The sequence below is a fragment of the Phalacrocorax carbo genome, chromosome 2 (assembly GCF_963921805.1).
Source record: "Phalacrocorax carbo chromosome 2, bPhaCar2.1, whole genome shotgun sequence".
In the NCBI taxonomy this organism is placed as follows: domain Eukaryota; kingdom Metazoa; phylum Chordata; class Aves; order Suliformes; family Phalacrocoracidae; genus Phalacrocorax; species Phalacrocorax carbo.
Genome location: NC_087514.1, coordinates 154,776,384 through 155,064,741, shown reverse-complemented (window position 1 = coordinate 155,064,741; position 288,358 = coordinate 154,776,384). Strand labels below are relative to the sequence as shown.

The following is a 288,358-nucleotide window of genomic DNA, read 5'->3' as shown; positions in this document are numbered from 1 at the left end:
AGGGAGCAGGAAAAGTTAGGCTGCAGTTTAGCTTCCCTAATCCACCCCTAGAAAGTGAACCTGGGAGCCGTGAGAGACAGATCACTATTACATGTAAATCTTCCCATCTGGGAATTGCTATGTTATGGAGAAGAAACTAAGGAGAAATAAAGGCAATCCAGGGTGGAGTGCATCTCTCAGTCAGAGAACTGCTGTTGCAAACTCACACCCCTAGTTACGACACCCAGGAGGCATTTTGGGAACTCCTCTGTAAGGAAAGGTAAATAGAAACTGTCAAGCATACATTCAAATTATGGGGTTTTGTGCTTGAAATACTTTGTTTCTCCTGTTGTAGTTCAAAGCCTGGCCTTAAGGCTCACTTAATACTTTTTTTTTTTTTAATCATTAAGTGTTAATCAGAATTATATTGGGAAGTTAAGGATGTTCTGCTTTTACATATACTGCAAATCCAAAGAAAGCAGTGAGTGGGCTCACCCTGACCTGCCTGTACTGTGGGGCACCCAGAGGGACTCAGTGCTTGCCAAGTCCTCAAAGACATCGTGAGCAGTGCAGAGGAGACGTGGAGGACACACAGACCGTGACACTCCCAATAGGCCATGGACAGCCAAAAGCAGCCAAGGGCTTTCTCCAATTCTGACACACGGAAAGGTTAGAAATATGGCTCAGACCATTTCTTGGAGATGGAACAGAGTCATCCCTTTCATGTGGCTGTGAAAAAGGCAACATGACAGCTTTGAAATGAGATCCCCTATGTACATGTGTATACCTTCACTGTAATGCCAAGGCCTGTGGTTTTCACTGCTTTACTGTTGTCTCTAGCTCTGGTGCCATCACTTCTTATCTTCTGTATCTTCTTCCTTTCTTCCGGCCATCTCCCCAAAATTTGCAACTAGCAGAGCACTACACACCCATAAGCTATAATTATAATTTTCCTGTAAATTACAGTCTCTCAAGGTCTTACTAGATTGTCTTCAGTATATCAAGAAAATGTCTAGAAAAATAGATCCTAGAGACTTACATGTATATTAATAGTGTTTTCCTTCTTTAAACAGTATTATTATTGTGTTACCAAAAAGATGCTAAAGAGAAATCAGTAAAGCAAAGTGTGGTTAAATTCTAAATAATTATTTATTTGTGTATCACTACAAGTAGTCTCACACTGGTAATCAGAAACAAGAATCAGACAGTCCTGTCTGTGAGATCCAATACTAATTCCAAGAAGAATCATGTTGCTCATTAAAGCAAAAATCCCTGTGACATTTAAATAAATAAACACTTCTGTATATCCACCTCATGGCAATGGCACCCTGTGCTGATGTCTCCCTCCCCAGCACTAATTTGTTCAATTCTTCACAAGACCAGCACATACTGAAAAATATTTTCTCCTTCTGCTCTGACAGTACTTAGAAGTACATGATACTAATTCCCCCCCCCCCCCATTAAGCTGTGATATAATAATTAAGAAGACTTTTGTATCTGATCTAATAACTAGGCTATGCTTTATGAAGTTATGGGAAGAGAAAAATAGTAGAAAAATAATTTGTTCCCATCAAGGAGCAGGATAAAGACTGGCAATGTTATTCAGAAAGGAATTATGATTTATGAAGGATCTCTCACTCCTATACCACCAAGAAAGCAACAAGACATTAAATTTACAGGGTCCAAGACACAAAGGAAAAGCGGCCATTCTTAAAATTGTATATTGCATTATCATTAAATAACAACATGCAGAATTATACCTCATATCACTTAGTATTTGAGATCATCACAATCAGCTGTCAGCAGCAATTTACTGACATGGGTGAATTAAGAATGGAGGCAGACATTTGCCCCATTTTACAGTTTGAGAAACTGAGGCACAGAGAGTTGTTGGTTTTTTTTTAAATAATTACCTGAAATAATAACCAGGGAAGTGACAGAATTTAGAAATGAGAATAGATTTTATGACTACAATTCTTTTTCATGCTTCCATTTCAGATCCTCCCTTACCTGAAAAAGAACCCAAACAGTAACCCAAGCCTCTCCTTCACCTTCACCTGCAGTTCCTCTTCACACCATTCCAGCACCCTGACCTGCCTCTGTAGCAAAGCTCCCCCACCTGCCATTTCACATTACTCAATGTGCTTTAAACCACATGCCTGCATTCGTAGCTTTGAATAATCTTGCCACAGGTACAGAGTGGAAGAAAACGAAAAAAGTGCAGGAACTCATTCATTTTTAGATTATTGGAAAGTCTTTATACTAATCTTCTCATCTTCTCCTCCCACATCCTCACACATATTCACCCTGGGGAGACACACTCCCAGCAAGAAGCTATAAATATTCCATTTACTTATGACACAGTTTAAAATTAATTTCTGGAAGCAATCAGAAAATAAAAAAAAATCACATTATTTAACTTCTTTTAGCACCGATAAGAAGATGTTATCCATTAAGACACACTTTTCCACAGTGGGCACATGAATCTGTAAAATATAGTATTTTAATAGCATATTATTTAATGCCTAATTACAATAGGACTCTGATAGAATATGAACAATAATAAATGAGTTCATTATTTTTCAAAGTTATTACACAAAGAATAACAAATTTTTTCAGAATGTTGCTAAAAATATACAGTTTTATAAGAAAATTAATCTCTATTGAAGATTTGGGGGACTCAACTCACTGTGTGACGGAAGCTCAAAAATCTGTGTGGAATAGGAAGATGGAAACTGTCTTCATATTTGTTAGAAATTCTGGTTTAAGGACAATGAAAAATACAAGGTTCACTTTATCCAAAAGAGACAAATGATGGAAGAAACAGCATATTGTTCTGTTCCAACTATTTCTTTCTGTCTTGACATGGAGGAATCATCTCATGGAAATGTGGTGGACTAGAACACAATTTATGCTCTATTATCAGCTGAGCATGTCAGTAAAAGCAATAATTAGTTCCAACTGCACTTATGTGGGTTATTTTTTTTTATGGTTTCTCCATATATGCAGTACAAAAGGTCAATATATCTTTATCTGAAGCATTGAGTAGCCATTATGTAACAACTACATATCAAGTCACCTGAACGCATAAAAAACAGAGAGCTGTATGTGTAGCTGTTAAACCCTATTTCAGTCATTTATTTATTGAAGATTGTGCTCTCTGTGTGTTTGTGACTTTGAGGAACATGATTATAGTCTATTAATAATTTCTGACTCCTCCTTATTAGTGATCTCAGTATTTTATTGGTTGGGGTGTCACTAAAAGCGTGGGAAGAGGTATATGAAATCCCCTACTCCTAACAGACAGCTCAGTGATAATTATATCATTAAGTTTTTATCTGTGCAAATAAAAATGCAGATTATGGGCCTTAGCATATTTTCCTACCACTGCAAAGCTAAAATGGTGCACGATTTTATGCCTAGTATTGAGATAAATGCAAGGCAGAAAATTAATGAAAATGTTTACCTTCCTAAACTAATATTCAAATTTCCAGTTTAAGGTAGCATAAGGGGAATGCAGAGAAGATATTTCCAAATGGCCATTTTCCCATTCCTTTTGTCTTTATGAATAAAAAGATATGCATTTTGTGCTGAAAATATAAAGTTTCAGAAATTTTAATGATGAAATTATTTTTGCTAAAATATTAGTTGAGATGAAAACGCTTCCCACAAGCAGTTCAATTTTAACAGCTTTTCCAAGATCAGAAAGCATTTTACTATTTTTGTATTCTAAAAGTGTTTACAGATTTTCTTTGTTTGAAACAATTAACAAGTTGCAACGTAACTGAATTTCTATTTCAAACATTAAAATTAAAATTGTTTGATCTTCTCACAATATCATTTTCCTTTTGATTGTATGTCCATTGTACTCTGAACAAAGAAATTACAGTCTTGTTGAAAAGGCAGTTTTTCCACATGTATAACAAGTTCATCTCTACTATCAGATATAATGGATAAGATTTCAGGAATGACTAGTGATTATGAACAAATGTGCTTCAGATAAATCAGTCTGAGGTAGCCCAAGGAGAAACACATGTCAGAATCAACTTCTTCTGGAAATCAGATTTCTTTGGATTGTCTCAAGCTGAAGCTGAAGGTACTCACCACTTCCAAACCTTCCTAGTGGACCTTGCCCTCCTATTTCTGCATATAGACCCAGGAATGCTGACAAAAAGATGCGTAGTGCCATAGTAGGCCTCTGAACCATGTTAATTTAAAAACAAAAGCTAAGATGTAATGGTCTGTTGAAGCACTTTAAGAAAATAAAAATAACATCAAAAAGCACTTAAGTTCTTTATTTGAATGGATTATTTCACCCTTTTTAAAAAATCAAATAAAAACTAAATTTTAGGTATACTTTTATGTTAATCCACATGGAAACATTTAAACAGCTGGTAGCCATGAATGACAGATACTGTTCTTATGTGCCACTTGCTTTTAAGGAAATTTGATTCTTTAAAATAATGGAAGTTAAAACTGATATCAGTGACGACATTAAAAAACCCCCAACAGGCCCTTCATTGGACTTATACTACTTTTAATCACTGAAGGAAAGTTACACCAAAAAGAACAGAAAGACAGTGAAAACATTCTTATGCACCTTGACCTGCTAGCTATTGCCATGTGTAATGAATAAAGACTCCTCTTACTGTGTGTGATGAATAAGGACTCATCTTCATCAGCAGAAGCTTCTGAGAGACATCTGAGCCTGTCTTTGAGAAAAATGTTTCCAGACTTCAAAGGATTCACTAAGAGATGGTAAAAATCTCCTGTCCTTCATTTTTCTCTGTCATAGATTGTAACTTAAATTTGAGAGTTCAGCCTTAGTTTCACGTTAGCAGTATGATATCAACAGTCAGATCTTTTAAAATATCATAAAAGCAGCATGAGCATTGGGAACTGAAAGTTTTCAGAACAGATTACTGCAATTTATGAGAAAAAAGGTCTTTTGTTTCTAACTGGGGCCTCTTCTGTTTGAACACAACAAGGAGGATCATACATATTCCATATTCCTATCATGCATATTTGGGGTTCCTTTTCGCCTCCATTTATGGCTTGGCTGCCTTCAGATAGTGCTTTCCCAGGACCTCGACAACCCTCGCAACCATACAAAGAACATGCTGCGATTATGACAAAAGGCAGAGCTGGGCCCGTGCATTGAGGACAGCTAACATCTGAACTGATGACACATGAGATGCAGCTTTGAAAGTATTAGCAGGGGGTGCACAGAAACATAGAATGATTATGCAAACCTTGTGTCTGTAGGAAGCCAGTTTAATAGTAAAAAGCCTACAAAAAAAAAAAAAAGTATGTCTTCAGAGCAGTACCTAGAGATTGGAGAAAAAATGTGAATAAACCATCTAGTGACTGAAGATGAACTTGGCCATGTTTTAAAGAGGAGAAACAGACTAAATAAGGTCCTTGAAAATTATAAGTAAAAAGGAAAAGTGCCAACTATAAACATGATTACAGTTTTCTACAATAGATAAAGATGCTATTGCTTGTATAATAAGCTGTAATTAATCCTTTCAGGTTCCCCTCTCGTGATGGTACAGCATAACTATAGGCTGTCTATCACCTAATGACTTCTGCAGGTGAGTAATTATTACAATAATTAATACCTGGAAAAACTACCAGGACAACCCTGTAATGTTATATATAAAGAACACTTGCTATTTATTGTGTGAACTTCGCATTGTCACTCAAAACTCATATTTTTATTAGTTCTTTTCCGTATCAAAATCATTGGCTTAGTACCACGTCCTGCTAAAGAAGAGCACCACTTATTCCAAGCTTCTTCAAATAAACAAATATTTAAGTGTAAATGATATCTGAAAGATCATTTGAGGTTTGCCAAAATAGAAAATGTAATACTTTACACAAATCTGCAATAACCAGATTAGCTTGGAGCAACAACTGATGATGGGAGAACATATATAAATTGCAACTCTGAGAAGAGAAAAATATTTATTATTATATTTGTTTATAAATGTTGCAAACAGCTCTAATACATACAGAAGAATAAATGGTTATATCCTTTACATTTTGCTTCCCACCAACTCATTCAATTACACTGGGAATTTTACAACCTCTCTTTTGATGCTGTCACAGGTTTTGTATTTCATAAGAGACAGCAGACAAAACAATTGTTTTGTTTTAATTAAAACATTTGTTCATTTGTTACTGTTTTAATTGAAAATGAGCTAATAGTTTGAGGCACCATCCTTTCCTCATCCTCCAGAACTATGGCTTGGGTTGGTGTACCAACCCCACCATACATATTCACACTTCTCTGAATAACTCATGTTTTGCCTTCCCTAAAAGAAAGTCATGCTACCAACAAGGACTTGAGTCCTTGAAACTTACATCCCCAGCTAGCATTTGACTTCCAGCCCCAAGACAGGAAGTGAGGACCATACATTCCTTCCTTCCTTAGCTCCAACCCAAGGAGTTTTTATGAAACAGAAGACAACCGTTTCTTACACCTAACTTCATGGTGATTGAATTGCTCTCCCCCTTGCCTTTTTAGTGAGTTTCAGCCCACATCTCTGAAAATGCAACCAGAGTCTAAGGCAGCCTTTGACAATAGCTGTTGTCTGACTGTCCTAGATCATATCTCATGCCCCGTGACACAGTCAAGGGGTTGGTGTTACCCAAGCTGAACACATGAAGAGCCAAATACTTGAATACACAGTATGCAGAAGGATGAGATCTCATCCATACCTTTATGGAAAACATCTCAGGAATAGTGATGGCAATAGAAATGTCATAGATGTGTCACTGATCTTAGCTGGGACTCAACAACAGAACTCAGAGGGTCATGATCAATGGAGCAGAGTCTGGATGGAGGCCCGTCACTAGTGGTGTTCCCCAGGGGTCTGGGCTGGGTCCGGTCCTGTTCAATGTATTCATCAATGACCTGGATGAAGGGACAGAGTGTAACCTCAGCAAGTTCACTGATGGTACCAACCTGGGAGGAGTGGCTGATACACCAGAAGGCCGTGCTGCCACTCAACGAGACCTGGACAGGCTGGAGAGCTGGGCCGGAACTTCATGAAATTCAACAAGAGCAAGTGCAAGGTCCTGCAACTGGGGAGGAACAACCCCATGCACCAGTACAGGCTGGGGGCTGAACTACTGGAAAGCGGCTCTGCTGAGAAGGGCCTGGGAGTGCTGGTGGGCAACAAGTTGACTCTGAGCCAGCACTGTGCCCTTGTGGCCAAGAAGGCCAACAGTGTCTTGGGCTACATTAAAAGGAGTGTGGCCAGCAGGTCGAGGGAGGTTATCCTCCCCCTCTACTCTGCCCTAGTGAGACTACATCTGGAGGACTGTCTCCAGTTTTGGGCCCCCCAGTTTAAGAAGGATGTGGAACTGCTTGAGCAAGCCCAGCAGAGAGCTACCAAGATGATCAGGGGACTGGAGCATCTCCCTTATGAGGAAAGGCTGAGAGACTTGGGTTTGTTCAGCCTGGAGAAGAGAAGATGGAAGGGGGATTTCATCAATACCTCTAAATATCTAAAGGGAGGGTGTCAGGATGATGGGACCAGGCTCATTTCAATAGTGCCCAACGACAGGCTAAGGGGCAGTGGGCACAAGTTGGAACACAGGAAGTTCCACCTAAACAGGAGAAAAAATGTCTTTCCTGTGCGGGTGCCAGAGCAGGGGCACAGGCTGCCCAGGGAGGCTGTGGGGTCCCTTCTCTGGAGACATTCAAACCCCTCCTGGACACGTTCCTGTGCCCCCTGCTCTGGGTGTGCCTGCTCAGGCAGGGAGATTAGACAAGATGATCTCCAGGGGTCCCTTCCAACCCCTACCATTCTGTCATTCTGTGATATACCAATTGAACCCTTGTGCTTCAGCAGCAGCAGGGTAGTGCTACCACACAGAGAGCGTGGTTTATGTAACATTTTGTTTTTAAGATTAATGCTGGCAGCATTTATCGTGCTCTTCATGAGACATGTCAATATACTCCTGTATTTTTGGAGGATACTATTGTATGAATTTCCAAGCACTCAGAAGCAATTTAGACACTTTCCTGCTTGTGTATAGATCATTTTTTTTCTCTACCCAGAGATTTTCATAATTGTATCTCTCAGCTGACCCTCAAGTGATAGTACAAAGGAAGCACATGCAGCAGCAGATATGTGTACACCCCCATATAAACCAAAATGAGATCCTGCTTGAAGCTATTTAAGAAATCACTTGTAAGGCACATGAAGTGTGAATGTGAAAGTCTAACAGTCAGTTCTCTCTATCATGCCCCGCAGAGTCAGGCTGTGCTTTGGATGGTTCTTCTACAAGGACAAGTCTTCTTTATGGCTGGAAGAAAAAAACTGCTTTCTGCCCATATGAAATTGTTCCTGTTGCCCAATGATTTTAATGGGATTTAATTAAAAGACCCAGCAAGCTTCACTGCTCTTACTCTACTTCTTGTGGTTTGTTTTTTTTTTTTGTGTGTGTGTGTGTTTGTTCGTTTTAGGTTTGCGTTTGGGGATTTTTTTTTTTGCTGTTTTGGTTTGGTTTTGGTTTTTTTGTTCAGGGACATGGCAGGCTTTTTGCAAGTTAGGATGTCTGGGAGGAATCCTGTGTGAAAGGAGACCTCCTTCTCCCACTTTCCCAAAGTACAGTTCTTTAAGGGCTATTCACTGCAACACAGATGAGAAGAAAACAAGCACCTGCCTGAAAAGCTGGTGTTTGCAAAACAAAGTGTTTTTCTGAGCTTAATCATACCAAGCATATCTTTAAACAGCAGAACTGTGTTTGAGAGGAGACCTCTATATTTCTCCCTTACCAATAGGACGTATTTATATAGCAGTTTATTAATAATGAGCACCAACATTTTATGCTTATTCTTCTTATCCAGCATAGCTCTGCTGAAGTACTGTTATTTTACACTATAGTAGAATTCCTTTCTCTCTATTTTAATCATAAACCAAATTAGATTGAATTTGCATTTACACAGCAAATTTTATGATGTAGGTTTCCTAATACACTTCAGCTTGATACTGCAGTGAATTGCATTATCCCTAATGGGTCATCAGTTCTGAGATTTAGTATTTGATCTTGTTTTATTATCTTCCCTAGCTGTATTCCATACCTAATTTTTTCTTGAAATGAACATTATTGATTTACTCATTAAATACTGTCTGTTCGGTGTGAATTTTTCATTCAAGCAGTATGATGAATCCTTTTTAAAATAATGATTATATGCTGCACAATACTTGAAATACTGGCTTCCTGAGATGGTTTTCAATGGATTGCAACTAAATACATTGTATACAAAAAAAATCTTGTACCCTTTTGCAAAATGACATCCATTGATTATATCTCCTCAAAAATGGAACAATCAATAAATTATTATATTTTGTAAAATTAAGCTCATTTCAGGGTGAAGAATTATTTTCTTGGCTTTGTTTGACGGTGGTGTTTTGTTTCTGTACTACTTCAGCTTAAAAAGCAAACTAATATAACAGAAAAGGGGTTAAAGACTTAGAAATATTTCAGATGAAGTTTGTAACATAAAAAAAAATCAGATCGAAGACAGCAGTCTCTGTCAAATTTTTTAGTAAAATGTGGCTCCAGTAGTCCAACTTACTGCCACGTTATATTCCTATTTTCCAGCTATTTAAAGTTTCAAACCCAGTGACTGAGTCTTAAGAGATGAAGTGTTTTGTCACTAAGAGTCTTTCTGTTACTTCTCCTAAATGCCCAGTCCAAAGGAGTTGGGTCAAAAGCAGTTTATTTTGCTACAGGAATATACACATTTCTGTCAAAACTGTCAAAAACTGAAGAAACTATTGCATTCAAATTCAGTCACAAATCACATTTCCATAAAACATAGAATATTTTTGTATTGGGTTGTTTGATTCAGGTCAATGTATTAGAATTTTTTGAACCACACAAAAATATTTCAACCTTAAATGTGGGGGTTTATGCACTGCCATTCATCTGAAGGGATGCTGGTGGATGGTTTTAATCCCCCATTCTCTTACAGTGGTTTTGGCCCTGAGAAAATTTAACATTTGGTTTTATAAAAGAAACTATGTGGAAATGAAACTGTATGAAAGGAAAAAAAATCCCATGTGAAGATGTTTAGGCTGTGGAACAGGCTTCCCAGTGAGGCTGTGTTATTACCATTCTTGAGGGTTTTCAAGACCAAACTGGATAAAGCCCTAAGCAACCTGCTTTGAGTCGTGTGCTGGACTGGAGACCACCTGAGATCCCTTCCAGTCTGAATTATTCTAGAGATGTGATGATTTCATGAAACTAACAGAAATAGATAAAAAGGGGGGGGGGGGGGGGGGGGGGGCAGCACTAAGTGCTTCCATATAATTGTCACTGGTGCTAAAAGATGTTATAAAAGGCCTTAGGGAAATCCTGACTTTTAGCCCAGCAGCCAGTTCACAAATTATGAGAATATAGACCTGGGTTCCATCCTCTGCAATGCTTATTTTCTGGGCAGTGACCTTATGATGTAAAATAAATTATCTTAATAAATCTGCTATCTATTTACTTGCACACTAAGGGCATTTGATGATTTTTGTTCTCTCTGTTCTCTTGGATACACCAGTTTTCAGAAGTTCGACTTGTTTTTCTTCATCACTAGCAGTAAGGGGACTTTGAGTTAACTTTTATTTGAACAACAGAATCGACTTAGGTGGCCAAAGAGATGGAACTACAGATGGATAAAATAAGGAAGAAATCACAGTGTCATGGAATTAGGAGCTCATAGATGAACACATATGTCACAAACAAAGTTCATTGTAAAGTTTTTCAAGAATAAAATTAGTAGAAAATTACCTATTGTGAGACTCACAACCTGGAATATTTGGCTCTTTCTAGCATCGAGTGGGATAATAGAATAGGTAGAAGACTTGCATGACAATCCCACCATGCAATGTTCAATATATAACTAACAAGTTAACAGGGCTGCTTTAGTCTATACAGGTTTCACGGCATTTCCTATTACAAAGCATCGAAGTAGAAGTTACGTTCATTTTCACCCAGTGTATAACCCTTTTTGACATATTTGTTAGTAAGGAGGTAGCAATTATTCTTCTCAAAGTCAGTTACAGATGGAAAAAGTAAAACTGATAAATTCAGCACAGTCTGAGCTTCCAGAATTTCATTACATTAAGAATTCCAAACACTAGAGTGTCAGTAGGAAATGTTACCTTTTCAGCAATATTTAATGACATTTCATGTGGCCAAACCAAAAGAGTAATCAGCTTGTTATTATCTTCCCACCATGGTACAGAGGTGTACGTTTCTCTCTTCTGGACACTGCTGTCATGAAATAAAGGAAGGGAGTGAAATCAGTAGTTACTGCTTGCAATCTAATCCTGTGATATTAATTGTCAAATATATGTGCATGACATGGTATTCGTTTGTTTCTCAGCGAGAGTTACCTTATCAGCTGCTACCGAATAGCTGATTACTCGAGACAGCCTCCAGACCTTCTTCAATCTTACCTTGTTTGTGTCACTAATGGTAAACAGAAGATACACTCTTCCCTTACACAAGCTGCATTTTAAAACATGCTTGTACATTTCTATCCTCATTTGTTTCCTTTGTGTTACTTCATGGACCAGTGGAGCAAGTGGAACAGATGCTTGCATAGCACAGCAGAAAGCAAGTCACATAAAGTATTCAAGTTAAAAATCGTGAGTTTGACTTTAAAAATTGTGACATTTTTAAAAAGAATAACTAGAATATACATGTGTGCCAACTAATATTTTGGTCTTTAGAGTACTATAACATCACCCTTAATGTTTTTTGGTTTTTCCAGAATGATGGAATTCAGAAACAAACTTTCTTTAAAATTCACTTCACCAAATGCACCAAGGTTGGTCTTTTATGGAAAAAAAAAAATCATCAAATGTTTTTAAATCTATCAAAAAACAACATGTACAAGCTGGGAACACCAGCGTGCATTTCACCATTTTATGTCTAGTAGTCTTATTAGCAAAAATGAGCCATCCCACTCTTCACCCTCATTTTCTTTTTCCCAAAAAAAATATTAATGGACAAGCAAGACACAGTTAGAAGGCTGAAGGGGGATGACTGGTGGCTCCTTTAATTTTCTGGGGAAAAAAACATGGAAGTACTGTGTTGTTGCACAGTACTGAACATAGTCTCATTGGAGAGAGGACTCCCCTCTGCCCAGAGTTTGTTAGACACTGCAGACAGAGAGGACCAGGGTCTTTCTTCATTCCTGACCTCTGGCTAGCAATTAGGGAATATATATTTATTGTCACTGCAATAAAATAATAAACCAAAGCAAAGCCAGATTTAAGGACCAGGAATCAGGATTAAGCAGGTGGCAGGATTAAGAGGGTGGAGAGTGGGATTGTTCATTTTTGCGAATAAGAATACTAGACATAAAATGGTGAAATACACACTGGTGTTCCCAGCCTGTACATGTTGTTTTCTGGCAGATTTCAAAACCCTGCTTTGATATAGGGCAATGGGCTTGAGTCTGGAAAGAGAAAAAAAATGTTACTGTGACTAGACAGGACATTACAGTGGAAACTTAGTCTTCATTAAAGACAAAGTACTACTAGCTTCTTGAGGAAATCTTGAAAGGATCTGACACATCTCTCTGGAATCAAGGAATGTATTAATAACTGATTTGTGATACTCAGAAGTTCATAGTTTATGGTTGTAATTGTTCTTTTGCATAAGAACAATTCCAATAGTTTTGGCATAGCAAATCCTGGATCAAAGTTCATTTTCTTGCTGAACAGGCAACAAAATGACATAGTCCTCCTTACACTGAGCTCCATTTTAAAATGTCACAGAGACACTATTCCAGGCCTTTAGTTCCCTCATGGTGAGAAAAATTTCAGAAGTCCAGCTTAAATTTACTCATAGACAGTTCAGGTATGTCTTTTAACTCAAAGAGCTCTTTTTGCTATGTAGTGCTCACTTCTTTGATAAACCAAATAATACCCATCTCTAACCCTAGCTTATTTTTCATGGTGCCTAATTAAAAAAGGCTATTTCAGTGTTGTCTCCATTCTGATCATCCTCGTAGTTCTTCCTCAACCTGTTTAGGTGAGAACTCATCCTTCCTGAGTACCAGCAGTGAAGGGTGTAGCCAACAGCCAGGTGACGTCTCACTGGTACCTTCAACAATTACTTTAATACACCTGTATCTCTACACAATGATCCACTGATCAACTCACTTTCTCTTTCCATATTGTTTCCAAAAGATAAGCTACAAGTTTCCAGCAGTAATTCCTACTAGTCCCTAGTTCGTGACTTTGTACTGTGTCTTACTGAATTTAATTTTCTCCCTGCCCTGCTTCCTACCTAGTTTTTCTCCTCCAGGTGCCTTACCAAGGAGCTTTTGACTTCATTCAGTTGATGTCTGAGTGTAGTAAGTCCTTCTCTAAAATGAAGTCCTAATGAATAAAGATGTTTCATGGAACAGAAATTATTTAAAATCATTTAAACTATTATGAAACAGAAAACAGACACTAATAAAAAGGAGTTATGTTCACATGCCACTGGAGCAAAAGCTAAAAAAAGAATCACGCAGAGAAGTTGGAGGTTTCTAAAACCATCTGTAGTCCCAAACCAGGCTGAAAGAATCAAAAATAAAAAATCATTGTGAAAAAAATCCAAAGAAATCCAAATCAAATAAAATAAATCACAAAATCATTTAAATAATTTCAAATTTTTATTTTAACCTTGATATTATTTGTAAGAAAGTTATCCTACATTTATCTTACATTCCCAAATGTAAAAAAATTTCAACCAAAAAACCGAAGTATTTTCCCCAACCCTAGTAATTCTATAACTCTCCTTTAAAATTTCAGTACTTTTGCATAATTATTTTCAAACTTTCACTGGAAAGATTCACCCAAAAGCAATTTCAGTTGTCAACAAAGACAAAACCAGTTTCCTCCAAAAAATAGAATCCAGCAGCTCTAGAGGAAGATCTTGTTTCCATTGCCCAACACTTCAGGCTGTAACACATCAGGCTCTGTCAGCCCTTCCCATCTCTGTCAGGACAGTGATAGTATTTTATTACTTCCCATGGATGAGACCTAAGAAACACAGAAAAGGCTGCTCCCATATATTTTCTCAGTGACAGTATGGAATTTAGTCCTTCTTTTTAACCCAAAGAGTTTAAATTGCTTAGTGACCAACTGAGACTTTAAATTAAATCTATATTTAAGAGTGTTTCCAGTGTATCATTAGCAGTGACAGCCCCAGCAATTTATTCTGGATCATACCTGTGAGGTTCCAGCAGTTTCTGAAAATTGTTAGAGTAAATTAAAAGAAAGATTTTTGTAATACATTTTTTCCTTATTGTGGAAGATCTCAAGCTGAGCAAATACATTATTTGCCTGGTGTAAGTTTAAGTGGGTACTTAATAAAGCAGCCCAAGCTCCATGAAGATCATGGCAGGCTTATAATTGTAATTTAGTTTGAATTGGAAGCCTCCTGCTATTTCCTGAGGAATTTCTGCATTATCACTGTGATGTAGCACAGCTAACACTGGACCAAATTGTTAAGGGATGCAGACACACATGCACACATGCCATAAAATGTGTGTGTCAAAACACTCGTATATGCATTTTCTATATTTGCATGCCAAAAGCCAGACTGTTCCATATTCAAATGACTGCTAACATGCCCATTTAGGTAATTGCGTACTTATTTCAGGGTTAGACTCTCAAGGGAAGGATCAAAGGTTGTGGGTTGCTGCGCTCAGTGCTGATGGGTGTAATTTTCAAGTGTGTTGCTGCCTCCTGGGATCCCAAGGCAGGCTGGGCAGCCGGGCTCTGCCTACAAAGTGCTTGTGCCTGCCCAGCCCCCAGGTGTGACTCTCAGAGGTCAGGGGGCCAAGCAATAGTTGGCCTGAACTCAACAGTAGGAAATGCCAAGAAGAAGGTCACACCCTGCAGGTAATAACACGGTCAGCTTTGAAGGAGGGTGCTGCCTTCAGCCAGGTTTCACAACGGTGGATCTTCTCCCAGAATTAGGCTTCAAAAACCGAAGAAGAAGGAGTTATTTCTATACATGTTGCTTCAATAGATATATCTCACAGAGAGACAGAGGACATGATTTTGAGTCCCACAAAACAAACAAAATATTTGAGCCTACGTCCTGGCATTCAGCACGAATGGGCTGAAGGACAGTGTCCACTAACCATGAGCCCAGGGGCTGCGCTACCCGTGCTCCACAGTCCAAGGAAGTACAGCATACAGGATAAAACTGAGAAAACTGTTGGCAAAATGTGAGAAAGCATGCGAGCTACAGCCCCACAAAAAAGGGGAAGTAAAGACACAGACAAAAAAATATCTTTATTGAGAGAGAAGCAATTAGCAGCTAAAGGTTTCAAAAGGAAAAATGGAGATGAAAAAGTAAAAAAAATGCTGATTAAGAAGAGTACTGGAGAACAGCAGTTCAGTGACACTGGAGATCAGCCTCTCAGGTAGAAGAAAGCTGCAGAATAGTTCAGAGCACAAAAAGGTAAACATATGTTTTAACAGCATCTGTTGGGATTTGCCATCTAATACTTCATAGGCATTGACTTGGTGTAGGGAAACTACCATGTTTGGTGAGATGTTTGTAGTTGCTAGAATCATAAAAGATTTAAGCAAATGTTAGCTTAAAGCAAGTGAAGAAATAATGTAAGACTATAGTTTTATTCTATTTAAAATGTGGGCAAAAATTAATTGTATGGTAAGCATTCAATTTTTATGACTTGATTGGTCTCTCTCCCTTACAAACACAGAACCATTGCACTAATTCTGTAATTTTCCTTACTGGCCAAATTAAGGTTAATCTTAACTGCTTGCAGGAAAATAAATAAAATTAAAAGAAAAACCTACTTGCTGTATTGTGTTATCAATTTCTTGCACCTAAATTAGAGGATAGGTTGCCTGAGTCCCCAAGAAGTTATTGCACTCAAAATCTTGCTATGGGCAAAAGGAACAAAACTTGCATGCCAAGAATTTATTGCTAGTATAATCCTGCTAGTCTTAGTCCAACTAAAGAATTTCTTTCAGTCCACTAACAATGATATGAACATTTACAATTCAAAATTCACGCTGTTAAAGTGAAGTATACACAAACTTTCCAATATCTCCTCCTTTCTCTAGTGTTACACCCATTCCTGCTATAAGCAATGGCACCGCTGTATTTACTGGGCTACAATCTGTACTAATCCTTGCAAGGCCTCTGAAAAAGAGGAGGCTTATTCTGTTGTCATTTTTCTCCAGACCATCCTGTTAATGAGTTCCTAATCCTGGGTGCCATGATGGCACAGACAGCTGTGCTGGGCTAGGGCGAATAAGTACAGGATTTGTCCCAAAACTTGAGAAAAACCTGTACTATCACTGAGATAACATACACCTTTGCTTTTCTGAATCTCCACACGGTTTCAATGACTAAAATATTTTTATTAATGTGTTTGTTATAGAGAACAGCACATATTCAGACTTAAATCTGTCTTCAGTGGCTTACTTTTTGGCAAACATTTAATCACCTTATCCAAGGAGGCTTGCAGGAACATATTATGTAAAAGATATATGACAAATTAGCAGCAGAAGCAGAACTTCTCTGGAAAAAAACCCCATGTGGTTAAGCTTCACTACAGCATTCATAAAAATAATTATTTGAAATTTTATAGATTTATGAGACAGATCTTCAGCTAGTTACCACTGTTTCAGCTCCAGTGAAGCCAATGGAATTATGTCTATATCTACTGAAGTTTTACTCCACACAACTAATTGTCTCAGCTAGAAGTATGGTGTCAATTTAAAATTCTTAAATAGCAATTACAGGTAATGCCTCTAAGATTTTATTCCTTCTGGAAGGGAATCTTTGAAAAATAACAAATGAAATCAATTTGCGATAAGCTGTAGACTGCAATTTGTAATGCTGCAATTTAGAAAATATGTGTTACTGCACAACATTGTGTTATGATGGTGTACCAAATATACAATTTAACTGGTATTTTACACTTGGTAATGGCCCTTACTATGTGTTTTAAAGAAGTGGGGAGAGAGTTAAAGAGGGAATTAACATACAAAATACCATAGAGTTAACAAAGAGAGGGTTCTTTCGTTTCCTCTACCATTTTTCCTCTTCTGTACTAAAGTGTACGGATCTGTAAGCTCTAAGTAATTCACCCCTATCCTGAATGTAAGAAATGCAGGTATGCAACCGAACTGAAGAGGAGACAGTGCTGGCTGAGAAGACAGCAAAGCTCAACAGCTCCTTTGAAAACCCAGTACCAAGCTAGGATTGCTTTTCCTTTGCCTAATGTCATAAGACCAGAATGATAGAATAAAACACCTGCCCTTCCATGAGGAGTCCTCTACACAGTCCTCACACAGCACCTGTAGACCCAGGTGCCTGAGGGATCTGCCTCTTAGGTTATTAGCTAAAGGAGCCACAGTTGCTATTTTCTTGTATGTAATACTTGGGTGGAAAGTGCTTAGGTACAAAGACGGACAACAATTCTGCAGCAAATTCTCTTTGAAAAATAGTCATAAGGAGCTCTTTGCATCTGCTTTCAACCTTTTGTCCCTTAAAAAGTTTTCTGCTGTTCTGTGCACCTCCCAAGACTTCTATATCCCATTTTCATTGAAATATTTAGGCCTTTGAAAACACAATTGTAGAATCATAGAATATCTCCAGTTGGAAGGGACCTGTAAGGATCATCAGGTCCAAGTCCCTGTTCCTCTCAGGACTACCTAAAACAAACCATAAGACTAAGAGTGTCATCCAGATGCTCCTTGTATTCTGACAGGCCTGGTACCATGACCACGCACCTGGGGAGCCTGATCCAGTGACCAACCACACTCTCAGTGACAAACCTTTTCTTAATGACTGATCTGAACTTCCCCTGATGTAACTTCTTTTCATTTCCTCGTGTCCTAACACTGGTCACCAGAGAGAGGAGATCAGCACCTCCCCTCCCCCCCACACCCCCTCCCCCTCCCCCATCCCCCCCAACCCCTCTTGGGGAAGTTACAGACTGAGATGAGGTTAATAGTCAGTATAACATCCAACATGCTGGACCATACACAAAATCACGCTCCCAATAACTGCAGCATGCCCCCATCCCCTTTCTTTGTTTTCCAAGTGTGTTTCTTCAAATCTAAGAAATTCCACAGATGCTGGTATGTATTCATTCAGTATTCATTCAATATACGTCCTACCTCTTGAACTGGATCCAGGCTGCCCTTTTTCCCTGCCATTAAACTCAGCCCCAGGTTGTTTCCTTTTCTTAAAAGTGTAAGTCTCCCTCTAACAGAAAATCAAACATAATTTTGACTGTCTTAGAGGTGAGGTTATGCATTTGGAAATGATACTGGTTATGTGAGGTTAGCTCAAGCAGTCAGCTCACCCCTCATCCGCTTGTTCCGGAATCTGCTTTTCCTGGAAAAAGGAATATGCATTTGTTAGACCAGTGCCCTGCTCTGTTTCATTGCATGGCTGCATAAACCCTTTTTTCAGGATCTCGGTGGGGTTGGGTATAAGCAGTAGGAACAGGCAATAGTGTAAATCGGCATTATCAGCAAACTCATTAATATGAAAGCCTTAGACATGCACATTTTGATTGTTCTTTATTTGTTAAAGAACTCATTAAAAAAAAGACGCTAAACCAAGCCCCAAACCTAACATTATAGCAAGCATATGTACTAGAAGGTCTGTTATAAGGTTGTCAAATTCATAGTCAATGCAGTTGCACAGGGCACTTATAAAAAGCATAATTACTCTAACTCATGCAAATATTACATGCAGGTTTTCTTGGGAAGGGAATCCCGATTCCACTGAAGTTGAAACCAAAATTACCACTGATTTCAGTAGAGCCAGATTCACCCTTCAGAGTGAGCAAGAATTCAGGCTATTTGATTGCACAGCTCTTATTATAGTGAAGTGTATATATATGTATGTAAATGTGGATCTCTATATATATGTTCTAAGTCTTTGGGATGTACCATAAAAGAAATACTGAATAATTAGCTTATCATAAAACAATAGATAACCAATATACTACAAGTGCTATAAAGACATTTTATTTATGTATTCCAAAGTGTGTTCTTGTTCAAAATACTCAAGAGACAGTCAGGTCTAAAATATCAATATTGGCCAATGCATCTTTTACTAAAAGCATGTTTTACAATGCTGTGATAATTTTCCTGCTTCTTCAAAACTTCTCAAAGTTACCAATATCTTTTTTGCATTGCTTATATTGAACACTATTATAATATTGTAATATTACTTTATATTATAATATGTATTTCTCTATTAAATTACTCAAAGAACATATTAGTTCTTGTGGCTGTTGCTGTATAATCATGCATTTCTGTAGAATCAAAGTCATCCAAAGCTGAAAGCAGCCTCAGGAGGGCACCATCTCCAATCCCCTGCAATTAGGCAGGATGAATGATTTTCAATTCCTTTCAAAGTTACTATCCCAAATACCAAATCTCCCTATACCATAAGCATCCATATGAGTTTTGCTCGTATTTGTTTACATTCTTGTAGGGGAATAGACAGGGATCGGCGACCGGAAGATTACGGGATGTGACGGAAAGATAGACTCCTCCCCATAGGAGTGGCAGGAACAGGAACTGCAAGAGCTATATAAGCGTGTGACACAGCCAAATAGACGGACATTTTGTATCCATCATATTGATGTCTGTGCATCACTGTCCCCAGGGTGGGTAGAGCCCTGTGTCCCGGAGGTATGCGGCCCAAGATAAGTTCTCCCGTAGAAGCGTACAGCTACACATTCTGTTATATACTTGTTGTATATATGTAACAATTTATGTACATTGTTTTCTTGTTTTCTCCTAAATCATTGATAAAGTTTGAATAAGGTGAAAAGCTAATCCCTGAGAATACATTGCTTATTAGCAATTCCCCATTTACAATTATAGGACCATATGAATTTTTTACAATATAACTCAAAATAATCACTTAGCAATTTTTTAGTCCATTAAGTATGTAACACTGATTTTTTTAACATTTTACTTTCTTTCTTGTGACGCTAAATGCCATATACAGCATAAAGAAAGAAAGAAATAATATGGAATTGATTCAAATTGTGCTGCTTCTAATTTAATAATAAAATATGATACTATCTGTTATACCTGTTATCAGTGCCTGTTGTGTTTTTTTTCCCAGTTAGAAGTGAAAGATTTTCTTATCTCTTCAACTGGCTGGTGTCAATCAGAGTACCCCAATCTGACAAAGGGCAAACAAGTGATCTGGTTTGGAAAAGCATTTTAAATGTCAGATTTGTCACCTGCTTTTCTGTAAAACATCTCTGCCTTGAGAGTAAGTAACAAGTGGCTGAGTCTATTGGAAATGTTGTAGAGTTGCTACTTATTATAATTCTGAGCTAGAATAAGGCTATGGAGAAATCCGGCAGTCCACATCACACTCTTTTGGAAGGTGGAGGACTAAGGTTACACTGTAATTCCATTCCCTGCACAGTCAGAAAGGGAAACTTAAAAGGAAGAATCCACATATCAAAGACACTTAATTTATTGGAAAAGCCATACGCAATCCCCCCAAATCTTTCATCTGTACTCCCACAAATGTGCAGTTCTAATCAAAGACACAGTAATTTATGTGTCTGAAAATAAAAAGTATAAAGAGGAAAGGTGTTAGTGTGGAGGGAAAGACGCAGTAAAATTCTGGTAGTCCCAGCTGTGAGCAAAAGACCTATTCATAAATAACTCACCTTCACCACGGATGGACCAGGAGTTTAATTGGCTCCATGGTTTCCAGCACTGGAGGATATACCCCAGAAGCACCCTGCATTAATGACTGTCAAACAAGATCTCCCTGTCAGGTACAGGTTTAAAATTTGTATCCAGGCATGAAGAAAACCTCAACCCTGTGTTTTGCTAGAATAAAACTAGCTTTATTTCCTACTTAAAGTGATTCAAACATACCTAAAGGAGAGGGAGACTCTCCTTTGTCACAGGTAAAAGTCTGAAGAAAACAGGGCAGTGGCAGCCTTCAGGGTACCTAAAACTGGAGACCAGATCAGGAGTCTCTGGAGTTGTGCCTGCCTCTGTAAGGCTATACAGAGTCAGTCTGGCTCCACTAACAGTGTCAGCAGTGCCAGATATTAGGGTTCAGTCCTGATGAAATTTATCTGCATGATCAACACCCCTCTTGCAAAGGGAAAATCAAGGGAAGACCTCCCATGGCTTCAGGAAACCTGTATTTCCACAGATCCTATTATCTTGGGTTAAATTTCTGCATGAACACAAAGTCATAACATTAATTTTTAATTTAGGCAGTGAATACAGAACATATCCTGCTGCACAAAAAGACTTAGACTAATAATGTTAATTCTCTATGATAGATTTAAACTGCGCTCAGAATTCAGCAAAAAAAAAGACCTGTTAAAAATATCACGTTATTATGGCATGCATTTGTATAGTCTATTTATCACAAGTGCTCATATGTGTTTGTGTGTGGCTGTGTGTGTGTCTATATCACGTCCAGTTGCACTTTCATTTATGCTTATGCACCCATTTTGTTTGGCTGTCTTGCCAGGAATATGAACTGTGCCTGGAGGAATTAACTGCAATCCTTTTCATAAAGAATCCAGTCTCTCTGGCAACCCACAAGCTTTAGCTCCATTATCTAAATCTTTTCTCTTCCTTTCTTTGATTGCAGGATAGTTTTTCATCTCTGTATTTTTCACTGAATGAAGTGCAGATGAAGTCTTCTTATGTGACAGAAATATTCCATCTTTCCTCTGAAATTGCCCTGAAGGTCTCATCAAAGACAACACCCTCTGAATTATTAGGTATATATGTTAAAAATAGTCATTTGCATTTCATTAAAATAACACAGGTCACTGTTAAGACTTTCCTCCTGGTTCTTTGAATTTGTGTGCACTGAAAACAGCTCTTTTGTAAATACAATCACTGTCCTTTTTTGAAAGAATTATAAGAAAAGATATTTCCTCTTCCTGTTTCTTTGATATTTTGTTCTTATGCATATGGAAATACTGTGCCATTTTGTAACTTGTTCTTTTAGGATAAAAAAAATCTTATGAAAGCTTTCTAAAACCTAAAGAACTTCAGTTATGGTGGGTATTTTTTTGGCCAATCCCTCCCTTTTTTTAATTAACACAAATCTTGATTCCCCAATCCTGATCTTTTTGGCACATTCATTGATTTAGTTTAGGGTCGATCAAAAGTACTAAACTTGTACCTGGCCAATTTGCCAGCAGATGGCTGGTAATCTGTCTCTCACACAATTTTTCTGTCACCACAGCCCAGTTTGCACAGCTTGGCTGTTGTGTGTGCTGCTCTCTGAACGCACTTCCTTAACTTATTTTTCTGGCCTTTCCTTTTGTCCCTTCTTGTCCCCTTTTGATCCTGCAGCTCCAGGATCACAGCCCCAGCTGTCCCTGAAATATCACTGTCTTCTTCCATATGTAGGCTCAAGCCAATGTATGTTGGTTCATTTGTCAAAATCTAAGCAGGCTGTCCTGGCTGCAGGAAATACAGCTTTGGTTGCAGGCTTTTCATGTCATAACTGTTTGTCTTTCTGGGAATAATGCCATGTCCTGGATGCCAGATCTTCCCAGTCAAAATTCTGGCTTTATGACGCATGCTTTGTGCTGTGCTTGGCTGGCTTTACTTGCCCATGCTACACATTGCTGCCTTAACAAGCTGCCAAATTCCCGCAGAGCCATTAAACCTTTATGCCCTCTCTCCTTTCCAGGTTTGTCATAGCTGAATCACGCATTATGTGGACAGACAATATTCCAAACTGAATTTCATGCAGAAAAGAGGAGCAAGGCATGAAGTATATTCTCCTATCTAAAACCCAAGAATTATTTTCTACTGCTAATGTGTAAGGTTTAGAATCTGAACTCAACCTTGGAAAGCAAAGCAACACATCCCTAACACTCCCTACCAGAATAGCCTTTTCCATTGACTTAGTGCAATTCACTGAGCCTGTCCAGAAACACCATGTGCAGTGATAGCATCACAGTATGTCTGACTGCAATTCCTTGGGTTTAGTCACCCACAACATTTTTGCTGGCCTAGAATGGCCAGATCAAGATAATATCATGGCAAGTAAGGGATGCCTCGAAAGGTTGGTCACAAGCAAGATACTCACACAGCCAGGATACCTGTGATACTCTCTTCTTTAAATTTTTTACAGGTTCATAATGCCAGGTGCCAAAGTCCCATTTGGGCTAACCAGGACTGAGTAAGCCCCTTGCACACAGCATGACACCAGCTGTCATGGTAGAGTTTACCTATGTGGACAATGATCAGAGGATCTGAGGAAAGCCATGGGTAGAACTGGTGGGTTTTCCTTCCTCTTTTCTATTTCCACGCTTCTTCACTGTTCATCTCCCTAAGGCCTAGGATCAGTTTTAGGACTTATTTTAGTCATTGCAGGAAATCACCACAGAATGACTGTTAGTCTTTCCTGTTCCCCATACCCTAAAAAAATCATCCCTTTCCTAGGTGCAAAATAAGTCCCAGCACTAAAGGCACAGCAGTGCATAACAGCTATGGAGGGTAGAGAAGAAGCATCTGGAGATATTCAAAACATGACTGGACAGAGTCCTGGGCAACTAGCTCTAGCTGATCCTGCTTGAGATGAGGGGTGGGCTAGATGATCATAAGAGGTCCCTCACCTCTTCGGTGATTCTGTAAAAAACCTTGAGATCTGAGGCAATCAGAGAAAGACATAACTCTACCAAGAAAAGGTGTTCGATCCTGCACTAGATCAGTGAAGGCATGGCATCCATTAAATGTTTCTAGAAGGCACGAGGTGTCTCAGAAATAAAGTCTATTGCTTTTAGATTAAGAGAGGGTAAGAAAAATTAGCAGATAAGATCTGCAAAGTTTGATGGCACCTTCAACATCATCAAAGACAGCAGCAGCAGGATATAAGAAGCAACTTGCTATGAAAACAGAACTCACTTATGTCATAGTTACACTGCTTTTCCCATATAATACTTTATATCTCAGACCAAAGTTTGGTCATAACTGGTCTAATACCATTCCCAGGTAAAGCCAGAATATCTAACAGTTCCAGGAAGAGTCTGATATTCTGCATTTTTTTCTGCCTTAGGAGATTCTTTAAGCAAAAATCTAATATTCTGTCACTTTTCTAACTCAAAACAGATTTTTAAGACTTCAGAAGAAGTTTGTGAAGGGTGGGAGGGCATCTTTTCCACTGATTTTCTATTCATGCCCTTATCCAGGACTGGGTTTTAGAAATCCACTAGGGTGGGGGAGCAATTTCTGAACGTTTCATAGAGACATGTGTTAATAGAGGTTCTTAGAGTACCTCAGTCTCATGACACACCTATATGTTTCAATTATCTCTGTTTTATTTTATAGAAAACAATGCCCAATTACAAAAACAAAAATGTGTTTCTACACAGATTAGGAAACCAGGGACTGCTCTCGCACTCAGCAAAGCTTTCTCACCCTTAGTAACATCTTGCTAAGCATTATTCCCTCCAGCACTAGGCATGACAGCACACTTGTTGGCACCAACCCTGGTACCAAAACACACCAGGCTAGCACATGCAAGTTGGAGCAACAGGTACGTGCTGGAACAAGAGGTGCACTGAGGCTGTGCAGTAGGTGCAGTTGGAGGGGTTTTCACTAGCTAAAATCATTAGAGCAATCCCTGTGTATGTCTATTATAGGATTGTAGAATCATAGAATCTCCTGAGTTGGGAGGGACCCACAGGATCATCGACTTCAACTCCTGCCCCTGCACAGGACAGCCCAAAATTTACACCATGTGTCTGAGGGCGTTGTCCAAGTGCTTCTTGAAGTGAAGTGCTTCAAGTGCTTGGTGCCGTGATGTCTCCCCGGGGAGCCTGTTCCAGGGCTCCACCACCCTCAGTGTGAAGAACCTTTCCCTAATATCCAACCTAAACTTCCCCTGGCGCGTCTTCCTGCCATTCTCTCAGGTCCATACATTACATTATCTGTCATGTGATAATGTTAAACAGCTAATTCATTTGTTTACTAGATGTTTACAGACTTCACCATCATACTTTACCATGCTTTCCACAGCAGGGTCTAACGTCATATGTTAGTCACATGCTCCATCCTTCTGATTTTTAGGTAAGTGTTCCTTACATGTCAGGCAGGATTTTTTACTCACTATTTTTTAACATTTAGGATATTTCATTTGTTTCATTTTTGTGGTTTCCAAACATTCAGAATTAGTCCATAAAACCATTTTGCATGAAGAAAAATTTTTTATTGAAATTGTGCTACTATAGCAATTAAATTTTTAATACCCCTGGAAGGTCTTGGAAGATTTTTGGATAAAGGGTACATTCTTGGATTGTTTTATTTGTCCCTTCTTCAAGGATGAAAAATATCTTGCACATGAATTTTCAGAAAATTTAGTGTTAGTACCAGACACCAGTCAAAGAACTAAAATGCAAATCCTGAAACAAACTTTGTAGAAGTCTGGATATGCTGGTTTATCCTGTACAATTCATCTTCTTTTTACTATCCTATAATCTGGGGCTGAGCTGTCATGCTCTATACTCCATCTTTGCCTATCTCAGGCAGCACTCATATGCACTTGCTTATCATCTTCTTTGATACACTTCATCCATCACTCTAATGTAATTATTTGTCTTATGATAAATTCTGTCAAGTTTGGTAGAGTATGATCAGATTTCCAAACTCTAAAATAGTGACAGAAAGGACTCTTTGAAGCCCACTGATAGGTAAACAGAAATTCCAGAAGTCTGATCTTGTATGTTGAAGACAAGGAGGGCCAAACTGACTGCAGTACAGTCTCAAGGAACACAGCTGGGCACAGAGCAAAAAGGTAGCCAGGGGCACTGAACATGAGCTTTCAGCTTTGTCTCTTCCTGCCTATTGATTCTCATTGTCTGTTGAATGAGACAAGCTAAATTGTCTTAATTATGCAGCTCAAGAATAAGAACATCCTGCAAACAGATCTTCCTTAGTAAGATATAGTCGGCTTTTCCAGTTAAGGTCAAATAGTTTCAGAAGCAATAAGAGGTAAACCCATCATTTGGTGTGATACACACCAAGCTATAGTTGTCAGCTGAAATGTCCTCCATGAGCACAGAAAAAAAATCCCAGTCTATTAGTCCTGGATGGCATTACACTTTGTCTCATGCATGCTGTTGTGTGGGTATATATAGTCATGTTGTCTTTCCCCTCCTTCTCACGCCTTAATCCTCAGAAGGTCTTCTGCTCTGGAAAAGGTAGGAGCCTCCCTCTTCAGGTACTACGTGATCAAAGACACCAATGTATCTGCAAATGTCCTGAACCTTTTTATACAACACATCATAACAGAAGGTGGCTCACAATTAGTAATTAGTATATCAGATTTTGGCATACCACGAATGAGATGGTCAGACTGTCCTTGCCCCTTTCTCTGTCCAGATGAGCGAATGAAAACTAGTTCATTTGCTATGGCTGTCAATCAATTACAACTCTTGCTCTGAGCAAATATCAAACACTCCGCTCAAGAGATATTGTGCCTAAATGTTCTGGCTCACAATTGCCAGCTTTAGTTATTAATTCTACGGTAGGTGAAGCTGAGAGATAAATTTGGTTATAGAAGATTTAACAGGGGTTATATTTATTAACCCTTATTTAATCATCTCAGCCAAGCAAACAGCTTTGATCAACAGCGTAGAGCTATAGTTCAATATTTACACCTTGCATGAAAATATGGCATTTAATCTAATCACATTGGCCAATGCTGAACATGCCACATTAAATGTTTGCTCTTTAAATCTGGAGTTCATTCATTCTATCATTCTAATTCCCAAACCCAATTTGAAAATAGTTTGCATTACATGCTATCTTGCAGCTTTATGTGTTTGCCTACTAAACACATGTTAAATGACCTTGTCTTGTGAATGTGACATTGTTAAAATCAAAGACTAAATGCAACAGTATTATCTGCTAAAAGAAAAACTAATGCATTGCTAACAGGAAAAAGACAAAATATCTTTCTTTTTGTAACAGGTATTTTGCTACCAAAAATAGTCTTGTTTTCTGTTCCTCAGCAGAACATGAGCAGCTTGTGCGCTGATTGTAATTTTTTCTCTTCCCACTCTAGTCAAACCTTTTAAACAGTAGATTGAAAGATGAACAAACAACTGGTGAGACAGCAAAAATAAACACTGTAAAGCTAAAATCTCTTTAAAAAATTATAATCTAAAACAAAGCAGTTCCAGTAAAGCAGGAGTAATTATAATGCTCTTGAAGGAGGTACAATGGGAGAAATGAGATCATAGTCAAAGCCTTATTTCCTCATTGCTTCTTGGGTTTCTCATACTGGAAGTGAGACAGCCAAGAGGTTAGGCCACTACTTCCAGTATGCAAGGAAAAAAAGAAAAATCCAGCTATATTTAAAAAGGAAAAAAAAGAAACAAACCAAAGAATATTTCAATTCTCCTCACTAATTTGGGAAAGGACAAAGATAGTTATATTGTAAATTGTAAAAAGAAATTGTATTAATGCAAATGGTATGAGAAGGGGAAAACTAATTAGAATTAGTGTTGAGCTAATTTTAAAATATCTTGCAGTAAATATTAATGCAGACCCGCTTCACAAGTGCACAGCATCTACAGAAGTAGAAAATATGAACTTGTATAAAGAGGCAGATTTGTGCTTGTCACCACTAGAGGAATATCTCTGTGTTTCAAATGCTTCTGCAACAGACTGATGACCAAAGCAGGTAACTGAAGTTGTGAGAAGGGATGGGCAGGTCAAGGCATGGCCACTCTATCAGGCCATAGTGGCATCATGCTGTGCTGTGAGATGTACCTGCTCCTGGACGTAGCATGCAGGTCTCTTGCACTCTGCCAAACTCTGTACCTTAGACTAATCCTTTGAAATAGCATTTACATTTCAGACCCACTTTACTCTGTCATATGCAACAAGACACAGAAAACATTTCTATAGGTCTTCTCCTGCATATAGACATACCAGTATTAATATAAATCTTGTTTTCTTCCAATACACAATGTCCTGCTGTCTCCTTCCCTATTTTTTTGCATACATACATAAAACATTTCATAAATGGTTTAGAGGAGAGAATATCAATATTGTTGATAGGATAATACAAACATAATGGTTATACACCAGACTATACATTATACAACGAAAATTAACTTGCCCATGCTCACGAAGCCAGAGCAAGCAAAAGACATCCAGACTTTGATTCACTTGCCTTAACTTAGATACCTGAAAGTTAAATTCTATAATCACAGCTACTCAGCCTAAGTTCCTCTTAAGGTCAATTGAGAAAAAAAAAAAAAAAGATAAATTTAAAGCAGCTTTCATCTCGTCCTAAAATAAGTCACTTTCTAGAGGTCTAATTCCCTGCGTCCACTATAAAGGCAGCACAGGGCTTCCAGTTCAGCCATAGATAAATTTATACACATAAAGTTAGGTGATATGAATCCATCCAATCCTCCTGATTCCTATGCTATATATGAATATGTATGAATAAATTTATATATATATATGTGTGTGTTTGTTGCATAGAAGGAGACCTAGGTAGTTGGTTTGCGTTCCTCTGTATTTTTCCATCACTTCCATTGGTACCTCATTCTTTCCTTTCCCTCCACTTACAGAATATCTGACTGTTAAACACGATGAACTATTTTATTGTTAAGCATTTAAGAAGAGATAAATGATGGTTTGAATGTTAATGCACCAAGGTAGATCAAAATCTTAGCACTGTTAAATGGTTTCTGAGCCACTAGAGCATAGCATCAGTGCTATAAAGAAGCACTCCCTGATGGATTGTTAGCAATACTCTAACTCTTTTCAGGACAATAATATTGACTTCACATTAGATAAACATGAATCTTCTAAACAAGAGGTGAATACACAGGAATCAGCCTCTTCTTCATGTCTAGCAGCTAAAAGGCAGCGGGACACACTCTATAGAGTTTAATTTTAACTGTAATTAGCTTTTGCAGTGAAGTGCAGTAAGGTAAATGAAGCACAGTGCTGCAACATGGGACTAAAGAGAGAATAGAGGAGGTCATACTCTTTACCTTGACAATTTTTGTTTTTCACAAAACCCATTATTAGTAAGGCACACATATTAAATGACCCTTATGCTTTCAAAAGGTAGTTGTGTGGGAGAAAAAAAATAAAAAACAGTGAGGCATTGAATCTGCAGTTCTAAGTTGCTCAAATGTGAATGTTGACATGACAGGCAAAAGGATAATCTTCCCTCTTTACCTGTAGACCACAAATTCTGAAAAACTAATGCGATGGTTCAGGGAAATTGCTTAGCATTTACCAATTGGAAATACACGGTTTATAACCCCAGCAGAAGTCAGAGACATCAGTGAATTTTTACCTTTACAGGTACAATTTTCTGCCTGCTAATGAGAAACAGACCAAAATCTGTCAACCAACATATTGGCATAAACCAAGCAAAATGCACCACTACAAATATTATGCTACAAATTTTTAAAACACACAACCAAACAAAAGACCTTCTAGTGTGAGATATATTTAGAACTTTCTTTCCAATAATTATGAGAGGTGAATCTTGTATTAAGTTATCATTTGAAAAATCAACAAAGTGGGATTTGCTGATTTTCAAAACAATTAATTTGCTGACTTTTAAATTCCTCTGTTGTTTACAATTAAAGCAGCAAGTGTCTGGAAAACAAATATACTTTTTAGTGGAGAAACAATACTAAATCTCTTCCCAGTTAGAAAGGTACAAGTCTTCAACAAAATAGATGTATCACAGAAGAGACCACATTTTTATGGATGTGGTTGCCTATTGCATCCTAATTCTGTATTGCTCATTTCCATACTTGTTGTTTTTTTTTCAGGTGTTTAATGCTCCAACTGAATTTATTCCAAACTTGGAAACTTTTGATAAGCATAATTTCAGTTTTATTATAATTCTACTAAACAGTAAAATCCAAAATTCTAATACTTACGGTAACCCATAAGTAATCTTTAAATTACAGGAATGTAGGAACTAGAAATCCAGAACTTGAGGCAATCGTTTACTTTCAGTTCTGCCATCACTTAGGCCAGAAATTTGAGTTTGTTAGCACAATCTGCATCATTCCAAGAAATGCATCAACAGAAAACATGGCCGGAAAGGACCTCAAGGGGCAGGCTAATCCACACCCATGCTCCAACCCTGAATCAGCTCTCCCCAAGCTCCTTTTGACAGATGTTTGCCTAATCAGTATGCAGTCTCTTATTCCAAAAATTAAATCTCAAAAAAAAAAAAGGAAAAAGAAAGAAAACTAAGAAGATAGAAATTTTTTGTATAAACTCACTAAACTAGGCTGAATTCCTAAGCACACTGAGTTCATGAATTTCCATTCACACTGACAATGTCTACAAGCTCACTGAAAAAAATTGCTTTCACAGAAAAACTGTGATGTAGTTAAAATATTCACTGGTTGCATATCTTTCCTATACTCCACTCGGGTTTCAGCCTAACTTACTGGCACTTTGAAGAATTCTTGCAGATCAATCCAGTTTTTATATCCTTCATCTACATATACCTTACCTCACATATCTCACCCTCAGATACAACACAGCAAGATAAGTATGACATTAATAACAAAGTTAGAACATGAAAATACAAGCACTACCTTCTTTTCAAATTTGAAGGTGTCTGTACTGTAAGTTTAGTTACTCTGGAGAAAGGCATATAATTGACAAGGCAAAACAAAATTGTGTTTTCAGATGTTTGTCCACAAAGCTGCAATTTTGTTTAAAACTTAAGTGTAGGAATAGGATAAGCAATAGCCAAGAAAAAGAAAATTTAGGAAAGCTTATTTCAAAATCTGTCAAAAAATTGTGACCAGTTTCATTGCGTGTTTAAAGGCTGACTGCTTCTTTGTGTGCATACCAATCCAGTCTCCCACTTTAGCATTAGAATTACAGAATCACAGAATCACCAAGTCACAGGTTGGAAGGGACCTCAGGGATCATCTAGTCCAACCTTTCTAGGAAGAGCACAGTCTAGACAAGATGGCCCAGCACCCTGTCCAGGCGACTCTTGAAGGTGTCCAACGTGGCTGAATCAACCACTTCCCTGGGGAGATCATTCCAATGGTTGACTGTCCTCACTGTGAAAAATTTCCCTCTGATGTCCAATCGGAATGTCCCCAAGAGCAATTTGTGTCCATTCCCCCTTGTCCTCTCCATGTGACTCCATGTAAAAAGGGAGTCTCCATCTTCTTTGCAGCTGCCCCTTAAGTACTGGTACATGGTGATGAGATCCCCTCTGAGCCTCCTTTTCTCAAGGCTGAACAAACCCAGTTCTCTCAGTCTATCCTCATATGGCAGCTTCCCAGTCCTTTGATCATCTTGGTGGCCCTTCTCTGGACCCCTTCCAGCCTGTCCACATCCTTTGTGTATAGTGGGGACCAGAACTGTACACAGGACTCCAGGTGTGGCCTGACAAGCACTGAGTAGAGCGGGATAATGACTTCTTTCTCTCTGCTGGTGATGCCCTTTTTGATGCAGCCCAGCATCCTATTGGCCTTCTTGGCCGCAGCAGCCACTGTTCGCTCATGTTGAGCTTTCTGCCCACCAGGACCCCCAGGTCCCTTTCCACAGAGCTGCTCTCCAGCCAGGTGGATCCCAGTCTGTGCTGCACTCCTGGATTGTGTTGTCCCAGGTGCACGATCTTACACTTGTCCTTGTTGAACTACATGAGGTTCTTGCTGGCCCACTCCTCCAGCCTATCCAGATCTCCCTGCAGAGCAGCTCTCCCTTCTGGAGTGTCTACTTCCCCACTCCACTTGGTGTCATCAGCAAACTTCATCAGGCTACACTTGATGCCATTATCCAGATCACTTATAAAGATGTTGAAAAACATTGGGCCCAATATTGATCCCTGGGGGGCTCCACTAGTGACAAGTTTCCAGTTTGAGAAAGAGCTATTTATCACCACCCTTTGGGTGCGGCCTGTCAGCCAGTTCCCCACCCACTGCACAGACCACTTGTCTAGGCCATAATGCATCAATTTCTCCAGGAGGAGGCTGTGGGGGACCGTATCAAAGGCCTTGGAGAAGTCCAGGTAGACAATGTCCACTGCCTGCCCCATGTCAACTAGGCAAGTCACTTTGTCAGGTAGCCTTGTCATCAAGAGCATGGCTGCTATGGGAGACAATTAAAGGGAATTTTCCAAACTGCTGAAAGGAAAAAAGCATTTAGAGAAACCCAACAAAAAAAATTATATATACCTATGCAGTACCAGTGATGCAAGCATCTAAAAAATGTTTCAAAGACACTAATTATCTAAAGTTTGTAATCGCTAGGGATTATAGATTATTAAAGCATATAAAAATAAAGTACATAGAATAATACACCTATTATTAAATATTGACACATGTATTGAACTGTGCTTTAAAATAAATGTCCCCTGATATTCATTTCATGATTACTTTGCTCAGAGGTATTTTCCAGAATACTATATCATATAAAGCCATACCCTCAACTAGGATAAATCAGTATCATCCCTTCAGTTACAAATGAGCCGCACCATGTTTAAACTGTAGAAAATCTGGCAAATTTTCTTCATCATTTTAGAAAAAAGCCCCTGCATGCAGCACAGAACTTGTGTTTGAACATGAAGGAAAGTAATATTTTCAGTATATGCACAGCAAGTAAAAATCACTAGCTTTTGGATATTGCAAATTTAAGGGATATATCAGAAGCTTATGAAAGTCACATCTAACTATATTACTTTGGAACCTGGACCAGGCTGGACATGATGAAGAGGTTTAGCAGGGTGTATATTAGAATTTGGAGTGAGCTGCAACCATGCTGTAAAAATTATAGCAGACAATACAATATAATGATTTTATGAAGCATTGAAAGCATCCAAAAGAGCTCATCTCAAGTTTTACTTACAAGAAAATCAATAACTTGGTCTCCAAGTACAGGCAAATTTTCTGCTTCTCTTTCTCAGCTTTTTTTTTTCCTTTCTTCCAGTCCATCAGTTTTGGCTTAAGATATGGTTCATAAAAATATATCTGGAAACTCTTTTATGATTCATTTAATGTTTGGAACAACCTGGACAATGACTTCAAAACTTCAGTAAGGTTTTATTTTAATCCACTTCAAACTCAGAAAAAAACACAATTTCTTCCCAGTGGAAGGGGACGGGACAAGAGGAATTGCTCTCCAGCATGACGGAAAAGAGAAGCAGATCTTGAGAATCAGCCAGTTACAAAACAGTAGATTTAAGGCTGATGCCAAGTAAAAAGGTCACCTTGCTCTAAATGCAATACTTCAGCCTGTGTTGCCTTTTTCACAATTCAAATAAATTTAAATAGGAAAATACACAGGCCCAGCAGGAAAAGGCAGTTATTAGAGAGTTCTGCTAATTCAAGACATCTCAGAAACAGCAAAAATTTACTTCAGTTCTCCAAGAACTAGAAGATGGGATGTCCCAGGAATGGAAAAGGCCAAAGCAAATGATGAAACTAAGCCAAAGAGCTGGGCAGGGCCTCAGGTATTGGCTTGCCTTTTCTTTGGAGCAGTGGCAATGTTAACAGCTGGCCAGTCCTCTCAGAAGGCAGACCAACAGTTGCTGATTTAACTTTTCAGGATGCAGGCTAAGAATAGGCAGTTGGACTATGGCTCTTTACTGCCCTAGAGTATCCTGAATGAGACAGCTACATGTTTTGTGGTCATAGATGTCCATGCTTCACTACAAACTTGGACCAGGTTAAACTCAATAATAACCAGAAAACCAAAACAAGGCAGGAACAAATCAAAAACTACTCTTCAAGTACCTGCTAGGTGATTAAATAACATTTGTGATAAAAGCGCTTGCTGTCAAGTATGCTTTCTGTTCAGAGAAAGTTCTTTTTCCCTGTGTATTGAATGAAGAGATTAGGATGAAATGAATAGAAAAAGCAGTGGTGCTCTGCAGAGAGCAGACAGGATCCTGCTGTCAGCTGGAGTCAGAGCATTCACAGCACTTACTGCAATAGGCAGGCCCAGCTTTTCACCTAAAGGCTGCTCTGTGTTACCTCATGATAAAGTATAAAAGCCATGAAACCTTGTCTTCCCACAGAACGTTAAAGTCCCTCTTTTTAAAAGAACCATATCTCACTAGCACGAGATAGCAAATAAAAAATATCCTTACTTTATCTGTGACTCAAACACCCTAGATAGGCTCCAGCCAACATTTAGGCATATAAATGTAGGTATCTAAACACGGGCACCTTCTTCTAGGTGTTTATGGTCCTGTTATACTCAATGGAAATATAGGTAAAATAACCAAGGGACCTCAGAACTCATGTCTGATTTAGGGTAAACTTTTCTATGCATTTCCCTGTTCCAAATATAGCATAATTATTTTTGCCTTATCATGCAGATGTATTGCAGCAGATATATCAACAATTAGTCGATGCTCAGAACTTTGTGGTAAGACTTACCTAAAATGTCCACATCTCTCAGTTGTGTTTGGTTTTTTAGAAGATCTTTCTGGATTTACAGTATGGCAGTAAGGTTAAGCCACTGAAAAGAACCATCAGGGAAAATTTCTGATGTACCCACTTCTGTCAGCGGGTAGTTATAGCTTTTTGCAATGGGAATCACTAACTGGCCGATTTTCCGATTTTCATTCTGAAAATAAACAGATAACTGGTAATGATCACACATAAAAGTAAAATTTCCCATACAAGTTTGCTGTGGAATGTTGTGATATGCTATAGTGTATCAGTGGAAAATGTCACTGTCAACTGTTATCAATTTGCTCTTTGCTCAGGGATAGTAAAAGTAGACTTGAATGAATGGCTAAACTGGCTAGGCAATGTTTGGCATGAAAATAAGTGAAAACAGATAAAGTGCAGGCACTGAATAGCTCCATGACTGTAAATTGACCCCGGAGCACTAAAAGAAATTTAGCTAATTACTTGATAAGAGGGGGGAAAACAAGTATAATAAGAATCCTGAGAGAAAAGGAAGTCAAAATGGATTATGCAGCTTCTGCATTCACCAGATGTAATATCTCATCTTTAAAAACCCACAAACAAGACATTAATCTATAAACCTTTAATTCAAGTCTGATATCTACCATATGTATGTGGAAGTTAAAAAATTCTAAAATAACAGAAAAATATGTTAATTCTTTCAGTAACAAAGGCCTGATAAAGGATACAAGGTGCCAAGTGGAACCACTTTATAACAAATGCTAAAATATAAGATAATCAATAATTTCTTTGCTTATAAAATTAACAAGAAAGAAAGATAGAAATGAAGTTAAAATGAAAAAGGTTATGTTCCACAACCACATGCCATAGTTTACACAAAAGGATAACTTTTCTGGCCAACCAAAATTATCTATAATTGAGCAGTACTCAAAACAAGGAAAATAATTACCATTGAGTGTCAAGGAAAACATATGAAAATAGCTAAGAAGTGACAGGGAACTCAGAGCTTTGTTCTTTCCTGAACGAAGGTCTGCTGGCAAATTTGAAACATCAGCTTCTGGTTTTTAACAGCACCTCTGTATCAGTACTTGCACCAACTATTACTGTGAAGCATTCAGTGAACAGGAAGTCTCATTACTAGGTATTTTAATTTCAATTTGAAAAAGAAAAAAATCACAGTATCCTGTGTTTTCTTTTCGATTCCTCACAATGGGATTCTTCCCACCAATTTCAACAAGTTGTACCAAGCCTCAAAAATACCCCAATAAATATGTTATTGAAAAAGAAGCAAAACTATTTTTAATTTTTTTAAACTGCACTTTTAAAAGTGCCACTTCCAATAACTTCTCTCTACTACTTAACAGATTCTTTTTTTCTGCCCAGAAGGTGCAGCTCAGCCTTCCCAGTCAGTACTTGCCAACCTCCTGCTCCTTCCTGCAACGTCCCGCTGCAGCGCAGCCGTGGCAGCACTGTCCCTGCGCCCAGAACACCAGCCAGACGCTCACACCGCGTCAACGTGAACTGAAGGCGTATGAAAAACGGCTGTCAGAGCCAGCTTTCTGTCTGCTTGAGCCTCTCATTGCCAAAATCCTTCTCACTAGTGTGCCGGTTGTTCCTGACACCAAAAGCATATCACCCTTTCTACGGCCCAGTAAGGTTTTAATTTTGGGGGGAGGAATTGTTTTTTCTTTCAGGGGTTTGCCAGTGCAGTTGCTCTCCTGCCTTTAAAATTAATTTCCTGTTTAAGAAAGAATTGTACTACTGAAAGGAAGGATAGGTGCAAAAATAGTGTTTTCTTTCTAGAGAATTACATTTATGTCATGTGGCACACTATTTTGAAATATCACAGGGGAGCTTCACAGCTTTAGTCCTCAATATTTTTAGCTCCCAATCATGAAAACACTTTAAGTATTTCACCCCAACTTGTCATAATGAAGTTACATTAAATGTACTTAGATATTTACAGGATAGGCTATTTACAGCCATTCTTTCTTTCTTTTATGGTCATTTTAAAGTTACTACTGTTCTATCTCAAATGCTTGATGATTAGCCAGGCCATCACAGTATCAGATCCCGGATTTTATTTACTGATGATATTTCCACTCTTTTCTTTTTTTGTGGCTACACTTTTCAACATAGAATGGAAAAGACAACCCATCTCCTGAAGGGCTGAAATAAAGAAAAGAAATTGAAAAACAGTGGAAAGAAAAATGCATTACATCTGCTTTATAGATGGGGAACTGAAGTGCAGAGAGACTGAACAATGTTGCCAACATTGCATGGAGGTTTAAGGTAGAGATAGGAACAAAATCCAGGTCTCCTACATACTCTTGCTATAGACACATAGTATGGCTTTTAAGAAAAGATGAACCTTAGCGTGCATTTTTCCTAACTAGCTACAGTCTGTTTAAAGTTCTCAGAGAAATGCAACTGAACTTAGAGTTTTAAAGAATATCCTTTCCAATGATGGTTTTGCACACTCTCCTTTGACACTAGTAAAATCAACATAAATATTTTTAACAAGTCAAGTGCAACTCTGCTTAACCTCATAAATAATTCTGGAGGGGTTCTGTTTCAGTTCCAGACTAAGGTTAGAGTTGACTGTCATTGCATTATATTGCATAAGGATATCACACAGTGTAAATTTTTTTCCTTAATAGCCTGTGTGTTCTGGAAGCTAAGTCATAGGTGATTTACCCTCTAGTGAGTGTTGTTAGTGCAGCATATTACACACTTGGCTAGCCCCAGTTCTTATTCATGGCTTTTTATTTTTATTTTCAAGGATTTGACTAAATCATGCATAGGTAGGTAAGAATTTTTATTCTCTCTCATACTGCTGTGCTTGGAGATATGCAGTGGAGAAACATGTTTAAAAAAAGGTCAAATCGCAAAAGCTTCACTTTTTTTGCATAGATACTTGATACTAAAGAGGAATATACAAGGATGTTGAACCCTTACAGCTCCTTTGAGTTTACATCTGTGTCATGCTTTACGGATTGAAGAAAATTTTGCGAGGGTGAAGATGAGGAACGGAGCTGTGAAATTCAATTACTAAGCTTTGCAAAATTTGGGAATCTGAACTGACTATCTAATAATACAAAATATAGTGACTGCCTCATTTTCCTTTCTGCAAAAGACATCTGATTTTTTTCTTCTTGAAATAATCCCTTTCTATTATTAAAAATAATAAAATCCTTCAGACTTTTTCATCCTCCAAGCAAAGAAGAAACCTTTCTTCAAAACATATAAGAGATCTAAGTAAATATTTTTTACAAAATTTGAAAATCTTACTTTTTCACTTTCACAGATAAAAACCCATCATTTTCTGATAACTTTTTGGCTGATGCGAGGTAAAACAGGATGTGATTGGAACTGAAAGCTATCCAGTTTTATTTATCCCTGCTTCTCTGATTTAAAATGAAGCCTGGCTGTGCGCAGATGATAACTGTGAGCAAAGGTTGACATCAATTGGAGCTGTAGGACGAGCTGTCTCTGTGTGGGGGAAAATATCACCTTTTTTAAAAGATGCCGAGTGACACTGACAAAATAGACAAGGCAGTCTAGATCAATGACATAAAAATGGTTGTCATATAGTGATTAGTGAACTACCGCTCCTAATAATCTCCTTCAATAGACTCCTCTGAGGATAATGTTTGATTATTTGAACACATCATAGTGTTAATTATGGCTAGGCTGAATTTTACAGTCTAATTTGTATTTTTACAGTATGTGACATTTGAAAGCTTGAGGTAATTTTCAGTATCTTATTAGGTGTTTGAAATTCAGTTTGTAGCTTTTGCTTCAAACAGCAGCCTTTTAATTTAGTACCTCTTTAGTGGAGTGGGCTTGATACGGAATAATCATTAGGGCAGTAACCACATCTATAGGAAGTCTCATGGGAAGGTGTCTATCAATTTTCCCCTTAAAAGAAAAAAGGTATTAACAGTCATAAATCTAGTTCAGTTCCTTTTTTACCTGCAAAGCGGAGGAGATTTATCTGACAGGAACATGGGCTATCCTTAAAATCCTCTAAACTATGGATGAATAAACCAGTTGAAGTAAAATACTAAAACAGTAATATATTGAAGATATATAGCCTTATACATCAAAAGAGCTCAAAGCATTTAACAAAAATTAATCTCATCTATGCATCTGTCTATCCTTCTTTCTCCACCCATTCATCTAGGATATGTCCAGTGAATCGTGATATTTGTACAGCACACATTTAGGCCTTACCATTCACTCTTGAGATGAAGAAGCATTATCCCCTATCCTATACAAAAGGCAAGAGAGGTATAGAGAGAAGTGCCGGTAGAGGTATGCAGATGCCTTCAAGATGTGTACAACAAAACTTGAAAATCAAGTATCCTGCCTTAAGTGAGGGGTGGGGGACTCATCTCACCTCATTTCAGGTGTCTGCAGTAAGTCACCTTCCTCTTCCTTTATAAACAGTAATGAGAAAGAGGCACTCATGCCTTTTGTCTGTTCTTTTTAAGATCAGCTGGCCTGTCCTTAGAGGGTTTACTGCTCTCAACTGACTGAAATGGTAGCCCAGAGGACCAGATCAAATGGAGGTGTTAGGTGAATCCCTACTGCTGGCTTATTCATACCAGATAGGCTTGAAACAGAGTGAATCTTGGTCCATTTTTAAGTTTTATGCTGAGAAACATTAGTTTATGACATTGACTTTCCAGTCTGTACTAGAACTGACAGTGCCAAGAGCAAAAAGCCTGCTCTCTGGAAATCTGCATACTCAGGCAGTTCAGTGTTTTACTTTGAATAATCTTTTTGACATTTCTTGAATCCAAAACTCTGTAGCAGAACTATTAAAAGTCTTTGCAACAGATCTGAACTGGAAGATTTGGTGGCGTAAGTTTTAGTGATCCTCCTCTTCTGCTGCAGGTACTCTGGCCTCATAGGCATAGCATTGGTTATACTCTCTTGTTGCATGAGATCACAGAATGGATTCCGTAATAATGGGATATGTTCCTAGTTACGGCTGGTAGTAGCTCATAGTCACTCTGCAGCTATGTACTTTCCTCTAAATCATCACAGTGTCTCCAGCTTTCGAAACAAAGCTAGTTTTGAACAACATTACATCAAATGATAAGAAATTAAGAAGTGGTAAATATCTACTTTTTTTTCTGAATTAAATAGCTTATATATTCCAATTATAATATTTAGGATAGCCTCTAGAATAGCTAACAAATAGTGGGAATGTGAAAGGCAGTCTGAACTACAAGACTGTGAGGTGAAAAATGTTTATTCTCTGGAGTTCTTATTTATATTAATACTGTAAATACAAGTGATGTTAATGATAAACAAGCTTCATCTCTTTTGATTGTATGTAAAAATAAACTATTAAATATACAGAAAAAATCACAGCAACTATGCAAAATGAAAACTGAATTAATCATAATTCTTCACTCTCTTTTAGTTATCATCATGTCTTCTTTGTAGGCCATGTTTTTCTCTCTGAAAACAGATTAGCTCCTTTTTAATTGGATTGGGTCCAATGGCCTCAGATTGATTTGCTTCAGTTCCGCTTTGAGGAATCACAGTCATTTCCAATACCACTGAAATAATGCCCTTTAGTTCTGTTAATTAGAGGTGGGACTGGTAACACCCCTTACTACTCACTTTGCCCAGTGCTTCCTATTTGAGTGAACAAGTATTTAACGAACGATGGATGATGTCTGGGCATGAACATGTATGATTGACTTTACCCCATTGCTACAAACCATTTTCAGTTACGCAGAGAATGTTACTGTTGTGGTTTAACCCAGCAGGCAACTAAGCACCACACAGCCAATGGCTCACTCCCCGCCAGTGGGATGGGGGAAAGAATCAAAAAAAAAGGTAGAACTCATGGGTTGAGATAAAGTTAATTTAATAAGACAGAAAAGGAAGGGAAAAAATAATAATGATAAAAGAATATACAAAATAAGTGATGCACAATGCAATTGCTCACCACCCACTGACCAATGCCCAGCCAGTTCCTGGGCAGCGGACCCTGGGACAGCTTTTCCCCCAGCTTTATATACTGAGCACAATGTCATATGGTACGGAATATCCCTTTGGTCAGTTGGGGTCAGCTGCCCTAGCCGTGTCCCCTCCCAGCTTCTTGTGCACCCCCATCCCACTCACTGGTGGGGTGGGTGAGAAGTAGAAAAAGGCCTCGACTCTGTGTAAGCACTGCTCAGCAATAACTAAAACATCAGTGTGTTACCAACATTACTCTCATTCTAAATCCAAAACACAGCACTATACCTGCTACTAGAAAGAAAATTAACTCTATCCTAGCCAAAACCAGGACAATATCCACCCCTTATTCTATACCATTTACATCATGCCCAGGTCTCACACTTTCCGGTACATCCCTATTAATCTCCACCACCTTTCCTGTATTTTGATATATACACACAGATATCATTCCCTTAGTCTATGGGCCATCCCTCTGAAATGTCCATTAAGTTCATTTAGTCCAGACTTTCGGCTGTATCTGTCATAACAGTCTTTCAGGGCAGGGGACATGGTTTGTGGTGTTGGACTTTTGCATGCTGAATCCAGTTCTGGTTCCATCACTGCTGCACTTTGCTTGGATTCATCAAAATTTCATCTTCATTAATCTGGGTGGTTCTTAGTGTAATACCATTGATATGGCATATAGTAACCACGTTAGTAATGACAGACAGTATCTCATAGCAAGTAACATCACACAATTCAAATTATTGGCTATTCTCACCCAAAATCAAATCCCCTTGAGGCACACATTGGACTTCTCCATCCTCCTGCAACATCCACCAAGCGCACCCAGGTCCTTCAGCAAAAGCAATCCCACATTTGGGTTTGCCTTTGCCAGAGGCAGGAGTAACCCAGGCTGTCTCCCCCAGCATATTTTTACATGCACTACAGGGACTTTATCCCCCTCTACAGTATGCAAAAGTTTTGACTGGGCAGGGCCGGCTCAACTGGCAGATCCCCTTGTGTTGACTAATGAGGTAGTTTTTGCTCAATGTTTATCTCAATGTGTGAATGTCCCACCCCCCATTGCTCTCAGTGTAGTCTTTAATAGTCCATTGTATCATTTGATTTTCCCAGGGGCTGGTGCATTATAGGGAATGTGATACACCCACTCAATGTCATGCTCTTTGGCCCAGATGTCTATGAGGTTATTTTGGAAATAAGCCCCAATGTCTGATTCAATTCTGTCTGGGGTGCCATGTCACCATAAGACTTGTTTTTCAAGGCCCGAGATAGTGTTCTGGGTGGTGGCATTGGGCACAGGATATGTTTCCAGCCATCTGGTGGTTGTTTCCACCGTTGTAAGCACGTGGCACTTGCCTTGGCGGGTTTGCGGGAGTGGGATATAGTCAATCTGCCAGGCCTTCCCATATTTATACTTCAGCCATTGTTTTCCATCCCACATAGGCTTTACCCACTTGGCTTGTGTGCTGGTTTTGTCTGGGATAGAATTAATTCTCTTTACTGTAGCACCTGTAGTAGTCAGGGACCTTTCCAGCTCCCCGTGCTCTGCCACGTGGGCAAGAGGCCAGGAGGGGCGGGGCTGCAGCCGAGACAGCTGACCCCGACTGACCATGTGATGCCATGACCAGTGCATTAACCGGGGTAGTTGGTGGCGGGGGGCGGTTGCAGCTCAGGGACTGGTGGTGTCAGGTTGGTGGGCGGTGAGCAGCTGCATCACATGCAGTTGGTTTTGGTGATTCATTCCCTCTTTCCCTGCCCCCCCGCCCCCACCCCGGGTTTCGCCTCTCTCATTATTTTCCTTTTCATTACATTACTATTGTTGCTGTTGTTGTTATTGTTTTATTTTAATTATTAAGCTGTTCTTTTCTCAACCCATGATCTTAACCCTTCTGATTCTCTCCCCTGTTTCGCTGGTGGGGGAGTGAGCGAGTGGCTGTGTGGTGCTTAGTTGCCAGCTAAACCACAACAGCTTGCTTGACTGCAGTGCACGTTTCACATTCATGGATAGCCTGTGCAATAGTGTCCATGGTCAAGTCCACCCCTCGACCACAATGTTCTCTTCCCTGACAGCCTGAGGTGTCATGGGCCCACCAAGCTATAAATAATTCACCATTACACTGCCAGTTCAGATCCACCTCAGCCACTTCAATCTTGGCAGCCTGATCTACCTGCTGGTTGTTTCGATGCTCTTCAGTGGCCCGACTCTTGGGGACATGAGCATCCACATGCCGTACCTTTACAAGCAGGTTCTCTACCCGGGCAGCAATATCTTGCCACAGTGCGGCAGCCCAGATGGGTTTGCCTCTGCGCTGCCAGTTGCTTTGCTTCCACTGCTGTAGCCAGCCCCACAGGGCATTTGCCACCATCCAGGAATCAGTATAGAGATAGAGCACTGGCCACTTTTCCCGTTCAGCGATGTCTAAGGCCAGCTGGATGGCCTTTACCTCTGCAAACTGGCTCGATTCACCTTCTCCTTCAGCAGTTTCTGCAACTTGTATAGGACTCCATACAGCAGCCTTCAACGTCCAATGCTTTCCCACATGATGACAAGACCCGTCAGTGAACAGGGCATATTGCCTCTCATTTTCTGGTAGTTTATTATACAGTGGAGCCTCTTCTGCACTCACCACATCCTGCTCTGACCATATTCTGAAATCTTTGCCTTCTGGCCAGTCCATGATCACTTCCAAGATTCCTGGGTGAGTGGGGTTTCCTACTCGAGCCCGCTGGGTAATCAGTGCAACCCATTTACTCCACGTAGCATCAGTTGCATGGTGTGTGGAGGGGACGTTCCCTCTGAACATCCAGCCCAGCACTGGCAGTCGGGGTGCCAGGAGCAACTGTGCTTCAGTACCAACCACTTCTGAAGCAGCTGGAACCCTTCATATGCTGCCAATATCTCTTTTTCAGTTGGAGTATAGCGGGCTTCGGACCCTCTGTATCCCCAACTCCAAAACCCTAGGGGTCAACCTCGGGTCTCCCCTGGCGTTTTCTGCCAGAGGCTCCAGCTAGGGCCATTCTCCCCAGCCGTGGTGTAGAGCATATTTTTTACATCTTGTCCTGCTCTGACTGGCCCAAGGTCTACTGCATGAACTATCTCCTGTTTAATTTGTTTAAAGGCTTGTCATTGCTCAGGGCCCCATTTGAAATCATTCTTCTTTCAGGTCACTAGATAAAGAGTGCTTACAATCAGACTGTAATTTAGAATATGCATTCTCCAAAAACCCACAATGCCTAGGAAAGCCTGTGTTTCCTTTTTGCTAGTTGGTGGGGACATAACTGTTATTTTGTTGATCACATCCATTGGGATCTGATGACACCCATATCGCTGTTTTATTTCTAAAAACAGGATCTCTTGTGTGGGTCCCTTCACCTTACTTTGGTTTATGGCAAAACTGGCCTTCTGAAGGATTTGGACTATTTTCTCTCCTTTCTCAGAAACAACTTCTGCTGTATTACCCCACACAATGATGTCATCAATGTACTGCGGGTGTTCTGGCGCTCCTCCCTGTTCCAGTGCAGTCTGAATTAGTCCATGGCAAATGGTAGGGCTGTGTGTCCATGCCTGGGGCGGTCAATTCCAGGTGTACTGGATGCCCCTCCATGTTAAAGCAAACTGTGGCCTGCGCTTTGCTGAAAAAAGGAAAAACACATTAGCAATATCAATTGTGGCATACCACTTGGCTGCTTTTGACTCCAGTTCGTACTGAAGTTCCAGCATGTCCGGCACAGCAGCACTCAGTGGCAGAGTGACTTCGTTCAGGCCACGATAGTCTGGCCATAAGGGACTGTTAAAGGGCAAGCGAGACTTGCTGATGACTCCTTGGCTCTCCAGTTGATGAATGAGCTCATGGATGGGAATCAAGGTGTCTCAGTTGGTGGGATATTGCTGCAGGTGCACTGTTGTGGTAGCAATCAACACCAGTTGTTCTTCAACCCTCAGCAGCCCCACAACAGAAGGGTCCTCTGAGAGACTGGGCAAGGCAGACAGCTGTCTAGTTTCCTCCGTCTCCAAGGCAGCTACACCAAAAGCCCACCTGTACCCTTTTGGGTCCTTAAAATACCGTGTCCTGAGGTAGTCTGTGCTAAGGATTCACGGAGCCTTGGGGCCAGTCACAACGGGGTGCCTTTGCCACTCATTCCTGGTTAGGCTCACTTCAGCTTCCAATACAGCCAGCTTTTTGGATCCCCCTGTCACTCAAGAAATACAGATGGGTTCTGCCCCTGTATAGGTTGATGTCATTAGGGTACACTGTGAATTGGTGTCTGCTTATATTCCTTTCCTTCTTTATTATAGCAGGAAATATATATATTATATAATTCCTTTCTAGCAACTAGAAATAACTCTATCCCAGCTGAAACCAGGACAGTTACCAAATTTTATTAATTTGCTCAAACATTTTCCCTTCTGGAAATTGTCCATATTTGCCTTGAACTGATTTTTTTAAAGATTACCAGACAAGAATAGCAGGCACTTTGAACAGATTTGGCAGTCATAGTTGTTTGATGAAAGATTGTCTTCCACAACTCCCCTGGCTTTGTTCAGTACAGAGAATGAACTTGCTCAAGGAGCCAACTTACATAGACCCATGTAAGGTCTTCTAATGAAGACTTCTCATGGATTGCTAATGTAACAGAAATTGGAAGGCAAGCAAGGGCTGAGTTGAGGATTATAGAAAAAGAAGGATGGCTCAGCTTTCCTGGGATAATTAAATTCATTAAATAAAGCATGACCGAAATGTTTTCATGAGTGATCACTTTCTTGGTGCCTGGCCTGAGATTTTTGGCAACTGATTTGAATAATGGTTTATCATTTACGGTTTAATTAGTACGAAATTACTATGTGCTGGACTTCAAAATGCTTAAAGCATATAGATTTGGTCAAAACTGAGCATTTACTTTTGACCTTCTCATCTAGATATTTCAGCTCTTCAGCTCTAAAAAAAATTTAATAATTCTCCCTATTTTTAAAGTGTTGTTGTGAAAATAAATTAATAGGTATTTGTGAATCTGTCAGACATTTGAAAAATTCTTACAGGAAAAATATTAATACTAACTGTGTGCAGTTTAAACAGTGCATGACAAAGGCTGGCATTATGATGGAATCACTCCAAAAATGAAAGAAGAAAAAAAAACCTGGTGGACAACATGAATAGCATGAACAGTACATCCAGTGGAATGTGCCAAGCAAGAGTGTTTGAAGAAAAACTATCAAGTGAGCGTCTAAATACAGCTAATCTCATTGTATACTCAAAGGGCTGAAGTGGGATTGGACAGCTACTTTAACACTTCCTGACATTTCAGAAATTAACTTGACCTCCTCACTAATTTTTTGTTTTCCTTTCCTCTCCTTTCCTCTCCTTTTTCCTTTTCCTTCTTTCTTTTTCCTTTTTTTCTTTTTCTTTTTCCTGTTTTCTTTTTTCTTCTTTCTTTTTTTTTCTTTTCTCTTTTTTCCCTTTTCTCTTTTGTTTTGTTTTGGTTTTCATTTTTCTATTTTCTTTTTTCTTTTTTCTTTTTTCTTTTTTCTTCTCATGGATAAATATTTATATAACACCAGAATGTAGGGAGATGACCCTGCAAAGAAGACAGTTATCTAGTTCTCAGCTTCTACAGTTACTATAAATGAAGGCTGAGGTCGCGCGGCTGAACGCCCATGCATTAAAGTCAAGTTTCAGGTGGAAATGAAAGACTTCTAGATTATTTTCACATCCTTACCTTGTAACGTTATGCCTTGCTAAATATATTGAGGAAAGACATTTGTTCCTTTCAGCAGTATCTGCCTAAAGATAATGATTGTAGCTCACCATTTATATTGAAAATTGTGCTTCTTCATACATGCATGCAAGATAGCAATACATTTCTCAGACTATGCAACGATGTATTTGCATATACCTGAGGTTACATTTCTATACTTTGGAATCCCTTTTGTTTTGCTTCCTTTAAATATTCTGTTTAACAATTTTGTTGACAAGAACATTGAAGGAGAAAAATTACGTGAATATTAAGGAGCATTTAGAGAAGCATGTCTGGGATGGAGAACTACCTAGCAATACAGCTCAGATTCTAAAATTATACACCTTACACAACCAGGGAACAAAAGCCTCCTGTGTGAAGTCTGTTGTGATTTAAATGTCTTTAATTTTGAATGCTAAGAAGTATGCCAATAAGCTGCTTAATTGGAAATATTTGTAGAAACAATTCAGCAGGCATCTCTGAAAAAGCAAGAAATTCCACACAAATGCTAGCTCTCAAGGGCAATCTTTACAGAAAAAAAGAGAGTAATATAGATCTAAAAGTATGATTTATTGATAATTACTAAGGTGTCTATATAATTCAGCTCAATAACATTTTTCTAGAGGTTTTTTTCTAGGGGGGGCAGGGAAGAAGGTACTTTAAAGCCCATCATCCAGTGCAGTTCATTAACAAATTGTCCAAGTCTCTTCACTAGCAAGCAAATAAATTAATTCCAATTTCTTTCAAAAGAAAAGGTACAGGATGTAAATCTCTCAAAATATCTAAAGCACAAGGAAGCCATCTATATGCCAAGCAGGTGGAAGACGCTCAGTGTGTCAGGGTCACAGTATTAGATACCAGGAAAGCTCCTGGTATCCACTGGATACCAGGTATCCAGGTATCCTGGTATACACTGGACCTTCCAGGAAGGTCCAGTGTAAGAAATGTCCACATTTGCTGGCTCTCCTCTGACTGCCCCAACCTGCCTTTTGTACCCAGGACCTTGTCTTCCAGCTGTAACTCAGATCTGGAGTGAAGCTGTATCCTGTATTACAAGAGTATGATGCTAGAGCAAGAGAGAAGTTAAGTGTGTCTCCAAGTCTCTGATCATGAAACTCATGAGGATCAGGATACTAATATGGGTGAATTGTCTCACCCCATCCAATATAACCTGCATCCTTGCCATGGCATACAAACATAGCAAGATTCTCCAGGAAGATTTAAAATGCCACTGGGAAAGAAGGAAGGATGAAAACTGATCTGAACTCCATCCACTGATGGACATAGACAACAGCTTGGAACTGTTTTGCTTACTAGTGAAGGGATTTGCATAACTTGTTAATAAACTGCACTGACTTTAGCTGTTGGTGTTTTTATGGTGTTAGGAAAAGGGTGAAGTTTTGAAGATTCTGAGACTAGACTCTGGACAGCTAAGAAGAGAATGATTAGGAGTTTCCTTATCTTAAAAATGTGCTTTCAAAGAGAACTACTTATTTAAAAAAAAAACCACCTCTTAATTGGATTTATCATTCCAGTGCTAAATTGAAAAGGTTAATATTGTAACATTTACTGCTGTGGATATTGATGGCAAACTGTACATTCTAATTTCGATTTATTCCCCCAGGTAACTTGATTATTATTATTATTATTAAATTGCAGAGTTTATTGGGATTTTTAAACTGTTCTCGCCATAAAATTAGCTAGAAAGCAATTTAAAAAAACACTGCTGAGTTTTCTTCATGCCTGTTCTGTTATGGTTGTTTTATAAATGTGACATCCATATTTTGGAAACCCAGAAATTTCTTTGTATTTCCTGGGTTTCCATGACAATAGACTAAATTAGGACATTCTTAATCACAGTATATAGGAAGCTACAGCCAAACCTGAAAAGCTGAATTGGATATAACCTTTCTGTACAAACACATACCTTGAAGTCATTTATGAGAATTTATTAAACTTGGTTGAATAAAAGAGCATTAAAATTGAAGTGATACTGGGGGACAGATCAACGATAAGTAAAGGAGGAACTAGTAGCATTCTTATGTACTGATTTTAAAATAAATATTTATGTCTTAATCTTCAAAAGATTTCATCCAAGTCTATCTTTTTAATAACTATCCTGAATCTGCCTAACCCTGTAGGCAACTAAATTTATTTTAGATTATGTAGACAAAGACTCTTGCGTACTGATTCCTATCCCAGCTAGCAAGCTTTTCAGAAATATCAAACCAAAGACCCGGCATACAGGAAATACGATTTCAAATGTGGTGTTCTTCCATCTTTCACCATGTTTTCAGATCTACAACAACAAAAAGACAAAGGCATGTCCGGTTATAAGGTAACTGTGGCTCAATTCTCTACATTAAAACAAGGAGGAGATTAAGGGCATTATAGTCCTCTAGCAGCAACATTAGACTTTAAAAGGAATCATAGAATCATAGAATCGTTAAGGGTGGAAAAGACCCTTAAGGACATCGAGTCGAACCGCTAACCTGTCACTGCCAAGTCCTCCACTAAACCATATCCTGAAGTCTACCATTTTTTTAAATACCCCCAGGGATAGAGACTCAGCCACCTCTCTGGGCAGCCTGTTCCAATGTTTGACAACCTTTTCAGTGAAGAAGTTTTTCCAAATATATCCAACCTAAACTTCCCCTGGCACAGCTTGAGGCCATTTCCTCTCGTCCTATCGCTTGTTACTAGGGAGAAGAATCCAACTCCCACATCTCTACAACTTCCTTTCAGGTAGTTGTAGAGAGCGATAAGGTCTCCCCTCAGCCTCTTCCAGATTAAACAAACCCAGCTCCCTCAGCCGATCCTCGTAAGACTTGTTTTCTAGACCCTTCACCATCTTTGTTGCCCTTCTTTGGACACGCTGCAGCACCTCAATGTCCTTCTTGCAGTGAGGGGCCCAAAACTGAACACAGTACTCAAGGTGCGGCCTCACCAGTGCCGAGTACAGGGGCACGATCACCTCCCTGCTCCTGCTGGCCACTCCATTCCTGATACAAGCCAGGATGCCATCGGCCTTCATGGCCACCTGAGCACACGCTGGCTCATGCTCAGCCGGCTGGCAGCCAGCACCCCCAGGTCCTTTTCCTCCGGGCAGCTCTCCAGCCACTCCTCCCCAAGCCTGTAGCGTTGAATGAGGTGGTTGTGACCCAAGTGCAGGATCTGGCACTTAGCCTTGTTGAATCTCATACCACTGGCTCCGGCCCAACAATCCAGCCTGTCCAGGTCCTTCTGTAGGGCCTTCCTGCCCTCCAGCAGATCGACACTTCCACCCATCTTGGTGTCATCTGCAGACTTACTGAGGCTGCACTCAAACCCCTCATCCAGATCATCAATGAAGATATTGAACAGGACCGGCCCCAACGCTGAGCCCTGGGGAACACCACTCGGGACCAGCTGCCAACTGGATTTGACTCCATTCACCACCACTCTCTGGGCTCGGCCGCCCAGCCAGTTTTTAACCCAGTGCAGAGTGCACTTGTCCAAGCCGTGAGCAGCCAGCTTCTCCAGGAGAATGCTGTGGGAGACAATGTCAAAGGCCTTACTAAAGTCCAAGTAGACAACGTCCACAGCCTTCCCCTCATCCACTAAGCAGGTCACCTTATCATAGAAGGAGACCAGGTTAGTGAGGCAGGACCTCCCTTTCATAAACCAATGCTGGCTGAGCCCGATCCCCTGGGTGCCCCGCATGTGCTGCATAATGGTATTCAAGATGATCATTCACTGTGTGATAGTCTTGCTAGTCCAAAAATTAAGAAGCTCTTAATCCAAGTCCTCTTCCCCTTTCCAGATACTGTGTAAGCAGATTTCACACAAGAGCTTTGTTCCTGAAATGTCTTTGTAGAAAATACAGATTCCCATCCTCATTTCTTTTCATCCAGCTATCCCGACCACTCAAAGGGAATTCTCTGCTACCTGTACCTCTTTTCCTTGAGAAGAGCTCAGCCATTGTTGCTATTATTCTGAATTGCTTCCTAGTTGGTTTTACAATCTGCTTTACACCTGCCCAGACACCCATCACTAAAGGAGCTGCATCTCATAACACAGCTTTTTTAAAACTAGACCCTAACTGGGCCTAGGCTATGCTGTGAAAAGCATGCTTAGAGTACAACTTAAATCAGGTAGCGGCAGGGAAATAAGGGGACACTTTTATGCAACTCAAAGACCAAAGCACATTAAAAGGAAATAAACAAGCAAACAAATGAAATCCCTCAACATATAAAATACTCAAATAGAGGTGGACTTTTCTAGCAATAATTTACTGAAACACATTTTGGGGGTAATGGAGTAAAACAATTCTTATTTAATACAGGACAGGGAACTTGGGGCTATGTCTGGACTACATTTGGCATTCCTATCCAGGAGCAATCACCACTTCCCTGGCGCTGGAGCGTCCTGCTATATATTGGGGTGGGATCAAGGAAAAGATCAGTCCTTTTTCCCCAAACTTTCTTAATTTCAGCATGCTGTTTTCTAAACAAAGAATTGTGCACAACCTATGACACTGTCCTTTGTGTGCAAGTATGAATAACTAGAGAAAGAGGAACTGAACGGATCCTCTTTGCATTTCATAAATGTAAGTCTGGATGCAACTCATATATTTACCCATCACTTACACCAAGAAGCAATGTCTTAGTTCAAACATATTGTAGCTATAAGAAAGTCACCCTACAAATACCTTTATACTCAGAGACTAGAGATGTACTTAAAAGGTTAAATCCATCTTATGCTAACATAGGTTAGTAAATGTGGTTGTTTCTTTATCTCCACTGATTATAAAGGCAGACCAGAGCAACCGGCTAAGATGCTGTTTGTGTGCATTGCAAATGTGCAGTTAGGTGAGCTGAGTGTCTGCGAGCCTTTCCACTGTTTTCAGTGCAATTTTTTGGGGGTCCTGCAAGGTATTTGATTTCAAAAATTCTTTCTTGTTTCAACAGAATTAGAATGGCAAAAAAGATTAAGTAGTTTGGAGAAAAATGATATTATTGCCTCATTTCTAAATATATATTTTTGTATCAGTACCAAGCAGAACTTTCCAAATGTCTTCCCTTACTTTTACTTTAAATTTTAGAATCTCCCCCTATCCCTGAGATACTGAAGATGAAGAGGTGAAATTGTCCATGTAAAGGTAATCAGAAGACTCTTTAATCTAGCCTGTTCCATTCTTCCTCCTTGCACAAAGCACTTGTAATCAGATACTGTGCTTTTCAGAGATCAAGGGAGGACACAAGACTACAGTGACAGAAAATAGGTACCGAGGCATTTCCATGTGCATCATTTGTAAATAATACATTTAGAGGAAAGGTATAGTCTTTTTTTTTATCATCATGATGTTCTCATTGTTTTAATACTGCATGCACTTACATGATTTACAGAGTAATTTTGTGATTCTTAGTAGAGATGGGATAAACCTGCTGGGCAAAAAAGGAGTGCCAAGGATCTTCCCAAAACTCAGTCCAAATGCTAAATATTATCTAACCATTTATAAGGTTCTAATTTTTTACATTTAAATTGCATGAAGTATTACCCTTTAGATCTTAGCCCACTGATTCCCCTGCCAGCTTGATCAGATTTCCTGCTGAAGAACCTGTATAAAAGTAACTCTGGCTTTTGCTTTCAGGTCTTGACCGTGCTATAGTTTTCTTAAATATGCATGGTGAACACTTGTATGAAAATGACCCATTTAATGGGAAAAAAAGGACTAGAGATGGAATGTGGGACTTGCCTTCAGGAGTGATAATCCTCTACCGTCTTCCTCTCCCTTTACTACCTTGTAGAAGAAACAGATACAGAATTGTTAAAACTATCAACCCCAATCTGACAGCTTTATCCTGTGGTTAACAGCTGGTTTGAAGTCTGTGAACCACATGATTAGCAATTGATTTGACTTAGTAATGTGGTACAATGTCAGGAAATGTTCCCGTGGAGAGGAAGTGACATAAAAATAATCCTTTCCTCCTTTTCTTCCTTCTAGGGTGTCCTCACAAGCAAATATGAAACTGAAAAGTAGCCGAGCAGACTGGATTTGCATGGGGAGTGAGCATCAAGAGCTCCACCCACATGATTTCTTTTCTCTATTTTTTTTTCTGAGAACCATCATGCATCAGGACCTCAGAAAGGAATTTCTTATTTAAAGACTTAGGGTAAAATATTTAACAATAATTGAAACATGTAAGTAAGGTGTTTGTCCAACGGTGTGTTGATACATCTGGCACAGCTGGAGAAACACTGCTGTCATCTCCCCCCTCAACTTGGTCTGGAGGTCCAGAAATATTGCACCTGCATTACTGATCATTTGCAAGATCTGGGGTTCACCAGGTTCCACTAACCTTAACAGCAATTATGTGTCCAATTCCATTAGTAAGCAGCTCTGAAAAAATCCCATTTGTGTGCATGGAATGCTTTGCCTGAAAGCTGAGCTACCTCCTAGCACACACATCTCCCTGCTTTATGTTACTTGCCACCATTTTTAGCAATCCTGTCTGCTGTAATTTGGAAGCACCTGCCTAGAATTATGGACTGGATGGAAGATGATTTTAGCATGTATTTTCCAGGGGATTTTTGTAAAGCAATCTGAAGAGGAAACTATTAATTCAGCAATAGTGACTGTACTACTCAGGGCAACATCAAGGATCTCTTCCTCCCCAACAGCCTGGCAAAGGCAGCCATGTGGAACTTGAAAGCCTCATCTACATCCTTAAACAGGCTTTCATTTTTGTTTTGTGCAGTGTGTCCTCAGTTTTTGGTATTATAAATGAGCAGTCTGTGACCACTCCTCCAGCTCGGCAGAGCTCTCGTGTAGCACCGCAGAGCTCCAGCACCACTGGTGTCCACCGAGCACCTCTTTCCCTGACCTGTAGCCCACAGAGATTACAGAAGCACATTATTTCTCTGTGCAGCTCTTTCACCTCTCACTGCAACCATTTCCTACACAGACACAGAATTTATATAAAAGGCTTTCCTCAGCTTTCATCAAATCTAGGTTGCAGGCCTATTTTGTAACATTAATTCTCTCCCTCACCAACCGCCACATCAATTCAGTACTTTATAAACTATTTCAGGGATCCGATTTATCAGGCCTGACAGAGCTTCACACTGAAATAAACAGCACTGCCTCTGCCGAGCTCGCTCAGTGGCTCCTATTTATCATTATTTAATTCAAGGGCCTAAAATTCTCTGACATTATTAATAGTAAGATGAATCACTGGAAAACTGCAGAATCTGTGACCAACGAGGCTGAAATAATCCATTTTGGTGGAAATGTCTATGTGGAATTGCATTCCCTGATGGGTAGCCACTCTGTCATTAGCGACTCCATATGCATGGGTGTTAAGGAACTGAAGCATGAAGTCCCCAAAGAGTGGGATACTTCAACTGCCATTCTCTTCCCAACACTTAACGCCAAAGCAGAAAATAAGGGAATACAGCACAGCTCTAATGCCTCTGTCAGTTGAATTTAAATGTACTAATTTAATCCTTTTTGTACTTGATTAACTTTAACTTGTCTGAGGTTGAACTTTTGTGTTAACTGGACCCTGCAAATCCATTAGTTCATTATGAGGACTGTATTACTTAGCCACCTTGATGAGAGATAATCACCTGCCTGGAATGTATATGAGCACTTGCTGCCTTAATTTGGCACCTCATTAGTGATATTTTTCTATTTTGTTTAAATGAAAGGGATTACATTAGGAGTATGTCTGGGGCCTGTGATTTTATTTATGAATAGCCAGCCTTAATCAACAGCTGTGAGACCTAGTAACAAGTTAAGGATTGCAGAATTTGTTTGGTTATCTGCCATGAGCTCTTTCCTAGAGGGGCTAAGCCCTGTCACAGCACCTCCCTGACAGATGTCACCAAAATACTTGACAAACAGGTGTTGAATAACTGAAAATGTTTTGTAAAATTCCTTTAAAATTTAAGAATATTTAAAATAAAAATATATATATATGTAAAAACATCTTTAGTTCCTTTATTCCCCCATACAGAGAGGAAATTCACTCATTGCTGTTTTGTTATTGACTATCATTCCCTTGAACTTAAGCAGTTTACTTCCTTGTTAGTGTCTGGACAGAGGCTGCAATTTTTGAAAAGAACAACCAAGGACAAAGGACGAAGCAGGCACAAAATTCCCCTTTGAAGAATTTCTGCATTGGTTCTCATACAGGGGATTTCCTCCTAAATAAGTAATCATTCATCCAAGTTAGAACTCCCAGAGCTGAAATGCACACCTTCACCTTTGGCCAGAGTCTGTCTTCAGGCAACAGTCTGTGTAAATGACATTACTAGTTTGGCTTTCTCTGTTTTACACAATTTTCCAGTGCTATCCTAACAGCACGACAACCTCCAACACCTACAGCATCATCCTGCTATATCCCAGGGTGTACACCTCCTTTCAACCTCATGTTATAAAAACACCGTTCTGGAAGGTCGCAACACAGCTTCCCATTATTTCAGACACTTTGAACTGAAAATGTACAAAAGCAATAATTATATTTTAGGACCAACATATGAGGCTGGGGGAGAGCAAAGCCAAGTGACATATAGCGTGGATAAGGCCAGTCTGCTCTAGGGAGAATTATCCTTTAGCATTATAGTCAGCCTGTGCCATTTGGGCTTGTCTCTTGGAAGCAATGATTGCTTTCTGAGCCTTTTTATTTTGCAATAATGGCGTACCCTGAGAGACCATGGTTTGAACTCTTTTTTTCCCAACAGATTAAAAGAAAAATCAAGTCCTGGACTTTCGTATCACACCCCACCACAGTGGAGACTAGGAGATAGCCACAAATTTATTTTATGTTTTCCAGATGTCTAATCTGTGAAATGTGCTCTGAGCATTTCCATCACGTCAGGATCTATCAGTAAAATACAGAGGGGGATATATAATTTGATCATGCATCTTCAGATGCAGAAAGCTGAGCAACATCAAGACCTGTGATTTTGTAATTTTCTGCCAGTAGAAGCCTAAGGAGTATGAATGAAAAAAAAAATTAGGGGCTTGGGAATTTCATCAATATACCAAGTTATGTTTTGAGGATGTTTTCTGTTCTCCTATAATGAGTATAGTTACTTGAAGTAGTGGCAGCTTTGTGAAGTAGAATTAACAGAATTACTGCAGGCCCCTGTGATCTCAAATACCTTCTGAAGGAGAATATCATAGTATCATAGAAAGATTTGGATTGGAAAGGACCTTTAAATGTCATCTAGTCCAACATCCCTGGCAATGAGCTGGGACGTCTTCAACTAGATCAGGTTTCTCCAAGCCCTGTCCAGCATGACCTTGAATGTTTCCAGGGATGGGGCATCTGCCACCTCTCTGGGCAACCTGTGCCAGTGTTTCACCACCATCTTTGTAAACAATTTCTTCCTTACACTTAGCCTAAATCTACCTTCTTTTGGTTTAAAACCTTTACCCCTTGTCCTACCAAACTTGTTTGCAAAGGTTTTATTCCTACACTGTAAGTTTATTATCACTTATTTGGTCTTTGCTTAATTTGGGGCTGAACCACACCAACTCAATCCACCATTCATTCTTCCACATCTTGCTCCAGTCTGAGTTCCCTCAGCAGCATTGTCAGATGTACAAAGGTGCACCAAGTTGTAATGGCAGAGTAAGACAAAGCAGATCTAGGCACAGCACATCTCTGTGTATAAGTCAACAGGTGCAAAGTCCCAGTTTGCTATTTTCAAAACATTTTTAATAGTATTGGAAGTAGATTGCAATATATTTATTATCTGGATTTTCATGTATTATCACTATCATCATCTCAGAGAAACACAGGTTCTTCATATTAACAAATTATACACAGTGAATACACCTTTTGTGCCCTATAGAATACTGTCAAAGAGCCCTGTTTGGTTTTTATACATAGGAGAGTTATTATGCTAATAATGTATAAAACGGGGACTTTGGGCTTCAATTATAATCCACTGAATTCCCAAAAGTACAGTTTAGCCTGTATGAAGATCCACATTCTACCTAATTTTAACCAACTGGTTCATTAACACTTCTGAGACTTGCATGCAAACTATGGAGACTGCTACGATTCCTCTTATCACCAATTAAGCTAATCCCTGTCTCGTCCTATGGAGCGTTTGAAACATGTACATTAGTGGTAACTGCATGTGCAGTTTAAGGTGAGTCTATTACTGTTAGTGTGACATCTCTGTGAATGTATCAGTGAACATAACTGCAACTATGTCTATTTTTAAAATTCTCTCACTCTTTCAATAGGAGTGGGATTTTCACCTTCTCTTGTATTTTCTCTCCTGAGGATCACAAGGTTAACTCCCTAAAACACAAGAAGTGGAGGGACATTGCAATGCTGCAGAGAGGACACCCACAGCAGGAATTTACAAACACCCATAACTACAATGCATGAAATTGTTCAGGTTTTGTCACTGCTCTCAATGCTCACAGTTATTCAGGTGCCATCATAGAATTAGGTAGGGAGGGTTTCATTACTCAGTAACAGCTTATGATGTTCTATGTCCAGGCAATGGCACTCAGTTTGACACATAGCAGTTTATTTTAATCACTGGAGAGGTGGGAGAAAAAAGGTTATTTCATGGAAAGTATCACAGGGCCTGGTTTGATCTGTCATGATCCTGTTCATACGCATGCGAATCACTCCTAACTCATGTTAGTGAAAGAGGAGACATTTATTCCTTTTGGTCTTTTGTTGCTGTATGTGCAAAACATATTTGTGTCTTTTTCCCAGTGTCTGGAAAATATCACAAAAAGCCCATCATTTACCTTGTATTAAAACAAGTAGTACAACTGTAATGTTAATAACCAAAGTTAATTCACAAACAGCTCCCATCGCCAGTGCCCAGTTCTGCCTGCTCTCCTGACCTGATCATGGGCTGAGGGAAGTAATTTGTTTTCCTCAGGATTGCTGAAGACATGGGGAGAAATGGTCCCCAGCACAAAACACTCTGCCCTCTGTAACTGATTGCCCTTCAGCTCAGACAGTCCAATGACCACCTCTGTAGCATTATAACACTAAGAAATAGGTGATCTTTTCTCTTAGCCATTCCCACGCTACATCTGCTCTGAGAAATCAGTGATTTAAAAGAAGTTTGAAGCCACTAAGTCCAGGTAAATGACTTTTAAAATCCAGGCCATTGATTTCCATAGGGCATTTCTGAGCCTGAATTTCACTGTTTTATTTCTTCTTCTTCTTTCTGCATAAGATGATTTAAAATTACTTTTCTTATCTGTTTGGATGACAGTAGAAGGAAGCCTTCTATTTGTTTCACTAGATCCAAGTCTATTGTTCTAAGGTATTATTGTGACACCTTTACTTGTACAAAATTTGATTCCACATTTTGAGTGAAACGATTACTGTCAATCAAAATAATGCTGAGCCTAAATAAAAGGGCAAAATGCAGCCTACTGGCAAGACAGTACTTGGGACAGGTTTCATTAATCTATACTGGTATGTCATAGTCATGCCACATTTTCAAGTATCAGCAGCATCCAGAAGCATCCAGAATCATCTCAGCAGCAAAATCCCTCAGTGCAGCAAAAAAGGACAGAAATTATGCACTGAGTTGTCTTTATTAAAAATACATGAATGTTCCCTGTCACTTTTGTCTGTCTAGCAGGTGCTGTCTTGTCACTCCCTGCTGCGTTGCACGTGCTGGTTGTTTGAGAGCCTGCAACATGCACATGTCAGCTTGCTCTGCTTTTGACTGGTGGCATGGTCATATACCACCATCCTCATGCCAGGGCAATCTTCCAACATGATTCCAGCCAGCCCCAGACTTTCTTACCAGACTGGTCCTAGCTCTACACACCGCAGAGTCAAACACATCTGTTCACATTAGCCCAGGGACCAGTTTTCCCTCTAGAATGCTCCACAAAGTTGAGAATTGCCCATGGCACCCCTATTTCCATAACATACTACTCTGTCTAGCATAGGAAAGTACTGTGAAAGCACAGTCACTCGAACCTTAAACTTAGAGGCACCGACCACTTCCAAAATATAAATAAAAACTCTACTCTGCAGCCTTGCACTTCTCTTCAAGAAGAGTTGCTCTTCAATTTTTATTTTCCTACAGCTCTCACCTTCTAGGTCATAAGAGCAAATAGGTCCAGCTTCATTGCCAGGTGTTTCACTCCCATAACTTCCCTTTAAATGACAAATAACTTGTTCCTAATTAGGCTGACACTCCCTTGCACACCTCTGTGTCAGTGTTTGTTCAAAATAGGGTGATGGAAGGACAGGTTTATTTGGACAGGTGATTTATCTTGGAAGGACACACACTTCTGCACACACAGAATAAAAATATACTCTGGTGTAGAATTGGGGCTGAATGGTGTGTAAGGTAACCTCCTAGCTCTATTAGGACTGTGCTCTTTTTCTGAGATGATTTCCTGATTCAGAAGAATTATTTCTCACAAAATTTCTAAATATTTGCCCTTGTTTGGTTGGTTGGTTTTTGTTATGAACTGTTTGGCTGTTGTGCTGGTTTTGGCTGAGAAGGGGTTAATTCACCTCACTGTGGCAGGGCGGCTGCCTTTCCAGCTTCCCGCGCTCTGCCTCGTGGCGGGGGGGGCTGGGAGGGGCAGGGCCATGGCGGGGGTGGCTGACCCCAACTGGCCAATGGCAGGTTCATTCCATACCACGTGACACCATGGCCAGTATATTGAGGGAGAGGGGCACATTGTGGCTCATGGGTGGTGCGGCGTCAGGCGGCGAGCGGCTACATCGCGTGCGGTTTGTTTCAGAGGTTCGTTCCCCTCCCCCTGCCCCCCACCCGGGGTTTTGCACCTCTCATTGTTCTCCTTTACATTGCATTTGTGTTGTTGATTCTTTTATTTTTAATTATTAAACTGTTCTTATCCCAACCCACGAGCGTTACCCTTCTGATTCTCTCCCCCATCTACCGGCGGGGGAGTGAGCAAGCGGCTGTGTGGGGCTGAGCTGCCGGCTAAACCACGACAGCTGTGCTGGGTTTGGCTGGGATAGAGTTAGTTTTCTTCACAGTAACTCATGTGGTGCGCTGTTTTGGATCTGCGACCAAAACAGTCTTGATAACATAGAGGTGTTTTAGCTGTTGCTGAGCAGTGCCTACACAGCATCACGGCCTTTTCTGCTTCTCAATCACCCCACCAGTGAGTAGGCTGGCATGCACAAGAAGTTGGGAGGGGATACAGGTGGGACAGCTGACCCCAACTGACCAAGGGGGTCCCCCATACCATAGGACTCTGTGCTCAGCAGTAAAACTGGGTGGGGGAAGTTTGACCAGGGCTGCTGTTGCTTTGGGACTGACTCGGCACCACTCAGCTGGTGGTGAGTGATTGCTTTCTGCCTCTCTTGTTTCTTCTTGTTTTGTTTTATTTTGTTTTGTCTTTTTTTACCAAACTCTCTTTATCTCAACCCATGAGTTTTCTCATTTTTGCCCTTCTGATTCTCTCTGCTGTCCCACTGTGGGGTGGTGAGTGAGCAGCTGTGTGGGGCTGCCTAGCAGGGTTGACCCACAAAACTATTTTTCCTGAGAAAATCTTAAAAGAATCACCCTGTAGTATGCTTAAAATAACAGTTTAAGTCAATGTGATGAATGGGCACATAAATGAGAGCAAACTATTTGTATTGGGTTTGCAGGGCAAGGGGAGCTACAGGAGTGGATTATGTGAGAAGATGCTAGAAGCTTCCCCCATGTCCGATAGAGACAATACCAGCTGGCTCCAAGACAGACCCACCACTCGCCAAGGCCAAGCCAGTCAGTGACAGTGGTAGTACCTCTGGGACAACGTATTTAAGAAGGGGAAAAAACCCCTGTGAAACAGCAATTACAGCTGGAGAGAGGAGTGAGACTATGTGAGAGCAACAACCCTGCAGACACCAAGGCCAGTGAAGAAGGAGGGGAGGAGGTGCTCCACGCACCACAGTAGAATGTCCCCTGCAGCCCGTGGTGAAGGCCATGGTGAGGCAGGCTGTCCCCCTGCAGCCCATGAAGGTTAACAGTGGAGCAGATAGCCACCCGCAGCCCATGGGGGACCCCACGCTGGAGCAGGTTTGCTGTCAGGGCTTGTGGCCCCGTGGGGACCCACACTGAAGCAGTCTGTTCCTGAAGGACTGCACCACGTGGAAGGGACCTGTGCTGGAGGAGCTTGTGAAGAACTGCAGCCTGTGGGAAGGACTCATGTTGGAGAAGTTGTGGAGGACTGCCTCCTGTGGGCGGGACCCCACAACGGAGCAGGGGAAGAGTGTGAGGAGTCCTCTCCCTGAGGAGGAAGGAGTGGCAGCGACATCGTGTGATGAACTGAGCACAACCCCATTCCCTGAACCCCCTGCGGCTCTGGAGGGGAGGAGGTAGAGAAAATTGGGAGTAAATTTGAGTCTGGGAAGGGGCGGGAGGCGGGGGGGAAGGGAAGGTGTTTTTAAGTTTTGGTTTTATTTCTCATTAGCCTACTCTGATTTGATTGGTAATAAATTACATTTCCCCACGTCTGGTCTGTTTTGCCTGTGACAATAACTGGTGAGTGATCCCTCCCTGTCCTTATCTTGACCCACAAGCCTTCCATTATATTTTCTCTCCCCTGTCCAGCTGAGGTGGGGCAGTGGTAGAGCAGCTTTGGTGGGCACCTGGTGTCCAGTCAGGGTCAACCCACCAGACTATTAGAATAAAATTTTAGAAAGTGAGCTGCATATAAAATTATTTTTAACTTTTCAACCCAGTTTACGTTTCTTTAAAGAATTCAGCCAGCAGCAGACATTTGCAAAATTCCCCCTGTAGGACTAAGGCTGGTTGTCCCTGTCAGATTTAAAGGACCTGGAAAACAAGCTGCAAGCAAAGAGTGAAAGGAATTTCAGTGAAAGTCACAAACTATTAAAAGCTACCTCAGTTTTAATTTGGAATGAAAAAGGAGAACTGTGTAGAAAATAATGTAGATTTCATGTAGCCTTTGAGATTTTAAAAAAGTTCTAGATAAGTCAAAGTGTTCATAAAAAAGTTAAATTCTGCCATAAAAAAGATATAATATTAATTGAAAATCTAATAATGACTTTGTGTTTAATGAAAATATTTTTATTTCAACCTCTACTTTTTGCCAAACTTTCTTCTTCTAGCAAAAATTAATATTAAATTTCTGTTGGAAAACCACTTTGGACAAGCAATGAAATCACAGAATGGTTTACGATTGGACTTGATGATCTTAAGGGTCTTTTCCAACCTAAATGATTCTATGCTTCTATTGTATAAAAGAGTTTGTATCACCAAGGACCTCTGGAGTTCATCTAGCCCAACCTCCTGCTCAACTCAGGGCCAGCTAGAGCAGGTTGGTCATGTCCAGTTGGGTTTTGAGTCACTTCAAGGAGGGAGACTCCTTGCATAACTAAGCATAGGCACACACACACAAAATGTTTGCTTTACATATTTTTTTCCATTAATTCTAAAAATTCACATAAAGATTAAAAAGAGTGGAACAAATTCCAGTCTGCCCGGAAGTTAAGAACTAACACATTAACAACTGTGTTATTAATTAGTATTTATTGGCTAGCTATTAATTTAAGGGCTCAGGAAGATCAGAAAATACATATATAACATAAAATATTTCATTTCACTAAAATCTAGAAAAGGCTGAGATGTTTAGAGGAATTCTACATAGGCAGGTAAATGGGTAACATAATGACAGATAAATTCACTGTTGAGAAATGCACAGCAATGTTCATTGGATAAAATCATTTGAAAACACTCTTGCTGAGTAACAGATAAACTGTAAAAAGTTAGGGAGATGAAATCAAGAGAACAGGAACAGGATACAAAATAATATGAAATCTATTATTTTCCTAGTACAGAAAAGGGTGATGAACTCTCACTTGGAATTCTCTGTTCAGCTGCACTCATCTTATCATGAAAATGGCCCATGAGCATTAAAACTACCCAGACTTGAAAAATGAAAATGCTAAGAGACATGCAGAGCTTTCTGTGTAAGGATGGACAGAAACTGCTTAAACTTTCATTTAGAAAGAGACAACAAAGACATGACAATGAAAGACAAAACAACTGTTCTTAACATGCTATTATTTACATAATTAACTTGTGAAACACATTCCAAAGTATTATGGAATTGAGAAATTTAATAGAGTTGGAAAAGGATTTAAGGCAAGTCCTCCATTACAACTGTTATTTAGATTTTGAAACTGCTAAACACTCTGATGCATCTCCTTCTGAATTATCTTGGATAGAAAAATCTGTCCTTGGGGCTTCTTGCAGGGGAAAGGGGAAGACGAATAGAAAATAAATCAGAAAAATACAAATAATTTTCCCAGGAAGCAAGCTTGTCGAGTCACCAGACCAGGTGCCAGGCTTCAAGCTACATCTAAGTACGCTGTACTAGGACGACATGAGACTTGATGCTGACATTCTCCCACACTTTGCTGGAACTTAAGGGGTTCCCCCATGGCATACAATTCACAGCATCCATTTTCTTTAGGTTCTCTCATTATGCTAAAGGTAATAGTATTAAAATCTGTTTGAATAAGTATATTTGCAAACAGCAGAATTCTTATTAATTAAAATTAATGACACAAAAATGAAAGAAGGCAGATTGGGCCACTAAGGCTTTCCCTCAGAGGAGACTTATCACATAGGACATATCACAATAGCAGTCTTGTACCAAACAGACAGGAATCTCATTTTCATAGCTCTGGCTTTTTTACCCTCTGGACAGCTAGCTTGAACCTGGAACAAATGTCATGGAAAGACTGGTGACTAAATAAACAAGGAACATCATGCTAGGATAAGGGATGCATCTCCTCTCCCCATCACAGACACAGAGACTGGCTGGATTTCCCCAAAGAAAGTTTCCATTGTGCATTATGCAGAACAGACTCCTCTGAAATGATGGCAATAGAAATCTCTGTTAATCTCTCTTCACTGGAGCCATACCATTAGGAAAAACATGCAGTGAGTGGGAAATGGCAAAACTGCTCTGGGCAAAAGAGTAACTGAAGAGGAATTGTCTCATCTCTTCCTATTAATTTTCATTAAGAAATAGATAACACTCCATGTGCCCTAGTTTAGCACTCAGCTGCGTAGATGCTTGTTATGACCAAATTTACTTCAAAAACTCTCCTAGCTGTTTCCCTTTTCTATTTTAGGTTCATATTCCTGGGTTTCTTCTTGGTTTTGCTTTTTCTTTTCAGGCCCTTACCCATTTCATATCTGCATCTTTTCAGCTACTTGGATTTCTTCCTCCCACTTAACCTGCCTTCAGTCTCCTTCACACCTGTTGCTTCATTGTCTACGCTGTCTTTCCATACACCTCCAGCTCTCCAAATTCCTTGACCTAATCTGTGGTCCATGCTTTCTTTCAATACCTTCTTGTGAAGCACTACCTCTAAACATCTACCTGCAAAACAGTGCCAGCAGATGAGAAACCAGTAAACTGAAAAAGGAAGATGAACAAAAATGATGAAAAATTTTAAAATTATCAATATCATGCAGCCATTTTGACTGTTTTCCATCCTGATTAATCCCAAGATAGCCCCCTTTACTGTTCCTGGGCACTCCTTTGTCAGCAAGAATAAATCAGAGCTAAAAGCTCTTCAAATACACTTCAGTTGCCTTGCTTTCCAATACAGCACTCACATACTGGTGATGAATTAACAAATTTGTGAATACTTGAACAGTACTAATGATTTTAAAAAAATAGTATTTTAATGAACACCACTTTTGTCTTCTCATGTTTCCCAATAAGGAGTCCTAGGATGTTTAGTAATGCAGAACATTTTTCAGGTTATGTTTCCTGATCAAGTCTGAAAACATAAACTGCTTTGCTCTGAGCTTCTGGTTCTGCATATAGTAGGATTATGGCAAAGCAATTCATACTGCTCTGCCTTTAATCTATATCAACAGGAGGGCCAATTTAGTTTGTCTAGGGCTGGTACTTAAAAAGCCCGATAGATGTAACCTGTGAGAGTCAAGCAAAATAAGAGCAAAGAGGGTATTAAAATAAAATCTTTAAAAAAAGGAAAAAAAAAAAAGAAAAAAAGGAAAGACTATGTGTGAGAATTTCCAGGATTGGGGAAAGGACACTTTTGAGTGATATGATGATGCTGTGTTTAGTCTCCAGACTCCAGAAGGCTTTATATGTTTTTACATTAATAGAGCAACAACCATGAATTGCTTCTGATCGTAAGTGAAGAAAAAGAAAAATTTTAAAATGTCTTTCTTCTTTTTAATTATTTTAAACCTGTTCCATACTTGTCAGTGTGAAAACATCACTTTTACACTACAGAAAAAAAATTCCATACAAAAACTTGGTTTTTTACAGCTTTATTTATTATAATACCTGCATCATAGTATTAAGTAATGTCAACTCCGTGCATTTTATTATGGGATTTTGCATAGCCATCTTTAAATGTTACAGTTTAATTAAACATTTGAAAATAAAATATACATCCATCTTATATCCATTTCTGTTAAACTTAGTCTGTTTACCAGTTTAGCTGATGGTTCCATGAAATATTTTTATAATACTTTTCAGGAGGTCTTGGTCTATTTTACATTGTTCTTGCACATTAGAGCAGTAGGCATTTTCTAGCAGCTCCACCTAATAGCAGAGTTTGCTACATCATCTCTTCTTACTGAGGCAGCTCTGAGTGATACGTCCTTACTAGCTTCATAATGACAACTTATTAGACATGTGAAAACTAGAGCTATTTGTCTGGAAGTAACAGAGAGACAAGCCTGTGATTAAATGCTCCACTTCCAAGACGCGTCCCATTGCATCTGAGAACTACCTCTTGGCAGATGCTGCTTTTTTTTTTTTTTTTTTTTTTTACTGGAAGAAGAACTTCCTGTGGTAAACATTGTTAAATCTGGATTTTGCCATGGTTTGAACACTGGAGCTTTGTTCAGTGATACAGAGTATGTTGGATTTACATGGCAAGGTTTTAGTAGCAGGGAAGTGCTGCAGGGGTGGCCTCTGTAAGAAACTGTCTAAAGCTGCCCCCATGTCAGTCACAGCCAGTTTCAGCCCACTCCAAAATGGCCTCACCACTGCCCAAAGTGGAGCCTGTTAGTGGTGCTGGTGGCACCTCTGTGACAACATATTTAAGAAAGAATGAAAAAGGCTGCTTGGCAGATATGAGGGAGGTAAGTGAGAAAAATGGGAGAGAAACAGACACCAAGGCCAGTGAAGAAGGAGGGAGAGGAAGTGCTCCAGGCACCAGAGCAGTGACTCCTCTGCAGCCCGTGGAGAGGATCATGGTGACACGAGTTGTCCCCCTGCAGCCCAGGGAGGACCCCACGGTGGATCAGATATCCACACTGCAGTCCATGGAGGACCCCCTGCTGCAGCAGATGGATGTGCCCTGAAAGAGGCTGTGGCCCATGAAGAGGATCCCATGCTGGAGCAGGTTTTCTGTCAGGAAAAACGGCCCATGGGGGGACCCATGCTGGAACAGTCTTCTCCTGAAGGATTGTAACCCATAGAAAGGACACATTCTGGAGAAGTTCTTGAAGAAATGAAGCCCATAGGAAGGGCCCACATTGGAGAAAGACTGTATCCCATGGGAGGGACCCCATGCTGGAGCAGGGAAAGAGTATGAGGAGGAAGGAGCAGCAAAGACAATGCATTATGAACTGACTGCCACCCCCATTCTCCTGCACTGCTTGGGCAGAGGAGGAAGAAGAGCAAGTATTGAGGTTGGGCCTCGGAAAAAGGGAGGGGTGGGGAGAAAGTGTTTTCAGTTTTGTTTTTGTTTCTCACTGTTCTACTATATTTTTAGTTGTTAACAAGATCAATTAATCTTCTGAAGTCAAGTCTGTTTTGCCCATGATGGTAACTGGTAAGTGATCTCCATCCTTATCTTGACCCACGAGCTTTTTATTTATTTCCTGTCTTGCTGTGGCAGGGGAATGAGAGAGCAGCTTGGTGGGTACCTGGTGGCCAGCCAAGGTCAACCCACAGCACAGAGTTAAAAAAGAGGGACTTTTTTCCCCATGATGACTTTTTCAATCTCATCTCTTTCTTGAGAGCTGGAGGCTGCTATATAACATTTATAAATAAAAACTGATTTTCACTGTCATCAGAAGATGCATAAGAAGGAGAAACAATCTTAGCTTTATTTTATTTCTGGAAATTACCTGCCCGTGAGTCATTAGCAGGAGACAGGAAACCAAACAGTGGCTTCAGAGGATGGAATTTCAGTGTCCCAGAGGTACTCAATCTGGTCTCCCATCCAACGTAACTTTAGAAGGTTTAAAAACTGGCCTTCCAAATAGTTGAAGAACTTTCCAAGTTTTTCATCACAGCAAGACGACACCTTTTCCCAGAGTACCTAATATCATACTAGCTGGATAAGTATCTCAAATATTAATTATATGTATGCTGGCAAAACAGGGATTCTCCTCTGACAGTGAGACTAAAAGGTACAGTACAGCTCCCCTCTACACAAATAAACTCTCATACTTTCCAAAACAGACCATGGCCAAACTGCCTACTGAGAATGACCAGTGGCCCATGTTAATTCTCAGACTATCCTGCCAAGGGTACAGGAGACTAATGGCTGGATCAAACTCAAATCAGGTCAGACACTAACAGCCACTTGTGAATTAGCAGTATAGGCAATGGCATGCCAGTGCTCAGGCCTATGACCTTCTAGTTTACCACTAGCCATAGCCTAGGCAGGTAAGCTTAAATTGCTCTTGTCCTACTCTTTCAAACTCAAAGCCCTAACTTCTAATTTATTGTGTATAGATTTTTTTTTTTTTGAGGGGGGTTACCTTCATCTATTTTGCATAACTCATTATAACTTGTGATGCCCACTTTTTTTGGTATCAAAATTGCCAGCTGTAGAGACAATCGCTTCCTGGAACATTTCTGTAGCTCCTAGTGGTGACCAGCATCACCAACAGAACCTGAGATCAGAGTGACAAAGCACCTCTTTCATTGTGTCAGTATGGTGATCCACAGGCCATACATCACAATTTTAGTTCTAATATTAACACATTTCTAGCATGCCACGGAAGAAGAGCCATAAATAATTTTGATCAGAAAGAATCTTTAGATGTCATCTAATCTAATCCCCTGCTCAAAGCAGATCTAATCCCATTCATGACTCATGTCCCGTCAAGTCTTGAACATTTCCATGGAAGGAGATTCTACAACCCCTCTGAACAACCTCCTCCAGTGTTTGGCCACCTTCATGGTAAATAAAAATGTCTTTAAACCTAATTAGAATTTCCCAAATTTCAGTTTGTGTCTTCGCCTCTTGTCTTAAGGCTCTGGGCAACTCTGACAACTGTCTGTCTCCATCTTTTCTGCATTCTCCTATCATGTAGTTGTAGGTGAGCTTTCTTTTCTCCAGGCTGAAAAGACCCATTTGTCTGAGCCTGCCCTTGTACATCATAGCCCTCCCAACTATCTTGGCTTCCACTGGACTCACTCCAGTATGTCAATATCTTCCTTGTACTGGGAAGCCCCAAACTGAACACAGTGCTCCGTTAGCTATTCAGAAACTGGAGTGATTCCATTGAAAGGTCCCTTCTGAAGAATGTAACTAAGTCTTTATTTCAGACACTTGATAGGTGGAATCTGGCTTATAAATGCCATGTCTATAAAATGCCACAGACGTTGCCTTCACTCACCCTTTTCTTTAAAAGAGTAATTGGTCATGTCTATAGATGTTGGATCCCAATGGTGGGATCAGCATTTGCTCAGAAGCAGTATTATTCACCAAATCATACCAAGCAAAGAAGATTTTATTTTTTTCTTTCCTACTGGTCTCAGATTTAACTGGGTAATTTTCTGTGGTGGGAACCACTGGAAGTCACACAAGTAAGCCTTTGTCCATAAACTGTGAAATAGATTCACACCATTACACAAAAAAAGTGGACATCCATACCATAGTCCTTCCATTTCCCTTTTCCAATTTACTCAGTCTCTTTCGTGTGTAACCTGAGCTGTTTTAAAGGTGAGCATTTTGTTCACTGTGAGTAGGTCTGGGGAAGTAACCACACCTTGCTGCTCTTGATGCTCTTCAGAGGCTGTAATTGCCTGCCCAAGTGCTTAGATATTTGGAACAGAGAGTTCTACCCAGCACTTTCCCAGTACTGAATAAGCTAAGTTGGTCTGACCCAAATTGCCACTCAGCAATCTATCTTTTTAGCACCTTCATAAGGGATCTCTAATCTCTGACAGGAGATTGAATTAATTTACTGAAGTATGTGACCATACTTAACAACCTTTCTAACTCACACGCTTTCTGGTTTGGAGCCAAGATTTACATAATTATTTCTATTTTTGAGCTGTCAGGGCTGACACATTTCCCAAATGCCTACGTTTAGCCATTTTTAGCTTACACTTGCCCTAACTGAAGTATAGTCCTTCATCTCTAGCTTTTCAAGTACTTGACGGACTCTTGTTCTTCAGGGATGGCAAAATATAATTCTATCTAGATAGGCTAGCAGTCCACTGAGACCTTTAGATAACTCTGCTCTGATTATATCAAACACATCTAGGGATCTTTAATGCTCTTTCTGATGTAAGGTAATTTCAAGAATCACAGCAAATAACAGGTAAAATAATTTAGAACTATTTTTTCTCTAACCAAATTTGTCAGAAATATTAAAAATCTTCACTGTTTGAAAACTACTAAGTGGATATTGGGAAGATTTTGCCTTCTTTTTCTTTCCTCGTTATTTTTCATCCTTCTTTTTTTTTTTCTGGTGGTACCTGAGGAGTGTAAGGAGGCTACTGCTTGTTGTTGCCTTTCAAAACCCATGCATACACACACTTACTCTAAATGCTTCAAAATGCTGTTATTCATAGATTAACTATAATTTATATGCAGAGGGTTTAATATCAAGGGATAACTTCTAAAATTTGGTAGACTATGTATAAAAAACCCTCCACATACACAGATAGTCCTTCTCAGCAGCCCATTAAGGTGTCATGTCAAAGGACACAGAGAAAACTGGTGGCTGTCATTGTCTGGCATCTCTCACAGATCATGAAGACACATTGGGCAGTATCTATAGTATTTTATATACTGGCAGATTATGGCAGATCATGTGGATCCAGTACAGTTGAAGAACATGTAGGATTACATATTTCCCTATTATAATAATGTATTTAGTATTTTCAGCAGTTGTCTGCTATTGCTATACAAAAGAAAAAATACCAGAAAACTTGACATTTTTGTTGCTTTTTCTTTGGATGAAATTTCTACCTAAAGCAGCTTCAACAGTTTCACATCAGATTTAAGATCTTTCTTTCACTGGTGAGCTTTATTTCAGGAAGTTAAAAAGACAGTAATATCCAATCTATAAGATGTCCTTCATCCTTCAATCCAAAAAGCATCACATTTTTCAAGACATTCTGTTCTTATTTCTTCAGCTTCCTACAAGACTGAGTCATAACACTGATACAGAAGGAGGCTGAATTGAGGTCCTACTGATAACTACAGATCAAGTTTCTTATATTCTGTGTTAAATTTTGGAATCAATATTTTTTTAATATACTTGACTCTATGAAATAATTTTATATCTGTCTATTAATGCATTTATATACAGCAATACATTTGGTCAGATACAATATATAACATTTATTTTCCTTTCATATTTCAGGAACAAAAATTCTAATGAGACAAATTACTCTGTAAAGTTCCTTCGCATGGGGGAGTAGAGCCAGATGCCAGAAAACACTGGGGGGGAAATTAACATTATGATGCTATGAGAGCACTTTAAATTGCTGTACTCTCCCAGGGTAGAAAACGGAATTTAACACTTTGTCTTCTTACATCATTCTTTCTCAGTCTGCAACTCTAGCTGCGTAACTCTGTGGTAAATAACACAGTATGTTAAAAAAAAAGTTAAAAATCCTCTGAACTGGGAGATAAGTATGGTATTCAGTCTTAGCGTTGGCTCTGCCTCTGCCATTGGCAGACAACATGTGGATAATGGGAAAGGCAAGTGATAGGGAAGTCCGTAATACAAACAAAACCATGTCATTATATAGGACATGGCAGTACACGGTTACACAAAAAATTGGCAGTGTTCTTTTAGTTTGAATGAAGAATGAACACTCACGGACTCTATTACTAAATTGATAAATGCCTTCTAGCAAATTACTTCTTTATGTATCCATTTTGCCATCTGCAATGTTAACCTTTAAAGGTTGGGGGTTTTTTACTGAGGTGTATGTAGCTAACATTCGTAGAATATTTGAGGTGCTCGTCTGCTTCAAAACTTGAGGTTTTACTGAATGGCAAGCTAAAAAAGAGAGAGAGACCATCCAACACTTACCCAATAAATAGTTTCTAAATAACATGGGGTATCTGTTACTGTTTCACATTTCTGAATTTTCCAGGTAAACACACAGTCACAGTCTAAAATTTTAAAATAATGGAAAGCTTGTTAATCTATTTTGTCCATCTTACTGCTGGTTCAAAGTCTGTTTATATACAATATGGAAATATGTCAGATTTATAGCGTATTTGGCTCATTTGAGAAATATATGTATCACGGCATTAGGCTAAACTTTTATTTAAAGTGCATTTACTTTCTCCAAATTTTTTGTGTCTCAGAAAGCTCCAGAAGTGCCACCATAAATGTTTTATTTGGTCTAAAATATCTTTCCAAGAAATTAATTGTTCCCTCCCCTGTGTATTGATGCTAACCTTCCCCAGCTTCTCTCAGTGTCTGCAGAAAGGCATCCATGCTGACTGCTGGCAGCTGCTGTGACCTTACCACTGGCCAGAAGGTATCCCTGCCTGAAACCAGAGTGCAGGGAATGTCAGTGGTATGTCACTTTTGCACTGGACTGGAAACAGTTACCAGGCAAGATGGGAAAAGACATTTCTGTGAAGCTCCGGGACAGATATCATAACTGTAAATGTGAATATGGATGTCTTGAAGCATAGGTTTTTAAATGAGCCTATACTTTAATTGCAACAGTGGCTCTATTACAATATCCCCATGGTGACTTTCAGCAGAGTGAATCATTACTTTTCCACATGCTGTCACCAAGCCAGGCCCTGCAGACACTCAATCACCCATTATCATGTAACAAATGCCTTCAATGCAGCTCGACAGTGGGAGCCAATGACTCCAGAGTACTGTAGAATGTGCTCCGAGCTGTGTGGGTTCCTGGTCTTGGAGAGCAATCCTCTAGCCCACCAAACCCTTGAGGTCCCAAGGAAAAGCGAAGATCTTCAGCCTCAGTAAATCACAGCTGGAATTGGATTCCCAGTGTGACAGACATTCAGGCCTAGCTGGAATTCTCATCATTGTAATATCCACCCCCCAAAAAAAAAAATAATCTTAAAATAAGTTTTAATAAGAGCTATTGAAAAAAAAATCGCCCAGTATATTCTTGCCACCTGATCAGAATCACCAACTCAGCTGAGATTATTTACTCTTCTCAGATGAGAAGAAATGGCCTCAGGTTGCACCAGGGGAGGTTTAGATTGGATATTAGGAAATATTTCTTCACTGTAAGGGTTGTTAAGCACTGGAACAGGCTGAGCAGGGAAGTGGTTGAGTCACCATCCCTGGAGGTGTTTAAAAGATATGTGTCGTGGTTTAGCCCCAGTCAGCAACTAAGCACCACACAGCCAGTTGTGTAGTGAGCATGTAGTTGTGGTGCTTAGGGAAACAGTTTAGTAGTGGACTTGGCAGTGCTAAGTTAATAGTTGGACTTGATGATTTTAAAGGTCTTTTGCAACCTAAATGATTCTAGGACTCTATACGTGCAGACCACCTACCCAAGCAACCAATCTGTGAATGTCTATGAGCAAAGCAATAGCTACAAGCCAGCAAAAATGCCCACAGTCAAAGTAGCATGCCAGGAAAAGGCAGGCTGAGAGCATGGGAATATAGTCATTGTGTCAGTCAAGCTGTATAAAAGACATGCTAAGAAAAGTGAGGAAGGACGAAGAGATACATGTACTATTGTGGGACCAGTCTGAGTCCATAAAGGAAGCTGAGGCTATTTCAGAGAAGAAGAGAGAAATACTCCAGCTATGAAGAAATGTGTTGGGAGAGTACGAAACTGAAAACTACAATAAACTACTCATTAATTTAATCTGGACATATGCTTCATATTGCCTTATACTTGTACAGAATTTTATCCATGAGCAGGGTAAATGTTAAAGGCTTACTAACTGACACACTTTCTGAATCTTCACTTGCACATTGGCCACTAGTAACAGAACTGCTTGGACCAGCCTAACCATGTATTTCTTTCGGTTATCTCACTTTATTTTGTACATCCTACCACAATGGGTTTTAAAACCCTACTGTGGCTTTGCTGAGTAATCTTCACAGAATCACAGAGTCACAGGTTGGAAGGGACCTCAGGGATCATCTAGTCCAACCTTTCTAGGAAGAGCAGAGTCTAGACAAGATGGCCCAGCACCCTGTCCAGCAGAATCATGGGGATCAGAACTGTACACAGGACTCCAGGTGTGGCCTGACAAGCACTGAGTAGAGCGGGATAATGACTTCTTTCTCCCTGCTGGTGATGCCCTTTTTGAGGCAACCCAGCATCCTATTGGCCTTCTTGGCCGCAGCAGCCACTGTTCGCTCATGTTGAGCTTCCTGCCCACCAGGACCCCCAGGTCCCTTTCCACAGAGCTGCTCTCCAGCCAGGTGGATTCCAGCCTGTGCTGCACTCCTGGGTTATGTTGTCCCAGGTGCATGATCTTACACTTGTCCTTGTTGAACTTCATAAGGTTCTTGCTGGCCCACTCCTCCAGCCTATCCAGATCTCCCTGCAGAGCAGCTCTCCCTTCTGGAGTGTCTACTTCCCCACTCCACTTGGTGTCATCTGCAAACTTCATCAGGCTACACTTGATGCCGTTATCCAGATCACTTATAAAGATGTTGAAAAACATTGGGCCCAATATTGATCCCTGGGGGGGTCCACTAGTGACAAGTTGCCACTTGGAAAAGGAGCTATTTACCACCACCCTTTGGGTGAACCTTCCCCTTGATTTTAACTTTCCCCTTTCCTGCAGACTTTCCTCAAAATCGGCAGGAGGTATGTTGCCCTGGTTTGTATGGAAGTTACACTTCAGTTCCCAGGAATTCTGTTTGCCTGCTACTAAACCCACAAGACAAGCAATGATGCCAGGGTTTTACTTCCTAATGGGAAGCCACTTTATTCCTGTGGCTCATCTTCTATGGAAATATGGAGGTGTTTCACCTTCGCATATTCCTAAGGATAGATTGTTGTACTGACAATTTCCTGAATTTCAATGCAGCCAGAAATTTAACTAGAATAAGCTTGCTTTTTTTTTTTTTTTTTTTAATTTTAACACCAAGCCTTTTTTTTTCTCTCTGAAGAGAAAATGGGAAAGGTCTCACAGACCATTAAACAAGCAGTTCAAGTCTTAAAGTGCTGCACTGAAGTACTCAGTCTAGAGGAGCAGTGGGTTTAATTTGCACTGATATGTTAACAAAACCAAGGGTCTGGCAGGCAACGCCTTTCTTTAGGATTCTTTATGAAATCTCAGATAGGCAGCTCACCACATGTGGGTTGTTGGTGTGGGGTTTTTTTTAGATACTTGTAAAATAACTTCAGGGAATACAGTGCTGACTATTGTGCTTTTCTTGATGCAATGTTGGCTTTGTTAACCTGTAGTCAATCTGGGAATTAGCTTATTGCAAACTCCACAACTCATATGTGAGCTGTTTGAGCTGTAAACTGCTCTGACTATAAACAAGATATTATCTTAGATCACCGATTTGGTCTTACCTCCTGGCTAGATCTCAGCAGCTGTAAAGAGTGGACCACTGAGCTCAATATAATAAAATTGATTTACAGTAGCTAAAGACTTACTTCCAGATTTCACAGTTATATATTTTCAATTAGTTTATATGGACTTAAAAATTTGCCGATAGCCTTCTCTGAATCAACAAATTATGGCATTTCATTTACATAGCTACATACATGCTGGTTTTTGTTGGACCTGTCCAAAAGCTTTAAAAAGGTTTTTCCCTGGCATTCCTATTCCCTAATTCTTAGAGTAACTGGGAAGACTAACCAACTGGAGAAATGACCGGAATCTTTTTAGACTAATATTTATCAGCTGTTGTACATAAAAAGATTTCAGAAAAGCCATTTTATTCCAGGGAGGTAAGACAGTGGCAAAACAGCCACCAAAAAAAAATTATATACCTTTTATATACTAGTTTTCACACATATAAAGAACTTCAAAGTGAGTCAGGATTTGAAAGCCTAAATAGTAATGGCCTCACTATGATGGGCAATTTGTACAGAAATCAGAAGGAGAGAAATCTGCTGTCAGGTGGACATCTTCTGTGCAATTATAGGTAGAATGATTACATCTCGGCTACTATCAAACACAGAATTAGGACATTCTTGCACTGAATATATAAGTCCTCATAGCTTTAGCTCAAGTGTTAAGATCAAGGGTCAAGTGGCAATGTCCAAGCTCCTTAGTTGGGACACATGAAAATGTATACCGCACTTTGGCCAGTGGGCAATGCAGACAGCTGGGGAGGGTTTGACCTCAATAAATCAAACACAGGTATTTACTGTAGGGTGGGCTGGCATATTACCTAGGCTTCATTGACAGCAGTGACTCCTTTGACTATAATGGCTTAGACATCTAGTTCAAAGTTTGACACTTATATTTGGGTATCTTTACCTGAATCTGAATTCTAATTTTGAACTCAAACAATCAATGGCAGGATCAGGACAAAACTAAAGAAAGCAGAGTTACTATACTGCAGCTGAAAAGAAACTAGAAAACCAAGGGTACGGGGAAAGAAAATGAACAATCTCAACATTCTGCTGTTTAATAAAAATAAAATGAAAAATGCAACAGCCAACTCTCCATCTCCCCAAAGCTGAGTGTTTTGGTATCCACAGGCCACAGTTCAGTCACTGTGTAGAAGAAGTTGTAATTATGCATTCAGTAAAAGATAGTAGGAGCATTCTAGATGGTAGAGAAAGAGTGGTCTTAGTCATGCCTCAAAGAAATTATAAAGCTAGAAATTCAGGGTGTTACCGTAGTTTACCATAGTGAAGATGAGCTGTTAGAGAATTCTGATAATCATTTTAGATTTCCAACACTGCTTTTATTCTCTATATTGAAGAAAATCACACGATTCACATAATCCCTATTTACTGACTATATAACTATACACATGCACAGTCTAGTGACCTACAGTGTTTCCCTATAGGTGTCTGCAGCTTTTGCAATAGAAGGCATGGAGGCTTCACATGAACACTGTTTACAAGGCAACTGCCTTCAACCTATATTAAGTTTGGCATGAAGACATTGGTTCTGATCATGTACTGAGAACTTCACAAGTGTGGCCGTCACAGTCTCATTTAAGACTGGCCCTAGAGTGTCCCACAGCAGAGCTGTGGTTCAAAGCTTCACATTCAACAGCAACTAGTTCCAATGGTCTGCTCCTCACCTGGCATAAAGAGGGACTGAGGTAAATAGTGCTGTGTCGATTTAAAATAGATGTAGACTTTTTCTTGTCAGTGAAACATTTTACATAAAAGGTAACAAAATAATAACCAAAATCTATAAGGTTGCTTTAAAATAATTTATGCAAATTTATAGATGAAAAAAGATAATGACCAAAACTATAAATTTTTACTTTTTTTTGCAGGGATTTGTTTTTTTGTTGTTTTGGGGATTTTTGCATAGCACAGCATGCTGCTGAGATGCTATCTGTATTGAGGATAATTTTAACTTGGCTATGTGACAATTTCAGTACACAATATGCTCATGCCTTGTGCAAATGACTATATAATGTTTCATTAAGGACTGTAAATACCCATCAACCTAATCACAGAAATGCTGTTTCAGTGATTTTAGGGCCATTTAATCTGGGCTATGATGACAGGGATGAATAACTTTATTTTATTAACAGTTGCCATTGCAATTACACTGAGAAAAATATTTTTGTGGAAAAATTAAGCAGCTTTTCCTTTTGCCCTATGAGTTCCTTTTGCAATATGAGTATCCTACAAAGAGTCGTTGCAACTGTCATAGGAGTGCTTTCCTTCTATACTGGTCTCCTAATCTGCTCAAGAAAACAAGATCAGCATCAACCATGTCATGCTATTTTTTCACCTCTTGTGCACATCTCTGCTTGCCTTTTTTGTTATGACAAAATTCCTTTCCCAAGACTATTCTCTGTCATGGGATTGGTTCATTCTGGCAGTATTCAGCAAAGACAAACTTGGTTAGTCCTTAATAAATCTCTGAAGGATGGACAAATTGAGGCTGCAGGTAGGTTAATTATTTTGACACCTGAGATTTCTTATATCCCTTAGAAATGTTGCTGCTTCAATCAGCTCTGTCACTCATATGAAACAATTGCTCATCATAAAAAACTTGTGGGAAGAACACTGAAGCAGGGAAAATGAAATTTTGCCTTGGAAAAAAAACCCCAACAGACTAGGAATAGCTTCAAGGCACAACATCCTCCAGATTAGAGCATGTGTATAAACAACAGAAAGGTGAGTGGAGAAAGGTGCATTGTCAGAGGTGATCAGGCCTCCTTGGACATATTTGGTTATGCTTTCTGCACACATGGTCCTGACTTTGGCTTTTAAGGAGTTTTTTTATAATTTCCAAAGCATGATATATTTAGGTCTGAATTTCAATCCTGTAACACTTCTAAAAATGGCCACAAAATATGTTTTGAGAGGTTTAGTTTGACATTTAGGAGAAAGGAACCATTACCAGGGTACATTAATGATGGAACAGGTTTTCTAGAGAGATGTGAAGTTTCTGTTCTTGGAATTTCTCACAAATTGCCAAGACAAACCTATGACTGACCAGTCTAGTGTTGGCAATAGTCCTACTTCAAATGGCAGGCTGTGTTAGATGATATCTGGAAGTTCTTTGGAACCTACATTTCTATGATTCCATGCCTGAGGTCCTTTCTTTGTAATATGTATACATATTTGGTAGGACAAATTCAAGTCTTATTCAAAAATAACACTTAGCATCTGATGTAGCTCTTTTGTTTTAACAGAACTGTGGCACTGAACCTGATAACAAAGTATAGAGTTTTAAATAATTTCAATAATAATCACGGTTATTAAAAAGTAGAGTTGGAAGAAACTCTACTTTGGATGGAATGTATCCATCCAAATATCAATTGCCCATCCACTAAGGTTGTGATATACCTATAGTACTTATGACTCTTTTTTTCCCCTAACCTTAACTTCTTTAAATCCCCTTTAATCTCAAATTCTCCTTCAGAAGGAAAAGAACTTGTGTTTGATGTGCTCTCTTTTCAGAAGAGGGAATAAGTTGCCTGATTTAGGGAGTTTAGTTTGGGTCCAATGACATAGCATCATGTAGAATAAACTCCTTCAGCATAATTTTAAAAATATCACCTTGATCTGATATTCACTGAATTCACAGGGAGATTTTTATGCTGATTTCAATAGGTAATGGATGCCGTAAAAATGTCTTGAACACAGGCACAGGTCCAGTCACCCTAAAGTTTGATGTCAGATATACTTTGCTTTTAAAGTGTTTTTTAATTAATTAGTCTATAAAGCTACAATAATTCTTATATTGTACAGGTAGGAAAATTTTAATGTCCATACAGAGTAAACTATATAGTGGATAAGAATATGGGAATAAGAAGATTTTTGAAAATACAATGTGACCTAAGAATATTATATTGGGACTTTATCCTTTAAAGAAGGCAAGTTTAAAGATTTGTGACCACAAGTGGTACTACTGATAACTTTGGCTGCATTTTTAATAAAGACAAATCTGTATACAGCAGCGTAATCAAAGCGAAGGGATACAGCATATTGATCTTACTTTGGAAGAGCTAATGGAGACAAGTAATGCCAAGACTGAAAATGTCCCAAGAAGTAGTGGGGCAACTCTGTATCATATTAACAAGAAAATCCATCCACAGTCGCACATCTTGGGTACTTCAGGGAAACGTTCGTACACACTGAATGAAATCTCTTGGGAGGGTAATAAATCCTACACAACAAATTATATACTAACAGGTTCTTAGGAGAATTGAAATAAATCCTCACAACTGCTTAGTGGGTAATCTGCAGATCAGATTCCCATTCTTCTTTAGAGGAAAATAATATATTGCTTCTTATACTCTCTGCCAGCCAAATGCTATATATCAAAGATATGAATGTAGTTGAAATATTGATCCTGAGCCAAAGTGAAACTAAAGGAAAGTTTAATACATTCCCTAAAAAAAGAAAAACAAAAGTGAGTCAGAAAATAACTAAAAGTATAAATTCTGCTCAAAGAAAAACTAGATAAAAATGGAAATTAAAATAGGAAACAGGATACAACCATTGCCATTTATATTCCTGCAAGGTGGAGGATAAAAGCTAAGAGCTTGATTATTCTACTTAAACAGCAATAACAAGAACTAAAAGATGCAGAAAAGACTGTTGCAGGAATGAAAAATGTAATGTCGCACACAAATGTGTTTAACAAACAATTCTTTGAAAAGCAAGCTAGGAGACCTCCATCAGCTGGCTGTAATATAAGCTGGAAAACACAGTAACCGTAGAGAAGGGCAGCACTGACTCTTGAAAGCAAGCTCAGAAAGTGAAAAGGTATATGCAAGAATGATTTTTTGCCTGCATAAAGTTTGTTGGCTCTTTCAGAGGGAAAGTTTTCCCTGTCAGAGGTGTTGCAGCAGACATCCAACAAAAACTGGGTGTTCTAATGAAAACCTTCTGCTGTGGTTATGCAGAAAGTAAGTTATGCTTACCCTCTCCATGCGGGTCAGCCCTTGATTTATTTCAAGTTTTATCTTATGCTTCCCCTAAAGGCCTGCAAGCTTCTGTAAACACAGCACAACTGTGCAGTTCTCTTTGGTGATAGCCCTGGGCTAGTGGTAAGGAGCAGAAGTATTTTAACCCTTAGGCTAGCTTTATGTTACACATAGGGTATTCTCTGAGGGCCAATGAAGCCTGTTCCTGTATTTCAGAATGGAATAAAAAAGTCTTAGAGTTACTGAAAAGCAAGGCCAAAATATCCAGAAAAAAAAGGAGCGTTTTGCCAGGAGACTAAATGCTGCATGATAAAAGTGCGTGTTGTAAAGTTACGCATTTACAGCTTTTAAAAGCAAACAGCTATTTTTCTATTCTACAGCAGAACTGCTGTTGGTGTGCCTGCCTCTGCGGGGTTAACGAAACAAAACAAGTTGCAGTAACAGAACATGTGCTTGAGAAAGGAGAGCATACAACTTTCACTCATTGCTGTACAAAGTTTTTCACTTTAGAGGAAACTGCTGATCTGTTCTCATGCAAACAATTATGGTGGAAATAAAGGCCTTGCCTACAGCACAAAAGAATTAAGAAATGGATTTCAAAGGGAATAAATAAGACTCAGTATGAGTGGGGGAACCTTCTATGATCTCTTACCACTTAGCTTACTAACAAGAAGGGAAGTTTCTAAAGATGCTGAAGGGTAAAATGAAAGCAGGATAATCCCTAATTGAACTATAGGATGCAAAAGAAAGCAAGAAAAGCAAGAAAGCCAGAAAGAAAGAGAGAGATAAAGAGAGAGATAAAGAAAGAAAGAGAAGAAAGAGAAGAAAGAGAGAAAGAGAGAAAGAGAGAAAGAGAGAGAGAAAGAGAGAGAAAGAGAGAAAGAGAGAAAGAAAGAAAGAGAGAAAGAAAGAAAGAAAGAGAAGAAAGAAAGAGAGAAAGGGAGAAAGAGAGAAAGAAAGAAAGAAAGAGAGAGAAGAGAGAAAGAGAGAGAGAAGAGAGAGAAGAGAGAGAAAGAAGAGAGAAAGAGAGAAAGAGAGAAAGAGAAAGAAAGAAAGAAAGAAAGAAAGAAAGAAAGAAAGAAAGAAAGAAAGAAAGAAAGAAAGAAAGAAAGAAAGAAAGAAAGAAAGAAAGAAAGAAAGAAAGAAAGAAAGAAAGAAAGAAAGAAAGAAAGAAAGAAAGAAAGAAAGAAAGAAAGAAAGAAAGAAAGAAAGAAAGAAAGAAAGAAAGAAAGAAAGAAAGAAAGAAAGAAAGAAAGAAAGAAAGAAAGAAAGAAAGAAAGAAAGAAAGAAAGAAAGAAAGAAAGAAAGAAAGAAAGAAAGAAAGAAAGAAAGAAAGAAAGAAAGAAAGAAAGAAAGAAAGAAAGAAAGAAAGAAAGAAAGAAAGAAAGAAAGAAAGAAAAGAAAGAAAGAATCATAATCCTTCAGGAAATGTGGAATCAAAATTCTGTTGAAATATTGCATATTTTAGGCTCTCCAGATGGGAACTGAACAGAGTCACACAGTTTGTAAGCTTCTGTGTATGAACACAACTTTGGGTTTTGGATTTAATCTGATCAACAGAATCAGGAGCTACATAGCAAAGGGGGACAGAAATTATCCCAGACTCTGTGAGAAACTTAGCCCCGGAAGCTTATTATCACTCAACCGATTTTTGTGTGGTTTTCAGGAAGAAAATTTACATGAGAGGATGGAAAGTTTTGCAAAATAGTATGGGGCTAAATATTGCAAGATTCCTTGTAACCAGATAATTTTTTTAAGAAACTCTAGAAACAACAATTAAAATAATGTTAGGCAGTAGAAAGCCTGTCTCTATAATGTGAAAATAAATAGAAATAAATTTGTCATCAGTAGGCTTTAGGGGACCAGGAGATTCAGGGGGAAGAAAATTTTCAAATTTGGCTCAGTGTGTAATGGAAAGAGTAAATGCTACCTTAGATCCTCGATTGTGGTACAGGCTGCTTCTAGGCCATTTCAGTCTGGCTAACATGATTCATAACTTCAAGTTAACTAAAGGATTCCAGGGGTGTTGGTGATGCACAGATGTTTATTTAGCAATCCAAGAAGAGCTGTTGTCTCAGCTGTCACCCATTACTTTAACTCCTACTAGTCCTAAAAAACTGCAATGAGGGAATTTGGTAGAGATAGAATTGGCTTTCTGCAGTTGTGAAGACATAGTTGTCATCATAGTGACTCTCAGAAGTCCAGTAAAAGATGATTTACTCCTTTTTCTAACATCTGCAACTTCTGTTTCCAATAGGCAGTACAAGGGTGACAGGTTAATCTATTTCAGTCCCTTCCTCTGCCCTTATAATTCTACTGGCCTTTGGCAGACCAAATATAAAAATAATTCAGAATTAGTTTTCATTTGGATAGTTTACTTGAGGCTCTGGATAGGCCTGTGTGCTGTAATGTCTGTAACGTATTCATTTCCTACACTCTAGCTTTTTCAAAAGTTTATTCACATCAACCTTCAAACCAGCCTTATGGACATCTATTGCAGGATTATCTCAGTTAAGAGAATTTAAAGCACTCCGCTGTGAGCATTAACTCTGAAGACCTACAGTTCGAAGAGATTAATACATTTTAGAAAATCAAATTTTTCTATTTTCTTACCTCTCCATAGATGGTCTTAATATACAAATAAGAATAATAGCCCTAATATTCCTTTCCGTTCATCCAGGTAAAATTTATGTTTTAAAATCATTCCGTTAGTGGGGATATGTAGTCATAAACCACATCTGTATCCATTTTGGAGTTTCATGTTACTCTTAAAAACATTCTAGAATTCCACACCTTTTAAACCAAGGAATTTGGCGGCAGGGGAGAGGGTTGTTGGATTTGGGAGTTTTTTGTATATAAAGGGGTGAGTGTGCACATCTGTATTGTGTGTTAGCTACATAAGTAGGTAAGAGAATTGTGCTGTTGTTCACTTGTAAGTGATTATTATCCAACCTTCTCCTGCCTCTTTAATTTCTGTTCCTTACATTCACTAATGAATCATGTTCATAACGCCTTCAGTGTCTCACCCAGCCATTTTCCCAAAGTAAAAAGAGATATAAATGACAGACAATCTGAATGCACATTAACCCTTTGTCAGGGTTTAACCCCGGCTGGCACCATCCAGCTGCTTACTCATTCCTCCCACGGTAGGATTGGTGGGAGAATTGGAAGTGTAGAGGTGAGGAAACTCATGGGTTGAGATGAAGACAGTTTAACAGGTAAAGCAAAAGCTGCGCACACAAGCAAAGCAAAACAAGGCATTCATTCACCCCTTCCCACGGGCAGGCAGGGGCTCAGGCTTCTCCAGGAAATCAGGGCTGCATCACATGTAACGGTTACTTGGGAAGACAAATGTCATCACTCTGAATGTCCCCCCTTCCTCCTTCTTCCCCCAGCTTTATATGCTGATCATGACGTCATATGGTATGGAATAGCCCTTTGGTCAGTTGGGGTCAGCTGTCCCAGCCGTGTCCCCTCTCAGCGTCTTGTGCACCCCCAACCTCCCCACTGGTGGGGTGGGGTGAGAAGCAGGAAAGGTCTTGATGCTGTTTAAGCACTGCTCAGCAATAGCTAAAACACCCCTGTGTTATTAACAAATCCAAAACACAGCCCCATTCTAGCTACTATGAAGAATTTTAACTCTGTCCCGGCCAAAACCAGTATACCCTCCCAAAGAGATCCTTGGTGCAACAGTGTTCAGTTGTTATAACAGTGGCACAATGAAAGTGAAAACTTTATACTTTTTAACAGATGGGGCTCCACTAGAGCTCACAGAAGAGCTGGAAAAGCAAATCCTGGAGATGCAATCTCTAACATCAGAATTAGGTGAGAGTAGCGAAATAATGCTAAAAAAATTGCCTTGCCAGTCTTTGCATTGCCACTGCAATTTAGCCACTTCAAAGTAGAGTTGAAAAGGTCTCAAGATTTCTAGTTGGCAAATATAGCACTGGTGAGACTAAATTACATGACTACTCAGCAACAATTTGTTATGGTCTGCCCTCTAATGGCTACAGGCCTGAAATGGGCAGTAGGCAGAGAAATCACAACTGCAAGCTACTAACGTGGAGCTAAAACTGTGGAAGTATACTTTGGTTCAATTACCCAAATGCATCCCTCATGGAATAACTGGACTCCAAAGAGAGGAAAAAAATGCTGATCTAAGACCAGATGACTCGCAGCCTAAAGCAATGGGTTACTGACCATGGCAATTTAAAGTGCTGTATCTTTGTTAAGAAACGTAAAGTACTCACATAAGCTCAGTTCCATAATGTCATTGTTCCCTGGGCAGGATTTTCTGCCTTTTTGCAAACTGCATGCTGTTTGGTCCTGTCCTAGATTTAAATAGTCTAGTTGAGTGAGTGAAACCCTTTTAAGGTCTCTGAGTGCATCTGACTGCAGTCTGAAGGACCTCTTGTCAAATATAAGGCTCTTCTTAGTTGTGAAAGGAGCTGAAACAGCCTCAAGCTTCCCCAAAACTGGAATGTGTGTATAAAAAGCTGTTGTGTCATCACCTTTTGCCCTCTTCGACTCATCCCCTGAAGAAAGAAATGTTTAACCACAGAAAGAATCTAGCCTAATGCATGGTCCTTCTTGATGTATCTTATGAACCTAGAGGGAACGCTAGAAGGAAAGCTTATGCTATCCTAGTCATAGAAAATCCCATGAAAAATACCTATTGCCATGAGCTAACTGCTTTAAATGATTCTTTCTTAGTTTAGGAAACAGAAGTTAGAAAATGGTTATCCAGGTGAGTATCAGTAAACGGATACATTTCCTATAAGTGGCCTTATCTGAAAAAGCAGTGAATGTCTGCAGAGGCTCAAAAAATCCCCCCAAAACCCCAAGATGAAACACATACGTATAAGTAGGATTTTTCTTGTTTGACCAGAAAAGGTAAGGAGAACGTGTTAGCAGAACAAGTGTAGCCTAAGAAACCAAAGATCAGACCTCCCTGTTTATAATCACGGCAAACAGGATGTGGACAAGAGGTGTGTCAGTCTTCATTCCAAACTGAGAGAATTCAAAGGATATGAACTACATTGCAGACAATGCATAGACTAGAGAAATTTTACCTGAAGATCTAAAGAAGGGATGCCTGCTTGTACTTTGCTAAAAAGCAGATGCATTTCCAGGAGCCTTAACTGCAATGAAAGCATTTTATGTAGGTTGTTTATTTTTACTTCTCGTCATTGCTATTTTTTTGAAATTATATTATAGGAAACTGGCCTATCTGTCATCAAAATTCAGAGACATGCAGGAAGTGAAGGTGCACACCATTTTATATATCACATAATAAATACACACAAATACCTGTATATATACATACATATATATGTAGTATTTTACTCTGAAATTAGCTTTAATAAAGATGCACTAACAGTGACAACTACCATGATTAAAAGGAAACCCTATCACAAAAATATAATTTGGGTTCTTGCACTCTAGAGAACTCAACTTTGTTGGTGGTCATGAAATTTTACACTGGTATCCTATCCCTGTCTTGGCTTGCATCAGACTCATAGGGTAATATCTTTGTGGAGGGAAATTAAACATGAGCTATTCTGCACCATACACACTGGCACAGGATACTGCGAAAAACTGAATTTAGAAGAAGTCATCTTATGGCAACTCATCAATTTTCAATCTTGTCTTTTTTGTAGAAAGTACTGTGGCAAATTACAAGCACTGGAGATTTCTAAGATCAGGAAAACTTTAAGATAAGTAGAGGAGAGTGAGTGACAGGATTAAAGTGATATACCAAAAAAAATTGAATAAATTCAGGCTACACTCTTTACATTGGCTTATTTAGGCTGAAACTGCATTTTTGGCTATGAAAATAATGTGCTTTTTGATTTCTAATGCATATTTTTTTCTCTGATAATGACAAACACACAGCGGAGACCAATCTCCATGCAGGTGTTTGCAAAAAGGATCTAGACGTTTGCTGTTAATTCTGAACCCTTTTATTCTCAGTCAACTATTTAGCTGGAAATTATTTAGAAATCTTGATGTCTGTGTAGAAAGTAGATAGCCATGTAACATAGTGAGACTCTCACAGCTACTGGGAGCTGTTATGTTTTGTATTGGGGGTGGGAGGAAAAAACTTTTACAGGAGTCGCGCCTTTAGGTGAAAACTTATGGTGCTGAATACACTGGAATATCTATGGCATTAGGCAGGTCTGAACTGGATTTTATGACCCTGACAAATATATTTCTCTTGGCTAATCATCTATAAAAAAGAGATAAAATAAACAATATATTTGGCAAGAACATTGTGTGGATAAATGAATATTGACTGTGATATTAATATGCAAGCTGACTTCACAGAAATATTAAAGCCAAAATGGACTACTGGGATTGTAGCCTGAGCTTCTGCATGACACAGGCCATTGGACTTTTATGATTTAATTTCTCCTTTCAGCTCAGTAATTCTGTTTGAATCAGAGTAAACACTTTAGAAAAATGTTCACAATTGATTTTAAAGTCCTCAGTGAGGCTCTCCCACCACCCACAATGATTCGCCGCCACCAATAGCTAATTAACCTTTTGGCAGAATTTTGCAGTTTATTTCTGTTCCAGTTCAAAGTACTTACAAATTGTGCTTTTGTTATCCTTGAAATTCTCTGTCATTTACTGAACAAAGTGGACTTTCTCAGGATGTTACTATAAGGCACGTTTTCTGTTCCTCTGACCATTCTCAAAGCTCTTCTGTGCAGCAGCATTCACATCAGAAGAAAACAGAGACAGCTCTCTACTCCTTCTCTGGGTTTCTCTTCTAAGGACCACATACATCTCTCTACCGCTGTTTCAAACTAGGAATTTATGTTAAACTGGCTAGCTCCCACAGCCCCCGAGTCCTTTTTTAGACGAACAACTTTCCAGAAAGGAGTCTTACATTCAGGGGATATGAACTCCATTTACAGTTTTAATACAGGATTATGTTTGCATATACTGAAATGCATATTATTTGTTTATGCTGTCTAACAAGCAAGGATTGACGACATCTTCTCTGTTATTTGCCACTTAACCTATTTTTGTGTCAGCTATAGTTGCTGCTGGTGGAGACTTTATGGTTTTTTTTACATGTCACAGGTTAAAAAAGATATGTTTAATAACAAAAAGCAGTAGGGTCAAAAATCAATTAGCCTGCAAATTGCAAAAACACACCATTATGATAACTCCATATTGTGTGGCTGGTAAGCAATTAATTCATGTGGTTTACAAATAGCTTATGTTGATTTAGTATTGTTCTGTTTCATTTGTGCAGCACAATATCCAAAGTCTTGCAGAAGCCTGACAGTATCCTATCAACCAAAGCTGAATCTTTCCAATACCTTATTTAAAATCCATTTGGTGAGATGCTTTCCATAGATGCATGTTTATTGGCACTGATTGCACTGACATACTGCAGGATGACTGCAAAGGGCTATTAGAACTTTCTCCATTCAAGGTTGCTGCTTGATGATGAGAGATCACATCACCTGGTGGTGTTGGTATTTCCCTATTGACATATATGAGTACTATCAATATCTATATTTGCAAATGTAAATGTGGTTTGTATTCAAGATCCTACATGAAGCTGTGAAAGTCACTCTCCTCATACCAGAACAGATATGTTGTAAAGCTGGAAAGTGACAATGAATAAGATATAAACATAGCCAAAATAAAGTCATTATAGCATAAGCCAATCATCTGAAACAAGATGCAAGGCCTGACAAAGCTAGACAAGCTCTCTTTAAAGTGCTGCCACCTCACATTCCCAATTGCAAACTGAAATGCTGAACGAGAGCTTCAGATGCTGAAATATGGTGCAACTCCACTGAAGCCCTCCAATTTAGGACAGAAGTGTTAACTCAAAGACAATACAGAACTTCTTCCAGTTGTAATGCAGACTTTATGATGGTCATAATCAGATCTGAGAACATGAAGTTGGGAGAAATAACAGAAACCTTCCTCATACAGAAAGAAAATATTGTCATCGTGTTCTCTAGTCAAAGATATAGAAGAATTAAAAGCAATTCTTGTTTCAGATGAAGAAGAAGAGTTATTAAGTAGTTTGGAAGGAAAATAGGATAAAAAAAATAAAGAAGTTAGATGAAGATAGCCAGCGAGCCAAAATTTTTATTTGTATTAAAGGAGAGTAACAATAAATTACAAATAAAGGAACAAGGTCTTCAGATAATTAAAGCTGTGGTCTCCTTTCACTTGGTCCAATCAGAGCTTCTGCTCCTCAACAGGAGCAGGGTGCTGTAACCGGTGAACTGCAGAGACATGTCCTTCTTGCTTTTCTGTTTGCCTTTGGCCCTGGGTGATCGATTTTAATAAGAGAGTTTGAGTATATTGCTCCCTTTGCTCCTCTTCCTTCCTTCTCCACACCTGCTTTATAACCTAGTAGTGAGGGTATTATTTTATAAAGTGGTAAACACAAGTCTGATCCATGTCAGACTGAAGAGGAAAATTAGTTGAGGTCTAAAATAGCCTGGGCAAGTCCAAAATTTATTAAGCCAAAGATAGGCAGCAAAAACTTCTCCACGAAATGTTTTTTTTTTTAAAAAAAAAACAGAATGAGTCCACACTTGGCAGGCTGCCTAACTCGGACTAGGAATGGGAAGAAGCTCCGAATATGCAGTCCTGAATCAAGCACCTGTGCTTTAAAGACAAGCTGAAGTTTGGCTTGCGCACATTTCCCATTGAAAGCTTTAGGAAACCTCTGCTCACCATCTACACTTTCCAGCTTGTTTTTGATTCCACTGAATGGATGATTCCACTCTGAAGGGAGGATGGGTAAGTATTTCAGATGGTCTGAGTCAGCTTGCTGGGGCTGAATTTTTGGCTGTTTAAATTTCTAAATTCAGGGTACTAAAGCACAGATTATGATTATTTTCCTTTGGGCTGAAATAACTTGTGCATCTGGCATTTAGGTATTTAAACCATTTGAACTGATATTCATTAACTAGCATACATCACTGGTTTTAAATAGATTATTTTAAAAATATCTATGAATACATTCTCTTTGTAACTTGTTGTCTTCTAAAATACTTTTTCCGTGATGGAGTTCAAAGTTGTTAGAGCACCAAAATGAGCAAGATTTTCCTATTGCATGGGATCCACTTCACTGGCCCAGCAGCTAGCAGACCTGATGAAATCAGCTTCTGCTACATGCTGCTGCTAGAGTGTTTATCGATATAGGATAAAGGAAATAATTTCTAAATAGTCCACGATGGTCTTAAACTATTTTACAGTCAATGTCAAAATAATTAGTTTCTTAAAAGTCTGTGGTGACATCATGCATGTAAGGAAAAAGTGATTACAGTTGAGAGACAGTCCTTTGGAAAAATATCAAGGAGCATTTCTTCCAGTATAATACATTGCCTAATATGTCAGCTACTCAAATTTCATTAAAGCTGATTCTATCTCCCACAAAGGTTTATACAGAACTATGGCATGGCCAATGGTTACAAGAAGAGCAGCTGACAAAACTATTTAACTACAATACGCTGTGCAGCTACTGGAACTGCCATTAAATGTTCACAATATTTCTTTGTCAACATCATTGCTCTTTTTTGCTTGTGACTTTTTTTCTGCCTGATGATCTTACTGAACTAGGGAACTTCCAGATTTTCTCATATATTTAAAATGGCCAGCCTGGATTTTCTGAACATAAATATTCTATAGTACAGGGTGTTTTCTGGAGGGTTGAGGTTTTTTTTGTTTGTTCGCATTTTTTTTATACTGCTACAAAAGCAAAAGCCTGCGTATATAGTACATAAGGGTAAAGAGCAAAAATCAATCCTTTTTTTTTAATCTCTCTTTCTAGTAGAGTTTTAGGCCCTTGAAAAAACAAACAGCAAAATTTCATCAGGGTTAACCCCGGGCTGCTATTAATAGCCATAGAGAAGTTACACTTGGAAAAATAAGCAAAGAAATTAACTAAAAATATCTGTCTTCTTCCTTTATCAGTGAGATGCAAAAAGTGGGTACTCTAGCCTTGCATTCAACTGTAGCCTACCTGCACTGTATCTAGTGACTCTTAAGAGAACCTTATAAGCTTGCATAAAGTAGGGCTTTTGGATGGTAGAGATTTTCTCAGGGAACCTTGAGGAAGAGATGAAAGAATAATGTGCAAAAAAAGGAAATTTTCCAAGAGATGTACATTACTCAACGATCCCTTCTATTGGTGTAAGGGACTCTTTCCTGAAAACAGATGTAAAGGACATGAATAGAGCCGAATGGAAACTTGTGGACCTTTCTATCAACCCCTTAACTCCAAAGCTTAGTAAGGCATTGGTCCTTCTGGGGAAATTTGACAGATATTTGAAGAACAGATATCCAAATTGTACAATCTCACTATTCATGTGAAACCGTTGCTCCTTTTACCTCAAAGAGTAGAAAGGATACATTATGGGACATTCTTTCCTGTAAAATGGGAAGGGAATTAAATGAACAATTGTAAAACTATCTGGATAAGGAGTGTGTTATTACTTATTTTCTACATATCCTTTTTGCATTTTTCAAGGTTATTAATTCTTTTTCATTAAGAAGGATTTGTAAATAATTATTGAGTACTTGAGAGTTTGGAGACTTCTGCAGAAGAATGTGCGTTCAATTCTCCAACAGCTGTAGACTGGAACTTGAGCTATTTTGTTGTTTCTTGAGAGGCACTAGGTATACTGCAGAGAGTTTGCCAATCATATTCATATCCAAGGCCAAGGACATCAGATTGATGTTGGCCTTAACACATGCACAGTCCACATTTGCAAAAAGCATTTGTTTATTCCCTTGGAATTCTTATATGAAATCTTACAGGAATTTTACAGGAAAGCACAAAGATTTTTTAAATGAAAACGTAATTTTTGTATATTCTCTGTTGGGGTGGCGTTACATATGCATCCAAGGCCACTTCCTTTCACACTGCAAAACACAATTTCTACTCTTGCTTGGTCACAAGCTTTTAGAACTTTAGTCTGCAATAGACTGAAGACCTTCGTTGACTCTAGCTAAAGCAATTTTTCCTTTCTTAATTTAATGCCATTACTTCTTCAAATGTTTGCATTCACCGTTTAGGACATTTTAGTTATATAATGTGTGGCAATATTGAAAACAAGGCTCCAGTTCCAATATAATTAATTAATTAGTATATAGCACGGACAGATTGCAATATTAAGTCCATAGAAGCCTGAAGAAGAGGAAAATGTAGAACATTCTCTACTTTATTCCCAAGAAGAAGATGATAAAATAATTTAATTTTGCAGAAATAAAACTACAAGAATATCAGTGAGAAATATTTTATGAAAAATTTAGACTTGTTGATTTTTTTCCTAACACAAGATGTTTTGTGGCTGTCTTCAGTTCTCTTTAATCTGTGAGGATTTTTGGCTCTCATACTTGGTCATTGTTTTTACCTAGGTTTGCAACTGGCCCTTTGGCATTTTTTCACTATGCTTCATTAGCTACACTATAGTAATTAACTACCTTGAACTCCTTGAACTCTACATATTGCTGCCACGAGGTAGTTGTGTAAGAACCCACGAATGAGCTACCGAAGAAGATGAGCTTGAAGTCAACACCTGGTCATTTGGCTGTTTCAACAGCATCACATGGAACAAGATTTTATCATTCAGGATACTCCTCTCTTTCTTTGGAATATTCCAAAGGTCTGTTACAAGGCTGCTCCTCCCCCCATTTCCATAAATAAGCTGTACTGAATATAGCAGGCAACTAGTTGTAAAAGTGAGTCTCAGAGGATATCACTACTCACTACAAGAATCAGGACTATTATTTTTTGACTGTCAGTCTCAATGACAAATCATATCTCCCCCGTCTCTCTTCTCTACTGCATTTTTATATCACTTCTTTTTCCATGTAATTCATAAATCTTTACTTTCTGGTAAGTCTTTTATGTGACACTTTATCAAGTGCCATTTTATGAGTCTGATAATATAACCCATATCTAAGAGTCCCGTCTCTTAGGTATTTCCATGACAGTAGAATATTATTTTATTTATTTATTTTTAGAAATAAGCTAAACAGGTTAGAAAACAATTGGAAAAGGGGAAGGGGCAGGATAAGAAAGGGACAAATTTCAATAGTGGAAACCCCAAGGGCATGAACAACACACCGAAGTATATTTCTTGTACATTCAAAGTCTATTCTTTGCACCCAGATACTATGAGTTGTAGATGAATTCATAAAAGAAATATATCAGAAAATCATCCTGCTCATTTTATGACATTCTGAACTAGGTTGAAGAAGCAGATATTCAGATTCAGGACAGTTGTAAAACAGTGAAGTTAAAGGTTAAAGATTTGATAGAGCTGACATTATGCAAATATGCAGGGATTTCTACAGCGTCAGAGTAGAACTGTAACCATTTCTAGATTTTAATCTAAATCAAAATCAAAATACTGAACAAAAGGTGGCTTTGGACACATGGATTAAAAGCTGGATGCAGCCACAATGTTGGGAGGAAAAAGTAGTGTTGTGCCTCTGTGAAGCTTCTGAGTTGTCATTTGTCCTGGAGAGCATAAGCTGCACCAAACAGTGCTACAGGAGGCATTACTGCCACCTTAGCATGCCAATATATATGCACCCATCTAAACTCAATCTGCTTTCAAGGGGATTTGAACTCTAGCTTCTGTTTTGCTATCTGCTTTGTTCTAACAGTATAATTATTCTTATATTTTATTTTCATTGTCATTTTGAGGTACCATTTAAGCTGTACCACTCAGAACTGTTTAGGGCCTGCAGAGACCACCAAAAGGACGGTCCTCTCTCCTGGAAGTTATAAATTTCTTGCAAAGTCAATATTGAAAGGAAGTGTTAGTTTGAGAAGAAAAATGTCTAACTGAGGAAAGTGTGAAAGGGGAGAGACTGACAACTTTAAGAAACAAAAATGAGCAACAAAGCCTGTAGAAAGGACTTGGAAGAAAAAAACCACTAAGAAATACAACAGCCTGAGAGAAGAGGTTTTCTTGCTAATACTGAGCCAATTTAAGATATTTGCACTACTTTCCCTCACACCTTTCCTCTGTGGGAGTGCTAAGCTAGCAATAACTATGTTTCAGGATCATTCCATTTGATCATAACAGTGTTGTTTGAAAGAGGAAGGCAGTTAAACCAAGACACATTTCTTTATATTAATACAACTCTTCTCCTTGTCAAATAACCTTAGTTAAGTTAGTTAAATGATTTCACAGCTGTGTATTGGCTCTTGGGGAGAAAAAAAAAAAAACACCCAGAGAAAATCTGCTTCCTAAAATTAATGCACCTAACAATCAATATCTTTAGCTGAAGCCAGGCACATTGCCAGCAGGTACTGCATAAATTTCTCTGACTTCTCCCACGAAGGTCTCCGATTTGTAACATGTCTGGTTTTCAGGTGGTGATCTCCAGAGGCTGCTAATCATGCTGTATCACAGGCACGCAGACATCCTCAGGCTGACTGCAAGACACGTTCACCTGACTTACAGAATCAGCATGGACCCGGTGTGGTTATAAAGGCAGGCTGAGAACATGGTAGTCAGAAGCAGTTTTCTGCTACTCTGTAGAGCTGCACTAAGAGGAGGGGAGGAAAGCTGAGTGGTGGGTAAGAAATGCAAGGGAAAGTGAAGTGACTGCAAGCTGACACTGAACAGTACTACATTTGCTTTTCCTACATCATTGCATGCACACTGTAACAGAGACAAGGCACTCTACCACCTTCCTAGAAGAAAAGGTCGTGCCGGGGAGCAGCAGCCCACATGCTCAGCACCCGCTCTGGGTCGCGGATCCTGGCACCAAAACCTACCTAACATTTAAGTTCTTCCATGTGCCTGACCCACAACAGAGGTGTGTCTCGGTCTCTTGGGACAAGGACCTGCCCTGGAGTTGTCAAGACAAAAAGACTTTGAATATAATGAGCAAGGGCTTTCTGACCCTGTGTCTACGTAACTCTGTTGTTGGCAGTGTTGAGGGAAATGACGAATGCTGTCATCTGCAAACAAAACAAGTTTTATTATTTTCTAGCATAATTTTGCCACAGTTAAAAAGAATACCTATCCATACTTTGTAAGGTAACAGGTTAATAACTGATTCATCTTTGTATGACAGGTAATCAACAATCAAAAGGCTATTTTTAGAATCACTGTAAATATTGCTTTAATCAAACTGCTGAATTTTTGGTTTCCAATGACCTTTTTAGTAAAATGTCTTTAAATAATTTTTAAATGGAACCTTAATATCTAATATAATCACAAGATCAATGTGAAAGGATAGAAATTGTTCTGTAATACTGTTTGAATAATATTCCCAAATCAGCTAGTGGAACACAGTACAAGTACAAGCACAGTACAAGCACAAGTACAAGTACTGGATAAAGAAAGGAAGAGAGCAAAATTAACATGAAACCAATACAGGGAGAAAGGGGGAGGAGTGGTGTGCTTTTTTTGAGTTGATTTTTTGAGATCTGCCTGTGCTTGCTCATATACAGAACACACTTTATAAGAAACTCTCTTCTCCTTCCCTTCTGCGGAGAAAAAGGCCCAATATTGAATGCAGTTAGATAATGACAGGCAAGCAGTGTATGAAATCCTCAGTTCTTACAAAATAAAAGCTTTAAATATGCAAGAAAAACTACACCACAACTTCAAATTTGTCTTTGCTAAATTTCAGTTATTTCTAGAATAATCTGCTACAGTCCCTTTCTCATATATTACTATACTAACAATGCAAAATTATTTCAATGGAATAACTCTTGCAATACTGCACTATTTGAGTGGAGTCAGTGAAGAAGTGGGTCCTAACTAGTTTGCAACCAACATCAGGGAAATGCCACAGGCATATCAACTGCAAACATATTCTGAAAGGTCTGGCTGAGAGTGGCCTCAAACATGACAGAAGCCCCTAAGTGCTCTCAAGACATTTCTTTAGGAGGAAAGACTAAAAGCACCCTTTGGTGAGGGTTCGTCTGGCAGCAGCACCAGAAGAAAAAATGGATTTCCCTGAAAAAAACCCACCTCATCACAACTTTCAATATTAGAATTTTGGGGAGAAAGATTTTAATTTTTCTTCTTGATAAAAGAAAAAAGGACTAAAAAAAAAGAAAAGGTGGCAAAAGAGAATAAGTGATTTCAAAAATATGCAAAAATAGTCAAGTGGATGTGCTTCCAGACTTGTATACGTACCCTCAGCTAAGAATGATTTTACAGCCAGATTACAAAGACCCTGACAATAGGGCTTAACAACGACAATGCATGCATAACCCTACCCAGGGCAGTTTGACTGGCATTTCAGCATTATTGTATGCAACTGAGAGCCTTCCAATCAGTCAGAACAGTGGGACCCACTGAGGAATCATGATCAAGTAGCTATTAGGCCAAACCGTATTGTCAGAATTCCTCAATTTATTCAGCTTCTTTCAGAGAACTGAATCCTGAAGCTTCCAAATATCAAAAGGGTTCAATATCTAATAGAACATGTATTTAAGGAAAATTGGCCCCCAAATTACTATGCTATTGTCATTTGTTCTTTTCCAGTTCACTTAAAGGGTAAAGTGGAGACTATTTTTAAAATTCAATATGAAAAAAAAAATTACAACTGAAGTTTCTTTAGAAAAAAGTTCATTTAACCAGCTGCATCTCTCTTTTGTACTCTGCTCAGATGTTAACTGGAATTATAGCTTCCATGTTTCTCATGCTTTTTTGTTGTCTGTCATTTACGTTTTGGAAAACTTAGCACAATTTTAGGTTTGAACTGATTTGTACTCCTTTGGCCAAGCCTGAGGCCCTCCAAACTCTTCTGGAAAAGTACCCTATTCACAATCACGCTGGCAAAGGTCTGCCTGGATTCCTTTCAAGTAACACAAAAGCTGTTCAGCATGTTATTTAATGCCTTATCCTTTTCTCATTGAAGTCTGCTGCAGAGCTCCAATTGACTTTGCTGGGAGCAAGAAAGAACCCCAAATGCCAAACTGGTTTGGCTACTGCTTTAATAAGGGGGTTTTGCAGAATGTGGTATAATCCATCTTTGTACAAGCTCAGCACCAGGACGACCATGCGCTCTGACGGTCTGCTTGTCCCCTGTTCAGCTGGCCCATTCTTGCTGGCCAGCGCATCCAGGAGGAAGTCGGCACTCGGTGACTCTGTCTGCAGCACTGCAAGTGCTTTGGACGACAGTGAGGAAAAGGCTCTTGGATGCGAGAAAGTCAACAATGTCTAACATGAGAGTAAATGAGCATCCCACACACAAGGTTTGCATTTCTCATCTGGGCATTCAAGTAAAAGCTTGTCACGATCTGCTGCTTGAACATTAAATTGAAAAGAATTGAGCAGTTTCTACAACCCAGATTACAAATTGTATTGTACAAACTGGAGCTTTATTTGGCAGAGGAGAATTAGAAGATGTTAATGATACAGTCTATGCTTGGACTTATAAAGTGACTATGTATCTTCAGGAATACTAAGGTGAAAGGACATCATCTAGGAAGCATACAAGTTACATTTCTCACATTTATATAGTTTGCCAAGGAATTCACTTATTCAACCAGCAGATGAGCCCACTGAATGATAGAAGCTGTTCCCTTCTTGCATGGATCCTTTTATATCTGTATGAACGTGAGTGCTAGTGAAGGTAGAAAGCCAGGGAGTCCAGCAAGTGGATAGGAGTGCCTAGAGCTGGACCCTTTGTCCCCCATCTGCAAGCCTGGCACCTTCAACTTAAGGAATCTGCAGGAAGAGATGTGAGTGAGGAGGATGGAGTCAGAGGGAAGGCACCCTCATTCTTGAGAGCCTCACTATGGCTGTACAGGCCTGCTGCAATAGAGCTGCAACGTCAAGAAACTCAACAAACAGAAAACAATAGCAACCTCTTCAATTGCCAGATGGCTAAAAGGAAAAAGGAAATCAGTTTAATTTTGGACTTCCAATTGAAAGTTAAATTTTTTACATGAAATTAAGCAAAAATTTTGAAAAAAACTCCCCATATGAGCAGATCATTTTTACAAATATTTCAATTATTTATGGCACTCAGCATCTTTGAATTTAACACCTAGAATGCTGTGACAAAGTCACTGTATTCTGGCTTCCCATAAGGCCACGCATATTATCATCATTTAATAAGAACAGTAGTCTTCCACAGATTCTCCCCCTTGCTAATGAAACAACTGTAATTTCTCTATGAATATTGAAATAACACAATTCCTTTCCAGACAGTTTTAACTATCTATTCAAAGAACCATTCCCCCTCAAATACCTTATCCGCTTTGCAAAGCAATACAGTTATTATAAACAATATAGCTTTATGGAGTGTTGTCACAATCCCCAAATGCTGAACAATTATTACATTAACTCAGCATGATAATTAATAATTGCATTTGTGAAGCACTATTCTTCTAAAATGAATGATGTTTGGGGTGCTGTAAGGCACAGTTCTGAAACAGACTTTAAAATTAGCCAGATTGCTTCTGCAAGGGAAGATCAGTGGAACATTCCCCCCTTCTACCACCGGGAATGTTCCAATCACAGTTTGCGCTCTGGAGCTGCCAGGGTTTCTGCTTCTGGGGAAAAATAATCAATTATTAAATAATACAAAAAGACAAAAAGAAGCTGGTTACACCTTTTCACAAAATAAAAACCCATAGAGAAATTCTGATTAAAAACAATTCCAAATGGAATCATCACTTTTTTTATTGACCATTACTACATAGGTGTGTACAAAGCAGTTTAACATTAAGTCTCCCAAAACTGTCACAAAAGAGGTAAGTAACACTCCCAGTGGTAAGTTAATGTATTGCAGCATTGCGGTCATGAAGGTTGTGCCATCAGTTACAGAAATCTTGTCTGCAGAGGGTATTATAGCAATTGTCTTGTTTTCTTTATTAGCCTCATGCAAATATGAAATCAGAGACTGCTGACCCAGAGCTACAAAGGCCCATCATTTTCCCAAATGCACAATAAAACGCACTTTAATTAATTTTATTTTTTGTCTCCTAGAGACAGGATGAAAGGGTTAGAAAAATGTGGTCACCTCGAGTTAAAGAGGCATTTGCATGTATACAGGGAACAACACAGCCTGATAGCTGCTGCCTCTGTGAGCTTGAATCAGCCATAAACTGTGTTGTGCTCACTCATATTGCTGCAAGCCATATTAACTAGTGGCAGTGGAGGAGAGTCACAGCCACAGGTAGTGCTGACTCAGAAGGAGCAAAAGGAGGCTGTGGATTTGGGATCCACTTACCACAGTTTAAAGTAATTATTCTTCAGTGAAGACATCATCATCAGAATAATCTTCCCTTCAGTGGGATTCACTTTGTCTCTCCTCCAGTGAAGACAGCAGTGGGTGACAACATTTTTGGGAACCGTTTTGGTCTATTAACAAACAGAATGAAAAGGAAATATCACAAATGAGAAAGCTGATTTCCACAGGCTGCGCTGCCGGTCACAAATTCATTGCAAGAGGCATGATGCTATTGATACTCATGCAGAGACACTCAAGGAGAGATGGCCAATCAGTGTGATTAAAGTGGACGAAGCAGGGAAGTAGCCATTACGTTTATCAGTAATCACTGGTGTAAACAGCAGGAGGAAAGGACAATGCTTAGAAATGGAAAATACAGAAAAGAGAACTCATGGAAAGAAATTAAATAATTGACAGTTTTAAAATACTTATTAGTAAGGGGTTTTTTTGCTCGTCAAAACTCTTAGTTGCAGATTCATGTGGGTGTTGATTGATACATATGTACACACAAAGTACCCCCTTCATTAATGTACGTGGATGTTTCCTAAACTCAGTGGCGGAGGTTCCATCCTATGTGTTATTTCAAAATAGGAAAAGTATTATCAAAAGAATCATTAACTTCATTTTTCAGAGGTGATTACAGTAAGCTTTCTTTTATTATTGTAGATGTAATGTTCCAGTCTCCTCTTGAAACTTCCTCTAAGTCTTGATCTCCAAAGCAGAAGAGCATGATGTATAACTATGGTGGCAATACTGGCTTGCATAAAACTGAAGCTAAATTATTTATCTGGCCTCTTAGATGACCGCAAATAAAGATGAACTTTATGAATAGAGAAGAAGTAGAGATTGGAAGTAACAGTACTGTTCGGTTTAGTCACATAGTTTGAATGTCACAATCTTTGTTCACTAATCACTATTTTAAAAGAAAGTGTAAGCAGACAAAGAAACAAAAAGGGATTGTCCCTATTGATTTTCATAATGAAGCATAGTGGAAAAAAGGAGCAGTTAAATTCCCTAACTCAATAAGAATCAACTTTTCTTGTATAGAAGAGATTTATTTATTGAAAAAAAAGAGAAATAAATCATGAAGATAAAAGAACAGATCCTCAGATAGTGTCAGATGTTGACATCAGGGGGACTTACAGCTAAGAACCTGGCTGAAAAAAATCCTGTTCTGTTTCCATTTTAATGAATATGATGTTACTCAATATTTCCTTTTGCCTTTGAATAGTCCCTTCCAAAACTATTGGCTAACTGTAAATAAAAGTAAGTTATCACACTGCTAAAACATTAGAGAATATAAAGATTAAAGTAGGATACCCAAACAAGGGTCACAATGAGGTCGTCGTGTGCTGTGCCATACAGCAATTTCTGCTGCTATATTGGTCCACCCTTATTTTTGTGTTCCACTAATTTCACTGAAAATACATGTGAAGCCAGAAATACAACTTAGTATCTATAAGAATTGCAAAGTATGTCATATAGTGATTAGAAACAATGTTTTCTATCTCCAGTTAGCCAGATACAATATTTTAGCATGTTCTGAACAGGACTGCATTTGGCAACGTGCATAGCCTGATTGAAATGTCTCAACAAGCCTCCAGTACAGAGCCTGAGAGATGATACAAATCTTTCACAAAATTATTTATCTGTACTGCACAGATTGAAGAAAGCTTTGTCCTTTTTACTTGGGACAGTTTAATCAGATGTCTTTGAATATGCTGGATAGAATAAAGTAAGCTTAATAAACATGCACTGGCTGAAAACTTCTTTGTAATAGCTCAATATTTGTTTCCCTTTCTTTTCTTAATGCCTTTGAAAGAAACCATTTGAAGCTCTGTGGTGTCTGAACTTCTCCTGCACTGAAGTGCATATAGAGATGAGAAGAAAAGCCAAGCTGACTATTGTGATCATGCTTTTCTTTTTGGCTTGAGAGATAAGGCTCCAAGGAAATCTGCCATGTGGCACTGAATTTAAGAAGATGAGCAAAGCAATGGCATGAAGCTTCAGGCTTTCAGTAATGCTGCTATATTTACATGAAGATACAATAATAGTAAGGAAAAAGCCCCTGCCCCAGTGAAAAACAGAGGGACTAATCCTGTACCACTGAGTACAATGGGAGTTTTGTTATTTACGTCAGCAGAATCAGAATATAGCACAGAGAATTCTATACTATACTAAGTTCAGTACACTCAGATATGAAGAGTAAAAAGACAGTCAGTGCCAATGCTTCTAATGCTCACATATTGAGATTTGGTAGGGTTTTATACCACATTTTCCTTTATCTCTACAGTTTAAAAATCTATACTAAGCAAAAATAGTCAGGCCTCGGGTTTTTTTCAGATGAACCAGATTCTGATTTTGCTTACATTTAATAAGTCATTCCCAAGCACGACTTCACCACAGTAAATAGTCTTACCTACATTTTAAAAAAAAATTGCCTAACATATATATGTGCACATATATTATTTTTTTTATATAGTTATATATATATATACATAAACTATATATTGAAAGTGAAATTGTTTTACACATTTTGCCTGCCTTGTACATTTTTAAACCTGTGATACATTCACAGGCAGTATTTTGGAAATAAACATGTTCCAGCTATAAAAAGATGTTAGTTTTCAGATCTAAACAAATATTTTGACAATTTAATAATTCAGAATATGTAAGTAGTCAATGAGTCAGCAGCAAGTCCTTTTCCACATTATTTGAATGATTTTGGTCAAATCCAGGGATGGAAAACATACTGGAAAGGGCTAAAGTACAATACATGTTTGTGGGGTTGGAAGTAGCAAGATGGTTGGAATGACTTTATTTCATCATCTCAACATCAGGATGATCAACAAACACTATTGCTTTTTCTTGCATACACTCCATAACTCATAACCTACGACCCTATGAAATTAGTAGTCAAATTATATAGGTTTCTGAGGATGCGAATTTTATGCAGGAGGACAACTGGTGGGCTTAGAAGAAATATGTGTACAGTTTCAGAAAAATGGGGTGCGATGCTTTGTTGAGAACGAGGTGCAGGATTAGTTTGTGGAAGCAGGCTCTCCTTTATTTCAGCAATCAGGTACACAGGAATTGGGAAGTATCCAGGGAATATGTGGATCAGCTTACTTCAGAGCGGCTGTCCCAAATTCATGGTGACCATATATGCAGAAAAATGTGTTCTAAAATAAACTTCCCCTTATATAATCAGCAGAGGTGTATAAGCTTTAGTTTTGCTTAAAGGAGACCGTAAATGGTTGTTGGCATGGTTGTGCATAAACCACATGTAGTGTATATGAAGTTAATGAAAATAAGACCTGAACGTATGCTTTTAAAATATGAATAAAATCAGACTGAGTCACTACTTCCTGCTAATAGATTTCTTGTCTGATCGAATTTGTTTTCCATAACCTATCCAGGAAGTTTTCCATTTTTCATGAACCATGCAAATACAGTTTGATCACTGTCTGCCGATTCCAATACCCATAAGCCAAATAACACCTTACCCTAAAAATGGTCCCACTACAATGGATTATTAGCAGAGGACAATGTTATAAGAATATCTATGTTACAATCCGAAGGCTTGACACAGAATCATAGAATCATTGGAAAAGACCTTTAAGATCATCAGGTCCAACCGTTAACGTAGCACTGTCAAATCCACCACAAAACCGTGTCCCTAAGCACCACATCTACACGTCTTTTAAACACCTGCAGGGACAGTGACTCAACCACTTCCCTGGGCAGCCTGGTCCAATGATTGACAACTTACAGTGAATGATCTCTAATCCGGGGGGTTTTTGATACGGAATCACAAATGGGTGCAGATTTTATCTCAGTCAAGAGTGGGCAGAAGACTGTTTCTGTTAAATTAGCCAGACCACAGAAAACCAGAGTTTATGCTCATTTTATGTTCATTATGGAACAACAAATAGTACCTGATTTGCCACAGACCTATAATAGCGTGGACAGACTACTACACTTAGTCTCACCCACATTCTTCTGACAAAAAGTAAACATTTTCTTATTAACCACTCTGAATAAATAAACGTAACTCTTACCATGCTCATGCACGTTATGTGTGTTAATCTTGGATCCTAAAACTGTATTTATTTTACTACTGAGCATCAGCCTGTTTGCAAGCTGCCAACACAGCCCAGCCAGAGTGGACACTGCTGCCCAAGGACAGGATGAACGTTGGAGATGAGAGAAGGTCCGAACTGTACTTTCAGGGACCATCTCAAACATGCTTCCTCAAGCTACCTTCCTATTTTGGCTTAGCCCTTGCTGTACCAGAATGTATGAATTTATTTGCTGCTGGGCTGTCAGGGCTGAAGGAACCCACGGGTGTCCCTGTCCCTGCCCAGCCCCTGGGGCCTCCCCCACCCCACCCAGGACCCCATTTCAGCCCCCCAGGGCTGTCAGTCCCTGCTGTTGGTCTCAAGCTCCCCACAGCCCTGCCCTGCCTGGCCATGGGCCCTGCTGAGCTGAACCAATGTCCCAGCTGGGCTGGCCCAGCCCTGTCCCACAGGAGATGCCCGACACCCAGGGCTGGGGCTGCCCCCGCTGCCCACCCACTGCCCTGATCCTGGCTGGGTCTGGGACAGGCCCTGCCTGCCGGAGCCCTGGGAACACATCTCTCCCATGCATTGTTCATTAACAGCTCACTTCTTGTGACTTCTTATTTGTGGTCATCAAAGGTGCATGGCATCACCACTGCTTTGTGCCTGGATGACAAACTGTAATCAGAACAATGTTTGTCATTAAAAACAAGAGAGAAAACAAATATTAAATGTGTCCTTGCACATGAATAATGCCTTTGGTGTACAAACGGCCACTGTCCACATGGAAAATTACCTGACCTCAAGTAGTCACGCGAATAAAAAGCCACTGGGAAAGTAATGTGAAAATAAGTACAGAGAAAAGCGACCCAGGTTGCTGAACCCAAACAACTCTTTGAAGCATACCAGAGTACCCGCTCCCCTGGGCAGTGCAGCGCCGGCGCAAAAGCAGCACCCATGGCCCAGCGGCTCACATACTGAAGAGCATCTCTCCTAAGGGCAGCCACTCACTGGTAGGTGACTGCTGCTTTTCTATAAAACATGTTTGTACAAGATATATTGAGTATACCGCTTCAGCTTCTCAAGTTCTGTCTCTGCTCACAGAATTGCCTTCTGTATCTACAGAGGAAGAAAGTAAATTTTGACTGCCAAGATGCGTAAGATGTTTTGTACATAAGGAACATTTTTTACCTCCATCCACTTTGGCATTTTACACACAGAAGTTTTAGAACAAGACTCCTTTTTAAAAGGGAATATCCAGCGAATATTTACAAGGAAAAGAGAGTGTTTGCTAAACTTGTTTCAAATGTTTTTAATGAGGCTACATAAACCCCTCATGTTTTCAGCATGGCAAACATATCTGATGGTACACAGGATTTATAAACATTGAAAAAAATCAGGAAATTCCAAACTGAAAGACACATCCATTTCCTTGCAGGTGAGGCCAAAAAAGCAAGTTTTAGGCATGTTTATAGTACCCTCTGATGGAAGTAGGGAGCACTGCAACTCCTCCACAACATTTATTTCCTTAACTGTAAAGATAGCAAAGATACATTTTGGCACCTTTTCTAACTTCATGCACAGCTGAAATTAAAAAAAAAAAAATAAAAAAAAACTTAGAAGCTTTATACACACATACACACACACAAAAATCTTAACGAATAGAATAACCTCTTATTTAGGTCTGGCTTCCTCAAGAAAACAGACAAAACACAATATGACTTCTTTCCAGCTAATCAGGGATACAAAGATGATACACAGTTCTGTTCTTTTCATTTTTTACCATACCTATCTTTATTTCTGTTTCATAAGAACTAGAAAAAATCATGGTGTTTTAAAAATTCTGTTTATTAGATTACCCACCAGTATTCATTCCATTTGTTTGTTCAGATGCATCACTAATATCCCTCAGAAACACAAGTCAAAAATGCAGAATATTAAGGGATTTTTATGAAAATGTAGATGAAAATTAGCAAAGAATTAGCTCTAACAATCAGTACTACCTTAAATGTTTAAAATAATTTTTCCTTCTCACTCACTCATAAAACAATTCAAAATTAACTTTCATCACTAATTGGCAAGTCACTGAGAAAGTATTTTACATACTGACATTAAAAGGGTGAATATTTTTGAACTCTGACCAGACACCATCTCAGTGTTTAACAAAGCTTTCTTTAAGAGGCACAGTCACTGCATTACTTTTACTTGATTGTGGTGGATAGGCCCTATTCTACAAAGCAGTCAAGCTGTTGTCTAAATCTTTTTTCTCTAGGAAAATATCATAAACAGATGACTAAATATCACTAAACCACTGACAGTTCCGAGCAACAGAAACCTTAAACATATTGCTAATTGCTGTTGAACTAGGAACTTGTTATATTTATGACAAACAATAAATACCTGACTAGTTAGAGTGAAGGAAATAATTTGCTTTTGATTTGAGCTCATACCTCTTCCAAAAAGCACTGTTATATTTATTATATTGGGAAATGTATGTCTATTTACCCACCAGACACTGAGAGAAAGCAAAAAACGTCTTTTACTCATATTCACATATTTCAGCTTCATCACGGGCAATCATTTGAATAGAAAGAATGACTTCTGTATCAACAGTCGTCAGCCTTTAGGGTGAGACTTCAAATAAACCAAAGATAACAGTTTTAGTGTTGTGGCCACAACTACATATTGTTGGCCAAGATGTTCCTCCTACTCTTGCTTGGAAAACAATAAGACCTGCAGTAGCCAGGCACTAGCACAGGAATGAGCTGTTAGATCAGCCAAAACACATTGTTAAATTCACCCTAAAAGAGAATTGCCCATCACCATATATTAACCTCCATGTTTTTATTTCAAAGATTACACTGCAAGACCTACGAGAGGAAAGATCAATGAAAATATACATCCTACACGCTCACCCAATCCATTTGCAGGTCAGGAGAAAAAGGGAAAGGCACTGAAGATTTACTTTATGTTATTAAGCACAGTTCCGTGAAAAATACCATGACAGAAAATAAAGAAGTAGGTGAGTGATCAAGTTCTTCAGGAAGTGGTCAGCAAAACCGCATTAACACGAACAGCTATATTAGAATTAATGAAAACTGAGTATGCAGAAATCCTGGGAGCTCTGGAGTTCCTAGAAAAGGTAGAACTGTGACTTTACTCAGTCAAGCTCAAGTAATTTAATCTTGGTTACGAGTTTATCACCATAGAATGTACATGTCTGGAAAATTAAATGAAAGAGATACATCGTCTGTGGAAGGGCTTGTAAAGATCTTAGCCAGTCATCTAACCCACTGAAATCTATGAGTGGAAGTATTTGGAAAGGCTCATCATTTTCAGTTATATGATAGGCATGTAAGAAAAGGGGTTACTATATTGCAAAGCAATCTAGGCTAGAGAATAGACCTGTTGCTTCTCTTATATATTTCAGTTACGAATGTGTGTGGAAGCCACAATTATCAGTGAAGGTCTATTACTCTAGGTCTTGTATAAATACATCATGGACCTGAAGGATGTGAAGCATTAATAAACAAGATGTTATAAAAATGGATCAAAGGAAGTCCTTTCCCCATTTAACAGATAGGGAATAAAGTAGGCAGTGTGAATGATTTGTTCAAGGATGCAAAAGATATCTGTGGCAAAGCTAGGAATTTTATAATAAATTAATGAGAATCACTAAAATTAATCCTATGTTACAGTTTATTACAAACATGTTATACAGGTAATTCCTTTTTCAATAATAAATTCCTTTCAGGCTGCAGTTCTATCCTGGGTAAGAATAAAGGAAGTATTCCTAACAAGCTCGATAGGATTTAGATCGGTCTGCTGAAAAGTCCACCAGTAAAAACACACTCTTAATTTCACAGATTGCTAGAGAACAGTTTCATTGTCGTGTATTGAAATTGCAATCTAAATAATAGGTAAGGGCACAAGTAGCTCTAAGATAGTTGTTAAAAGAAAACTGTTCACAGGCATTTAGAGTGGGGATCTGAGTTTTATGAAATTAACAGGTATGTTGCTTCTAAAAAAAAGTAATATACAGTGCATAAAATCAAAATTAATATATACCATTATGGTGTATTCCCCTGGCTCTTGGTGGTGTTATGCTCCTATACCTGGCATGCTCCAGTTCCCACCACAAAAGCCAGTTAATAATATCTCGAATAAATAGTCACATTACACTTAAACTTTTACAACTCAGAAGTCAAAAGATGATTACTTATTTATCTGAAGAAAAGAATCAGTTTTAGTTATCCAACTAAGCAGTGACATTTTTTACCTCCTAAGATCTGAGAAAATTCTAGGTCAAGGCTATTAGATTGGATGCTCACAAGTCACCTACATCACATAATGAAACTCAGAGACAGCCATTTGTTACAGCAAGGACATGCAAGGAAAAATTCTTTAAAAGGACCTATTTTTAAAACACAGTTGTCTAGAATTTGGAGGTGATACTAATCACCAGTACGGGTCCCTTCTTTTTGTTATCTACATTTGAAAATTTAGGCTAAGCTGTGACATACAGTTACATGTGTGTTACCAAAAACATACATGCAAACCAAAAGAAGTCTTGGAACATAAAATAAGGCACTGTTGCAGCTGGTGAAGAAGGAAGAGGGAAGAAATGATTACTTATGGCTAACAGAAAAAAAAACCCTAATTTAAATAATAGGTACAAAAATGGATCATAAAAAGTTCTCAGGATGTTGGTGTCGTTAAAAACACATGCTAAAAAAAATGAGAATCAGGATTCCACAGGTTTATAACCTACTACAAAGTTGTATAAATAATACACTGAGAACTGGAACCAAAGGAAATGTGGGAGACTGAGTATGTGTGTGCTCTTACAGTGAAGACAAGACTACCCAGCAAATAAAAATACCAGACGTCACATTCTCACTGAAATAGAGAGTGTCCTAGTCTCTCACTTGAAAAACAGTTCATGAGCAAGTGAAGTAAATAACATAAAACAAAGGAAAGATTGAAGGTTTGGAACAGAATCAAGTCATCTAAGTGTGAAAGAAAATATACTTTATAAATTTTACGTTCTTCAGCCATTAATCTGTTTTCCTAGGCAGAATAATAGTGGGGTGATTGCTTGTAGCACTATGTTTGGATTTTTAAGAAATCAATGAGTGTTTGAGAAGAAGATGGCAGAAGTCAGGTCCCCAGATCACAGCAACATTCACCCTTATAGACATATAAATGCAATTAGTATCATATTTGGACTGCAAAGTTCTGCAGGTACCTGGATATAGGATTCCATGGATGCTAACACCACCCATGATTAAATCCAGCTGCTGGTATACACTCCTTCTTGGGTAAGATTTATGAAATATTTCTCCATGCTCTGTGAAAAACTAATAGAAGAAAACTTTTTGTTGGTAGACTTCAATTTATTATACAGGTTCAAGATCTTCACTAGTAAGTAGTTAGCAGGTTAAATTTTCTGAAGGCAAGTTTTAAATGTGATATAGCCAAAGGTATCATTTTACATCTGGTTTTACTGACTATGTGCAGAACAGAACTATCTCCAGCACATCCCTACCCTTTGGTCTAAAGGCTATATTCTTCTCTCTCTGCTCTGTAAAAGGCCCTGAGCACCAAGTCTGAACGGCATCTTTAGGAAGACAACAGCATAAGGCAAGGAAAGCAAAATCTGTAGGCTCCATCTACACCAGTAAACTGAACAAGACCAGAACACAAGCTAATGCATGGACAGGACATCATCAGTAGTTTTAAACTGCTAGCATGCTTCCTGACTTGGTTTTGGCCTGCACTAACTGCTGCTCTGCAAGGCAATGCATGGACACAAGTCAGGAGAGAGAGATCACAGACAGGTAACCCTATAACATGGTGATTCATGAAGATTCCTCTACAGACAGATTATTCTGACTCATTAAATATTTTTGGCCACAGTTTTTAGGTTGTCTTTTGTTTTTGTTTTTGTTTGAAATGTGATATGATATGTGGAGATAGTGAAATTAACTGTAATCAGAAACCTATGCTGCTGGTGGAGAAAACTACATTGGGTCTATTCCTGAGCTTGTTTCTAGAGTGCAACTCAGAGTGGCCTAAGCATTTTGAGAATAAAATAGATAGGCACCAAAAGCACAGAGTTCCATGTAGCTACTTGCACTATCTGTGTTCAAGATTTTGCTTTCCATTTACAGCAAAATCTTCTGACATGTGGAGTGCCAGTCAGATCTTACACTTTCTCTTTTTTTTTCCAACACTAGAAATGGGGTCAAGTGTCCTACTGACCTCCTCAAATATATGTGAAATGTATTTCCGACAAACTGTTTATGTCACACACAATAAGATACTCAGTTTGGAGCCAGGCTGCTGGAAGGGAAGCTGAATGAAGGTTCCCATACCACAGCAAATGTAGCAGAATCCACTGGATTGTAGGAGAACCTGCACAGATTAACAAAAGAACAGCAAAGAAAGGGAGCTCAGAAAGTGGAGTAACACGTATTCCACTAAGAATCAGCTAAGAATACTTCTCTGTTTCACATACTTAACACATTTGGTGTTCTTTAAAATGTTGGGAGACCACATTAATTACCCTGCTGGGTACATTTGTCTTGTGTGACCGGTACATAGGGAGCAACTAATCCAAGTCATATTGTTTTTCCTCCATAACAGTGCTGATAAACTCTCCATTAGGACTGCAAACCCCTCTAGGCTCTGTCAGCCTCATTGTTATTTAATCCTAAAAGAAGTATGTCTTATCAATTCATTCCATGCCATGACCCTGGTCAAGGTTAGAAGAGGGTCTAGCTATAAAAGAGCAGGAGGTAGCAAAAAGCATTATGTTTCCTTTACAGACTAAAAAGCAGTGATGTGCATGGAGGTAAAAATTCTTCACTGCAAATACATTTCCCCAAATATGTTCCATTTACTCACTAAGAGAATATTTTCATTCTTCAATAACATTTTAAAATGCTGGAACATCATAGTAGGCTTTTTCTTTTCTGTACTTTTTAAAGATGAGATTAAAGCAAGGATTTTATCTTTTTTAGTAAATCCTGTTTATGGGAAATCTATTTAAATTAATGCCACTCTTTTTTTCAAATGTCTTTTAGAGTCAAAGAAGAAAGTGAGTCACATGGCAAAATTATCCTGCATGCTATTATCAGTGGAGATGAGCCAGCCCTCCTACTGTTTGTTGATGCATCTGTCTAGTGAAGAGGGGAAAAAAGAGAAGAAAAAAATCCCTAGTCTGGGGAACTGATCAGATCACAGTAGCTTGTAAAAACGAAGAACTAGATTAAAAATTACTTCTTGGGAGGTTTGTAACAGTGCTGCAGCCCCACTACATGCTTTCCCCCCTGGCAATGGAAGTCTAAGAAAATCTTTATTTGTATGCTGTGCTTCCTGATTAATCATCTATCAGGTACAAAAAACCACCCACTATACTTGGGGTAAGCTGGTACACCACCCAAGAAGTACAATAAGGCCAGTAAACTGTTGCAACTTTTAAGAATACTGTCACTTTCTGCTACAGGGGAAAGCTACAGCACATTTTATTTCATAGACTTCTGGGCTAAATTGCCACTTGAAAGCTGTGGGATTATGATCAAAGGTGTCAGCAGGATTTCACCAGGGGTACCTACTTTGTGTTAAACTACCTTGTGCAACCTTGCTGACTTGAGCAACCAAACAGAAAACAATAAAAGTTGTTTCATTCAAGTGATGTTGCTAGTTTTAAAGTCTCTTCTTAATTTAGGTTTAGGCTGTGCTGTTGTTATCAATAATGAGGTACGTTTGATAGGTGGTCTTCAGTACTCTTCATACCTAGTATGAGCTTCAATTTGTTGGCTTGAATGTTGGCCAACAATTTAATTTATTCCATGCTCCTAGGTGACAAAGCTCTGTCAACAAGAAAAATGAAGAGAACTAAGAAAGAGAGGTCATGCAAGGAAAAATATCTAAAGTGAACATTTTTGCCAAAGTGCTTATTCAGTTTGAACAACTACATAGTTCAGAATCTATCTTAGCTGTCCTGGCAATGTCTTAGTATCATGAACAAGTGGAAAATGATATCAGAGTCAGAGCCTTGTGAATCAACTAGTCTTGCAATTAAAGCAATGCTTTCTACAATCTGATATTTGAATACCAAGTAGAACATAAAATGAACTGTTCTGAAAACAAATAGAATGTTTTGAAGGAAAAAAAAATATCTAAAAGCACCAAGGGCTTATGGTAACTAATTCATTAGATCCTTTTGCTTCCAAAAAATCAAGTATCAGGGTCAAGAACCCTCTACTTCTATTGGACCTGTGACTGACAGAGGACCATGACATTCCTCTTAGGGATACTGGATCAAATTGTAACTCCTTGTCCTCTGTTGTCCTTCCTTCTTCCATCCTTATTCATCAAGCTAACCAAGTTTTGCCTCCAGACTCACTCTTTGATTACCTACTTTACAAAGAGGGCACAGAAGATCTATTTAATCATGTTTCAGTGGTAGAACCCTATCTGTGCACTCCTAATACTAGGTCCTTTGTGAATCAATATTATGAAAGCCCAGCTGTCCAATGGAGTTTTGGACACCTGAATGATATTTACCACGGAAATATCTACGTTATGGAATGAAGCAGCAGAGAGATTGGACTGTTATGACCATATGGCACAACACAACATCAGGTAGGCTCAACCAGCCTAAGTCAGGAAAACCCACAAGTGACATTCACACAATGTTCTGTTAGCAGATTTTTACTTGGGTGCAACAACTAGTTCATGAAAAGGCAACGTTAGGCAGAAGGAGGCTCCTCTTTGACACTCTGTTGTCAAGAAATCTTCATGTACCATCTAGCTGCTTCCTAGGAAAGTTTATTTAGGGAAAATAACTATAACAATACACCACTGTACAGGGCAACCTCAGGGGTCAGAAATCCTATAAACCCTGTATGTATTTGTTGACACAACAAAATACAGCATAAAAACTGAAGGAAGAATTGGCACTATAACAGTTAAATGCATAGAAATAGTTTATCTGTATATTGGTTTATTGCAGGAGATTCTTCCATGCATGAATCAGAAATGGTCAGTTTAAGGGAGGCCCACGACTAGCAGAGATGGGCGTTTGCAAGGCGGGAAAGAATTGAAACAGCACTGTCTAACCCACTAATGGGTCTTGCCTTCCTTCTGCTTATCTGTCAGTGGCTTTATCAGCCCCTCATTTACTTGAACATTTAAAGAAAATTTAAAATGTTCAGATAAAAATACAAAATAAAGGAAAAAAAGACTCATTAATGAAAAGGGACTGTTAAATCAAAAAGTGGTTTAGATGTTGTGCAGTATCATATAATGATGAAACTACCAAAGCTGGTTTCAAAAAAAAAATCTAAACAAAACAAATTGTTCTGTATCAGCTCTTCAAACAGACAAAAGTAGTGAGAAAGCAGTACAGGAATGTCTCTGCTATATAGAAGATGGCAAGAAGAGCAAATCTGCTACTACCAATTTCTTCTTTTAATTATTTGGTACAATTCTTATTAAACCAGGAAAAGAATAAAATTTCTTTTCCCTGTCTTCTGTTTATAAAACATTTAGTACTTTTTCACACCATTTAACTCATAATATTCGCTTTCAAAATTATCCAGTATGGACAGCAACATGAAAATATTTTACAAACATAATTAAGTGAACTTGGTTATTCTGAAAAGAATTGTTTTGAAGAAAAAATAAAAAAGCTAAGAGCATCAGAGGGTCATATTAATATTCTATCTTGCTACTTATGTCATCAAAATTTTTTTCCCCTTGAAAGCACCTGCACCCATGATAGGCACACACAGAACAATAGGTATTGTTACAAACAGTACTTGCTTAGCCATAGGTGGACACATTTTTGAGCTAGCTGCCTGTTTTATTCACAATTTGTTTATGTATATATAATTGGTATGACATAATGTTATGGTTTAGCCCCAGTCAGCAAGTAAACAACACGCATCTGCTTGCTCACTCCTGGACCCCTGTGGGATGGGGGAGCGAATCGGAAGTGCCAAAATATGAAAACTTGTGGGTTGAGATAAGAACAGTTTAATAATTAAAATAAAACAGTAATAGTAATAATAATAATAACAATAACAACAATAATGTAATGAAATGGAAAATAATGAGAAAGGGAGAGAGAGGTAAAACCTTGGGAGGAGGGTAAAAACCCAAACAGCACGATGCAACCACTTACCACCCGCCGACTGTCACCTCCAGTCCCTGAGCGTGATCGCTGCTTCCCCCGGCCAGCTCCCCCCAGTGAATATACTGGGCAAGACATCATATATGGAATATCCCTTTGGCCGGTTTGGATCAGCTGTCTTGGCTGTGCCCCCTCCTTTCCTGGCTTCTTGTGCACCCGGCAGAGCATGGGAGGCTGAAAAGTCCTTGACTAGTACAAGCACTACCCAGCAACAACTAAAACATCAGTGTGTTATCAACATTATTCTCATAACAAGTCCAAAGCACTGCACTATGCCAGCTACAGTGAAAAAAATTAACTATCCAAGCTAAAAACCATGGCACATAAAAATCTAAATTCTTTCATGCAAATGGATATCTACCTGAGTGAAATAAAAAAATGCAACTATAAACAATGTTTGATTCTAATATAATATACAAAATAGCTGTCTCCAAGGACAAAGATGTTGATTTATTAGAAACAGAAAATCAACACTGCTTCTTTGTCTTTTAAACATACAGCATCATACAAGGGATGAATTAACTCCATACGCATATCTCTGTGTATATATGTATATAATTAATATTTAATAACATGGAAGATGAGCTCTAGTGACTGCTGTTGCAACAGTTTAAGAAATTACCATCCACGTCTGTTCCAAAGCTATCCTGGAGGACACTACCCTAATTTCAGAGTTGTCAGAAGAAAATATGTACCTGAGCTGCAGGAGCTCTAGCACAAAGTCAGATGTCTTCAATCCCACCTTTATCAATGGTCTTTGCTACTATGAAGCCAGAGTGGAAAGGTCCTGAGGCACACACATGTACTGCTATCTGCCAGCTCTCTTACAGAGACACACCGTGTGGCAGAGGTGTAAGTATAGGCAGCTGAGTTGAAAGACAGGAACAAAACTCTTTAAAGGTCTTTTACCATAGCCCTTAGAGGAAGTTTCAAAATATCTCTCTTCTGAAAGGTTAAGTCTAGATATATACATAAGAAGACATATAATAGTGTTTTGAGAGAAAATACTACTTATTTTTAAGAAAAATATCCCTCATTTCTTTCATAGATTGGATCCAGACAAGGTGTCTACACTGTACTCTCTGCTTTCTACACAATTGACTAGTTATTTACATACATCTCAGATTGGCAGTTTTGTGTACGTATGGCAGAAACAGTTGAAAATGCCACTGGTTAAACACACAGGATTATATCTAAATATAAGCCTAGAAAGTTGGTGCTGAATATTTACATCAATCCAGCATTGGTCTGGATTTAGTTTCAAAATTTGGTCAAGTAAAGGGTCTGATCCAATTTAAGACCAACATTAGAAATCCATAAAATAAAATATAAAATAAATATAACGGCTGTAAAATGCCTAAATCTGAAGGAAAAGCAAATGAAATATAGACCAGTAAAGGAGAATAAGAAGAAAAAGAAAGAGAGAGCAATGCACAACCAATGTTTGAGATTTTGGGCTGTTCATTAGCAAAAATGTTGCATTTTCTTTGTTTGCTTGAGTTTTCTAACCTCCAGCAGTCTGCAGAACACCCAGTTTGCAATTTGGGTAAGCAGATTGTTATATGCTGTTTTCAAATGCTCATACAGATAGATTTGTGATGTGGTACCCAAAAATCAAAGTGAACCCTCCTTTCCAAACACCTCCCTTCATCTTTCATTCACTCATTACACTCAGGTACATCACAAGTACATGGGAAATACACTTGTTACCTACTTCATTTTAGAGAAGGATGTATGGGTAACATTTAATGTTAACTCTAACAAAACACAGCTAATATTCTCTCTCTCTTCACATTATCAAAACCTTAAGAAACCGGTAGAACAATTTCTCTCACCCCAGCTGCAGGCAAATACAAAAAATATTATTCTCCCATAAAAGTTCAGGTTTTTTACTTTCTTGAATTGGCTTTTTTGGTGGTTTTTTGTTTTGTTTTGTTTCTTTACAAATAGCATCAGATATTCTTAAGAAAAAACCCTGCTATTTTCTATTTTCAGAATTTCAACACATTTCTGGAAGAACTACAATAATCTGGGAGAAATATTTTAACACTGGCAACAAAAAGGTCTGAAAAATTAAATGTTCCAACTTTAAAATGCAGAACACAGAAAATTCACATGAATCTCAGCCCTTTTACAGGAATTACTGCATCTCAGGTGTGCGCAGCTATTCAGGAAACGCATCTCTATGGAGCTATTTTATACCAACAAGGATCTGCCATGAGTTTGGAGTATTATTAAAGTTGCCTCAAGCAACCACTATTTAGAATTTCCTTAACTTTTCATTAATTTTCCTTAATTTCTTTCATTTTTCCTTCTGGTGTTATTTTTTCTTTGTGCTTCACCTGCTGTCATACTGTAGTCCTTTCTTCAGCTCTGTTTCCATTAATAAACACATTATGTGAAATCAATAGCAAATATACTCTGTTTTAAAAGCTTATAGTGAAGAGAATCAGCATCTTCTAACCAAAATTAATCTAATTAAATACATGCAACTACTCTTTTGCCCAGTTCTAAAGCAGAATGAAAAAGGGAATTGCAAGCTACAGCTGCTATATGGTATTTCTTTCCTGCCATTGCGGCCAGCTTTGGTGTTTGAAGTGCTCTACTGACTTCACCAGTGTCGTAGTTTAACCCCAGCCAGCAACTAAGCCCCACGCAGCCACTCGCTCACTCCCCCCTGGTGGGATGGGGGAGAGAATCGATACAGTAAAGTGAGAAAACTCATGGGTTGAGATAAAGACAGTTTAACAGGTAAAGCAAAAGCTGAGCGCGGAAGGAAAGCAAAATAAGGAATTCATTCACTCCTTCCCACGGGCAGGCAGGGGCTCAGCCATCTCCAGGAAAGCAGGGCTCCATCACACATTATGGTTACTTGGAAGGACAAATGCCATCACTCCAAATGTACCCCCTTCCTCCTTCTTCCCCCAGCTTTATAAGTGGAGCATGACGCCATATGGTGTGAGATATCCCTTTGCGCAGTTGGGGTCACTGTCCCAGCTGTGTCCCCTCCCAGCTTCTTGTGCACCCAGCAGAACATGGGAAGCTGAAAAAGTCCTTGACTAGTGTAAGCACTACTTAGCAACAGCCAAAACATCTCTGCATTAGCACCACTTTTCAGCACAAAGCCAAAACATAGCCCCATCCTAGGTACTACGAAGAAAATTAACTCTATCCCAGCCAAAAACGGGACAACCAGCAAACCTGCTAGGGTTAGAGGCAATCTCAGTTTCCACCTGTAGATTTGTTTCAATTAAGAAAAAAATTACAGGTGCATAAAGACTCTAGTTAATGATAGGTATAATTGGACATGCCTATTGCTTGGTGAGTAGAAGAGCAAAATCAACATCTGTAGTCATAGCTGGAAAAAATCTGAGCACAGCCAGGGATCTAGTGTTCAATCAGGAGCAACACAGGAAGATTGGCACATGGCCCTCAACACTGTTACCATCGGCATATGTTTCTATTATAATGAACGTCAAGCTCATTTAGAAAAAAATTTACATCTATCAAAATGGAATGGCCAGCTGAATGTTTTCCTATAAATGGCCTTTGGGATAGATTTTGGCCATTTAAATGTTACCAGTGAATTATCTACATATGTTAAATAGATTGAGTGGTGTCTCCCAAGTCTGTCTATGTCGGCAGTTATCCTATTTCCTCCCTTACTGAAGACCAGAAATGGAAAATGAAATATTAAGCTTGGGAGCAGCACTGAGCTTATAAACCTATGCTACTTCAGGTCACAACAGGAGTCATAATATGGATTTTTTTTATGTGGCATTGAACATAGTTGAGGAGGCTGAACCACAGGTTCTGCAGCAGGCAAATGCTGGGGGTCTTTGAGGATCATTCTCTAGATACTAGTAAAGCTCTCCAAGACTATTCCTTTTATATTTCTGCTCATGTTCTCTGTGCCCCTTATCCAAATAAATAAAACACTTAAGTGCTTGTTACCAGATTAGTTTCTTAGACTTCAATAGTCATATCTAATGCTTCAGTTGAGCATGTGCCTAAATGTTTTTTCTGAATTGAATCACAAGACTCTCTCCAGGGCAGATGAGCGGTATTTAAAAGACTTTGAGTCTGGTCCACCATTTCCACATGGAATGTAGACCAGAAGCAACATGTCAAGTCACAGATTTCTAACAATCATCTGCCTGCCCCCTAAGAGATCTCTTTCTATTTTTATTTTTTCACACAAAGTTTTGTTGTAAGTCTAGTTATGGTAGAATAAAAAATGGCAATATGAAATTTAAAATTAAACCATCTAGATATTGCTCTGCAAAAGCGCTTCAGAGAATTTTCAGCTTCTCATTGACTTTTAGTGTATTAATTAAAATCAAACACTATCCAATTAAAATTTCCAGAAGCAATGAACAAAAGTAATGATAAAAGTCCAATTTCTTGTATAGCTACATTATCTGAAAACAACAAAAAACACAGATGAAGGTATACATGAGTTATTTCTACATACTTACAACTGCTGAGAAACAAATTTTTTGTGTGTGTGTGAATTTTTGAATTTGTGCACCATATTTGCTCAGGGAACCACTGCTCTCTTTCTTGGCCTTGTTCTTTCAGTGTTAGATAACTAATCAAATAGCTATATTGGCAGACAAATAAACATAAAATTTGTATAAATGCAATATTGAGATTTTTGAATGAGCAGTGACTGATTTTTATTATTTCTTCCTATGAGATACACTAAATTTCCTGGATTCAACGGGAAATACATAGATTTTTGCCCAGCAAATACCACTTTTTACTCCTGTTGCTCAAAAAACTAGAACTTGAAAGAATGAGTCATGACTATGAAATTTAAGAAATTAAAGAGGACTCTTTTGCTATATATTTGGTTAGGAACTGAAAATGCATTTGTGCAAGGCTCAGCTACACCAGAGACTTTCCATATGGCTCACATAGTAATAGGTGATTATACTTACATAGTATGGCACAATCTTACTGAAGGCATTGAAGATCCATGAAGATTGGTGAGTTTTAACTCCTCCTGTCAGTAGTGAGGACTACAAGACAAAGTGTAAAAGTATAGAGATCACCTATTTTAGGTAAAAGCTTTAACAACAGAGTCACCAACTTTCGTTAAAATGGATGAGATTATTTGATCTTTCTGTATCAGTCTACTTATAGCACATGCACTGCCCTTATAAAAGAAGAATTTCAGAGTGGTCAGATAGAAAGATATATTTGGTATGCCATGATTTGAGAGGCTTTACTAATGGTGCACAAAGTGGAATCAAATCACAAGAATGTAACAACAGCAAAGTCCCTACTGGACTTCAGGAAGTCTCCAGAGTATCTTTCCTGGGGCCGTAAGTCTGCTTGGGGAACATAACTTTTGTGCTACAGCACATGTGTGAATAGAAAAATGGAATTTCCAACTACAGAATATCATTTTTTTGTTGAAGCTTTATCTGATCTCCTGCTTTCAGTGGGTTTTGGCTCCAGTTCTCTTTGATCCTGTAGAAAAAGTAGTTAATTAAAAGAACTCTGAGCACAAATAGGTTCAAAGTATCCTATCAGAAGTCAATGACTACAGCTTATGGCTGATCCTTAATTATCCACATTTCCTGCTTAATGAAATAGGACACAGCATGAATTCCAAAATAGCCAAAGACTAATTTTTTACAGTTCTGGAAATGAATGTTTTCAATTATTGACCAAAGACATAATAATTTACATAATTCTGATTTTTTATTTTGATAGACATGTCTCAAAGGATTTTTCATCTAGATAAGTTATTCAGAAATGAAAAATGGGTGCCACTCAGTCATACTCAGTTCTTTGAAAGAGAGTTTAGTCATGCACATTAGCATCTATACATTCGTTGTCATTCACAGGCATTAAAGACAAATCCACTTCTACTTATTATTCAGGGTTGGTAAATCCCTACCCAACCAGTCACTGCACATTTTCCAATCAGTAAACATTATGGGGAGTTATGCTTTTCCTCCACATCTTGCTCTTGATATACACACATACATTGGTCACTCACTGCTCGGGCCAGAGATCTGGAGTGATACTTGCAGTTGTTCAGGGATGCCCATATAAAGGGTCTAATTATCAATATGTACAGTAAATTATATGAAGATGTAGGCTATGGTTAGGAGTCACTTCTCCTGAAAATTGACATTTAGAAGAGCCATCTCATCTAAGGTGCTTGTTCATCTTAGAAATTACAAAAATGGCTGCTTTTTGAATTGAGGCCCTGAAAGAAACCCTTATGCACTTGTCTTTGAAAAGTTTCCAGGTGACTGACCCAGTGGGCCAAGAATAGAAAGGGGAATGTTAGGATAAAGAATAAAGAATTGTCATCTGTCTTCAGCAAGACACCTAACCCCTGAATGGTAAAAAAACTAGCCCCATACCATTTCTACCCAAAAGGTCAACTACATGCAGGATGCTAACTGTGTAATCAGCACACCCTAGCATTTAAAAGAAGTAGCGGAAAAAGGCTTCATTGTTATACTCTTCATAATGAAATCATGGAAAGGCATTAGCCCAAAAATGATTACAACTAAGCTTTGCTGAACCACTAAAGGCACAGGGTTCAGCGTGTGGAGAGATTAAAGCCTTGTGCAATCACTGCCTAGAGACCGCATGTCATTTCACATCAATTGGCATGATGAATCTTTTACATAATGTGAATCGCAGTCTAATTGTGAGTTTGATTGCATCTACTGTTGTTCTGATCACACAACCTCAGCACATAGAGGCGAACAGGGAACTAAGCTATTGTACAGAGTTCAAGGAAGAAAGAAAAGCTGTGTAGCATGAAATGAAAGTGACATCTCACAGGATATATATTACTAAAAGTTGCTGAGCAATTTAACAGCTACATGTAATATATATATTGACATCATCAAAAAAGTCAATTAGAGGAGCATCTCTTCCACCAATAGAAATATATCATTTCTGAAACCAGCAGGCTGCTGCCAGGAAACTCAGACTGGAAGCCTTGTTGCCAGTGAAGATGCATTTAAGACAATAAACTCTCCATTAGCTGCAATACAAGCAGAATGTAGCTAACCCAGGATTCTCACAAGAGCTAGCAGAAAAAAATGGTACAATACGCTTCAAAGGTATTTCTAAAGATCAGGTTCAGTCGTGGATTTGTCATAAATCATACTGCAAAACAAAGCAAAAATCGATCCTCTATGGAAATTATATTACTTTTATTACCATAGTAGCTGAGACATACAAAATCTGTAATGCATTTATTCCCCAATACCACTACAACTATTGTCTTCACTTTATAAATGTGAAAAAGAATATCAGTTAATTAAGGATCTTGTCTGAGACACTACAGGAAATCTACGGAATAGCAAGTGGGGTTATGCAGACAGTCAGGTAGGAATTTGCCCAGTCAATTGCTATAGTGTCTAGCTTACTGTTATTGTTTTTATTAAGGATTTATTAAGGATTTGCCTAAATCCTTCCTTATATTTACATGGAACCCCCAAATCTTCAGAACCCAGATTTGGGGATGACAAGAGAGTCAGCAAGACATTGTAGGGGAACAGCTTACAAAACTGCATAAGGTGGGGAAGAGGTGGGAGACCTGTGACCATAAAGCTGGTTTTCCTTGACAGGAATGAACAAGATTGCAACATGGCATCAAAATCAACTTTCCCAGGGGCATGTTGCTGATTTTACCATCAATTAAAATGTCCAAGACGGAACTCTCAGTCCAACAAGATCATTAATCACACTAAATTTGGCTGTTCCTTTCTCATCATTTAACTATGTTATATGTTTAAGGCAACAGGATTATTTTTTTATTATCTCTTAGGGGTTTTCTACAAGGCAACCCACTTTTTCTCTCAAAGTCATTACAGCTGAAGACTAGGGAGTCATTTCAAGCTTGGATTATGTGTAGGTGGTTGGTTACGGGTTTATGTTGCTTCAGTTCAAGTTTAGATAGATGAATGTGTAAAGCATTTGAAATGTTTCTAAAGCAAACAGATACCAAAAGAAATAAATACAAGTCAAGGGTTGGCATATCAGTTGAAATAAATCATAACTCCAATGATGGAACTATGCCATTTTACCTCTGCTAGACAACTGTTACAAGGATCCTGGAAATAAGCTAGGACTCAGTGCAAGTTTGCTGTGCCAGCAAATTCTTCTCTGATAAAGTTCATAGCTTAGCTTTAGAAGCTCTGAATGTTTATGGGGCCAAAAAACACGTTATTTGCACTAAAAAAATATATATATATATAAAGAGAAACTCTGATCTAGGATCATTCTGCTAGATGCCTTTGCTAGGCATCTTTCTAGCCTACATTTGAATGGTTTTGATGTGCTGACAGTCAACCATACTACTTTGCCCTTAACATTTTCTAACCCACTACAGGGTATAATTTAGTGTAACTAATTTGTGTAGATCTGAATATGGAATTACAATTGCTCCTTGGGGATTTGGGGTCTATTTGTTAACAGGAAATTCACTAATGTTTACCTGGGAAGTATTTGGCAACAAAAAGTTCACTGAACTATATTTCACTCTTTAGAATACAAATATTTAGCAAAACCTTGCAGATAAATATTTTCTGAACTCTTTTTTCTGAGGTACTTCAACAGAAGTCAGAAATAAAGCTGATTACAGTGAGGTCCTACTTCTCAGTTATCCCACTATGGGGACTTAAAACTCAGCATATAACAAAAAAAATCACAGCATTTGGTAAATGCAAAAAGCAGAATTTGGTCATTAGAAAAAATTAGATTAGAAAAAAAATCTGGAACTGGGTGATAAGAATGCCATATTAAGTTCCCCTCACTTGATATCACAGATATCAAGCACCAGCTTGGGTATTGTGGTTTAGAGATATGAAAGGAATGTGGTTAAGGTAAAAAACATTGCTGGTAATGTGGATTTCATCAGGCCAACAGCATTTTTCCTCAATAATTTCATTGCCCCTGTCTTGTAGGGATTCAGTATCATGATGAGAACTGAAAGCACAGTCTTTTATCAGGAACAGAACAGAGAATAGGCTAATAGGCAGCAGAAAAATATAGGTCTGCCAAAAGTAATGACCTGAACTTCTGGATTTTAAGAGAGCTTAAATTTCCCTGAGGCAGTCTCTTCTCTCCTCACATTAATGAAAAACTTCACTACAAAAGACTCGGGGAATCATACAGGAATACCCTACAGAGCCTTATCATACGGAAAGATAATTTCTACAAAAGATATTTTCATTACTTCTAAGTGCCATTTGACTTGGCTGGTATTGAAGGAAGATTCATACCTCCAGCTGTAAACAAAGAGCACTCGTTAATTAGTTTCCCAATACAAAAATACAGGGAGATGCAAACACAAGTCAGTGGCTCATGCCAGATGCCCAGGTAACAAATCATGGAACTGGACACATTTTGAAGCATTATTGCTGGCATAAAAGCCATGGAGCTCCTGAGAGGTAGCCAGTCAACCCAGACAGACTCAATGCTGCAAGCAGCATTAAATTAAACAGTGGCATAAAGAGTCGCACGATATCTCAAACTCTAACATGTTGGTAAGCTGATTTCTTAAGCAAAATACTGCAGAGGGCTATGTGTGCCAGTGTGCATGCATTTGAAGTACTGCACATGCATAGGTCACTCAGATACTGCATTAAATTCAATAAATTAAACATGAATCGTTGGGCACATTAAATGAATTGCAACCCATAATCATCTAAGTAGCAACAAGGCATTCATTTAAACTGACCTAGATGGATTGTATAAAGAGTTATTAAATATAATGGGGATACAAATTACAAGTCAGAATCCCTGAAACTCTTTTCTGGTTGAAGGGATTTTTATAAGAAGTCAGTAACTGAAACTATGCATATGTCTGATATTTTGGGACCTCCTTCACTAGACACTGGTTTATTGGGGTAGTTTATATGCAAATAAGGTAATGTCAGGTTGTAAATAATGTACCTGTGTGATGGTCCATTCTGAAAACCTGCGCCTTGTCTGGGATAACAGGGTGGTAGGATACGGAACAGTATTGATGATGAGTATACAAAAGAGTCAGTTAAGTCAGGTATCTCCAGAATTTCAAAGCAGTCATAGTTGGCGTAACTAAGTGAAGAGGAAAAGGTTTATTTGAACTTATTTTGGAATACACAGCAGTTACTTAGATTTGCTTTATCTTCTTATTTGGAATGATTTCATGGTCCAGAGAAAAAAGCATTGTTTCTTTAGTCAAAAGAATTCACCTGACTTAATGCAGAGGTCTGCTTTTTATCCAAGTCATCTGAGTCTTCGTTTATAATCAGTAGAAATCTAGTTACTCTATACGATGAAGTCTAAGACAGAATTCCTCTAACTCTAAAATAGACACTGTAAACACATCAGATGGACTGAATCCTAAAAAGGTCTATTTCTCTACAATTTAATATAAAGGGAGGTTCAGAAATAGCTATGTCACACATGTCTTAAGGAAGGTGAGGTGACTCCTATTCCTAGAACCTGCTCTTGGCTTTCCCGCTAACCTGCTCTGGAAGTCTAAATGCTATCAAAGAAATCAAGAATGCTATTTTAGACTCCATTAGTCAATTGATGACATCTATTAGGCAATATCTGTACATTTCAGACATCTATATTTACTCATGGTGACTCCCACCTTTCATCTTTTTGTACCAGCGTTCTGCTTCCCATTCTGTCTGTTCACTATAGTTACTGTGCAGTCTTCAAACAAGAACTGTCACTTTTGCATACAGGATGAACAGCACAGAACCTCAGTATCAGATGCACCTCTTGGCATAACACCACAGAGGTAGTTAATAATGAATTCTAACTGTCGTTGGCATCATCTGAGGTTAGAAAATTCCTACCAGCTAACATGAATAGGCCATAGGATTTAAAAAAACAAAAATTATTCTTCACTCTGGTATAAAAGAAAAATTCAATGCCTCACAGTATATCTCCAGCTGTACTAGGGAGGTGACAATGAATATGAATTTCACTGGTAGGTTACCTGAGGGTAACAGAAAAAGGAGTAATATAAAAACCCTCCCAAAACTTACACTTGAAAAAGCATATTCTGAAGTGGATTGCTAAATTTATAAAAAACCCCAAAGCACACAGAGGAAAAATAGTGGTTATTTTAGACTGAACCATAACCCTTTTTAATAGAAGTTTAATTTAGTCACAACTTACTAGTTGGTCACTACTAATACTGTCTAGAAAATTTGAAACTTCAAGAGCCAGAATACCTATCTAGGTTGCAACTGAGAGTTTCAGGTGGTAGCACAGATGTAGCCTGCTCTGTGCACACCCTTCCCAGCCTCTCGTGCTTGCCTCGTGTCAGAATTCTGCAAGCGTTTCGCCTAACTGTCTGCTAACAGTGGCCACCCACGGTCCCTCCAGTGAAGTCTGGGAGTGTAGTGTGATCCTATCAGTAACAGAACAGATAAGAACTTGCTGAAAGTAAAATTTGGAGAATTCCAAACTAAACTAAATGGTGTCCTAACAAAAAAAAGCTGCTTTTAAGATCATATCTTAAAGAGATTAAGAAGTGTTTATTTTTAATTCATTTGCAAGAAAGCAAAGAAAATATCAGTTATTAAATTTAGGACAATTACCTGGTTATCGCAAATTTAAAAGACAAAAGGACTGACTGAGGATCACTGAAGAAGCATATCCGTAAATTGGTTACTTTTTAATTTCTCTGACACCTTGAAAGAATGTTTTTACTTCTATAAGTTCAATGAAAGGCCAAATTAGTCTCCAAGGAAAAATCCCTGACTAAAAGAGAAAGCAGTTTTGTTACAGAGCAAAAAATGAGAGGGATATTTAGTCAGTTTTCAAAACTGCCTACAGTTCTGCATCACCAAAACAAATTACATTATTAATGATTTGGAATTCAAATAAAAACTTATTCGTAGAATCACAGAATCACAGAGTCATTCCAAACCCCCTGCCATGGGGGTGCCACAGACAGGGACACCTCCCACTAGACCAGGTTGCTCAAAGCCCCATCCAGCCTGGCCTTGGACACTTCCAGGGATGGGGTATTCACAGCTTCTCTGGGCAACTTGTTCCAGTGCCTCACCACCCTCAGAGGGAAGAATTTTGTCCTTATAGCTAATCTAAATCTACCCTCTTTTAGTTTAAACCCATTACCCCTTGTCTTATCGCTACAGACCCTGGTAAAAAGTCTCTCTCCATCTTTCTTATAAGCCCTCTCTAAGTATTGAAAAGCTGCAATAAGGTCTTCCCAAAACCTTCTCTTAATTCATACTACAGAAGATTATAAAGAAAAGCTATTCAGAAGGTATTCAGAAAGGTTATCAAAAACAAGCATGGTGGCAGAAGAAAAGTTGTGGCAGTAACTGCAGTGTTGCACTTAAGGCAAGAATAACTTTGAATACACTATAAATTATGATTTAACAGAAGCCAGCCACAGTAATGAGCTCAACCTCAGTCAAGTTCAAAGTCCATGCAAGCAAATGAAGCAATATTACACAATAAAAAATGAAATAAAGATTATTATAATGTCATTATAGTATGTCATTCTTTCACCAAAGTGGCCAGGATTTCACCAGCTGAATCCATTCTATATCCCTAGCACTAATGCACAAGGAATAAACGCTTTTTGCGTCAAGGTTGCATAGCACAGCTTGGTAAGCAGCTTGATTACCAAATAACATCCCATTTAAGTCAATGCTAAAACTTTTATTACCCAAAATAAATTATTGCAGGTCTCCGAAATAGCCTGTACTGTACTCACCCATCACAGCAGGGTATTATTCTGAGCTAAATTTTACGTTGCTGTGAAATTACATTGGACTTACCCAAGCCAGATAGTTTAAAGCTATCTTGGGCGTCTTTTTATTACATTATAGTCATCCTGAGTGGTATGGCTCACACATTTAGACATCCAAATTTAGATGTTTACATGCAAGCTAAGCTTCTGTTACAATCAATGGAGATCTAATCAGATAAATTTAGTGAAACCTAGAGATCTATTCAGTCAACCCTAAAACAGACAGTTACTTTTGCATAATTATTTTAGGCTATCCATAGAATTTTCCTCAGCATAATATGAGTACAGCATTGCCTGTGCAATGCAATCTCAGGACCCTTAGTTGGGTCATCCCTGATGTAATTCCGGTACTATCACTCTGTTATCTAGGCTTGGAAATTTCAGTCTTCATGGATTGAAATGCTACTCTCTTAATTTATTACCTTGATTTGATTGCCATATTGATCACTAGAAAGAATTACATTCATGATGGTTGCTCATTTCTATCTCAGTTTGAAACCTTAAACTTGAAGCTCAGTTTATGCACAGGATATCAAGAGAAAGACAAACAAAAAGTGGGGAAATATAACACTCTTTCCTGACTAAAGGTTAGCTTCCACTAAGTGTGACATAGTCTTCTAAAAGGTTTGGCGGGTAAACCAAAGCCTGGCATTTAAGCTAGTCCTTTACTCTCCCAGCTGTAGAAAACAAGGTAAATTGTATAATTCCCTCTTAGAGTTTCACAACAGACAAGGCTGCCCAGGCCTTACTTTCAGGCTAGTGGACTGGTCATAGCAAACAATAATACAGATGCATGTGTTTGGTTGACTAAGTTCTTCTTGTACAGATGAACCTAAGAAATGGAATAACACTAAAATAGAATTAAAAGTTATATTGATAGGAAAGGAAAGGAAGCCATAATCTGAAATTAAGATTTCAGAACTTGCTCGGAACCCACAAATTGGTGATATCATCTTGTCTTTTCACACCTTTTTTTTTTTTTTTTTTCCCAGGAAAATGATGCGAGATAATGGGAATCATGGTCACCGTAGCAATGTTACTATTATGTCCTGCTGTATGGGCAACTTACACAGATAATGAGGATTAAGTTAGATCTACCACAATTGACCACCAGTGTGTAAAAATACACACTGCCTTTTCTATTAAGGCAGCTGTAGCATCATCTATTGCACAATACAAAATGTTAGTTGGTAAAGCTATATCAAGGTATCCTCCAGACAGGTAAAAAAGTTACCTGGTAGCTTTAAAATAGTTTCTGTAATGTGGCTTATGGATGTTATATGAATCCTTTGATCTGCTTGCTCATTTTAGATAACTGACATAATCAAATGCAAGTTTCTATGAAACCAGTGGCATAGAACTTTGTAGACACTGGTGAATTAGCTTCTAAATTTTATCTGTCAGGAAAGTTTGGAATGACTATCTCATAGTCAGAGAAGTTAAGTCTTATAAAAATTTGAGACTGGAGAAAAGACCCTACTAACCTATAGCAAGTTTCAAAATTTATCCCAAATAGAGTATAACATTTTAAATTTAAAGTGAAAATTTTAATATAATGCAAACCACTTCTATTTTAAATTTGAGACGGAATGATTAGCTATTTGCTATTAAAATTAATCATTCTTTAATATTACATATATGTGTCACAGTTTAAATTAATGTGCATTTTTCTTATATAAATATACCTACAAATAGTTTCTAGGTGATAATTTATTTCAGATAGTACATTTCACAGAATCTCAGAATCACAGTGTAGCTGAGGTCGGTAGGGACATCTCGTGAGTGTGTAGTCCAACCCTGCACTCATCAGAGGGTCGGCTAGAGCAGGTTGCTCAGGACCATGTCTGGACAGCTTTTGACTGTCTCCAAGGATGGAGACTCCACCAGCTCCCTGGGCACCCTGTGCCAGCGCTCGGTCACCCTCACAGTGAAGCAGTGTTCCCTGAGGTTCAGAGGGAACCTCCTATGTTTCAGTTGGTGCCAACTGTCTCTGGGCCTGGCCCTGTCTTCTTTGCACCCTACCTTCAGGTATTTATGTACATTGGCAAGATCCCCCCTGAGCCTTCTTTACTGAATAGAAATCTGCTTAATATTAGCATCTAAAAGTTATACTTCTAGTCTAAGCAAGCCATATAGACTCTTAGGCCTACTTTTCCCAGTTAATGTATTTCCTCAGCAGGGAAAAAGCTAAAACGCTGAAATGGGAAGCTAAAGAGGAAATAGTGACTTTATATAGGCTTGCATCATCCAGGAATGGTAGATGCCTGTCAATATTAATTTCAGAAAAGAATAATTTCATCCCTTTAAATGCAATAACTCTATAATAAGACCAATTTAAAAGAAAGCCAGTTTTGATAGCAGTTTTGAAGGCTACTGGAACCAACAGACCAAAATCTATTTTCAGTAAGCATGGGGATAAAAAACGTTACTTTGCTAGAATGTGTTTCTACATTTTACAAGAAAATTAGTTAGAGAAGTGACAAGTTATCAAGTGATTATAAGTTAAGAGGTGATTAACAGGTGAAGAGTTTTACCCAGTTAAGTCAAATGCACATTTTCTCTGAGTGCATTTAAAGCAGCATACTGTGCATATGATTGCCTGCCAATGATTCCACTGGCAGAAGGATCAAGCCCTAATTTGCTTCAGAGGGCTGCCAACAGGATAACAACCTAGCCTTGTGTTTTATCATTGACTAGAAGATCAGCCTGCCACTAGAGAAAGGTATTTGACTAGCTATGTACAAATCATGTACACTGCATTTTAAGCCACGTTTGTATATATATTATATATTTTATCTCCCTGTTTCATTCCTCCAGCTTCTTCTTGTTAGAAATCATGGCAGCATTTTGCCTCCATCAGGGAGAGCAGGTGAACAGCTCCAGCCATTCTATGCACCTGCATTAGTGCTAAATCAGCTCTCATGAATTGTGCATGAGATCCAATATGTTAGAGTCATTAACTCTGGCACAAAGTAAAAAAGATTCTTTAGACAAGACTTTTCTTTACCATGTCAGGCCAGAAATAAAAACTACAGAAGATAGTGAATCAGACTCTAAAGATTTTTTCCTTTTACTTGTACTAAAGGAGGAACATGTTTAAATTAGGAAACATCAACTGCAGGAGAAAGGAAGAAAAGATGAAACCGTGACATATAAGCATTACCTGTGATTAGTTTAATACATAATTTGCTCGGTTGTCCATGAACCATAACAGTAACTGAAGTTTTAGAGTGCATTTATATCCATTACAGGTAGAATAAGCCTCATAACCTACATTCATTTCCTTAGTCCACTAATTGTGTTTTCTCCCTGAAAAATCTTAATGTTGCCATTAAATGAAAAAAAGAGTCCGTCAGTACAGCGGCTGTTCTGGTTTTCTCTTCAGTGCCATGAACTGCTATAGCTCAGTTAAGTGCTTCCCTCTAGTGTCCACATGCATTACATACACCGAACCGTTAAAACCAGTAGGTATTAATTAGGTTAATTTTCAGCGGTGGTTACATACTCGTTTTATTTGGTATCTCAGACTGAGGCTCCAGGCGAAGGTAACATAGGATGAGTTTCCTAGATTAGATTCTTAACCGACCAAACTGTAATGTAATATTTTTCCTTTCTCATATCTATTATATCAAAATTTAACTACTATTTATCTCTTCTCTTTGTTTTTTAATAATTTTCCTTCCTTTTTTTTACTCCATTTTATTTTAGTGATGCCAGCCAGACAGGTGACATCATCTCCCTTAATTCTTTTATACTACGTTTGTAGAGATCATTTAGTATGCAGTTATAAATACAATTAACTTCATAGGCAACTTTATATAGCACAGTGAAGTGGTCAGATTATTAAACGGGCATGCTAACCAAAACAGTGGACTGATTTTCTTTTCTCCTGATTGAATATCTCCCCGGGCAAATCTGTATTATTCGGTTTCAGGAAAAAAAAACCAAAACCAAAACCAGAAAAAACCCTATTCGGTTTATGGAATCAACCTGGAATGGTTAATTCTGAGTCAGTTACATAACAAATTATTTGTTCCATATTGGCACATTGTTTTATCTGAATTTTAGTTGGAAGTTCCATGTCACACTTTTTCCTATGCTTATTTACGTCTTTTACTGAACATCATGCAACTCAGAATGATATCTCTGTGTGTTATTTCAGCTGTCATTCTCCAGAAAGACTGGCCTACACAGCAAGCTTGGAAGCACAGTTTATAGCAGCTCAAAGACAGTTTGCTGACAGAGCAATGTAATTGAATCATGTATTTTGCAGTTGTTTTCTCAAATCAACTCATAATTGAATGCATTGGCTCAGTTCAACAAGCTGAAAAATATTCTGAATCAGATGAACAAAGTCAAAGCAAATTATTACATTTACATTTTCTCTTTAGAAAATAAGAAGTATCAGGAAATGAATACTTTTTCCCTAGCAGAAAATTTCAACTCTTAAATTATAATTTTCAGTTGCAAAATTTGCTTTGGCAGAATACACTTGTGCACTTGACTACTACAATCCTCTCAGTAGCCATATGTATTATGAAATCTTCTATGTTAATGATTATTTAGCCTCCCAGGCATTTTCAGCCAGCATACTGAGGTTCTTCAGATTGCAGTGCTCCTTGGTAGTCATAGTCTAGAGATACCAAGTTTCTGATGAATATATGTGTGGGTGTATGTGTGAGAAGGAAAGAAGGAGAGAGAGAATGTCTTTGAAAATCCGACTTGCCTTTAGGTAACACATTTCTGCTTTATTGGCCTTTTCTGTTTCTTTGTGTACTAGTCTGGGAATTTTACGAGGTCAGTATTTTCCTGTACTTACTGAAATAGCGAAATTTCAGAGCTTCATAAAACACAAATGCCACGGAAACTGAAAAATGGTAAAAATGGGTGTAAGAGGCAAGGAATTTCAAGTCCCAGTTCAAGTACCTGTTTTATCTGCTCAAGGGTATGATGCTGGGAGAGATGGAGGGAATAAGGTGAAAAGATAATTTACAACTTTAGGAAAGATTTTGCTTCTTAATGATTCAATTGAGTTAGAAATACCACTGCAGGCTTAAGAGGATTCAGAACAGAATTTTTGCAGGACTAATATCAGTTACCTTTCTATCTACAGCACAGTGCAAGGTGTGCTAGATGAAGAGCTATAAAACTACTGCTCTTTTCCTATGGATAATCTTTTCCTTTTTTTTTTTTGTTTTGGAGGGGGCAGTGGTGGGTTTTTTTTAAAAGCATCACTGTTTCTTTCTTAATTCAGAAAATGAGGCTTATGTTATTGCACCATGTCTCAGTCTGTCTGTCCATGTGGTAGTCCTCTGATAATCATCTCAAGAAAATGTCAAACATTGGGCAGGAAGAAGAGTCCAAAAAGATACAAAGAGCTTGCAAGCTTTATAAAAAATCTGTGGCTTGAAGAGAGAGAAATTGAATATCCTCGTAGAAGGAAAGACTTCTATGCACGAGATGCCTGAATTCATGAGCTCAAAATACATCTTCAAACAATCTACACATGCAACCCAGGGCTAAAGACAGCACGTATGTTTAGGCAGTGCCTAGGCAGTAGCTGTAGGATATGGGGACAACTACAGGTATGGCAGAAACTGGAGGTACTGCAGAACATTGGCAGGAAAGTGATAAGTGTCATGGAAAAGCTCAGAGTAATTCTGAAAGAAAAAATGCAAAAATCTGTAAAAAATCATGTTTCCTTAAATCTGTTGCTCATGGAACAACTCATTAGAAATTTGCTAATTTCAGAGGTAGGCTCAATGGGGGATCCATCTTCTAGTGTCATTCATCCTGTCTCCTTAACTGAACCATTTTCTTTTTCCATGGTTGTGAGAAAAAAAAAAATTAGGAATGTACCAAACCAAGTCTCATGAAATCCATTATACAGGAATAGATTCAACAGCGATTACTTTTATTATCCTTTGTACGAAGCTGTGAAATTTCCTTCCCCTAGCAGTGCCCATGCAGTCAAGGATGGGAGACAGCCCACGAAGTGCAGCTCTCTGTGGAAATGAAAAGAACATAAGGGGAGAGGTCTGTGTGTGGGAAGAAGACACATGACTTTGGACAAGTCAAAAGTCTCCAGGTATCCATTTCCTTTAGAATGGCAGCTAGTTACACTCCTGCAGTATCTTTGAGGAGCCATGATTAAGATACCCATCCGTAAAATCAGAATAATAGCATTTTTCTCTATCACAGGAATTATGAAAAAAAAAAATTATTGTTGATGATGAAGCAATCAGATACTGCTGTAATCAGAACCTGAAATTGTATTTGGGATGGCTGATGTAGCCACTCCAGAGGCAAGCAGCAAAGAACTGTGAAAGACATTCTCTGTAAAAAATTACTTTTTAAAGCTACTGTTGGGTTTCCTAAGGCAGGACGTGATCAGAGTCTCAGTTTCACACTACACATGCTTGCAAAGAAAGCCATTAAAGCCCAGTTTCCTGGTGGTAAGTGTATGATTTCCTATGTCCCCTTCTCATTGCAGTAGCTCAAGTAACCTCACACCAGTTCTCCCATGCTGTATCAAGATTTACACAAAGCACTAGCTTTCTTCTGTGCCCCGCTGGCTGAACCAAGCCAGAGGCTGGTTCAGAGCTGTGCACACACTGAACGCCTGGGAAGCGCACATGGGCTGGGTGGTCACCCGGGACGCTGAGGAGGACACATACTTTTGTACCCCCTATATAATCCTTTTCTCACTGCATATTACTGGTACTCTTCTCTCTTGTCACATTTCTGAATTTCTAACCTTCAAGTTGAAATTCAAAAGCTAGTAAGGGAAGGTCCTTGTAGCCTAGCAGCCCCATAAATATATCACTGCCATTGCTAGTAACAGGCTACAGGCCTTGAACTGGCTTTCTGAGGTCCCAGGACTGGGGCTCAGCAGGCTTTGTTTGAACTTGGCCTGCCTGTTCTAGCTTTTTTTTCCTCCTTGTTTTAGCTTTTTTAGATATAACAGCAATTTTTCTGCTTGAACAAATTGCTATGCCTAGTTAGTTTTATTTTTTCTTATCTTTCGATGGTACAACCATAGCTTTTCTATAGATACAGTAACAAGGAATTCCTCTGTGTAGAGTGAAATATTTAGCACTCCAGCATAATGATGTAGTGGTAGAGCAGCCCAGGGATGGTATGATAGCAGTAGGAACACAGGATTAACAGTGTAGACGTGTACAGGCATGAGGCTGGTAAGAAATAGGCCACAGAGTAGCACTGGAGACCTCAGGGGTGTAAACAATTCATCAATGGTCAGTTACAGAAATGGACAAAGCTGGTTTTAGGAGTCACAAAGAGAGCAAAGAAAAACCATCTAATACCTGTAAAACAGCCTACATAAAAAATCTGGATGTAATATGATGTCGCAGACATTAACAAAGAACAGGGTGCAAATCTGTGTCAGAAAACATGAAAACAGCCTGAAGTAAATCCAGAGTGAAGAAGAAACATCCACATAATACTTCCATGGCAAAGGGGAAGAACCCCTAACACCAATATCACTCTTCCCAGCAAAGAACGTGGCACACTGAGCTTCCCTGCAACCCTCCGCCCGCTGCCTTCTTTGCAAGAAAGACCGGACTCACTGATCCAGGGCCCAGAGGGCAGTGTATGCGTGTGTATAACAACATAAACATATTATTACTACTGAGACCTTTTTGTAGTAATTTTCTTTTCTTTATTTTCTTCCTTTTTTCTACATTAATTAGATATAACAATTATTTTGATTATTCTGTTGAGATTTCAGTTATACCAACAATAAACTCTTGGCTTTACATATACCGTGTGTTTCTTTTTTTGCGTTACAGGATTTTGAATTTAGCAGACGAACAAATGCATACAATGATTACACAAACTCTTTTTCTTTAGGTGCCAGGCCTAGAATTGAAATCCAATTGCATCAGCAGAGTAGAATCCACTCTCTCCTGTCTTTGGGTTTGAGGGTTTTTTTGGTCTTGATGCAACTCTCTGCTACTTAAGTCTTTTGTCAAAGATTACAAGAGCTAAGCCTTCCTTTCACAGCATCAGTGTGGATACTTTCACATCAACAATCTAAATAGCAGCACTAATTCAGCAACAGAGTAACAGGCTGGTGGGTTATTATAATTTAGTTAAAACTGAATTAAGGGAGATTTACTTCAGAATGTAAGAGACACTTTCATACAAAAAGAACAGTTGAGATTGGAATAGATTAGATGTGGAGCTTGTAGAAAAGCTTTGTAATTTGAGCTTTTTAATTACAAGTTAACCAGGCCACTATGAATGAATAGTTCAAATGGAGTCAAGCCTGAGCTGGGGCAGCGGGATGGAACAGATGGCCTCTTCAATTCTCTTCCTGCTCTATTTTCTCAGATAATTCTATACAAAATGCATTAACATTTATTTGCCTGTTCACACTTTTCCCTTTGTGGTTGTCTTTTGGACTTAAGCTAGAAGTTTTTTTGTTTTGTAGCACAGAATGCAAAAGAACACACAAAACCACAGCGCCAGATATGGAAACTATCTCAATGAATGAAAAGGAGCAGCTAATGCTTCTGTGAATGCCTAAATCAACCAAATACCCTTGGATATATAATTTCTTCATTTCATAGGACCTGATGAACTGTAGAACTTGTATTATTTCTTTGAGACTCTGAGCATCCTCTTTCTAACAGACACAGAGCAAGAATTTAGTCAGGGAGTTCTTCTGCAGTGCATGTATGGCTGAAATGCCCAATGTCAGGTCACCTGGATTGTAAGGATATCTGGTTCAGAAAGGTGTTTGGTTACTAGCTATTCAGCATAGAAGACAAAAACAAGGAACAGAAAAAGTTATAAACTGAAGACAGAGGCACAAAAACCCTAAGGAGCAGCAGTTAACCAAGACAATAGCAAGGACCAGAACTCTCAGCGCCCGATGGGCCATTTGGGACCCATCTGCTCCGCAGCTGAAAGGGTCAGCTAGCTCTTTGCGACTGATACAAAGGCAAACAACATCATTAGGGGTGTCATGGGAAAGATCAAACTTCTTATGGGATATCTGAGGAGGCTTGTGGGACTGCATGAGGCTTATGGGACATTTTGAGAGGATTGTAGGAATGTGTAGATCTTCTATGGGATGTTTAGGGGAAGGGACAAAGGTAGGCAGGGATCAAGGTGGATTAGGGAGGAGCACGCATGGAGAAATGAAGAGGAAGGGGGACCAAAAGTGGGGAGGTCAGAGGTACACAGGCTGCAGGTCAGTACTATTGTGTGGCCAAGTCCTGTACCTGGCCTCTCCATTAAATACCCATTTTCTGTGCAAGTGTGCTCTCTGTTCTGTGTGTGTGTGTCCACATGTATGCTTGCGTCTGCATGTGCACGTGCTCTGCTACCAAACTTCACGCAGGGCCACCTAGCAAATACAGGCTCAGCATCTGGAGAGGCCAAAGGACTGAGCAGTTGCCATGAATGGGAGAATTCTGGTGATGAATCCAGTATATTTAGGGTTTAACTGTACTGGTGAAACAGCACAAAACAGCAGCAAAATGTCTGACCATCCTACAGGCCTCACATTAGTCTTTCCCTGCACTGAACGTAAGCACCAGTGTAGTAAAAATACAGTGTACAAAGAAGCTGGTAGAGTTACTAAAACCATGCATATATCAATAGAAGGATGTTATGTTCAGGTTTATGGCAATAACTTTACTGCCTCCACAGGCTCTACTTTGATCTGATTGAAAAAGGTTTGAAATAATGTAAGAAAATACTTAAAATATGCTCAGTAAAGCTATGGGAATAGGTTGTTACCTAGACAACTTGACTCGTCTGCAGTGCTAAAACCAAACATGGAGTCTATCACAGCTGGAAGATGTGTGACCAGTATGAATACTTAGGGATGCCTTTTAAAATTGACATTTGAAATTTAGGTTCTAGATTTCAAACATGAAAACATGTAAAAAAAGAAGAACTGTCTGACAGTGGGTAGGTAAATAAGTAGTTTTTATATTTTATTTACAGAACTGATAGCTTTTCTTTAAGAAATTTTTGATGCTATAAATTATATTTCCCTAGTAAAACACTCTCTGTTTTCTGTTGCTTTCAATTTGTCCTAAGACAAGGAAAAACCCAAAACACATTTTACACAAGTTACATGTTATTTTGAAAGTCCAGTATTTCACACTTTACTTTTTATGTGGACTGAAAAGCCAGAAAATTTCTGTGAGAACAAAATACTCATTCAGGAACAAAAGACACGCAAACACAAAAAACACATTATACGGTATAAGGGTTCCCTCTGCTGGAATTTTGTGTTATTCCAGTTCTGAGATAAAATGCACACAAAAGCTCACATTGCGTAGTTCAAACTATACCTGAAGCATGCAGCAAGGAAATTAACGCTTCTACTAGTCTGATTACAGTCATTCTTAGACTGTTGTAATGTGCACTAATATGGAAGACAATAAACTGTATCACAGCCATTTCTGAGGAAAATGTATCAGCCACATCCACGTGCCTTTAAGCTATTGTAGAGGCAACCAGATCTCAATTTCAGGAAAAGTTATACAAGTTGTAATAGTTCTAACTTATAATTTTCAAGGAATCCATGCAGCTTCAGCACTGAAGGTACTCCAGTCAGAGATTTAGTTTTCAGTTTTTCACAAGCCTATGCAGAAAATCAGGCTTAGTTGCAAAGCCTCCTTTAAAACTACTCAAAAAATTAATCCCAAATGGAATGTCAACATTATAATGCTAAACCAAACAGTTCTGACAATAAAATGGGGGGAAAAAACTAGGAGACTATGAAATGGACAAATAGCAATCATACCTGGAACACAGATGTGTAAGAACATGCAATCTTCAGAAAAAAATATAAAATTAAACAAAGTAAGGTAACATGGGTAAAACCAATTTGTTTGTGTCAAAATTATTTTCTGAGCAGAATTGTAAAAGAGATTCTCCTGGAGTAATGCTACACACAGGACTAAATACAGAAACAGAGAGATATCCTGCCCATAATGCTATCAAATAGGCAATCCTGCAATAGGCAAATAGGCAAACTGTGTCATGACTGGAGGCAAGAAGACATAATAGAATAAACAAAAGTAGTCAAGTAAATAAGATTATTTATGTCAGAAGAAAATTAGTTTATGCAATTAGCCAAACTATGGATTTCAGAGGCCTGAAGATCGAGGTAACTTGCAGTTTCTGGTACTGGTGATGAATAAAATAGCAACAGATCCAGAAAAGCTGAGAGGTGCCAACTGCTATAGCATATGTTATCCAATGTCTAAGAGTAACACAGGTACAGCACAGAACCGTCTGACTCCCTGCATGAGCACTGAAGAGTACCTGAAAGTATACCTTGAATTAAAATACGAAAAAGCATGCATTTGAAACAAAGAATCAAAAGGAATTCTTTAAAATGGTCTGTGTATATGAGTTCTTCCAGACAGTGATAGTTCCTAACGTGCTTCTCTACAAAAGCCTACCGATCTAGAGTAGGTCATCTATTCTCAATGATTTTTCACTATATTAGGAACATCGGATTTCACCCGCATGTTTCAACATACTAGGCTGAGGTTTTGCCTTTGCACATAAGATGCATTCCATATATATACATCAGCTTGAGTTTCATTTTCCTCATTTTATCCAGTCATTTCAGGGATAACCTGTTCTCCTTCAGAAACAATTTGTGGTTTTCTATGTACTGTAACAAGCATGATGAAATATCTTACAAGGCCTCATTTCTTGTTGGATGCTGAATGTTTTATTCATTTCAGTTTCCATAGTTTATGCAAGAAAGACAAAGTAGAAAGAAGGGATGAACAAAAAGCCTGCTGGATGCAAATGAAAAGCCCTCTCTTAATATCTGGACTTAACACCATAATTCAGTACCACTTTGATGTCTTTTTAAGGAGTTAACGGCACACCAACCTGTTACTAACAGAGGTTTGTTTCTAGGAGTTATGGTGCATGTGAGGAATGTGCATTGATGGCACACTTAGAGAAAATGCCATTTAAGCACAGCCTGTTGTTTCAAAAAAACATTTTGACTGGTTCCTATTCAGCAAGAAAATGTCCTCTAGTCCCTTTTTCAGTCTAGGGCAGCTAGAGAAAAGATTCATACTAAAGTTGGATTCTTTGTAGAAAAAAATATCTTGGAGAAGTCTTTAGGTCATTACCTGCTATGTCTAGGTTGTGCAATAGAGGACTAGTTTAGAGAATAAGAAACTTTATTTCCTGGGCCATTTCACAAAATGTCAAAAGGAACATAATGCAGGAACAGTCTTGGCTGTTTGCTAGGCAGTTCTTATTTGGACTATTACCAGCATAGCTGCTGAGGTTTACTGCGAGTTATTTTTTTTCCCACGTATGACTAATATGAGTTTTACAATATTCAGAAAGACTATTTCATATTACAGTCCACTCCAACTTATTAGACAAAATATATTATTTATTAGACCCATTCAGAAATATTCCTAAAGTTATTTTAAAGAAAACAAAAAACCAACCAAACAAAAAACAAAGACCAACACACCAACCTCTAAAAGAGAGAGAAAACTAAGTTTTAAGTACCACTTTACGGAAAAATATATTTGATCTTTCCTACAGGTTAGTGGTTACATATGTGAATTTACAGCTACGTAGGACAGGGTTGGTATGTCTCCCCAGACAAAGAAAATTTTCGGATCTTGGACTTCTAGGGTTAAAAATGTCAAGTAAGAGCAGGAGACATGCTCTGTCACAATAAACCATCACTCATATAGGGTCTGCTAATGTCCCTGCACCGACAGGGCAAACAAATGCAGTTTTGAGGCATGCTGGATCCTCAGTTGGCCTTTGATACTGTTCTGATTTCTGTGAATGCATTTTCTTCAAATAGGAACAAGCATACAGAAACAGGAAGGGAAATGGTGTTGCCTCATCCCGGCACAGATTCACTTCTTGTTCCAACACAGTTAGGGCATGTATTAAGAGGTAATAGAAAGTAATTACTCTGAGGTGTCTGAACACAGACTAAGACAAGAGTACAAGTTCCATGGAAAATTTATCCACTTGAAGTACAGAATAGGCCTTGTAAACACTAAATCTTTTGCTTGTAAATTCAGTCTTGTAGTCCTAGTTAATCTGAGAACTTCTACTGAAACACATGGGACATTATTACGTTTTTAATTAATTAAATATACAAATAAAAATATCTCAGCATGGTGAAATTCAAGCCCTAATTCACCAGATCCAAATATAAAAGAAAATTATTTCCTGACTGAAACTACTGTGCACTCATCTGGAATGCATGTTACACCTTTAACATATTCAGAGAAGGGAAAACAGCTGTTATACAAAAGGGTATAACACTCAGAGTAAATATTGGGAACTGCAAGATGAGACAAGTATGAAGATGAATCATCAGGAATGTTTTACTGAGCCTTTGTAGTTGTATTCCCATTTATCTAGAGCACTCGAATGGCAACAAGCACAATGACCATGTGATAGTTTCAGACTCTGGCTAGTCGCATTCAAAGTTAAATGGTGACCTCCTGTTCTGTAGCTCTCTGATTACACTGATGGTCTTGCAGAGGCACAAACCTTTGATTAAAAACTGTTTTTCCATGCTTTTGTAATCTGTTCAACTAATTTTAACATCTTAGCAAGGCTTTTGACATAATCTTCCAAAGTATCCTAATAGTCAATTTGGTGAAATACAGTTTCAATATATGGGCTTTAAGATGAGCAGAAAATTGGCTGGACAGGCTCAAAGGGCTGCAATCAACAGCATAAAGGCCACTGGTAGTGAGTTCCCAACAATGTTCCTCAGGAGTCTATGCTGAGGCCAGTACTTTTAAACTCTTTTTTAATGACCTGACCAATGGAAGTGAATATATTCCCAGCAGGTCTGTAGAGAATATCAAACTGGGAGGAAGGGGCCAGTACGCTGGAGGGTGGAGCAATTTCACTCAGAGGAATTTCAACTGACTAGAGATATGGATGGAACTCCTCAAGTTCAACAAAGGTAAATGGAAAGTCCTGTACTTTGGATGGAACACATGCTGTGTGCTACTGACCAGAAAGCAGCTTTGCAAAAAGGACCTGTGGTCCTGGTGGGCATGAAAATGACTCAAGATGGCACCCTTGAAGTGAAGAAGACATAATGACCTCTATTAACAAGATTTGGTAAGTAGGTCCAAGGAAATTATTATTCCCTCCTATTCAGCACTTGTGAGAACTCACCTGGACTACTTTGTCCAGTTTTGAGCTTCCCAGCACATAAACGATATTGTCATAATGGAGCAAGTTCAGCAAAAGGGTCACCAAAATGATTAGGGGGTTGGAGCACAACATATATGAGTAGAGACTGAGAGAACTGTGTTTGTAAGCCTCAGAGAAAGAAATCTATGTGGAAATCTACAGCTACGTACAGAGAAGATATAGAGAAATAGAATCAGATTCCTCTTAGAGGTGCAGAGTGATAGGACAATTGGCAATAGACACATATTGCAATAAAAGAAATACTGACAAGTAAGGGAAAAAAAAGCACAATAAGGGTAATCAAAAATTGAAAAAGGGTGCCCAGAGAGGTTGTATCTCTTTATACTGGAGATATTAAAAACTCAGCTGGACACCCCTGTGAAACCTGCCCTAAGGCTGGCACCACTTTGGGCAAGGAGTTGGACCAGATGACCTCCAGAGGTCTTTCCCCGACTATTTTATTATATTAAGAAGACAGATTCCTCTATAAGCCAATTTATTCCATCTGTTCTGGCATGAAGTGACTTACCCAGAAACAGGCGCATAATGTATATCAACTCCTGGCTACGTGGCTGGTGCCACCGTGAGGGGTTTGGCTTTTATGACAATAGGGTGTTCTTCAATGACAACAACATGCTAGGGAGGGATGGAATCCATCTGTCTAAAAGGGGTAAGGGAATCTTCAGCAGTAGGCTGGCTAACTTGGTGAGGCGGGCTTTAAATTAAAGGACTTGGGGGGTGGGATCCATGGAGAAAACGCTCACACCAGCACATCCAACGGGGGAGTAAGTCAGGCCAAGCAGTGTGGTGATAAAGGTTCTGTAGCTGTCTCCCAAGAGGTGAAACAAAAGAGTAATCACCTCAAGTGTATGTATACAAATGCACGCAGTCTAGGTAACAAACAGGAGGAACTGGAGCTCCGTGCCCACTCAGAAGGGTACGACATCATAGGAGTAACTTAAACATGGTGGGACAACTCAAACGACTGGGGGATTGCAATGGATGGCTACAAGCTCTTTCGTAAAGTCAGGCAAGGTAGAAGAGGTAGAGGAGTCGCACTCTACATCAAGGAACACCTTGTATGTATCGAAGTCAACTATGATGATTGCAACTGCTCTATCGAATGCCTCTGGGTTAAAGTCAAAGGGGTTGTCTCCAAGCAGGACCTCACAGTGGGCATCTGCTATCAACCTCCTAACCACGGTGATGAAGCCAACGAAGCGATATTTGGGGCACTAAAGCAAGCTTCTGGCCAAGAGCACCTGGGACTGATGGGTCACTTCAACTACCCAGACATCTGCTGGAAGAACAATGCAGCAGTTCGCATGTCATCCACCAAGCTCCTGGAATGTATAGAGGACTCTTTTGTGATACAAATGTTAGATGTGCCAACCAGGAAGGAGGTGCTGCTGGACTTGCTATTCACAAACTGAGAAAGACTGCTTTGTAATATCTTGGTTAGTGACAGCCTTGGCTGCAGTGATCGCAATATTGTGGAGTTCAGGATCCTGCTGTGTGCACGCTGAAGCTCAGCTCTAAGACAAGGATTCTGGATTTTAGAAAAGCAAACTTCAGTGCACTCAGGGCTCAACTGGGAGGGATTCGATGGGAAGCTTCCATGGAATACAAAGGAGCTAGTGAGAGCTGGGAATTCTTCAAGAACTCTCTACTGGAAGCACAAAGCCAATTTATCCCCTACAAAGAAAAGGGAAGTAAGCAGAGCAAGAGGCCCCCATGGCTCAACCATGACCTCCTGGGTCTACTCAAATCCAAAAGGGAAGCACACCAGAAATGGAGAAGTGGAGGATTATCTGCCGAGAGCTACGAGGGCATAGCCCGAGAGTGCAGAGACGCAGTCAGAAAAGCAAAAGCCCAATTTGAATTGAAACTCTCTGTAGACATAAAAAATAACAAGAAAGGGTTCTTCAGACATGTCAACCACAAGCAGAAAAAGAAAGAAAACATAGGCCCACTGTTAAACAGAAAAGGAAAATCAATCACCAATGATGCAGAAAAGGCAGAGGTCCTCAACACCTTCTTCACCTCGGCTTTACCAGCACTGTAGGGTCCCAGGCTTTGGGAACAAAATTGCTGATTGAACCAAACACTAACTCACCATCGGTGGAGGAAGAGTTAGTATATGAACTACTACAGGAGCTTGACCCCCACAAATCAATGGGTCCTGACGCCATCCACCCGAGATGTTGAGAGAGCTGGCTGACATCATTGCAAGGCTGCTCTCCATAATCTTTGAGAAGTCATGGAGAACAAGGGATGTCCCAGAGGACTGGAGAAAGGCAAATGTTACCCCTATCTACAAGAAGGGCTCGAGGGAGGATCTGGGTAACTATAGGCCAATCAGCCTTACTTCAATCTCTGGGAAAGTTATGGAACGAATCCTCCTGAGGGCCACCACAAGGCAATTGAAGCACATGATTGGGAAAAGCCAATATGGCTTGACTAAAGGCAGATCGTGCTTGACAAACCTGGTGGCCTTCTATGACAAAGTGACTTGCCTGGTTGACATGGGGCAGGCAGTGGACATAGTTTACCTAGACTTCTCCAAGGCCTCTGATACGGTCCCCCACAGCCTCCTCCTGGAGAAACTGATGCATTATGGCCTAGACAAGTGGTCTGTGCTGTGGGTGGGGAACTGGCTGACAGGCTGCACCCAAAGGGTGGTGGTAAATAGCTTTCCAAGTGATAACCTGTCACTAGTGGAGTCCCCCAGGGATCAATATTGGGCCCAATGTTATTCAACATCTTTATAAGTGATCTGGATAACAGCATCGAGTGTAGCCTGATGAAGTTTGCAGATGACACCAAGTTGAGTGGGGAAGTAGACACTCCAGAAGGGAGAGCTGCTCTGCAGGGAGATCTGGATAGGCTGGAGGAGTGGGCCAGCAAGAACCTTATGAAGTTCAACAAGGACAAGTGTAAGGTCTTGCACCTGGGAAAACATAATCCAGGAGTACAGCACAAACTGGGATCCACCTGGCTGGAGAGCAGCTCTGTGGAAAGGGACCTGGGGGTCCTGGTGGGCAGAAAGCTCAACATGAGCGAACAGTGTGGTGCTGTGGCCAAGAAGGCCGATAGGATGCTGGGCTGCATCAAAAAGGGCATCACCAGCAGGGAGAAAGAAGTCATTATCCCGCTCTACTCAGTGCTTGTCAGGCCACACCTGGAGTACTGTGTACAGTTCTGGTCCCTGCTATACACAAAGGATGTGGACAGGCTGGAAGGGGTCCAGAGAAGGGCCACCAGGATAATCAAAGGATTGGGAAGCTGCCATATGAGGATAGACTGAGAGAACTGGGTTTGTTCAGCCTTGAGAAAAGGAGGCTCAGAGGGGATCTCATCACCGTGTACCAGTACTTAAGGGGTAGCTACAAAGAAGATGGAGACTCCCTTTTTACATGGAGTCACATGGAGAGGACAAGGGGGAATGGACACAAGTTGCTCTTGGGGAGATTCCAATTGGACACCAGAGGGAAATTTTTCACAGTGAGGACAGTCAACCATTGGAATGATCTCCCCAGGGAAGTGGTTGACTCGGCCACGTTGAACACCTTCAAGAGTTGTCTGGACAGGGTGCTGGGCCATCTTGTCTAGACAGCGCTCTTCCTAGAAAGGTTGGACTAGATGATCCCTGAGGTCCCTTCCAACCTGGGATTCCGTGATTCTGTGATTTCCTTCTCCATTGCCTAGAGAAGAAGCATCGAAAACTGCTTATGTAACTGCTAACTTGTAGATGGTAATTACTGCACAAAATAAATTCATTCTTTAGTGTTCTTCATCCAGGAAATTCCTTATAAAAAGCCATATACAACTAGTTTGTTAGTTATTTAATGCTCAGAATAATCTGTGAACTTAAAAGAGAAATCCTGGGGGAAAACAAATTAATCCTTAGATGAGAAGTAGGAAGATTAAGAAAATTAAGTAGCAGTAATTCTATAAAAATATACTTTCTTGTTTACAAAATTCATTTTAGATACACAAATCCATAGGCTAATACAAATCACAAGCTACACTCCTTAGTCTATATACCAGAAATTAGAAATGTGTTACAGAACCACTCAAAAATTGTTTCTTTAGACTCTTAAGCTTCTGAATAGATCCATTAGGAGATGGCTTTGGCTAAAAAACTCAAACCTTGACTGCTGAGATTGATCAAAGAAAATTATGTTGATCAATTAGAGAATAATGGATTTATTTTAACTGTTAACATGATCTTTTTTTTGAGCAACTAAATAAGATACTTTAAGCAGACTGATTCTCATTTATATATTAGTGAGGTTGGATCCTAGCCCTAAGCTACAATTTGGCTGTTAGACATCTAAGCCTGAGCTACTATTTGTAGATTCCTTTTACATCAATAACGAAATAAACATTTCAAGACATTAATCCTGAGAGAGTGTCTAAGTGCCAGTAAATCACATTCTGCAGTTGCCTATTTACCTTCATTGATTGTTAAAAAAACTCAGATGACTAACTCAGATGAAGAGCACATCAGTTTCTGAAACAAATCTCCTGATCCTAAGTGGGGACAATGCTTTCATCTGCACAGATGTCACAGAGTCATCTTGCAGCATGTGAACTGAGTTTCTTTCAGAAGAAAGTAAATCAGAAGATGCATTCCAGGATCACAACCGAATACTTCTTTGCTCGTTATTTGACAGAATGAGACTAGATTTAATCAGGAATAAAACCCCTAAAACTTCCGTAGTGTAGACGTCCACTACTCAGAATCAATTAGTTTTGTCCTACAGATTCATTCCTATTGATTACATGGTTTTCTAATGAAGACATAACCCATGCCTGAATTTTAGGCCAGTAAGTTTTAATAGAGATTAACCTCATTTTAGGAATCCAGTCTTTAACACCTCATTCATGTTTAAGACTACTCATTTATTTCACTACGAGGGTACAGCTTACCATCTAGTTTTCAGAATCAGATGTCACTGAAGCTCTCAATCAATTTTGTGATTTAGAATTTGTCTGCAATTATTTACTTAAAAGAAGAAATATTGACATAAGAAGTTTTATCTGTAAACATCACCGGGTGTACAGAGGCCTTCTACTGACATTTGGAAGGTCCCCATGAATGTCATATTAACATAGGCTTTAAGAGACAGTTGCTTCCCAGAGGACCCTTGGGGAAGGAGCATTTTTCCTTTTTGTTCTCTCAAGACTTCCTAGTTGCCCTGTCTCCCACTGTACAGGGAAAAACAAAGTAACTTTCCTGTGACAGACAATGCAGAAGGCTATGATCTTCTCTAGCTCCTCATGTTCCTCAGTGAGATCCTGTCTTGTAGGCAAGATAATAATTCTAATGAACTGTTAGACTAGTGATTAAGCTTCACTTCAGGGAGGACCAGTCAATCAGGTCTACCAGACTTGAAACAGTTTCAAAAGTTGTAGACTCCCAGTTTACAATTTAGATGAAAGTAAATGATGAATTAAATGATTGAATCAAAATAATTTTACCTACTGGAAGTATCACTGGTGGATCACAGGCAATTAGATGGGGGCAGAACCCAGTGGTGATGTATTTAATAATTAATTTCCATTTGACTTTGTTGTATGTTTATATGTAAATTCTTGCTTAAATTTTTGTTATAATTGGCTTCATTTTTTCAAAGTTTATTCAAGTTTTGGTGTTCCTTTTACCTTCACTGTATCATAAATTTGTATAATAAAACAAAATAATTCCACTTATTAAAGACTGTCAAGTGACATTATTAATTTAACCTCGCACGACATAATTTTAAAATGTACTTTTGCTACTTTTAGTAACCAGTGGAAAGTATACACAGCAACGGTGCTAGCCATTGTAACAGTTTTTCTGCTAAACTACATAGGCCAGTGAGAAGACTATGCAAGCCCTGTGCCTTAGTAAAATAAAACCTAAATGACTTATTTTTCACCTTGGTTATACACCAGGAATATGAAGAATAGCCACCAAATGCAACTTGCAAGATCCCTCAAGATCAATAAGCAACAAACACATGAGTCCTAATGAAAGACAGCATGTTGGAATGCAGTTTTGAAACTAGGTTTGTGATGATCAGTAGAAATTATGAGTACCTTGTGATGCCACACCCTGTCACACTTCCAAATATATAGCTTCTCCTAAGTATTCAAAGATATTCTCTGGGGTCTTGAATCCCTCACAGACCAAATCAGGCAGCTGGCCTAAGGGCTACAAACCCCAGTCCTTCCTACTGAACTTTGCATATAGGAAGGAAATGGCCAGGGGTACTCTGGAAGGAAATGAAAGTAAATGTGTCAGACTTTATCTCAATCTAGAGTCAGGAAGCATGGGATAGCTGTGAAATTCCCCAAGTCTCACTGTTAAGTCATAGCCAGAGAAGTCCAACTTACTGCCAGGAAACCCACCAATGGAATTGAGTTTAAAAAAAATTAACCCAATCTGGAATTGGCAGGGATGCATTGTACAAACAATTGTTCATTCCATGAAATGGAACTATAAAACAAAAGAAAAACTGATGATTTGTTGATTAAAAAGCTTCTGCAAGTTATTGTAAAGTGAGGTGTCTAATTTGTAGGAAGGGTGGAGACAATTTTCCAGCCACTGGTTAAAGTAAAGCGAAACCATTCAGGGCTACTCCAAACAAGAAAAATGAAAGCTAGGAATTGAACATTATGATTTTGCACACTTAAAAATAAAGTCTGTTAGGCAACTGGAACAATCTAAATCATAAGAAATTAGAAAGTTTGCTATATAAAATGTTTTTGTTACGTATATATAGGCAGATTGCATATACTATCCATGTCACACTAATACCACTTCTTTCAAAGCCCGCAGTAAAGCTGCCTAAACTTTCATTACACAGATGTAAGTTTTTCTACTCAGAATTAAGGTTTTATTTTGAAAACTGGTAGCTTTTCAACGTTTTTATTGGTTTTCTTACCAGCTTCAGGCTGTATTTATCAACAAGTTACGACTGAACAATTTTTAAGGTCTCAATTTTCCCCTTCAGTTCAAAAAAAACAATCACTATAAAAGTTTGGTTTAAAATATAACAAATGCCATTCTCAAGTCGTCTTGTAAATTACTTTTTTTTTCTGTACAGTAAGCCAACAGTGCAACTCATATTTTTATGTATGTGCACATATTTATATATATAACCACAAGTTTAGAATATCTCACAATTATGTATTCACCATTTAAAATATCTTCCTGAATTCTGATAACAGCAAGAATGAAAATAAACATACCTAATTTTATCCTTGATTAAGAGTTATCTAAATCTGCTACTTTATGCTGCTTTGAAAGATTCTGGGATCTGGTGAAAATTTTATTTCTAGTAAACTGCAAAAATCATAAAGCTTTAAGGATACCTAATAATTCAATGTTATTTCAAATACCTCTTCCAGAAACATTACTTTGTGCTAAAACTTTAAACTCATTGAAAGTACATTTGTTACATATTTTCTGTTCAGAAAGAAAAGTTTCATACTTTTAAGGCTTTAGATTGTATGAAAAGTCAGGTATAGCTTTCCAAGGCCAGACTATAAAATGCCTTTGTAATTATGTGATTGTTACTGCAAGTCAAGACAGAGCTCCTTAGTAATGACAATTTAAAAGATTAAGTATGTATCTTCTAAATGTCCATTTCTGGGAACTGAAAATAAACTGGCATTATTCTCTCCACATTACCTCCACTTCCCATTCATTTTGCACCGAAGTTAAGCTTTCCTAAAGCACAATGACTGCAAGGAAACAGAAACCGCAGAGTGCTTAATATATGTAGCAATTTAAAAATAATCTTCTCTAATTTTGCCATCTGCAAATGATTAACAACATTAATGCTTATGAAAATCTCATTAATTTATTTCAGTCTTGTTATACAATCAATGGGTGGAGGTAGCCCAAACCCCCATATTAACAGCTCCCAAAGTACCTTGGTTCACTTACCACATTGTACAAAATCTGTTTTATTAACCGATCTACTCGCCTTGTGTGCATCACTCCTTAATTTAACACACTTGCACAAGTGCCATAAACCTAAAATATTTTACTACAAAGGAGGCTGGCGCTGTCTAGATTATAAGGCTGCACTATGTTAAGCAGAGAAGAGTTACGACCTTAGGTTCCTTACGTTCAAGGTTGCAGGTCCATTCACTGGGCTTTACATAAACATGAGTGACTTGCTATTAATTTTTGAAGAAACAAGTCCTCCTAAGTTTTCCCAAAAAAAACAAAAAGAAGGTGCTTAGTCTCTGGAGACTTTCAATTACACTGTATGGCAGCAAAAATGAGGCATTTGTTTTTTACCACACACTCAGCTAGTTTGTCAAATCTACAGCTAAGAATGGAAAACAGGAGAGGCAGTCATTGTAACAGAAATTATTTCAGATGTGTCCTTATTCTTCTGCTATATTTTTATAGATGCAAAAAACCCCCCTCATTTCTGGAGACGTACTTCAGAACTGAGGACATTCAATTTTCACTGGAAAAAACCCTTTTATTTTTATATTGTATTATCCATTCTTCCTGGTTACACCACCCCCTCCCCTTCTTTTTTAATCCTCAAGCTTTTCCATGCAATAATTTGTAATTAACTATCAGCTTCCAAAAGGCCGAAAGTCCCCTGGACATTTCTAGTTTCATTCACTGTTTAAATGTCTGAAGTCACATCATAAAATTTCCCTGCAGGTGCGTGGAATCTTGTGAATAATGGAGTTTTTTCAAGTTACAGGTTAATTCATATTGACCAGCTATTACAGTGTACATTACGTATATATTTAGAGGAGAAAAAAAGTAGCTAAAACAGTAGGCAGTAATGTCTGCTTCTATAAAAAAGGATTATTTTGGAAAAATTCCAAAAAGGATTGAATTAATATTGAATTTATGCATTATACATTTCTGTTCAAAACTTCAGTTCAGGAAGCGTTAGAGATGCCTGAATTTAACAGAACCCCAGCTTTCTGACATTGATTTTTTCCAGCCATTTAATGTTCTCTTGTACTCCACTGAGGCTATCCAGCATCTATCGCATGTTTAAGCAGGGATCCAATGTCTGAAACTCTCAAAGGAGCAAATCCAATACATATATTTTGGGAAGACAAAGTGAATCAGCTTTCTAGAGAAGTCAATGAAGTTTGCTTTTAAAGCATATCTGGGGAAGAGCAGTAGTGCCTCTTGCCCTTTGCATGCTAATAAATGAAATACTTATTCTTGAACTGGAAGACACTACATCTCTCACATTGCCTGTAAATGCCTTAGTAAGCAGTAGGGGCAGGCACAAGACTTAAATAAATACTTAACACAAGTTGGATGGTACAACCTTCCCTAATCACCAGGTTATGGTTTATTCTAAACTGAGGGTCATCACTCATGTTTCTGCCTGTTCCTCTGTACACATACAGAGGATACCGTTGGAATAGAGATATCAGTATAACATAATGGTTAACATTCCTACTTGGATGAGGGTGAAGTTCTGTTATGGCATCTCCAACAGTTTACTTGAGGCCAAGTCCTCTGAGCATCCCTACTAACCTTAACAGGTCCTGGTTTGATCTACTATAGGTGAATGTTTAGGAACACTGAGCCTGTCCAGCATTTGGAAAAGGGAGCCCACAAGCAATGCTGATAGCCCACTCTGCGGAGGACTCCGTCTTAAGTCTCCTAAATCTACCAACTTATATCCCACAGTCATGTGTGATGACTTAATCCACCACACCACCTGACAGCCCCCATTGTCCTGTGCCCTACATACAACATGCCTCTGTAGGGCCTTCACTGCATAGACACGCAGCATCTCATTTATAATAATGCAATCACAATGAATGAAAGATGTTAATTAATGTGAACACGTCAGCCAGCCAGCAGAACAATAAACCTTCACTATCCTCTCCATATGGACGTGGTAGTCTCAGCATGAGATCAGCACCAGCACACACCAACGTAAAACAAGTGTACTGATGACCAGTGAGAGAAGACGATGACAAACGATGCCTGCCCACGTAGGCCCCTTATGTTTGTAACCAATACTGTAAAGGAAAATAATTGTTCTTTCCCAATAATTTGTTCTTGTATTGAATTACAAAAGCACAGGATGGCTGAGGTTGGAAGTGGTCTCTGGAGGCCACCTTGTCCAAATCCCCATCAAGCAGGGCCACCTAGAGCTGGTTGCCCAGAAACAGGTCCAGACAGGTTTTTAATATCTTCAAGACTCCAAAACCTCCCTGGGCAACCTGTGCCAGTGCTCAGTCACCCTCACAGTAAAAAAGCGTTTCCTGATGCTCGGGTGGAACCTCCTGCATTTCAGTTTGCACCCATTGCTTCTTGTCTTGCCAGAGTCACCACTGAAAAAAGCCTGGCTCTGTCTTCTTCGCACCCTCCCCTCAGCTATTTATGTACTTTAATAAGATATCCCCACCCCCACCCCAAGCAGATTCTTCTCTGGGCTACACAGTGCCAGCTCTCAGCCTTTCCTCACAGCAGAGATGCTCCATTCCATTAATCATCTTTGTGGCCCTCCATTGGACTCTCACCATTATGTCCATGTCTGTCTTGTACTGGGGAGCTCAGCACAGTACTCCTCTAGTGCAGCTCAGAATACCCTCAGCCTTCTTTGTTGCAAAGCACTGCCATGGTTTTAGCTAGAATAGTTAATTTTCTTCACTGCAGCTGGCACAGTGCTGTGCTTCGGACTTAGTATGAACACGATGTTGGTAACACAGATGTTTTGGTTGTTGCTGGGTAGTGCTTGTACGAGTCAGACTTCTGGCTTCCCATGCTCTGCCAGGTGCACAAGAAGCCGGGAGGGGAGGGGGCACAGCTAAGAGAGCGGATTCAAACTGCCCAAAGGGATATTCCACATCATGTAACTTCATGCCCAGTATAACTGGGGGGAGCTGGCCGGGGGAAGGAAGCAGCAATCACGGCTTGAGGACCAGCAGCGTCAGTCGGTAGGTGGTGAGCAGTTGTATTGTTTGTGTACCTGGTTTTTTTCCCCTTTTCCTTTTTATTATATTATCATTATTGATATTATTATCATAATCAATATTATTGTCATTATTATTTTATTCTAATTATTAAACTGTTCTTATCTCAACCCACAAGTTTTTCTTTTTAGCTGTTGCTCTTCTGATTCTCTCCCCCATCCCACAGGGGTGGGGGGAGTGAGTGAGCAGCTGCGTGGTGTTTGGTTGCTGACTGGGGCTGAACCATGACAAGCACGTTGCTGGCTGATGTTCAGCTTGGTGTCCACCAGGACTCCCAGGTCCTTTTCTGCAAAGCTGTTTTCCAGCTGAGTGGCTCCCAGCATATACTGGTGCATGAGGTTGTTCCTCCCTAGGTGCAGGACTTTGTACTTCTCATTGAACTTCATGAGGTTTCTATCAGCCCACTTCTCCAGCCTGTTGAGGTCCCTCTGGGTGGCAGCATGACCCTGTGGCATAGCAGCTGCTCCTCCCCATTTGGTGTCATCTGCAAGCCTGAGGGTACACTCTGTCCCATCATCCAGATTATTAATGAAGATGTTGAACAGAACTGGAGCCAGTATTGACCCCTGGGGTACTCCACTACTTAGTGGCCTACGACTAGACTTTGTGCCATTGATCACCACCCTCTGGGCTTGGCCATTCAGCCAGCTTTCAGTCCACCTCACTGTCTGCTCATCCAGCCCAAACAACAACAGCTTCTCTGTGAGGATATTATGGGAGAGAGTGTTGAAAGCCTTACTGAGGTCTAGGTAGACAAGATCCACTGCTCCCCCCATCTACCAGGCCTTCACAATCCTTCACATGGATTGAAAAGTGGCAGTTTTTAAAACTTATATTAACCTTTTTCCTTTTTTATTCAATGGAAAACACAGAACTTGCTGCATGCCTGGTGATCTAGGTGCACATGCAAGTGATGCCTGTCCTCTGCAGGAGTAACAGCACAGCTCAGTAAATAGCAGACACTACCCGTCTCAAGAAAGAATGCACGTTTTCTTTTTAGCTTAGTCTGTCAGCGTACCTAGTGTTTCAGATCTGTTTCAAAGCAGCTGACTTCTCCATTTCTGGAACATTTGTGCCCAGCTCAGGAGCCCAGAATTCACATTAGGAATCATGTAAAGATAAGAACATGATGAGGCTTAAGAAGGTCGTGGAGATTTGAAAATTTATAGAGTTTTCCTGTTGATAAATTTCCTCCTAGTTTTACTTCTGTTTTCATATTTTATTGACCCTTCTGCTCTTTTATTCTCTCCCAGAGCAGGAATTTCATCTGCCAAACACAAAATTATGTTTTCTGATGAAAATTTAGTGGCTTTCCACCAATTTTATACTGCTGTAGGGAGTACAGGATATTCATGTATCCTGTTGTAAATGTCAGTCATTTCTGGTTTTAACACTGAAGGACATGGCTAAATCCATCAGTGTTTTAATTGCATTTACCTTTAAATAAGTGAGAAATCCTACAGAATTTGAAATTGTTCAGGATCTTAATTTTAAATTTTGAATTATGAACTGTCACACTCTACTGAACAGCTGAACTGTATAGCTAATCAACAGATTTTCCAAAAACTTTTTTGTATCATTTCCTGACAGAATTAATTAATAAAAATAAAGTGCTAGCAGGGCTTACATTCATGCACCTTTTCATAGAAAAAAGGTGAAATCAAAGTAAGTTTTAAGAAAAGGTGCAAGGTTAGACATAGCCATGACTTTCAAAACAGCTGGTAATCTTTTATATTTTAATTCTTAAAAGCATGATTTTCAGGGACTGGGTGATCGGCACTTCCAGGAAGCTCAGCCTTTTGATAGTGCCTCAGTCTGGATGCCAAAATACTGATGACTAAAACGCTTCATATTACAATATTGGTAAAGAGATTATACAAACCACAAAGTTCTTCCAGGCATAAACTCAGGAATATCTGGCACACAGAGCTTGGTCACTGCATGAAAAATTGTACACAGAATGAAATGAGTGAGAATTCTAAAACAAATGCATAAACTTCAGGAATAGAAAGGAGTGGGTATTAAAAACCATGGAAGGAAATGATACCAAAAGTGGTAAGGATTAACCATCCTCAAATGCTGTTCAGGCCCAACCAGAATGTTTAACCAATCTGATAGTTTGTACAATTATTTGAATTAGGGGGTGACATGGTTGTGAGAACATCTGAAAAAGAGGCAGCTTTTATTTTACTGCCATTTTCTGGCTTTCGGATCACAGTTCAATTTGGCTGAGTTAAAACATTCTGAAGGATGGTTACTCTAGCCCACATCTTATAAAAAAAAAATGAAGAAACTTCTAAAATCACCAAATCCAACCTCCAGCTCTGGCACACACTGGATTACATTATACTTTTCATCAGCTTATAAAGCTTGTATGTTAATACAAAATATACTTTCTCACAACTCCAATTAGAAAATTGTTCCAGAATCCAAGGGCTCCAGCGGCCGGGAACTCTCAGAATGACGGCCTATCCATATTCACATTGCTGAGTCTCCAGAGAGCTCGCTGTTCCTGCCTCTGCTACTAATATAAGCTCTTGCCTAGGTTTTTCTGCTTTAGTCTGTAACAATATTCAGGTCGCTTTCTGCAGACAGCAGTGTCACTATGGACACTCTTTTAGAGATAAGAATTAAAGCACGAAAGAAAAAAGTGATTGCACAAAAGTCACCCAAATAAAAAGTCTGGATGTCCAGACCTCCCAGTTTCCACACAGCTGTCTTAAAGATTATTTAAGGCATTTATACATTTATATCAGGCCTAACAAGGGTTAATAATTTCCACACTATCCGCCTTCATAACTAGTGAAATTACTAGTGAAAGTAAATTTTTTGAGAGCTATGATGCTATAATTTCATTTACAGAACTCGAGAGTTTGAAATTCTAAGCAGTGAGGTTAGATGTTTAACTTCCAAACTTTTTGGATTACTTCTCCTGATCAGCAGGAAATGACTTACTTTCAGGTATGGCTTTCACTTTCTGCAGATCCACTTTATACAGTAAGGTGTGCCTTTTCAAAAAAACTAGTTCACACCCATGCTAAAAAAGTGGGGCGGGTTGGAACGGAAACACCTCTCCCACATACATCAGTTCCGAAGAGAATGCGATTTTATAGTTACATAGCGATACTGACAGTATTCCCTCACCTCTTCGAAAAAACTACCTGCTGCCAAACCAGCAGAAAGGGGCCAAAACACAACAAAGACTATGGTTCTTATGTTCAATAAATATTCTGTGAAATATTTTTCTTTAGTTAATTCTTTTACAGGACTGTTTGTTTGTTTGCAAACACTTTAATTAGAAAGACAGCAGAGCAAAAATTTTACCACATCACTGCTGAGCACCTTGTAAAAGGAAAACCACAATAGAGGGAGAGAACATTAAAGGGAAAAAGCTAAAGCATTTCAGATTCCTAGCCTCGGTCATTCACGGGGTTCAAGTGCACAAAAGGAAATTACAACATTATCCTGAAGTGTGAAGCCTAATGTTGAAAGCTAACCAGGGTAGAAAAAAATTAAGTGGCAAATTTTCAAACACAGACATCTGCCAGTCGTCTTTCAGACCAAGAAATGCCTATCACTCTAACAACAAACACGTAGTATCTATGCTTTTCTCCCTAAGATAGTCTAATTTTACACAGAATACATTTAAAGAAAATCTGGTATTGAAAGATTTGTAGGTTCAAATAAGATTATTTACACAGCTAGAAAAAAATGTGGTGTTTCCTCTCTTCGTTTTCTTGGGTGGTTTTTTTTTTTTCCCCCTGAAAGGACATATTTGAATTCCTATGTCAATGTCAGACAAATGACTACAAACATTCACAGAGGTGAACTGCAGGCTCACAATATGGTTATTTCATCAGTCTTCTGAGAAAGAACCTTTATTAACAAACATAACATAAATAAATATCTTTTGAAAGCTGACTTTTTTTAGCTGCAGCCCCACTGCGCTCCTTCCTTGAGTATTCTCTCCAAAGTTGTCCAACTGAATATTATTGCAGGTGCAATAAAATTCTAGAAAGAATAGTTATGATTTAGTCACAAGATACTACACAGCAATCATTGTGCATCTTCTATTCCACAGTCTTGATCTCTCAAGGAGACACAATGGGAAAAGGAAGAAATGAGAAGACAAAGATAAGGGGTGTAGGCAATTTTCATGCAACTCCTCCTCCTCCCCCGAAATGCTTCTCTGAACTTTTTCCTATGGAAAGTCATTGAAGATGTACTATGCAACATATATTTTCCAATTTTTACTGATCTTGAATCAAAAGCAAACCTTAGACTAAATATGACATGAAAAATTTAGGGCACCACTGTTTAAGGATATTTACCTTAACGTACATAACGTGTGTTAGATCGTGAAACTTACCTAACATGCTTCCCTCTACATGGAGTAATATATATTTAGTACCATCCAGCCTATTTAAAACATTTTTACAGAGTTACTCGGTTCAAAGGGAAACAAATATTTTCAATCTTATAAATAGGATCCACCATTTTAGAATTTCAGAACAGTTCCTTTATATGGTTTATTGAAACTGAGTATCCAACTAGTAAGCAATTTTCTGCGCTGAACGCTAAGAAAGGCACGGTGAGGTTTAAATCAGTAATCAGTAAATTATGACTTTTCTTATTTTTTGCCCTGAATTGCAGATTTAGGTTTCTTATTACAATTCCTGAAGAGTTATGAATGGCACATAGAGAACGGACATCCACTAGCATTAGTAAAGTACCATTATTAAAGATGGGGAGGTACCCTGTAAAGGGACAAACTGACAAAATGCTAGATGAAAGATACAACAAATATGATCTTAATGAGCTTTCTAGAAGTTGGATGTTAGATATCTAGTGACTTTTAAAACTACAAGCCAATGAAGCTAAAAAAACCTTTAAAAACCTGGTACAAAATCCTTTCTGTCTGCAAGTAATGCACTGCTTAATATTTGGACAAACTATCACAGAGTAACCTCAGACAGGTATGAAATAACAAGAACAGCACATTTGGATGCTGGAGTTGCTTTGGGTTTTAATGGCATTTAAAAGCCCAGTGAGGAAATTTAATGAAAATATATTACTATTATTAAGATATTTTCTAGTTTGCTAGGGATTAGCTTTCCTGGAATTTAATTCTCTTCAGTACCTCCAACCTACAGCCAATGAAAACTTACGCTGATTACTTCATAGTACTTGGTGTAACTTGGGGAAGTTACACATCTGTATATGTATGTCTATGTGTGTGACATACCTATATGCGTGCACACGTGTTTGTATTTTGCGTTTGAAGGTGAATATAGAACTATAAAGTTAGATGTTCACACAGAATGAGTACAGTTAAACATTTTTACTATTATGTTCAATACTACTTATACAAATATAAATCACATGGAGTAAGTTATATGAAATTCTGCATTCACATTCATAGAAGACAGTATTTGTTCATACTGAAGAACTGTGAGTTTTATATTTTATCACCTGTGTGTGAATATTTGCAAACTTAATTATAATGTTGGTAAAATCAAGTGAAATAAACATTAACATTTTGTTCTATAGACTTCAGCCAGCAAGTTTTTATCTGTTTAAAGAAAACTTTAAAATGTGGCCTCATGCCACCCACATATTGCAAACCTCTCTGTTGCCTGGAAATCAGCATACCTGCAGGGATGGAATACTGAAAGAAGGAAGTTTCACTCTGCATCAGCTGCTGTGAGGAGGTGGTCAGAAGTTTGTAATAGTGGAAGAAGAGCATTTAAAAGGGACTGAGATAGCTGACAGAATGGTACCCCAGGAGCCCTACAGGCGTGCACAGTCAGGAGCTGACTATAATCCACAAGGTAGGTTTCTTTGATTTTATTGCTGGTTTTTCTAGATAAGATTAATTTACTAATTTCACTTTTCCTTCTTCCTTTACTAGTACAATACCAAATGAGGTTTATGAAAACAAAATCTGACTAAAATATAGCCTTACATTTAGAAGCAATTGCTTTAAATCATGTTACAAGTCACAAGTAGCAAGGTTACAGGTATTACTACCCAACAAACTGCTGGGGAAAAAACTAAATTATTTTTTTATTCATTATTTAGTAGGCAATAGTTTACATTTAGTCAAATTTACTATAGTAAATAATGCCAGTTTTCTAGATATTGTGTTTATCCATATAGAAAATATGTATTTCAGAAAATCAGAATAGGATTTTTAAAAAACAATTACAACCATTTACTTATTACACAAATAGTATAAAAAAGGTTCTTATATGATTTTTTTTCTGTTTATACTTGGATAAACATTTTAAACTTTCAATTTATTGATTTGAATAATTTGAAATTATTATCAATTAATTTCCACTGTAAAAATCTGAACTCATTAGGCCTATCGGAGCACATCAGTAAATACAGAGTAACAGTGAACAAGCAGGAGCAAATGATCAGCTGTGCTTGTGTGACTCTACAGGACTGTAAAACCATCCTGAATCTATTAAGCCTTCTGTCTTCTTCTTATGGTTCCAGAACTAGACAATGTCTTGCCCTGGGAGCTGCTTCTTCCTCTTAACTGTCTGCCTTATAGCTACATCCCTTGGTAATCACCAAAGCAACGGTCATCAGTGCTTTGAAAACATACAGTGGAGTGAGCTCTTAAAGGATATTGAGCAACTGGTAAGTCAATGTTAAAATATTGTCATGATCTATCTATAGCTGTAGTTTTCAGTCTTTCTTCAGTTTAGGTGTAAGGAATTCTCAAATGTGCAGTAATTGCCTGATTACAATTTTTTTTACATCATTAAAAAATACGAGCCAGATGTCCTTCTCTACAAAGATAAAAATCTTAAATTTAGATTTTTTTAATTCAAACTCATCCTGTTGAATATATGACATCTATGTGCCTTCCCAAGAAGAGCTCCATGTCCTCCACACGGAAGTCACATGTTTCAGAGTACCCAGTCATCTGTGATTCCTGCTAATCGGCATCAGCTGAAACCATAACACCATAAATTATTTTACCTTGACATAATCCCACTCAAAGAAAGGGGCATCCACAGTCATAAAGTTTTTGGTACAAATACCCTCTGAAGGTGTTTTTGCAAATCAGTACGTGGAAAGCATGCTTCCTTTCCCAACATTTGAGGAAAGGTGAAATAGGTAACAAGCACCTACTTCACCCATTTTAAATAGGCTTGGGAACATATAAGCAAATGAATGTCCTTCACACAACCTCATGAGATATATAGTGTCCTCTATTGATGTAGTCATTCACATACTACATTGTTAAGAGACCAGCTGATTAGAGAACTCTTCTATGATTGTTTCCATAATAAACCTGGTTTTGCACATGCTTAAAATTTCTACACTGTTTTCTTTAAGAACACAAGAGGTTATTCTTTGGAGTGTGAGGAAGTCAGCAATGAAGATCTGTGTTTCCCTGAGCAGATGCTAAAAGCGGTAAGTATAAAAAGATACATACTCGACATTATCTCATTGTAACAGCTCTATCTCACATAGCCTATGCACCCTGCATGAGACTTTTACATTACATTTATGGCATACTAAATTACAGGTTTAAATGATAAATCTGACTGTTGACTTTTCAGTCCAAATTCTTTTCCCTGAGAGGTTACTTATGGAAATTGCCAGTGTTTTGCTTTTCCTATTAAAGTTACAATGCCACTTTTACAAGAAAAGGGTTAGATGCTTTTTTGTCAGTCCTGCTGTTTAAAGCGGGAAATTAGTTGGAATCAGTCTGGTAGCCTAGAAACTACCAGAACCACATGCCAACTTCAGTTTCAGTCAGAAGCAGACCCCATAAAAGTACTGCAGGGGTAATTTTACATACAACTCTGCACATGCACTTTATGTGCATGGTTCACTTCCAGTCCAGGTCTGCAATGCCACAAAATAAAAAGGTACTTCCTGGGTTGAGAGTGTGTTACCGCACCAAAGCAATTCATTCAGCCCACTTCCAGATCATCTCTTCAATAGAGCTTCTAAAACACAACCATGGAACAAAAGGGACAGACAGCATTATCAGCATCTCTTGTATTTCCATCTTCTCTGAGACAGAGGGAGCTCCCCTTCATCAGATATGTACTGTGCTTGGGAGGAAAGAGCTGCACATTCTTAGTCTGAACTCAAAAGATCTGCTTTTGATTCTTGGCCTCTTATTGACTATTCCTTGTACATTGTATATATCCAGGAATATCAATGCAGTCCAAAAATGCAAGATATATTTACATTACAAAATAGCAGTCTACCTTATGAAAGCAAGAATTGCAACTGGAAGTTGCACATACAATTCCCGATTTTCAAATAAATACCATCTTTGCAATGAATATTACTTCCTCTAATTTTTGTACTAAAAATTTTAGAATAGCACAAGAATGTGGTGAAAACTGTTTAAGAACTTACGATAACCAGACTCAGGCCATTGAAAAATGTGTCATTAACTGAAATTTCAATGCAAACTTCAGAAACCAAATTTGTCTATATTTGGTTTTTGTCTTCTTAGGTTAAATATGACAATGCAGCCATTGTTCACATAGTGCATGAAATCGCTGAGTTTTTCAAGAGAGCAGACACTCCTTTTCAAAACAAGAACATTTTTCTAAGAGGAATGTATGAAGCTCACGCTCAGCTCAAAACTTGTGTAAGTATAACTTTTTTATACTGCATGATATTCAATAAAAGTGATAACATGCATGCTGAAAACATGATAGAAAACTTTAAAGACTACATTTTCAAATAACGGCATCTAAAACACCTGTATGCAAGTAATGCCAGGCATCTTTCAGCACTTTTACTGACCTGTATGATACAGACAGTTTTAAATTCACACACGTGGGCTATTTTGCAATGTGAGGCCTAAAAATGTGCCTAAACCAGTATTTAACTTGCTTCTCCTTAAAGGCTGCACTAGTTCTACACAGAACTACTTACTATTCTCAGGAAATATCAATTTCATGTGCTTGTTGTCTTCAACCACTTATGACTTGTGTCAAGACAATTGTCGTGGTTCAGCCTCATAGAAAATTATCTCTATCCCAGCTAAAACCATGACAACAAGATAACTTAAAGAATTACGTGCAAATTGTATGCAAAACACTTCAGGAAAATATTTAGATCTTCATTCAGCCTATTTCAGCTGAGTAAACTACTTAAACATATGCACAAATAGCTCATTCAGCTGGGGTCAGCTTAAGAACTATTTACAGAGAATGAAGCCTCAAATTTATTATAGCAGGCACCAGATTTGCTAACAAACATGCAGGAGAACAAACCTAGGCATACAAATGTACACCCTAATATACCCTTCTGTGCCACTGTGGAGGGAACCCACTGCACTTCTCTCCATGAGAGAGAGGTTTCCGTGACTAGACATGTGCCTCAGCCGTAGCACAGAAACACTGAGCTCCAAAACCACACTGCTGCTTCTGATCAGGCCAGACCCCAGGACAAGGTGTGTGCAACAAAGGATAATAACTAGTGCTTACTTGAGCATGTTGTTTGTTTTTTTTTTTTTTTTTTAATGAATGAACATAATCACATAAGTACATCGGTAACATCATGTGTCAAATGACCACCAGTTATTTTGAAATCAGTTTCCTTCACACACAGTATACGTAAACAAAATCCGGATTTTTTTGTTCTGTGAGAATACATCTACCCCTTACCTTGCTTTGAACATTCATTTATTAATTTCCTGATCGTTTTGTAGACATCGCAAGTGTGTGCTACGCTACCTTTAACACATTCAGTAGGCTTGCCTATGACAGAAGCATTACGATGCTCTCAGTCATGACCATGTCTATCACAGGGTGCTGTTTTACTGAGTCATGCTGAACTTCTATTTACTTCTCACTGTTCAAACTCACAGTTTCTTTTCTCTTCCATTAAAATAACAGCTGAAGTCCAGACTTAACGTTATCCATGAATCTATAGTGAAAGACTGCTTCAAGAAAATGGATAAATTTGTGGCCAGGGTAAGTAGGCTATTTCTTTACTTCTAGCTCACTTTAAGGAATTTCAAAGATACAGAAGAGTTTCTTATACAAGCAGTCCCTCTGCTGATCAAAGCTGTACAAATCTGTGGGATTGTGCCCCATTACCACACACCACGGATTTTCACTCACACAAAATCTTTTGGCCCACATCCATTTCAAGGTCAATGTATCATCACAGGCTTTAACAAAACATTTAATTTTAATTCAGCACCCCATAGTAGGCTGTGCCTTTTCAGAAACACTTTAGATCACATGCGTCAGGATTAGCCATTCATCTGATGATATTTATTTCACCTGGAAAAGCAGTGATCATTTCATTTACCAAAGAACATTTGATTCTTAACTAGACCTCCTAAAGTTATTCTCCATTTTTTCTTAAATTTATTCTGAATAAATTATTATATTCTTGTTTTTAATTGACATTTTGCTTGCCATAATATTGGATGTCTTTTTTACAAAACAGCTAATAAACACTTCTTAATAATCTTTTTTTCACAGTCAAATGATCACTGCACTTGGCAAGAGATCCATGCACGATCCAGAGAGATACTTCAAAGAATTGAGAACTACTCTTTCAAGAAAAGAGCAACACTTTAGCAAAGTCAGTTTCCATCAAATACTTTGAGGATCTACTGTCATGTCAAGATAAATTATCCTATTTTTCTAAAAATGAAAGGAAGTAGTATACATATAGTTCCTATTTAAAACCATAAATTGTTTAACTTATTTTTGTCAAGATATTTTTTCTAAACTACTATAATAACTTTAGCCTTAATAAAAAGGATGCAAAATAGCATGTAAATATGTTTGTGTTTATTTGTTTTACAAAAAAAGGGAGACATTTTTCATAAAACAGATATCATAGATGCGGCCCTTCAAATCTTGTGTTCGGGCTAAAAAATTATCATATCAGTTACACTACTTGATTTCACAGTACATTCATCAAGTTATGGGAATATGAACCTATGACAGCCTAATGCTTTTCCAACACACATCTCATACCACACATTTGCACTGCAGTTACAAGGGTACCTAGCCATTCATGTGTGAAAAGATAGGCCTGTTTCCACAACACCATGCTGCCATGTTCCAGAATCATTCATTAAGAATTCTGAGACTTCAGTTTGATCTTCCATGTGTAAATTATAGATATACAATAATATAGATAAACAACAATTAACCAACCAAACAAAAACCTCTGTATTCCATTACACAGGCAAGACCCTAAACGAAACGAAACACCGTTAAATGCTCACATCGTATCTAACAGGCACTGGCAGCACTGAATACTGGCACATTTTTCCAAAGAGTTCACTGATTATTTCAAAGCCTGTAAAAGAAGATACCATCTATGAAACTGATAGTTTTGAAGAATAGAAAGGAGGGGTGCTGTGAATGATGAGTGTTTTGTAACATCTTTTTGCAGTGAAATAAGCCTTATTCCTGTGGTTCCAGATTTCTAGGCACTGGTTTTCAAACTGCCTGTTCAGAGAAACGCAGATGTTGAAACAAATCAGGAGACTTTGCAAAAGATTTTAATAGTCATACTTAATTTGGACTCCACAGGGATGAAAAGAGTAAAAATATTTGTAATACCATATCTGTCTCATTTCCTTACCATTCTTGAACTTTTTTTTTTTTAATCTGGTTTGAGCCTTCACAGGCAGCCCACCACCTCACTTCAATATGACTTTCCCAAATCCTCAAGATCCCCTCAGCTCTCCCTTCAAAATTGACTTGGAAAAAAAGCCTTGTCTTTTACAAAGAAAGATGAGAGTAACCAGGTAGTCAATATTAACTCCTTTAGATCTACTGCTTTGTCACCAAGTTTAAGCACAAACACAGTTTTAACGTTTTGATAACCTTTCACGGCATATTCATTACACTGACATATTCATGCATAGTCTGAATTGGATGCTGTTTGTTCAACTGAGACCCATGTCACAGATCAGTGGGCAAAGAGAGTACAGGCAGTGTTCCAGAAGAAAAAAAATAACCCCTCGAAGTCACATAGTTATCAATACAAGAATCAAACTTCTTCAACTAATAAACTCAGCTAATACAAATAATCAATTAAAATAATGAAGAAAATTCCCACATCTTTGAACTGAGAAAGTGCTTTTGCATCTACCACATTCTAAGGCAGATATTGATATATATTACAGTAGTTTGGATGTGGATCCAACCTTTCCATCATAAAAGGTATGCTGCCAGTGTAAGCACATTATACGTACTGATGGCATTAAATACCTAAAAAGAATTTCTAAAAAAATTTTTTAAATTGTCTTACCCCTACCTTCTTAATGTATTTCCTTGAATATAGTAAAAAAAAATATACGTATTGTTTTATTTATTCCTTAACATGTAGACATTTGTAAACTGAGTTAGGGTAGAATTATTATGTAAATACATCTGTCTGAGTATTTATTTTAACAACAGCCATAACCTATTTTAATCAGATTAGCAAGAACACCACTTATTTAAAATATTCAATGCAGAAAACGTAAGCACACAAAAGAACTTTGCAAAAATAAAGGAGCAAAGAGATGCACTGGTCTTTAAAGTCTCAGTGAATGAATCATTTGATTAATACATCATTTTAAAAATATCTATCCCATTCTCCTGCGATAGCAGAAGAAGTATTAGGATTAGGAAATCTTTAGGCATCTAGCAGCAACACTGTGCATTTCAAGTAGGAGCCAAAGACAGACACTTTTAATTCCTGCTGGAAAAGCTGCCAACTTCTAACATTCATAGATGTTCAATGAATAAAACAACCTGCCTTCTCTTCATAGGAGCACATTTTTCTGTGTATTTGCAGACATATGGGCAAGGTAAAGGAATATATGAAACTAAGAAGCCTCTGTCTTCTCTCTGGCGGAAAACAACCACAAACCATTGCCACAATACACTGTGTATGCCAGGTAGTGACAAAAGGTTTGGACAAGCCTTGGCATAAGGTCTCCATTAAGGACCATTCTGAGGACATCTCTCTACAGCACAGGGTAGTACAAAAATACCTGAGCTAGATTTAAAATGTTGGCCATGACAGGATATAAGCTTGGGCTAGAGATAATAGTGCCAGTTCCTCACTTAGGCAGTGTAGAGGAGATTGACAGCAATCTTCATTTTATACAGCAAAAATGCAATGTGAGTCAAAAAATACCAACACACCACTCACTATCATGAGTGGTTTAACTTTTTTTTTCCTGAAAACAGCATTAGAATTGCTAAAGGATTTTATGCTTTGAAAAAAAGACAAAAGTTATTCAGCACCTTCTAAAACACTAATTGTTTACTGAGAAAAAAAGGGGGAGGTAGGGCGAGAAAAATTTTTAAATTGAAGAGACAAATACATGAAAGAATGATCATGTTAAACAACCTATCCTTTGTCTCAGAAAGCTGTAGATACAGGACTAAATATACATTGTCTCATTTAATATGTTTTTACAAAGTATTTCAACAGAAAAGTATTTCAGAATATAAATAAAGCAAGCAGACTATATACACAGCACTTTTGCAATAGACTAGATATATTTTTTCCTCCATTTGAAGTCACTAGTATGCTCAAGCTTAAAAATATTGCTTTCTATCACAACTATTTGAGTCCAGAAAACTTGATTTTATCTGCCAAGAGGAATTCTTAATAGCAAAAGTTAATAGTTTCTTGCACCAGTTGAGTATTCATACTCAAAATTTCATCATAAGAGCATGTGTAAAATCTCATTCCTATGTAATAGCCTTGATAAATATAAGACGTGCGACATCCTCAGATGTATTAAACACAATATTTTAAGTTAGTAACATATTTCATGGGACAATATTGACTCATAGGTTGTATTAAATAACATTTTTACTGAGACTAGATTTATTAATGAGTCTCCAATTCCAACTTATGGAAGAGACAAGAACTGTCACTCTTCCCAACATACATGTAGCTCCACAATGCCTTTGAAGATATGTATGCCTGCATTCTTATTTTTGCAGCTTGTTCCAATACCATGCCATGTAATTCGATCTTAAATTCTTCCTCATTCTATATCAGACAATCGACACCACATTAAAAGTCAAGTGGTACCCTCCTCATAGCCTGAACTAATTAATTCAGTGAAGCGCTTTACATCATTGGGTTTGTCACTCAGATTCAGTGTGTGTATTTTAGAGCATCCAATATACTAAGAGATTGTAGCTGTCCTCAACCAATCTATTACTCAGGAGAAAAGGAGCTGGCAAGAACAGGAAATGAAAAGGAATGGCAAGAATAGCAGGCACAAGTGAAAATGGAGATATTAATGTTATTCACATACAACAAACAAAACATACATTAGTCATTTAAAGTTTGAAGTTTTCAAACATTCCATTTGCACAGAGGCATCTCAAGAGTAACATGGAAGAATAGTGTGAGACAAAGTCAGGAATGAGAGACTTTTCCCCACTGGTGATTTTATCCGGCTACAGCAACTGAGCCGTTTAAGCAACATTAGGAAAACAGTAGTGATCAGCTTTTTAACATGATCTTACAGCTAAAAACAAGGAGAAATGAGCACCATACACCAGTTTCTATAATTTAATCAGAATACATGCCTCATGCCTTTCAGTTTAAAGACCTACATGGTGCTATGAGCATTCTGAGCTAACCACAGCATCAGAAGAAAGAAGCCCTGCTTTGCCTTTTTATGTCGTGTTCCCTCTGAGACATACTCACAAGAGGAAAAAAAAAATCGGTATAGCAAGGACTGTCACAAACAGGGAAGCTATCTGTTCGTGAAAAAAATAGCTGCTCTGAATTATACTCCAGAGAACCTGCCTTCACTGCCAATCATAACAGCTTGCCATTTAGCTTAAGGAGTTAAGTTTGTGTAAGTGAGATTCCATGACATATCAAAATTCTAATACTCTATGGTGCTTTGATGATGGGATAATTTTGTATTGTTTTATTGAACTTTGTTAACAAATACACACTTCATGTGACAACCTTGTTGCCATAATCAAAATTGAAAAAAAAAAGCACAATTGGCATCCTAAACCAAAGTGCTTAGTTTACTTTACATAATCCTAAAAGATTCAGAGAAAAAGATTTTAAGGATTTTACAACAACATGCTGCTCCTTCTTATTTACTTTTACTGCTTCACTCACCATGATACTACAACATTACCAAATTTCCACTTCTTCAAAAAAATGCTCAAGTTTTAATAGTTGTGCTTGTTAATGAAATACTAAGTTACTAGAAAATAAAGTATGGAAAAATAATTTTGTATTGTGATATCAGATAGCTGGCCAAGCCAACCATTTCTACCTCGAGCTCCTATGATCTTACTAAACTGCAGTTCCATTTCTGGGTGGCATAAGGAAAAAAGGAAATAAGAAATGTTTTATAACTTGCAGGTAACTGGCTGTTATCTCATGCAAATGAAAATTAACTTGAAGGCCTAACCCACACCAGAGAAGAGCCTGCACTGCAAACATGACCATGCCAACTCATTACAAGGTTGGAATGGTTGTAAAACTAAATTAGCTCAACTATAAAGGAACAAAGTACAAATCTTCCCATATATGTTCTTTGTACTGGACATATGCTGAGCTGTTAATACACTTTGACCAAGTGTTTGCTGACAGACGGTTGCCCGAGGATACCATGTAAGACACTGCTGCTCCAGATTTGGCTGCCTACTGTCAGACCCACTCTACAAGTTATATTCAGTTTCATTTTTACTACTACCCCAACTCTATAGCGACATCCTATCACTTGATCACGTTATCTGCGGCAGCACAGACTGTGGCTCTTGCCAGTGTGCACGACTTTTGGGGAAATTATAGCCCTAACAATTACAAAGAAAATTACTGCAATTTCAGTTATTTTGGCTTCTCCATGCTTCTAACGATTCCTTACCCTTGATATCTATGCATCCCCTGGGTTTGACTCTCTTCAAACTATGAAGTGTTTGTTCATTAATCACAGCCTTGCACTGACTCATGCTGCTACTCACCCTGTCGGCTGCTCAGTAAGTTTCCTCTCAGAATCCCAAGTTTCTAAAACTAGACTGGTTCTTTCTTAAAACAAAAATATTTGCAGAGCAACTGCAACTCAGCTGGCAGTCTAACCATGTGCGTAACCTCCTTCAGATATTTTTAGCCTGCAAGTGACACTCTTGCCTTCGTGCAAGATGCTATGCCATACCACAGAGTACTGCCACATCCTACACTGGGGGTACAGAGCAAGACGTCAGTCATGTGGACCTTCCAATTCCCTGGAAAAAGAAGTTGAAGACAGCTGTACCATAACACTTGTGAAAGCAAAGTTGTGAGACCTGTTCCAACCTTCCCTCATCATAAAAATTTAAAAAATAAATCAGAGCTTCACTACCCCAAATATGTGACACTGGTAGGGGAACAATCTCCTTCTGTGTTGTCCCAGAGAAGGTTTCTCCATGCTATGGGGTTGTGGCACAGGACCTGATCCATGGCACTGGACATGATTACTATTAAGGAAAGCTACTAGAACTATGTTTCCAACTTTTACAGACACAAAACAGTACTTAATTACCTTGTGCACAGGAGCGGGGACTTCATTTATTTGCTTCTGACAATAAATTTCTATTTAAATTTTTCTGTGAAAGCATTGAGTCCAGTGACAGCTAGAGACTGAAGTCCAGTGAAACAATAACAAAAGAAAACTATTTTCAGAAGGGAAGTACAAACGACAAGAAGCATAAAGAACAAGACTGATCAGTAGCATTCCGGTTGTCTTGGAAAGAATTTTCTGCACCTTCATTTCTAACAGCTGTTTCTTCATTCTAGCACTTGGATGCAATGAACTTTGGAAATAAGAAGAAAACAATAGCTTCTGAATACTTTTAATAACCAAAGGTTCTACCTTTCCAAAATAAAAGAAAAACTATTCAGAAATGTATGCCTTCATTCATCCGCTTATTTGTAAATGCACTTAAAGACATATGAATACTTGCCTTCTAATCCATACAACTAAGGAACTGTTACACACATTCATCTTCTTAGTAATTTACAAAATAGCATAAAATTTAGAATTATAGAATCATAGAATAATTCAGGTTGACAGGGATCTCACAAGTCCTAAATTCAACCTCCTACTCAAAGCAGGGCCAACACTGAATTCTGGGCTTTGTCCAGTCAGGTCTTGAAAAATTCCAAGGTAGAAGTTGTAAGAAAAGTGAATATTCCTCAGAGCAGTTCACATTCTTTTGTGATTCTTGATAAATTATTTTTACTGGTGGCAACATGACGGTGAAGAAAGCATTAAAATGTTTTCCCTAGCAGACACCATCTCTGCTGCCTCTGTTCCTGTCTTACTTATCCTGACGTGATTGATTTTGTCCTCTGTTCTGCTCATTTAACTCTCAGTAATCCACCCTAGTCTGGACCTACATATGGCAAAGTATCAGGGTTTCCTAAGGCAGCCACTTGCTTGATTTATATGGCACATGCATGATGCTTAAGAACTTGTGCATCCCAAGATAAGGACAATGGCGTTGCAGCACAATTGTTTCAGGGATAGGATGGGCATTCCTATACCCCTCAGTCACCTAGAAAATGGAAGCACTTTGCCACAGGGTTCTGATTCAGGCTTGGTGAGCATCACCTAATGCCACTAAAACTGAATGAATCTTCACAGGAGCAGATCTTGACCTTTGAGAGAAATTAGACTGGCTATGGACAAGTGTATCAGGGAGGCAGACTAGAAGATCTAGACCATAACTTCCCAGAAGTGGCTAAAAAAACTACTAACACTTCATGGGGCGCCTCCTGCCTTGGAATTCAGTTGATCCCCTTCTAGCCCACCACACGTTATTTCTCAAACTCCCACTGACTTCTACTCCTTTAGAATCCATTCCAGCATGTCACAAAATTGAGCCAGCTGCTGCTGTGAGTGACATTTAATTTGATCAAGTTCTGAATTCACAAAAGCAATAATGAAGAGTAAATACCATGACAGATAACCTTATATGATGTTAATTAAAGAGTTAATTTTGCATCTATGTAGAATATTCATTTTCCTTTGCAGTAAGAAGGATTTTCTTTTTAATGTCTCCAGTGAGCTGTTGTTATTGTACCTGTTCTTTCAGCAGTTCTTTACTTTTTTTTTAAAGCAACTATTTAATACACAACATTCATATTTTAAAGACAAGATATTGTGTGAGGCATTCAGACTCAGCAGCAAATAGAAGCATTCAATGTCAAAGAAACACTGCCTTCCTGGAAGGGAAATGATGAACCTAAGATAATTGACTGCAAATATTAAACATGCTCCACTTACATCTGATCACAACAATCACATTCAGTTTATTCACAATAAACCGATTATTCTCACATAGTGATCCTAATGGTATTACTCAAACATATCATAAAAGGACTTTGGTCACTTGCATAAACAATCAGAGAAATCAATTTTTTCTTTACTAGAATTCTAAGGAAATCCAAGTAATCCAAATAACACAAGTACAGAATAAAAAAATTAGTACGTAAGAAGCCAGATATTTACTATGTTCTTAGCACTAGCACATACTCTTACATACTCCATATAAGTTTACAACATTTAACTCTCCAAATAAAAGCAAAAACAAACTGTTTTTTTTTCTCAGCTCTGTTCAACAGTTTAAATATGTTACTTAACTTCTCAGCTATGCCTGTCCAAGTATTTCTAAACTGTAGGTTCTAGTATGAGTAATATGTTTTTGTTTATGTTTGGTTTGGTTTGGTTTGGTTTGGCGGTTTTTTTTGGTGCTGGAGAATGTGAGATAAGACTTTTTCTGGTGTCACTCTGAGCAAAGGATGCAAAAAAATGCATTTTACAATAAATCAATATGAAATATATCATTGCTAGCTATTTAAATTTCGCCGACAAGGAGAAATGAGAAGATGTTATTAATTCCCTTCACAGGAAGAAAACAGACCACACTGCATAAGGCATCCAGACTGGCTTCCTGCAAATGAAAATGACTCTGCTAGTCATTAAAGGCTATTTTCTTCATTCCACAAGTGGAAACATTCCGTATTTTTCATCATCAGTTATACTCTCAAATCAGTGTAATAACAAATATTTAGAAGCAAGAATATGAAATCTGTACCAGTGAACTACTGTACTAAAACTATCAATGGGAGTGAAAAATCTCCTGACATTCTTCTTATCTTCAGCATTCACTAGAAAGGAAGACAGACATGAGAAGGAAGTTGCAAGCAGTGAAAGCAAGGAGGAGCAAAACAAAACAGATGGAGGAAAAATAAATGAAATTAAGAAAAGGAAAGCTAGACTGGGGGGAGAAAGAGTAAGACAGCAAGTGCATGCTAAGAAATAAGAGGTATTGACTGACCAGGAAACTGTATAAGTAAAAATGAATATGTCCTCCTGAAGAAACAACCTTTGCATTATTCACAGCACCATTACAGAATAAACCAACAACAAAAAAAATCAAAGGCAAGGACTGCTTCTTGAAGTGCAAATTATTCGGACCAAATACCTAACTTTATTGCTTTCTCTAAGTACTTGTAATCTCTCTTAGAAACGGCTGGCTGCTAATGCTCAAGCTCTAATGATGGTCCCACTATCTGCTTTACTACCAAAATTATTTTTCTAGTCGTCTTGGTCCTGCAGAAATACAACTTTGTAGCTCTGTACTCCCCAGGTAGTTTGTGGAGGAGACAAAGATGCCCTGTACACTCTGCAATACGTTCTATTTTGACCAGTTACATTCTCCCCCCATCTCACAATCCCCCAAATTAATGTTTTCATTAGGTTCAGGCATTTTGAGTACTGAATCCTCTTTCAGTCCAATACTAAGCCACCACACTGAATAACAAGAGCCTTTGAAGGACTAAGGTCATAGCAGCTACAATAAAAAATGCAGTCATATATCATTCTATCTATCTGAGCAATCTATCACAAATGGTTGCCTGAAGTCTCCACAATCACCTAGATTATTTTAAGCATTTTTGGAGCTTCCATTTTCGGGCAAGCCACAAAACTGCAGAGAAAATATGCATAACCTCTATTGTAAAGATCAAAATCTATCCTCAAAGGGAAAAGAAACCTGTCAGAAATATATATCAAATCCATTGTTTATCAGTACTAATATAATTAATAAAAATACTAGAACATGCAAAAACATACAGTAAGTAGGAAGTTGAGTATTTACAATGTAATGGAGAACAAATTCACTTGTTTAACTCTCATGTATTATAAAACATGTGAAGATTTCAAATCATAAACCATAGTTTCAATTATTTTAATTTTAGACAAACTAGAATTCTCCAGTGTCATGGGTTCTGCTGCATATACAAGTATTTGGGGGGACTGCATTTTTAATTCATCATATCAATGACTGTGTAACTACATTTATGTTACCTTAATTATACTGTCATGTTAATTCCAGATTATAAAATTCAAGCCTTCGTTGAAGAGCACTGCCATTATGATGTTCATAGAACATCAGAGTTTACATTTAGAAATGAAATTACACTTACCAAACCAACTGAATTATATTAGATTAGATCATTACTAATGGTACCACATCTTGAAGTATAATTAAGGGTACATAATTTTAAGTAGAAAAGCATTTCTGTGTTTTTTTGGTTGTTTTTCTTTTCTGCATAAAAATGATCCCCAAGGTCATAAAATAGGGGAAAAGGTTACTTTTTCCTTAAGCAATAATAAGTTACACAAATAATGTAAATTCTTCTTTATCTCCCCTAGTTATTTCAGAATTTTTTCCTTTGCAGTTATTTCCATCAATTCTGCCAAGGAAAGAAATCAGAGACAGCTTCGAGCCAAATTGTCCATTTGGCCCCATTCCACATAAACACTTAGCTGATGTGTCCTGTATACGTGCCTTTTCGGAAACTAAAGACTAAGCATTATTCCAACCAAACTCTGCTGAGCAATATGATATAACAATCTTCAAAGAACTCCTTAATATCGTCCACTCTTCAACAGAAGTGACCTCCATGTAAAATTCCACAGCGCTCACCTTCTACATAAGGTAGTCCAACATTTACAGCGTATGACCAGAAAGTGACGCTCCTGAGATCAGTTTTGCCCAAGTACATTGAACCCTTCCTCCACAATCTGCCTTATCAGTCAGGAGGACATTTTTCTGGATGAGGAGACTCCAACGGTCCTGATGAAGCTGTTACAAGTATTCACTAATCCAGAAGTACTGTACAAAGGGTAATAACATATAATAATAGGGCACTCATCTATAGTAAAGAAATCCTGCGTTCTAGACAATGTTGTAAGGTTATTGTTCATATTTTTATATTGAGCATTAAACAAACATAATTCACGTCACATAAATAGTAAGAAATCTCCTCTTTGTCTTAAGACCATTTGCACTGCTTAAGAGAAAGCTCCAGAAGTACCACATTCTGAGAATACCACCATTTGTCTATATCCTTTTAATGCGGGCTACAAACATGTATATGTGGCCCTACCCATTTCCCAACCAGACATACACCTTTTGTGGCTCACAGTACAGCAAGCTTACAAATTATCCTGTGGCGCCAAACGATGGCTCACTGTGGAAGTTTTCTAGTTGAGAAAGAAAGGCTTACGTATTCTTCTCCCCCAAACCAGCAGAAATAACTTAGTCAATTGTATGATTCATTAACCATTTAATTAGCACACTGTTTCCTTTTTATGAAGTGTCTTAGGTAGTTTTTTCTCTTTCTGAGTTTTTTAAACCGCTGAGCAATTATGATACGTGTCTGACTAGCATGGCTCAATTACTCAAAACCTAGTATATTTGACACAACATATCTTTCACAATAACACAAATCCTCTTTCATCTGCAATATTTTTTGGTGGTGCTTAGCTCAGCCATGAATCTTCCTACCCAATAAAACAAGAAAAAACGTACTTTTAAATTAAGAAGTGGACTCCAGGTCATGTCAAACCACAGAAAGGTTCGTATTTAGTGGCTCAGAACTTTTTTTTTAAAGAATCAAAGTTTGAAAGTTAGATAACCTAGGAATACATAGCTTGTTAATAATATGTATTTGATGGTGGCACTGAACCATGAATTTAGCAGCTGGCAGAAGGAGGAAGAAAGAACTATGACACATAATGAAGCTGCTGAGCACAAATTAGAAATTTTAGTACGTGTCATTTAAGAAAAGATTAATTTACCATGGAATAAATAACTATCAAGCCTAAAGACTACACTGACACATTTTCCATATAAGTATAGAACATTTGCCATAAAAACACAGAGACTTCAAGAGCTAGTAAGAGCTGAACAATACTTCCTGGTTTTGAAGTTTTATAACAACATTCCCAGTCAAAATATTTTTGCTAGGAATTAACGTGCTACTGTTTAATCATGGTGTTTATTTAGATTCTGAGATAAACAGAAACATCGCAGAGGAAATGACTTCTAGAAAAATACTACTCAATCATTGCCTTTTTTTTAATAAAGAACCATTGTAGTTAAGTAAACTTAGGGATTATATTTGTGCTTTTCTTTTACACACGGCCTGATTCAAGTACCATTAAAAAGTCCTGCCATTTGATTTTAGTGGGAATTTTATTAATGCCGTAGATTAGTACCTAAACTCTCAACAGAAGAGTCAGGTAAAGCAAGTTCAAAGCAACAGCCATTTGACATTCATGAAGAAGTTGTAGCTGGTGTTTGATAAGTGATTTTATTTCACGATGAACACAGTAAGGTTTTACATTATCACCTCTCACTGAAAATAAAACATCTTTTATAGTTGACATGTTCTCCCTTTCCCACTTCTTGCACTGACTTGGGCATTTTAAATGGCTTATGCTTGCTTACTGTATGTTACCAAGTGTTTTTGTCCTTGTGTAAAACAGGGACATTCATAGACCAGTGATACAACTCTCTCTCTTTAAAAGTTGATACTATAGTGACTCAGGATATTATCTATCTTTACAGTGAAAATTATTTTGATGAATTGTATATGACTACTGGGAAGCAAAAGATTAATATTTTTATTACCTTTTCCATAATGTCTGTATTGGCCAAGAGTTTTAAGTAAATTCCTCTCCAAGGCTGTGTTAATTGCTGCTCTCTCCCTAACAAAATCAGTACCAACTAGAGATGAAAACAGGAAAAATAGATTAGAAAATCCTGTTTGAATATTTATTAAAAGACTTACTTATTCTGGATACAGTCATGCCCCCTTCTCAAATCTGTGTTAGCTTTCCATTGCCCTCATCTCACTTCCTTTCTCATCCAACCGTAATAGCAAGTCCCTTCTTCAAATCTGAGATTTTCCTGTATCTCTTGTCTCATGCTAGCTCTACATTTCCTCTCATTTACACCCTATATTTCTAGCATAAAGAAACCCTTGTGTATGTTAGCATCACTAGGACTGTCATTATGCAAGGGAGAAATGGAATAAAAACCCCACAGAATCCAGGGCCTGTGCTACAGAATTTGTACTGTTAGAACGACAACATTGAAGGGTGAAAACAAATAGGAAGCAGGCCAAGTAGTACAAGAGTTTATATGCAACATGTAGGACCAGGGAATGTTGTAGCATTAATGGAAGAAAGCAGTCAGTTCTCTTAAAGAAATCACTGTCACCATCCGACCAGAAATATCTCAATGACTTCTTTCCTTCTTTTGATGCTAATCTGCCCATTCCATGACTAGCCTGTTTCATTTTAAAATGCTGGAATTTCTGTAAATCCTTCCATCTCATTCTCTGTTCTCTGTTTTTTAATGATATTAAAAAGTTGAATATGCAAAAGTTAATTGTCTTTATGATTCAGAAGTCTCATGAAAAAATGACAGCTGGGCAGAGCAGACAGCTCCTGTAAGTGCCTCAGACAAACCTGAAGTGTGGGCTCACATACCACTAGATGCCAGAGAATCCACATATGAAAGGTCTAGCTGTGGAAAAGAGTTTCATTTGGCTGGAAATAGAGTCATTCAGCCCTGTTACTCATGCAGTAATCTCGTTCTTTTTGGATGTGACTTGTTCTTCCTAGTTTAACGTAATTTCAATGGAAGATGTTGTGCCAAATAAAGTACTGGGTGCACCTGTGATACTACATCCATGATATGAACCATTTTATAGTTCACAGGCAGCATGTGTAACGACACTGGCACAGCAAGTTGAGGTGGCTAGCAATCCAAAGTATTTTTAAAGGGTCAATCATGTCTTCTTAGGTAGTAATAAGATGGGCAGATAGGCTTGATCTAGATGGCACAGGGAACAAACAAGCAATGGGAAAAGGATGCAGCAGAGCATCTGCAATGGTCAGTATCAGGGAAGAGTCAAAACCCACCTGTGTCCATTTAGTGTTACAGTAAAAGGACAATTAGAGTGCCTGCTGAGGTTTTATTCAGATATGCAGTTTCTTTATCATCAGTTTCCATCTCTCAAAAAAGCCTATTCTCTTAATGTCAGTATGATTTATACACGGGTACCTAGCTGCATTGCAACTGTATCCCACAAGGTTAAATAAAACTGTTTTCTCCAACAATCTTCAATACTTAAGCCAAGAATTCACTCCTTTTAAGATTACAGGCAATTGTATTGCTGGAAGGTATTTAAGTATATCAAGACAGCCTCAGGAACAGAGAGTTCCACGTCCTTTCCTCTCCTCCCACCTCTGTTTTAATGGCTTGACACAGACAAAATAAAATTCTTTCCTGAGAGCTCTGCTGAAGACCAATGAGTAGCTATAATAAATGATGAAACCAGTGAAATCATAGGCAGCATCCTAGTTAGATAAGGGTGAAAAAAATACGCCACTTTTAAGATCGTCATGTACTGCAAAGCAATTGGAGAAAAAGTCCTTTCAGAAAATAATAGCTCCTTAGCATCAACGCTGTATATGGAAGCAAGAGGGATAAGTCTACTTCCAGACACAGCGTGAATGCTTTAGCTACACTGAATAAAACAAAGTAAGACAATTCTAAAGAACAGCTAAGCATCTGCACCAAACCAAAGCGAACCAATACAAAGCTTGCTCGAAGTGCTGCTCAGACGACAAACTGCCCCCAGTCCATGATCTTAAAGTAGTCGTAATAATTCATATTAGCCAAAGGCCTTCCTATTGATTTTACAGGCTTTGGATCAAGCCCAGAATCACTCAAAGACCTTAATTTAGCTTTTACAGAGCTACTCTCCAAGAAACTAATGTGATTCCAGTTCAGACCAGAACCGTTTGAACAGAGTGGGACTTTATGGGGGTTTATATATTTCTATAATAGAAGTTCACTTTCATTATAAGCAATGACTCAGAGCTCTCTTCAGATTCAGGAGAGAATACAGCAAATTCCCTGTAGAATCACTATTGTTCATGGTATGCAAACAATTTGGCAATGTGTCTTTTCCATTGTCAAATCACACACTTGTTTTAGCCTCCAAGCAGATTTGCAAACGTGAGCTGCCCACATTCTAGGTATACATATCTATTTCCAGGTGTGGTTTCTTCAAACATTTATCTATGAGTAATTTTGACTGAACTACTTAAATGACTGTACTTTGGTGTGTGTCTGTGTGAAAGTTGACAGGATGAGCATGTGTATTTTTGCAATGTGAATTAAGTCCAAGATGTGATGAAGATGTTGAATAAAACCAGTAATTATTACAGCAATTAAAATATAAACTTGAGTCAGCATTTTGCTGCTGTACCTGACTCTCCTTGACTTGCTTTATAATTTTGGGCAAGTAACTTAGCCCCTGATTCTGCAAATACTTTTACTTATGCTAAATACCACAAAGAACTGTATATGGGATAATACAGCTTTATTTGCTTATATTAACAAAATCGGGGTCTTAAGCCGTTTCTGTTACTATGTACATCGCTATGATCAGCAGAACTATTGTGTTGAGTTTAACAGAGAGCAATTCTCTACCAGTACTAAGCACTCCCCAAGAAAAGTCATCAGCGCACAACGGGAGAACAAAAGGGAAGGCAGAAAGACTGGGATTCCCACCCAGAGTAATTTCTCCCAACTGCTTCACCGCTGTTGCTCCCTTAGACTTAACCCGAGCCTCTCAGCTGTAAATACTTACAGGAACTAACTTCCTCTTCCTGCCTGCACCTGAGCATCTACTACAGTTTTGGAATGCCGCAGCAGCAACTTACACGTGAAAGGAGTGAGAAAGAGAGCGAAGGGAGCCCTCGGCCTGTGGGTTTCCCTACCTGACAAGGCACACGCGGAGCAGGCCCAGCGACGCGGGCCCTGCGGGGGTAACTCCCCTCGCTTGCCCCCACGCACTGCGGGCTCTGCGCTCGCCAGCCGCAGCCGAGGCTGACGGGGCGGGCCCAGCCCCCTGACCCGGGCCACGCACCCCCGGCCGGCGGCAGGGCCTTACCCCGGCCTCATCCCGGCGGGACCCGCCCACGGCGCGGCAACGGCGGCGGCCCCGGGGAGCTCCCGCGGAGGGGCCGCGCGGGGAGCCTGCTCCTGCGGCTCCGCACGCGCCACGGGAACGCGCAGCGTTACTCAGCCGCTACGGCGAGGAGGATGAGCTCACCACGGCCGGCAGAGCTCCCTCCCCCCTCGGCTACCGCCGCCGCGTGAGGAAGGAACGGCGCCGCGGGCACTACTCCCGCCCCGCCGCCCCCACCTGGAGTGCCGCCCCCTACCCCCGCCACCTGCCAGCTCACTCCCGGCATAACCGTCCCGCCCCGCCCGCCGCTCGAGGCGGCACCTCGCCTTCTCATTGGTCCCCCGGCCCGCCCGTCAGCCGCCGCCGTTCCTGCAGGGGCGTTGGAGGGCGGGGCCGGGCCGGGCTGCGCCGCGTAGGGCTGTCGGCGGGCGCGGCGCGAGGCGGGCGGTTGGGTCGCTGCGATGTGAGCTCCCCATCTCTCCTCAGCTCTTTGCCTTTTCACACAGCCAGCCCCTCCCCTCGTTCTTCCTATAGAGCTGTACCCTCCTGTAGATACGCACCTACACCGGGCTTTTTTCGGGTTCTTTTTCCGCAGAGGCCAAGCCTTTGATCCGGCGGAACGCGCCCCTCGGGTGGCCGAGCAGAGCCTCGCGGCTGGGGGCTCCCTCAGCGACCTCGCCCCCTCTCGCCCGCCGGCGCAGCCCCCCGCAGCGCCATGGATCACCAGCCGAAGTTCTTCGAGAACCTCTCGGGCACCGGGAAGGCCATCGGGGTGCTGACCAGCGGCGGCGATGCCCAAGGTAGCTGCTCACGCCGTTCGCTCCGGGAGCGAGGCGGGGAGGAGAAATGGGGTGGCGGAGCTGCGGACACGGTGGGGAGCGGGGGCAGCGGCAGGGGCCGACGGGCCCCTCGGGCGGTGGTATGAGGGAGGGGGAGGCGCACAGGGCCCCGGCAGCCAGGGCGCCGGTGCGGGCGTTGGGGAAGGAGCCGGCGGCGCGGAGAGGGGAGTAGGAAGCGTGGGCCGCCGCAGGGGTGGCTGCGGGCAGCCGCGCCGGTAAGAGCACATGGACGTGGTGGGGAGAGAGGCCCCGCGGGCCCGCCGTGGTTCTCGGGGTCCTCTTCCCATGCTAGCCTTCGGGCTGTCTCCTCTACTACCATCGCTTAAAAGATAAATGATATTTTTGCGCGGCCTGGGCGCCTGAGCTGCAAACGTACCCTCATCCTTCCTCTTCCTTTCTCATCACGCTTCCTCTGAGCCTGCCTTGGCAGGGAAGAGGGGAGAAACGCTGCAGTAACTTTTGCCACCCAAATGCCTTCACTCGCCGGGAGGCGGTGCGGAGAGGGGGGCGAGGAGGGAGAGCGGCTGGCAGATGTGAGCGGGAGAGGAGGTCGTGCCGCCTGGCACGGCGGGTGGGCGGCTGCCCGCGCTGCTGGGGCTCCGCCAGCCCTCGCCTCATCTGCTCTTCGCTTCACTTGGGCACCAGGAACGCTTCCCTGTTCCTGCCCATGATTTAGAAAGCTCACATGGTAGTTCACTCTCTAGCCCTGTAAGAGCACGTTGGAAACGTGTTTTACCTTCTTAAATCTCTTTAAGTGTAGAGAGAGCCCTCACTACAGGAGAGGGCGAACAAAAGACCTGTGGACATTAAGAGGGAAGGGAAAGAAAAGAGGCTTCATCCCAATATACTTGGTCATGTAGTCGTTTTCCTACATTTTCGTTTCCCCTTTTCTACCGGAAAATCTCGTGTATATTAATAGTTGGGAGTTTCAGTTAATTGAGGTTTCAAATGTGCAGTGCTCCGCGCTGTTGGAGAGGACTCTTGCTCTGCTTTTGCCAGGAGAGTTGTTTAGTGATGATTGCTTTTAGCTCCTTCCCTTCAGTTACTATTTTTTTTCTTTTGCCTGGAGTGTCTCGAAAGTACTTTCACTTAAAGAAGAAACGCCACATTTCTTCGCGTTTGTGGAGAGAACAGAGAGGAGGGAAAAGCGTCTCCTTCCTTTCCGTGTGGGCTCGGCAGTTTGATGACCGTTTCCGCAGGCTTTTGCGCGGGGAGCACGGCCCCCGCGGCCGGGGCGCTCGGCCCGCTGTCCCGGGGCAGGGGGCCGGCAGCGGGGCGGCAGCAGCCGCCTCTCCGCCCCTCGCTTCCCCGGCGCGCACATGAGGCCGGCGTTGGCGTGGACCAGCGTCTCCGCGCTCCCGCCCCACCGCCGGTGTGTACGTGATCCGCTGCGAGTCGCTGCAGATTCCGCCTCTTTGCGTCATCCGGGGCGGGAGAAGCATCCTCCCTCCCGCTGCCCGCGGGAATAACGGGGAGCCCCCGGGTTTACCTGGGATTAGCTGAAACTCTTCCTAATCGGGGTGGAAGGGATTTGGCACCACTCGGAGAGACAAATGTTGCCGTTCCGGAGAAAAAGCAAATTGATGCCTTCACATGGGTTCTCTTTTGCCCCTCGGCGGGGTTACACTTGTTCGAGTTCTATCCACGGTTTGCTGGTCAGTGTCACCAATTCCACTAAACGATTCTAGGAGGGACTGTGAATCAACGCAACTCTGTTTTAATGGTCTGGTCGCCAAATCGCCATGTTAAAGTGTGACAGGGCATTGCCTCAAGCAGCAGTAGAGTGTTCAGCAAGAGGCTGAGCCCTGCGACTTGCTTCCGCGTGGCTGGAGATTATATAATGTGGTAGCAGATGTATCTCTCTTTATAGAGTATTAATCTCTGCTTGCTACTATGAGAATTAAAGCATTTAAAGGACTTGCAGAATCCACGGGTAACATCTAGACTTTATTATCTGGCAGATTGCAACTGCAGCATGTTTACATTGAGGGATAAAAAGTAACAGCCTGTAGAAGTTGCTGTCTGAGGAGTGAGAATGTCACAAAGACCAAAGTAAACTGGATGCCTTCCAAGTCGTTTTGTAGGTGGTGATGTCCTGACTTAGAGGAGCAAGGGGGGAAAAAAACAACCAAAAAACATTTTAGAAGTTAATCGTTTCAACTGAGTTGCACAATGCAGTTGAAGTTCATAATGCTTGCTATCTTAGCGTAAAATACGCAACCTCAAGTCTGTTGGCATGCTGGGTTAGGAGTTAAACAAGGGACAGAATGAGTCATGCCCTGCCAAGGTCATTTTCCCTTCGCAGAAGGAAGTATGCAGCTATTAATGCAGAGCTGTTTAAAAATATATGTTCAAGCAACTTGTAGGTGAGGCAAAGCTACTAGCTCTGAAGTAGGCAAAAAAAGTACTAATATTTAAAAAAAAAAAAAAAAAAAGTTCCCGTCTCCTGTTTTGGTGGGAGTTTTGTGGGGTGGTTTTGGGATTTTTTTGTTTCATTGGGGGTTTTTTGGGGGGTTTTTTGGTTTTAGACTTGCTAGACACTAGAAGTCTTCGGAATATCTGTAAAGCAAACTAAACTCACAGGAAATTGAGTGGAAAGAACACTGATTAGTGTTGCAGTAAACACATAATCTTCATATCAATAGGTGCCTTGATTTAGACTGGTGGGCTGTAAATCTTAGCCTAGAAGGAAATATGCTTGAAATTATTTTAAAATAGAAGTTACTGCCTTTGCTGTTATTGTAGTCTTTAATAATTTAGAAGTAGCATTAGGTAAATTACACAAGACTTTATGAGATATGTTAAGGTTTCAATTACTTCCCCACATTTGTGTATTTCCTTGCAAGGTTTTTGTTTGTCGTTTTTACTACCTGTGGAATGTCCAGGAGTATACAGTGTGCATATGTCATACTGGAACTACTATGGTTTAGTCACTATATTTTAAACACAGGTATATTATTTTATTTGGTGGAGTTAAAGAATTTATCAGTGACTTATTTCACAGAAAATAAGATGTGTATTTTGTGCACTTAAGGTTTGTAAGTACTAAACTTTGCAGTCCATCACTTTAGCTGCCCCCTCTTAAATTGTGAACTGAAACAAGTTCTTTCCACCATAATCACCTTGAGAGGCAAAACTTTTTGACAACTGATTCTCAAAATTTAAATGCTAGTTCTGTTTTTGGACTATTCTAAATTGTAGCGGTTGCAGCTCAGAAAGGTGGACTAATAAGTGGGTTTTACATCATGCCTCTGTCTTCACTTTGTGGGACACTCTGGCCACAGACTGCTTCAGGTCATGAAGTACACTGGCTGTGTTTTATGCTGGTTGCCAGTGGCTGCCACAGACAATTTTGGTCGCTGTAGGTCACTTTTGTTCGTACAGCCTCCAATCAGACTGCTTTTTCTAGGACCGTGATAGGTACAGCTCAGCTGCAGGAGCAATGTCAGAATCACTTTTGACAGAAGGCGATTGTGTACTGTTGGGGAATGATGTGTTTGTGGCTACTTCAAGCTGTTAACCAATTTGCTGGCTGAAGATGATTGTTTTTGAATGTGACTGTTATTTTTGAGATCAACTCAAGATTTAGTGTTGTGGAAAGCAGCGTAACTAAGGGACTTATGGATTATATGACAATGGTCTGAAATATCATAGACCATGACTGCTGAAGTAAAGATCTACGTATCTCTGAAGCGTTACCGGCTTCCCAACAGTTTCAAGGCATATTTAATACAGTAGTGCAGATGTACTGCTCTTGTCCTAGTAACTTACGTTAGAAGAAGAAATTCTGCCACTGAACAAATAAAAAACTCCCCTCCTTTCGCAAATAGTGAGCTTAGAAACAGCTAAAAAGAATTCTATAGCCACTTGGATTCCAGAGTTTTAGAATACCACAGACCATGACTGTGGAAGCAAAGATCTACATACGTTTGCTCTTGAAGCATTATAAGCTTCCAAGGAACATCACAAGATATATTTAATATGATAGCGCAGGTGTACTGATCTTGTCCTGGTAGCATGTCATGGAAAAAGAAATTTCACCACTGAACAAATAAAATAAATAAAAAAAAAAAACATGGGAAGAAACCCCCAAACCAATGTACACTCCTTTTTTGTTGTCCAAATTACAGTTTATTTGTTAACATGTAATTTGAAGATAGTGGCAAGCATTTTTTGCATTCTAGCCCTAAAAAGGTACCTTTTCCAGCAAGTAAGTCTGTGTGTCTCTATAGACATGTATATAAAATTCATGTATGTACCCATATATATAATGTAATATATATAATTTCTATGTAAAATTAAGGAATCTAGTTATTAATGAATGAGCATAACTAAATGCATTTAATGTTTTGGAGGAACTGCTTAGTGGATTCTGTGGTTAAAACTAGTCTCAAGATTTTTTTTTTTAATTTTGAAGGAGGAGATATGTATGCAGTCTAGATGCTATGCTATTGTATATATTTGTGCAGTAGAATGTTATGATCATCATTATATACGATATAGTCTGTTATGTAATTAAAAATAAATTGAACAAACCTAAATTGTTTTCTTAATAATTTGTTCAGTTCTTGTATTTGCTTCTCCTCATCTTTGCTTTTGATGATTATAGGTTCTTCTATCATTACTGATACATCAGCTTACATACTTGAATAAAGTCTCTCTGCTTGGCAATGTTTAGACATTTTTCTTGGTTTCTTTGTTTTGCTATATATTCTTTCAAGTCTGAATCTTTATTCAGGGTAGCACTTAAACATATGTGCTAAGTCATTAAGCATTCATTAAAGCTAATATTTATCTTTAAATTTGGTGGTACTTAAGTATTTCTTGATGCTTGTCCAAGATGGCATCGTTTTTTCTTTTATATGGTTAATATTACATTTATTTATTTAAAGACCCATCTAGCTGACTGAAGTGAGGAGAACTTGGCTTAAACACAAAATTGAGTAAAATTAAAACACTAACTCCTCTGCTGTAGTGGTGCATATGTATGTGGAACAGGATGTAGGCACGGGAGAGGAATACTCTTCTGGGGGAAGGGAGTGCATTTAAAATAATTTAAAGAATTCTGCAGACTGTCTGTAACCCTGCCATAAAAACTATTGCTTTCAAAGGCAATTGAATAGGCAATATCAAGGAGGACAGTAAATTATCAACTCTTAAATTAATTTCAGACATTATGTAAAGCCATGTCAGTAGCTGCTGATTAAGTAATCATTGAGTCCAAAAGAGCAAAATAAACCTTTTCTTCTGTCAGAGGCTTTAATGCAAAAGCAAATGGTAATTCTGAAAGATTTTAAATAACTCTTATGTTATAAATAAAATACTGGTTTTACTCATGGCTTTCTTTTGAAGCTGCTATTCTAATCCTATATGTTTATCAGGCTATATTTATTATTCAGGACTAAATCCCTGGTTAACCCGGTAAATCTCTTTTTCAGTAATAAGCATATAATTACATTTCATAGTTGTTATGGTAATTCACAAATACTATTGTAAGACTCCACAAATAATCAAATGCAGCAACATTTTGTTAGACAAGTTCTACAGAGACTTGATGAAATTAATTCTCTGGATTTACATACTTGAATCAGTACAAGCTGTGTATTCAGATTTAGATAGCTGACATGGAAAGGTATAAAGCTTCAGTGTTTTAACTGTATTTTGTAGATGTCAAATTATAACATCCTTCAGTCCTCAGCCCTTCTGAAATGTAAGCCACTTCTTTGGGAGCTTGCCAATAAATGCCCACGTCCTTTTTCTGTATAAAGATATAAATATACATCACCAAATACTAATAAAATGAATACTGCATAAACTTATAAAGTTATAGTGGTGGTACTGAGAAGATGCTTTCTGTCTGTAATTTGTGGTTTTTTTCCATGGGCTTTTGCCCTTTCAGCAAATATATTATGTATTTTTCCAATTTTCTTGTGTCAAACACAAGGAAACTGGAAAGTATTCACTAAGAAAGTACGTGGCTGTATTATAAGTATATTTACATGGAAAGAATTAATGGATTTGTAATTTTGAAGAAAAAATGCTTATATTTTACTCTGGTTTAGAAGAGGTATGAATATTAAGCCAAATCACCATTTTTAGGCTAATTTATGCATAACGAAGGTATGGCAAATCTGGATAATGTGTAATGAGAACAGTTACTACCCTCCTTTAAAATGCACTGGTTGCCACAGGTACATGCAAAAGATAAAAAGGTAGGATGCATGACCAATGAAGCAGAAATGTGAGCAAGAAACAAATAAAAGACAAGTATGTATCTTTGGTAGACATGTGAATGTGTGTTTAATGTATTCTTATTTTAATAAATATTTATTTTTCCAGACAAAACTATTTTACTTCAGCCAGCTTGGATCACAGACACTTTTTCTTTATGCTAGTTAGATACTTGGAATACAGAGACTACTGTTGAATGAGACACCAGAGTCTTTATAACTGAACATGTATTAGATACCTGAAACAGTCTTAGTGTTTCTTCTGAGGTGCCAAGTGGAAGAGGTGACAGAGTTGAACCTCAAAACAAGAGTAGCCCTCACCTGGTGAGGATGAAATTTTTCCCTACAGAGAATGAACCTTTCAGCCTCTCTTCTAGAATTCTGCAGCTAAATAAATAATATATTTTGTTCTTATGTCTAAAAAAACCCCCAACCTTCCACAATGACAATACCACTGCACCTCCCCTCCTTTACCCCCCCCGCCCCCAAAAAAACCAACCCCAAACTACCAAAAAACCTTCCTACCAACCAACAACAACAACAAAAAAAACCCAGCCTCCCACACAACATGTTGTACTTTAATAGAAGTAAGCTGTGGACTTTGACGGAAGTAGTAGCTTGTGCTTATGTCTTCCCTGTTTGAGGAAAATGGCAGTGCTGTGAAGAGCTCTCTGTTTTATAAAGTTAAAGCCTTGTCTTCACTTTCCAGGGGACATTGCATGTGGGGGTGTGTGTGTGTTCTTTTTGTAATGAACTCTGTTTCTCAGCTGAGGAGATAACTTTGGTCTGTATAGTATATCTGTTTTAATCTGAGATTTAGCATGCTAAGTTTCTTTTCTTTTCAGTACAGCCTGTCCAATGAGGTTCCTTGGCATCATCCAGTTCATCATCCAAAGCAGTGCTTTTAGCTGTCTTGGCATTTGAGAACTTTTTCCAGCTCTGCCACAAGGCTGACTCTGGCTGAGGGAATTCTTGCTCTTAATTCCTAATGCAGAATTAATGCGAAAACACTGTTACTCATTATTTTAGTCTTAAGGCTAAGTGACATCTATATGAACAGCAAAGCAACCTTTGATTTTGGCAAACTTAATTTTTTGTTTCACGTTGGCCAACTTCAGGGACTTCGTTATGTTCTTAAGTAATAAATCTTTGAGAAAACCTCAGTCTCATTCTTTATTCAGACAGACAAGCTTTTATAGCTCAGTATTTTTTTCAATAATGGTGGATATTGTAGAACTAGGTCTTTATGGCTGTGTTGTGGGTTTATATGTTCTAGTTACTGACTTCTTATATCTCCAGATAGGTGAACACTTAAGACCTATGTCGAACAGCAGAGCTGACCTGCTACTTTGCTATTTTGATATTAAGTGCAACAGATTTGGGGTATTGGTGCCCAAGATTTTAGATTGTCACATTTCTGGCATCCTTTTTCAACTGATGTGTGGAGGCTGTTTCTTTCAGTGTAGCCTAACTAATTCTGTCCTCATGCTTTGCATGATCTTGTGTCTGTTTAAGTGGTAAGGAAGCAATTAGTTTATTACTTTTGGGAAATTCCTGAATAATGAGTAAGGTAACACAGAGTCTGAAGGGATGAGCTATAATAGAAATTCATTTGACCCAGGTGGGGGGATCAGTACAACTTTCACTGTTGCTGAGGAGGGTTAAGTGTTTGCCCATTGGACGTAAATGGAAGATTTTACATTAGTAGAATTTGTCAGATGTCTGTGAGCAGAGCATTCCACCGTGAGCTTGCAATTCTGGGAAGCAAAGTGGTGTTTAGGCACTTTTCTGTCAAATGAGTCCATGCAGCATTTCTTGCATTAATTTACTGCTACTTCTGTCTTTTTAAGAGGGCATCTGTCCCTGTCAGGAGTTTGGCTGTGCTCCCCACGAACTACTGCGTTACTCTGGAAAGCTCAGGGAAAACAACTGTTACAATATAATTTCTCATTGAAGAAGCTAAATTTTAACTAGCTGAATGTTTTACATTTCAGATAGAAAACGTTATTGTGAAATGAATTCACTTTCTGTTTCTGGTTTAGTAGCTGTTACTTTTACAATGCTGTTTTACAGTCAGCAGCAGTTTAGTCTCTGATTAACGCACATACTGGCATCCACATAATTATTGTAACAAAGCAAATAGTTCTTCGTATTCATGGGCTGATTGCACTGTCATTAAGCAAATTTCTATTTAATAGATGCTGATCATTGTCTGTCTTTAGGAATGAATTAATGTTTCCTTTTTTTTTAAAGGCACTGAAAATTTATAGTATACAAAAAATGTTAGATAACCTGTAACAATGTGATTTTGCTTTTTTTCCCAGGTATGAATGCGGCTGTGCGCGCAGTAGTACGCATGGGAATCTATGTAAAAGCCAAAGTGTACTTTGTTTATGAGGTTGGTTTTTTTTTCATTCATTCTGTATTTGTCTTCTGACTATATTTGAGTTTTTGTGGAAACAGCTTGGAGAGTGAAGAGTATAAATTAAAAAATGTTGTAGATGTCATTCCCTTTCATCATATCAACGTTTTATTTCACATTTTTTATTTTTGGTATATGCTAAAACTATTTCACTTAAAAGTAATTTTTAAAATAAATTGAATTATTTATGTGCCACCAGAAGCTTGAAAATACTGAGAAAACAAGAGATGGTTGTTACCCAGCAGTGAGCTATGTATTTGTGCACTTATTAGATGTTTGACCCCAAATAATGTACTCTCTAAATACCTTCCTAAACCTAGTTAAACTACTTATTCTTAACCCTTTGACTTTCCCCCAGTCCATTTTCTTAGGCTATGATAAGGATGTGCCATCACCCTCATTTCTCAGATTACACAGCTTGTTTTTGATGAAGAGTGCCCTCAGGCTAGTGCCATTTTTCTTGGCTTATAAAGGTAGAAAGTTGTAACTGAAAAAACTCCAACAAAGAAGACCCCGCAAAAAAACCTGTGCCATCAGTAGCATGTCCAGACATCAGAATTACATGGTTGAAGCTTATGACTGCATGTGCATGAAGGTTGTTAGCTTCTGTAACAATTATTTGATATGAAAAAATGATGAGAAGTTTAATGTAAATGCGAAAATAACACTATATGTGTATGTCTTACTGGAAGACTAAGTTATAGTTAGACTTCTGCCTGAAGGACAGTTCCAGTTTTTATAAAATTTGTGGGTTAAACAATACAGCAAATGTATTTAGCAAGAAGTCATTCTGTTCACACTGGAATTCCTGTACAACTCCTTAGAAGTTTGAGGTGAATACAAATCATAATAAACATTTGTTATGCAGGAAAGCTTGGTAGGCAATATTCCTAGCAAGGTGTAATTTCAATGTTTAATATAAAAATACAGAGTACTAGAACTCATAGAAGTGCTAGGAAAGTACCTTGGTTTGAGTTTTGCGTATGCAAAATATACAGTTTAGCTTTGAAAGGTAGCTATTTATCCATTTTCTTTCTGTGTCTGCTTATTCCTATAGTTCATTTACTAAAGAGATGCAAAGTATATTGAAATGCAAATAAGCAGAGCACTGTGCTCCAAAATTCTTTTGTGTTACAGTGCTACAGCAAGTAGCTCTGAATACTTAGTGTGTGCTAATTACATGGCCAATCTCTAGAATTCCTTCAGTGTTCAGCTGTTTTGCAGGCTTGCTGAAATGGGTCAGATACTTTGGTGGAAATAAGGAGAGGTTTTTGGCTGTCTCTAAAGGCCAGAACTTGGATTTTTTCCCCCAATTATGTTTAACTTAAGAATTACCATCTTCGAGTGTATCTTACAGTATGGTTACTTTTGTCACCTTTTAGAAACTTTTTTATCACAGTGTATTCAGTGGTAAATTTCCAGAGAAATTTGGATATTTCTGTTTTTCTGAACTTAGGAAAATTGCACTATTTAAGTTACCATATTCCTCTGTTAATTGCTGGCATTTGCCAATGTGAGGTCACAGATATTTCTGAATGAAAACCAGCTGTAAAGATCAAGTCAGTGATGGGGTTTTGAGTTTCCATTGTATATTGTCATTCTGTTTCCATTGTAACAGTGTAGTCAGGAGAAGAAATGGACATTTCACTGTAAGTATGGGTGGTAGCTCTGAGAGAGATCTTCGATTCTAGATTAGTCCATTCAGTTCTGTTTCAGGAAGTGCTGAATGCTAAGATTTTTTCCTCTTTCACTCTGTGTTAATTAAAATATGAAGTCAATTTTCTTTCACAATGCATACGAGTACTTCAGAGAAACACTGTTGCAAGCTTTGAAATGAAACAACTGTATAATTTCAGCACTTTGAAATAGGAAAGAGGTGAAGGTGACAAGTGTACTGGAAGGTAAAAATCTTAGGGTAAGACTCATCTCTCATGATTCCTATTATAAAACTTCGGATGATATATAGAGGAGATGTACTTGAAGTTTTAATACTTTTAATAAGGTCCCTCTAAATTACAGTTTATCAAATGCAGACTTCAGTGTGTTAAGCAATGAGAATAGCCTAATTTTAGCCTACAGTTTGACTAGGCGTTTTAACTAGGCACGCATACGTCAAGGAAAAGTGATACTTGTATTGAAGCTGCTCTGAAAAAGTGAAGAAAAATCCTGAAGTGGCAACATCTGAAAGGTGAAAAGTGTTTTCTTATTTGGAGCCAAAAATGGAGTTAAAGGTCTCGGCTGTTTCAAGCCTACTTTGCTCTAGTTGACATGTGCTTTTTTTCTCCTGTAACTTTCTCTGTCATGAGAGCTTTTTTTGCACTGTAAAACTGTCTATCCTCTACAGTTATGGCTGCCAAAACTTGCCTCCATATTATAAGTAAAACAATAACTTTATTTTCCTTTTGTTTCCTAATGCCATTTTGCTTCATTTTATGATGAGAGAGTACAAAGATAAAGAAACAGAAATTGTCAATGAACTAGATAAAAGTAGTTTTATAGCTTTTTTTTTTTTTTTTGAAGTTGGGTTTACCAAAGCCCAAAGAAACAAACAGTTAGATATTGGAATTCATGGCCTATTTGGACATACTTTGATTCCCAAAAAGAAGAAAAAAATCATGTGAAAATTAAAACTATTAAATACTTTATGTAAAAACTATAATTATTATATTTATATATATTTTATATAGCTTATATTAAAAGCCTAATTTTATAGCTATAAAAAACCCTTGTGTCTTAATTAATTGAAACTAGCACATTTGAAAATTTTGCTATTTGTGGAAACAGTGCTTACTCTGTACAGTTGCCCTAGTCTCGTATTTTATTCTTGTTAACATCTTTTGTTATTTAATTTTAGTATATAAACAGTCTATAGTCACCCTCACTGACTAGCATCACATTATTCCTCAAATCTACCCTAATCTGAATTAAAATTTGAATATCCATGGATTTATTTCACACATGGTGTGAAAATCTAGATGGAAGTACATGTAAAAGTACCAGGCTGGGAGGCTAGTTTAATTTTTTTCACTAATCAGAAATTATTTAATTTGGCTTTGGTTGTTTTGGGGGGGGGGAGTTTCCTTTTTTTTTTTTTTGTAGTTGAGAATGAGAAGAAAAGAAAAAGTGATGCCTCTCAATTATGGCAATTCATTTTAGAAACTGGGTTCTTAAATATAATACAAATAACCTGCCCTTTTTCCAGGATTGAAGTACATAGTTCCCAGTGGATGCACGCTCTTACTACTAAGCTATGGAACTTTTAGATTCTACATCTTGATTAAGAATCTTTTTCTCGAGAGGCCAGCATTGGAAATGCAATGGTACGGCAGTCACGGATTTCTGTGAGGAAAATTTCATGTCTTTTATGTGGTGGTTTGTGTACTCAGTGATGCTAGGGTTTTCTGTTGTTGAGGAATAGCTTGAAAAAGATCAGTAAGTAAACTTAAATAACTGTTAAAGCCCCAAATGTCTCACATGTGACATATCAGAAGGCAGCTTGCTCTTTTTCGAAAGCTTTTGTTTGCAGAATTAAGACTGGGAGCAAGGTTTGCAGTCCCTGCCACTCTCTCCAGGAGTTACAGTGTATATGTATGTACTCTGTGAACATATGACCCACAGAGACTTCCTCTTGTTCATCTTTGAATATTCAGATATTGGGTGGAGGGAGGAATAAGCATAAAGTGGGGTTGATCTTGAAGTATAGTGCTTGCTGCTTTTTGACAGTTTGCTTTTCTTCGTTCTTTTTCATATTTTTAGAATCTAAGATTTTTTTAAAAAATATAAATTGGCGGGTCCCTTCTTTTTATTAAGGTCTGTATTTACATCTGCCAGTAATTTTCAGTGACCAGACAACTGTAGCAGTGTTGAACTATTTGATAAAGTATTTCAAGTTAAAGTCCGCCTTTAAAGTGGATTGCCCAGTCCCCAAGTTAGTACCAGTGTGTAAATAACTAAAATGATAAATGGAAATCATGATCGTTATTAATATTCCAGTTATATTTGGTTGTCTTTTTTTCCCTACAGCTTTTCTAGAAAGCTGCTTTAATTCTATGGCTTTTGTATCTCTTAATGGTGTGGAAGAACAGTGTAGAAATTCTAGGTATGTTGTTCAGAGCTGGCTTACGTACAGTACTTGGGAAGCAGAACTGAGTTAGAAAAATCTAATGTAGCAGCTAAAATTGATCAGGCCTGTTCCAAAAGCTCCCTGTCCTTATCTGGTAGTGGGAGGAATTATTAATACATCCCCTGTTCTCGCTTGTCTACACAGAGAAAGTAGAGCCGATGTGGACTCCTGACCAGAATTCATGGGTTCTTTCTACTTTAAAGATGAATGGTACAGGAGTCTGTCATAGCTCATCTGTAGCCTAGCTGTAAGGTGTTTCAAATCTGACACACAATTTCAAATAGTAGTTTACCCATTTGCTTTTCCCTGTGTTTTATTCATAAAATACAAATTGGGAATTTTTATCCATGAGTCTCATGATAGGTACATAATTATGTACATATTTATTGTATATGATACTTTCTTTGATCCACCTTCTTTATTTTTCCTCTCAAGTAAAAATAGAAGGTGAATGATTGGAGCAAATATGTGAACTGTATATATTTTTGTCAGTTTATAGCACAGCTTACTACAGTCAGTGTTACAAACTGAGTTCGGAAGCAATGTCACACTATTCTTTTAGGATTTGTTGTCTATGAATCTTTGTGTTAGTGTAGTTGCCCATAGGGACACTGATAGGAAAAGCTTTCAATCCATTACTGGATGTTATAAGGAACATCAGATTCTTTGCTTTAAAAACAAAGAATGAGCAAACTTGTGATAAGTGAACTTACTAGTTAATTAGCTTCATCAAGCTCAGTCAGATCCACTGAAATGTTTCTGTCTTAAGATCTTTGCACTGTATCTGAGAAAGAGGTTGGGTTTTTTTAAGTTGATATGTAGATTAAGTGTTATTTCTTTTCCAGCTTGCACTAATTTTGAAGGAGTTGTATAAAAAATGTCTTAGCTTCAAGTCATTTTGTGTATACATCAGTATATAAGACATGTGTATACGTTAGATCCATATCAAAGTTATTTGAGAGTGTACAAAACATTGAAGGGATCTGTTGAATGACAGAAATTAAAGACATAGGTCATTTTCCACCTAGCTGTCTCTTTACTATTGATCATCTTTTATGTAAATTCATTAGTCAGGTATCACTGAGCAGAAACTTTTACACTTTCCCCTTAGAATCTCTACTAGAATCCTAGAAAGCTTAATTTAAGTAACTTGTACTTTTGCTGAGTCCAAGCTATCTTTATATTCTTATCCTATCATGCTATTGAGGGACTCCAAGTATGAGATAGTATTCATATAATATATATGGCTTTTTAACCCATTGTAGTCTTAGTACATTTCCAAGTTATTGCTTACTGAATAAAATCTACACATACTCTGGATGTGCCAAAGTGTCTCCAGTTTATGTCAGCTGTCTTCTAAACTCCCTTCAATTTCTAGTTCCACCTGATTTATTATTGAGAACCCTAAAACTAGATGTGTACAGTCTTGCAAGAACTGCGTACAGAAGAAAGGGTAACGAATTCTCATGATTATCCATATGTACATGTAATCTAAAAATGGAGACATAAACATGGTCATGTTTATTTTTCTTTGGGTTTTTTGTTTGTTTTCTTTAACCTAGCCTGGTTTTTTTCCCTTTGGATTTAAATAAATGTCAAAAAGATGAATGGTGACTCTGGTTTTATTTTGGTGTCTGTATCAGTTAGTTTTTTCCAGGTTAGAACTCCGCTGTATTTTCTTTTTTTTTTCAAATCAGTGTTCACAATATCACCTAATGGAAAAGAATCTGTAATTGTCGCTATCTTTCTGCTGGTATTCATGCAGAGAGGTAATAAAGCCAGGCATAACAAAACCATTCAGCTGATCACTGGATAGTTTTCCTTCTTTCAACTAAGTGTAGTTCTTTCTATATTACAGCACGCGTAGGTTTGTGAAGACCATTTGAGCTGAGGTATTAAGGATTTCTTAAACACATCACTAAAAGTTGTATTTTTCTACTGAATTTCTTTCATCTGTTTATTGTGTAACTGCCTCCAAAAAAATAATAAAGATTATGTGGCTGATTTCTTCTTCCTTTATGAAAAATTTGTGGTTGTTGCTCTTTATTCTGTTTTGGTTATTACCTTCCTTGGAGGATAAAGTGTACAAAGCATTATGAAGTTAGGTAGTTTTTGAGGATCTTGACACCAGGCTGAGGTTACGTTTTCAGGAAGCACATTTTATAATGCTTTTCAAAGTTCTTCTGTCTTTGTAGTTCTTCAAAAATAACTGAATATTTACTTGTAAGAAATAAGAAATAGGTTGCCATTCTAGTTTATAAGCTGCATGATCTGTGTAAAGTATTACTTTATCTTGAAGTTGTCTTTGGAACTGATCTTTTAGGAAGAGGGTTGGTTTGGCTTTTTTTTTTTCCCTAATGTGATACCTGCTTGAATGTTGTTTCATTTAAATTGAGTGGAGTTTTATTCAGTGTTTTAATTACTTAAAGTTGCATTAAAATACGCAAGGTGAGTATTACTGCAGTGGAAACGTTACACAAGTTTTCAGATCAGACTTCTGAAATACTCATTCTCTTTCAGGGTTACCAGGGAATGGTTGATGGAGGTGATAATATTGTAGAAGTTTCATGGGAAAGTGTTTCAAGTATCCTGCAAGTGGTAAGTGTTAGGGGGTGGGACTTAAACCCTCTTTCTTTAAACCGGGAACCAAAATTCTAGATCCAGGCAAACGCTGTAATTATGGATTCGAATTCTGTGATGATTGAGTGACCAGCACTAGCAGACCTGATTTCTACAGTATGGACGTTTGACACTTTCTAAACATCTTTGGGTGGTCTTGTATTTGGTGCACATAAATAATCTTGAAAACCTTTGTCCTAGATTCTAAACATTACATGTCGTTAGCCTTCTAAAGCCATATTGACAAGCTTGTGTTTAATAAAAAGACATTATAGGGCCAAAATACGAAACAACTGTGTTTTGTAAGGCAAGTGTTTTCTTACGAAACCCTGTGGACTTTCTGTGTAAGTGGATTTAGAATTCTAGTAATGGGTTTAATTACAGCACAGTTTTCCAGAGCTCAGATAATTCCCGTGACTTTGTACATTTATATTACACCATTCTGTAAGGTGGCCATTTGGATCTCCGTACACTTCTCAGCATGGTAATGTTGTTACCTCTTCCAGAGCAGATGCTATGTTTGGCAAAGAGGCCTTACTGCTTGCCAAGCTTTCTGAAAACTACCTCCAGGTGAAGTGTGGATTTCTTTAGAGCTTTCTGTAAAGCTAATATAATAAACACAAAGCAGTTAGCAGAGAGAAAAATAGATTTATTTTAAAAAAAAAAAACAACAAGAAAACACCTTAGAATACAGTGTGATGTTTTGTCCATGCACGTTTGGTTTTTTGGTTTTTTTTTTCCCCCCGCCCCGTCTATGTTGTAGAATCTGTAATCTTATGATTAAGAGAAAATATAGATGATGTGGCCAAGCTACAGGAGCATAGGGAGGAGCAGGATGTAGGCATCTTGTACATGTATATAGCATATATACTATAAGAAAAATTGCCAGTAATTCAACAGACCAATAGTGAAGATGAGGATGCATCTCAAAGAATGTGTTTAGTTATTTTGATAAAAGATTTCTCAGCCCAGCTTCTATTTCTTTTTAAACAGAACAAGTTGTAGTACATCGTTTCAAATAGAGAGTCTCTTTTCCACTTACAGCTACGGGGTTTTTTAAGTATGAAAATATCTAGTTTAGATATGTTCTTTAGTCCTGATTGTTAATTTTAGAACATCTCTGTGTGTACACTGCTTCTTTTTTGTCTGTGGAGGAAGCTGAGCTGCTTCTATTCCATTTTTTTTTCCTTCCACTAGCAGCTGTTGTAGCAATGTAGACAGTAAAATAGTACCTAGGACTGGCCTCAGAGCTGAAACACCAATAGGGCAAATCATATCAGTATAGCTTCTACAGATTTGAGCTCAAATTTAGAACGGCGTGACTGTTTTATTATTAGTTAAAGTGAAGGAAACGTTTGTGCAAAAGTGAGGTAATCATCTTCAGATTTGTTTGCAGGAGAAAAAAAAATGGGTTTTCAGTCTTAATTTTATTTTTTACTGTGACTATTTTTTACTGTGGCAAAAATTAGACTTTTCTTGAGTGACTGAACAACATAAGCATAGAAGATATGTAAATAACTTGTTGTCAGCAAGATGCCCAGCAATTCTCATTGACAGGACGCTTCAATCTTTTTTGAAAATAATGACTTCCATTTTTGGAGGAAGCTCTTTATATCATATTAATACAGCAGATAAATTAATAAAACAAAAAATTTAAAATTAGTCTGAGCTATACAGCACTAAATGTGGATGCAGATCTTTCAGTAATTCTGTGAAATGGCAATAAATGCTAAGTTTGAGCTTTAGGGATACATCTGTTCTGTCATTGTTTATATATTTCATTATATTAGGGGAAAAATATGCTTTGAGGCAAATTCATCTAAATTCTTAACTGCTTAGTATCGTATCTCTTTTACTATTGTCATCACATGTAAGTAATTAGATAATTAATTGGAATGCTACTGAAATTAGTCCCGAATCATTTAACATTTTCCTTCAAGAGAAGCTCTTTATCAGTCGTTTTTGAGTGTTTTTTCCCTTTTCCCTGGTATGTGTATCTGCTCTTGAGAACATAATTTCCCACAGGTTTGATAATTCCTTGGTTTTCATTACTTATTACTGTAAAATTAACGTTGGAGGTTATGCTACAAAATAACTATTCATCATTAATCCATCTTAAAAAAAAATACAGTAAAGTACTGGCTTATAAGTTAAAACTGTTATACTACCTTGTTCTAGGGAGGTACAGTTATCGGTAGTGCACGCTGCAAATCCTTTCGTACCCGGGAGGGCCGCCTGCAGGCAGCCTACAACTTGGTTCAGAGAGGAATCACTAATCTTTGTGTGATTGGTGGAGATGGCAGCTTAACTGGTGCCAATCTGTTCCGTGAAGAATGGAGTGGACTTCTAGAAGAACTGGCACAAAAAGGTAAGTTTGCATTTAGACCCTCTAGGGTTCTAGTCCAATCTCCAGGGAAGTTATGTACCCTAACTATACATGCACAAACTATATTTGGAGGATATTTCTTAAATTCAAAAATGAAATGTGTACATACTAGGAAATTATGTGGTGGTTCATAAAGTAATAGTTCTTTTATTTCTGTACATCCTCTCTCATAAACCATAAAGGTTCAAAAAGGCCAAGTAAGTTACTGGGCAATTGTTTGTGTGGCTTTTTTCCCTCATTATGAATAATTTTCAGGGCCTGAACTTTGAACTTTCTGATTGAAAAGCCCTTTGCCCTCAAATCCAAACTGAGATGGTAATTTCTTTCCTACAACAAGCTACACACTTGGTTGTTATTAAATTGTGATGCTTTCCTCCCTGTACGTCACTATTTGTTTAAGATGAGGACATTAAGTGGCTGTTGCTAAAAGTGCAGCCAGCCCGGTAGTCGTCTTTGATAGCATCCAAGAGAATGGATAGGGAAGAGTAAAAGAACAGAACAGGCCTACAGAAAATGCTGTGTGGATGCTATAATATATAAATACTCTGATAGGTTCCATCCATTTCTGTCTTCAGGCCTTCCTGAACCAGATGCTGTTAGCATGTCTTAATGCATTTCTTTTCCATGAAAGCATATAGTCTCCTTGAAAGCACACAGGTTTTTGCTGAAAACGTTGTCTAGCAAGGAGTTATACAGCTTCACTGAATGACAAAGATTGTGAAGAATCATCTTCTGTTTATTTTGATCCTGCTGGCTTCTAGTTTCATTTGATGTCCTATAATCTTTGTGTTAGAACAGTGAATGATCAATCCTGGTTCCTCTCTGCATGCCACTCAAGATTTTACAGCTGTCTTATTCTTCCTTCATCGTCTCTTTTTCTAGATGGAAGAGTCCTAGTTTGCTTAGTTGTTCCTTAAATGTAAGTTCTATACCTTTGATCATCTTTGTTGCCCTTCTCTGAACCTTTTCCAGTTCTACCATGTCCTTTTTGAGGTGGGGAAGACCACAACTGCACCCAGTATTCAAGATGAGGGCAAACCATGGATCTACACAGTAGTATAATGAACTTTGTTTTGTTCTCTGTTCTTTTCCTAATATTTTCTAATATTTTGATTTTTTTGACTGCTATTGAGCGAGCGTTGAAGCTGATTTATTAATGAAAACAGCATTATTATACCATTATGCTGAAAATAGCTCTGTTTGTGATGTTAGGGTACATTTTTCATGTGTTTTAGTTTACATTTCTCTACAATGAAGTCCCTCTGATACTTTACTGCTTACTGTGTCTTGCTAGTCTACTTCATTTCTTCTCAGACACACCACACCTTTAGAACCCAAATAATTCAGTTTGATCAGTAAACTTTGGCGCCTTACTGCTCATTCCCTTTTCTAGGTTATTGCTGGCTATGTTGAACAGCGCAGATCCGTGTAGAACTCCATTGGTTACCTTCCTCAGATATAAGAAGTTGCATTTACTACTGCCCTCTGTTTCATATTTTATACCTTCTGTTTCACATTATTTATTCTATGTAAAAGCCTTCTCTCTTATGCTGTTGCTACTTAGTTTCCTCAAAATCCTTTGAGGACCTTGTCAATGGCTTTTTGGAAATCTAAGTAGAATATGTTAACCAGATATCCCTTATTGATGTGATTATTAAGTCACCTTTGGAACTCAAGAAAAGGTTTGTAATGTATGTTATACATTCATTGAAAACATTTTGATTCTTCTTCAGAATGCTGCATTTATATTTATGGACGTTAGTTATATTTTTCATTATGGTTTCTAGTATTTTCTCTAGTATAGACATTAAACACACTGATATATAGTTCTTGAATCCCACATAAAAAATTTGGCATTATATTTACTACCATTGCATCCACAGATACTAAGGCAGTTTTAAGCACTTAAGTGCTAAGGTATTTCATCCTTGAGATCCTTTAGAACTCTTGGATGATTCAGTATTTTCCCTGATGTCTTGGGAGACACAGACTAAAACTTAGAACAGGAGCTTTTCTATTCTATTTGCTTATTAATCATGAAATCAGAGCCTTTCAGTGTTGCAGAAGAGAGGTCTTCAAAAGTTTAACGCTGGTTTTTGATTGTTTACATATGCCCATGATCACATCCAGTTTGCATCCATTTACTACTTCATATGCATGTCATATGCTGAGACTACAATTTGAATGGTATCATTTAAGTCTAAACCATCAATTTTAAGGTTGGTTACAAAGCTTGATAATCTGTTGACACTGAAATGGACTGAAAAGCTCTTGTTTCCTTCCTTACTCTAAGGAGTTCTATGTAGGATTCGTTTGGTGGTTTGATTGGCTTTTGTTTGTAGTTTTGACTAACCTTCTTACCGAAAATATCTAAACACAATTTAATTTTTGGATATGTTTAACTTATAAAAGTAGAGCACCCAAGCAATATGGCTAAAAAGTTTTTTTTTTTAAAAATCTTACGACTCCTTCTCTGGATACTTCTTTACAGGAAAGATTGATGAAGACGCTGTTAAGAAATACGCTTACCTTAATATTGTGGGAATGGTTGGGTCCATAGACAATGACTTCTGTGGCACTGACATGACCATAGGTACTGACTCAGCATTGCACAGAATCATTGAAGTTGTGGATGCTATCATGACCACTGCTCAAAGGTAAATTGTGCATGTCCTAGAAAACTATAACAAATACACTGTTGTTTACGCTTCAGATCTTGAGTTTTATATTGCCATGCAATAGTGGAGGATATGAGTTAATTTTAAATAGAAGTTAGGAAATTGGTATTTGGAGTATTTCTAGAGGGGAATAAAAGCTATTTTTGGCTGTATCTTTCAAGTGTCTCAGTTTTCTCTTTTTTCTTAGTAAATGCTTTTCCATCATTCCTGTCATGGCAGGACTTCAACCATCTGATTGTAAAGGCTGCATGAGCTTTAGCGGGCAGGCTTCGGTTTTTTAATATGCTTTTAGGTTTTTCCAGATGTACTGGAAGAGGAGACCCAGACACACTTTGAACAGTACCATCTGTATGTATATAAGCTTTCCCTAGGTAAAATTCAAGCAATTAAATTATTTTTTTTCTTTAATACAGCTGTATTGTTACAGTTCTTAATTATCGGCCTGCATCATTTACATTCCTAGTAAATGTTCACCTCTTCTCTCCTAACGGCCTTTATATGTTTTAGAATTAAGTAGTAGTAAAAATTAATTATGTGTAGGAAGATACGTAATTTAAAATATGTTGTTTAAAACAGCCTCCTGTTTTGCTAATGAATTCTGTGTTTGGTAGGCATGGTAAACACATGCTATTTCCTTATATCAAGCTCTGATTTCAAGATTTTGGACTGGATTTTTGAGTTGCAGTATTACAGTTAACTGGTTTTCTTACTTTTACAGCCATCAGAGGACATTTGTTCTGGAGGTTATGGGGAGGCACTGTGGGTATGTATTGTTTTCAGCAGTTTGTGTCTCATACAGATATAATTGTGAAAGATCAAGAAATCTGAACCATAAATGTCTAATCATTTGTTATGTTTATTAGGTATCTAGCTCTTGTTAGTGCCTTAGCCTGTGGTGCAGATTGGGTGTTTATTCCTGAATACCCACCAGAAGAAGGATGGGAAGATTCAATGTGTGTTAAGCTTTCCGAGGTAATCTATTACTATGTTTGGGATTTCCTGATGTCTTTGTAGAAGTTTGTTTGAAAACAGTGATCTAAACATGCGATCAGGACTTTCAGCAATTCATTGCTTCTGGTGGCACACATAGTGCTATTTGATCATAAACAGTTCTTTTTCTGCATTCTGCCATTGTTTTGAAGAATTACATGACCTTCTGTAGTGATTACATAAAACTCTTCCTATATAAGCAGTGCTTGTACCCTTTCCTCATTAATTTGCTATGAGACATTTCACTTCATCAATGAAAAGACCTGTATGAAGACGAAATGTGTGAGAATTCTGAACTGATCAAGTATAACAAATACTTCCTCATCCTAGAAGCTTAAAATATAGCAATTGATGATAAAATTGTGCTGTAATTTTCTTTCATTTTTTTATTATGTGGATGTGCTTTTCTTTTTATTTTAGAATCGTGCACGCAAGAAAAGGCTGAATATTATTATTGTAGCTGAAGGGGCTATTGATTGCCACAACAAACCTATAACGTCAGAGAAGGTTAAGGATGTAAGTGTCAACATCCTTACGATGCACTTTCTGTTGTGTTCTTAAGATGAGGCTTGTTACTAACAATAACATTTCTGTAAAGTAATTCTGTTCCTGTAATGTAGCTTAACACACAGCTTGCTGGTTGCGTTTTATATCTCTGCTTTATTATGTGAATCTGTAGTCCACTTAAGGAGGAATTATTTCAGTGGCTGTTAATTAGAACCTTTTCTCCTTGTAATAAAGACGATAGTGCAAAACAACTATTTCATGGGTAGAGGGTTTGAAATCAGCTCAAATCTGTGATTATAATCCTATTTTACTTTGTAATTCTCGTAACATTTTAATAATGGTCTGTCTTACAGTGAAATAATACTGTCTACTTTGGACAATGTCTTGTCACTTTTTTCCTAAATGGTTGCTTTGCCAAAAATTTCATTGATGTCTAAGATTAAGAAAAACTTTAGAGCTGAAATTTATTCTGCTTTTCTTGGAAAGTGTGCCTTAAGAAAAGAAGTTGAAAAATAGTCATTGGCAGGAAGGAGCTGTGACACTTTGACTTCACCTGGGGCTTATCTGTGACTATGAAGTTTTGTTTTCCATAGCTGTCAGTTTGAGAGTAATCTTTGACTCTTAATTCAGAATTGCAGTTTTACAAAGTAAAATTTAGCACCAGCGGTGTTAAGTGTACAGCAGATGGCTATTGAACATCTATGGAAGAAACATTACTTGCTTGCTACAAATTTCAGCCAGTTAAAACATTTCAAAAAACTATAAATACCAGGGATAGAAGATTTTGTAAATAATATCTAATATTTTTTTTGTTTCATGGTATCCATTAGTTATTCTGAACCTTACATGCTCACTGAAGATGTATTAAGAAAAGATGTCTTTCTGTGACTTGAGATTTTATATGTAACAGAGGAAATGGAAAGAAAGTCTGACTGAATGAAATAGTCTCATTATTATAATCTTTATTGTGAATTTTAAAAGCATTATAAATGAAGGTTAAAACTTATCTTCACTAAAATTTTGCTCAGGATCTTTTGGGAAGTGTAACCTTGCACGTAGATAAAACATGAAGTGAATAAAATACTGTAATTTTAACTTCTTCCAAGTATTCTAATTACAGTGTTAGACCTGTTTTTATAAGGCTGAGGACTGTGCATAATGAATCCTTTAGAACTGCAGTTAAAGCATTGCAACCTAAGCCACTGTTTTGCCATTAATAACTAAAATGTTCCTTTAGATTAGGAACCTGGAGTTTAGTTCTAGGTTAGGAATGAACTAAAGACTGGCTTACTTTTGTAGTGTTTTTACTACATGAATGTATAGTATATGTAGAATTTTTTTATTCCAATAGAATGTAAATCACAGTAGTGCTAACACATGCATATATAAAATGATGGTGATAATAAAACCGCTGTATTTTAAAATTGCAGCTTGTGGTTCAGCGGCTTGGTTTTGACACCCGAGTAACTATTTTGGGTCATGTGCAAAGAGGTGGAACCCCTTCAGCTTTTGACAGAATTTTGGTGAGTGAACGCAAAGGAATTACCTGTGGTACAACTACATTTTGACTACTTATTTGGGGATGGACTAGTTTTTTACCTGATTAACTTGACAAATCCAATTATTATCTCACATTAATTGTATGAATAACTCAAATTTGGGATAGTGAAGCACTTTGTGTAAAGGAATGTATATTAGGATTAAAAAACAAAGCTGCAAGAACAATCATGCATGCTTAAAAGTATTAAACAGCCTGCAACAATTTCACCCACCAAGGAATAATTGGTTTCAGCTTGATTTACAGAGAAATTGTGGCCATGTCTGTGACTGGAAACCTTGTGCTTTTAAGTGCTCGCTTCCACATTCAAACATTATCTATTTTCAGGCAAGTCGTATGGGTGTGGAAGCTGTGCTTGCCCTTTTAGAAGCTACTCCAGCTACCCCTGCCTGTGTGGTGTCTCTGTCTGGAAACCAGGCTGTCCGTCTGCCTTTGATGGAATGTGTGCAGATGGTGAGTTTCTGGCAAAATGTCAATTTATAGTTATTCATGAACTACAACAGACCACTGTGTACAATAATTGTCTGTTGTCACTAAAACACTGATGGGAATGTGTGCAGAAATATCCCACATTTAGGCATAATGAACTTCATGTGTGTTCTCTATGTGTTTCTACTTACTTGCAAACTACCAGCAAACAATGAATATATATCTTTTAATTTGTTTTAAAATTAATCTCAGACCTCCTCTGTTTATCGCTACAACAAATTCTTCATATGCTTGCATCTATTTACACGTCATACACAACAGCCAGGTTCCTGCACTAAAACTGCGCAGCTTAAGCGGAAAAAAGAAAATGCAAGATATATACCTTGATTTTTTATTTATTTTTTTTTTTGCCCCCAGGAAGGCTTTAGGTGTCCGCTTCGACTTTGTTCTTTTCCTGTCCGTTGTAATTTATGCTATGATAAGAGGTAGCTTATAAATTAATGAAATGTCAATATTTCTTTTTTCTCTTTGGAAAGCTATTTCGGAATGATCTGTTTACTAGAATATATTAAATAATAAACTTCCTGTGTTTTTTAAATATATTGAGTAATCAATTTGTTTTTTCCAGACTCAAGAAGTCCAGAAAGCCATGGATGAGGGAAGATTTAATGAGGCTGTGAGTCTCCGTGGAAGGTACGGCCAATAACTTGTATCAATTTATTTGCTCTAGAAAAGCTGAATTGCTTTGCTTCTGCAATTATTTTACATTTTTACATTATTTTAAATAATGTAATATTCATATGGCTTTATGTATTTGAGAATAACAGAGGAGACGGAAGAAGAGTTGCGTAAATAGAATAGTTGAAATTCTTAACTGCACAAAGCCATGCAGAACAAAGAAAACTCTGGTGCAGTATTGTGTCAGGTTAGTGACTGGGATAACTAGTCATGAAGAAAAGAGCTGCTGTGTTGTATGGGCTGACTGGTAGTAACCATGTGTTTGTTTATTCAAGATTTTGAGACCAATCAGGTGAGCTTTTTTGTAAGTAGCTGGTACTTTTCCAACAGTAATGTTGGAGGGAGACATTCTGCACTCTTATGTGTTAAAAGAGCATTTTCTGTTTTGAGTAATTTAATAATAAAATGCTTTATCACCAATCCAGAAACCTCACTTGCCAGCTCTATAGTTATTTTATATTTTCTCACTATTATCTTATAGGATTTAATATTTTCCAGTGTTCTCTCATTTCCAGGTTTTTTATGTGTTTTGCATTTGTAATAACTTTGGCCCAAATACTTCATACATGTTTTTAAAAGTTCCTGAAAAATTCAAGTGTTTCTTTAAAATAAGTATGAGGTGAAAAATTTACTATTTTATTTATTTAGGAGCTTTGAAAACAATCTTAACACCTACAAATTACTGTCGCACAAAAAACCAGATGCTGAGCTTCCAAAGGTAAGGGTTTTTTTGAGTGTGCAATGCATGCCTGCTCTTGGAGTATCTTAACAAATACCGTTTTTCTTTTTCTCTCCCCGTCAACCCGCCTTAATACTCTCTTCAAACCTGTGCCATAGGATATTTTATAAAATTAGTCGAATATCATAATGGCAGAAAGATGCTGGCAACACAGAACTTTATTCTAATAATAACAAGTATTTTTTAAAGTGAAATACCATTCTAACTAGAAATTTTTTCTGCCAGGCAGTTTCTTTCTGTCTTGGATATATGTCTGGTCCCGGTTGCTATAGCGTATTATATTCCTACTAGTTACTGATATGCCCTCTGTTCCTTAACATGGAGAGAGGGAAAGGTGATGTAATAGTGATTGAATATAAAAATCTCAGGAAAAAGAAGGAAAAGTCAATATAAAAGAACGCTAGACTGCCCTTTTGAAGGGCAAAACTGCTCAGGACAGGGGTAAGTCCAGGAATTCATGCGATGGAATAACGAAGGCGGATACATCATGTTTACCTGATCTCATAAGCCACTGTGCATAATACAGCAGTGGACATTTAGTTCTTCTTTTCTTTGTAGTACATAAGTTGTGTGTAAGAGGAAATTTGGATTTATTAGGAAGTAGACTCTAAATGTTGTGTGGAAATAAATTTCGGACAGTATTTTTTTGTTTTCATTAATGGTTTATTGAGTAATTCTGGTTTTGACCATAGTTTATGACTGTCTCACCTCGCTGGTTAATTCCTTTTTTCAGCTGTGGTCTGTGACGATTTGTTACCTTATTTGCATGATTATTTTTTAAAATTTTTGTTTTATTCCAGTTAAGTATTTGATTAATGATGAATAACATCTCAATATTATTAAGGAGAAAAATGGCATTGAAAGTAGGAAAAGTTCATTTGACTAGCTGACATCTGGAAGTTCTGCGGTTAGCGAGTAACGTAATCACAGCTAGCCGTTTGACAAACATTACTGTAATATGTCATAGAAAACTTCACACAGTAAAGGAAACTGATTACAAATGAAAAGTCATAGTAGAAGCTTTCAAGGAGACTGGGATGAAATAACTCTAGTTTAAATTATTCTTTTACTTTTGCCTAAACGTAAGTAAAAGTATGTAAGCGAAAGTTATTTCAAATATGCCTGCCAAAATGGTAATTTAAAAAGAAAAAAAAAAAACCACAACAAAACCTACGCGTCACCTTCAAGAGATCAAGGAATTCAGGATTTTTTTTGGTGGATATTCAGCATTTGCTTTGCCAGATCAGGTGTGTATATGTGAGGTTTTTTTCTATACTGATGCAAATTTGGGACTGTTAGCATTGGGCTTTTGTATTTTGTTTTAAAATAGTTTTGCCATATCTTTTTGTGACGATGACATTAGAAGGAAATGGTAGGCCGCTTGTAATTATTAGCTACTTTTGACCACACTAGCCAAATCTGTGTGCTTCAATAAAAGGGGTAGGATGGGAATTAAAAAGTAGATGAAATGATGAAATGTGCCTGCTGAGTGCTGTGCTTCAGCAGTGTTGCTGCACAGCGATACTTTGCTGCTTTTGTTTCCTTTGCATTTTGCTACAATCTTTTGATTGTGCCAGAGCTAAAAAAGAAACCACATTTTACTTTCTTTGTTTTGTTTTGGGCTTTTTTGTTTTGTTTTATTGGTTTATTGGAACTGATTCTATGATCATTACCTAACAACTGTTTTGGGTTTTTTTGTTTTGTATTCCCATCTTCAGGAGAAAGTTAGGAATGTCTAGCTCCTCTTCCCAGTTGTTGCAATTCTGTCATGTCAGTAGTTAGAAGCAATTTAAGGTCATCCAGCTGAGCTAAAGCATGATGAATTCTAGTGTCTAAGCTCAGGCTGTCAAGTTTTGTTGCATTTTGCTTACATAGTTTGCTATCATTTAAATTCTGTTTGCTAAGTTCATACAGAGTGGTTAAATTTTCCCAAAGGTCAGGCATGCAAAATTTTGATTCTTTACTTATATTTTGCTCTCAGTATTAATTTAAAAGCTGTAAAAATAAAACAAAATTAATATATCACAGTACCTTCTTCATTTTTTACTAATGGTTTATATTTTTGTCTGTTGTAAATCAACACTTATTGATGTCGGTGAAGCTGTATTGATTTATACTAGCTGACCATTTCTTAATCAAAGACAGTGGCCTGTGATTTATCTGGAAATAAGCCTTACGATTCAAGGAATACTTCATGTACAGAAGAACTGCATTTCATGCTCTGCAGTTAAAATTTAATCCAAAAATGCTTACTAGCATTTTACGCACAGTAGCACTCATTCTTGCCATTTTACCCTCACAGTGCACATGGATGAGTAATTTTTCTGTTACGTTTTTCTTTTTAATGCAATTATTGAAGTTTTTTTCCTCTGGGAAAGAATCCATGATCTGAATAATATTGGATTTATCAGTATAAAGTAGCAATTCTGTTGAAGAAAGTTATTTTAATCTATTGTGGTTTTAGAGTTGGGTTTGTTGTAACAAGACAGAAGTTTTTAATAGTATTTTGTAGCTAGATTGTGTGATACTGGGCACTTGTGTTGTTCAGTCTGTAATGCTTACATCCATTTAGATGTAGTTGTTTTATCTAATTGATAACAAACTACGCTTGAATAATTGATTTTCATATCATTAATATCAATAATTGAGAGGAATAATATAACAAAGCAATATAAATGGGGACTGAATGCATAGGTATGGAATACACTTTATACACCAAAATATATATTTTTTTCATGTTATGTTTTAAATAGAACCTCTCTCTTACATTGCTTGTGGTTTAAATTACAAATTTCTATTTGGTATCTCAGACTTTTTCATTTCAGTAGATTAGCTGCTTACCCAGCATACTCATGAAACTTGGGGAGACACAGTGTATAAGCAGAGTTACTTTGAGTTGTTAGGAAATGCTTTAAAACCTGCCATAATCTGAAAATGTATGGTATTGTGAAAGATTCTGAGTGTTCCTATTTAATACTATATTGTCAGCTGTTCTACATACCTGGCTGATACTTCAATGTAGAAGTTGTCACCTGTTCCGCTTTGCATGGTGCTGATGATATAGACCTAACTGCTATGGTGCTAGAATCAGTCCCTACTCTTTTCTTGGCTATTCTGGATGTTTTTGCAAAAAAATACTGCTTTGATAACATGAAGCTGCTTGAGTAACACTGGGTATTTTACATTTCTTGAACCTAGCTGAGCAAGAATCCAAAAACTTGAATAACTTAACCTGCAAACCAAATGAACATGTGATAGTCTTACTTAAACATTTTTTTAAACTGTTTGTTTCTATGTGATATGCTGCAAATGGGGAAATATGTGTATGTATCTGCTAGGTAACTTTAACTTTTGATGGTTTTGGGGGCTTTGAAATTTCCTTTCTTACATTCCAATATTTAGCAACTGTGTACAATGGACAGATTGACCATGGTGTAGAAATTAAAGTGCTTATTAATTTTTTTTTTCTCTTGCAGACTAATTTTAATGTTGCAGTTTTAAATGTTGGTGCCCCTGCAGCTGGAATGAATGCTGCAGTGAGGGCTGCAGTGCGAGTTGGCATAACTGAAGGCCATAAAATGTTTGCTGTGATTGATGGATTTGAAGGTTTTGCTAGAGGGAAGGTCAGTATTACACATGTGGGTTACATAGTAGTATGTACCCCATTCCACACCACCACCTTTGCTTATGTTCTTAGAAGGTATGTTCTGTCGTAACTGTTATGGGAACTGATTCTGTAAGTTCCTTTTAATTTCATAAACTGTGTATCTCAAGTATTCAAGTCTATAGATAAATTTATGTTAAGTATTTCTAACTACATGCTGCAAAACTACAAAATTAGTTCAGATGGGTCCTACCTTCAGATTTTGGTCCATGTTTAGCATCTGGTAGATTTTCCATGGAATAACAGAAGAATTGATGATTCTGTGCCATGAGTTGTTGCATCTGTGCTTCTTTGCTATAAGAAACTTTGCAGTAGTGCTTGTTGAGGGAGGAAGCTTTCCCTGCCCTCCCCATCCAGGTGAGTGAGATTCTCCTGTTCCCCTGTATTAAACGTTAAGCATCAGTTGGTATTGTGAGGAGAAGCTGGATACAAAGCTTATGATTTCTCTGCCTAGCTGGAGCCATAGGTCCCAAAACTAACTTGAGAGACCTAGTTTTAGGTTTTTGTGTTTCACATTCAGTAGGAAAGGATGTGAAAATAGCATTATGATATGAAACAAGGAGGCAGGATTCATCATGATCTGGAGGAAGAAAGAACAAACAGACGGAATGGGAAGGGACTGATAAGAATTCAAGAGCAATTAAGTTAACCTCTTGTTGCTCTTTTATTTCTTTGCCAAGTTTATTTTTTGTGCCCAAAAACTTGTTCCAACAGGTTTATGTTAAGTAGTACCTGGTGTTTGCTGCATGTCAAGAGGAGTAATTGGATAATTACATAACATAATCTCCTTTTTCACTTTTTTCCAAAGATAAAGGAAATCAGCTGGGGAGATGTTGGAGGCTGGACTGGTCAAGGAGGATCAATTCTTGGTACAAAACGGTAACGTCAATATTTTGCTAATTGATATAATGAATTCTACTATTTTGTATAACCAGTGTATGATTCCATGCTCTTTTCCTTCCACAGAATGTTTTAAGTCCTCAATTTTTTTCTTTTTTTTGAATTGTTACATTCCAACTTGGCTGTCTTTATAGTACTGTAACAGCTCCGAAGAGAGAATGAAAATAGGTGTCAGGACATCAACGGAAAAATTTCTTAGGATCCTTACACTTAAAAGGATTGCAAACATGTTATTTCTTTACAATTGACGTGATTCCTTACTAGTTGTCAGGGAGAATTGTTTGTGTGGATAAATACATAAAACAAAAAATATTGCATTTCCTGCTCAGTCTACTGTTTCAGCTAATTGTTGCAGAGTCTGTAAATTGTTTTTATTTTTCTTTTGGTTTAATAATTTTTAGTACTCTTCCTGCAAAATATTTGGAGAAGATTGCTGACCAGATGCGCACTAACAACATTAACGCCCTTATGGTTATTGGTGGATTTGAGGTACACTGAAATGTCTAATTATGTCTGAGTAGAATTCCTTACAAAAGGAATAGACTGTTTTAGTTTTTACTCAATCTTCATGTAAAGTACATTTGTTTATAACTATATTTGATACACAACACAAATAGTGTTTATGATCAGAAGTATCATCAGTCAGTGATTCTGTAGAAAGTTGACACTCAAGGCAGTGACTAGTAACTGCAAAACAGGATGTGCTAAATTGATCAATAAGGTGAGATGGCAGAACAGTATTTTGTATTAAAAAAAAAAATTAATGACTTCAGGAGTGCAAGTTCCCCTCTATACTGTATCAATACTTACAACATACTTCCAGAAGTTTTTGCCCTTTAGTAGTAATTGCACTGTGGTCCCTTACTTAAGCCACTCTTTCTCACATAGTGCATCTCAAAATCTGTAATTGGCCTAGCGAGGTATTTTTCTTTTTCCATATTTCACGTTCATTTAACTTTAAATAAATTTTTGAAATCTTGACTCAGGAAAGTATTGTGCCAACTCTTCGCAGAGGAGAACATGCTTAATGCTGCCTGATAAGGAATGAATCATCCACTTTTTCCAACATGCTAGCGGAAATGGCCCTAGTTCAGGAATATTAAGGTTTTAAATGAGAAGTAGCAGTACGTGAAGATTGGGGAACCAGTTTGCGGCATGTTTGTGTTGTACAAAGCACTTTGTTATGTCTAAAATATATATTCTCTTGAAAATGAATGTTCTATTTATTGTTTGTGTTCAAATGTATACCTGTTATTAATGCTTTCTTTTTTTGTGTGTGTTAGATTTTAGTGCCTCATTAATGCTTTGACTTGCTGAAGTGTGCTGTGGTAGAAATGGCTCCCCCTGTGGCCCTTTCCATTTTACCATTCCAACTTTGCCCTTATTGTATTCATCCTAATTTTTCGCCCAATGCCTGTGCCCAACAGGCGTACCTTGGACTTCTGGAATTGTCAGCTGCCCGAGAGAAATATGACGAATTCTGTGTTCCAATGGTTATGGTTCCTGCAACTGTATCCAACAATGTACCAGGTTCAGATTTCAGCATTGGTGCAGATACTGCTCTGAACACTATAACTGATGTAAGTCTATTCTGCTGTGTGCGCTTACTAACAAAGCAGTTCTGGTTAAAACAGACTGAATTGGCTATAACTGGATATTTTTATAGACCAGAACTTTGGAAATGTAATCTGGAAAACAATACAGTTACTTAATATGGCTACATTCATGACACCTATTTAAAAAAGGAGAAGGTTTAGGATCCCAAATGCTTCCATTAGGTTTCATATGAAACTACAATGACCGGTAAATTTGTAAACTACAAAATAAGATGGCATATATCCATTGTGTATGGAAGAAAGAAACATAAACCTAAGACATGATGATCATTTGATGCACTTGTAGAGGAAAAAAAATCCCTATTATATGTAAAATATCAGTACACCCAGCTATAATAAACACTGAGTGAATGTTCTGTTCAGAAAGAGAGACTTATTCATGTATGTAACATCTTTATTTCTCTAATAGAGAATGGAAGATCCATGTTTCTCTAATAATAGGAATTACATGTATTCTACTAATAAAAACATTTTATAAAAAAGGGTTGAGACATATTATGAAGTATTTAAAAAAAAATCAGTAATATGATGTAAATTAAAAATGGATTGGTTAATACTACACACAGTTGGATAGGAAAGAGCATTATCAAACACCACATAAATTAAATTGCCAGGCATGCTCATTTACAGTTCATCTGAATCACTGAAGAAGCATTAATCTATTATAACTCTACTAAGAAGAACAATTCTGTTTCTGTATATTCTGGCATAATTTTGGCTGTGAAACAGTAACAGTAACTTTACACTTTTTTTTATTTTCAGCGTAACCTACAGACACGTACATATTGCAGATACAGTTGCAGAGTGTCAATAGTTTAAAACACAACAAAGACCTAATAAAGCGTTTGTCTTCAAAATTGAATTTACATTTAAATTTATAAAGAAGAAACAGGAATTATTTCATAACTTGCTTACTGAATTACAATGAATTGCCATATTATATCGCAAGTTCCCCTTTCTGGTTTTTGTCTCCAGCCACGTCAGAGCCAGAATGTAGAATTTTTTCACTGATTGTACATGTTGAGCTACATATTAAAATGTGAAAAATAACAAGCATGGTGCTCATGTCAAGCGGGAAAAGAATTTCAGGTTGCTTTTGAAAACGAAATGTGAGTTCTTCTGTCACTTAGATGTATTTGAAGATTTTTTATAATGCTGATATTTTCAGAAGTTTGAAGGATTCCTCAAATGCTATCAACTTCAAGAGCAGTAACATAATTTTCCCTGGTTTTTGTTTTTTACCATGCCAACATAAATATTTTTATCTTCAGCAAAATAAACCCTTCAGTTAGGAAATTTCCATTTCCTTAACTACTGCCTTGAACAAGACTGTAAGCTAACTAAAATTTATCTTAAACATATTCTTTATAGACAATTTAGGTTATAAATGTTGATGTTTCCAGTTCTGGTAAATAAAAATATCTCTTCAAAATGATTGGTCACAAATTAAGGTGAGTAAAATGATGTGCATAACACCTACTTTTCTCCTTTTCTTTCCTTCTCAAGCTTTGTTTACCTAACTGACTTCTTTTTATAGGTTATTTCACGTAGAGTGGGATATATCATAGTCAGTCTCTCTTGTTGTTGTGTTTTGCTTTATACTTAGGTTTCTAGATACCATCCACCTTCATTAGGCAAGAAAATGTCAGTATCTCCATATTGTCAATGCAGTAGCTGGAATTTTTTCAAACTGATTTTTTTTATTAATAGCTTTCATCTTGTTTTTGCATTTTATTTTTGTCTGAAATAAATATGAAATGTAATGGCTTTGCAAGATTTAGTTTCAGTCCAATGGAAGATTAAGTTGTGGTTTTTGGCGGGGAAGGAGCAGGCTGTTGTGTTGGGGAAACATTTCTGCTTGGTATATTTTCAGTTTTCTGCTCTGATTGCTTGAACATGATTCACTAAAACTGATAATGAAAATTGTATCCTTTCATTCCTGTGTTGTATGTTCAGATCAAGTTCGATAGTGGTGATGCCCCCTAAATGTGACTGATATCTCAATACAAGTCATACAATTGACTGTGGTAAATGAAAGTAGCAAATGGACATGAATGTCCATTATATCTAGTTCATAGCATTTTAATTCCTATTGCCACTACTAGGTGAATAAATGCATCACAGTTTTCAGTGCTCTCAGATTAATACCTCTTATGAACACCAAAATGTCATCACACTTAGTTTTTGTGTGATAGTGTTCTTACTTCTATGTTCCTGACAACTTTCGTAAGGTAAGTACACTTGTGTTGGGTAATGAGGCCTTGTTAGTGTTTGGCATTACTAGACACTTGTAAATGTTAAGTTGTTTGAAACTTATCAAGGCATGTAAATGGTACCTTGAGACATTTGTAGATAAAATGTGTTGAGAGGCTGCATTTAAAAACATAAAACCCAGGCCAATAGATACGTAACATCGGAATGAGAGATTAGGCAGTAGTGTGCTTTTCCCTAAGTCATAGACAGTGGATGGTATGTTTCTCAAGAAGTTAGATTCTATGATCCTCTTGAAATGCTCAGTTTTTTCAATTTTTGTTTTAAACTACAGGCTTGTGATCAGTTGAATAGTAGAATTTTGTTTGTCTTTTGAAGAGTGTTTCAAATTTATCTTGTGCTGTATTTTTCACATCAGTTTTCAGAATATTAGTGAGAACGATTGTCTGTGAAAACTCCACAATATAAAATAACTCAGAACAGCTGGAGGTTTCTGTATATGAAAAGGGTGTGCGTACGGCTTGTATATCTAGATACATAAAATAAATTGTTTAGGATTGCAGGGTAAGGACACGAACTTTGACTTCTCTGTGAAAAGAAGCATCAGTAAAATAACTACCATAATAAAAATACCTATGTTCTCAACTTCATGTTGCTAGTCCAGTGAAATGAATAGAATACTATTTCAGATAGCAGACTTCTGGAATGTGACAACAAAGAAGTGTTTTTTTCCCTGCATAACCACGAAGGGTAGAAATATATTTTTAAGGGAAAGTTGGATTACTTAATATTGATCAAAAAGAGGCATTAGCAATACATTTAGTGGAAATAAAAAGCAGAAACCTATTCTGTAATTAAGCAGAATGAATAAAAAGTTAGACTCTTTCAGCTACAGAACATGGAAAGAGAATGGAAAAGACGGAAATTTAATTTGAAAATAAAGCCTACTGATGGGCATGGGGAAACTGATGGAAAAAGGAATAAACCAGAACAAGGTATGGAAGAATATTAATTTATTTAGGAGATGTAGAAGAAAATGGGAAAATTAAAAGAAAAGGTATCAGCTAGAGATGGAGAAAACAGAACCCGAAAAAGGAAGATGCTGAAACTCTAATGTGTCTTTTTGAGAATCTGCCTTTTCCTTTCATCAAAGGGGAAGAGGTACAGGTTGATCTATTGGTTTTGTGAGAAAAACCATAGCAAACAGCCACAAGAAAACCCTTTCTTATGAGGAGTGAATAAAGCTATAGTCACATTGCCTTAATGCAGTCTCCATGCAGTTTCCTTGAAAAACACAGACTCCTGTACCCTCCCAGTGCTGGTGCTAGCATATGTGGCTCCATATTAGTCTGAACTAGGAAGCTGAAAACTAGCCTGGCTAAGCTAGCTAACCAATTAAAGTAGCATCCAGTTCAGTCCTAGCAACAGCTGGATTTGGAGCTAGGGCAGTAAATCCACCACTTCCAGTGGCCATTTACATTTAGATCAACATAAGTCAACAAACCATGGTCTTTGCTTGACTGCATGGATTTTTATAAAGCATCCTTGGTTATGGCAATACCCTTTTTAATAACACAAATATAATAAAAGGGTGAGAAATGATTAGACCATTTTATTGACATAGTAAGGTATCCCTGTGTTATCTTACTGTAGTACTTATTTTTGAAAAAATACTTGTAAAGCAATTATTAAAACTACCAATCACTTGTTTACCCTTTATAATTGTGTCCCTTTATTGAAAGCATTTTCATATTTTGCTGCAGTGATTCGAAGATGTTGCATATAATCATCTAATGCTCATGCTTGGTGAAGGTACAGTCTTTGGATATGTTTGCTGAAATCACTTGCATCAAATAAATGACAATATTTAATGCAAGTAAAACATATCTTAACTGCATCTTAACATATCATAAATGCAGACTAACCAATTGTGTTAGTTATTACTCTAAGTCTCCCTTCAACTTGGTTTCCCAAAAGTCTCAGTATAAAACTTTTTAGAGAAACTCAAGCCCATGTGATTTTACCAAACCATCGCAATTCATTGTGTCTTTATTTTTCAGTAGAAATAAAAACTCAAAGCAGCCTGACTGAGCTGAGTTGGGCTAGGCAGTTACTGACATTTGACATTTTCTCACTGAGTTTTCATCCACTAAAAAAAAAAAAAAAGAGGGGGGAAAAAATCCCTTTGCTGCTCTTCTGGTTGTAGTGCTTCTCAGAGCTACAGGTGTGAAAGTGCAGTCTTTCAAACTGTATTTCAGACTTAAACTGGAAATGCATCCTAGGACTGAGCTTAACTGAAAGTTGCACTTATGAAACATGAGCAGAGATAAGTTTAGGAAGTAAGTTTGCACGTCATGCACCTACCACCGTATGTCCTGTCCTCACTGAGCAGGATCTGCTTTATCTAGGAAAAAAATTGAGAGAGTAGAACTCTCGCAGGTGGATTTTTTCCCATCACTTCCTCCTAAATTATTACTGAAATCAGTTACTGTATAGATATTTTTGGACATAGCTGTCTAATAATTTGATCTGCAGTAGTTTCTTCTCTGACCTGATTTGAGAAATTGAAAATATGAGACTTCTGTGAACATCAGTCCTTTCTGGGAGAAAGAGATTAAGAAAAACGTGACATACTATGTAATCAGGCTTTCTTGAGGAGAGCCATTACATAGGCACCTTGAAAAATTGCCACACATCATGAGAGACGTTGATCAGTTTAGATTAAGAAGAATTGGAATAATGTAACTAAAAAAATGTTTACTGACTTAAAACGGATGCACAATCTTAACCTTTAAGTAGTATTTTGACATCTATATAGGAACACCTAATCCTTTTCACATGATGATTTATTTTGTAGTGTTTGGAATCTTCCCAAGGACCTCCAGCTCCTTTTCAAAGAATCTTTGAACTGTACCTGCAAACTTTATTAACTCATCCATGTGCACATGGTCCTGGATTTTTCTGGGCCTACGTCCAGCCTGTGTGTGTAGAGGCAGATGTGTGATGTTGATAGAATCTTGGAAGGCGTAGGCAAAACTTATTTTTTTCTTGGTGGAAACAGATGTGTGTCTTGAGTTTATAGGATAACATAGTTTTTAAAAAAGCAGCTTTCTTTAAGCATTTCCTTCAAGTTGTAGATGTTTTACTGGTTAACGTTCTAAACTCCTTAACATGTATCAAACTTTGTTCTTTAAGTGGTTTCTTGTGGAATGATTTCTAGTCTACCTTTATGCTGTCTTTTGCTGCCCAGCTGCTTCAGACCTCTATGCTGTGCACACTTCACACTCACTCTCTATTAACTTGCACTAATCTTCTGCATTTCTTCGAGGAGCATTGTGCCAATGCAACCCTAGTGCACTGTTGTGGTATGTACAGGAAACCGCCCTCCCCCTGCCCCCCCCTAATCGCACCAGTTGTATTTACTTGGGCCAACGGACAGCCAAATTTACCATCACATGCAAGGAGTCATTAGCAGAGCAATCCAAAGACAAGGAATGTATCACTCATACTTGTACCACTGCTTCAGGCCTATGAAAGTTGTCTGCAGCTACATGAGGCACGTTCCCGTTTTGAGGAGTTTTGCGTACCTATCTGTGTGTTGCCTGCTACTATTAGCAACAATGTGCCAGGCACAGACTTTAGCATTGGTGCTGACACTGCCTTGAATGCTATTGTGGAGGTAAGACTGCTTATCTTTTAAAAGTTAAAATTATAAAATGTGTAACATTAGGGTACCTAAAGACCTTGAAATGTCTAGTTTTCTAAAATAATTTATTTACTGGGGGTTTTTTATGATTTATAGCTAAGAAGTTTTCTAAGACTGATTAAAGATTTACCTAATAAAAATTGTGTTGGATGTTCAACTCCTGGGGACTCTGTTTTGTTATCCAAGACTGCTGCATTAGTGCTTAGGACGTTTGCTTTTACTGAGGAGAAAATATTTTGCTTGCTTTGATTTTTTTTTTTTTTTTTACTCTTATACAGCTCCTCAGCATTGTTTAAGTGAAAGAAGAAAGCACATGTTTTATAAATAAATGCCAGATTTATTGCATGGGCTAATGACTGAGCTCAGTGCAGTAGAGCACTTTAAGTACATGGTTAACACTAAACACGTGAATAATCCTATAGACTGCATTAGGCTTAACATATATTAAGTGCGTATAAATCCATGCATAGTATAAGCAGTTAGTCTGTCACTGATGCTAACTAAACAGTGTGAGGCCAGAACTTTCTATGCATGAGTTTTCCATTTCAGTCAGAACAATCAGTTTTCTAGTTTTAGCCTGCCATAGCATTTTCCCTTGGGTACAACTGCTACATGGACTCTCTAAGTTCTTTACGATCCTATTGAGTCTGCTGTAGCCTCAGCAAAGGGAACTGAGTTGAGGTCTAATGCAAACAAATAAGTAAACCTCCGAACAGCTCCGGGTTTTACCGAACTCCTCATTATCAATCCATATAAATCATTATGAAGTAATTGGCCAAGAAAGAATAGAGATCATTGGGTTTGAGAAATGTAGGTTTGTTTTCCTGCTCTGATACAGTGTTATTTATTTATATAGAGTGAAAAAGCTCCAGTAGATAATTGAAAGAGCTGTGTCAGAATATATTCTGGCTTGGTCTTTGGGAGATGCAGTACAGCATCCCTGAGGTGAGGCCGACCGACGATGCAGTGTGGGTAAATTGTAGCAATGTGTACATGGGCAGGACACAGGCACTCCGTTAGCTGCTTCCCCCTTACCTACTGCGTCAGGCTAAGTCTGCTAATTATGACTGATGTCACTTCTAACAGTGATTCACCTGTAAAAGTGAAAACATGAAAACACAACGGGGAAAAAATGGTTATATATATTGCTGCTTTCTTTTATTTCAGTGCTTTTATTTGTAATTTTAAATTTTAATTGTAATTTTTACAGCTTTCAACAATGCTTTTAGTAAAAAAAAAACAACCCAAAATAAAAATGGTTGTATCTACTGAATTTGGTTATGGTTAGAATATTTAGTTTATGCTAAAAACAGAACACTTGGTTTGGCCTTTCTAGCCTATGGAGTAGTTTATGAATTAATGATTCTTTAAAAATCTATCTATGTCATTATTTTATTTGGGCATTTCTGTGACAGTCATTCTGAGACAGCAAGAATTATAGGAAGTTTCAACTATGTCTCTTGTATAGTCAAGAATAGAAATCCTTCTAAATAAACCTGAAGTGAGTAATCCCAAAAGCAACTACAGATTTACATCCTTGCTTAGAACGTAGAGCTTCTTAAGATGCGGAAAAATTCCATTCTACTACCAGCAGCTGGAAAACTTCTTTAGAAAGCTTGGCATTTACACGTTTTAAGTCTCTCAAAATGAAGGAAATCCTCACATGTGTATTTATTTCTTCAGTGTCTAAAGCCAAGGTCTTTTTATATCATAAGCTAAACACACAGTATCCATCCAGATCCAGGCACCTCTTTTAAATTGAGTTAGAATTGGTTCAGTGCTGAATCTGTCACTATTAAAAGTAATGGGGATTCTTATAACTTTGTTACTGTTTACCATGTGCCAGATGCCAGTATTGTGCAAAAACTCTTATGAAACCACATCTGGAAGGGGCAAGTAAGTGCTTGGGACATGGTAAAATCCAAGCTGGGTAAAAGAAAGTGTCATTTTGAAAAACTCATGAAATTCAACGTAGGCTTTTGTGAGGTAGTTTGTAACGGGGGTACTTCCTGCTTAGGCTAGCAGAATGTCAGTCCATATTCTGAATAAATTAATGTGAAATCTGTGCTTGCGTGTCTATATATGTATGTGTGAATACACATAACATGGATGTATGCAACTATATAGGTAAAATATGTATAAATTAAATTACATGTATCTTGGCAGCTGGACCTAAATAAATGCATACACTGGTTTTAGTCCTTCAGTGTATTAAACCTTATGATGTTAGAAGTTCTATTCTTTTATTGTTTCAAGGTTTCTCTCATATTCATTATTTGTTCTGTGGTTTGCTAGGTATCTTTTTAAAGACTCTATTGCTCACAGTCTTAATTCCAGCTTAGAGTATTATTTTCAGTTAGCTGAATGGAGGTGCTGGTTGTATCTGTGAAACAGAAATACCTCAAATATTACTGTATCTGTAGTTACTCATTCAGAAAATCTGTAAGGCATAGGGATTTTTTATCATTACCATAATTCAGGTTTCAAGATGACAAGCTTCCCAAGTACTTCTATTTCTCATTTTTACTAAACAGAACTGGTGTTGGGTGGGTACGTCAGTTCTGCAAAATTCCTCATGTCACCAAGTGTGGTATAACCTACTTACTTATTTTTAAGACCAAGAAGGAAATGGTAGCTTTCTCTTTCTGTTACCTGCTTTCTGAAAGGAAGATACATTATCTGATGACTTCAAAATAACTTTGAATGGTAAAAGAACTCATTCTAGGAAGTAAGAGTTTGTCAGATAGCTTGTTGAGTATTATTAAAACCTGGAGACGTATAGTAACCTAGTTCCTGCGTTTCAACGTTTTCCTAAGTTTCGCAGATCCTCCCACACTGGAGATTTTCTCTGTTATTTTCTAAGTCTCCTAGGCAGCTCTGAAAAATACTGATGTTAACTGGTGGCATGTAAGCAACAGATCTCTTTGCAAAGAACATTTTTTTATCCTGGTCACAGTAAGATTTAGCCTGTGGAGATTGCGGTCTTTTTCTAGTAAGTATGGACCTATTAATAAAAAACAAAAAACATTGGGGAAAAAAAAAGCTCTGGTATTGCTTGAAAGAATTATATTTATGTGCATATCATTATTGGAAAGTAAACCATAGGACAAAAACATGCTAAGGACTTAAGAAACTGTAACCGTTAAGTATGGTTGAGAATGCAGTGAATTTTAAAATCAATACTAGAAAGAGATAAATTCTTGAGTAATGAATAGAGTTAAAGCAAAGGAGAGAAACTTGCTCTACCAGAGCCAATTAAAAAGCTCCTTTATATCCATTTGTATTTCTGTTAGAAAACTATCACAACTTTTAATTCCATCCACAAAACAAGATTAATTCTTGTTTTACTGTTTGCAGGAAGAAAATAAATACGAGCTGATAGTAGCAAAACATTTCATTTTGGCTGTGGTGTTCAGTGTATGATTTATAAGAATTACTTTATTTGGTGTTATTATAGTTAAATGGGTTATGCTATGTTGAAATTTTTAAGGATGTATTTTTTATAAATTCCTTAAACTTCTTTACTGATAAGTGACATAGAATTGCATGACATACAGAAAACAGAAATTCATACTTTTTCGTTTAAACTTACAATACGTTGTCTTTGATTTAGACGTGTGATCGCATCAAACAGTCAGCCAGTGGTACCAAGCGTCGTGTGTTCATCATTGAGACCATGGGTGGTTATTGCGGTTATCTGGCTAATATGGGAGCCCTTGCGGCAGGAGCTGATGCTGCTTATATCTTTGAAGAACAGTTTGATATTCGAGAGCTCCAGGTATACAGCATTAGAAATGTTTTCCTCATTTTTAAGTAGATCCTAAAATTGTTGTACAAATACAGCATAATGTGTATGTTTGAAGTAGATGGCTCGTGTTACAAAAACCCTAAAATATTAGGTTGTATCTAAAAGCTACGTTTGTCAGTAGCACTTGCATGTAAAGCTGGTTCTTACATCATATTATATAAAGGAACATAGACGAGTTATTCCTGGCATCAGATTCAGTTCACTGACACAATTATCGCATTAGCCATTAAACACTACTAGGTGAACTGTTTAGTTTTTATTCTTCTGATTGAAATTCAAATTACATGTAAATGAACAGACCTGGGCCGTTTTAAAAGAAAAAAAGGTGGGGGGGAAAGAAATACCTTTTCCACTGTGTTAGAGGGCTATTTGTGGCAGGAGTTGAACAGTATGTGAGATTTATTAGACACTGACTTTGATGCCACAGCTTATTCAGAGCATGTTTGGAGGTGTTACTAAAATGAAGATCCCAGGCTTGAAGTGCAGATTAGGGTGTGAGCTGATACAGAACTTGTGTACTTAGGAGGCTTTTACACTTCCGAGGTAGTTGGTGCTAGCTGCGGTCATGAGCAAACACAAAGCTGAACAGATAGAAATTTCCTGAAAGGAAAAGAGATGTGAAATGAATTGTAATTCGTCCCCACTCATTTCTCACTGGCATGTACTCTTCATGTCACGTGTGGGAGTACCAGCATAGCAGTACATCACTGCATCTGTACAGGACTTTTGCAAGGACTGGGAGTTAGGGGCAAGATACAATCTTTGGTGGTAATTTCTATATTTTTATGTATATTGACATTATCCAACTTGGTGCTATACCAGTATAGCATACAAAAAACTTAGTGTTGCTATTAAAATCACAGAATCCCACCATGGTAGGGGTTGGAAGGGACCTCTGGAGATCATCTTGCCCAACCCCCCTGCTTGAGCAGGGACACCCAGAGCAGGGGGCACAGGAACGCGTCCAGGCAGGGTGTGAATGTCTCCAGGGAAGGGACCCCACAGCCTCCCTGGGCAGCCTGTGCCACTGCTCTGGCACCCGCACAGGAAAGATATTTTTCCTTGTATTGAGGTGGAACTTCCTATGTTCCAACTTGTGCCCATTGCCCCTTGTCGTGTCACTGGGCACTATTGAAAAGAGCCTGGTCCCATCATCCTGACACCCACCCTTTAGATATTTATAGGTATTGATGAAATCCCCCCTCCATCTTCTCTTCTCCAGGCTGAACAAACCCAAGTCTCTCAGCCTTTCCTCATAAAGGGAGATGCTCCAGTCCCCTGATCACTTTGGTAGCTCTCCGCTGGACTTGCTCATGCAGTTCCACATCCTTCTTAAACTGGGGGGCCTGGAACTGGACAAAGGACTCAAAATGTGGCCTCACTAGGGCAGAGTAGAGGGGGAGGATAACCTCCCTCGACCTGCTGGCCATGCTCCTTTTAATGCAGCCCAGGACACTGTTGGCCTTCTTGGCCACAAGGGCACATTGTTGGCTCATGGTCAGAAATCAGTTATTTGTGATGTGGGGGAAGAAGTAAGTTTTAATCCAGGATGAATAGCCATACCCAGTATACTATCCTGGATCTCCAAAAACCTGCTGATAATGTGAATTTGCACATAATACTTGATGTGGAATACTTCACAGAAGTTCTCAGAATATGTATGCTCATTAAAGTTGTTTTAGGGTTCTGTATGGCTTGTTAAAAATACTTTTGTTGTTTCTAGGCTAATGTGGAACACTTAACTGAAAAAATGAAAACCAGTATCCAGCGTGGTCTAGTGCTGAGGTAAGCAAAGTAGTTTTAATAGATGGCATCAGTGATGCTGAGCACTTCAGCCAAGTAGGCTGTTCAGCCACTTGCAAAGACACTCTTAAGTCTGTATTCCTTGATTATTCCTTTACCATGGGATTTTTACTAAAGCTGTAGCTCCAGAAGGCAAGTCTGGGGGCTGTCTGGATGCTCAAGTCTAAAACTTCCTTCTTTCTACATACATATATTTGCTCAGCAATCTAATATTTTATCCTATTTTCAGCTGATTTTCTCATTGGCTTTGTCTTTTCTTGTAAATTCTTAATAAAGGTAGTCTGAAAACTAGCGTCAATGTGTACACGTAATGTATGGCCTTTATTATAAAATCCTACTTAGATTTTAGGAGATAATATAGAATAAAATATCTTTCAAAAATCAAAACATTTTAAAATATGTTAATTAGCATGTTTTAAAATTACACCTTTTTAGGCAGCATAAATCAGGCTGTAGCTGCTCTCTTCAGCATTTATTTTCAGTATGCCGAGTAGCAAAGTGCTGAAAATGAATGCCACAATAAATTGTATGAGGACACCACTATATTTGTTCAGGTTCTACTAGTTGTATGACTAGGGAGAAAAAATATCCTATGTTTACAATATTGGTAAGGAACAACCTGAGGTACTGTTCATTATCCGTGCTTTCTTAAAGGGCAAAATGATGACATTGGATGCCGATGACGTTTTGTTTTAATGCAGTTTTTCCTCTACATAATGAACTTGTCAGGCCTAAAATGATATTTTTCACTACCTTATTCAACAATGGATTCCAAGCGACCTGCTAGTCGTGAATGTAGTAAAAGTAATGCAGACTTCAAAATCATGAGCATGTAACGTGAAAGTGAACCTATGGCATTAGATGAAAATATCGAAGCCATGATTACTGGTATCAAGAAAATGGGAAGACATTTGTCACTCAGTAGCTGTAAAGACATCAACTACTTAATAGTAAATTTGCTAACTATATCTGGCCTTTATTGTTACAGAAACGAGAACTGCAATGAGAACTACACAACAGACTTCATTTATCAGCTGTATTCTGAAGAAGGAAAAGGAGTGTTTGACTGTCGAAAAAATGTATTGGGCCACATGCAGCAGGTAAAAATGACCTTAAAATTGCAGACAAGCTTAACTTTGAGCAAAGAGCATACACTATTCCAGCATTTCAAGCAAGTCTGACTTGGGAATAAAGAAAAAAAAGTATGTGGGTTTTTGTTCTTAGGTAACTCAGAAGTTTTTGTTAGGATTATATTTTATTGCAATTCCTTCTCAAAAATCTATTTAAAAAGCCACATGAGATTCTTAGTTATTTTCATTTTTATTTCTCTTCTGTCTGTATTAATATACAATTATAGTTTTTAACGGGTAATACAGCTATCTTTTACTGTCATATATCCTTAGAACACACTTACCTGCCCATCTGCAATGTAGCTGGCTTCTGAACCCTGGAAAAGATGGGATTTCATTAACAAAATATGTGCAGATGGGTTTTTCTTGTGGAAAAGACAGTCGTGAGTGTGGTCTCTGAACCTTGTGTCTCATCATCTCACTATCCTACTTGTTAGCAGGCAAATAGTAAGTTTGTAATTGGGCTACACTAACCACCAAGACTGAGGTGGAGTAAAAAATACTAGTAGTGAAATGGCTGTCTTTCCTTTTAAGTCCTTTCAAGTTGTATGTATAGTCCCCTTACGCATATATTTTTAGGTTATTCAATGCTGAGGTTGACGCTTTCTGCATAAAATTTAGCAAAGTTTAATCTGAAGGTCAGGACCAGCATTAGTCAGTCTGTTTGGAACTACTTCACAGATGATTTCAGTCCCATCTGCTGCGTTGAAAATGGACAGAAAAGTCAGACTTTATATAATACAAACAGAGGGGTTTTTTTAAAAAAAAAACCACAACAAACCCAACACTTTTGTTCCCAGAGCTCTGTAAAGGCTGCCGTAATGCTTGGAATGAAAGCAGCCCCAAAAAAATAAATAATGCGCTTACTAGTCTAGGAAGTCCCAGTGCAGCCGTGTCATCCTGGTATTACACACACGGTGTTATGGCCTTCCTCGTTCTGGCTGCAGGGCAGCACTTTGCTTCCCAGGCTGCCCAGATGAGAGTCAGCACTTGTGTTCCGTAGGCTCTGACACCTCTCTTGAAAGAGTTTTCTCATTCATATTATGCTGAACCGGGTTGCCCTGTGGCAGCGGGATAGCCGGGCACTTAGTGATCTGCACTGAGGGGAAGCTGAAGGAAGGGAAAGCTGAGCCGAGCATTTACCTAAGTGAAAAGTGTTATTGATTCAATTAGAACTTTACAAGGGCTTAACACAAATTTTAAATGTTTTAGCTGGATTTGCATGGTGGGGGTTTGGGTTTGTTTTTCTAATTGGGGCAAATAGAAATAAGAGGTAATAGAAAAGAAAATAAATAAGCAGGCCATTAACGGAGATGACTGATAAAATAGAGAGAGACAAATGCTGGTTTGATAACTAACCCACAGTTAAATTTTCACACAGGGAGGTGCACCTTCACCATTTGATAGAAACTTCGGGACAAAAATTTCTGCAAAAGCTATGCAGTGGATCTCCAAAAAACTGAAAGAAACCTACCGAAAAGGTGCACAAATATTTGGCGCTCTCTGTTACTGCCTTTGGCCAGCTGTCAGTATATGAGACTACTACACAAACGTATGAATGTAATTGTTAGTCAATGTACTACATCCCCTCTTATGTTTTTATTATTCAGTAGGGCCTTGCTGTGCTTCCTACTGGAAGATTTCCCCTCAAGTGAGGTCAATAATTCAGAGAGCTGTTTTCTTACCTTTCTTCAAAAAATGCTAGTGTGATTGCATTTCTTCATGCATGAAGTTGTTGATGGTTATATAGTTACATCTGTTCTTCCTTTTTATTTCATGGTGGCTACATGGGAGACAGAAGAAGGTAATATGTCTTCTTTGGGAATTTCTGTAAAGCACTGTTTACTAAAATCTAATGTAAAACTGGATGTTGAAATTCAGTCATCTTGTTGATTAATTAAGCTGTATTTTCATTGCTAATCATCAAAGCTAAATTTAAAAAGTGACAATCTAACCCTATTAAAGAACTAATTGATGTTTTATCTTTACATTAAATATTCAGTAACTGGAATTAAGTTCCCTATTCAATTTAATTACCAAAAAAGGGTATTTGCCCTTACAACTGTGAACAAAAAGATCCTGAATGATTTCATTCTTTTCAGGAAAAGTGTTTGCCAATACGGATGACTCGGTTTGTTTGCTGGGAATGCGTAGACGGAACCTTGTTTTCCAACCTGTGGCTGAGCTTAAGAGTGAAACAGACTTTGTGTACGTATACGCTGCTTACCCTTTCAACATCTCAGCACAGGCTTCCTTTCACCACATCAGACGAGCATCTTCTGCACAGTGCTGACGCACAGCGTCCGCCAGCCATTTCACTCCATGTTTGTCTTCGGCCTACGGCCAGCCAGCGATGCACTTTGGTTGTTCACTTGTCTTTTCTAACAACTCCCTTCGTGCTTTCTCTTCATTCTCCTTGTACTTGGAAGTCTCTCATTACGAATTCTGGTGCTCCGCTGTCCTTTTAAATAATGTTTCATAATTGCCTTTGCTTTAATGCCTGAATTACTTTACTTCTGGTACAGTTTTGTGGGGCAGCATTTTTGTGCCCTATTTGGTATTATACTTACCTATAAAGAACATCTTTATAGTAAAATCTATCTGTTCCTTCAGTATTCTGTCATTATTCTCTCCATTTTGGGTGAGTGTTTACATCCTACCAAAAATGTCAAAACCTGATCAGGTGGCCCCTTACTGTGGTTGTTGTCAAATGACCTACAAAATGTGTTTGTTCTCACTACCAAGTAACACTTGTTTTTTTTCCCCACCCCCCCTTACAGACACAGGATTCCCATGGAGCAGTGGTGGCTGAAGCTGCGACCACTGATGAAAATCCTGGCCAAGTACAAGACTAGTTACGATGTTTCGGACTCAGGCCAGCTGGAGCACGTCGCTATGCACAGCCCAAAGGAAGCAGAAACCGGAGCCATCTAAAAACACCACTTTCAGATTATTGTAATAGATGCACATTGTGAGTAACAATGCTTTAGAATCGTTACAGCTTTGTTTTGTAACATTTAAATTATTGTACCAGCACTTTACGTGAAACAAGACATTCGGATGTCACAGATTTTGTCCTGTATTTGTGTTATGTTTGAAACAAACCCTAGCATCTAATGGACAAGCACCATTTACTGATACCACCCCTTAACAGTAAGCGCAACACCACTCTATGCACTCTGTAAGTTACTCACCTACTGCACTTTGTTTCAGAGTACTTACACCCAAAAAATAAGTGTAGATGGCTAGCTTTGTGTTGAGTTACAGGATGTGCTTAATGTATCTGAAGTGAAATAAAGTACTGTTGCAAGTATCATGAGTGACTTGTCAGAAACTGTATTCACCTGCTTTTAACCAACCGGGAAAATAGTGCTGTATAAAGGACTCTCTGCGCACTTTGGTGAAAGGAAAAAGCAACTGCCCTTTTCCTTCCCTAACCCTGCAGGAAGTACTCAACAGCAGGGCAAGCTGGTTTTCATCACTTCTTCAGGATTAGGCTAGAACTCAGTATCCTTTTGCCTTGTACAGGGATGATAACACTATTTTTTGGGGGGGTGGGGGATCAAAGCTTTACCAACTTGAGATGCAGGAGGGTTTAAGCTGGCCCTTGCTTCATGTTCCCTTTTTCTCAGCTTCTTCAAGATTATTTACAAAGAAAATCCATGATGATTAAAAAGGGTAAAATTGATTTTTGAAATTGGGCTGACAAACAGCCGAATGTTTCCTCATGCCAGCTTTTCTGTTAACCGGACCTTGACAAGAAGCTAATTATGACTGAAGGTTGCCTATTTTGATATGACACAGCCTAGTAAACTGGCAAGATAAGTGGAACTGAAAATACGCTATCCACCGACTCCATCGTGATGTGCCCCGTACACTGCACTTCACCACAAGCTTGGCTTGATGCAAGGTGAGATGCACTGTCACAAAGCTCCTCCACCCTTTGGTGGCTTCTGCCAAGAAAGCTGGTGTGATAATTCCAAAGAGTGAAATCTGTTAGTACGAGAGGCAGAGTTTTTACATACCCAACAACAGACATGACTTCAAACAAACACCATTTAAAACTCTAGAGTGCTACATATACAAAAATATTTAATTTATATAGTATTCATAGCAATTGGAGGAGTGCCCCTTCAGTACAATATCCAGGTCTGTCTTTCTCATAACTGAGCAAATCATTCTTCTTGTCAAACACTGTACGGTTAGAAAATTTTCCACATCATGATTTGAAGGACAGCTTTTAACTGTTTTGTTGGACATGGTTAAAAGCAGCAATAAACATCTAAGAAGTTGGACCACAGCACAGTTAAAAGTTACTACAAAAACCTAATTACAGAGTCATATGGATTGGCTTGTTTTGTGTTAGCTTGGGCGTTCAGCAGCAATTCATCGTTTGACCCAGGAGGGATCTTTGGCGATATCTGCATTTTCAGGGCCAAGTACAGCTTGGCCACGAGTGCTCTTGCCAGCTGCAAGATACCTGCAGGGGAAAAAAAAACCAAACCAAAAACAAATGAGAAGCTGCTGCATTCAGTTACGGATAACTCTGCTATACAAGTTAAAAAAAGTTTAAAATGTTCTCATCTCAGGAGAAAGTGCTGTTTGATATGTACCCAGCGTTTGCTTTCACAGCATCTTTTGGAGTTAGTGTTTTCTCCCCAGCCATTACAACACCAGAGGCTCGTAAGGCACAGCCCTCGCTAGCCCAGCTCCTTAACATTCTCTTCCTCAGCAGTGGAGTTCAGAAGTCTGAAGAAGCACAAAATGTTACGAGACTAGAAGCAGCAGCTCACGTGGCTGGGAGCCGACGTCTGACTCTGCTCTTTCTCCAGACAGTTTCTGAGCCCTCCAAAAGTAAAACAATCCCCCACAAACTCAGAACGTAGGAGGATGTTCCATCTGCTAAAATGCAATAGGCAGGATATAATTAATGTCTCTCTAGGTTACAAAAACAGATCATGAAAGTAGTATGAAAGGCCAAGGGAAGAAATCCAAGAACTTTATTTCAACAACTTTCACGAAGTGTTTTCCTCTTCAAATTATGTTTTTGTTCTATTTTTCAAGTAAACGTTTTCTTAAGTGGAGTGCAGACTGACATACCTGTTTGATACATCAACCAGGTTGTCACTGTTGACAGCAAAAAGTTGTTCTCTGTGCGACTGCTTCATTTCGTCTGAAATCCCATATAAGAAATGATCCATTCCTAGGGAAAAAACAACCCAACACCACACACTGCACTGGTGTACTGGAATCTCAGCTACAGCTAAGTGCAAACTAAGACAGAAACGTGTGCTGGAAGGGAACAATGGAGACTGCCGTTAGGCCACTGTTCTGAGACAGTGGCTGACCGAAAAACAAATACCGAAGGTTAGAACTGGGCAAATCAGTTCTCTGAGGTAGCAAGAGTTTCCTATTTAGGAAAAAAACAACAATAATCATTTTCTATTCTGGTAACTGATGTAGTTTGTTAAAAATCTAAATGTAATGGTGGTCCAGAAAACCTAGAACACCCTGAAGTGATTCATCCTCAAGTCTCAGTACTTTCTAACAACCTTTTAACCAAACTTCACTTCATGAAGCTTCTATTTTTATTGTGGTTTATAACAAACTCAACATTCGCAATCAGCTGCAGTACACGTGCAAGGCAAAGGTTTGGCTGCCTTTCTGTCCTACACTCAGAAGTTTGCATACACATGCTTCAATGCTTTTGTAGGAATACTTGCCCACAGTATTTTAATGTTAATATTATAGGTTGATGAACAACCAGAGAACTCCAAAATAATCACAGAACAGCTTTTTGTCATGCAAATAATCATGGGGGTGAAAAGTGGCTTGGGAGGACATGTGTCAACTGGTCCAACCTCCTGCCCAAAGCAGGGCTTACTTCAATGTTAGAGAAGGTGGTTCAAGCCCTTATGCTGGGCCTGACAATCCACGTAACACCAGTATGAAGGGCCAGGGTATTTCTCTCCACAGCAGCTTCCAGGACTATTGAACAATGTTCTTTTCAGTGTTTCACTAAATCTGCCACAGCACCGTTAAGATGCGTGTTCAGATATCAAAGAATGTAAATCATTACTCTCGCAAATACCAACGTTCCTTATGCACGCATTTCATTCATACGCGCCTAAAATAGATTGGTTGGGGTTTTTTTTAAGTGCCCAGATGAAAACCGAGTACTGTCAGCTGAAAGTCAGCTTCAGTTTAAGTTTTCTTGTTTAATAACTTCGTGTTAATACAATTACATATTAAAATAACGCTAATTTTAACCTTAAAATTCCTTTCTGCATAGGAAAGGAATGTATTCTAGCTTAGCAAGTTTTGGACTGAAATTAAGCCGAGAATGGGGGAGGGGGGGGGAAAGCGAGGGAGGCAAAGCAATCTGTGAGCAAACTGAAAAGACGAGAAGATAGTACCAAGCCACCCTAAGTACGCAGATGCATAAAGAAGATGACACCCTCCACCAGAGCAGACACTACTTCAAAAAAAGCATGCACACAGGTGGTCAGTGACGTTCATAGTCAACGTGCATCCTTGTCTCGGGGAAATAATCCTTCAACTTTTCTTGAATCAGAAGATCAATAGTTCTATTTATTTTCTTGCGTTTAATGCCCTTTCCAAGCCTAAAACTGTTTCCTTAATCTACCTCCATCTCCTAGCTGTATGCACCTGACGTCAAGGAGCACTACGAATATGGCAACTCCAGTAGAGACTGAACGCACGTGGTGTTCCTGAAAGGGAGCAACAGGAATTGGCTGCTTCGTTGAAACTGCAATTGCCTGACATCTGCCAAGTACAAGTTTTATCATACGATACATTTTGCCAACTCAGCTATTTTCTTCCCTTTAAACTTAAATAAAAAAGTAAACATTGGCAGCGCTGGGAGGCTGGTGACAATATACCTTTATCTGAAGGAGCTATTGGTGCGTCTACAGCAGCAAATACTGCTAGCTTAGCTTCATCGATATCTTCTTGTGTGAATTCTCCAGACTTGGCCCATTCGACTGCGTTTTCAAATGTTTTCAACGTGGCTAACGAATTCGGGTCTCTTAGAAGGAAAAGGAAAAAAATTCATTACTTTAGTCTTACAATATGAAACACCAGAATTGCTTTTTTCTCATTTCATTTGTAGTTTTCTATGCATCAGACAGACAGACACGGGGATTAAAGCAAATTATAAACTTCCTTTTTGTTTACAAAAAGAGGTTTTGGGTTTTACAGTTGTTTTTTTCTTTTCCCCAGAAGAAAGAAGTGTTTATAAACCAGGAGTATTTTGATTTTAGATACACAAATGCAGCAAGTTCAGTTGCCTAAGTTCCAAGGCAGCGTGTAGAGACCTGGTATTTAAAACCATGGTAAACCAGCAGTGTTTACTGTGCACTATCGATTTCGCTGCAACAGCTTAGTAAGCGTAACTGCCATGAATATCAACAATAGTAATATTTATGATATGCCCTATCTTCCCTAAGTTGCATTTCCTGCCACACCTGTTTGTGCTCTCTGTAAAACAGGTGCAACAGGTTAACAACTACTGAAATACTAACCAGGACAAGTCCTACCATGTTGAAGCTTCACAGCGAGGCAAGGCGGCCCAAATTCTTGCTAGGAATCCCGACCAAGTAGGCTGTGCTAGGCTGCCTTTGGTCTAGGGAAACGATTTAAGCCATGTGACATTTTTAGTGGGCATTATAACTAGTCTTTAATACCTCCAGTTCAAGTTTCATCCAAAAAGTGTTTGGTAAGACCAATGCAAAGTTCTAGACTGGCAAAAAAGGGGAAAAGAAAAGGGGGGAGGGGGAAGCCATTCTAGCTCATGACCAGCAATGCTTTCTGCTGAATCTCTGATGATTCCAGTGAGTCACCAAAGGAAGCTGCATATTTTCAAACTCAGGACCCTAGGGAACAAAAACGTTCTACTTCCTGGTCTCAAATTTACAAGAGTCAAATTTACAAGAGCCTTTTCAGGGCCTCCTCAGCCCAGGAAGAAACAAGTGAAAGCCAGTTTTACATAGATCCGGTACCGAGACAGTAAACATCTCAGCACAGAGACACAAGAATGGCTGCTACCAGCAGAAATAATGTAGGATTTCCCAAGGACAGAAACCAGAGAAAGCAAAGAGGTGTTTATCAACAAAACAATACACCTTAAGCAACTGATCTGAACACCATCAGCACTGAATCACTTTCTTGTGATGCAACATTCCTTTTATTTCACTTGATCTTGAACAAGAGCTACAACTAAGTCAGAAAAATGTTAGCTGTAACTGCAGCCAGCAGTCCCCTCGGACGTGAACAGAAAAGAATGAACCTACTGTTGTTACCTGTAGGAGTAGAAAGTGAATATGCCGTTGTGACTAAGTTTAGCACCTCCACCATAAGCCCCTCCTTTCTCTCTGATTTCTCTATGTAGGAATTTAGCTGTCATCAACCGCGCAAGAATTCGAAGGCTGTAACAAGAGAAACATCAATAGTAAAAATGTTAAATGAATTGGACAACAGTAATATTTGCAACTTCCTCTGAAGTTCGTGAAGATCCCTGTTTGCAGTGCATTGCTTCTTGTAAGCTACTACAGTAATGATAACAATACTCAATATTTAATAATAGCTGAATAATGTGACATCACCGTAAGAGTGGCGCTCCTTTGGAACTTGCTTTGATTATTTCTATTTATTTCACTTTAAGGAAATACGAGAGTAGCCTCCTAAACTTTGTTACATGCAATAGGATTGTCAACTCAGACACACCCAAGCAGGCAGGGCTGTGTATTCAGAAGTTAGGGGATAGCAGCCCCTCATTACTTAATCTCAGCATTTACTGAAACAGGGCATTTCTGGACCTAGCCATGCAAAGGCTGCTCCATAAAGAATCTGTCACAAATGCACTGCAAAGCGTTTTCTGTCGACACTCCATTTTGTGTGGTCAGCCTAACACTTGCCATTTTGTTTTGTGCTATGCAACATATACACACAGAAGCCCCCTGCTGATTCTGTTTCCCACCTCGCATAGTCTGCAGCTGTGTAGGGAACCGTTCGAATGCATTCCGCAGTGTAGTTCACTGGAAAGGGAAGTACAAAATGGGTCTTCATCTGGCACGGTTTGAAAGTAGGATCCTAAGAGAAAAATGCATTATTGTCACAGCTCGCACAGATGAGGCAGTTTATCCATTTGAGATCTCTGTCTTTTTTGAGAACTATGAAATTCTGCCAAACACAGACACACAAGCTGCCACTTGACCTGCACCGCAGTCACTGACGTTTCGCTTGTGCCCCTATTAGCAATCCAGTACACAGAATTGCCTTGGGAAACTGAAGTACACATTCACCGAACACCAGCTTCCCAGTTGCGCAGGCCTTGTATTATTACCGAAGAGTTTTGACTGGCATGCTTCCCCTGCCCTGGCTTTACTTTGACTGAACCAAGTGTTCAGTCCTATGGCCACATAAGTGCATGGTCACCACATCCTATTTCAGTCCATCTGCTCAATTTTAGCTATTGAAACCAGATTTAGAAACTGAAACCCCCGAAAAAATGCAAACTATTTATGAACAGCATTAGCTCTATGAATTTCTGCCCAAACTTACCCTGTAATAAACTCGATTCTTCCTTACACCCCCACTTCAAAACTTCCAGTCCTCTCTGTGTCTCCAGGCCTCTGCAGCACTCGCTTCTTCACGTCTTTCACACATACACCTGATTGTGGCCTTACTTAAGCATGAGCAGAGCCTTACACACCTCCAGTAGCTTTTACGACCCCATTTCGATACTCCCAAGCCTTTCTTAGCTCCAGAGACTTGCCTCCCAGCCCCTCACACATCTCTGGCTGGCTGGGCCAAGCACAGCAGCATATACATGACAGGGCAGCAAAGAAAATCACAGCTGAGCTCTCCATGCTGCCTTCTCAAAGGAGAGCTCAGGGTATGCTAAACTATTTTTCTCTCCTGTAGCCAAGTAAGAGATATTTATTTTTACTTGTCATTGATGGTCTTCTGCCAGGTGTCCTTCACATTCTGAATCATTTAGGGAGGAGGGGAAAGGAAAGGAAGGGGCTAACTGGCAGTGACACCACACAGGCCTGGTTCTGAAACCAGGATGAAAATAAAACAAGCATCACTTACAAGACACAGCACAAGCAGGTATTTGCCTGCACACGTGGTGTGAAGTTAGCTGAATGACCTTCACACCAGAACCAAAAGGGATTACACAGGAGGATGAAGAAGTTTGATGGCTATTTTAAAGAAACAATACAGTCAGAGGGTGGAACCGAAGGGCGCATCAGGGTTCAGTGGCGTGCTCCTAAATAGTAACAGCATCTGAAGATGGACCATTAGTAGCAGTAACAGCCCTCGAATACCAACATCCCCAACCAATAATGTACTTACGTTAACTAGTTTCCTTGTGATCTGCAAACCAGCAAGCATTTCGCTTCCCACAGGTTTGACTTCTGAAGATTTCTGCAAGAGACCCAGCCCCTCATATTAGAAGATGATTCAACAATTTAGACTAATAATACTACAAATGCAATCCCTACCCTTCAAACCTCTTTGAAATCACCATCAGACTCTGTCTTCACAAACATAAGCAAGCTACTTGGTTACTTCCTTATATTTGAACTTCTAAGCAAATGCCAAATAAATTTCCTTTCAAGAGTAATTTGGCAATGAAAGACACCAAGACAGAGATTAAATGAGGCCCACAAAGTTTCAGACTATCATTTCCCATGGAACTCGGAGCTTATTCCAGTCTCGTCAGAAATTAAGACAGATCCACATATTGACAGAGTGGATTCTTTGCCAACTCTAGTGAGCCAAGCACACTTTGTGCCAAACGTCCTGAACATCCAGATAATGAAACAAATTCCTACGCAGCTGAGGTACTGCACATCATGCCCTGCTTCCTTTCGGGCAACATTTCACATAAAGCTCAGCTGAAACAGAAATTACAATTTTACGCGACAGAGAAAGGAAGAACTACTCTTCTCACACCCCATGCAAAAGCAGTAACCCCAGGGTAAGGCTTGACAGCTGATCTACAGGATTAGTATTGTCTGTTTTATTGAGGTGAAGGCAGCCGCTGTGGCAAAACACATAGCAGCTTATCAGAGCTGACTCTTGCAAATTTCTTCAGACACTTTTGTGTGACTTGGTATCTGTGTTCAAATTATCTCTTGATTGCACAGTGGTCTTCACACAAGATCAAATCCAACCATGTTTGATGCCTTAGTCACAAATTAAGTAATTTCTTACCTCAATCACATGGGGACGAACAGGTTTCCTCTCCTTTTTACTTTTAGCTACGCCCTTTATAAATTTCTCTACTTCTTTAGATGCTTCTGCTACCTGTTGAGGTGCTGCGTTCACTGAACATCTGTTAAAAATATACACCACGTTTTTGAATACGTTTTTGTGTTTTCGGACAGTCTTTTATAATTCGCACCACTTTGTCTTCCTGAGCATTTTCTGTTAAGTCATCAGAATGTTAGATCTGCCATCACCGATTATCATTATAACAGAAAAAAGCAAAATATTCATAATCCAGCATTTGTTATGACAAAAAAAAAAGTCACAGTCTGATTGCTTTCCTTTTGCTTGCCCAAAACCACCTTCAGACCTAAACTTCAGCAGTAGCTGTCAAACCAGTTCTGTGCACAGGACAGGGCTACATCACTTTTGCAACATATAGATGTCCCTCAAAGAAACTGTCATTCTCTCTATTCTCTCTTTACAGGCAGACTTACCATGGTTTTGAACAGTATAGATATTTCCATAATTTTATTTATCATTTCATGCTTTGCAAAACAAAACTTTGCAACTTATGTCACTTTATATGGACTTATTTTGGGAACTAATGCATCTGACACTAAACACCTTAAAGTGCCCTCTTACTTTTTCCAATATATGCATAAAGCAAATTTCAGAATGTCACTATTTTCCTTTTAGGAAAGAAAAACCCTGAACAAACTGCATTCTACTATTACAATACAACAGTATATTTTCTCCAAATCCCACAGGCCATTTACACACTTTTGGTACAACCGTCACATATGAAATGTGCCGTAAGTTTCTCATACCTGTTTAAAAATTGAACAAAATAAACCACAGCTGCCACTTTGTAAGCAAGGAGAATTTAAGCTAGCAACTTTCTTTTGCAGTTTTTCCACAGACCTCCCCGTTTCCCAAACCCCAGTGCTCCATGACACGCACTGAGACACGCCCATTCACAGGCCATGCCCTCTCCTTAACCAAAGTGCCTCTGTTTTTTATTATCTGGAACTCACCTGATGTTGTCACTATTTAATAAATACTTCTTAATGCGTGGTAGTTTGCGTAGTATTGGTTTAATATCAGACATTTCTGCTATTCTCTTCATCAACTTCACCTGTGCAGGAAGGGAAGGCAGAAAGACTACAGATTAAGCCAATAGAAAGAATTAGCAAAAACGAGCCCTGTAATTCCAAAGCCAAGGATTTGGGCCTCGCTGACGGATGCCATTAACTTTTCACCTGATCCATCCCACTGAACATTTCTTGCAGCTCTCCAGAAGGTGTCAGATTTTTGCTGGCTCTAATAGAGGCGTATAAATGCCCACAATCTGGAATCCCGTTTGACAGCTCCTGGGCAGTCTTCTTAACCAGCACTCTGAAATGTTCTTCCTCCTCAAACCGGGGGCTGAAAAAGAGCAGAAGCAGGTCTCTCATGCAGAAGCACTCCAATAGAATTTGTAATGCTGAATCACTCATCATCCCAAGTTCAACAAAGAGCTCTTACTGTTGGCTCTCCATGTAATCCACTACACAGTCATGCACATAATGGAATACTTTGGTTTAGAAACTGGGAGCCACTCAAAGATAGAGTTAGAAAAAGAAATCCCAAAGCAGGCTCTCTAGGAAGAGGAGAATGGTTGGAGGAAGCGGGACAAAGAGATCCCCAAAACACATGCAAACACACAAACAAATGAAACCAAATGTACTGTACTTGTTAAATATTTCACTCCACAAATGCATCATGTCTGGCAGATTTCTATCCAAGCACAGAGATGAAAAGAGCACACCCTGAAGGGAAAAAGAAAAACAAAACACAAAAAAAAACCCTTCACACAAGACAACCAAACCAATGGCCTGAGAAATGCACACTAACTTTTTATGGAAGTGATGCAATGATGCCAACCTAATGCTACACATCACAAAGCCACTTTAATGCAGGCTGCGCTACTAAAATCAGAGCAGACAAAATGTGATTGTTCTTGACACAAAGCATGCCTGTTGATTCCTCCTCCTTAACACTAAGTAGCAGTTCAGAAACTGAATTTCTTATTTTTCACATAAAGTACAAATACAACTGTTCTGGGGATGCACCTTTCCGCAAAGAAGCCTCCCTAATTCATTCATCTCCAGGATCCCTCGGGAGCAAACCACAAGCCACAGCAGCAGACCCCAGCAAGTCTGAAAAAACCTTAAGAGGATATTGCTAGGACTGTTATGCCAATTACTACCGTCTAACAATCTTGCAAACTTCCCGTGTTTCTGAGCCACGTTCACAGTGGCATACGCATGGTAACAGCATTCTCTATGTAACATGTTATTCCATTCTGTCCTCTACCCTCTGCTTCCAAAATTTTTTTCAGCAAACGTATGGTGACAGATGCTAATGAAGTACTGTCCTAAAATGGATAACCACATCAAGCACTCCCCTTAAAACGAAATACTGCATTGCTGTAATTGTCAAATTTATCTTACACAAAAAGGCACTAGTCATTTTACAGACTAAGTCCACATTAGCTGACCCTCTACCTGGAAGCCCTGACTAACCCGTAACTACAGAGCAGCTGCTATTGCAAGTGTAACATCTTGAAGTTTATGATTAGTTTACCTGTTCGTACACATCCAGGTGTGAATCATCTGTAATGACGTGTGGGCTGACAGACATCCCACCTGTTTTTAGCTCTATTTTCTGGGCTTGCTCCCTGTAATCAAGGGCTCCACATCCCATCCTGCAAAAAACAATATAGAGATTTACTTCCATTTTCAAAGTATGCCAAAACAAGGATCCATACACCATTTGCAAAGGAGACCATTTAGGCCAATACTAATTTACCAACTAAACAGTTCAGGGTGTTACCAAGCGAACATAATACTTCACACCTTATGAAAGAAAAAAAAAATACAACAAGCTTTTCAATTAAAACCTCCTGTTAATTCAACACGGTGTATTAAAAAGTGCGCTTTATATACAGGCTTGCTACTGACATCCACATTGGAACTACAGTAATAACACCACATAAAGTGTTAGCACCAATAGAAAGAATAGATTCCTCCCAGCCCAGGTGACTTGTTCTGCCCTGTGCCACTCATTCTTCTGTAATGGGGTCAGTGTTCCTGTGACCACACAGTGGAATTAGACCAAAAATCTCTTTAAGTGAAAACTTTAATTTCTGCTAGGCTATATTTCATTTACATCAATTTTCCAATATATTGGGGGAATGTTTGTGTTGATGCTGGGGAACAAGGCAATGCAGAGACTGATGGAGAAAGGGGAAGGAGTTGGCAGCTCTGTGGGAAGAGGGAAGACCACTGTTTCTGCAGGATGCCAACTTACCAGCATTTCCCTTCTATAATAAAAAGTTGCTGAAGTTATCAAAAGCAGTATTATTTCAGTAAGCTGTATTACACCTTATTGCTTTAGCTTCTAAGAAAAGAAACCTCTCACTTTGTAATGACATTGCAGAAGAGCGGCACGTATGGTTTGAGCTCCTCGGGAAGAGTGTTCAAGCTGGAAACAGCTCTGAAATAAACCACCCCATTGGTTGGCTGAGCACAGTACTGGACAGGAATTTCACCAGCTAGGGAAAAAAAAAAACACAAAAGCAAAGAATAACCAGCAGCTTCCTGCTATAAACATGTAAAAGCAAAACAATTTCTTGTGAGAACTTCACACTAAGACCTATTTTCTGTTGGCACTTCAGAGCCACTTCTCGTTTAAACTTTGCACATTGCAGTGAATGCTGGACTGAAGGGATTTCATTGTTTCTATTTTTGGTAGGATAAAGGATACTTGGACAATTTGGTGAGAGAACTCTGTTGACAAAGGCTACATTTTAGAGGTAACATTCAAATAAAGGAATGTTAATTTGTTTCTGAACAACTCAAGAAGTTTTTCTCCCTTATTTTTTGCCTTCTTCACCTCAGAAGTTGAGGAAAGTGGGTTCCCGCACTGTACATTCTCTTCTAAGCCAGGGCATTAGAATATACACATTAGAATTTTCACAAAACCAGGTCATTTTAGTATCAAAATTGTACAGTACTTGTCACTTACTGGCATTTTTCGCAGGAAAGTATCTGTTAGAAATATACTACAGAGCAGTATCATCTGCAAGACTTTGATAGAACTGTAACAAAACTGAGATCTGCAATTTCATGTTTCCTATCAATCCACGGGGTAGCCAATGGCAAAGCACAGAGAAACTTGGCTGGAAGCTTATCTTTTTTTTTTCTATGGATCCTGTACACCATATTCTGTGAAAGCTAGGTAGGAATGGAAAGCAGTATGACAGTGCTCTGCACAAGCTGCCGGGAGTGCTGCACCCTGGACCAGCCCTTGGAAAGTGGCGAGATTGCTCAAGAGCAGCAGAGCATGCCGCCTAGAGACCACGACTGCAGGGCAGGGCAGGCAGTGAGTAAGCAGGCAGCCGGAGCTGCCTGGAGCACCATCAGGAGCGCTACTGCCAGACCCCTGGGAAGGGCAGGTGGCTGGTTCGAGCTGAAAACAGCCCTACATTGCCCCTCAGAGGTGACGGTGAGAAGCATCTGCAGATCCACTGCAAACTGCCTACGACAGCAATGGCAGATGGTGGACTAGAGGAAAAGGACCGTAACTATGGACAACAAAGAGAGCACATATGCTCTGTAAAGAGCAAAAAAGAGCAACAGCTGGGCAAGCAGCTAGATAACAATCCGACAGTGTTGCTCTTTTGAGGATGAAATAGTGGTTACACCAACCTGCGAGTGTTGTCTCCAGCACAGTGAATGGGATTTTGGGCTCGATGTCGGACACTTTTAGAGCTGGGAGACATGAGGTATCCTGAGGTTTGCTCTGAAGAGCAATTAATTCCAAACCTAGCAGCAGGGGAGCAGAATAACAGTTTGTCATTTTCACCTTTTAGTGAAAGTGCTCTTAAAATCTGCTGAGGTGATGCACATCAGGAAAACACAAGAGTTTGAAGCTTAGCATTTTCTATCAACAGTTCTTTCGAATATTTTACTGAAACAAATTCTTCAGATTATCACGTTGCAACAGCAAACAGAACACTCTATCTTTGTAAATTCTCTTTCCAATCCCCTCTTCACATCCTGTTTACTGTAACATGCAATTTAAACCCTGATGAAGTGGCATCTGCCAGCCTGTCCTGTCACCCAGCTCTGCAAACACCACCCCAGCACCACAGACCTTGCAAGTAAGAAGCTTCTTTCTAACCCATTTCCCCCAGTTCTTACTCAAGTGCTCTGTCAGTACACAGATGGAGCTAAACAGTTGTGTTTAATTTTACATTTCAGCATCTTTCAGATTCCAGCTGGTCACCTCTAAATACCCTCCAATTTATCTTCACAAGTAGAAAGCCTCATCTGATTTTCTGTTCCCCCGTCCCCCGCCTAGTACCAAAGCTTCAGAAGATTAATGCTGCTTTTTTAGAGGACTTCTGTGACTAGATCCCTGCTTTCACAAATTTCGATGATTGCCCAGGGTTTTCGAGTTTAAGTTATTGCCCAGAATAAGTTAAACACGTTATTTTTATAGTTGGCTTTTTATGTAGAAAAGAAACAGAATTAAAAAAATATAAGTTTTACAGGAGCATGGAGCAGACATCATATGCTCAAAATAAACAGGTTTAAGCTAAATGGTTGAGTGCATCTTGACTTAGTGCAAGTTAACATGGGAAAGAATAAGCAGATCAATATTTTAAAACAATTTCCTTTCTTCTGCCCTACTGGAGACACTGATCATTCTATTTTTGAGTGTTAAAACTAATGGAATATACCAATGGTACACTGTAGTGTAAACACTGCACTGCACAGCCCCAGAACACATATACACAAGCTTCCAACAAATCAACCCTTTCAGAGCAAATGCTGGGGAGCGCTTGAGAATTTAAGATATCCTACAGAACACTGGATAAAAAACTGGCTGAGTTTTTAAGCAGTTACTGAAATATGAAAAAGCATATTAACCTTTCTCAAAGATTTGAGTTTTCTCTTCTTCAGAAAGAGCATTGACCTTCTTTTCCAGCTTTTCTGCTTCCATTTTTGCTTGTTTATCATGGTAGTCTTCCTCTGGACTCATCGACAGAGTCAGTCTATGTGGATTATCCTGCAGAAGTATATCCCAAAACAAAGCGTTATGAATTTTGAGACAACTTCCTCCTGTTTTTCCTCAGATTATTGCTTCATCAGCAATAGACAAAAAACAGTCTGTGCATCACTTGGCTTGCATACCATCAGAAATATCACAAACAGGCAATTTAAACTCTTCATTTCATACAAAACACAAGGGTGGAGAAGAGGCAGCTTACCACAAGAACAAGCAGGAACAATCTTATGTGAATTTTAGTACAGAGTTACAATGACTTAACAGCACACAGTACTCATTAGTTTAATTCAACCACGGTTAAACAACTGTACGTAACACTACAGAGCAGCATGCCACAAGTTTTATCTGAAGAATGTTCTAAGATGGAGGATCTGGTTAAATGCAGGAGGGTTTCATTAAAACCTCTTTCAACCTGCCCAAGCTTGAGCGCACTGAGATCCCATATGATGTAAAATGTGCATGCCTTATCCTGCTCAAAAATGGTTTACATCAGTCTTGCATAATGCAAGAGTTCTCTGGCAGCAAGCGTCACAACTGCTGTTGAATTTTTCTTTGTTTATACCAGACTCTGGAATTTTAACAACAAACCTACTCAAGCAGCTTCCTTTTTATATAGTTCTGAGAGGCTATTCAAAAGATAGCGACCTCAGAAATTGGCCATTTCTAAGTGGGAGTCAAACAGCAACATCTGTCACTGACAGACACTGACAATAATTTGGGACAACATAATTGGAGTCTGTTTTATGAGTTTATTCCCCCATGCTTATGTGGGAAACTACAGAAACATGACTGATACAGAGTTGAAGGGGGAAATGCAAAATTAACCAGGCACAGTAAAATGAACAAGATGAACAGCATTCTCTCCCTTGCTCCCAGCCTTCCCTGCTTTATTAATCTCCAGGCACAATGTACAACAGTGTATAATCTTCTGATATAAAAACATGCAACTATCCTCACTACTTCTTACTGAGTCATGTTTTCTCGTAGCACCCTCAGCAGAACTGCACAGCAAAGGACATTCTCAAAAATACTGCACCTGTGTTTCTTCCCTACAAAAGCCAAAACCTTCACAGCTCCCTACAACTTCCAGACACCAAAAATGCCTTTAGGAAAACAGATTTCAATTGATGTCACTCTCTCTGGTTGCCTTTGAGTATATGAGAACCAACATTTACTCACTATTAAATCAGGTTGGCAGTTACCTGTAATAGATTTGCCCTTGAAAACAACTTGAACAATGGGATGGGGGGAAAAAACCTAAACAAACCCAAAAACCCACCACCAAAACAAACACCAAAAAAACCCCAAACCCAAAGAACACTTTTGTACTGCTATCACTGGATTTTTTTCTTTCTGGCATTAGCTAACTCAGGGCTTCAGAACTATTCAATGTTATAATGCCTTTAGTGTTTTTAATTCTTCAAGAACTCCAGTAGAACATATGGAGAGGAAAAAGAGCAGAAAGCAACTAGCACTGACAGCAAAATTCAGACGGCAGTTCAGTGAACTTGAGGAGCACCAGAACAATCTTCCTTATAACCAAAGTCTTTTCAAGGAAGTGGAGATACATCTTGCTATGCCAATGCTAAGGAACACATAACTAGGTCTGTAATTCTCTGTTCGCATCTGAGCTTCTCATTAGGAAAAACCCATATGCCTTTCTATAGCGTCAGGCATCACAGTTCAGTAAAACATTAGCATTTCATCTCTAGTACATGTGTTTCCAAATGTCCAACCAGACAATTTTTCCCATTTTGAAAAGTTTTCACTTCAACCATTTAAAATTAGCATGCTTCATTCAAAAGTGCTGCTGTTCATCTGCACCTAAAAATAGGCAGTATGGTTATAAAAAATAAGCCTTAGGTTTTACTTTGAATACAAAATTGTGATTTAAAAATTAATAATGCAGATATTTCTCCATAAGTTTTCCTACCTTAAAATATGTTTTAACTTTTTCCTGAAGAAATGTGGGATTTTCTTTAAGGCACTGCCTGAACCAAGAGACTTTATCTGCAATCTTCAGAAGCTCCACTGGATCCCCATCTTGATTCCAGCAGGAGGCTATATACTGAATGGGAAAGAATAATTAGGTAAGCAGGACAATCCATCTGCATTTCTGTAACTGACAGCATCTGTGTTCCATAGCTACCTTACCACTTATATTTGAATAGCAGACATATAATGAGTTATTCTAATATATTTGGAGCAGACAAAAAAGCTGAAATCTTTGTTCAGATTAAAGGACTCTTCCACCATCATCTGTCCCCTATTCTCGCCTCTAATTTTATCATACCAAACCACCTTTTGTTTTGGGGTTTTGTTTTTTTTTTTTTGCATAGGTGGGTCTATCTGTATTCTGGAAATCTATTGTAATAGTCTTTCCTCCCTCCCATTTAAAATAAATCCATTTTTCAGCCCAAGAATGAAGGAAAAAAAGAACAGGTGGCAGAGACAAAGTAGTACATAAATATTACAGTCTACCCATTTACTGTATCAGTCAGATGAAATGATTTATAATAAGGTAACTCAAACACGTGATGTAGATGGGACTTTGGAGAAAGAAACTCCTAAATAACCAGAAATAATACCAGAACATTTCTTTTGGAAGGATTTTTATTCTAGTTTTATTCTCTAGTTTGAGACTATTAAGTTTGCTTGAATCGCTATTGAAAGTTCTTTGAATACACCACCGGGCAAGATATCAAAACTGTCTCCATTTCTATTCTGTGTGAGTGGGGAAAAAACAAAACAAAGCAAAATTTAAAAAAATCCCAAAACATTTGAAAGAAAAAGCCCTTAAAAGCATATAGAAAACAAATGCATCAGAACTGCCAAAACCACCTTCACTTTTCTTACTTCTCTGATCACAAGCAGGTGTCACAAGCCTTCCAGACCTTTTCAGTAATATCTATTATTATCTATTCTGTGGAAAATCCCTAATGTGTTTTAAAGAACATTATTCTTTTACATTATGCTCAAGTTAATTCTCTTGCAATAAAAGTAATCACTCCTTATTTGAAGCTTCCATTGGGTCATTACAACAACTCAGTGCTGGTCTTTAGTACTGTAACCTGAAAGTTTACCCTAAAAGCTTAACCATGTATCTGGGAGTGTTGTCCAAACACTTCTTGAACACTGACAGGCTTGGGGCCATGACCACTTCCTTGTTGTTATGGTTTAACCTCGGCTGGCAGCTCAGCATCACACAGCTCACTCTCCTCACAGTGGGATGGAGGTGAGAATTGGAAGGGTAAAAGTGAGAAAACACATGGGTTGAGATAAAGACAGTTTAACAGGTAAAGCAAAAGCCACGTGCACAAGCAAAGCAAAACAAGGCATTCATTCCCTACTTCCCATGGGCAGGCAGGTGCTCAGCCATCTCCAGGAAAGCAGGGCTCCTTCATGCATAACAGTTACTTGGGAAGACAAACGCCATCACTCCGAAGATTCCCCCCTTCCTACCTTCTTCCCCCAGATTTATATGCTGAGCATGACATCATATTGTGCAGAATATCCCTTTGGTCAGTTGGGGTCAGCTGTCCCAGCTGTGTCCCCTCCCAGTTTCTTATGCCCGCCCAGCCTCCCCCCTAGTGGGGTGGGTGAGAAGCAGAAAGGGCCTTGACTCTGTGTAAGCCCTGCTCAGCAACAACGAAAACATCCCTGTGTTATCAACACTGTTTTCAGCACAAATCCAAAACACAGCCCCATACCAGCTACTATGAAGAGATTTAACTCTATGCCAGCCAAAACCAGTACACTGGGGGAGTTTGTTCCAGTGTTTGACCACTGTGTCTGTGAAGAACTTTTTCCTAATATCCAATCTGTACATCCCTGATGCAGCTTGAAGCCATTTCCTCATGTCCTATTACTGGACACCAGAGAGAAGAGACCAGCACCCCCTGCTCCAGTCCCCACCATGACGGAGTTGCAGACAGCAACGAAGTCGCCCCTCAGCCTCCTCTTCTCTAAGCTGAGCAAACCTGGTATCCTCAGCAGCTCCTGGTAAGTCATGCTCTCTAGTCCCTTCAGCATCTCAGTTGCCCTCCTTCAGACATATTTTAATATTTTTATGACCTTCTTATATTGTGGAGCCCAAAACTGCACACAGTACTCAAGGTAAGGCCACATCAATGCTGAGTGTAGTGAGACAATCACTTCTTTCGACCAGTTAGCTATACTGTCCCTGATGCACCCCAGGATATGGTTGGCCCTTTTTAGCCTTATGTGACTCATATCGAGCTTACCATCAATTAAAACCCCCAGATCCCTTTCTGCAGGGCTACACTCCAGCCTCATCCCCTAATCTACATGTACATCCAAAAACTATACCATCCCAGGTGCAGAATCCACATTTGTCCTTGCTAAATTTCATAGTTTGTGATTGCCTAGTGCTCTCATCTGTCAAGATCTCCCTGGAAGGCCTCTTTAGGGGGAATCAACGGCTCTTCATAATTTAGTATCATTGGCAAACTTACTTGAGATGCACTCAACTCCTGTGTCCAGGTCATTGATAAAAACATTAGAGAGAACCGCCCCTAAAATTGAGTCCTGGGGAACACCACTAGTGTGCTCTCTCTCTTCTTGGTTGTGCTCTCCAATTTACAAGTCTCATGTTAAACCAGGACTCTGCTGCTTTACCTAACTTTGTATGCCGAAGGAACGAACTCCTGTTCATGCTGAAGAAGATACACCACTTGAGAGACGGAAAGCAAAAGAACTTCTAAGCAACTGAAGTTGCTGCAGAGCAGAAAAAAAACAGAGGACACTGGAGAACAGTGGCAGCAGGAGGCCGATTTCCGAACTGACTGCAAATACCGCAGCTAACTCACTCCCAAACTGACAACCTGCAGACTTCTCAAAGACACCACATTCTTCTGTGGAAGATGTTTTCCATAACAGCTTAGGTAGCAAAATTTTAAGTCATGAATTGAATTAGTGTACATGTTCACTTGTGAACGCAACCCTGAATTCTATAGAAAAAATACAGTTCCCCTATTTGATTTTTAAAAATACATAGGCATCTGGCCAAAACATACAGTTACAGGAGCCAGTACAGCACGCCTCCCTTAGAGAAGTAATCAGCCCTACTGCAATCAAAGCCACTATTCAGGCAAAGACAACAGGCTTACTGCCTAAGTCATACAGTCAAGTCCAGCAACAGCTTGAAGGCTACTGAAAAGAAGGAAGAAAAATGTACATGAGATGACAAAGGACAAGCCCTTAAGTGAAAAGTTTTACATATTATAATCCTACAAAATGACCTCGTATTTTGTACAGTCGTAGAGAGTACACTTCTTATCCATTACTAAAAAAACACCACACATGGGTACACATACAGACTTACAGATGCCAGGGCAAGTCCAAAACTCGTAGACTGATGCTTCAGCTGGATTTCAATTTTGTGAAGTAGAGCTTCAATCCTATCTTCCTCAAATCCTTTCCTTTGGGAAGGGATGGCGAGAGAAGGAAATCATATCCATTAAAACTAATCACTTTAAGTGAAGTTATGAAAATGAATTACAGCATTGATAAAGGAAGATTTACAACATAATGTCTTCCACACTGAATTAATATTGATGTGAAATAATCTTATCATGCTGTGTCATTTATTGAAACGGCACTAATATCACCAAACACCTGGAGGTTATGCTACAATATTCTACAATAGAGGAATTTAGCAGATACAAGTTTTAAGAGTACTGAATAATATTACTGCCTCTTTGGTGCATTTATTTTAACATAATGAAATTTTTAAGGCATGTTATTATATACATACACCTGTATTATTACATGCTTATATATTATTACATTATTAATATCTAACTGTAAAAGACTGTATAAAAGCACTAACAGTATTCTCAAAAATTCAGCATTACTCACGCAATAACTTCATCAACTGTTCTAGCAATTATCTGTTTCACGGTATTGATGTCTCTTTCAGCAACACCCTGTAGACCCACGCTGAAATAAGCTTCTCTTGTTGAGCCATTAAACCTGGAATAAAACATATTCAACTTAGGGACAAGTACTTTAACTTAAGCATTAAACCTGCCAGCAAAAGCAGAAGAAGGGGAAGAACACCCTTAATTTCCACATACACACAAACAGAGGATTTTAAAAGCTGGATAGAAAGAAAAATAATTACCAAAAGAGGCAAGAAATGCCTCTTTTTTGTTCAATTTCAGTAGTAGTAGCACACTGTTAAGAAAACATACAGCGTACGATATTAGAGAAAGAAAAACAGTTACAGAAGAAAAGATGGTCTTTTCATTTTCCCATTCATCTGTTAAGTACTTTCAGGTAAAGAAGCCTCTTTTTCTAAGGTGAAAATTTTAGCTTGAGCTAAAATTCTACTTGAGCAGGTGAGTGGAATGGTACTTTTAAATGTGTACTTTTAAACCAGTATTTTTAAAGGAACTGGTGAAGTGTTCCATGTTTGCTGCAATTATTTTCCACAGTACTTAAAGAAAAGTAAAGATGATTCTGTTCAAGCTGTCAGGCAGGCTTACCCGCAAGAAGTTATCTTTAGAGAGACAAACTGACACTTGCAGAAATATGGAACACCTAGCAGTTTGAACCACAACCAACAAAAAGCCAGAGGTGTTCAACTCTAAACATCTACTCTTTCGTGTCTAAAAAACACAGAAGGATTCAGTGACAGACTCAGATGTTGAATACTGGAATACTGATCTCTGGACTCAGACTTACTCTTCTGGATTGATTCATCAGCACAGTCACTAAGGCAAATTAAAGCCAACTCACTGTATGGTTCAACACCATATTAATATAGTCAACCTGGAAAAGGCTCAGCAGACAGAACATACAGCTGAATGACTCCTTCAGTGTCTGAATACAGGTTTCTACTGCCATGCCCTGTGACATTAAGATGTCTTCATGGCACTGGCATGCATGACACAGGACTCACAGGAAATCCATGACTTCATGTAGAGGCAGTTCAAGCCAGGCAGAGTGGCCTAAGGCATTAAAATCATAGATGAGTATATTAAGGTTTCCCACTCAAACATCTGAGACAGCCAGTGGAGACAAAGGCATGATTTTTGTCACCCTTAAGTCTAAAAATCAGTCAGATGAATCATGCCCTGAAAGTGCTTCTTTCTTTATGCTGACAGTAAAGGCAAACTACAATGAGCAGCTGAGCCTGCAGTTAGGCGAAGACAATCCACTCACCCTTAGTCTGCAGTGCAGCACGAGCTCAAAAGACTGGCTGTAAGAGCTGCAGTTTGAGTAAGTAAGAGTTGGCAGAAATACCCTTTTGTATGGAGGTGACGGCAAGTTAACGGCAGCTAACTACATAAAAGCACATTTGTCCCAAACCTATCTACTACTAAATCACAGAAGTAAAGCAAAAAAAAAAAAACCACCAAGGTAACACAGTGCAGAGAAGAGCTAGCGAACTCTTCTGAGTGATACTAAGTGGCCAAGATGAAAATCCCAAGCAAATTAGGGAACTGAAGGCATACCATGTTTTTATCTACCCGTTTTTCTTGTTCGTAAGCTTTAAACAGTACAACTTTGTTTAACATAGCTTACTAATAATATCAAATTATTTTGATGAGCCAAAAATTATACTTGAAAATGCTTTACAGTTCTTCAGTAGAAACTCTAAATATTAAAATAAGCTTGTTCTGGTGTAAATTGGTTGTATGAGATGAATTCTCCCAGCCAAATAGTGATTTGTAATTTTCTAATATTGCTTGTAAATAATATAAATTGCAACACTTACCCAACATCCGGAGAAAAATCTGTACCAACACCAGATTCAATTAAGGCTTTGTAAAAAGGAGAATTCGGCCCATCGATCAACAGTGAAGACAACAGGCTTAGTGTGAACGTTTCAAAGGTGTCTGTAATACTGAAGAAAAATTAATAGTTCTTAAAAAACTTCAAGCTACAAATATGAGACATGCAGCATCACCAAGTTCATTTCAGAAGAATTACTTCTCTAAAACGATGTAGAGGGAGCAAGGGAGAAATAATTATCAGTTATGAACACTGCACCAAACCTTAGGGAACTAAGTTCTGTGTCTTTCACTTATTATAACTAGCAGTAAAGCAAGTTAAATTCGGCTGCAAGGGTAGATAAAGTTAGTAGAGGCGTCATACAGAAAAGTCTGAGCATGGCAGGAAAGACAGGAATCCAGCATTCCCAAAAGCCTAATCCACCAAACAGTTCTGTAAGATAAAGGCTGATTTTCCTTATGTCTGTTCTGCTAAAGAAGACAGGAAAAATTCTTAGTAATTAAACTTTCATCTACTGAAGGATTTGTCTAGCTTTCCCATGGCATTATTTAACTTAAAGATGACATTTATGAAGAGGGACTGAGGGACATGAAATATGCCTGCATCTTGCTTGAAGTTCTAAAATGAGCCTTTGATTCAGAATTTCATTTTGATACACTTACTCTGTCAACAAGTAGCTGACGCTGACAGTTGTTTGCTTGGAAGGATTGGCAGCAAATGAGTCTAAGCCACATGTTACACTGTGTTCTCTCTGTAAAGTATAAGAAATATGTTTCATGCAGACTAAACTCAGAGCAGAAGTTACAAATAAAAATAATTACTGCTTGCATCTTCATAGCATCTTCCTTCCAGAGATTTCTAATAATTTTACAGATACTCACAAGTAAGTTAAAACACAGGATATTGTGAAAGTATGAGCCATATCTCAATCTTTGCAAGTGGAGAAACAGAGGAGCCGATCAAGAAAATCTGGCCATGATTACCTCTCTAAGCTGGTTTTCAAAGAAATGCTTAAGCTTCTACACAAGCCAGGGAGGGAAGGGGCAGGAGAGCTGAAGAATTTATTTTAGACACCAACGTTTGGGAGTTTAGGTACCATTAGACGGCATTTTCTGACACTTAACTATCACTATTTGTATAAGTAGCTCTAAATGAGTTCCATTAATAAATGTTTCAATGCTCCAAAAGCTGAGGGACTTGAAAACTAGAAATAAGAAAAATAAACAACTCCTCGCAATCATTTAATTACTGAAACTCAAGAGTAAATGTAGTTTTTCCCTGCTTTAACCAAAAGTAAAAATACTTCAGCTCATTTACACACAAATGCACTTCTAAACACACAAACTCACTCCAGCAGGCTGGGCTAAAGTGTTAACATGTTATATCCAGTGTCTGCAATTCCAAGGCTGGATGTGCACCGTTTCTCTTTATTTGTTTCAATTTATTCTTTTTACTTACCGGCTTTTCCCAGACTTTCTGTTTTGGGATGTCAGTATTTGATTCAATTCTTCCAAATTTTATCAATGCTTCCTCATGTATTTGTTTCAAATGTTGCTCCAGTGGAAAATTACCATAAGTGAAAAACCTGCATTTCAAATGAAGGACTAGGATTAAGGATTTTACATTAAATTTACAGTAACAGCTTTCATTATATTCTGAATTGCATGTGATTTCCAGTGATTCAGTTACATCTAGAAGGGAACATGGTTTGTAAGACCCCTAGGTTAAAGGCCCACCAGTTTGCCTGGATAAAACCCCTGGATCTGCTGGTAAAATTCCACATTTTTCAGCTTCTGTTTTATGCTCGGGAGGCCACAAAAAGAAAAAAAAAAGAATTTGTTCAGTTGTAGCAATATACAGTGTTCCAAGAAAAAATATTATTAACTGAAGCCAGAATCCCAGTGCTCTGAAGTTTCAGAAAAGATAATTCTTACGGTCCTCACATATAATGTATAAAATACAACGATCTCAACTGATCTATAAACCTTGGTTGGATTCTGTGGGTCAGTCTACCAAAGCACACTCCCATACCTACAAGAAACATGGCTGATTTCGCTGGATTGAATATGAGGATGAGGTATGTCTCAGGTAAATGTTATTCGCTGACTAAAATCTAAACACAGGGACAATAGAATACTTGAGATGATGAAAAGAACAGAGGATGGTAAATTCACTATCATGACCCGAATGGATGTTCCATAAGCAAATTAATCAGACTAACAGATCAACTGCAAAATCAGTTTAGAAGAAACAATACTACAGGTTTCCCTCCATATCACCTTCAAATTTTCAAGCAAGATGACTTTTAGCAGTACCAACACCACCAGGATCTGACTCAAATGGATATCCATTATTTAGAACCTGAAATAGTAATGTGTCATTCAGGAGCAAATAAACAGTCATTTACATGTAACTTCTTGTAACTTAACCTGTTTTGACTCCAAGGACAGGAACCCCGAGACTCATCAGCGTTACTTGTATCGTAACTCCCAAACTTTACTGCCAAATACTTTTTAGTTAATGCTCCCTTTCCCCCCAGCCTGTATGAGTTCTAGGTGAATAATCTGTAAACAAAAATCCTCCAAACAAATACTCATAATCAAACAGGCAGATGTACTCTAGAAAATCAGCCACCTCTCTTTCAGTAGTCCCTGCTTCCAATTCACCCTTCACTTTTCCCCACAGGGCAAATCCCTTGCTTCAATGCTGTCCTAGCTACCGGTGGGCACAGGTTATCTAAGTTGCTGGCCATACGTACGGAAATACTGTATCGCTGCTTTTCCCTCACAAAAACACAAACAGAGTGCTAAATTGCTATATAACCTAGTCAGTCACAAATTTGAGATACCTGGAATTGCTTGGATGATAATGTGTGGCATGGAACTGTTTCAGCTGCTCCCATGTAAGATCAGGAATACATAATGGATCTCCACCAGATACTACACTGTAAGTGTGATCAGGAAGGATTTTATTCTGCAGATGCTGTGCAAATATCCTCTCATTATCTGCCTTAAGAGGAAAACAGCACATTCCGGTAAGTCATCAAAACACCTTTTTAAAATAAAAGGTACTCAACTGTAAGACCTAGGAGCTCGAACTTACACAAGAGCTGCTCCTTACATAAGCATTTTGTTCTATAGCCCCATGTACTTGGATAAAACTACCTATGTCGTTATTTCAATTGAAAATAAAATTCTACAATAAAATCCATTAGCAAAGTGTTCTTTTGCATGTGAACAAACTTTCCACAGACTAATTTTAAGAATGTACGTGTAACAGATTGCTGACTTTACTGAAGACTCAAATTTCAGAAAGAAATGGAAATCTTTGGTGCAGTAATGCCATTGATAACCTGCAGCTTAAGCCACTTCACCACGTATAAAATCTTAAAACAAACATTCACAGAACTTACAAATGCCCCTTTCATTTCATTAAAAACAACTCCTTTGAAGACTAGAGGTGTCTGAGGATCAGTTGGGTTCTCATGTTCTAACCTCCAACCTTCTTGCCTGAAAAAATTAGTAACAGGAAGTGTTGGGAGTCTGAAGGTTTTGGTTTTGGTTTTTTGGGGTTGATTTTTTTTTTTAATTTAAGGTTTACATACAACTCAAGCTGCCCACATCTTACCAGAAATCTAGTTGCCGCAAACATGGAAAGAAAGCTGCATCCAAGTACACGGACAAGAGATTTTGAAAATCCTTGGGGTTTTGTGTTGAAAATGGATAGAGTGTGTAATCACTAGCTGTGGAAAAATAAACATTAAAAGATCAGATTTTTAGAAAGTCTGAGATGCATTTTGCCCTCATTTATTTTTAATCTCTCCTCTATATAAATAACTGGAAGAGAAGAAACTTACTAAATTATACATATTTTTCCTGAGGAATACAGAAGTTTAATGCTGCAATTATTTTACCATGAAAACTTTGGTTTTGCCATATATGTAAATAATTAAATGCATTGTTGTATACTATAAAGATCCAGTTCTACTGGGACTTCATAACTGCCAAATGAACATCTGTTTTGCTGCCTTGCCTTCTTAGTTTTTTAATCTCTCACAACATTCACACTTAATAACAATGGCTCTCCAAAGGGAAATTAAGGAGAGACGACAGACAGCTCTTCTGCAACAAAACCTCATGCATTTTAGGTGGTATTATTTACGTTGGGCTCACCTGTGAATGCATTCATGAAAGTGGACAGCGACCTGTTTAACATTTTAAAGAACGGATCTCTGCAAGGGTACTTTTGAGAACCACATAATACAGTGTGCTCGAGAATATGTGGGACCCCAGTGCTGTCCATCGGAGTGGTTCGGAACTGTACACTGCAAGACAGACAGCACAGACAGGAGCACAGTTATTTGTGGTGAGAAGTCCACGTACCTCCTATCCACAGCTGAGATTTACGGGAACATTATCACTGTCTAGTAATTAACACGGCATACAGAAGGATGCAGAGTTACAGAGTTCTTAAGACTCTTCAGTACTCAGCCACTTCTAGAGGGTATCCACAACTATTTCTGGAGGTGGTACAGAAGTTTTCAGCATATAACTAAACACATTTATTTTTTAGCCAAAAGGCTCAGAAAAAAACTTCATGGAAGGTTATGATATAAAGAACTGTTTTACGTCTCGCAACTAAAGGCAATTTATCGGAAAGCCCAGTTTTCAGCTCACCAATAGAGAAGAGACAACAATGAATTTGAAGCAGTTTAGTGGAGAGCCACAAAGATGGTCAGGGGCTGAAGCACATGCCCTGTGAAAAGAGGCTCAGGAAACTGGGCTCATTTAGCCTGGAGAAGGAGAGGCATCAAGGAGACTCAAGAGCTGCCCTCCAATACCTACAACGAAGTTATGGTGAAGACAGGTTTATTGCATAGATATGTATGATGGAAGGACAAGAGACATTGTTCATAAATCAAAGCAAGGGAGGTTCCAACTTCATATTAAAGAGAAAAAAACCACACACAGACAGGCAAACATTAGGAACAAGTTGCCCAGAGAGCTGCAGAATCTCTGGAAATCTTCACCTGGAAAAATGTCTGAGGATTCTCACCTGAATTAAGTGCTGACCCTGTTCTGAGCAGCACATTGAACAACAGGCCTCACGACATGTGTTCCAACCTGAAAAACCCTAAGGAAGCCCCACAAAGAAAGTACTATAGTCTTTGTTACCACAGAAAAATCCATTTATTAAGCTGGATTGTAATTTATAAACCACAAATGGATGCTGAGATGGAACATGTTATACGAATATTTATATTTTACCTGAATAGATTATTGGAGTCCTCTCGAGCCACATGTAAATATCTGGCTCCTGTACTGTCATGGCTAAGCTTCACTGCAGTCAGGAAGAGCTCAGGAACAGCTGTCACCTGCATTGGAAAAAAACATCTGTATTACAGCATGACTGCAACTCGGTCAAATAAATCATAGATGATACAGCAATGATCAGTTTGTTATCCTGCATTTAATACTGTATACGCCAGTATTATGTAAATTATTTGTTCCTCGGGGGCGCGGGGAAAGAAGTATGCAAACGGAAAAGTAAGTTAAAAAAAATATCAATTAAAATACACTCAACCAAACAGCTATACTGTTCCGGTATAGATATTAAGACTAGAACAGTTCAATGAGAAATACAAAGGAAAGGCATATGTTCAACTGCCAGTGGTTAGTGTAGCAAGAGAAAAATGAGGGAACTTAGTTCAACCACTAGGTCCGTCACCAGCAATCGCTTTTCTGCAGACTGCCTTTACTCTCTACTTCTGCTTTTTTCTTTTAAAAAAAAGTATAAAGAATTTCCACATATTATTTCCATTGAAGGTTCTTAACAAAGGTATTAAAAGCAGCTTAGGAGATAAAAAATTACTTGAACGTGTTCTGTAAAACAGCACACAGCAAAGTTCAATTATCTGTCAGGACTTTTAGAAGACCGCAGCAAATGCTCGACATCTGCAGCAGACCCACAAACTCCGGGTGCATTATCTCCTCTAGAAGAGTTACCTCCCTACAGGAACGCGCGTTAACGCCACCTAAGGAATTTGGCTGCAGAGGGATAACTACAAGTAACTACTGTATCGTTTTTTAACCGACCACCCTACGCACCTATGCAAATATTTAGCGTGTGTACTCCTGGCCTTGCTTAAGGCACTTTCCAGCCAAGGGAAAATTTATCTATACAAACCCCGAGGAAACGCAAGCGAAGGGCGACGCTTACCTGCTTCACAGTGAACCCGTGGATCTGCTCGCCCACCCGGTACTGCAGCGCTCTCTCACTAGCGGAAACGCTCTTCCACCTCCGCCGCTTCTGATCCAAAGGCCTGAAACAACAGTTCCCTTCACGCTCCCGCCCGCGGCGCCGCGGCGGCGGCCGAGACAGCGGCCCTCAGCCCCGCGCCGAGGGCGGGCGGCGGCGGGGGGACCAGAGGGCGCCACCGCGCCCCCCGGGCCCCGCCGGCAGGGAGCTGCCCCTCGGGGGCGGCGACTCCCGTGGCCTCACGCCGGGCACAGTCGCGCCCCGTCCTCCGGCCGAGCGGCGCGGAGCCCGCCCAGGCCCACGACGGGGCCCGGGGAAGCGGAGGGCGGGCCGCCACCCCCGGCGCAGTGCCGGCACACGGGCCGGGGCCAGGCAAGGAGGGGAAGAGATCACTCGCCCGCCACCCCCGGCTCGCTCCCGCTCCTCACCGCCCGCGGCTCAGCAGCCCCCGGGCCGCCCGGTAGCGGCTCCACATGGCCGAGCTCCTGGGCAGCGGGACGGGCCGCACAGCCGGGCCGGCGCAGGCGCCGCGGCCCCCGCCAGCATTGGCGGCGGGAAGCTCCGCCCCGCGCTGCGGCGGCCGGGGTGCGGGGCGGCCCCGGCGTGCGGCTGCCCAGAGCCGGCGGGCGGCGGCGGGGGCTCGGCCCCGGGAGCGGGGGGGGGGGGGGGCTTGGGCGGGGGTAGCTCGGCCCCGGCCGGGAGCGGCCCCGGGAGCGGGGGGGGGGGGGGCGGCTTGGGCGGGGGTAGCTCAGCCCCAGAGCGTTCGACTGTCGGGGGAGGATTGCCCTTGGTGGCAGGGATCGCTTGGAAATGGCTTTGCTTGTTTAGGAAGTTCTCAAGAAAATCAAAAATTGTAAGGGAGCTCTGTAAAGGGAACGACCTTCGAGTAGAGCCCGCCGGTTGCTTTTTCAAAAGAACCCACACACCCAAAAGAACTGTGCTTCAAGGACTGCATCTCTCCCTGTCCTTGTTTTGCCAATACATCTCAATGGCTTTACGCAAAGATTTTGTGAGGAAAATGAGCAAAGTAAGGAGGAAACTAAGCCAGGCTTTAACCGTGCGGTGGTGTCTGTGAGTGCAGAGCCTTTGTCTGTGGCACAAGGCTGTTCACGCAGGAACGGCGTGGTTCAGATAAGCTAGCAGGGACACAGATGTACTCCTCCAGGTCAGTGTTGTAACAGGGGCCTTCGTGAAGCTTCGCAGGACGTTGTTGTACCCAACAGGAAAGTGCTGGTACATACCCAGGCTTTTATTCCTTCCATTTTTCAAACGACTACAACTTTCAGATAGGAGCTTGGTAATTGATTTCACATCGCACGTACATGAGGTTTCCCAGAAGGCCAGCGTCTGTGAAGTACACCCACCACATTACCAATCCCTCGTTCCTGAACATAAGAACCTGATAATCTATTTAGACATAAGAGGCCTGATGCCAAAACTGGAGACTACGTGGGAATTTAAACAAAACCGGAGTGAACAACAGGTGCTCGGCACATCCCACGCCGCATGTCTTCAGTTCTTCAGCTATGATGTTTACTGAAAAAAAATGGAATTTAAAGCATCCTGGGAAACTTCGTCTCTATCATCTCTGCCCTCTTCCTCCTCTTCACTGTCTGGCATGCAGTGGTCTGCCTGCCGCTGCTGCCTGCTCTCAGTCACGTTAGGGATTTTATCATCGTTGCACGAATCTGCCCTTCTGCCCGCCCTGCCCCTGCTGCCGAAAGCATGCCGTCAATCTCCCTGCTAGCTGCGTGGCTCCTGATTGCTCCAGCACCTTTCATTTCCTTTGTTTTTCTCACTTGTGTTTTCCATTTAATTTTCCCGTTTCATTAATTTTTAAATTAAATAAAAAAGCCAATAACTTGCTGCAGTTAAAGTTGGGATGTTGTCCATTAACCTATATAACCTGTCATCTGTCTTAATTACAGATCTTTCTAATTCTTTTAAAGGGTAGCGAAAAGATCCAGGAACTTTAAAGCTTAGATGCTGTATACTAGCGAATGCAATCTGTTTGCTCTTTGTTTTCTTTATTTCCTCCCTGCTTTATACCATTTCACCGCCTGTGTTGTTTGCCCCTTGTTTCTGTGTTTCAGATTTGATTCAAGTCACACCACTTGGATAGGAGCTGCTTCCAGTATACATTCCTTTTCAGTATATGTTTCCAGAAACTATATGTTTCTAACACCATGAACAACCAGTCCTAATGCAACCTTCTATGTTTTTTCAAGCTAAAACCAATCAATGACCTAAACATATAATGAACAATATTCTCAAAAGAATAAACATATGAAAAGAAGTACTTCTGAGACTCACACAGGACTATGAGTTTGCACTGCATAGTTCGATTTTCCCATGTTTCCAAGTATTTTTGTATGGTTTATTCTTAGTGACAACAAGGTTAGCTTGCAGCAATTTTTATTTTAAAAGGCTATGCTGGATTTTCTGTTGACTGTTAGTTCCTTAGTTTTACTAACAGTTTCCTAATCTGGCCATAAGCCACTGTCTCTGTTTACAGATTTCTTGTCATCAGTATTTAGTTTCCTTCATGGTTTATAGCATTCAGCTTAATGGAACATCAGGCTGGCATTCTGCTGCAGACATTTATTTATTTTTAGTTGATGTTTGTATTGGAAGGATGATTTACTGGGTGTCTGTTTTCATATCACTGACATAGCGTTTGACAGGCAACCTTTCACAAACTTAACCAATCTGAGTGGGCAGAGTTTCAAAATACATCAAACATCATTCCTAAACTTAAATTTAATCACAAAATGGAAGTCTTTTTTACTACCCCTTGACAAATTTAAAATATTTTTTCTTTCTCCGGCTATTGTCTTTAAAGTATTTTGTACATCAGAGCTCTTCTGGGAAACGGAACAGAAACTGATCTCATACTATTTCTTCATTTTCTTGCTGTGTAAGATCAGTGCTGCACTGGTAATACAAGAGTAGTACATCATATTCTTTGAATGTAAAGGGGCACACATGCATATATATATATCATTTCATAAACATGTCTTTTGCATCTTAAGAAAAGGATAATTCAGAAAAACCTCACTGCCGTGTAAAACCATAACAGGTGTAAAATGATCTTGGTGAAATTGTCTTGGTAAATCACATAAAACCATTTGGATTACCATGACCAGATTTTGCTTTCAGTTATGTAGCGATGAATTCTGTGTAACTGTGGTTACTTCAAAGAGCTTTTCCACTGGTGAAAATGAGGTGACAATTTAATCCTTAGTGTTTGTCTAGAGAGATACCTTTACTTAGTGTTATTTTCCTTTAAAAGATTTTGTTTTAAATCACTTACAAGTTTATCTACATTAAATATTTGGGCTGAAGAGTCCCATGCCTGCACAAGCTGTTTCTTTCAAAAAATTCAACTAAAACATTTCAGGAAAGAAAATGCTATTTTGCCTTTAACTAAGAAGTTTCATTCTTTATCCTCTGCAGCAGAGGCTGGTCCTTCCCACTTGTCAAGTGTGTCTTTTCTTATCTTTGTGGACAATAAGGCCGAATGTTTGTCAAGTTAAAATCTCTGAAAAATACTTAGTAGGTGTTTGTTACAGCTGGAAGAATACGTTTTCTATGGTGTCACCTATGAAGCATATTTGGATCTCAGCATTTCTCCCTGCATAGAGCCATGCCTGCACCTTTCTTCTAGGGTTTTCTCAGGGCTAAAGACAGTAAAAATTATTTGCTCTGTGACTGCTTCACCCTCCCAGGGGAGAGACCAGTGATTTTCCGCACAGGCCCATACGACAAGTTGTCAGAAGCAACCTAAAAGTCCTTATGAAAGACAGCAAAAGTTGAAGGAAAAAAAGCTAGGCTCCAGGTCTACTGAAAGATAGAAATTTAAAGGGGATACAGTTGGCATGTCAGAAATTGTGCTTTGTCAGTGGACAAAATAATGAGGAGACTACCTGCCTGTCATCCCTTTTCTGAAGGCCATGAATAAAGTCTCTGTGAAGGGCATTCATGACAACTGTGTGGCAGCCAGTGAGTTGCGAAGAATGAACTTTCACATCCCAGATGCTGGTCCTCCTCTCCCCCGGTTCCCTGCATGCCTCTTCCCTGGTTCCCTGCATGCACCAGCCATCATCTTCCTGAGAGAGGGCCTGGTGACAACAGGTCTTTGAGAGGTCGTGAGCATAACCCCAGCTTCAGCTGTATCTTGAACTCACTGAACCCTAGTAGTACCCTTTGCCTTTGTATCAATTTTGTTTCCAAAATTATTTATTTGCATTCCTATTTTTACATGTGTTCTCTTCAAGAACAAAACATTAGCAAGCCAAAGGTTTTGCACCACAGGTGTCAGCCAGCATTCAGCAGAGCACTGAAATCAGTATTTTACAAAGCCAAGTGGAGAAAAAAGTTTGCTAGGCCTCAGCACACCTCCTATTTTGCTCTGTCCATGTTTGCTTCCAGACAAGACTGCAAGTACGAGGCAGAGACAGAAGCTGATGGCTGTGCTGCTGCTGTTTTTCTGCTTCGTTTCTACCTTCACAAGTGTCTGTTTAGCCTGAAACTAAGACTTGGGGGTACCCCAGAGGTTGTCTGCCTGTTAGCAGGACCCCTGTCAGTGGCAGGTGGAAGATTATTAAATGCATACATAGTAGTGTGAAAGAGAAGAAAATGTTCCCCACAAAGATTTTACAGTAGAAAACAGAATGAAAACCAAGGGCAATGTTCAGCGTGGTGATTTTTGGACAATTTATCTCAGAGAGATCCCACAAGGTGGAAATAGGCTCTCCGCTGGACTATGTGACCCCATGCAAAACTGAGGCTGGCACATGCAGACCCTGTGTTGTATTGTGCTGTCAGAGAACAGGATACCTCCCAATGCTACAGTGCTAGGAGCAGGTTTGTTCCCAACCAATGATTTTAGAGAAGGAAAAAATGAAAATCATGTGTCTTGCTAAAAGCCTGGGCTGATAACGTATATCAGAAGTGCTTCTGTGTCTTAGGATTATCTTAAGCAGACCAGAATACCTGCTTAGAGTCAGGGTGAACACCTGCTTAATAGTTTATGTTTCAAATAATTTTACTACCCTCCTTCACATCTTTTCCTCTATCTTTATTAAAAGATTTAAATATTTTGCTTCCCCTGCTAACAAGTAGTGTGACAGTGAGGAATTCAGGGGAAGGAAGGAGCAAGGAAGGTAGAGAGGAGCTAGGGGTTGGGTCAAGGTTGACAAAAATTATGTGGTTCTGTAGTATTATGCATACATGTAAGTGAGGAAAGCTAAAGTCACATCAATATTCTTTGTAGGAAACAGGATATTACAAAGGATTATCACTAACTGAAAAGCATTGCTATAGAATATCACAAATGTAGGAGTGGGGAGTTAGCTCCTCAGTTTCTCAGGGGTTAAGCAGAACTTCATGCGCATCTTGTGTGCTGCCTCTGGGTTGCAATTTAATGCTATATTCAAACTCTGTACAAGTCACTTGTTAACGATGACAGCTGAAGGAGTCTGAATCTCAGGGATAACAAAAACTGAATTAGCAAATTCAGCATTAGGCAAATGGCAGCATTTTATTCCATAAAGTATGGCTTAAGAATTTGTAACTTATTTTCTAAGGTGATTCTTTTTGGAAGAACCTTCTTTTGCTGATTGCTTATAGTATCCAGAAATATTCAGCTGCATGGCTTGCATATTCTTATCAGTCTTTTCATTCATCCTTTTACAAAGACTTTGGGAGTATCTCCACTTTAACCGTTAGTAATGTTACTTGCTGTAGGAACATAGCCATAAAATAGGTACTCATGGGTTACATCAGAGTCCATTTTTGCCAATAGAAGAAAAACAGAAGCCTCGCTGGTGAGAAATTCCACTGTTGTTGTTTCAGACCCTTTCATAAACTATAGTCCACAACACAAAGAAGAGGATAAACAAGTTCCTGATACTGCAGTGTGACCCACATTTTACCAATTTTCTTTTAGCCTTAGTTGGGTTATATTTCATTTCTTACCACCTTTGTTCCACCAGAGTGAGACAAGCCAGAAGAGAGATTAATGCTGTGCAGATGTGGTCTCTCACATAGCTCTAACAAGGTACCTCAGTCTTGCTTTTGTCACCCTGTTGACAGGAAAGCCTTTATTAAGTCTTAGCAGTGCAGATACATGTAAGATACAGGCCAAAGCATACTCTTTGTGTGTGGGAAGAACAAGGTCTGCGTAAAGGAGTTGGAGAGTTTATGTAGAGTTAAAGATTTCATTTAAGTGAGCTCACTGCCCCTATCTGCAAAACCACATGTGAGATCCTGTGGAGCTGCAGTAATGGAAAAAACATGAAATGTATGCCTCGGTTTAGTACAAGTGAAATGTATATTGAGAAGAGGTGGGATCTAGTCCATGTCTGATGCTGTCCGGAATAGTTAGAAAATCACTCTGCATCTGTTTATGGTTCAGCTGCCACATGCTGGAAAGAATTGTTTCTTGTTATCTCTTACCTTTCATTTTTGGGGGAGGACGGAGGGAAGAGAAAAAATATTTCACCCTCAGATTTCTTGCATTTTTTAACATCCTTCAGTGTCAGGGTAGCAGGACATCCCCATGATACAAAGCATCTAACTGCAAAGCCAGAAAACGTTCATAAAAATTAAGGTCCATGCTTCCCCGTTGGTCTCCTCTGGTTCCTATGTGGCCCTAAGACATATCTGAGAGGAGGGGAATTTCAGTTTAAATTACCTGAAGTAGCGAGAGAGCTGTAATGCAGCTTACCGGGGCAGTGATTTTATGATATGAAACTGTGCACCGTCCCCCTGTGTGTGGGAAAAGGGCCTTGAAGAAATCTGAGGGTGCAAAGTGCCAGGATTAAGGCGGAGGGTTGTGTAAGGTGATGGCAGCCTAACCCGGTAAAGTCTTGTTCCGAGTGCCTTTTAGAAGAGGTCTTTGAGCAAACTGTCTCCATAATGCTACCCAGATTTTGTTTCAGGACTAGGTTATTCACTCCAAAAGAGAGCCTGAGTGTGAATTAACATTTCGCAATCTTAACAATCAGGGGATGTTGTAGCCAGGGTCTGTACTCCAATAGCCAGAGGAGCAATTCTTTGCTAATCTTCAACTTCCCTTATTTGAATGTGTGTTTGAACACTTACTGTACTCAGCCAGATGTATTCTGACGTGCTGAAGTAGCAATGACAGTAAAAATACATCTGTGACTACTTTAGGTATCAGAAGTTTGTTATATAAAGAGGTAGGTGTTTAGACAAGTTATTCCATGACCAGAAGGTATAACCAAATATTTCTTCTTGTTGGCTATATCCATTAAATTGAAGTAAAGCAATTACCCATTATCTGTCCCCATATTGCAATGCCCTCAGGAGCCTCTCATCCCTGCTATGATTTTGCATTGCCTGTGCCAGCAGTGCAAAATCGTATGCTGTAGCTGATTTGGAGTGAAGCATGGACAGATTGCTCAGCAAACTGAACATATAATGGATGGGCTCTTCCTGCTTTTCCCTCATCTGAGCACTTAAGTTTTTCTGCTGCTCATCTGTCTCTTTTAACAAAACATGGAATTTAATATCCCTGGGACTTCTGCTCTCGTTAGGTTCCATTGCGATTAGTCACTTGGTGGAGGAGAGGGGAACTCGATGATAGACAGGCAAAGCATGAGCTGCAAGTCTAATTGTCTTAGAAAACCAAGATGTGCAAATGATATCAAGTTAAAGTAATCAAAACATTCTCCAGTTCACTGACTGTTTCTGAGAAAGCAAAGCGGTGTTATATTTTAAGTCATACTTGGTTTTAGATTTCATACTGGCTCTTAGACAGCTGTTTAAAATGCAGCACAAAATGCAACTTGAATTACACTTTATTATTGCAAACAAATGCTAAGCAGAAACCATCTGTACCTTCCACCGCTAATGTCTACATGGTGCTGCAGTTGGCCAACTCTTATAATCACATTCTAGACACGAGACACAATTGTAAGACTTGCTAAATGTCTGTATTTCATGCCATCATTTTGTACCATTGAAGTTAAAGTTTGAAATGTGGGTCATTGTTCTGAAGATTCAATGTCAAAACACTTCAGAAATGTTGAAGAGAGTGCATAATTTTTTAATTTGCTCAACAGCCTTGTTTTCAGTTAATCTTTAAGTCTCATGGGTCAAACAATGCCTGCTAACTTACATATGGTGTAGTCAGTCATACTGAAGTAAATGGCGTTCCATGAAGTAAACATCAGTGAAGAGTTGCCCCGTGGCTTTTGTTCTTTAGGGTGCGTTCTGCTTATCTGTAGCTATAATAATAGCCATCTGGAAGGGGAGGTGCACAAGGACCGTTACCACCTCTCTGCACTCACAGAAAGGCAGAAAAGCGTGCCTACTGACAGACAGCTGCAGCTTGTGTAACCCTTGCATTTCGGCCAGGGTACACGCAGCTCTCATTCCTGCAGCCGTGGCTTTCCGCTGTGTGTCACTGGGAGATTTACCTAAGCGTGGTTGCAGAACTGAGTACATTTTACTTTTACTTAAAATTTTGGGGACGTGTAAGTCTCTCTCCTTTAATAATGCATAAAGTCTTCAAATGGGCAATGTGAGCTAATCTGCTGAATGATGTCATGCTCTGTCAGATGTAAAATATTATCCAAAGTGAATGAAATGAGATGGTTTGAAGTTTTGAAAAGATGTCTTTGGAATGTATGAACATATTTGTTTCATCTTCCACATGTAACCCAAATAAAGAGCCCATTATGATATTCTCCACGCAGTATACAGTTCATTATGTTCAGCAACATGTCTCTCCCTTCTTGCATTAAAGCAAAGTATTCTCTTTCATCTCCGTTCCTGATAAAGACCTGCCACCTTTTACTGCTTAATAATTGAAGGCAACCTACTACAGAAGCTTAGTGTTGGATGGCAGCCTGCACCAATAATATGAAAAAGCATCGAGTTACTATTTTTGATGGCTTTAGTAGTTATTAAAACTGAAGACTGTATGTCATGACTCCAGGAATCTTTTAAATCTACCTCTGACTTACAGAAGGAGACTCTGGCCTTGCTAAGGTTAATAATGACTTCTGCATCACTATAATCTCTACTTCAGTCATCAAGTCTCCCAGTTTCACAGTTTCTCAAGGAACTCATGAGTTAAGATTGCTATTATTATCTGTTTTACAGCTAAGCTAACAGAATTTTATTAATTAATCAGTGGGACTCAGGAACAAGATTCATTTCTTTGTCAGAATCACGTAGCACCTACGTGTTGACATATATGGGTGAAACTTCCCCCGGAGTTCCTGTAGAATTGGCACACTTTCTATGGATATGAAAATTTATTTGTATATATTTGAAATTCAAATATGTGTTTATCTTAATTCTTCATTATGAATTTCAAAACAAGATGATTTCAGAAATATTCATTTTGCATAAATGGGTTTTCTGAACAAATGGATCTAGTTTGAACAAAGACTTCTCTGTCACCTCCGTGGTGGTTTTACACATTTTGACAATTTTTTCAAAAGTTAATTTTCTTGGGAGCGTGAAAGCTAATTCTGGGGTGAATCTTTCACAGGACCAGCAGATTCTCTAAAGCTTGCTTTTGCTCATTTTGACCAAAATCATAGCAAAAACAGTGTAAAAAGAACTCATGAAATTAGCATTGCAGCTTCAGTCTCCTACATTGTTAAAAAACAAACAAACAATATTTCAGTGTGTCTTGCATCCATATGTATGTGGAATGTAGGGGTCACTTGCCTTTTTATCTGTCATTTCACGTCTTCCACAAACAAACGCAAAGAGAATGAAGAGGATGTGAAAACTGCTGATCAAATCAAGGATCACTCTGCAAAGAGGATCAGCACAGCAAGGTTTCGTATGACAGCTTGTCCTTTCATTTTATCAGGAGACGTGACACCCACAACTGGACTGCACTATGACTGTGGGGTGCGTAGTCACAAACAGAAAAATCCCAGCCTGAGAGGGGTGAGGCTGTGACAAAAGGGAATTAGAAAGAAATTGGAAGAGTCTAACTGAAAATGTGTAGCTACAAACAGTGAATACTTGAGGCCCTCAACACTTATTGTCAATAAAATATGTACCATATTTTTCATTTTATCCATGCTACGTACTTCATGTTTCTGTACTTAGTAACTCTGAAAGAGGCACTCTGTTTCTGGAGCATCGAATACCACTTTCCAATTCACCCTATAAAATGAATACCTAATGCAAAAAGTAGAGCCAGGCAGCATGTAAGTGGCAGAAGACTCTATGCCTAGAGCAACAGCTGAGTGTTAACAGTGACATGATAATAGCTTTGACTTATTCAACCCTTAAACACAACTTAGGGTGCAATTGCATTCGGATGAGACAATGTCTAACCTTGGCACACAGAAGTGCTGTGATGGGCCAAAGCTTTTGTCCGCTTGCAGTTTGTGTGCCATTATTGTGATAAGCTTTTCTATTGTGATAGCTCAAGCATACGCAGTTCACCATTCAAAACGGAACCAGCAAAGCTTTCAATATGAATGTCCGATACAACATCAATCATTAGAAAAATCACCGCACATGCAAAAATCATTGAATGTACTTGCCCCAGCCCTGCTTACAGGTACCTTTCTTTCAATAGTTTGTCTACTGATAATAGAGCTCACCAAACACACATTTTGCCTTCAGATAGCTGTGTTTGGCTAAGATAAAATATTTACCTGTGTGTTAGGTAATGTATCAAGTACCCATGTATATATTATACACGTGTAAACAATTTAAATAAAATACCAAGCAAGCAAAGAACACATCCAGTTTTAGATTATAGATTCTGCTGTCCTAAGGTTGGCTCCAAACCGTCTTCTGGTACAACAACAGTTTTCAGAGGGAGGGTTGATGTAATTAAATCACGAGAAGGGCTGCATTTATTTGCAAAACTGGACAGTTACATTTTCTGACCCAGATTAACACATTATTCAAAACAGAAGACATTAACTCCAGCTAGGAAATCAAATATGTTTTCATTTTCAAAAATAACAATTTTACACAAATAGGCTTTGGAATAATATCTCATGGGTAAGCTTGTTTTGAGAGAAGATTAATTGGAGAATTACATAATATTGTTAGTAAGCAATTAAAATTCAACTGAGCCTTAAAATTTAGGCCTTAGGGAACCATGGTTGAATTTACACATATTTCAAAAATAAAAGTACAAACTGCTTCCAAAGTGCCATTACATGCCATGAATATTTAAGGGTTTTCTCTCAAATGATCTGTTTAGCCTTGCTTAAAGGATCTTGGGAATACTGTTTTAGATTGCTGACTTCAGAACTATCAAAAAATACTTTGTCCTCCATTGCCAGACTTAGGTTTTATTACACCCAGTGCATTCCTCGGGTGGCATATTTTGCTTTCTTCACACGTATTAATGGCTCAGTTTTCAGGGAACTGTTATTGGCAGTGAAGAATTTTAGGTCAGCGTGATGGTAGGTGTTGGATTAGTGAAAATTTTAAAAACTCCCCCATCTTCCAGGTCTTTTGAGACTGTGGAGAAGGTAGAAGGAAAGCTATTGAGTGCAACAGAAAGTAGGTGGTGACTTGTGCTACCGTGGGGAAGTTCAAAGGCAGCCAGGGAAGAGGCAAGAGAAGAGGCAAGCTGAAGCTATGCCACAGGAAAGGGTGATAACATCATTTTTAAGTGAGATTTAGGAGCATGACACAGTTTGTTGCTCAAGAAGTGGTATTGGAAAGTGACGCTGCTCTGATTTGTTCCAGGAAAGTCACAATCTGCAAGTTTATAGCTCTAGAAACGTCTGAATCATCTTCCAGATAGCTTTAGTGTTTAGACAGATAGTTTTTCCTCTGACAGCTTCTGGGAAGGCACATCATGTTTAGCCACCTCGTCTCTGGCTTCTCCACAGCCCGGGGAGCACAGCAGGGCTGATGCCAGGGAAGAGGAAGGACAGCAGAGGGCATTTCGGTAACTTGAACCGTTTCACACCATTCTCAAGCTGTTAATAAAGGATCTGTGAGTTTGAAAGAGCAAGAGCTGGCTGTTGGTCGCTAATCCTCTAGAGGGCGAGTGGTCCCTGTTGTGTCTTAAAACCTCCTCGAAGCGGGATCTTGCCCCGTGTTACAGTACTGCTGCTACCCTTGGCTCATTCAAAACTGATGTTATCACGCCTTCGTAAGAAGGCCTCAGCTTAACCCTTGCTTTCTTGCTGGTCACGCTGCTGGTTTTAGCTTCCTTCCTTTTATCACTCAGGTCACCTTACTGCACATGCTGCCGGCCAAAAGGAGCTTTCAGTTGACACAGTTGGCGGTGAGACAAGCCATGCACTCAGAGCTCGTTAGATAGGTGGGATTATATTCTAAAGCTAAAATCTGACACTGCTGCAAGATGATAAAACTCCTCCAATGCTATTCATTCTCTTCTCTGAAAAATGAGTGCGGTTATTGTATGTGCAGTTTATAATTTGCTTTTTAAAGGCTCTGGGTTGAGACATGGATTTCCGCTGAAATCATACAAAATTCATAATATGTGGTCTAGGGAGAGGTTTTGCTGTTAACCTTTCCACAAAACTGGACGTGTTGTGACAGAGCTTTGAAATGAGGTTATTTTAACTTGAAACTGAAAGCAAAATCTGGTGAGTTTGCAAATGGAGCCAAAAGGAACTCTGAGTTAAAGTGCCATAAAAATGCTGACTGCTCTGAAAAATCAGGCTGAAGATATGTCAAGATAGGAGTAAAAATGGATAGCCTTTTTCCTAAAACAGGAAGAAAAACATCTACTTTTTCGCAGCATAGTGAAGTTCAGTCCACATTTGTGTGATACAAGACAACGCTGTGTTCCAGATTCCTGTGCTAGCTTCAAGTAGTTTGGTGTGGCTAAACAGCAAAGTACATTCCCGTGCGGAGATACTTGTCTGAGTTACAGAAACAGCGTGATTCTTGTACTGTGGCAAGAACATCTCCCTAGGACAAGATGCAATGTGACACTGATGCACTTATAATGCTTCTAGTTTTGTGACTAGCTTGTCCAGCACTCCACTGCTTGGTGCGACATACCTAGAGTTAATGAGTATTTGTGAAGAACTGAGCTGTGACTATGAAGAATAGCATGCAAAAGCCCGTAAGAGATGAAGATCCTATGTACCCTTATGGCTTTAAAAGGCACACAGTAAATAAAATCACAACGCTGTATGGCCTGAGGATTTCTAGGAATACCAGTTTACTGTTTACTATCCATTCTTGGCACTAAACAACAGTGTGGAAAAAAGAATTCGCAATCAAAGACGATATTCATTAATTAACAATGAGCTAACAATCTTCAGTCTTGTATTTTCTGTGTGCTTGGTTTTGTGTACCACTAAACAATCTCTTAGTTTTGTGAAATATAGTGCAGATATAGGTATCTAGTGAGTATTTCTCGAAAGCAGACAGGACTCATGAGAAAAGCCCTGCTCTGCAGTCTGGGAGAGAGGCAATTCAGAAGGAAGATGACTGAGTTACGGAGAACCGACCTGAAGAGTCAAAGCCAAAACTGCGGTGGCTCTGTAAAGCTGCCTGCTTTGGCTGTTACAGATCCAAAAGGAAGGACAAACCAGAAGAGATCGAGGGCTCAACTTCAGATGTAAGAAGACAAAGTTTGGCACTAACTGATTGGTGAATTCTGCCCAGGGCAAAAAAACACTTTAATTAAATCTCTTCCTGTCTGCCAAGGGGGAGGGCACCATGTGGTTGAGCTGGCAGCTAACTTTAACAAATAGATTGTAGGATTCTCTATATACACCATTTTCTTGAAGAACTAGAACATTGTGGTTGAAAGGAATGAATGTTTCTGCCCTTTGCGCCCTTCAACAGAGGGAAACACTAATTGTGCTATGAGGTGACAGCCAGGTAGGTTTTCCCATGTCCACTCAAGCTCTTGCACATCTGCATAGAATTGAAAGTAACAATTTACAGTTAAATATATATATGTGTATGTAAACAATGTTTAGTAATTGTAGTTGTGTTTAGGGGCTGTGATCAAAGATCAAAATCTTCTTGCCTGAAGGACTTCACATGAAAATGAAAGGACAGTCTTTGTCCCCAGACTGGCCGAGTGAAATCCAATTAAAATATTTCCCCATCATGAACTCTAAGTATGATTAAGCAATGCCTTGAAATAAACATAATGAAAACATTATCCATCATTTTCAATTGTGGTTTTCCAATTAAATCAGGGCATAACCTATTTGACAATTAGCATGTGATGATGTCTGTCCCTAGTGGTAAATAAATATCAGTTTGACTTCGGTATGATGAAAGCTTTTTATTTTTCAGCTGTTGAGGCACGCACATCTTTGGAACCAGGCTGACACCAAATACTTCTTACTGGAATATCTATCCCACTCACTGAATGGAAATCTAGTGTGGGGTGCTTTCTGTGGGTGAAGTGCAATACAAAGTAAAGGGAAAAGGGACCAATGTTGTAAGGGATTTTTGAGCTGCACAGAAAATTCTCTGTGTGTTAGCAACCAAAATTGCAAGGCAGAGTGCTGAAAGACACAGGGTGGCAGCACAGATCAGCAATACTGGCTTCTGCCCATTGAAAGGATAATAAAACCCCTGTGTATTCCTTGCAGAAATTTGTGATTTTTATTGGGGCTATTTTGTTCATGCCTTATTGTCACCAGGTGATCGTTCTCCTTAAAGGTCGTTCACCTTAAATTGGATTGAAGCCAAGATAATCTCCTATGGCTCCATCTAACTCTAAATGAAATGATTAGTGGGTGAAGAAACAAGCTCCTAGAGAATGCTTGTTCTGGAGTGGGTGAAGTTAGATGTCTCAGGAGAAATCCTGATGCTGAAGTCAAATGAGTGGTTTGTTATTGACTTTAATGGGACCCGAATTTAAATGCTAGGCTAGGATTTTTAGTAGATCAAAGAGAAGGACAGTAAGACTGAGGCATTTAAATCATTTAGTCACTGAGGTTTGAAGGTGGTATTGCAGAGGAGTGGTCTAACTTGTTTAAAAATCCTAATCCCAAATCCACATTCAGTCACTTGCCTAACTGACCTGCTTCGCAGGGGTTTTGCATGTGTGCTCGCCCTGTTGATTTAATGCAAATAGCTTGAGGAAGTGTGTAATGTGAAATTAAGCTATCATTTCCAGCAGAAATAAACTTAATATTTATTTCTCCATAGCTAAATTCAGGTTAATTCCTCTGTTCGTATCAGCTGCCTTGTGTGTCTGGGTTTCCATCCCACAAAGGCTTATGCAGCTTCTTAACTTTAAGCACGCCAGTTTTTCCATTGCAGACACATGAAATTACTTCCATGTTTAAAGTGCATGTTAGCAGGATCAAGGACCTTAGGTAAGACACTGTGAGATAGTGCACGTTCTCTAAATTCTGTGACTCAGTGGGGTGTAATAAATGAATAATGACCTTGCATTAATGACCTTTCATTTTCATGTCACAATGTCAGCGTTGCTTTAATTTAATTCATTGTATTTATTTCCTCAGGAACAAAAATCTCATTTAATAGTAATCTTGAAAAAGAAAAAAAAAAAGGGGGGGTTTCTTTCATTCGCTTAGTCATTTGTTCTTCTTTTATGTGCATTCAGCTCTTGTCCATCCTGAAAGACTCTATGGTAACTGGAGATACAATGAAATTATGACATCTCAAGAGGAAAGAGGCTGAAATCTGAACAAATGAGAGAAGAAAGGATTTTTAGCCACTGTTCACAACTCTTTTCACTCGTCTTGACTGACATCTACTGAGCAGCAGCGTCTACTAAACATTACATGAGAAAATAGGTTTTACTTTCTCAATCTAGCTAGCACTGAAAATAGGCGCTTTTTTACACATTTTATTTCTTGTCTTTTGAATTAAAACCCAAAACACTTCACCAGTCCTTTAAATGCTGCAGTGAAGATAAAGGTCAAATGTTTTATCTTCATATAAAGATGATTACAATAATCTCCTTACACATTCCCTTCAAAAAGCTGACTTTTCATTGCCCTCCACATCTTTCTTGCAGTCCTTTGCTTCTGGACACCCTTGTTTCCTTCCCATTTACTGGGAACGCATATACGCACACTGCTTTTGTCCAAATGACTGTGCATTGCACCCACTATTATTAGATACGGTGAAGATAAATGAAAAAGAAGTTTGCTATAAGCAGGAAGAATTCTGCGACGAGTTGAGGCAATCTGTGTCAATGTCAAAAGGAGGAAGGACATTTGCACAGCATACATTATGCAGCTCTAAACACTTTCTTGAATATACATTCTGAGCACATAGTCCTTATGATAGAGGTTGTAAGGGGATTTTTAACTTCTATTCCTCAGGGCTCCATCCTGCAATGTGGTGTTGAAAGGCTGCAACTCCTTCTGAAATCATGAAAGTGGTGGCAAAATGTTAGCTGATTTAAATTATCGTAGATCCATTGAAGTCTTTCTCCTTATTTCAGTAACAGTTTACACCAGCAAAAATCCTAGTCCTTAGAAGAGAGAACAATTCCAGTTGTTCAGCCCTTTACAGGATCAGATCAGCAGACGGCATCAGCACCATGAAACGTATTCCCAGGGGACAGCTGGGATTTCATACATCTTGGGCATCTGTAGGAATTCTGGTTCTAAGAAAGCAAGCTGCATAATTCGAAGAGGGAGTAGAACCTGGGCAGTAACTACTTTGTTAGTAATAATAAGGTGGCGCCTGATATTTGAAGGTCTAATCCTATCATATTCTGATGTTCTTAGGTTAGACAGTAAATGAATTTTTAAAATAGCCAAGATGACTAGGGATAATTACAACCAAATTGCCCTCAGTATTTATTTTAATGAATGGTTGATCATTAAAAAATTGCCCAAAATAGGTCCAGCTATATTATCTCACCTCCAAGTAAAAGTGCCCAAGATGATTTCAACGGTACAAAGAAGCACTGAGAATTTCTATGGAGATGTGAGGTATAATGGATAATCTGACAAATGTAACTATTATCGTTTCAGCACACCACCAAAATAGCTCCCTGCCTTCTGGAAAGTAACAGTATGTTTTAGAATAGCCCAGACTCAATCCATATTGATTCACATAAAGAATAATGACCAACTGCACTGTTTCAGTAGAATTAATCCACTCTCTTTCCCTACTTCCCTTGTTGAACCCTCAAGAGAGAATTATAGATTTCTTATACTGTTATGCTCGTTCACTTACTATGTGGCAATGACCTACTTTCTGTTTAACACAGTGAACACAGGACTCTGAATGTATGAACATACGGCATTAGGCTTATGCATATAGTGTTGTGATTGTCAGAGATAAAATCTGACATCCAGTAAATCTTTGATCTTGAAAGGAAATGGTGTTTATTTGCATCTAAGTACTTGCAAGCAATTGCAGGTAATCCAAATGGAGAATCAAAGCCAAAGAAGCTTTTTGTGGGTAATTCACATTTTAAAATTATAGGCAAAAAGCAGTTTGGGTTTGATTTGCTCAGAGAAGCATGGGCACTGAATTTGCACAAGTTTACAAAAACAGCTTCTTTCCAACTCCCTGTGACCTTGCCTTTGGTCATTGTAAAAGAAATGCTAATTAATGGAGCATAAAGTGGTATTTATTTGTTCCTTGTATGTCTCTTACTTGAGAAGGATGCAACCTGGAGGGGATGTTGATATCTGTTATTATAAAAAGCGAATAACATGTCTCTTCAAATGTTACAATCTTGCATGTGCACTGGAAAGAATAGAAAGCTAGGTAATGAATAACAGGAAGGTTTGGCTCAAAGGCTTGTGAACTGCAATGTAAACATCATACCTCAGAATTACAGGCACATGAGCAATATGGTTGACACATGGTATGGTGGTCTCTGTGTCATGACTGCTTTGGTACGGGGCAAAGCTGTGATAATCCTGCATGTTTTTATGCCAAGAAGAAAACTGATTTGCTTGAAATGTGGAAAATTAAGTGATCCCACTGTCAGTGAGTGATGTCCTTCATGTGAAAGCAAGAAAAGTCAAAAAATCAAAAAAGGATTGGGAAATTTGAAAATTTGGCTTGAATAGAAGAAAACTTCCACTGCAAAAATTCACTGCAAATGGAATTTTCACTGGATTTTTTTTTCTTTAATGACAGTCTGGCTTTTTATAGGAAGGTCATTTAAAAATAAAAATCAGTATTTTGCTCAGAAGCACTGGGCAATACTTTGTGACATGGATAGGATTTTCAGTTTTCTTCTAATTTAGATTCGTCAAAAGGGATGCAGTCTGTGGTACATACAGATTTTGATTAGATTCATATTGCAAGGCAGATTTTTCTTTTCAGTCAGCATTCCTCCAGTGTCTTCATAAGATTTCTAGTGAAGCTGGGTGTTGCTCACTATACATAAAGTTATCAGGCTGGCTCTAGGTGAGTAATTAGGACTTTTCTGCCTGAGAACATTTTGCCAAAGATAGATTTTAGTTACTTGTCCTAGTGTGCATGTCCTAGTTTTCTACTATTGTAAGCTTGTGAATCATGGCTGCTTGACAGTGGATGTATATAAAAATGTATGTCAGAAGTTCCTTTATTTTCTACTGTAATTGTTTGAGAAATGTAACTTATTTTCATCTACACAAAAAGAAAGGAACTGCAAAAATGAAAAACAATACTCATTTTGTTTTTAATATAGTCTTATCATAAAATATCGACAAGAAGTTGCGTTTTTTAAATTTCTGGAATCTTTTAAAAACAAATTTTATTTTCTTTAAATCACTCCATTTCTCATGTTTAACAAAAATAGAGTTTCCTCTTGAAAACGAAAAACCTCCATAATAGAAGGACAGCAATACTGCTAAAAGATGTTCTTGGTGACAGTGCCTTAGATTTACTTTTAATGTGCGTATATGACAACACATTTTTAAAAGTTCAGATCTATGCCTCCATAGCTGCTACTTGCCCTGTATTATTTGACAACAAAATCTTTTAAAGTGCATCAGAGAACATGATCACTAGTCATTACTGACATGCCAAGTTTCAAATACAAGTTTATCTGTTTTTTGAATGATCTCTCTGGGGGGAAAAATGCTCATATCACTATTTTTCACAGTTCAGAAGTATAGTTTTTCAGCTTCTCATAGTTCAAAATACCTAACCAAGTTTACTCATACTGTAAAAGTTAATTAGCAGCTATTATAACATTCCTTTTACTTTCTGACAAGCCGTATGTATATAATTATAGTTTTACATCCTTTCATTCAACGCATTGCATCCTCTGAACCTGCATGGTAAATGAGAATTATTGTCTCTGTGTTTTCTAGTGATATTAATGTTCAAAGTCACAGCAAAATGTCCTTCATATAAAGAAGTTTAATCCTGGAGTAATTAGGTTCTTCTTTCATCTTCACTCACAAGATGGAAAAGGGAAAAAAAAATTCCAAACCACTAAAAACATACAGTCATTGAATAATTCTTTCCATGATGACTGTAAGCGAACAGATAGACCGCAAACTTTTTGAAACAGTCAAAAGAAATCCTTTCATGTGGTCTGGATCTCAGAAACCATGTTTGAAAATATGTCATGTATGAAATGAATAATGTTGGAAGTAAGACAGCAGCTTTGTTCATAATGCTTTCTAGGTTGATTGAAAACAATCAGCTGGAAAGACCTGCGTACACAGGGAAATGACACAAGTGGCCCTTACTAAGATATATAATTTTCCTCTTATTATGCTAATTAAAGAAAATTGCCTTCAATAATACAAAATGATATATCTATATTGGTTCAATTTAACTAATGTTCCATAGCTGCATAGGCAATCCATAAAAGCAAATAAAAAGATACTCAGCTAGAATTTATGGAGAGCGTTCAAGCAGCTCTCCAAGGGGAGGGCTGAGGTGTACAGCTTCCCCACTACAGATCCTCCTTTATGCTGTTCAAGAGATTTTCTGCATTCTTTTCCTAATTTTATAATATAACAATTACTGACTCTCCTGATAAATCTGATTCAATGGAGACGATATTGCAAAATGACGAATGCTGTCTTTCTCCTTTGACAAAGACAAAGCCCATATTTTTTGTCAGAATTATGTAACTTCGCTTCCAAAGGACAAGAACAAATAAAAAACTCAGGTTTGTGTCAGGCTACTCAAGATTCAATGGGTATTTTTAAAGTTACATTAATAGAATTTCAATCTAAACTGCCTTAACCCTGATTTAAAGTGAGTAAAATAAGTTATGCTGCAACTGCATTATACAACGTGGAAAATATAATGGCTGTGGTCAGAACCGTAGTTTTATGTTTCCTGATTCATTTCCAAACTCTTATTATATCTTTGTGATATACTTTCATGTCATTTCCATTTGTTTTAGGAGACTAGGAAACAGAGCAAAACATATGGTTATTGAAGTGTTCCCATTTATTCTGAGCATAGAATCATTCTTTAAATGAAATGTAACTTTACTGATTGCAATGATCACAGTTTATGTTCCAGTGGTAACTATAAGAAATCAACATTTACCAAATGCTACTGCAGAATAGTATCCTTTTTTTCTCTAGATGTGGGGGGATCATGAACTTATATAAAGAAGGATGCAGTATTTTAAGTTTGTTGATGCTATATAGTGACCTGGTAACTATTGCGGTGAAATTTGGCTGTCTACGGGTGTATTAAGGATAGGTGTATGGTGTTTGGCAACCATAAGCTTATATCATTTGAGGGAGTATCCATTTCTTTACTACATGCTAATGTTTTCCTAGCACTATGTACAGCAGCCTTAAAACACAACAACTGCCAGCTAATGACATTATTGTTGTTGACAATCCCAGAGAAACTGCCGAGAAAAGCTAAAGTTAAGCTTTAACTTGTGAACTGAAGCCCACGTGGGAAGTGGAAGGACTCCCAGTGATTCCAGCTTGGGAGCTGAGCCCATCGTCTACAGCAGCAGAAGGACCTTCTGCACTCTTCACCACTTGGAAAAGATTCAATTTCCAAACCTCTTAAATCTTAATTTGTTCTGCTTAGATTGCCAACAATCTAAGAGAATGAGAAAACACTCCTTTCCTGTGCGGGTGCCAGAGCAGTGGCACAGGCTGCCCAGGGAGGCTGTGGGGTCCCTTCCCTGGAGACATTCACACCCCGCCTGGATGCGTTCCTGTGCCCCCTGCTCTGGGTGTCCCTGCTCAAGCAGGGGGGCTGGACAAGATGATCTCCAGAGGTCCCTTCCAACCCCGTACCATGCTGGGATTCTGTGAGTCTGCCAGAATGTGCCAGTCATAAAGTGGTTTCCTGTTCAAGGAGTGGGGTGCGAGGTGTCAATGAATTTCATAACCAACCCATGACAGGTTACTTTGATTAGGTTTTAACTGGTAATCAAAGTTGAAAGATTCTTCCCAGTTGCTGTTTTCCTAAATCATTGAAGTTCCCACCTGTGAGCTAAACTTACCATCAGCAGCTTGTATTTTAAGTTAAATGAATATTTGGAAATCTAAAGCAAAGTGGAGGCAGGATGAATAAATTATTTTCTAGTGTTGGCAGAAAAATGGAAACTGGACAAAGTAAAATGTTTCAGCTTTTTGGCAAAAGATTAGTAAAGGAAGGCTGTGTTTCTAAGTAGTCTGGTGTCTGAATAATGCATGTAAACTGTATGTTGGGCCCCAGTCAGGTCATCTGGTTTTTCAAGTGACAAAGTTTTTTACAAAATCTTTTACTTCTCAGGAGTAGGCAGAATTCACACTTTGTCTTCTGATGATGCTCTCATTGAAGCTTTACCTGCATTTATGGATTTTTGTGACCATAGTATATAAACACCTCACAAGTGTAATTTTATACTTAAAGCACTCCTATTGGGATTTTTTTTCTTCTGAATTTTGCAAATATATTATTGCAATACAGAATAAAAATTCCCCAAGCTCACCGGTGTTGTGAAGCTATAAATTTCAAAGAGATTATATCACCTGCCACCCCCTGCCTATGTCTTGCCTACAGCAGATCATTTATTGATTGTGATTCTGCTTTTTTTCTTTCCCCAGTGCAACACTACAAACCTTTTAGAAATTAGTGATGGACCAACAGCTTCTCTTTCCTGCTCTATTTACTTATAAGCAGGAGAGAGAAGAATAGGGCAGAAGAGCCAAATATCAGAACGAAGGAGGCTGCTGGCAAATTTTGTAAGCTTAGGAGAGTGGAAGTTCAAGGCATACAGAAGAATGCAGAAGAATACAAGGTATATAGAAGAATAAGTATGGGCTGAAGGCCGGTACTTTGAATCACCAGAGTGGATCCAAACTGCTGTTATGAATATATGCCCTGTGCAGTCAAAGCTACATACTGATAATAGATGCTGTTCTCTTTTGGGAACAAATTACTGTGCTGTTCTCCAGTTTCTCCAGTGTGCTTAGCCCCTCTGCCTGATCTTTGCCTGAGCTTTGCCTGATCCATTCAAACAGCCTGAGAGAAACATTTTGCACCACGTGTATTCATGTTTTCCCCTTCTGCAGCACACTAGGCATCCAGATAATCTCATGCATTGGTATGTAGTGAACAGGTGAATCTGGGGCTGACATTGGGTTGAGGCCATGCTTGTCTAACCGTATCGATGGCTAAGGAAGGAGAGAGGAGAGGAGGTGTGAACTGCAGCCACCTTACTGAACTGTTGTGTAGCTCTTTGGGAGAGAAAGCTAAGCCCTGGGGCCAGGTGGCACATGCACAGTTCTTCAAAGCCTCAAAAGGGAGTGTGCTTACACGTGTAATTCTCTGCGGCAAATCTTGGTCTTTGTACATGGTCACGCCTGTAAGGCACAAACAGACCTGGGGATCCGAACAAGGCCGTGAGTGTGCAGCATTCTCAGCTACACGTTGAAGGGAATCAGTGAGAAAAAAAAATCAGTGATGAGATACAGCATAGTAATATCATTCATCCATAATCTGTGGAGTTGATTCTCCTCCTCATATTGTAAATTCTGCCAAAAATAAACTGCTCTGATGCGAGAAAAAAAAATACACAGAAATTAAAAGCAAAACAGCAATGATATGTAAGAGGTCATTTTGTGCTGAGGAGTGTCTTCCAAGTCAAATTGTGCAAGTTTACTGAAGTTTCCCTCAGAAGAGATCCACCTAATCTCTTATAAAATCTATATTTAAGATTTCTTAGGTTACCTCTCTAACTTCATTTGGTGTAAAAACTAGTTCTGATGGGTACCATGAAGACAAAGAGATGTCAAGAGATAAAAACATGTGCTCTTTAGTGAGGTGATAGAAATTCATTATTCACAGCTGCATACACACAATTTTGAGTTCTAACAGCCAGCAATTAGTTTAAACAGTAATACCACCAAGGGAAGCATAACTTAGTTAAAATTTACATTTAAATGAGATCATTTGGAGAAATCAAATGCAGAACAATCTGTTATTTTTCTATAACATTTCATAGTGGATTTTCTGTGTAAGGTATTCCTCACAATATAATTTTATTACTTGCTGGTCTGAAATTACCATGATACATTTCTACGTGTAGGGGAAAAAAAAGTCTCTCTTACCATTTGTTCATTAACAACCTGATGCAGAAAATTATCTCTGTTCAGGAGAGCATATTAACCAAATTTAACTTAAAACTTATGCTTGGCCCTGCTGAAAGCTAAGCACATACTTAAGTGTTTTGCTGAACATGAATTGAAATTCTAAACGCATTTACTTGCTTTCTTCAATCATGTTGTCAACCTACAGTGATAAAAACTGTTTCTGTTATGAAGCTCTTCGAATTTGTCAGCTATTTTTAATTCTTGTAATGAGTTAAAAAACAGTGATACATGATCCTGTGGTAAGACTTAGAGACTTTTATGCCAGATAGAAATCTCTTGAGATTTAGTTGTGAACTTTGAAATTAGAACAAAATGAAATCTAGATCTTCCTTCTGGGCATTTCAGCCTTTTTTTTTAAATCTGAATTTTTGGCCATTATCATAGTTAAAATTTTTCACAGAATAAAAAGTTTCTAAATAGAAATTCTAGACATTCCCAAGTGAAAATAAGTCCATTTAGTTTTATTTTGACATTAAGCATTAAACTGTATCTGCCAATGAAGGGAGAGCATTTTATAGGATTTCTGGAATATCTTTTCCCCATTTTCCACCATAGCTGGGCTTCCTATCTGGATTTTGTAACACAGAATATGCAATTTTTAAGGACTCTGGAGAGTAACTGGCTCTCCTCTGTGACAAAACAAGATTTCCAGCTAGTAGCTTAAACAGGATCCAGGAAAGGAGTGGGGGAAAGCTTTAGGGGCATAGCACTCTGGAAAAATACCTTCCAAAAAGACTGGCAGAGTAGGACCCTTAAATCCAAACTACCTGGAGAGCGCTGCCATCCAGCCTGGGGAAACGAGCAGGTTTGTGTACCGGAGACTGACTATTGGAGCGTCTGTGTAATTCTCTGCCTGAGCTGGCAGGTAGCAAGGGCAGCCTACAGGCAGCGTGCGCCTACAGGAATGTGGCTTGTGCAGTTTATTGTCAGAAATACTGTCAGCCAGCACTATCTCCTACTGCAAGGATGTCACATCTGTGTTCACGAGCCACTTTTCTGCTAAATAAGCTGAGTAACTCTATGACAGAGTGGACCAGAAGCCTGTAATCGATGAATTCATTATCCATTCAGCGCCTAGAATGAGCAAGTGTTTCATATAGGACACAGAGTAAGACGGGTCCATGACAGAAAGCATTTATATAAAGACATGATGGAACCGCTAATAATGAAAAGCAGTTGCATACACAGAATAAGGTCCAGAACACAAAGATATCTGAACTGAATTTATATTATTAGTGAAGAGCTCTGTAATCTATTAATTATGGAAGAATCCCCTCTTTCATTTCTTATTTTTATCACTATCATTTCGTATTTTTTTTCCTCCCTTTTTGTTCCACTGACTTACTGCAGTGGTTTTTAATACATCAGCAGCATGGCATTCTCTGACTAAAGGCTAAACAGGGCTCTTTGAGCTTTCCTCTCACCACTAGACAATGCTAATAAAACCTCTCTTGAAAAGCATGAGGTAAACCTATTTTGAGATGGGTAGTTGGATGGGGATCAATCAGGACCATGCCAGCAAAAAAGTTAAAAAACATAACAGTGAATAGTCAAGGCCAAAAATGATGCAAATTAATGAAAACTTGGCCATCCTCAAACCCGAAACCCAGACTCATCACTCATTCCAGATCATTGCTGCAAGCTCCAGTGTAATAAAACAGTGTTTTAAACAGTCTCGTTTTGACATGTTTATGCATTTGTGATGCACTCTTGTCTCTATCCGAAAACAACCCTCTGGCAATGTCAGCAGACAGAGAGACCAGGATTGGGATAGGCATGGAGGCTCTCATCCCTAATGGTCATCTGTCTGCCCTCGTCAGGAGGGATCACGGCATTAGAGGGAGCCAGCTCTGATGCGGCTTGTGCCGGCCTTGTACTTTGGTCTCCTGTGTACCCAGCCACGCCACTTACAGAAAGCACTAAAATTCACAATTAAAAATGTCCCCCTGAGGAATTTTAACAGCTTACAACAAAACTCAAAGTGATATAATTTGTTGAGTTGAGAAATTTCCTTTAATTATCAAGTCAGTCTTCATTGCAACCTCTTAAATGTTTGGTTTCAGTGTTTGTTTTCTTGCTTTCGGACAGGTCCTTGTGTAGAACCACAGCTTTTCTCTCCTTGTTGAGGCAGAGTGACATCTTGTCAGGTTTTATTATAACAGTTGCCAACAGTTTTAGCTCAGAGTTAGCGGAAACCTGAATTTGAATAACTTCTCAGGCTTTAGCACTTCCTTTATGCAGCACAGACATATTATGGAACCAGGCAGTCAGGCTGGGTGGAGTTATGTGTGATAAATATTTGGCTACTTGTTTTGATCAGTTGACATCAACTGAGCAAATTCATAAGTGTGAAAATGCTGCAGGACGGATGATTCATTCTGTTTCGGGGCTTGAAGGCCTCCTGTCTTTAATGGGCTTTGGATCAGATCCTGAGCTTCCAGCTGACCTTCACATAGTCCTTCTGCTGAGCATCTGTGGAAGGGAGTGGGTGAGTTAAATTAGAATTAACTCCTTGCTATGTGAGCATTTTACTGCAGATTGTCCATGGGAGAAAAAATAATCTGAAATGGCTACACAAGTACTGGGTTTTTAGAGTCAAGCTTCCTTCGCTATGTCATATATGAAAAAAATAGGCTTTCTGCTACTCTGTTGCAGCTGGCAAGACCCTTGCCAGTGGATCCAAACATAACTTGAATTTGCAGTCCCCAGATCTGCCCGCCAGGATACATCTGAATATCTTCAGCTTCTTCCGTACTGAAGTATATTGACACAACCTGGCTTAGAGAGAAAACTGATCTTTGCAGGATATGTATACACTGTTTCCTTGCACACAAACACCTTTCTTGCTTGAACAAGCAGAAGTATTTGTCCTTATAAGAGCAGTGGATGAGGTAAATATAGGCTAGACCTCTAGTTTCAAGAATTCATACCCATTAAAGTTGACATGATACAAAGGTATATTGGAAACATTGCACTTGATTTAGATAATATGACCATTGTCATCTGTAAGGGATAAATCAGTCTTCTCATCTCCAGAACTGGACTTGAATTTTTCTGCATTTTTAAAAAAGTTAAGACTGAAACTGCAGAAGGAATCACTTTTAAGGTATTTCCCATTTTGAAGAACTTCCAAAAATAAAAGTATACTGCTATAACATTTTTAAAACAATACGAAATGAACTGTCTTTTGCAGTTTAAATGGAAAATTAAATTTGTGCAGCTGCTTGATTCGTTAAAATTGATATAAAATTTTGACTTTCTGTTCTGTAATGGAAAGTAAAATCTTCAGGTCTCAGTTGGAAATCTTCAGAATTCATATAGTATTGACTTTTTTTTTTCTTTCATCACTCTCATTTCTTAGATCTCTCATAATCACAGAGTGGAACTCAGTATGCATTACATCAGATTTGGAAAATGAGCTATATATGTCAAGGAAATGCCATTGCAATGCAGAAAGGTACAGTTTTCCACTGTTCTTTGCAAGAAGTTTTGAGAAATTGACCCTTTGTCCACCATAACTGGGCATGAAAAAATCATGCTTGTCTTTTCCCAGTCAAAGCTATTGTACTGCATTACTACCTGGGCAGATGCTGGATAGATATTGCTAACTAATCCAACTGTGCCCTCTGTAGTGCACAGTAGAGCCGGCAAGAAAAGATTTTTCCTTCTCTGGGAGATGATGCCCAGACTTCAGCAGATTATGAGAGTATTCAGGCCCTGGTCAAGGGGGGATGCCCAAATGACTCAGAAGTGTGCAGGAACAGGCAGAAGCCATTGATCTGTCCTTTGGTTTAGACAAGGTGGTGAAAAAATGCAAATATGGTCTTCACTTGTCTTCTTTAGGGAGCTTTGTTCCTCCTGAACTCTCCCAGGGTTATGTGGAAACACCATGAGCAATGCCAGGCCATGGACGCACAGCAGTTCCTGAGCTCCGTTCTGCTTCAGCAAATAAGACCTTGGTGCAACGCGGCGATCTCTGACGCGGAGTGTGCTGCTGCATGGTAATTGAAACTGAGATTAACTCGCGTGAGATTGTGTTTCTTACTCCTGGTTTTGCTTCTATCTATTTGAAGTGTAAAATATACCGGGCATGTTCATAAAAAGTTTCGGCAAATGCTTGTTATATCTTGGCTCTCATTTTTTGTGTATGTTGATCAAATATAGACAGATGGAAGCTACTGGTGATTTAAGACATTAATGTGGCCAAAGATTGTGCTATCACTGTAAACCATATTATAATCCATGTTTCATATGGAAGCTGAGATTCTAGATGGAATTACAGTTTTTCTGTTCAAATACAGTGCATTCACTGTCATTTATAACGTAAAAGGACAACTGCAGAGTAAGAAAATAAATAAATATATGGTGTTACTTGTAGGAAACTAGAATATTTATTTCAGCTCAAAAAGGTGTCTCAGGCTGTGATTTAAGAGAGAAATGATTGCAATAAATCAAATGAAGCAGGGGCCTAGATTAAAGATGAGAAGACTAACATAGCCAAGATAAATGCATTAAAGTTACTTATTTGTGATATTTGCAAGGCTGGGTTCAGCAGCTGCTCTAAGACCCATCCTTAATATCCCTGGTAACAGAACAGACATATAGGCACTGTGTTGCTTGCTCTATAATACCATGAACATTTTATTTTAACTAGAATTCTATTAAAACAATATGGCACATCAATTTCAGTCTCTGGAACACGCTGAGGTGTAGCACGAACTGGCAAATCTTTGTAGGCACATTTCTAACTTAACTGTTTCATTGACCTATGGCCACAGGACTTGTAATGCCCTAGGTAAGTCTAATGTATTGTAGATCCATGTGTACATTTATATATTTAGATCTGTATCTATTTAGATTTCTGTGTAAGTGGTTTTGTATATTTATCTGTATTTATATCTGTGTAATAACAATAATATTAATTTTTTTCACCTACTCATTTTCTTTACTGGGGCCTTTGTCTCAAAGAGCATATTTAGTTACTAATATTTTCTGTCCTCGGTCTGACTGAAAAGGTTTTTTTTAAAAAAAAAGCCTCAAGAGTTTATCATTCTATTTTTTTGTAAGCTTCAGCAATTTTATCTGATTTAAGTATTTTAAAATTATTTCATTTTTCATCTTCAGGTATACAATGAATACAGCAGTGGAGAAACTCATAACAGAAATTGAAAACACTGGGATAAAAAAGACAAATAAGGGAACGTGATAAAAATATGCAAAATAATAAACAGTGTAGAAGAGGTAGATCAGGAGCATCTGTTCTCCCTGTCTTGTAATGCAAGAATATGGGGACTTTTATGAAAATAAAAGGTGGCAAATTCAAAATAGATAAAAAGAAATATATTGTTGTACAGAGCAGGTAAATATTAAAACTTATTGCAAAGAATGCTGTTAAGGCTGAAGACTTAGTAAGATTAAAAGGTAGCTGGATGATTATTTAGTTCCCAAGGATACCCCCATTTACAATAGTGAATGATAGTATAAATTCTGAAAAATGTAATAAGTTTCATGCCATGGGTTTATAACAAACTTTATCTGTCATGACTCTGGACTCTGTCTGGCAGGGATAATGATGCTTCTTGTATGTTCACCTACTTTTGGCGTTTCCTTGGGAAAAGGCTGCAAATGAGGCTGATGTTACTATGAGGAGAAATGGTCTTTCCTTACAGTATTTATATTCAAAGTGTTTCCTGTATTCATTAGAGGAGCTTAGTATAGAAATGTAAAGTTTTATAGAACTCATGGGCTGAGACTACAGGCAGGCACAGAGTCTGAGAGGAGCCCTTACCTCTATACCTAATGCTTATTTCTCACTGCCGAGGGCCTGGGTGGGTAGTGAACTAAAAAGGGCTGAGCCTTCACTTGTCCCTGTTCCCAGGGAGGTGATTATAGCTGATATAACCTGACTCATGATCATGAGTCTTGTAGTGCAGCTGAGATCATGGGGGCTTGCGGTGCAGCAGGAGGATGGATTTACTCAGGAACCTTTGAAGGTGGAAGAGGAAAATGTAGAGCGTAATCTGGGATACCTAACAGAAATGTTCTGAAATACACAGATCATGAATTATGCATTTTCAAGGATATGACCAAATAAAAAAATCTAGCCTCTGAGGATTAAAAAACAAAGTTTCAAGGAAAATTTTTTGTAGATTTATAGAAGTATAAGCATTTAAGAGTGGGAGGAAATGGAGGCTTGGATTTGCAAAGAAGTGCAGGGGGACTAGCCAGATCATATTAATTTTAATTAAAAGATGAGTTATTTCCCTCTCTTATCAGCACTAAGACTTACATGACATTTAAAATGGACAGTCTATACTGTTCCAGCCTTGGCAGCATTCCCCTTTCCTCTGGTCACTTGACTGACTGCTGTGCTTGGACCTCACACACTTGGCTGACATGCAGTAAGCACCTTGGATGGGATTCATCTGACTAGATGTAAGCATCTACCTTGGACATAGTGTGGATATTGACAAGTGGAGTACCTAAAGCCTAGCTTCTCAGCCTGAGTCTGCTCCTGTACTGATTGGCCTTTCTGACACACATCTTTGGGAACAGTTCATTGTCTGCTATTTCTTCACTAAGAACAAGCACCATTCCCAAACCATAACTTTTGCCTAGAGCAGTAAAACACTTCTAAGCATTTTCTTGCCTTATTACCCAGGATTTTCTTTAAGTTTTTGAACAATAGGTGGAGACACCTCCAGGAGCTCATGAATCACTTCTAAATATGGCTCTTCTCTAAACTGTGGCCTCTTCCTTTTTGTCCCTCCCTTTTTACTAAATACTGAACTACCAACTTCCTTTCCCTTCCCTTCCCTTCCCTTCCCTTCCCTTCCCTTCCCTTCCCTTCCCTTCCCTTCCCTTCCCTTCCCTTCCCTTCCCTTCCCTTCCCTTCCCTTCCCTTCCTTTCCTTTTTTTTTTAAATTTTCTTTTATTTTTTCTTCATCTTGCTGCCCAATCATGCTTTAAAATGGCTTACCACAGTGATTTCCTAAGCAGTAGATATCACCTCTTGTTAATCCAAGCCAAGTCTTCAGACTTGAAATATTGGCACGTCCCGGTCCGTAGGCACTGCTTTGTCCAAAACTGTTTATTATAAACAGATGATAATTAAGATTCAGATGATAATTAAGGTTTAATGGCCATTTGTTATTATTCATGTGCCAGATGCAAATTTACTTCCAGTGGAGTGAAGTCAATATAGAGCGAACGGCAGCAGGGATGGTAAACAAGCATCACATTTATCATGACTTAGTGAAAAATCCCCAGTATCAAGCTGTACATAGTGAGGTTCTTCAAACACACAGTTGGTCCTGATTCACTTTATAGGTATGGATTAGTTGTCATTTATTACTCCCTTGTTTGACTAATTTGCAAGCAAATGGGTGTAGATCTGACATACATAGACTAATTATTATTTAAAAGCTTTCATCAGTTCTCTGTGTTCATGATTTTTCTCAACTTTTCTTGATTTTGAAAAGCCATTGATATCTACCAAATAGACGCAACTCAACAGTTTAACTTGAGAACCTAGCAAGAGCCTTCTCGACTTTTAAAAAGATCATCCTACAGAAAGACATATTTCTTACAAATGACAAAATTAGTCTTCAAGCCTTTCATTCCTCCCACACTAATGTATTCCTAAACATATGCAGAATCCTTGCTAAGCCTCTCAATTCAGTTCCTGAGATTTAACCAGAGAGCTTCCCTTAATTATTCAAATAAATTAACTCCTTGTTTAGCCAAACTTCTTGAAGATCAGGTCTCCAGATAGAGTTCATTCATGGAGCTCTGGTGCTTCAGCAGATTATGGCCGTTAAGGCTGGGTGAAATTCTGTACCAGAGACAATAAAATAACCTTAGTTTGGCATATGTTTTGTGACATCTAAATCCAAGAATGATACCTCAAACACTAAGAGCGTTTCTCCTGCAAATCAAACGAAACTGCTGACTACAAAAAAAAGTGACTGCAGCCTGAGAGAAGATGGGAAAAATCAAATGGGACTGAATAACCGAGCACTAAGGAACATAAAAGAGATGGAAATATTTGTAAAAAACATAGCGTTGGCCTTTGTAGAAGGATAAATGTTTACATGGGTGCTGGGTGCTTGCTTAAATCACTGCAAGAATTCTTCTCCCACAGCATCTAGAATCAACAACTTGAATGAAAAGGGAAAATTAAAAGGGGCATTCAGTTTCAGAAAACCTCTGTCCTGGGAAAGCATACCATGTGGCGATGCATTTCAAGTAAAATGGTAATAAGCATAAGGATAATCCTGTTCTAGTGAACCACCTCTTCATTTTTAACCCTACGTGTACTCCCAGATTTAACTGCAGTCTACTGCCTTACAGCTATAGATGCTAGAAGCTCAGATGTACTTAGCAGCAAATTAGTTAAAAGATGTTTACAGTTTTTCTAACATGAAACTATTTCCTATCATAATGAGGTCAAGGGGCTTTGGAGTGGAAGAACTCACACTTCTTTCTCTGAATGAGGAGCTAAGTATATAACTATGACTTTAATAGAATATAAATCTCCAGCAAGGGAATGTGTTTTAGATAACCATCACATGCCTTCTGGTTTATTCCAGTCTGTCTTACAAGTTTTCATTGAAATGAGTCAGTTCCAAGTTGCTGTAGTTTTCCTCAGGTATTTTACTGCAGTGAGGCTATTTCTTGCTCATTAGCATGCAACGGCCATGTTATAAATTATGTTAAAAAGGCTAAAATAATCATTCCATTTTACAAGCTTAGGTTCACCTTAATGAATATTTTAAAATAGTTAGAGAATGAGATAACATTTGGTTACCATCCAGACAGTCTCTTTTGCCCTTCAGAATATGGCCAAATGCTGTATACTGGTCATGAGTCAGAAACAAAAGGTATTTTTATAGCTTTTAAATGCATGTGAAAGGCCAGAATCTCTCCATAGTCTTTCCCATTTTAATAGCAATCTTTAAATTTTTTTTTTGTTTGATTTTAAAGGCAAACATGTATGTCTGAGCAATAATTGTAATAAATTCAGAGAGACATTCCCTTTCTTCTTTGTAAGCGGAAGGTGGATGAGGGTTTAGATAGCACCGCAGATGAGCTTACCTAGGAAATGGTGACTTACTGGTCTGTGCAATTATACTTAGTGGAAATGTTCCAAGTTTGAGGAAATCTGGCAGTAGGAGGCAGACAGAGTTTTATGCTGATGATCAAACATGGCAAAGGTTCTGGTACTCGTAAATTCCAGTCACATTATCTCTCCCTGAAAAATGATGACTTGTTTTGACAGTGTGTCATTAAATACATGCATCCTAAATTAGGAGCCTGAGCTCTGGAGGAGTAAATATGGGATAGGGATTTGAGGAATGTTAAAGTCTAAACCCTGCTCCGCTACTGACCTGTTCTGTGGCCAAAGGCAAAGTCGGCAGCTCTCAGCCTCAGTTTTCCCCCTTCCAAATGTTCTCTAAAGGTCTAAATGAAACGGTTTTTGTGGATAACAAAAATTGTCTCATAGCAGGGTATTGTGAGAATGCTTTCAGAGTTCTTCCACTATGCAAAAAGAAACACTTAATACCAGATATTCATTTACTCCTGACTTGTTTGAAGCTCAGGGTTCCTGAATTCCTGGCTCAATTTCTATTTATTTGTGTATTTACCTCAGACTAAAGGAAGCAATCCATTTTTTGGTATTTGCACACTAAAACTTCAACTATAGTTAAATAGTTAAACAGCCTGTTGAATGTATGAAGTACCCAAATATGATTTGTGATATATCAGTCATTCCTCTTGTATCAAATTTTAGCTTCTGTATTTTCAAAGGTTTTATGAGATTTCTGGGTCAGATCCTCAGCTGGTTTCAACTGTCATAGCTCCAATGAAGTCAGTGACAATGTCTTTTAAATTAGACCTGCAGGGCCCGAGGCTGACTGCAGCCAACTGCATCAGACTGTCATACTTCACATCATTCCATATCAAAGCTAAATGCAAATGCCGCTCTTGCGCATGATACAGTGCATGGAAGTCAATCAAACCCAGCCAATTTACATCAGCAGATTAGCTTGCCTGCTTCATATAACCAAACACCCAACACTCACAAAAATCTCCAAGAAGAAGAAGTGGGATAGTGAGACCACTGAGCAGAGGCACAGGCTGGCCCTGCATTCGGCTGCAGCGTTTTGAGCAGTGGGGCAAGAGGGACTCCTGGGGTTTAGATCTGTTGCTATCACTGATTTATTGAGTGACCTTGGAAATGTCTTTGTGCCTTAGTGACCATCTGTAACACCACTTAAATACCTTGCAAGCTTAATTGCTGCTTCTAAAGCATTGTAAGACCCTTCGGTAAAAGACATCATGTCTGTTTAATGTCACATTGTTTTATTTGAGATCCAGAAACATTCAGAATATGAAATGCTGAATGTAAAGCTGTTCAAAACCATATGTCTTATTTCAGTAATTCACTGTAAGTTCCTAGGGGAAATACTATGAAATAAAATCCCATCTTACCCTTCCTCAGATACGGTAGTTGTATGTTATCCCAGACATCTGTAGATTTCAGTAAGAGGGCTTGTCTCAAATTCCATCTGCTTTTGTAATTTTTAAATTAAGGAGCACATCCAACTCCCACTGAAATCAAAGGAAGGACTTCCACTGACTTTACAGGATGCTACGAGTGGCCTAAAAAGAATATTTGGGAACCACAGCCATTAGAAGGCATTCATGCAGTGCCATCACGTTTCACAACAGAGCAGACATGTACAATCTGTCCTGAGTCAGTGGTACTCAGTTTTTAATGGCAACTAAAAGGTGTTCTCTATAGAAGCGCTAAAGGGAGAGTGAAATAAAATAAAATCATCTGCACTATGTTGTGAAAAGAGACACACAGTTAATTTTCATATGGAACAATGCACCATATGATGGCGTACTTCAGCTGGTTTTGATAGGAAATCTTCAGGTCCCAGTGGCTAATTTGTTACAGTGAGTCAGTATTAGACAGCACGGATCTGATTCATTTTTTAGTTTAAGTACAAAGAAACCTAATCAACCTCTCACAAAGTGCCTCTGTCAAATGCCAGAGTGAAATTCTGGTTTTTGCTGTGTATTTTATTTATACTTGGGGGCATGTTCCTTATTACAGTTGAAGGGGTAATTTGTAGACAGTATGCGATTTGAAAAATAGAGCTTTTCTTTCTGCTGACAGAAATATTTGCAAGTGGGTGATGATGTCCTCCAGTGTCTGCTCTGAAGTTCATTTGGTGAATCTCTCTTCCAGGCACTTCCAGACTCCGTCTGGGGGTTCTCTGAATGGAAATGTCACCCAGTTAGCAGCAGTACAGATGATAACACTGGTTTTGTCCAGCAACAAAAAGCTCAGGGACACATACTGTCTCCACTAACCTAGTACAAGCCCTGCCCCCAGATGATCATGATGTTACAAGGAGATGGTGGAAAGCCACCGTTTACTCCTCATATCTGTTGAATTCAGTATTTTAGTATGTAAGACGCAGAAGCTACTTTGGACTCCAGGATAAAAGTTACCTTTACGTAGTGATCCCTTGATACAGTCTTGCTGCGTACTGAAAGAATGAGAGGAAAAATTTGACTGTGGCACATGCCAAGGCAAAGCTTATGCAAGAAGGGATAATTTGACAATTTGCAAATTTATGGCACTTGTCCCTTTGTATCCCTTAATTTTGTCTAGCCTCTTTCTTGCAGGAAAAATATATGTTCAGCTTCTTCATGCTATGGCTGAGCTGTTGCTAAGAGCCTAGTGCTGTCATATTTGCTTAAACAATCACAGTAAACAGCATTATTAATCACTACTTTATAAAGCACTTCTAAAACATGAAAAATAGTCTATAAAATTCTGCTGTGTTCTATTTGCAATATCCTGCCCTTCCTCAGTGGCTGAATTTCTTACTTGCTGTACAGGAATTGCACCTAGCAGACTCCAGAAGACACAGAGCGACCCAGCGCTCTGCTGTTCAGGTTATGTCCAAAGAACCTCAGCATAGACAAAGGACAGAATCAGTCATAACAGTGCTTCTCTTTGTCATCCTTGGAGTGTAAAAGGGCCTTAAAGAAGGCAAAAGTGGTCCCCAGAGGTTACTTTATGAGGGGTTGGGCACAAACAGTCTTACAGCCTGATTGAGCACTTTATGGAAATTTTAAGGTGTTTGGGGAACATTGGTGAATACTGAACATTGCAACTCTTCGGTGCTCTTTGGACATCAAAGAAAGCAATGTTGTCTTCTACTAAGAGCTGGGCAGACTCTTGTACAGTCCCTGCATTTGGGCAGCAAAAATAAGGCTGCAGCCTGTCCCTGCCCTCTCCCCTTGGCAAAAGGAGCAGCGGTCCAACTGAAGAAATACGCAACCGGATCATTAGACAAAGGACTATTGACAGAACTGGAACTAGACAAGTATTGGGAAGTCTGGTCCAAAGTACAGTATGTGTCCTAATCTTGCTGCTGATTATTTTTGTTGCTGATTTATTAAATCAGAGGTTCTTTTAGGCAAATCCATCTTGTAATCCCAGATCTGTCAGAAGGCTCCTGTCTGGAAGAAGCAGAGGATAGAAGTAAGTGCTACTTAAGACTACTGGTAGGAGTAATTTCCCTTTTAATATCATATTAGAAATCAGGTGCCTGCTATGCCTCAATAATATAAAAGCTGGAGTAATCAAATTTAAAATAGGATGATAGCAAAACGTTATTTTACTTTGCTTTGTCACATGCTGTTTCTATACCA

General features: G+C 38.7%; 3 protein-coding genes across 7 annotated transcripts; 1 reads left to right on the top strand and 2 right to left on the bottom strand.

The window, feature by feature from the left end:
- Nucleotides 1-95,598: 95,598 nt before the first annotated feature.
- On the bottom strand, nt 95,599-175,950 carry LOC135312194 (uncharacterized). The gene is made up of 5 exons (XM_064445328.1): nt 175,789-175,950; nt 175,474-175,641; nt 116,311-116,391; nt 97,103-97,233; nt 95,599-96,419 (listed from the first exon to the last, which is right to left on the bottom strand). Exons 1-5 carry the CDS (start codon nt 175,948-175,950, stop codon nt 96,227-96,229), a joined length of 735 nt encoding a protein of 244 aa, XP_064301398.1. The 3' UTR covers nt 95,599-96,226.
- Nucleotides 175,951-176,033: 83 nt separating this feature from the next.
- On the top strand, nt 176,034-224,073 carry PFKP (phosphofructokinase, platelet). Of its 4 annotated transcripts, none has more exons than XM_064444986.1 (23): nt 176,034-176,127; nt 176,260-176,464; nt 185,058-185,131; nt 191,799-191,876; nt 194,076-194,265; nt 196,775-196,940; nt 197,680-197,724; nt 197,825-197,933; nt 198,372-198,467; nt 199,889-199,981; nt 200,344-200,469; nt 201,074-201,138; nt 201,832-201,901; nt 205,399-205,545; nt 206,395-206,465; nt 206,888-206,975; nt 213,840-213,992; nt 217,633-217,797; nt 219,551-219,612; nt 220,619-220,730; nt 222,142-222,241; nt 222,863-222,968; nt 223,541-224,073. In XM_064444986.1, the coding sequence occupies exons 2-23, from the start codon at nt 176,380-176,382 to the stop codon at nt 223,692-223,694; spliced, it is 2,355 nt and encodes a 784-aa protein (XP_064301056.1). In that variant the 5' UTR covers nt 176,034-176,127; nt 176,260-176,379; the 3' UTR covers nt 223,695-224,073. The 4 variants fall into 4 exon arrangements, with proteins under 4 accessions (XP_064301056.1, XP_064301058.1, XP_064301059.1 ...); XM_064444988.1 differs by lacking the exon at nt 213,840-213,992 and adding an exon at nt 207,914-208,066; XM_064444989.1 differs by lacking the exon at nt 176,034-176,127 and adding an exon at nt 207,914-208,066 and having other exon boundaries at nt 176,134-176,464.
- A 762-nt stretch (nt 224,074-224,835) lies between these two features.
- Nucleotides 224,836-252,721, bottom strand: PITRM1 (pitrilysin metallopeptidase 1). 2 transcript variants are annotated; one of them, XM_064444984.1, is made up of 27 exons: nt 252,566-252,721; nt 252,099-252,201; nt 251,147-251,253; nt 250,052-250,203; nt 249,507-249,621; nt 249,292-249,388; nt 248,728-248,888; nt 247,338-247,464; nt 246,542-246,630; nt 245,863-245,991; nt 243,999-244,112; nt 243,463-243,559; nt 240,052-240,186; nt 237,980-238,118; nt 236,753-236,869; nt 235,464-235,596; nt 234,627-234,747; nt 233,733-233,809; nt 233,261-233,426; nt 233,036-233,136; nt 232,005-232,125; nt 231,141-231,212; nt 229,759-229,871; nt 229,082-229,207; nt 227,663-227,808; nt 225,861-225,963; nt 224,836-225,240 (listed from the first exon to the last, which is right to left on the bottom strand). In XM_064444984.1, the coding sequence occupies exons 1-27, from the start codon at nt 252,610-252,612 to the stop codon at nt 225,147-225,149; spliced, it is 3,102 nt and encodes a 1,033-aa protein (XP_064301054.1). In that variant the 5' UTR covers nt 252,613-252,721; the 3' UTR covers nt 224,836-225,146. The 2 variants fall into 2 exon arrangements, with proteins under 2 accessions (XP_064301054.1, XP_064301055.1); XM_064444985.1 differs by lacking the exons at nt 249,292-249,388; nt 251,147-251,253; nt 252,099-252,201; nt 252,566-252,721 and having other exon boundaries at nt 250,052-250,193.
- Between the last annotated feature and the right edge of the window lie 35,637 nt (nt 252,722-288,358).

Excerpts from the sequence above, each read along its gene's own strand:
- LOC135312194 (XM_064445328.1), bottom strand. The coding sequence starts at position 175,950 with ATGCCGGGAGTGAGCTGGCAGGTGGCGGGGGTAGGGGGCGGCACTCCA. Across the intron at positions 175,642-175,788 it reads GTGAGCTCATCCTCCTCGCC|GCCCTGCCGCCGGCCGGGGG; the intron begins GTAGCGGCTGAG and ends GGCCGGGGTAAG. Across the intron at positions 97,234-116,310 it reads GTAAGATTGTGCCATACTAT|ACCAAAACGGTTCCCAAAAA; the intron begins GTAAGTATAATC and ends GTTTGTTAATAG.
- PFKP (XM_064444989.1), top strand. The coding sequence starts at position 176,380 with ATGGATCACCAGCCGAAGTTCTTCGAGAACCTCTCGGGCACCGGGAAG. Across the intron at positions 197,725-197,824 it reads GTTATGGGGAGGCACTGTGG|GTATCTAGCTCTTGTTAGTG; the intron begins GTATGTATTGTT and ends TATGTTTATTAG. Across the intron at positions 201,902-205,398 it reads CAGATGCTGAGCTTCCAAAG|ACTAATTTTAATGTTGCAGT; the intron begins GTAAGGGTTTTT and ends TTTCTCTTGCAG.
- PITRM1 (XM_064444984.1), bottom strand. The coding sequence starts at position 252,612 with ATGTGGAGCCGCTACCGGGCGGCCCGGGGGCTGCTGAGCCGCGGGCG. Across the intron at positions 235,597-236,752 it reads GCTGGAGACAACACTCGCAG|CTGGTGAAATTCCTGTCCAG; the intron begins GTTGGTGTAACC and ends TTTTTTCCCTAG. Across the intron at positions 231,213-232,004 it reads TTCGTCCCCATGTGATTGAG|AAATCTTCAGAAGTCAAACC; the intron begins GTAAGAAATTAC and ends GGTCTCTTGCAG.